The sequence below is a fragment of the Nyctibius grandis genome, chromosome 9, assembly GCF_013368605.1.
Source record: "Nyctibius grandis isolate bNycGra1 chromosome 9, bNycGra1.pri, whole genome shotgun sequence".
Classification (NCBI taxonomy): Eukaryota; Metazoa; Chordata; class Aves; order Nyctibiiformes; family Nyctibiidae; genus Nyctibius; species Nyctibius grandis.
In genome coordinates, this window is record NC_090666.1 from 41,144,021 (window position 1) to 41,403,873 (window position 259,853).

General features: G+C 40.4%; 3 protein-coding genes across 13 annotated transcripts; 2 read left to right on the forward strand and 1 right to left on the reverse strand.

Moving 5' to 3' along the window:
• Positions 1-11,288: 11,288 nt before the first annotated feature.
• ACVR2A (activin A receptor type 2A) lies at positions 11,289-76,831 on the forward strand. Its single transcript, XM_068407579.1, has 11 exons — positions 11,289-13,094; positions 46,842-47,049; positions 49,196-49,305; positions 50,981-51,135; positions 64,509-64,652; positions 65,906-66,049; positions 67,611-67,756; positions 68,795-68,909; positions 70,512-70,650; positions 72,455-72,585; positions 73,619-76,831. Exons 1-11 carry the CDS (start codon positions 13,040-13,042, stop codon positions 73,811-73,813), a joined length of 1,542 nt encoding a protein of 513 aa, XP_068263680.1. The 5' UTR covers positions 11,289-13,039; the 3' UTR covers positions 73,814-76,831.
• An 872-nt stretch (positions 76,832-77,703) lies between these two features.
• Positions 77,704-95,611, reverse strand: ORC4 (origin recognition complex subunit 4). 3 transcript variants are annotated; one of them, XM_068408309.1, is made up of 14 exons: positions 95,528-95,611; positions 93,250-93,321; positions 91,479-91,555; positions 89,911-90,001; positions 87,814-87,889; positions 87,338-87,423; positions 85,407-85,455; positions 84,949-85,100; positions 83,010-83,183; positions 82,604-82,690; positions 78,946-79,054; positions 78,306-78,401; positions 78,155-78,222; positions 77,704-78,016 (listed from the first exon to the last, which is right to left on the reverse strand). In XM_068408309.1, exons 2-14 carry the CDS (start codon positions 93,319-93,321, stop codon positions 77,828-77,830), a joined length of 1,326 nt encoding a protein of 441 aa, XP_068264410.1. In that variant the 5' UTR covers positions 95,528-95,611; the 3' UTR covers positions 77,704-77,827. The 3 variants fall into 3 exon arrangements, with proteins under 3 accessions (XP_068264410.1, XP_068264409.1, XP_068264411.1); XM_068408308.1 differs by lacking the exon at positions 95,528-95,611 and adding an exon at positions 94,837-94,913; XM_068408310.1 differs by lacking the exon at positions 95,528-95,611 and adding an exon at positions 93,637-94,252.
• MBD5 (methyl-CpG binding domain protein 5) lies at positions 95,394-242,238 on the forward strand. 9 transcript variants are annotated; one of them, XM_068408298.1, is made up of 16 exons: positions 95,394-95,589; positions 144,112-144,265; positions 148,400-148,497; positions 175,935-176,070; positions 180,481-180,672; positions 185,633-185,690; positions 195,763-196,444; positions 200,505-200,607; positions 201,248-201,428; positions 204,197-206,335; positions 220,489-221,517; positions 222,953-223,173; positions 224,903-226,111; positions 231,968-232,080; positions 237,447-237,522; positions 239,593-242,238. In XM_068408298.1, exons 7-16 carry the CDS (start codon positions 196,332-196,334, stop codon positions 239,662-239,664), a joined length of 5,256 nt encoding a protein of 1,751 aa, XP_068264399.1. In that variant the 5' UTR covers positions 95,394-95,589; positions 144,112-144,265; positions 148,400-148,497; positions 175,935-176,070; positions 180,481-180,672; positions 185,633-185,690; positions 195,763-196,331; the 3' UTR covers positions 239,665-242,238. The 9 variants fall into 9 exon arrangements, with proteins under 9 accessions (XP_068264399.1, XP_068264400.1, XP_068264403.1 ...); XM_068408299.1 differs by lacking the exon at positions 144,112-144,265 and having other exon boundaries at positions 195,763-196,014; positions 196,310-196,444; XM_068408302.1 differs by lacking the exon at positions 144,112-144,265 and having other exon boundaries at positions 195,763-195,880; positions 196,015-196,444.
• Positions 242,239-259,853: the final 17,615 nt, after the last annotated feature.

The following is a 259,853-nucleotide window of genomic DNA, read 5'->3' on the forward strand; positions in this document are numbered from 1 at the left end:
TGGTCTTGACAAGGAAGGTGAAGACCTTCAAGCCATCATAAATACTTGTGAGGCTAAGAATGAAATGAGTTCAGAAACTAGTTCAAAGCTAACGTTTTGTTTTGGTTTGTTTGCTGGGCTAGTTTTAACCCAAATCAGTTCCCCAATCGATTAAGTGTGCAGCTGCAAGAACATTTGTGCAGGGCAGGGCAGCATCTCTTGGCTTATGCTGGCTTAAAGTGTTCGTGGAAGTGCAGCATGAGTGTAACTAAAGATCTGCTATAGTCTAACACTGCTAATAATCCACAAATGCCATTCCAGAACACAGGAATAGTTAAAGCATATAAACGGCCATGCCATGTGCCTTGCATAGGGGCCTGACAGAGGAGAGCTTAGCAATTGCTGTAACAGCTTGAAAAATCTGTAAGTTTTGAGGTGACTCTATGTTCCAACAGCAAGGACAAAACTCTGATTCCCAAGTCACTTCCATCAAACTCCAGTATGATTGATGATAACATGATAAATGTAGTTACCAGCCCTCTCACAATGCAGCTCCTGTCAGAAAGCTGATGACATGCTTAGTGCATTCTCACCACCTCTCTGACTCTAACCTGTCCTGCCATCATTTGATCCTCTTCGAACCTGTCTGTGCTCTGCAACTTCCCTTCTCTCTAATAAGGCCACTTCTAAGCCCTTCAGCCTCTGCTTAAAATTTCCAGTAATGCTACAAAGAAAACAGAGAATTAAACTGAAGTAACAGCAGAAGTACCAGAAGAATCAAGACAGAAATGACACTCCAGTTTTCCCATTACTACTTCTTTGTAATAAAAACACTATAAACACTAGCCACAGACAATCTGAATGCTCTTACTGTATGATTTCACAAAAAAGCTGGACTGGACATATATATATTCATAAGCGTTGTCTTTACTTGGAACCACAAGCTTACTGCATCAGTATGTTCTCCAGTGTCTAGTCTATTTGAACAGTTTATCTTCGTTGCTACATTGATACAGCAACTCCACCAAAAGTATCAGCTACTCGAAGTATCAGCAGCTCTCTATCAGAACTAGCACAAAAAAATTATGTCATGCTGATTTGCCACCTGTTTTACATAATATTTTCATTTTATCTACCTATTTGTAAGAAACTTTTGATAAAAAGGTTGTAACTACATTCTAGTTAATTAAAAATAATCTTCACCAAAAAAAGCACGTCTTTATCTGGTACAAATCTTAAGTAGAATCTAAGCAAAGTAATAACGTAGAAGAATAATCACCTGCTAACATATGTACACAGACATACATTATATATTGTGCATCTCTCATTAAGGTTTTCGCAGGTGGGGATCAGTTAATAGGGCTGAAAAATAACAGCATGCTATTATTTAAAAAAAAAGTTAAAAAAAAGGTTCTTTCACTATTTTGAAACTTGTTTGCTAATTATTTGACAATAAGTCTTCACTACAGTCAGTGCTCTAGAAAGCAAATCTTGCGCACACGAACAGTTTTTCTTCAACTATCAAATATAACAGATATTAGGCTGCTAGAAGATGTAGTGTTATGCTGATGATCCTAAGAAGATCCACAAGTAAAGCTGTTATTTATACAATTCCTAAAATACCTGGGTAATTCCTATTATGAAATCAGAAAAAGCACAGCAAACGATCAACCGACAGCATACTATGTACTATACACTGAGCTGAAAAATGCTCCGCAGTTGCATGAAATTACTGCAGTTCAGTTGTATTAACTTCATTAAACCTGCTTCGGAAACTATGATTAACTGAATGCTTCCATATTATTTAGTTGGAAAATGAGAGGGAGAGTCTGCTCTTACATTCTAATTTGGTTTCTCCCATCACTGCTACAAGAGGCAACATGGTTCTATAAAATTCCTCCATGCTCGCTAATACAGATGAAACATCCAACCACATCTTAGTTCTTCCCTTCAGTAGCACAGCTGTTCACATGACTCAGTGAATTGCCTGATATTTTAATGACAATAAAACCTGTAAGCCAATATAGATTGGGACTATTAGTTGTAAGAGATCATTAAAAGAAAAACATGAACCAAACAGGGAAAAAAACCTGCCTCTTTCCTTTCACTTGCCTTCGGCAGTGCCTGAAAACTTCCATGGCAATGTCCATTAAACTTGGCAAAAAAATGATGTCTGAGCGTTCTCAAATGTGAAGCACTCAGCACGACCTGAACATTCAAACTCGGAGTATGCTTAATAAAAAGAGTAAAACTAGGTAGTGCCATGCACAACTCCAGGAGAAAAAACCTGATCTTTCAACCCAAATTGCAGCCAAGCAACTGTTCCAGTGGAATAAGCCTGCAAACCCACGGGAATCTCTCTCCTGAGAGCTGTTTAAGCTTCCTTAATGCTCTTAATCCACCTTGATATTGAAATGCTAGACACACTGGCACCCACCTTCTGACTTCCAAATAGCTGGTCAAATGTTTGAGAGTTTCTGTTCTCTCAGTGTAGATCCTGACAGGCTCTAGGACGTGGTCTAACAGGAGTTTTCCACAACTGTGCTTGTGGCCTTCAAGAAACACCGTACTGGAAGTGAAAACCTCTCATGGACTTTGAGGAAAAAAAAGGCTATGATACTGGTGAAACAACTAAATAAACCTCTCTGGAAAAGAAAGACATCGTTTAGGAAACAGCACAGAAAGAGGGACCTCTAAACTACACTGCCAGCTCTACTGGCTATGCCATTAATTAGTTCATCGGTAATCACGGTAAAAAGAGGAAAGATGGTCTTCTGGTTGAGGCAATCCCTGTTTGTGCATGAATCCTAGGCCAAAAAAGTCCCACTTCCATTTCACACCTTTAGAAACTTCATTATCATGCCAAGAAATCTATATCCCACCAATACACTCATTATCAGACGTGACCAATAGCTTCAAAATGGTGGTGCTCCAATGGAATCATCAAGTGTTTTGGGGCATGTACACGAGTGGAACTCATTAGTCAACATTAAAAAAAATCTAGTATATCCGTGTGCATGCACTGCAGCTTCCCTACCTCTCCATAGAAAACAAAAATACTTCCCTCTCTGCAGTTTTATGAAAGTTAATTATTTGATGTTCCTAAAACAAGGTGCATGCACACTATGTATCCCTAAAAAAACAGCCTTAGAAGTATGCTTTCATTGCCTAAAGAATCTGAAGGCAAAAAATGAGCCTCTATAATAGAAAGGTTGACTGCTATGTACAAAACTTTCTAGTTAAATGGAAAAAAGTTTAGCTTTTATTCATTTTAAAACAGCCTGAACTGAAAGAACTTCTCACTATAGGGAGTAAATGGAATTTTGTCATCTCAGACATTAAAATATTACTTGTTCAATGTCTGAATTGTAATTATTATAAAATAATTTGTAGATGAATCTAGCCCAAAACTATTCAGCAGTAAAAGCTGGAGAAGGATTTAGCTACCCAGTAAGCTGGACACCAACTAAGCATATGTAACAGCAGCAGGCTGGGAAGTTATGCTTGCTGCAGAAGCAAGATTATAGGTTTTAACTTTCAGAACTTTAAATGGCCTTGGATTGCCTCACCCCATCCATCTTGCCAAAGGCAGAATTATCAGAAAGAAATATTACAGTTGGATTCTCTTCTTTATTAAAAAAAAATGGACAGGTTGTAGGTGTTCCTTGAGAGACTTCTAAGACTGTAAACTTGCTCCATCCTTCTTTAGGTCTGAAACAGGTCAAATCTGGGAATCTTCCATACTCTTTACAAGGAAACCTGTGATGTGCCAGATTTTCAGGAATTACAGCACTTGGGGAAAGCTATGCTTTTTGTAACGGTGAACAGGAACAAAGGGTTGTCTGCAGGCTGAGCTCCTGTTTGCCAGGATTATCTTAACACTACTTATATTCTGTGCAGAAATTATGAAATTCCTAAACCGCTGATTACGGGCTGAAACCAAAACACACTTAGACCAATTCATATCTATTAGGCAACGCTGTCCCAGCGTCACACTTCTGACTTCCTCAGGGTTCCTGCTACGTTTCTGCATAACTACCTTTAATAAAAAGCAGTGCTGTTTTTCCTTGGTAGATCAGAGAAGTGAGACACCATCATGGCCCGAGGAAGATGCAGTTTAAGATGAAGCACTGAGAGGCAACGGCAGCTCTCACCCTTAATTTTGTCAGAACTCACTGCCTGGGCACTGATGTAATAGATTTTTCTGCTACCCATCATTTAGAAATATTTCACTGTGATACAAAAAATACAACCAACAACAAATAGGAACTCTGGAAGTTCCCCTTCCCTTTGTCATTCTACTCTGTATCAGTATTTATTAGTTGTAGCTGTTCCTCCTTCACAACAGGAATTCTAACCATCGCTATTTGCAATTTGAGACAAATATTTGGATAACAACAGGAGCTTCAGAGGCTACGTCTCTTTCAAGGAAGTGGGTCTCAAATCATATTCCAACCACTTTTCTTTGCAGGAAGCCTTCATTAGCCTCTAGAAGCACAACTTCTTCTGCCACATAATACATTTCTAAGAGTTAATTCTACATTCTTCAGTTATTAGCCACAATAAACTACAAAATTATTAGCAGCTTGTTCACTACCACGGATCTTCACATTTCTTTTCTAAAATTCCAAATGACCGATTTTCAAAACTAGGATCTGCAGATTTTTTGATAGATGCTTGACTCCCACTTGCCATCTCTTTCTGAAACCAATGAGTTACATTTTGGAGCCTCAATTTCTCAGCATTTTAGCAAAAACAGTAACTAATGTTTGAGCTCCAGTGTCCTCCAATCCATATTCAAAAAGTCCACCTCCCATCATCGTTCTTTAACAATACTGTTGGGAACTTAACAATAAAGTTATCTGTTGAACCAAAAATTGGCACTCATCAGCATTACATCTTGAATATGACATTGAACTGAATCAAATAATATTCCCAGGAATGAAAACCTGCCTGTGACAATTTGGCTACATGCAAGGTGGCGGGCTCATCCCATCATTCCTGACCGCAATCATCACAATGTTATTTACCAACCTATTGAGACCTTCTAACGTGTTATTCCAAGAGACACTTCCAGAAGCCATATTTTTAAGGTTTGCAGCTCAATCTTTGTACCTTTCTTTCTTCTTTTCAATTTAAGTTGGGCAACTATTAACATCCCATAAACTTTCCTGCGACAAAAGAATTCAACACAAGATTCAGGGCTGAAATGAAAACTCAAAGGACAACCTCTGTTGCCAGTTCTTTTAAAAAATACTATGCACGTATGCAATTTGTTGCTAAACCTTGAATCCAAACTGCACATCACAGCTCTGGTAACTAGCCCACTCTCTTAAAGTTCTCCACCCACACCCCCGGGGCACTTTTCTATGTGTTTCATTTTGACTCAATGAGCAAAATAGATCTAATTTTCTCTAGAACCTGGGTTGTACACCTGACACTAGTACTATGCTTTTCATCAGGCCCCTGTAAATTGTTTCTGATGCTAAGAAATAGATGAAGGCTTTGGGGACACTTTTGATAAAATGTCTTTGGCTTATGAGAAACATACATGCACCAGATTTACTTGCAGCATTGCCTGTGATGGTGTATTTGACTTTCTTGTGCTCCTCTAATACTGTTTAACAAAAGTAATATATATATACAATTTGTGATTAAACTGAAGTTAAACCACACATCACAGCTTGGAAAATAAAGCTAACTTTCCTGATCCCACTCTTGAGTCAGGACAGAAAGCTTCTAGTATATTTTGAGTGACATCACAAGTAATTACATCTATTCAAGTATTTTCCTTGCTTCAAAGCCATATTAACAAAATAATTCTAAAGAGCACACAATTTAATACTCTAAATATCTGCCAATCTCTCGCCACTTCGCCCTCCTATTTTTATGACTATCTAATAACAAATTGTCAGTCTAAAATACGTAATTTTTTATCAGCCAATATATACATACAAAGACTTCCTAAGTAAGTGTGAAAGATACATTCTTTAAAATCTAGTATCATTGTAGCAGAAGAAAACACTTGTAACACATTTTAAGAATTCATCAAAAATACTGGTGAAAACACGACAATGTTTTTCCTTTCTGTGACGAACACAGACTTTGGTTATCAAGGGGTATATAAACTATCACACTATATTCTGAGAAGGAAAACGTCTACACAGACCTGAAAAACCTTGTTTTCATAATACAGATTAGGATTTTAAGAATTCATCTTGGCCTCCTAATGGCACTTCAAAAAAAAGGAATAATGAGGACTAGAGTACAATATTTAGAAAATTTAATTTTACTATGAAGTAAGTATGAAATCACACATGATAAAAGCCACAGTACTAAAAAACTGTGACACAACAAACTGCCTCTAAGAGACAACGTAGTGTCTGAAAGCAACAGGAATCTTTTCTGACAAGACAGTGCAAATCCTAGAAAGAAACATCACTGTGTCCTCCAAGAAAATAGGTTAGATATTTTTGAATCTCTGCACAAGTACTTTAAGGAAAAAAAAAAAAAGCCTGGATAGTAGATCAAAAAAGAAAAATAATCATTGGTATAAATGTAGCCTTTAATGAAAATTACTTGATGAAGATTGCATTTAAGTGTTAATTTCTGTAAATTTTATATCTATGTGTTTGTTTTTAAACTTGAAGCAGGTAAACTTTGTGTGGGTCTACAGGCTCCACCTGATTACATTAAAAAGGAATTTGTCACACACACAAACTCACTATAGAAATAGCTTTACATAACACAATACAGGCCAAATCCTATTCATTTGTAGTTATTAGTACTGCTCACCAAAACACCTGAATCCAAAAGAGGGCTATGATTGCAGCATGTGTTTTACTTTGTCTTTGTAGATATCAGCTGGATTCAACAACTGCATGTAAAATTTGTAAGTTTGATTACAAGTGTAAAAGGAGAACATTTTGATGGACAGACATACTACCCAATCCCAAAGCATACCAGAGGCAAGCTTTTGATTTCATTTCAGTTAATCGGCATTTAAAATGTTCATTAATTCTACATTTCTCATGCTTTAAAGTTGTGTTATCCATGTAACTGTAAAGTACCTCAATAGTTTTGGAACAGACTAAAAAAATGCAAAATAATGAATACTTTATAGTAATTTTATTCATCTCTCCAGTGCACTAAAACTAAAAATTTGCATTAAAACTCTTTTAAAATATTCCTAGTTTCACACAAGTTACGCATACTCATATGAAATTAAAAATAACTTTAAGGCAGTTATTTGCCCATTTCTTTAAAAAAATTAGGCTGTCCTCCAGTATCCGCACTTTTTCTCACAGCATGGAAAGTTAAGCTGGCTGGTACAGAGGATGTCCCTGACCAGAGATTAATTTATTGCCGGTTTGGTCATTTTTGGTTTGGTTATGTAAGGTCAGCATCTGAACGTGGTCCTTTCTTCCTTCAGAGTTTCAAAGGGAGAATTACTTAGACCATGAGGGAAGATTAGTGAGATAATGACAAGGGTTATATCTGATGTTATTCCTGATATTATAAACCCCGTGTTTCCCACTCTACGTTTTAAAAATGCTTGTACAGACACTGTGAATGAGTCTTGCACAATAGCTTCTTACGTGTAATGCTGTTTCTGCATAAACAGTATTGATTCAGGGATAAGTGTGGAAATAGCAAGGGCCCAGCTGAAATCCTCTAAGCCTAGCAGTGCTCTGAAGAGAAAAATGAGACACTGCTGGGTTTTAATTCTTCTCATTATCCCCCAGAAGGAAAGTTATATTTGTGCTGCCTCTAGGCAAAGTACCATCCCACATGAACAAAAGGAAGAAACGAAGATCACATCCATTTCATCTTGCTGCTGCTACTCCTGCACAGAAACTCTCTGCAGATGCCTGAGTTCCTGATACTGTATCTTCAGTGCTCATATGTCACAGTGAATGATTCATTAAAAATGCATAGACAGATTGATCTTAGAAGAGGGGAAAAAAGATCTGGAGTTTAAGGTGAAAGGAAAATAGAAATGAAAAGCCAAAAGGTAGGAAAGGGAAACACCCCCAAAATTCACATGAGAAACGCATGGAAAACGACATTTAAAAAGAGGAGACAGCAACTGTGCTGACATTTAATATGTCTACTTGGGATAAAACTCATCCTTTTACTAGCAATGAAAGCAAGAGCCTAGAAAAAGCCCAAATCCCTTAAAGCATTTTGCATCACGTACCTCACAAACATGGCAGGCAATTTCTGCTAAGGTCTGTACAATATTTGCACCAAACTACCTGATTTTTTTAAAAAGCAATTAAATGGGAACAAATCCCTAATGGAGATATAGAAGCTCTATTGATATTAAGCTTATAATGACATAACTGAAACAATATTACAATGCTGTGTCCATGCAAAACTGTTTTTTATTGTTTGCAACAAAAAAATGAGCGTATTTGGACCTCTCCTTATTTGTTGCTTTTCATACGCTACATTAGGCAGCTCTGCAAAGGATGTACCAGTGGGGCTGAAAACAGTCTGATGCTTCTGGAGTGGTATGGAAGTCTGAGCAGGTTCCCCTATCCTAGTTACCAACAGTCATCCTAATTCATACCCCATTTGCCATGCTCCCATTAGGCGCCAAAACTGGGAAGGAAAAGAGATAAATACACAATTGCCAAGACCAACCCTACACTATTACTGTTTTTGTAATATTTACTGTATGGCCAAGTGCTTTATTTTGCTAAAGGGATCCTGCAAGCAAAAAAACAGCCATGCTTAAGAATAACAAGCTACTAGAGTGAGAGACACCTCCTTACTATGACATTCATGCAAATAGTGTTATATAGATGACATTATTTATTCTATTTTTATTAAAAATAATTGGTAAAATAGAAATACGGACCATAATTTACATTCTATCATTAAAAAAAATAAGCCAAATATCTACAATGGGAAGTGTGCATATAGATATTCACACACACATACAATAGCAATATTTTTAGCTATAATTTCCTACTCATGTGGCAACATGACGAGCATTTTGAAGAAGCTGAGCCAAGTGAAAATACAACCTGCAGAACAGGTCACGTTTAAATATTCTGCTGTTGAAGAATATTAAAAACTACAGATTAAGCAGAAGTGTTGTAATGCTTACATTAATTAATGCTTGTAAATCATTCTGAAATACTTGGATAAAAGATGGCATAAAAAGTGTTGCCACATGTCTTGATGCTTCTAGATGTGCACAATCCCATACATCTTGTTTCGCTTTTTGGATGTTTCAAATCATAAGTATGGTCAGTGGATGAATTTAGTGTTGGGAAGTGTTTGAATACAGCAGAGAAACACCGAGGATGCCCAAATCCTGATTGAGAACTCCAGCAGACACCTCAACATAAATAGACTGAAATATCTACATTTCTTCATGTCTGAATCCAAATGCTAGTGGTGGCTCACCAGGCCTAGCTACTGAAAGCCTCTGTTGATCAGTGAATTAGCACAGCTCAGACAGCTTGGCAATGTTACTCACCCTTGACTGGGCTGTACATCCACACACGTGAAATATCTTATACATAGTATTTCTTCCAATCTAGTATCAGCTACTGTTCACATCCCCAAAACACAGACCATGCCATGGAGCAACATGAAAAGGAAGGTATCTGAAATCACTCAGTACCTATCTGAGGTTAGGGAACAATATAACCAGCTTTCAGAGAACTTGGTACTTCTCGGTTATGCAAACACTGCCCTTCATAACAATACAGAAATTAAAGGCCAGCATTATCAATGCTTCACACATTGATGTCCAAATCTAAGAGACACGTCTTCCTTTTCATACAGAAACAAGTAATGTATTTTATGGTATCCATTTAAAACAAAAGCGTAAGGAGTCTCACCAAACTCATGAAGGAGCAGAATCGCTGTACCTAAAGGGGATAATTCAGTGCAAAAGTGTTTTATCTAGAGGGACACCAAGTACCACAAATACATCTTCCCCAAAAGGTGAGAACGCTGGAAATTATTCATCCTACCTGCTTTCTCACTCCTCTGTCCCCAACCAAGCACACGTGCTGCTTTATACCCACGTTCTGGAACACAGACCGTTTGTTCTGCTCTGGCACAGCACGTAACACAATGTAGTGTTGTACCCTTCTCGGGAACTTCTGAAGGCTATCTCACGACAAATAAATACCGCAAGCTGCTGGTCTGCGGCAGCCAAAGGACAAACAATGATAGGAAACAGAAGTTTGTTGTGATTCGGGGGGAGGCGAAGCGGGCTGCCAGGGGCAGGAAGCGCAGCCACCATGTGAGCGCAGCACCCGTGTTCCTCAGGGTGACCAGCGCAAGCGTAATTAATTGCACGTGATACGCTCTGGAGGTACAACCACCCATTAACGCGCTTGCTTGGCGTGGCAGCGCCTGAAAGTAACGCTGTGAAACGCGCTCGGGGTGGTGGCAGCGGCAGCGATCGCCCTGAGGAGCGGCCCCGCCGCTGGGACCGCCGCACGCCCCGCTCCTGCCAGGGCTCCCTGTCACGGACCGGCAGCGGCGCTCCGGGCTGGGGGAGCGAGGCAGAGCGCCGGGAAAGCAGCGGTTCACACCGCTGGTGGCACCTCAGAGCTTCACACCAGCTCTCAGAGCGTTTTTTAGGGTAGCTTTTTACCTTACAGCCCTCCGTCAGCTGAGACGGGCCGCGGCCAGGGAGAAAAGCTCCCGAATACCAAGAACAAGCCCCGCGAAGGTGAATTAATACCGGGGGGTGTGACCGGGAGGCGCCAGCTCTCCTCCTCCGGCGCCGGCGGGGCCGGGCGCAGCGAGCAGGTGCGGGCGGGCGGCGCAGCCACGCCGGTCCCTCACACCTGCCGGCCGGCACGGCGGCCCCCCCGCCTCCAGCCCCCACTGCGTTACTGAGGCGAGAGGCGACAGAAACCGGCCCCCACCAACCTTCGCTCCGCAAAGCGGGCAGGACACCTCCGGGGCGGGGTGGAGCGGGGGGGCAGCGGCCGAGCGCGGAGCCCCGGGGCGGGCGGGCGGGGAGCCGCGGGGCGGGAGGCGCCGGGCGAAGGGCCCGCGAGGGCCGCGCCCACAGGCGGGCGCGCGCACAGAGGCGCGTGTGTGAGGCGGCGCGCGGGCAGGTAGGGGCGGGGGGAGCGCGCCCCGCCCCGCCGTGTGTATATGAGCAGGTGGGCGGGGCCAGGCGGCGGCAGCTGGGCCGTGAGTGGTCAGAGCCGCTGTCAATCCGGGGCGGCGCGCGGCCCGCCCGGCGTCGCGCGACGGGCCCGCCGCGCTCGTGGGGAAGGAGGGGAGGGTGGGGGAGGGGGGGGGAGGAGGAGAGGAAACAAAAACAATCGCCCGGGCGCCGCCATCTTGGGTCGGTTCTCCGCGCCACACGAGTGAATGGGTAGATATGAAATTACCACAGGGGAGCAGCGACAGCAGCAGGGTACGGAGGGCTGTTCCGAGCTGCCAGCTGGACTCGGGAGACTCTAGAGACGGCTCCTGCCGCCGCCGCCGCCCAGAGAACATCCCCGGGCTCGGCCTTTTCTCCTCGCCAGCCCCTCAGCTGCACTCCTGGAGGGACAAAGTTGATCTCAGCCGTGCTGCCTCCGCCGCCCGGGAGACGAGAGAGTTGCGTTCAGCGGCGGCTTCCTCGGAGCCGGGAGTGAGCCGGGGTCAGAGTTAGGGGAGAGGGTGGCGAGGGGATTCCTCCCCCTTCCAGGCTCTGGCCGGGGCTCGCCTGGTGCGCCGTGTGGGAGGCACGAGGGGAAGGCAGCGGGCGTCCGGCAGGCTTTTCCTTCCCACCCCTATTTCTTATTCCTTTCTCTTCAAAGAAAAAAATAAGAACTGGATTGAGTGTGGGGGGTAAGACTGTCTCGGGTCTCCGTTGGAACAGCAGCGGGGCGGGCGGAGGTGCGGCGATAAGGCGATGTGCCCGTGAGGAGTTGGCGAGGAGCGTGCATCGGGCAGCAGCCACCAGCCTCCTGGGGGGAGAAACCGCCGCCGGCCGAGCCGGCTCGGAGGTGCCCGCCGCAGCCTCCCCGCTGCCCGCGGTCTCGCTCGTCTCCTCGCTCCCGAAGAAGCTGAATTCTCCTAGAAGCACGGCAGTCAAGGAAGGAAGGATTTGCCACAAAGAATCTGTCACCCTCCTCCCCAGCGGCTGGATACTGCATTTATTTTTTTTTTTTTTCAGTCACTCTTCTGTGTTTAAATACCAAATATAGCCTCTTGGGGGGGAGGGGATGGAAATCTCTTAGAAGAATTTGAAATCTTGCTCGGGTTCGGGAGTGCTGGTGTTGCACGACCGGGGAGAGCAGGGGAGATGTGCGGCTCTCGCTGACCGGCACCAGGACTAGAGATTTACCACTTTTCGGGAAGCCCGAAGGTTAGTCTGTTATCAAACTGTTGTTTCTCCCCTTTTGGGGGAGAAACCTTCTCTCCCTTTCTGGGTTACACTAAATGCCTCAGCATTATTAAAGAAAACCGAAGCGTTGCCCACGTGTAGCTGGTGGCTTCCTTTTTTTTAAAGGTAGTTTTCATCAAGAAGCTGACAAAACTGCCTCCCTTCACCCGGAGGCTTTTGAAACTGAGATGGAGCTCCTTTTCTCCCAAACACTACATGTCTGAGGGGAGCCAGGACGAAAACATCGTGTTTACTGATCTCCATAGGACTTCCCGACACTCGGCACCCGCGAGGGATGCTTCACGGAGCTGGATGTGGAAAAGCAAAGTTGGAGTGTCCTCAGAGACTTGGTCGTGTCCAGCGGCTTAATTGTTGACTTTTTAAAGTGGATTCGTAGCATACTTTTATGAATTAAATTTTGCCACCCTTTGTACAGAAGCCAAATGACACGTGTGTTTTGAAACACACTTCCAAATATATCCATCCCTCAACCCGGATTCTCGCTAGAAAGAGCCGGAGGGAGATCATCAGTGTCTAAAGAAATCTGATTTTACTGTTTTATGAACATTTATCTGCTGCAGAAATGTTGCTATAGATTGCTTTATAACGATTCAGCAAGGAAGGAGATTTTCCAGCTTGCAGGACCTAGGAAACTGGATACTTAAAGTCACTTAAATGTTTTAACAGCATTGGAAAATGGGAGCTGCTACTAAGTTGGCGTTCGCTGTTTTTCTTATCTCTTGTTCTTCAGGTAAGTGAATGTTCTTGGTTTTGTTGCTTTAAACGTAAGGCTTTGGGGTCAGCACTTGAAAGCCTGAGGTAACTTTGTCGATTAGTATGAATGAGGAGAAAGCTTTTTTCTCAGCTGGCAAATGTTGGGTGATGGCAGCGACTGTAAAGACAAGAAGTTTTCATCGTTATTCTTAAAAATGTATAACGAGCAATTCAAATGTGTGCAGCGCTTGGATTTCAGATCAATTGTGTGGAACGAATGTGGAGATGTAACCACCTAGTGTCACATCCAGTAATCTGGCAGTGAAATTATTAGTGTTTCATGGTGTTCTTTTAAAGAAGAATAACCCAGCTGAAATACTCTTAACTTCAATTAGATCTCTTATTCTGGACCATTCACTGGTGAATGGCAACCTTCATTAATGCTTCATTAGTTTAGAATAGGTACTGCTCTGAAAGCATGGGCTCGCCCTTTAATGATAGCGAGGGCTGTGTGCATGTGTAGATGTACGCACAGAATTAGGCTGAAAAGGCAAACTTTCAGTTTCTAAACAATAATTTCTAACGCTTTGTTTTGGGCTACTCAATACGTCACTGCCTTGTAGTTCAAGAAAAGGTGCTACTTTTCTTTTTAAAAACCAGCAGAAGTTGGGGTTCAAACACCAGCTCTGAGTCCTGAGAAGCCAGCGGGGTGTGAGGACTTCCCCACGCTTCTTCAGGAGGAAAATGATGATGGTAGCAACCAGTGGTTGGGGGAAACGTTGGTACATTTCTGCTTGAAGCTCCATTCGTTTCACAAAAAACCTAGTGTGAGCTGCATAAATGATCTAATATTTGTTTACATGGCAAGCCTGGCATATTCTGCTTATGATTTGAATGTGGATATAGTCCTCTGTGTAGGTTTAGATACGCTTTTTATCCTCCTTGCATGGAGTGCAAAGGTATACTTGTTTATCAGTGTGGAAGCTAGCAGACAAGTGCTCAGCTTTTCAGTGCAACCGGTGTAAGGCAGTAATGAGATCCATATAACAATGCCTTTTAAAATTTCAGTGTTATGATGTACAGGATTTTGCTGAACAAGACGTTTTCTTGTGGTTAGTAAATGGATAGTCTAGTCGTATGTCTGTAGTGGTATTGATCAATTCCGTGTGCACTAAATGTGCTGTGAAATGGCGAGTGCTGCCAGAAATAAACCAAAAAAAATCCCTTCTGTTTTAACCAGAGAAACAACAGAGCAGGTTGAGGACAGACAGAGGTGTTGAGGTTTTTTTTAATTAGGGTATGCCATTTGTTCCTCTCTTGAAACAACACACAATTTCTTTGGGCAGTTTTGTCTTGCAGTAGAAGACGTGTCTTTCGTCTTTTCCTAACGCCTTGTTTTTAAGTTACTCGAGCAACATTCCTCTTATTCAGGAATATTTTCTGTAGGGAAACTTTCCTTCCCTCTCACTGATAGTTTCTGAAAGAGTTGGTGCCATCTGCTCTTCATGTCTGTCTCCCTTCCACGTCCTTCTCTTAAGATCCTTTTGCCTAGAGCACAGAGTAGTGATCTTGTTGACATTACCTATCCTACTTATTAAAAAGAACGGTTAAGCAACAAAAGCCATCTTTTCTTTTGCATTTCTTGCTCAGGTTGTTCTTGGTAAGGTAAAATGAGTGTTTCTCTTGCCTGTGAAGATGGAATTAATCTTTCCTAAATGAGCAGGAAACTGGCTGCAATTCGGACTGCTTCTCATGTTAATGACATTGTTTTGGTGGTTATTCCAGTATTACACATTAAGTGTTCTGGTATTTAACAATTATTAAACCATTTCCTACTCACCTAAAATTTTAGAGTATCTGCAGTCCCAGTGTAGGTCTAAAAATAAATAAATTCAGCAGTAAGCTTTTGTTTTTACGATCAAAATTATAAGATTATGTAAGCTGTTAGAACGAAGTACAGGCAGTTTGATGTGTTTCTTCACTTCACTGTGACTTGTTTCGGTTTAAAATCCTGCCTGATCAATTGCTTTTAATATCGTGATCAGAAGAAGTAGTTTCCATTCCACTCTTTTGTCTAAAAAAAGTCCACCCAGGCTATGTATTTAAGAATATTGGCAATGGTTGAGGAAATCCTAGAGCTCAGGTGTAGAAATGTCTGGTTTGTCTTTCTCTGGTATGCAGTCTCCAGCTACTCTGAGTGTGAGTGTTGGGGACTGGGGGTGTTGGTTTCTGTGTTTATTAATTTATTTTTATATGCCGCTATTTTCTGCAGTTGTTTACACAGCCAATTAATACTAGTGTTCTTTAAATAGGTGAAAATGTTGTGGGTTTTTTTCTGCGTGGTGGGTGTGGAAGTGGTCTTTAGGTTGAAGGCATTTTATTTTCCTGTCTATAAACTGCTGTATGAAATCCTGTAAAGGTACTTCAAATGGGTAGGAATTCCCAGTGAATTAAATCTAATAATCTTTGCTAAGGGACTGAAAATATTTCCCCTTTCTGACTAAGATATTTGAACAAGCATCTGTGTTATGTTGTTATGCTTTAAAATATTTGTAGACGCTTGGATAGAAGTGGGTGTAGGTTTGCACCCATTTGTAGTAATTCAAGAGAATGAGATGAATGCATATTAACTAAACATAAAACCAAAGTGCCCGGGTCAAGGTTCTCTAATATACTTTTTATATAAACCTGTGTGTATTTTTGATTTGATAAAGAACAGAAGATCCTGAAGTAATAATAAAATACTTACGAACAATTGAATATGTTTCCTGAGCCTCTCCTCTAGGTGAGGTGAGATTGTAGGTGAGCTTAAAAAAGAAAAATAGTAAATAAAATAGCTTGTTCATCAGACTGCTTCTCTTTAGATATTATCTATGCTCTCCCCTCCCCCAGGGAAGTGTGTTTCTGTGTCCTCTGTTTTTTGTGATTGCAGAGTTACACTTTATGAAATTTGAGGAATAAAGAGTGTATACTTTAATAATTTTCAGTGGTGTTTCAGGATATATATCCTATGCAGCTGAAAATGTGGGAGGTGTTGAAGTAGTGGATTGTCTTTCACTGGTATCTTCTGTTGTGGGTGCTGTGTTTTTTAACATCCCATGGTGCCTTTTGTTACTCTTAAACTCTGTATCTCCCAAACCATCATTCCTTCTCTCCTGAGCTACCTGCTCTGCCTTTGGTACCTGGGTGGTCTGTCCTCAAAGGAGTTCTGCAGCTTTAAGTCACTTACAGGGGACAAGACCCATATTTGAGAAAACTCACTTAAGGCTGAATTCATGCTAAAAATCACCGAAGCAAAAGGGAGCACATCAGAAAAGTCTTGGTCCTCTCTTTTTTCCCTAATGCTAGATCATTCTCAAGCCACTCAGAAGGTCTTGAGTAGTTTTGCTAAAGGAAATGGCATGTCAAAGATACCTTTGTAGTTGAAGTAGCATTTTCACTGCATGAAATTTTATTCTTTGATTTTTAATTTAGTCTTCTCCTGTCTCACACCGATTGTTATCAGGCAAAATGATCCTTTAAATTTCTTTTTTTTCCCCAGAAAAAATCTGGATAGTACTGTAAAGCCCAAAATACTGCTACATCTTCAGAAGCTGCATGGTTAGGTGTTCTGAAGGAATTGAGGGGTGGGAGGTGAGGTTTTTTCTTTAATTTTACTAGTGTAACATTTTTTTTCACTGCCGTTTCATTATTAATTTGGTAGCACTTGAAAATCCTGCCAAAGGTTTAGGAGTATTGTTTGTGAAATTGTCTCTGCTGGTATGTTCTCTGCAAACTGTCCATGATTGTGGTTGAACTCTAATCACTTTATTGTACAGGCAGAGCAATAAAACACTTCAGACTTAGTACTGCTTTTAAAGTAAAATCCTCGAGATTCCTTTTTTATAAGAGTGTGTGCTTTTGTATTATGTGTGTTATCATTGGGCAATACCCCAGCACTCTTCATGTTGCTGTTGAGAGCAGGACTTAGTACTAGTTTCAAGCATAGATACATTTACGTAGATGTAAATGTTATATACTTTACAAAGTTTCATGGCACCAGGTTGATGTTATACCTTTGATTACAGATCAAAATTCTGTTACCAGTTTGGTGTAATCTGTTAATACTTAACAAAAGTTAGAAATGCTGCATCCTCTGGGTTATGAAAAATAGCTGTGCTCGTGCTGATGCAGCGTTAGAACAGGTAAGCGTAGTTCTAGTAGAACTCTGCTGGGCAAATGTTTCTGGGGAGATGCTGCTGTTGTGGGTTTATTTGTGTGTCTACCCTTCAGACACAAGTCTTCTCATACAAACAGCTGAAATAAGTTTGTCTTCAAATGCTGGATGCTGTGTAAGTTGGTGGGGGGAGGTGTTCTGTGTGAGGAAAGCTGTTTTCTGCCATATGGGGTGCAAGAAGGTAATTACTGCTATCATGAATAATAGTTTTCAGCTGGTTTTAATGGAGAGTATTTGAATGCTGTTTCTTTTTCCCCCACCTTTCTGGAATTTGGAGGCAAAAGTCCTTAGGTGATGGGTTTGGTTGACTTGCAAATGAGGATAGACAAACACTTACCCCTCCACACCCTGTATAACTATAGAAGTTCATTTTTGTCATATCATTAGTTTTAGGTAAGGGGGAAAAAATAACAGTAACTCCAATGTTTTTCATTCTTACTGGTTCTACCTTCTCTTCAACCTTTTGCACTTCTGCTTTTCGCAGTGCCTGGCTTTTAACGCCCATAGCTTGTTTCTCTTTGCAATTAAAATACAGTTCTATTTCAAATCATCATTATGAAGTTTATATATATAGGGTCTGGGTCTCTTAAAAGATGGTAGTGACGTTTTCTTTATTCACAGACAGATGTGGTGGACACAATATGCAAAGGTAGTCTTTGGAGACCTGTATGATTTGGAGCAAAGCTATAGCAAGTCCTGGGTACTTTATCCTTGGGAAATCATCTGGAGAATAATCATTGTAACATAGGCTGTAAAAAGATAAGAGGTTGACAAGGAGTCTGGTTGTGGAAGAGATTTCTTGGTGAAGGGGAGATGCATTTCCACCGCTTAATTAACAGAAAGCAGATTAATGCAAATGTCTCCTTTAGCTGGTTGGTAGAATACATGGTCTGTTAGCTATCTGATGTTCCTGAAAATGAGAACTCTTTAAAAAGATCAAGAAAATTACGAATTTTACAGCCAAGTTCTTGTGTGATGAAATCTTAATGTGTTTTTGTTGCCTTGGTGCTTAAAATGCAGCACATCTTATTTCCCGTTATTTCCATATGGAAATTGAAGTGTTATCGGATGCCAGTGACTTTATGTAGCTTCTCTTATTTTCTCTCCCCTACACCGTCTGTGTGGTGGTGGAGGCTTTTTTCTTAGAAACAGTTTGTGACTACGGTGCCAAACAGCAGAGCGTATTTAGGCTTAATCCCACAGAAAATGAATATTTACTGCCATATTGTTTACATGGTGTATCTTTGTGGCTAAGAATCCCAAACGTACGTTAGATGCATCAAATACTTCAGTTGTTGGTGGAAAGAGAGCAGAGAGGGTTTTATCCGCTGCAGTAATTATTGCAAAGGCACTATTCCTTAACAGTTTCACAGTAAAGTAACCCTTGAAGAGAAGGGTTAACATCCATGGGTTTGTTCTGAATTTCTTAGTTAAAGCCGTAACTGGAAGTAAGTAGTCTGGCTAGAAAAAAAAATAGACAATTCGCTTACTAACTGGAGGCATAAATCTTTGGTTATGTGGTTAGAGGTATTTGAAAAACACTTGGAAATGAGGGAAGCGTTTGTGGGAAGACTACCTGTTCTGCAGCCAGAAGCAGCTGGAGGTAGCACTAGTGGTGGTGGTAGGATGGGATCTGCTGAGGCTGGGTGTTGGAGGTGTGAAGGGCTTCTTTGTACCCACCTCTAGTTAGGTGCTGTCACAAAAAACCTCAATTACTTTAGGTGGTTCAGCGAAAGAATGTACCTCCTCTTTTTATCTTTTCTTACTTAACTTCTGTTCCACAGTTGTCTCAAAGAACAGGAACGCTTGTGTATATTGCCAACTCGATTTTTTGAGGGTGAATGAAGTATTGTTGAATTCTGAAATCTGTCCTTGTGAAAGTACTGCTAGTGTATTCTACTGGTGTTTCTGTCTAAATAGCTGCAAGATAAACTGTTTCAATCAGGTTGCAGAGTCAGTCCAAAATTGTAATTAATTTCAATGTTACTCTTGTTATTCACTGGAAAGGCTTGTTAGTAACTATTAAACTACATTGACTTGGCCTTCATATGATGTTGAGTACCTTTAGTTGGCAAGAAGGCTACGTGTTGTTGAAGTCATTTAAATGGCTAGCTACCACCTTTTGAGATTCCTTATTTTGTTGAGGTATAATTTCTGTTTTTAAGGATTTATATGAAGCTGTAATTAGGTGGTAATTCAATTCAAAATGCTGAAACCAAAGCGTAATTAAAAGCAAACCCCTATATACTCCTAACTGCAACGGGCATGTAAGAAATGCCAAAATACATTTTTTTTTTGCTTTTATAACTCTCTCATTACGTGAGGTAAACGTTGCCTATAGTTAGTGAATTGAACTGACTGACAGGCAAGATACTGGGGAAGAATCAATGTCTTATAAATGCTAGATTTTAACTAAAATGAAAACCGAGAATATTTCTCAAATTCTTTTGTTTTCTGAACTTTGAGATAGTTATCAGCTAAGCTGAAATTAAGAAAATTAACATTGCTCAGAATTTTGTTGCTTTTCTATAGCTTTAACTTTAAGTGTCTTCCATTCCTAGATGGAATGAGTTCAATGTATTGTCATTTAACCAGAAAGCGTTAGTTTTTATGACAGAAGCTGCAGAGTTTCTTGTGGCAGATCGACTTTTTAAGTTGGTACATCCATCCTTTTTAGAAATGGAGAAGGGAAACAGTGGTCAAAAGGGTTAGGATATTTTTTCTGTATTTTTGGAAAGATACCGAACTTTTTTGAGGGGTAAGTCGACATGCAGTTTTTATTCTGGAAAAAAATGGAAAGGGGTAAGGCAACTCAGTGATTTTTATTTTTTTTTTTTAATATGATTGGCTGTAGAGCTGAAGAATATTTTAGGGATGATCTGTGCTTTGTCTCTTTTGACTATTTCTAAACTTCTTAGTGAAACGAGGCTGCAGAGCGAACACAAATACTGCTTAACTACTAGTGCAGTGCTGATACTGTTTCAGCTTGTGCCAACTGGCGTCTAATGACGTGCAAGCACAGTTTGAGGGGGCCAGTGCCAGGAGGCAGCACAGTCAAGCCTGTGCCGGAATTCCTGCAGCTTCAGCACTTCAGTACACCCTCATCTTGCATCTGAGAGCGTGGGGTATATACCATCAGCATGCCGTGAGAACATTATAATGATTTACACTGGGCTACAGCTTAGCTTTTGCATTATTTTGGACATTCAAATTGAAAAACTGTCCCACTTAGGGGGGAAAAAAAAACCCAACAACACTCAAACAACACAAACCAAAACAATAAACCAACCCATAACCTGCTTTGGGGCCAGAAGAACATCACGTGGAGCCATGAGGAGGAGGTCCGTGGTCAAGCGCTGTGGGGAATGGATGTGCTCAGTCTGTGACACGTTGCCTAAGGGCCAGTGAGCAGTCCCCGGACTTGCTGTGATCTGCGGTATAGATACGTGCTTTGAAGAAAAAAATGCCTGCTTCTTGTTTAAAGATTATTTCTATTTCAGATCACAGAATCACAGAATGTTAGGGATTGGAAGGGACCTCGGAAGATCATCTAGTCCAATCCCCCTGCTGGAGCACGATTGCCTAGACCATATCACACAGGAACGCGTCCAGGCGGGTTTTGAATGTCTCCAGAGCAGGAGACTCCACAACCTCTCTGGGCAGCCCGTTCCAGTGTTCGGTCACCCTCACCGTAAAGAAGTTTTTCCTCATATTTACATGGAACCTCCTGTGTTCCAGGCACAGGTTCCTGTTGGCCCACTGCTCTAGTTTGCCTAGGTCCTCCTGAGTGACATCCCTGCCATTGAGCACCCCACCCTCTGGCATTGCCTGCAGACTCGCTGAGGTGCCTTACACCACCTCCTCCAGCCATCCATCGAGGTGTGAAACAGGATGGGTCCTAAGGTGGGCCCTTGGGGGACTCTGCGTGTGATACTTCGCGTCCCGCTATGGACACGTTCCTTACGTGGGTGGTTCTATTCCAATCACATGCTGGCAGTATGTGGACCTGTATTTAGTAGCTCCCATAGCTGGTTTTAAATTTGTTTCAGCACCTTCCTTCCTTTTGGTGGCTTACAAACTTGTGATTCAGAGGGTTTTTGTAACTGAAGCTAGAATAGCATGACCTTATTTTTTCAGGTTCAGAGTTCTTATCTCATCTAGATAACACTAATCTCTAGTCTTTAAATACTGCCTAAACGATCATAGTGATCTTCACTCTGTCAGCTGTATTTTGAATGCTTGGATTTCAATATCAACGTGGAAGTTGAAATTTAGTCTGTTTTTAAAAGCTATTTTTAAATATAACCAATCATTTTATCAAGCCTTCTAACATGAAAAACTGTTTCCTTCTAGGAATTTTAGGGAAGAGCCACATAAACAGGGAAGTGGTTTAATTTTGTCGTTCAGTTATAGTGTTAAGTATATGAGACAAATTAAACTTTGCAGTAAGTAGCTGTTAATTTTAGAAATTTTTGGTAGTGTTTGTCAGTACAGGGTACAGATAGTTCTCTTTAGCTCATAGCAATTACATGATGGAAGAGTTTTCTTTAAATATTTCCATGTTTCAGGGTTGAAAAACATTTAGGCTGTGAAAGTTGCAAAAATTTTAAATTGCACACAATTGTTAGAATTACTGTACTTTTTATAATAAATTAGTTGTTTATTTTTCATCATTTATGAAGCTACTTTAGAGAAGACCACTGGTTAAATATTTTTATTTTAACTTTCTGGTCTTTAACTTTGGAAAGGGTCTGTTTTTCAAGTTATCTCTGGGCATAATTGTATTTCATTAAATTCAGCACAAAGCCTGTCAAAAAGGTTACCTTAAATGGCTTTTAAAAATGTTATTGTTTGATTACATTTTGTTTAGCTTCGGGTTGTGGCACGTACTTGGGGGGACAGACCCCAACAAATTAAGCCTCATCTAACATCGCCCATTTAGAATAATACAAATAAGCAGTGAGATCTTAATTATTTTGTATGTGTTGTATATGTACTAAGAGCAAGATTTGGAACCATGAATAATTTGTGAGAAGGTTATTTAAAAACACAAGATGGTTTTGCTCCCATTCCTGCCCCCAAATAAACTCACCCCTCCCCAAATAAAACAACAACCCCCAACTCAGTAGTGAGGGGTGACTTACCAACAGTCTGGAAAACCCCATGTGGAGAAAAAATACCTGAGAGTTTGGTCAAAGTCATCTTTTTCAGTTCACTTGAAAAAATTCTTAATCACATCCTATTAGGTCAGAGGCTTTCAAGGAAGCCAAGAGTGCTCAGGTCCCACTTTTTGTTCCAGTGGAAGTGGAGTGGATCCCTCATGAAAAATCTTGGTGCTCCAGTGTGCAGCTGTACTTTTCCAGCGGCTTAAAAACATTCTGATGGATGGCAAACAAAGCAAAATTAATTTCAGTTGGCGTTTGTCTCCTCTAAAGGAGGGAACTGTACTTTTGACGAGTTGAACTTAAATCCCCCTTTTGTCTTCCCCAAATGATGTGTAATTATTTCTGTAAAATATTACTTTTTAAAACACATTTTATGATTTTTTTTTTTTTTTTTTTAAATGAGTCAGAATGTTTCAGAAAACACATTTGAATCCTATTTGGACCTATGGCGAGAGGTGCTCTTGAGGTTTTGTTTGAGGAAGGGAGAAATTTTCTCCTGTCCCTTATCCTGTTGTGTCCCACCAGACTGTGTGAGGGCAGAAACTTTTGTTTTTTCCTAGCATCCCTTAATATACTGACTATGTGCTTTTGAGAACGTCTACACTGAGGCTGTATAGTAGATAATTTGCCAAAAAAAATCAATAATGGAGCTCTTCAACTTAGGAAGAAGTATGATTGAAAGGAGAATCATCTATGGGATATCCGAAGGAGAACTGTCTTCTAATGACTTGTCATGAGGATTCAGCCATACAACACATTCAGGTTTTGTTGTTTGGGTGTTGGTTGTGTCGTTTTGGTGTTTTTTTGTTGTTTTTTTTTTTAAATCTTGAGTCTAAAGAGTGATAAGAATATCACTCTTTCATCAACACTGAAAGTGATGGTGTTGATGTTACTCTAATGATGTGTGAGAACAGAAATGGAATAACCCTTGGATTTTATGTAATCGATGATGAGTAAATTTTAGAATTTGGTGAAACATCTTATCTTGCAATTTTGGGAGGAGAATGGTGCCTGATAGAGTGGGATGAGCTTTTTTGGTTGGCAATTGATGATGATTTTTTAGAACCTTGCTTTGCCAGACTATTTCTTCTGAAACTAGTAATCGTTTTTTTCTCTCACCATTATTATAAATATTTTTGTGTTAGAAGCTCTTTAATTCAAAGCAAAGACAAGGAATGGTATCTGTGTGGAAAACCTATTGGCATTTTTTTTGCTTCACCATAATCACCTTGGTCAAAGTATGAAGCTTCTTTCAGCAAGTACTGTACAGCACATCAGCTCAGGCAGTTAAATCTGTCTTCAGTGTGTGAGAGAAGATGCCAATGACAAGTTCCTATTTCTTCATATGTAAGTGTAAAAATCTGTGGTTTAATTTGGTTTTGATAGACTTCTGGGATATTTACATGCTGATAAAGTGTGTTCTGAGGGAGCTTCAGTTGACCATCTAAACTCTTCTCCCCGCTGTCTTCCTTCTAGCCAAAGTCAGCCTAACATTTTTCTAAGAAAGAAGCTGTTTGCAGCCTCAGTGCTTGTTTGAGAAATCCATTATTCAGACTGACACATTTACCATGCAGTAGGTCATAGATTTTGATAGGAACACTTGGAATGTTACTAATAAGCTGCAAAATCCTTGTTGTGGATAACAAACAAGTTGAGTGTCTAGCATGTGTCAGATTTTGCTTGGTTGATGATATCCTTAGACAGGATATTTGAGCAGAAAAAGTAATGTTGAAACAGAGGTTCAATAATGAAATAAAGTTTTAGAAGTCAGCCAACAAAGTGCATGCTTTTTAATTATTCCTCCAGTAGTTCGGTCAGCTTCGAAAAAACAGCTAATTAGCTTCTCCTTGTCCAAAAGGGTTATTTCAGTTGCACCTATAGTTAAAGCTGACAACCAGTGTCTCTTAATGTAGCCATTCTGGGCAACTTGTCCTTCTTTAATCAAAACCAGGGAGGTTTCCTTCTGTTGAGAAGTCCTTGGTTCTCTATGTGGTAGAATGTTATGTATGGTAAGAAGTTAAGTCCTTTCCCCAGGCATCTTTGAAGTGTCATTACTTAAAATTTCTGTTGTATGGCACTTTTAGATTACATTTCTAGCTCTAAGTTAGCTTCTCTATTTGACATAGTGCGAAGAAGACTTTACAAATTATACATAATGAAAAATATTGCGTCGTAGAGTCCTTTCAGTGTTGGTGTCTTGTAGTACTGTCAGCTTTGATTTATGTAGGGTGTTTAAGAAAAACTCATTGGAGAACTGGGAGACTGACAGTTCCTCTTCTCTGTATCCTCTTCCTCACTCACATCCCCACTTCATGGTGAAGTTACACTTCACTGTTGGTTCAGCCCTCTCATACATCAGCCCTCATGGCTGTCTGACATTGTGCTGGGCTGATTCAATTTGCTATAAACCAGCAAAAGTGACTTGAAAAACCAGCAAGTAGCTTTCTGCAAGCAGTATCAAATGAGGACAAGAGTTGGGTTAAAAGGTGGTAGGAGCAAGGGAAAATGACACACTGGAGTTGGTGAATAGAGGTGTTCTGTGTACATGTTGGGTGGGAAAGGAAAAAATGACAGAATTAATTATCATTTTTAATAACCTCCATCTTTAAAAAGAACTTGCTGTTCTCTTTCAGAGTGGTTCTGAGGATCTCAGTGCGTGCTTGTTGTCACAGGATTTTTTTCTCTTCCCTTTCTTTTTAAATACCTTCATGTCACATTATTCTCTAGGGGCCCTAGATTAAATGTTTCCAGGCAGAACGGCAGGCTGCTGCCTGTTGCAGCATTGCTCTAGACAGCACCTTTGCTCATCCTCCATTTCACTGGTACAGAACTACTGGTTTTTTGTGTGGACATGGGAGACTTGCGTATGAGAAAGAGCAGCAATCTAGCAGAGGAAAGTTTCCATTGTCATCGCTCACTTAACCGGCACCCTCTTCCATGGCACTGGTGGGTATTTCACAGGTAGCAGAAGGCAAAGTTCCCATTCTTACAGAGAACATGTCACAAACTGATAGAGCTGGAACCTGATTCAAAGGAATAGGTGAAAAAAATCACTTCAGTTTTTCAGGTTCTCTGGTAACAGTGAGGTGGGAACTAAAGAGGAAGTTCAGACTGATACAATGGGCTGTAAAATCCAATTACATCCAATTTGAAAGGACTATTTGCAACATAATCTTACTAGTGTCTGATTTGTGGTACTGAGATTTTAACCACAAGTTGTCCTAGAAACTTATTCTGAACAGGTAGGCGTAAAACTTTATGCAAAAACTCTGGAAAAATGCAGATCCAAGCAGAGAATAGACGGCACTCGGGGATCTATGAGAGATGGGGGAAGAATGTAGGAGAGATCTTTAAAAGATCGAATCTCATTTGATAAAGCCTGGATGTACTGAATTCAAAACACTAAACACAGCATCAATAATCACGTTTTCAGAAAATAGCTGATTTGGTGATTTTTACATATCTGCTAAATTACGTCTAGGATCCTCATCTCCGCAGTCTGAGAGGACTCAATCTCATGAGCATCTTCCAGTTTCCAGGGGAGCACGTAAGAACCAGTTGACTTGTGAGGAGCTCACCATTATGAGTATGAGTGTCTCTAAGCCAGATGAGCAAGCCGGTGGAACCAGAGCAGTTATAAAGTGTCATTGAATTGACAAAAGCCATAAAGCAGGGAAATCTTCCAGAGAGCAGGGCACGCGTCCTGAAGGAAAAGGTGTGGCTCTCTGCAGAGTCAGGATGAGACTGTGGTACTTACAGTTCAACTGCTAACCAAGTCTTTGAGGCACCCACCTAAACTCATCAGCCTTTTGTTAACACTAGTGTGAAGTAAGCCTCAGGATTTTCTTAGGCTTTGTTCAGACATTGTGTGGCTGCAAAAGTGAGAGATGCATTAGCCTCCAGTAGCAGTATTCTGAAACTGTGAATAAAACATGGCTAGAAGTCCAGATCAGTTTCAAAAGCATGGAGGAATCTCACCTTAGGTGTTATATGAAACCTGTCGTCTTTCTATTTCTTCCCAGCCATGGTCTTCTCCAGCTCAGCCTAAAACATGCCTCCCTTTTAGGGAAGAAAGAAGCTAATGTTTGAAGATCCAGGCTGCTATTTCCAGCATCCTGTTCCTTTGTCTGCTTCCAGTTAACTATTATGTTTTAAGTTGCTTTCTGCTTAAACAAAGCAGAATTTTTAAACCCTTTCTTCCCTGGGGTGATGGCTTCTGCTGAGAGCATCTAGGTTAATGTAATGACTTACTGCCACCAGCAAGTAGAGGCCTAAATCTACTTTGTTTTTCTTTTCTGTCCACCTTCTGTCTAGTGAGGCTGTTCATTCTTCTCCTGGGAGCATAATGTTCCTTTCTTATTTACCTTTGCAGGCACACCTTTCTATTCAACTCGACAAAATCTCCTTCTCCACTCCACCCCCAGTCCCCAAAAAGTGTTTATTTGTTGCTGGAGTAGTTTCCTGGCCTTTTAGGAACTAAAGTGTGTTATGGAGAAGCCTGATGAGCTCTGGAGGAAGGACAAGGTAATGGCAGTGGAAGCAGAGAGACAGATAAGGCACTAGTGAGACCTCTGACTCTCTCACCCTTCATAGCCTTTTCCAAGCAGATTCAGAACAATTCACACAGAAAGCACATTACTTCTTTTTGTTAGACTAGTCTTCAGCCAGCCTGGCACATTGGACCAGCTTATTTGTACAAGAAAGGAGGCAGGGCCCGGTGGGATGGATGTGGGCTGCCGTAGAACGGCAGCCACAGAGAGGCCGAGGCAAACGGAAGTGAATGACTGTAAAATTCCCTGGTCAGATGATCTGCAGCCTGTTGTGGAATCTAACTGCTCTGAGGCTGACGAGGGAATTGAAGCCTGGGCCCCCTCTTGTGAGCTGCTGAGCTTTTACACAAAAAACTTTTATATGGAATTTCCAGTAGCCGCCTTCTACTGGAGAGAGCTCTTCTCTAGTATGTGCATTCCTTAAAAAAAATACTGGTAATCTAAGTGAATGGCCTCAAGCCTGGGAAGGATGGACTGGATGGAGGCATCAAGTCTCAAAATTTAACTTCTGTGGGCAGGAATTTCTGTTTGTGCTCTGAGTTCCCTACTGATTTGCTTAGGGCAACTCCCTGCTCTATGGTTTGGAGTCCCATATTTCTCCACTGGCTCTACAGGGAACGTGGCTTACCAGTCTTGGTATGTCAGCATAAATAATACTATAGTCAAATAAACAATGAAAGAGAAGAAACAAAGGCAGTTTGAATGTTACATCCACCTTAACTGGAGAACATTACTGTTAAGTATATTCAAGATGAAAGTAGGTGTCAGTCTCTTGTTGTTCAATTTGTATTTTCAAGGAACCTTTTGTTATAAGGAAGGTAGCTCAGAAAAGCCTAAAATTCCCTGTATTGTCTCTAAAACAGCAGTCTTGTTGCTCCTGACAGGACAGAATAAACCACTCCTAAGAGTGCTACACAGAAAAGTTGAGTCACTGTTACTGTTTGGCCACTGATTTACCAAATATCTGTTGGCTGTGTTGACTACCTGTGGGTAATCATTGTCCTGGGAGGGGGGAAAAAAAGGCAAACCGTTTTTCTTCTCATTTGAACAGGCTATTCTTCTGTTGATCTTAGTGATAGAGCATTCTACATATTGAAATACTCATTGACTACTGCAGAAGAAACACCTTGAACAGGCAAGACATGAGAATTCTCTGATAACTTCTTGGTTTTTTTGCAATTGTGAAGCTTTGGTGTTCTTCTGGACTGCCAGGAGAATTTATTGCTGAATGAATTCCTCACTTGTGACAAGAGAAACACCTGTTTCTGCCTGAGCAGAAGCACTCTGCCATCAAAGACAACATCTGGCAGTAGAAGCTCTTAAACTCCTGTTTATAACTTTCCTTTCTGTGTAAGACACTCCAAATACAACTCTGGCAGCTCTCTCGAGAAAGTGAGCACCGGTGTGCTGGGGATTGCTGCTGTCTTGAAGAAAATACAGCACTAGAAATACATCATCATTCTGTCCATTACCTTAATACCTGAAGAGGTTTATTTTACTGTTAGAAATGCATTCTTTTGGTTGTCATGGGTTTTTTTTTTTCAATAACTAGGAATAGAAAGTTGCATATGAGCACATATATAACTTAATCTAAACTGAAAGTAAACAACTTGAAATCTGTTCTCTTAGAGGTCCTAAGAATTCCAAACATCAGGCTGGAAGATTCAGCTTTTTAAGCATCATTCTCTTTTAAATCAGGTTGGGAATTTGAAGTTAATAACCTAGATACAAGTACTTAGCAGTAATTCCTCCATTTCAATCCACGCCAACATACTACCTCTGTCTGATAGCAACGGAAATGCATTTAGGGACGCTTTGGGGGCTGAGTACCTTGATAACTTGTCTTTTCTTCCTGTTCAGCCTGCTGGCCAGCTGCTTCACATCAACTCCACTGAAGTGATTGATGAAGGTACTTTAAACAGAAAAAGTACATTTGCTAATGATAGGTAATTAAACTGTAGAACTCACTGTTTCAGAACATGTGGAAATAAAAAAGAGTCTGACAGATGGACAAATTCAGGGAGGATAGTTTGTTCAGAGGTGCTTAAACTTGGTCTGGATGGAACCACCAGATCAAATAATTCTTAGTTGCTGAACGCTCCTGCCAAAAGCCTTTAGTTAAACCTACAGTTATTGTTGTCTGATGCTTTTGAAACATTCTTCTCCAAAGGGTATTTCTGCTGAAAATGAGGCGAAATTGCTTTTTTTTTTCCCGTGTGTGTTTTTATACTGAGCTGGCACCTTAATACAGAAATGCTTTACAACAGTTAATGAAAGATAGCTACTGTTTGAACACATTCATTTTCTCATTTCTTCCAAACAGGAGAAAAGTTGTAGCCTCAGTATTTGCACGTAGGGATTTTTGTAGGTATATGTCTTTGAGAGGGCAACAGCAAAGAAGCATTCCTTGCACTCGAGGTTCCCTTTCACTTCACACCTCATCTTGTGTAAGTACTGACTGCTGCTGAAAAGGGAGCGGTCCTTCCCCTCCCTCGGACTGGTTTCCACAGCCTGCCCTGTGCTGGACCCAGCAGGGAGTTGAATCAGCAATTACAATCTTGTGCAAAGTTCACTTTGCTTCCATTTACCGTATGTTTTTGAGAAGTTAAATTGTAGCTCACGTTGTAGTTGTGATTCTGTAGTTGTTTCATTTGCATAGTCCTGAAAGAGTGTTCTTTAGGGCATGAAGGGGATCAGAGGGTGAAAATAAGGCAGGTTCTGAAGTTAAGTCTGTGGTGGTAGGTTGGTAGGAAGTGCTGGGTAGTTAATCGGCCTCTGTGAGTTTGTACTATCGATCCTCGACAGGGTTAATGTCTGAATTCCCTACAGACTCTGCATGTTTGAAGCACACAGTGTCAGCATGTTCAGTGTAACATGCTGCTTGCTTTGAGCGTGCTTATTCTGGGTGGCTTTAGCCGTAGTGGCAATGAAGACATTGCAAATGGTATAGGCTAATCCAAACTAAGTATCCTGAGTTCTTTTTAAGTTGCTTTGATCTGTTAAATCTTTATCATCAATGTTGGTTCAGTGAAACAGATAAAAACTAGTTTATGTGTAATAATACAGTCTGTGAGTTGTACTCCTGATTCAAGATACCCTTTCCCTGGTCTTAAGAATCAGGCGTTTTAGAACTTTTGGTTAAAAACTCTGGTTTTCTAGTTACTTCACCTAGATCATTGACAGTCTGAAAAGATTCTTCATCCTTTGTCCTGTGTGCAGCTATTGAGGTGGATATTCAAAGAGTTCTGTTGCCAGCTCTGTCAAAGCCTTATTTGACATAGAGTAGTCTAGGCAAGTCTTATTTTCCAAAAGGCTGTGAAACCAGAAACTCAGGATAATCACTTACTATTAGCCCATGGTACAGTCCATGAAGAGATGTTTCTGTGCCTCTTACTCACCTGCCTCCATGTGCAGTGAGTGGAATGCTATTTCTAAGGAAACCTGTGAGAAACTGGCATGAATGTAAGCAACCATGTAACTCCTACCATGGCTTAAGGTATGGATTGGGAAGTTCTGGGGAATTTATGCTTATTAGAGAACAAATTTAATAGGCAGAATTATAACTTGAATTTATTTTTTGTGATCTTTTGTGCAGCATAACTGAAAAACTGTTGTTTTCCTCTCCTACTGAAAGTGTCTGAGATTCTGATAGTTCCTTAGGAGCGATGTTGAAGACATCTTAGCAGATAACCTGTTTAGTAGATGCTCTCAGAAATAAACTAGTGGAGTATACCTATGGTCTTCTTTGTCCTCTTGCCTTTGATAGGCAGGAGAGATTGGTACCATTGCCTCTGGGCAGGGGGAGTATGTATGGAAAACACCTTTAAGGAACCTGGCTTGAGACTTTTATTAGCGTGGAACTTGGAGTTTTAATCATCGAATTTAAGACTGTTACTTTGTCAAGGTGTGGAGAGGCTTTTTAATGTAGTAACAGCATTCATGTTCTGGCTTTCACTGTGTTCTTGAATAAGAAGAATAAGGTCAAAATCATATCAAAGTGCCTTCAGGATTTCAGGTCCATAGATGTCGTTTTCTTAATTGTCATCAAAATTTAGAAGACAAATTAACTTCTAGTAGCAAGTGCAGTACTTTTACCTGAAAGCTTTTGTTTGTGTTGTTGTGTTCTTCTATCTCATACATCCCTGACTCATCCATGGACTTCTGGATTTCTTTTTTCTGCTCACAGCTTGATGAGAAGTGTCAAAACCTGAGCTGTCTTTATAAAGCCACAGTGTTATTTCTTTTGGGCTACGTGGTTAATTCCTTATTCCACAAAACAAAAAAAAACAGAGTAGTAATTCTTACCTGTGAGTGAGGCTAGCTTTGCTAGGTGAATTTGTAATATAAAATGGGCATCTGTGAGATTCGTTTAGTGAACTGTAGTTCCTTCATGTCATGCTCCTTAGAGGGAAGGGCCACGTTCCTCACGTGAGATGTCTGTAGACTGTTAGAGTTGCCAAACAGCGAAGCTTGTCTTCTGAAGGGAGCAGCCCAGCCAGCGAAGCTTGTCTTGTCTTCTGAAGGGAGCAGCTATTCCCGTAGCAGAGAGGCCACATAGGTCTGGGGGAAGAGGCCAGAATGGCAGCCTTGAACGTGATATGGCCAAGGGAGCGGCTCTCTGTAAGTTACACAGACCGGCTGGTTGGTAGCGGTGATGGGCTGTTGGGTAGAATTACTACCAAATGTGCTTGAGTTGCATGTTGAGTTGCAGTTGCACTCTAGAAGAGCGAGCTTTTCCTTCTTTTCAGAACTTTCAAAGGCTAAAATGTTCTTGAGATTTCTGGCGATATGTATTAGTGGCACAGCCATATATTCATTCTGACATGAAAAAAAATCAGATAATAAAAATTGAAGGTTATATGGGTGCAGTATGATAGAAACTAAATTTTGTTTGCTAGGTATAAAGTAGTCTGTCTAGTTCTAGTTATTCCATCAAATTTACCTAATTAAAATTAAACACAGTAAAAACTCTTGCAGGCAAAACCAATCCCATGTTTTTGAAGATAAACAGCCAAGCTCTGAGAGAGTCTCTGCATGATCTTTCATTACTTTAAGATTTCCTACTCCACTCAAATGCTTTTTTTTTAATTAAACTTATAATATTGTGCTGGAATACATCACATAAGCAAATTGAGTAATTGGCCAGAAAATAAATTGCCTTGGTGTGGCACTACGAGGTGGCCCAGGTAAATAACAAAATAACACCATGCTTTATATTCTTGTACACTTGTTGTGTGTACCAGTCTAATCTGCTTTTGTTTGATGCTTTTTGCCACCAGCCAGCAGCCCTGGCAGCTTGGCAGAACTCTCCTGTGAACTCTGCCTTCTTGTCCTGAGGAGGTGATGAACTTCAGCCGTAGTATATTAGGATATTTCTCAGAGCACTCTGTTTTCCCCAGGTGCAGAAGTCTCAAAAGGTGTGGGGAATATCCTCTTGTTAAACTGCATTTTTTTAGGAGGTTAAAGTTAGCATTAAAAAAAGAAATTTATTGTCAGTAGGACTAAAGATAGGTAATTCTTTGAATAGATCATGAGCAAATGAACTACAGAAATACTGCAGAGCTTTAGGATGCTACTGCTCCTGCATGTGCAGGAAGAATAAAACAGGTGCTTGCCATATTCACCTCAATGAAATGTAAACTACTGTAGTCCGAGACAATATTACTATGATATTGGTGAGATTATTGCTGAAAAATGTCTATTTTGAAGCTTTGACTTTAAAAGTGAAGTCGCCAAACTGGGAAGGATTCGGAAAAAAAGACCTTCAAGAATAATCTTTTATCTACAAATCTTGTGTTATTGAGGGGCTAAGAAATCTCAATCAATTCAGTTTAAGAAACAGCATGATGACTGGCAACTCTCTGCAATGAGAAGGGATTTCTGACCTCAAAGGTGTTAAAAAGCATAAATATTAAAAAAATGAGTATTTTCAGTGAATCCTAACGAAGGTGAGATTACAGAAGGTGTCCATTTTTAACTGAGAAATTTAAAACGGAAATTTTGAATAAGAATCTTAAACTTTGAATTGGCTGCTACCTTTAATTAGATTTCCGTGGGGTACAGGGTTGTTTAAAAAGTTGTGAACTTGATGCAGAGGTTACCAGTTGCAGTTCTTTGCAAAAAAGAAAAGTTTAATGCAAGACACTTTTAATAAAAGAAATGAAATGATTGCTAGTAAGTATACAAAATCATAAGTGAGAACAGACCAGAACATGAGCAAGAATGAACAAATGTACACAAGGAATAGATAATTTTAGCATTAAAGGATATGTATTAAATCACATAAATATTCTATAGGTATATATGCACCACCTCTCCAATTTTAATTCTGCTTAAAAATGTAGCAGCAAGCTAAATATAGGGAAAAATCAAAAGGAAGCTGATTATTTATATTCTCAAGTAATTTCCCAAAGCTACTTTAAGAAAACTGTGTATAGAAAATATCTTTATTGCTGCCTGATGAGTTATAGTCTTAAATGCAGAAGAGCAAATCAGAACTTAATTCAATATTTAGAGAATTCCCATTTTATACCAGCAGTGCAAAAATAATTCTGTGGTGTTCAGTAGGTTTCTTTACCAAGGCTTTCTTCGATCCTGTATGTCCCCAAATCCTTTATCAAGGGGACTATGCAAGTGTATTTAAAATTACCTGAGCATATTTCAAAGTCAATATAATAGCTTTGTAATCAGTGATAAATATCTAATTTAAATATAATTAAAAATGCTTGTCATATATAAGCATGACTTTTAAGTAAAAGTTGTTTCTGCTCGCTTAGGAGGTGATAAGATTGTGGACTAAATGTGATTAATGTTCTTTGCAGATGTTGCTTTATATGCTTAGGCTTTCAGAAGTAAAGCAGTCTAGACTGTCTGTCTGCATTCTCCTGCAGCTTTCATCTTGATTAAAACTGGTTGTATTACATTTATCATCTTCCTTTCTTGAATGCCAGAAGGTATCTTAACTGGGTTTTGTATGTATATATGTTTATATAGAAAGATATTAAGTATCTTCTTTGGGTACTGTAAAAAGTACACATTTGGTTATGTTCAGCAAGTAGCAAAGATCGGTATTGTATCTAGAAATCCTTCAAACTTATCATTTGGCTTATTTCAGATACAGCAGATGTTATTCAAAATGTTATTTAAATTCACAGGGAGTGAATCAGGTTAACATTTTTAAGTGTTTTTTTCCCTGCTGTTGGATATACATCTGAGGATGGGTGGTGGCTTCTTTGGTCTTGCTGCAGTCATCTGTATTTCTGTCCAGTCTGATGTTAGTGACCTGTTAATATCTGTTTCATTCTACTAAACCAAGATCTTTCTTCCTGACCACCACCTTTGCCACTCGGGGTGATGGAACTGGACTGCTTCAAGCTGTGAAAAAGGGTCAAGCACAGCAGTGACATGTAGAGTACCTGAGGAGAATAAAATTTATCAGGGACGGGGATGTGCCCACTGTGTGGCAGAGCAGAAGATCTGAAAGCAGTTGAGTTTCTCATATCTTTGTCTTGGTATTAAACCTTTCACTGCTTTGGGAGATGATCAGTTCCTCACTTGTGCACACCAAGTACAACTGGAATGATTTTTCAGGGTTTGGAATAACCATATTTTCTGTTCATTTGCTTATATATCAATTGAAGATTGTCTAGGACTGATTTCAGGACTTGATGTATTTTATGGGCAAGTTTTAAGTGAAGGGAACCCTTTTAATACTAAGAAACTATTTGATGGTCAGTCAGTAAAACATTTTGGGTAGTTCTATTAAATATTAAAGGAGATGGGGTTTATTTTCTGTTACAACTTTTGTTGTTGCCGCCACCGAGTGCTTTATGTAAGTCTGTTGGTTAGAGTTGTTTATGAAAAGTTTGTAGCTTCGAGACCACAGTGCTGCCTTAAATCGAGGTTTGGGAACATGACTCCAGGTACTCATCAAGTATACGGAAGGGATGGAGAAGTAACTAGATAATAAGTCACCTAATACTGAGCTCTCATAAAACACTTGTAAATCCATTATAGCAGGTAGTGAGTTGTGTGTTGCTCTGTACTTTGCCATTGCCTAATTTTTTTTCCAATCCTTAACTATACAATGCTAAAACTGTTTTGGTTTCGTTGTGTCTTGGCAATGATATGTGATTTTTTTTTTAAAAAAAAAAACCAACTTTTTTGTAATACTGTAACAAAATTTAGTATTTTTCTATTAGGGCTTGGTTATCATTACGGAGATCTGTAATCTTGCCTGAATGTTGCCATAGCTAGCAGGGCAAAATTAATTAAAATAAAATATTTGAATACAAGTCTCACACGGCAAATCTGGATTCCCCCTGTTTTAAAAGCATTACCCAGTGCATAATTGATGTACTGGCTGAACCGGAGTTGCCGCTCTAAATGTAGATGCTTCGTAGTTGAGAACTGTGTAGGACTCCCTTATACAGAGCTGGGCTTCCTGAGAGTAATTTCTTAATAAAATTCTGGTAAATTATCTTAATACTTTAAATTAGCATATTGGAAAGTTAACACTAAAAATTTTATACAACATTTTGTAACAAATGGATTTTTTAAGGCTTTCTTGCAAAGTTAAATGAAGCAGAACTGGCTTAATTGCACACTTTAAGGCAATTTTTTCATTGATTTGCATGCTATAAACTTCTTTAAATAGTTTAGGATTATTGTACTATGTAAGATGTGGGTTATACAGTCAGGGTATGAGGCACCAAAATTCAGCTTGATCATGTGTTATTAAACATGTGATTTGCTAAAAACAAAAAATCCTCTAGCAGTAAGTTTTTAGTGTGGTTTTGAATACTTTTCATAACAAACATCCAGTGAAGCACAGTCCTATTGACTTCAGTTTTACTGAGCATATGTGCATGGTTCTTAAACGAGAATGCAATTTGATACATTAAATGTTTAGATGTTTCAAGCCTTTAAAACATGCTTTCAGTATCTTCATACTTAGAGATAATTCCAGCAATAATCTTGAGTTTCTAAAAGGTATTTTGTACTTCTAGAAAGTGAGACATTGTAGATTGACATTGAATTTTTGTTATACATAACCACAAATAAGAATAACTTGGTCTTTTTTTCCTTGGTTGGATTTTTTCTAAATTACTTGATGTTGGTATATTACAGATGTAATCTTCCAGATATTTTTATTTGTGCATTTTAGGGAATAGGGAGATATTTCCAGATTAGTAGAATAGAACTGATATTCATGCCAATAAGGGAAAAGAGAGGTGATTGATTCCGTATTGTTCTTCTAAATTTTCTGGTGTATAGGTTAAATTACAGCAATTCAGAAGCTTTTTTCTGGTGAAAGAATAACAGCAATTTTCATCCACTTCAGAATTTCTTTTGAGAAGAGTTTCTGGAGAGATTAATATTTCTTTTGCCACTTTATGAGGGCCAAACTTTAGAACCATGTGTATAGTTACCTTTTAGTACACAAGAAACTGTTGTGGTATTTATTTGAGGTTAGCTCATGTATCGTTGAGCTCTGGTGATATTTTCAAGTGTCTGTTTGCTTTGCTTCATACTGAACATCAAACAGCCTTAGAAAAGGCTTTTTTTTTTCCCTCCTTAAGAAAAAACACTGAACATGAAGACGTAGACTATTTGTAAGTGCTTGTAGGCAGGTAAGAGAGATAAAAGCCAGTATCTGGGATTGCTTTTGTATTGCTTTGATTGTCGTGTTAGATCAGTACTGATTTATTCAAGGCAGCAGTTGCTGCATTGAACTGTTCTAATGACAATAAAAGTGCTGGTTGTCCAGTGAGTAGCATGTTCTTAAAGTCACTACTACAGAGTTAAGTTCTAGAACACTGAGTTTTACGAAAGTACTTTTAAATTGGTCCCTTTTCCAGTCAGTTTTTCTTAAAGCTTTGATGACAAATACAAAATAATGAGTTAAGTTTTAGTATGTAGTATCCGGACTTTAATAAACCTCCTTTTGGTTTTGACATACTTACTTTTTGGATTTGTTCTTCTAGTTGCCGATCTTGCTTTTCTGGATACAATTAGTAATAATATCGAAAAATGACAAGTGGGTAGAAAATCTGCTTCAAGAAAGTCCTAAAGATTAAAAAAAATGAAGCAGAAGAATAGACTAATATTGAGGTACATTAGGAAATTGCTTTGTTGTTCCATTGCTTTTTTCCTCTTGTTGTGAATCTTAAATATTTGAAGTTTTTGACAGTTTACTGGTCACTTCTCTCAGAATTTATTCCACATAAAAACTGGCATCATAATGATATCTAGTGAAATTCTGTCGGTTCTTGCTTCTTGAGGGAAAGTTCATTTTGATGTGTAGTATCTTTAGAGCATGGGGAGGCGATGATGGGGGTTAAAAGTAATGAGAGTATTTTAATAGTGAGCATTACATATGGTGAAAAAGTTTACTTAATGAAGACTCCATGAGGTAGTTGGACTCTGGATTTCCCTAATCTTCTCTAGAAAAGAAGTCCAGAACTACATGCTTCAAACAAAGAAATCTTGGTGCTCTTCTTCCATCCTTCAGTCAGTACCCAGCTCGTCTGTGCTGAAGATGAGTGTTGTGGTTGACAGAGTTGAGCTGTAGCCGAGGTGCGGAGCTGGAACTGCCTGTGGTGGTGGGTTTGGAGCTTGAGACAGGGAGAGTGGACTTAGGAGCTTGAAAGCAAGAAGAGTATGTGCTTGCCCTATCCACGGTGTTCTTGTCCATAAAAACAGGGGTTGCTTCAAGCGATGTGAATGGGAATTTTTACATAATCTTCAGATTTACAGTCTGACACAGCGAGCAAAATGAGGCAGCATGAGAGGGGACAAACAGAAAATCCATTTCAAGTGACAGCCAGTGTAGCTAGAGGTGGAGAGGCAGTTTTGCTGGATTTTTTTAATGTAATCAATACTGATTTCAGCACATACGCACATTTTAAATTCTTTCAACGTAGAAAAAGATTGGAATTTTATATAAATAGGACTGGACAGTATAAATGGAATTAAACAGATACAGCAAAGTTCGAGGTTATACATATTGCTTTATGAAGAAGGTTCAGCAGTCAAAAACATATTAGCATTTTTATGGTGATAGGTATTTACTCAGATGTGTGATGCTGCAGTCTGACATTTATTTAAGTTTGGTGGCTGAAGGAAGGAATTACTTCCACTCATTTGTGCCAGTTCAGCTGTTTGTGAGGCTGTACAGCAGAGTCTGCTTTTTTGATTGCACTACAACTTAAAAATGTATTTGCATTATAAGATACCATGAGCTACTAATGTGATTTGGCTGTGATGCATGCGATCCTAAACTGCTTCTGAAGGAGTATTTCCTAGCAAACGAACAATATTGATACCAGGCAAGTCTCTGGAAATGTCTTCAGTACTGAATGTAGTTCTGGCCAACCTGTGTAAGAAAGATGAACTTGGAAAGGCCTACTGTTGTGATGAGGTAGTGAAACAACAAGGAGAATGAAGATGAAAATACAGAAAAGCCCCTGGATCATTGACTGTATGGAATCAAGACTGAAGCTAAACTTGATGATTCTCCATAAATATGTCGGAGAATTAAAATAAGAGAGGGGTAAGGATGGGTTTCCAGCTCAGTTGAATGGGTGAACCTTTAAAGGCTTGAATTTTTCCATAGTGGATCCTGCTTTTTCCCCACCATGTTATTCTGTTTGCCTGCCTGTCCAAGGTAATCCCTCCCTCTGTTTACACAAATCTGGAACCTGTCTCTCATTGTTCAGCTGCCATCTGGACAAGGGCAGCTGTAGCTTGTCTGGATCTGCTGGTCAGTGGATGTGTACTCATCAGCCAGCCAGCTAGCTACTGCCAGTGAGCTGCTGCGTGAGCCAGGCCGGACGAATAGCTGAGCAGTTTATAAGTTTTCTGGGCCAGTTTCAGCAAAAGAATACAGCTGATGCTTTTTAAAAAAGAAAAAAAAAAAGGTGAGAACTGTCTGTAAGTATGTTTAGGCTGAGAACTTGGTTGTAACCACAGAAAAAAGTGACGTATAGCAATGGTAAAAGAATCTTAATTTAACTAAGAAGCTTGATCAGCATATGAGAGATAACTGTGTAGTGGTTTTGCTTGCAGTATGAGAGTGGGACACAACACCCACAGAGAGACTTGTTTGAGATCTGAGTTTAAGACCGAATCACACTGGTCGTATTGTCTTTTAAATAGTTATATAAGGTCCTGAAAGACAGAAAAAGAAGTGGGGGGAGGATGCATCACATGGAGGAAACATCAAATGTGAAGTTGGATGCTTGCCTCGTAGATGTGTTGACTATGTTTTTTGTTTGACTTGGTGTGTGGTTCTGTTTTCTTTGCAGCCAAACTGTTAAAAAATTTGCATTGAACTTGACTGATTTGGAAGGCAAAAGGTATTTAATTTTTTTGTAATTGGCCTGACTTAGCTCTTCTGTGCACATTTTTTGAGGGATTGGAATGGATTCTCCTTGCAGGGAAGGGGAGATATTCCTTATTTCTCATTGTATATACTGGTGAAATGTTGATGCTGATCGTATTCAACAGGATTCTGGAAGGTGTATAAAATAAAGAGTACAGGAAAAGAGTTGGAGAAAATGTCATTTACTGATCTTCTCTGTCTTATAGTCTAATCAGATAAGGAAGTTTAAAGACAAACAGAATTCCTGGGAAACTCTTTTATGCGTTTTCATTAAGTGATGAATATGTCAGAATTTCCCACCACCATGAGGTTGCAGTATTTTCAAACTTTCATTTTAGAAAGTTCTTAAAAACGTTTCGTAGTTGATGGTAGGGAAGTTCTTACAAAGTTTCGTAGCTCAGAGAAGAACTTCTGCAAATACCAGCCCTGAGAAAGGATCATTTTGATCAGAAACAGCATAGAGATTCAGAGCCAGGTGTTATTGAGGTGTTGCTCTGACCAAGGTGGGAAGCGGACTGAAGCCTTTGGGCATTGGCAGTAGAGGCAGGATGCCATCCGTGAGAAGTCCCCACTTTTTTACATCTGTCTGCAGACTGGTTCCCTCTTGCTGTGTGGAGAATTTAGATTGTTCGGTGCAGTCTGTAGAGAGGGAGGAAGCTTGCTTATATCTCTAAGCTGTCAAAATAGCATTTATTTGAAGGCAGATCTTTTTTTTCGTAGTTAGAATTCTCTGTGACCCCTGTTTTATCTTTGGAAAATCTAGCATGATAGAGAAGGGTATGAAGAACAGCCAAATGTTGCCTCCTGAGCCACCCTCTGCATTGGATGAATGCTTGTGTAGAGGCTTTTAATGGATGTGCAGACCCTTACAATGAAAGGAGCCTCCACTGAGGCTTCTCGTATCTGGTGTGCTGCAGCACGTGCAGTGGCGGCGAAGCGCTGCAGGATTCCACTTGCTTTGGGACTCTCACATCAGATGAACAGCTATGACAGGTATCTGAGATCACTGCTGGGAAACTCACTGTCAGGCCTCAAAATAGAAATTCTGCTCGTTGCCACCACCAGCATGATAGTCATCCTTCAAGACGATTCATATCTTCCTAATCTAGTTTTGATATCCTTAGGTGGTTTATTTAGGCTGGGAGTATTCCTGCCAGTGAAGTGCCTTACTTTTTTAGTTTAATAACAGCATTCCAAGACTGTGGAAATGGTGCTACTCACACGTGTGCAATGCGAAAGCATCCCTAGCTACTTCACAAGCAGCTGCATGCAGAGACAGTTGGGGATGATACCACCCAGTCAGGGTACAGCAGAACCCCAGTTTTCAAGTTTTTAATCTCAAAAACTGAGTTTTTATTTGAATTTTGTTTATACATTCAAACCTGCATACAGTATTGAGGGCCAGTGTTCTTGAGAGGAGTGGTGGGAAGGCACCCGTTAAGGCAAGCATTGTCCCTTTCATCTGTGCCATGTCCCTTTTTCTCACTTTCTTTTAAATCTTGGCTGAGTTGAAATGGCTTTTCCTTTGAGGTCAGCTACTGTGATTATTTTCTGTAGTGATTGATTTTTTTGTTTGTATTTGGGGTTTTGTGCTGGGGAGAGGAGGGTAATCCTAATTGGAAACTGTGTGTGGAAACCGTGTGTATTTCTAGCATTAGTGTCTGTTTGGCCCTGGTCAATTTTTTTCAACCTCTGAATATTGTAGAATTTAAACTTTTCTGGTGAGTACTGAGCCCTGTGTTATTTGTTCTGGTAGATTTTCACCGTCTTGTAATACCTTCTCTGTTGTGGAGGAGAGGGGACATTTGACCAGTAGTGTCTATAAAAGCTACCAGCATCTATGAGGCGAGTGTAGCCCCAAGGCTGTGCTTCAAAAAACCATTTACAGAATCTTTCAAGCTTTTTTCCCCCCTACAAAATCATTAGCAGATGAGAAAGCTTTCCTGTTTTGTGCTGCTCACACCTTGCCGTGACAGGAATGGCATGTTTGAACTTGAAAACATCAGCCTGTGTTTTAGTGTGTTCCCTTGAAGTCAAGAAGTGTGAAAAATAGCATTTACCTTAACTCGAGATTTCTAGAGATTCTCAGAGGATGCTGATCTTTATTTCAGAGCTAGCCAGCTGATGCCTTAGATATTAAGGTGCCAGTAATGGCACAACTGGTTTCTAACTCAACAACATAGATGTTGCCTGACCCTTTTTCTCCATTTTCTGCCACGTGCTTTGCTCTGAAATGATTTTGGAAAACTTGGACACCAGAGGTCTGTTTTTTTCCCACTTCCTTAAATCCAGTCTTAAATAAGATATTCGGAAGTACAAGGCAGAAAATGGAAATTCTCTACAAAATCCTATTATGACATTATTAATTTCAATAGGACAAACTGCTTGGAGGGACTGTGGGGAGGAACACATATTGCAAAAGTCATTTCAGCTTCTTTTTTTCCTTGAGCAAGAGTTCAGCGAGATTTAGATGCCACTGTTGTGCCTCCTGCAGTGGCCTCTTTGAGTACTGCACGTATCACGATTGCCCCCTTAATCCCATCTTTAATCGCTCAGATGGAGACGTTACTTTGGATGGTACCATGGAGTCTCTCAAGTTTTCCATTTTGGCAAGGTCTGAACTGCAAAAAAAAAAATATTTTCGAAGTATATGATGAGATATCTAAGGAAATACAGGTTTCCTGATAGTCTACCTCCCTGCCAGTCATACTCTAATCCTAATTGTTATGCAAAAAGCTACACTACAACTTCCAAGTTTACTGTAGGACTTATGTCCTTACCTACTTTTTATTTTAAAATATTATTTTAGGAAAAGAAACCTTTTAGAACATCAGGTCAATCTTTAAATTTTTAAGATTAACCTTTTAGCCTCTTAAAAGGTATTAAGTCTCGCAGACTTCTGAGATACAGAACTTTGGCGGCGTTTCTCCATTCCTCCCCAATGACTTTTTGATTAACTACAATGTAGGCTTGGTGGAACACGCTGAAAAGGAGCATGATAATGAGAAACTCTAGTCTGAAAAGATAGACATCTTCTGTGTAAGGTGGTGTGACAACAGTTCAGGTGATTTGTTACTTTACTGTCTTGTTTATCTTTTTCCTGATTCTTGCATTGCTTAAGTTAATTGCTGTTGTGTTTGGCTGTAATGAGCGTACTTTGGCTCTGTTTACATGCAGTACAGTCCCTGTTTGACCTGCGAGCATTAGAACAATGATCATAAGACTAGTCTAAAGATAACAAAATATGTTTTGGGACATATTGGTATGTATAAGGAGGACAGAATAGGTCCTTTCTGTTGGAGCTCAGTTTGCTTTATTAGGTTGAAAATAATCTCTTTATTTTTCCTTTGAGAAACATTCCCCTGGGTGTTATCAGAAAAAATACAGAATGATAAAACCCTGCTTCCTGCTTGCGGGAGCATCAAAGCTGGGCCTTTTTAGTGTATATTTGTAGTCTCTATAGATATATTTGTGGGTCTAGAAAGTGTATATGAGATCACAGGTACGCATTGGAGGCACCCATCGGAGCAATCTACACACAGAGACTGGCTTTCAGAAGACTTGTGGGTTTTTCCCACGCTGACGTTTTAGATCTCGGCGCCATCAAACTAATCTTTGTAGCTTTTTCACCTCTTTTCATGACTTCAGCTTAAAAATTTTCATAAACCAGCAAGGAATCACAGGTTCATCTTCCCTTTGGCTGGAAGCCTCTGTGTCTTTATGTGGTGTCACCAACCAAGTATGCTCCAAAAGCAGTATTTGGAGACTGGAGGGGAGCTCTGTTTTGGAGTCTTCTCAGGAGATGAGGAAGATGATGATCACATTTCAGACTTGTTATTAAAACTGTCATGAAACTATTCCTGTGTTACAGACCAGTATGGCTGTGTTGCTCAGTTCCACATTTACAGAATAAAGCTAGATTATAAACTCCCAGAGGCTGGTGTATCTCTTTTTTTCCCCTCTGAGTGTAATGTACTGGTATCTGTAATAGAGAATTCATATTTAATCCAGTATCTTTTTCCAGTAATCCCTTTATAAATTAGGACTGTGTTAGTATAGTCCTCCTTCTTAGCTATGCATAGATTTCACTGTTTGCCCCTTTTTAATTAAAAAAAATGGCTACATTTTTTTTCAGGCATTCATATAGTCTTTCTGCTTGAAAAAATGGTAGCCAGTCCTTCAAATTCCTACAAAGGTGAGGTTTTCCAGACTGCACATGTGCACTCTAATAAAATTGCTTTCTGTACTGCTAACGATTACAGTGTATCCTGTATTAACAGCAGTTCAGAAGTTCACTAGCAAATGTTGGTTTTCTTCTCTTACTGCAGCTGTTGTGGGTGAACACGGATGTATAGTGATACAGCAGCACACTGACTGCAACGTGGTAACAGCATATATTAAATGTGATCTGTCTTAAAACATGCTGAAGTTACATACTTGAATATTCTTTGCTTTTTCAACGTGTTTTCCTCTCAGAAGCTTTCAGACTTTAAGTTCAGTCCGTAGGATCCTGCTGGTGCTTTGCTGATGGCTTCTTTCAAGAGCAGCATTTTGCCTTTTGAGATTCAGTAATAGGTTTCCCGAGGACCTGACAATTTCATATGAAAACAATTTGTCAGCACTCAAAATGGGTATAGGAGTTTTGTTATAGACATCCTATGCCTGAACTGGGACCCAAATAAATTTGCTTTTGTTGTAAATGCCAGCTGCCCCTCTCCTCTTAAGAGTCTGATTCCTGTGGAGGGGTGGCAGAGCTGTTAGAAGCAGATGCTTCCTTCGTGCAGTGGGCTCAGGGCTCTCGCCTTTGTGTGATTTCCCTTCTCTTCTTCCTTTACTTCCACTATGTTCCTGCTTTTCTACTATGAAAGATTAATCCAAGATTGTCCTGGTATGTCCATACATCAGTTTAGTCTGACCAGACCTACATCAAATGTATGCTCAGCCCCTAGAGAAGGTGTTATGGTTAGATGCTCCAGTCAGATCCACAGGCACTAAACCAACACTGTGATTGCTGGCGAGTGGGATAGGTTGAACTGATTCAGAGCATTAATGGATAAGAAAACCTGACTATAGAGAAGACGTGTATAAGGAGAATATTTGTGCAACGTTAATTTTACTGTAGTTTCTGAATTTTATCAAATTCAGCTTGTCTATGGTCCTTCAAAGCTAGGCTTGGCAGCAGAAGAAAAGCAATGGCACGTATGAGCTAAATCCAGGACTTCTGCTTTATTGCACTGACAGAACCAAATTGTTCAATCTGTTGCCTCATCTGTTTCTTGCCATAGCTGGGAGTTGTAAAGGTCAGGCCATCGCAGCACAAAGAATGTAATAGTTAGCATGCTGCATCTCGCAGTGTTACCAGCTGGCTAGTGCATTTCTCCCATTGAACACCCAGGCTCCTTCCCAAAAAGCGTAAGCAGAATCCTCTGCCTATTTTGGGAATGCGTCAAAGTCAAAAGTTCCTCAAGGTGGTAATGTGGGATGCCCAGTATGGTAGCACTGCGCTCGACTCTGATGTCCAGGGCTGCACTTCAAGAGGGCTGCAGCAATTTTCAGTTTGAAATAATTCTCATCACCCTGAGAGGTGCAACGTTTTTAGAGAATGAGAAGTGTGGGTGTGGCTACAACGCAATAGCTGGTGTATCAAAGTTATTGTGAATATATGTGAATAAATCTTTCTTCTCAGCAAGGGTCATTAGCCATTGGAAGGGGCTGCCCAGGGAGGTGGTGGAGTCACCATCTCTGGAGGGGTTTAAGAAAAGCCTGGACATGGCACTTAGTGCCCTGGTCTAGTTGCCATGGTGGTGTCAGGGCAATGGTTGGACTCGATGATCCCAGAGGGCTCTTCCAACCTGATTGATTCTGTGATTCTGTAAAGGAGGTAATGAGTGATACAAATAAATATACATAAAAATGACTGCTCTGGAGGACCTTTTCTGTTTGAATCTGATCTTCAGCATGATGTGTACTGTACCTTTCTCTCCTGAAGGTATCAGATATATGCTCAGGCAAAGTAAATGTGTTTTGCCATCTTCCTGACCCTTCCTCAATTTTGAAGTGAATCCTCTGACTCTCTTTGATATCCCTCTCTGTTTTTCCATGTTTTTAATACATGTTAAATGATGAAGCTTGCATGAAGATGAATGACATACTCTTGGTAGTATTTGACAAGATAAAACAGAAGTAAAGTCCAGTTAATTCCTCCATTCTAGTATTTTTGTTAATGGTTTTGCATCCTAACAACCCTTTACCTTTGCAGAAACCAGATTGGTGCTTTATATCACATTAAGATGATGAAGTTACCTCCACTCTGAGGGGCCTCAGTCTGTTATATATGCTGGGTTTTGCTGTAGGTTGTTAGCAAGCATCAATGAATCAATTACATTCATAATTTAAAAGACACAATTAAATTTAAAAGTTCAGAAACTTTTATTTTTAAGAATGCTGGAATGACCGAAAATAAAATCATGTGCTCTCAGGATAGGTTAGCTAGTCTGCTAGCCCATTCACCAGCACGTTTAATAGAGACTGCAGCGGCACTTCAGCCTCCGATGGCTTTTTTTGCCTGAAGCCTGCACATCAGCCATCGTGGTTGGTCCCACTGTGGGAAGGGGAGACGTGCCCCTGGGCCTTCTGAGAGCAGAAGCACTTGGTTATTGAGTTATGACGAAGGCCTCGTGTCTTCTGTCACAGCGGGTTGGCTGGGTGGGACCACACAGCAAAAAAACGGGGCTGTACTTGGACATGAGGGACTGTTGCCTCACACCTCCAGGTCTCAATTCCAGTTGCTCACTTGGCAAATCAGAATCACAGAATCAACCAGGTTGGAAGAGCCCTCTGGGATCATCAAGTCCAACCGTTGCTCTGACACCACCATGTCAACTAGATCATGGCACTAAGTGCCATGTCCAGGCTTTTCTTAAACAGCTCCAGAGATGGTGACTCCACCACCAAGAAGCTACATCGCAGATGAAAGCTAGGGGGAAAGATGTTGATGGCTTAAAACTGAGTTTATTAGTTGGGTTTACATATCTAAGATGTACTGACTGTTTTTTTGGCATGTGTAATAAGATAAGAGACAAAAATGCCTTTTGGTAAATTCTACCAGGTAAAACTTCTTGTCTGGCTAATATTATAACTAAATCTTTACTGTTCAGTCTTTTAAATTTTCTCTGCTGTTGCTATTCAGGGAGAAGTGTTGCCATATCTTGTTCTTCATTTCTTCAAATCTTGATAAATTATCCACGTCACTGTTTGACTGAACAGAAGATCTTTGTTTTATGTTTCAGCACTTACTTGGAATGCTTGTGAACTTTAAATGTTTTCTTTCTTTATTTAAAAAAAGGAGGGGAGAGGGTATATTGATGCAAGTGGTGTATGATATTTTAGTACATCCTAGTTTTGACTGTTCGTATGTCTCACCCTTCAGACTGCCGTTTAATTGTGGTTTACTTTTCGTTCCTAAAAGGTGCCATACTTGGCAGATCAGAAACACAGGAGTGTATCTACTACAACGCTAATTGGGAAAAAGATAAAACGAATCGCAGTGGTATTGAACCTTGTTATGGTGATAAAGATAAAAGACGACACTGTTTTGCTACATGGAAGAATATTTCTGGATCAGTTGAAATTGTGAAGCAAGGTTGCTGGCTAGATGACATCAATTGTTATGACAGGTAAATGAGTTTTCCTACAAATCTTAAATTTATTTGTAATTTTAAGCTATTTTGCCTGTTCATAATTTATACAACCTCCCCTCTGCAAACAGTACTTGAGACAAATGATGATACAGTAGTCATGAATAGTTGCCCTTTTTTAGATGTGCACATGTATAATACACGTCTGTCTTTTTTGTTGATGCTCACTTACCTGTATTTAGGGACCCAACTTCATCTAAGTACTTTGTCTTGTTTGCAGAATAGCATGTTTTACCTTCTCTTATTTGCTTAGTATATATTTAAAAAATTATTCTTTTTTAAGCCACTAATAATAGATTTTCTAATGACTTGTTATTGCCAAGCAGTGCAAATATAGCTATTGAAACCAGAATGCAAAATTCTATAGTTCACTTTTCCAAACTCTTTGGAGTTGGAAAGTCAGCATATTGCATCTCTTTACTTAAACGTGGAAGTATTTTGCCTATTTATTAAAAAGCTCACCTCAGTGAGCTCTAAAAGACATCGAATATTCTAAAATTCCAGTCATTTTTTTATAACAGATGGTCTAGCAAGTACCCACGAGCAGGAACAGCAGGACTTGGGGTTTGGTAGATACTGTCTGAATAAAGGTCATGACTCTCTTAAGAAATGGTATTGTAGTTCTTTGAAGTACTATACTAAGTTTTATTTGACCAAAGCAGTTGTTATTTTGGAAAGGGAGAGAATTATGAAAATAAATGTGTAATAGAGCTTCATTAACATGTATTTAGAAATTATTTTTAGCAATATTTTAGGAAGTTTTCCTTTTGTCTTTCTTAAATGTTGAATGAATAGAAGAAATCCTTATACTAATTTCTACCAAATAAAGTTTCCCTGCACACTAGGATATTTCCTCCTTTAATGACAGTTTAAAGCTAAGTGAACAGCAGTTCTGATTTATCTGTTTCTCAGAGTAGTAGCAAAGCATCTGCAAGCTTGCACAGCATGATTGAAATTCGGCTATGCTGGAAGGAGAAGGATGATTTTAAAGAAATCTTATTTATTGCTACTAGAGTCTAGTTACTGTAAGTCGATCAGGATGGGAAAGTACTTTGTTTTGTTTTGTTTTGTTTTTTTTTTAATCTGTACTTAGTTGTAGCTTTGTAGAGCAAGTGGGGGTATTTACAATTTCTGACCTAAATTTATTTCTGCTAAATGTTAAATTTCTAGGATGGAAATAGAATTTTTTTGATTTGGAAATAGAATTAGGTTCTGCAGCATTGTTATCCTGCTAGTTCCACATGTATCTTTTAGCAGTTTAAAAATATTGGTACTAAATTCTCCCTTGAGCAAAGAAAAGAACTTGGAAGAAGAAATAAAATGCAGGAAGGACGGTAAGGAAATAGTTGAAAACTGAATAAAAGCTTGTCTGGCTCTAAGAGCTCGTTAACTGTAACTTGTCATAAGAATGCATGCTGCTGCGTTTGTCTAAAATACCCATTAAACAAAACCTTATCTCTGGGAGTGAAGAGTGGCTTACTAACCAGGGAGTTACAGTGTGGTGAGCTCCAAACAGCAGCAGATTAAGAACATGGAAGAATAAATGGTTGTGAAAGTTACAGTACAGTGTAACTGTAATAGCTGGTTCTATAAAATAACTTAATTGTTGAAGGTGAACCCAAAACTTTTTTGACAATCTTCAGCTGTATTTAAAATCGTCAACTATTGCTGCAGGATTTTAGAGTTCTCTTTCTGCTGTCGTCTCCTGCATGACTCCTACATTTCTCTCCTGACTTGAGTAGTTTCAGCTTATTTGTTAGTAGAACTGCTTCCCTGCAGTTAATTCATTGAGTGGAATAAGCCCTGGCCCTGAGCGTAGTGTAGGCAGGGGAAATTGTAGATGCATTTCCAAAGCTGACAAAAATACTGAAGAACAGTTCACATTCTGTTGATGGTTTTCTTTAACTTTGTCTTAAAAACAGCAAAAATGTGTTTTAGTATTAATGATATTTCATTGCAATATAAAAACTTTTATTTGTTTCTTCAGATTTTACTCTTACTTGGGTAGTGTGTCATCCTGGATGATGGAATGAAGTTAGCTTTAAATTTGAGCATATGTTTTCTCTTGAACAAAAAAAAAAAACAACCTTAAGATTAATAAGTTTTTTATTATTATCTTTTATAGGAATGATTGCATAGAGAAGAAAGACAGCCCCGAAGTGTTTTTCTGTTGTTGTGAAGGCAACATGTGTAACGAACGCTTCTTCTATTTTCCAGAAATGGAGGTCACGCAACGTAAGTTAGACTAACACGTTTATGAAGGAACTCCTTAGCAGAGCTCAGAAATATTTAATATAGTGCATGTCCAGGAGAGAAGACTTCTCAAAATGTTGTGGTCAGTTTTTCCTGCAGGAGATTTCTGATTCCTGGGTGATGGAGCGATGTGTGCACTCACATAAAGAGCCTAGAAAATTGCCAGTTCATTTCTTTGGTTTTGCAAGGTCTCTCTTCTAGAAGTAATTTAAATTGATAAAAGGTACTTCAGCTCTTTCCTAAGGGTGAGAAGGAAGGATAATCTGAAATAATTGGCTGGGTTAAGATACAGAAGTTACTGTCAAATTTTACCTTAATTGTGTAGGTAAGCTTCTGTACGTGTCTATAAATCACTGGGCTAGAAGCCATATCATCATCCTCACGTGCACGTACCAGCCTGTGAAGGCTCCTCTTCTTGAAGCAGTGCTCTCACCACTTCTTTAAACTAATTGGACCTTGGAGTTTCTCTGTAAATTGACACAGTAATCTTTAAAGAGGAGGAAAGAATATCCTTCCAGGTTACAAAGAAAATCAGGTAGCCAGATTTAACAAACAATTGTTTTAAAAGACAATAACTAAAAGATTATTTGATTATTCTTGCATATCTTCTTCCAGTCAAGAATCTAATCTTTGCTGGAAAGCTGAATAATGTTAATAACTGAACTGAAAACAGCAAATGTCTTGTGTACCACATAGCCAGAGGAAGTTGTTTATGAAATGAAATAACATTTTCTATGAGATTAAAATAGCCTTTGTTGACCCAAGAGAGATTCTTGTCACTTTTGTCAGTGATGCTGCTAAGTCAGTAATTGACATTCTTCTTCACTCTCATGAAACCTCTTTTGCCCCAAGGTCTGTGGCTACCCCTGCACCAGCTGCCTCAGAAGCAGGGCTTCTCTGGAGCCTTTCTGGAGGTCCTGTGGCCATGTCCAGCTAGAGAACTTCTACTTTCAGCGAACCAGCAGTGCATAGAAATGTTAGCAGATTATTTCTGGCCTGTTCTGCTTATTAATGACATTGTATTGTCTGCATTCCAAAGACTAAACCTCGGTGTTCATTCTTTTTTCATTCATTAGGTGATGGCATACTTGCAGTCTTTTTAAAATACACACATCTCTTACGCTCTGTGGATAGGCGGAGCTTAGAAGCACAAAAAAGTTAGATGTGCTGATGTGTAAAACTGGGGATCTAAGTTATTTCTGTACTTCCCAAAATGCTGCCTTTTTAAATCCGTGTCTGTTTACATTAGAGCATGCTATTTAATCAAGTGTTGTTAGCCTGTTGCGCTGACTGCAAGAGCTTTTAGAAAATCAGGGTGCTAGACACTTCAAGCCTCTTCTCCCGGGCAACTAGCGATAGGACAAGAGGGCACAGCCTCAAGCTTCGCCAGGGGAGGTTCAGGTTGGACATCAGGAAGAATTTCTTTACAGAAAGGGTTATTAGACATTGGAATGGGCTGCCCAGGGAGGTGGTGGAGTCACCATCTCTGGAAGGGTTTAAGAAAAGCCTGGACATGGCACTTAGTGCCATGGTCTAGTTGACGTGGTGGTATCAGGGCAACGGTTGGACTCGATGATCCCTGAGGTCTCTTCCAACCTGGTTGATTCTGTGATTCTGTGATTTTTGTTACTCAAAAGCTGTGTCCTTTTTTTTCCAGCAACTTCCAATCCTGTTACACCTAAACCACCTCTGTTCAACACCTTGCTTTATTCGTTGGTGCCTATAATGGGAATTGCAGTGATTGTGCTCTTTTCATTTTGGATGTACAGACATCACAAGCTAGCGTATCCTCCAGTACTTGTTCCAACCCAAGTAAGTCGCTGCGTTATTATTTTGGTTTTTTTGAATGATTAAACCGTTTTCTGGAGAGGAGAGAAAGGGGTGTGCATCTGTCACGTGGCTGAAGTCTTCTGCTACTTTCCTGGTTTAGAGGTGCTGATGCTTGCTAGCCGCAAAAGCAGAAAATTAAGCTTTACTTAAATAGCCTTATCTCCTTTAATTAATTGCTATTTGATGAACATATGAGCAACTACTTGATGTTTTTACACATCTGTGTGTTTTGGAGGAGAAAAACTAAACACAAAACTTGGGATGGCAAAGAGGCAGAGCTGCTGGACAGCTGTGGGAAGTTTGTACTCCCATGGAGTCAGAAGGACTAGTCTGAAAGCTGTGCGCAGCTGTGCTCAGGTACTTGTGGTTGAGCTTCACGTAAGGCTTAGCTTAAAACAAAAACGAAGGAGAAATGCTAATCCATAATGGCAATTTGCAGTGAGTAGAAAATAGTAACTAGCAGAAGGTTAGCTATTTTTACAAAATACTAGGATAACGGGTATCAGTTAAAGGGAATGTGAAGAAAATCTTTAGTTGAAGCATAATTCCAGGGTTTAGCTCAGCTTGTGGCCTTACTGTGATTCCTGTCATCTTTTTCCTCTTACTTGTTTATGCATTTTGTGTTTTGTCTTCAAATGTTTCAATTTTAGCAGTGTTTGCAGTTTACTTAGAAAATATTATGAGATTGTGGTCTCCAAATTTGAAACTTAAACTGTCAGTGTTGCATCAAAACAAACCTTTTTTGGCTGCATGTGCACAGTTCCTGCTGTTGTCAGGCTCCAGCTGATTCTGGAGGTGTGATTAGTGTTAATACTAGAATTCCTCTTCTTTCAGTTGTGTAGAAATTCAGCTGAGATTAGAAGGCAGCAAACACTTCAAACCAAAGTAGGAAAGATGAACAAAATGTGGTGGTGGAAATGGGGGGAGAAATGACTCGCCCAGGGACCCCCAGCACTTGGGTTTTTACAGTAGGAATTGAAATTAAGCTTCCTATCTCAGTGCAGTGACCACTCAGAATACACTGCCTCTCATACAGTGATGCTATTTATGATTAAATAAAATTTCAGCACTTGTTATTTTTGGTTGGATTGTATTTAAAAAGGATTTACATCTGTTAGCTCTGTATTGCCGGCTTCTGTGATATTTTTGGTGTTACTGCTTGACTTCGGGGTGTTCCAGGCAGCAGTATTGCCTGTGCTTGATAAATAAAATTGTTTTGGTTTCAGTTTCGTAGTAATAGATGAGAAAAAATTTGGGAGGAGACAGTGGGCATATGTTCTTGACAAATGAAAAGAACTTAATTTAGGGGAAAAAAGTCTGTTTCCTGTCCTTGCAGAAAGTATTACAGATCCTCAAACTTCATGCAATCTGTTAGCATAATTATTTCATCCATCTTGATTTTTATGTATTTGAGACTTTACATCAATGTAGTAGTCTTCACTGTGAGATCAAATTCGTGACTGCTAGTTGTGTGGATAATTTCAGCATGTAATTTCCTTTCTAGACTTAAAGAAATTAAATAAGTAATGGGTAAAGTGATAGAAAAGCAAGCAAATGTTACATACGTGTGAGATATCAAGAACATGGATTTTTATACTCTTCCTCTTATTTATTGCAGTTCTTTTCTTGCATGGTTTGTGTTTGGTACAGGAGTGGACAGGTCATAGATTTTTTTAATAAATAGGGTAATAACCTGTTTTGTTAATGCTCAGATTGTATCTGTTGGGATAAGTATATGTTGGTGCTTGAGCTAGTTATGGTGTAATACCATTTTCTTATCTTGTGGTGAATAGGCATTAAGGCTTGATGTGGAAAATCAGGAAAAGCTACTTCTGCCTGAAAAACTAAATGAAATTATTATGGAAATAGAATGTATAAATATTCTCCCATATGCAGCAGAGCAGTATTTCCCACTTTAAATTTGATTAGAGCTGATTTGAACAGGAGGCAGAGGAAGCAGGGAAAGAAGGAAAAGTATTAGTAATTTTGTAACCATGAAACAAACATTTAAATATTTATGCAATTAATATATTAAATATTAATATTACATTTCATAATTAGAGCATGAGTAGAGTTTGTAGGTGAATGGATTCGCTTCTGAATCTTTCTGTAACAAATGGTAGAATGGATAGATCGAATGTATAGCAGATTCTCACTAGAAAACAGGGATTTCTGTATGAGATCTAGATAAAGGTTATCTCATTTTACTCGGCTTCTTACCGGGGGGTGATGAGAGTACTAGTACTGATCTTTCTTTCAGTAGAAGTTAAAGGATAGATGAGGAATAAGGAAAAGATAAAAATGAGGAAACACTGAAGAATGAGAAGTTTTGGAATAATTAGGAGAAGAAGGGAGAAGAAAATAAAAATTCGGGGAGTAAAAGGGAAAGAAGTCGTTTGGAATATTTCAAAAAAGGAAGAAATATGCTGGAAGAAATTTTTGAACCTGTAATGAAATATAAAGGACAAACATCTGAGAAAATGCAAACGACTTCATCATCTTCTGAAAGTAAAATTGTTTCCCAGTACGGGCACATACCGGGCAGGCAGTTCCTACACAAACTGAGCTCAGTTCACGGCTGTGTGGGTTAACTTAACTTTATATTCCCTTTGAATGTACAGATGATAATAATTTTAAAATTTCATGTAGTAGAATTAGTTTGTACGTTGGGTTTAAGATTGGAAAGCAGTAGATATTTTTGTTTGCTCCCTACATGTTTCATTCTTGCTTTCAGGTATTGGGTAGAGGCCAAGGGGGTTAGTAGAGGAGGTAACTGCTGGGTACCCGAGTCGGAAGGTGCTCAGTGGGTCCCCAGGCGTGGGGCCAGGGCAGCCCCAGCAGAGCGCTGTGCTCCGAGGTGCCGGTGCAGGGACCTGTCCTTGCTCCTGCTGCTCCCGTTAGGCTTGGCTTGCACACTACTTCGTGTCGTGTTTGTGCTGTTAGCTGCATGCCTCACTTCATTGTGTGGGGTGCTGTCTAGTTACAGCTGTCACATCTTATAAAATCTGTCACGCTTTGAATTCTTAAATGAGTTATTAACAAATGTAAGTTTGCTAAATACATATGTAAATAGGTTTGAAGGAACTAATTCGTTTTCTTATTTATATTTGATTTAATCATGCAGCAAACATTCATACACGTCTGATCAAATGTACCAAAAAATGGATTAGTATTTTAAATAATTGAATCGGTGGGTTTTTATGTAGAAAGAGTTACTCTCACCCTGTTAATTTTCACTCAGGAGCACCAGGTACATTGAAAATGAAACGCTACCATCTTTGCCGACAAAGGCTTTCACTCTCAGATGAGGTGTAGTTTAGATTTCTCCACAGCATCCTCCTAATATTCCTGGTAGAACTCTGAATGTGGATGGCAAGGAGTTGATGTGTTGTGCTCATTTATTTTTTTATATCTCTTGAGCTCGGGCCAGAGTTGTCAGTCAATGCTAATTACAACTGTGGTGTTACCACTCTGTCATCTGATAGATGGGACCATAACCTATTTTATAGTGTAACTGACACAAGTAACACTTTCGGGTTTTATCAGTTCTCAGAGCTGTGGCTCCCAACATTTTACACCCATACTGTGCAAAGAGAGATTAACCTCTTGTACTTTTTGTTGAATGCCCGAGTTATGAATATCTTATTGGATCACAGAGTTGCTTTTTTTGTTTTTGTGTTGTTTTTAGAGTCATATGTTGAGAGGGTTGATAAAAAGCTTTACAGATTCACATAAAGTCATTTTTCTTCGTAACCTATTTTTGTGCTTTCTTCTGAAACGTTTGAAATGACTTGGGTCAAAGATGCTTCGTGTTTTTAATCACTAAGCACAAGAAAGCCCTAATGTAGCCCTGCATGGTGTTACCAGAAATACAAAGACTCAGAATGGACAGATTCTACTTAAACTGCTGCTGTCTCTTAGAGTGTCCGTAAAAGCAAGCTTCCTTGCTAGGAATTACCATTTTTCTCTCCTCAGGGAGGAGGATTACATAGTTGAAAAATAAAACTGCATCTTCTGCTTTTAACCTGCTATATATCACAGAATCCCAGAATCAACCAGGTTGGAAGAGCCCTCTGGGATCATCGAGTCCAACCATTGCCCTGACACCACCATGGCAACTAGACCAGGGCACTAAGTGCCATGTCCAGGCTTTTCTTAACCACCTCCAGAGATGGTGACTCCACCACCTCCCTGGGAGCCCATTCCAATGTCTAATAACCCTTTCTGAGAAGAAAAATCACATCCTTTAAGCTTTTCACCCAGTATTCCCTATATTGAGCACAATAATCTTCTGTGTGCTTCATTTTTGGTTTATTTGGCGTTTTTTTTACCCTATATGGATGAACCTCACTGGTCCTGTCTATATAGAGAACATCCCTTGTCTTCGAAGTCATGTGCTATGTGAACCAAGAATTAAGAGTAATTGAAGCACATATATCAAGTATAAGGAGATACTGATCTTATCATCCCTCTGGTCTCAAAAAGTTTTTTGAGCATAAAAAAATACTCTGATTTTGGCTGATGGCAATTTTGATGTGGTTCCCTTCACTACCATGCCACGATAGTCTTTCTTCAGTGTAGCTTTTCCTGAAGACACCCAAGTATGAATAGATCTTTGGAGCTATGTCATGGGTTTGATATTTCAGTTTCAGCTGTAAGAAATTAGAACTGAAAACAGTATCACATAACATGAGGTGAATAATGATGGAGAAAAACCTCTAGTAGTGGCAGATGCAGGACGTATTCTGAACTACCGACCGCAGGACCGGCTGCATGTGTAGCAGAGGAACAACAAATTCTGTGTTGGAAACTAATAGGAAAAGAACATGTAACAGAACAAGCACTGCTCTTTGCAGTTTTTGACCTCAGACATGTGGTTTAGGCCACTAGACCTGTGCCAAGGTGTTTCGTGAGTGTCTGTGTGTAACTGGAATAGTTTGTTTTCCAAAAAAACCCAAAGGTAATTAGTAACAAGAGAATTTTTTTTTATGGATGGCACTGGAAAAGATCTTCATTTATTGTTTTTATTCTCTAAATTAACTTTTAGCACATCAAATAATCTACCTGGTGCATTTAAAATTTCTAGGATAATCTTTATCCCTTTACCACACTAGGAAAATTACAGTTGGCTGCTGAAGAAGAGTGAAGAAATTGAATCAAGTGTTCAGGTTGTTTCCGTTTCTGTCTTCAAGCCACACTATTTTTCTTGTTGTTGTTACAGATATTTTAATAGAAACGTTCTAACACTTGAAAAATTAAGAATAAGAAAGGGAGAGGTGTTTTTACACGGACTTATTCCAAATCTAGGAAGATTTATAGCTACTTGAAAAATATATAAAGGAGAAGCCAGGTGCTTATATGAAATGGGAAAAGAGATTGATCAATAAAGAAAAGCTGGAGGTCAGAAAGAGGAAGAATAAAAGCTGAAGACTGAGTTAGAGCTTGTGGCTAGCTAGGAAGGAGTTAAGGTTAGGTACATATCAGTGGTTAATGAATGATTAACATCTAATGAGTGGCAGTGTTGGTATTACAAAGGAACAGCTGAATGATCTCAAGACATGACCTGCTAGATGTGTGTGTGATTTCACATTCTCTAATGCTGTATTTCATATCTAATGAGGATTCCTTCTACAGTGGATTCCAGTTAATAGCTGGAGTGACACAGGAGAAAGATCTGGTGCTCTCCTTTGGTTGTGGTACTGTGAGGTACAACCATGATGTGGTTGTTCACAGGGATACTGTGAGAATGCAGTAGGAAAGTTACTATAGATAAGGAGTCCTTAATGTGTAGTAGGTCAATGCCTTGTAACTGTGTCTTTTTTTTTCCAGAATTCATGGACTTTTACAAGTAGTTCCTTAAAATCTTTAACAGCGGGAAGAATTTAGGGTACTAGTTAGGAACAAATTAAGGCATTGGCGCAATTAATTTGTAATACAATAATTTGCATTCATTTTGAACACCACGTTTATAAAGATTTTTGTGACGTGTTTCAAGTTCAGAACATGGTTGTGGATAGCCCAAGTTTTGGAGGAGACCACACTGTTTATTTTTGTTTGTCTAATTGGTTATAAATATTGAAATAATTTCCCTAATCCCTGATAAAACCTTTAGAAGTAGTTTTTAGGAAGTGTAAATAGGAAGTTAGTGTGCTTGTATACATTTGTGTAGATGTAACCCCCCATTTTGAGGGGGGTTAATTGTTCCCAGTTTTTATTTATAAGAGTTTTATTAATTCCTGCATTTCTGTAATAGCCTGGTACTGCCTAACTGGTGATACTTGCATTTCTAGTGAAAAGTCTGAGGTGGTGGTCTGTAGTCTGAAGGGAAGGACAATGATTTTAAAATCAGAAGGTCTCTGATGTGCATAAATCTCTGACAGTTTTCACGCATCTCTAATTTATCAGCGTTTGGGGGAAGCTGATCCCCTAGGAGAGTAATGAGAGGCATGGGCGAGGACTCTTATTTCTCAAGAGTTTCACGTGTGCAGTTTCTCATTATGGTAAGAGCAAGAAGGTTGGATTCATGTATCTTTTTCCTTATTTCTGAGGAATTTACATAATTCTCAGAGGCTGGAGAATTTTAATAGCCAATAGGCCTGAAAAAAATACGAATAAATTTTTTACAGCCACAGGAAAGACATTTGTTGAATAACTATTTCATACAAGCAATGCTCTTTAATTTTTTTAAGTTATTGTCTGTTCTTTGACTACTTGAGTTAGCAGGAATATGTGCACACAGAGATATTTCTATTACTCTCTTCAGTAGCCATTCCCCATCAGATTCACAGATTGAGTGACACTTTTATTTTGCTTGGCTGCTGTTTCTGGCAAAGGACTATGGGGGGCTTGGAGGAGGAACTTCTTTCAGTAACTGTGCTCGTGGTTTGTGGAGTATCTCACTTGTAGTTTTTCTAAGTATACGTGGAGTAGCTGACATTCTACTGTAAGCACCAACTCATGGAGATTTGAAGGTGAAGATGAGCAGCTGCTCTGAAAATCAGTTTAAGGGTTTGTTTGGGTTTGTTTTTTTAGTGTGTGGTGGTTTTTCCCCTTATGAAGTGCCCAAGAATACTTGCAGGCTGTACAGGTCCTGCAAGCAGCTGCTTCAGACTCTCGGGGTGGGTGTTATCCTCATCTCCAGGGGTCTGCTGACCGACGGCGAGAGGAGGAGGCGTGATCCTGTTGGGCTGCAGAGTTCTTTACTGCTCTGTCAGTGGCAGCAAGCTCTACTGCAGTATTTATAAATCTGACTCCCAACTAATCTAGCCTTTAAGAAATACTTCAGCCCTTCTATTATTAATTATTCAGATAATGCTAAGTGTGCGCTAGACAGTTCTCAAGCCCAGAGAAAAGCCTCTTGTTGGCCTGGTGCTCTGTAGCGTCCTAGGAATGTAAAGGCAAAGGGTGAAGAAAGGGATGATTGCTGTTACGTGGCAGCTGAGTACTTCAAGCGTTTGAATTTCATGCTCTTGCAACATCTATCTGATCAAATTATAAAGGACAAAGAAAATGGCCGAGGCAAAGTGCAGGAGGAGGAACCGAGGTGTCTCAGCGCTTCTCTGCTTGAGTGGCAGTGAGGTCCTTCACCAAAAAAGAGATGGAAGTGGCACAAAGAAGCCTGTGTGATTAAAGTGTGTTGTAAGTCTCAGTAACAGTGTGCTGGGACTTAGGTTTTTGTAATGGATTTCAGTCCACAAACTCATGTGACTTGTTTGAAAGAACCTTGAGGATTGTAATCTTCCCTTATATGTGCTGGATGCAGTTTGTTCAAGTTCACTTGTTCTAGTTACACCTCTAGCATGCCAGATTTATTGATTAAATCTGATAATATAGACCTAATCGGTGATGACATATTTGTTTATAAGGTTTAATTATAACTTAGACATTAAAAAGTTCCCCTTTCCCACAGCTCGCTACTAATTACAGGGGATTTTAAGAAGTACAAGGGTTCCCTCTGCTGTGCAGTTGTGAGCAGAACAAGAAATAAGTTTGCTCAATTTTTGTGTTTGATTTTCTGCATGTGCTTATGTACTGTTTTGTAGTAACATGACTGTTCATACACCTCTAATGGACAATGCTGGGTTTAATTATAAGATCAATTCAGCTAACGGTCTGTGTAATAATCTTTATTTTTGCCCGTTTTTCTTTGATGGACTTTCTTATTTCAAATGATCTGTTAGTACAAGAAAGTATTGCTATCCCCGTGAATGTCTGTGAATTAACAACAAACATAATTTATTTTGTCTCTTCTCTTACAAGCTGTTTTTTCATCCCATTCTTGGTACAAATAGTAATTTCTTCTGCCTGTGTTTTTTTCCCCCTCTCTACAAGCACGCCTTTCATATAATGATTGAGGTAAGATGCATTGATGTTTGTTCATGGTTATGGAACTTTCTGTGGACATGTAAGAAGTTGTTTTGGTATGAATTATGTTTTTTCAGTATTTTGGACAAGAAATCTGTAAGCATGCGTGGTTTAAAGGTACAGATTTAGTCTGCTGTTCATAGGCTTCTGAAAATTTACTCTGATTTCTCAGGCTGTCGAGTAAGTGTCTGCAGGGATTGGTAATGAAGTACACCAGGCATAGTCGGTTTGTGGTTCTTCATCTACAGACTAGCTCGTTTGTGTCACTCCCACCCCAGTATGAGCAGTGGTGAGGGCTCTGCTGGTGCAGCGTGGGCTGGTAGCCTCAGTCCTGGGCTGTGGGAGCCGTCCAGCTGGCAGGGACGGTCCCTCTCGCTTAGGGGGTCGCCCTGGAAGTAAACAGCACGTCCTGCCCGCTTCTGTCCTGTCTTTGGGTCTCTGTTGTCATCTCCCACCTGTGTGGTCTTCATGTTGTGATTCGGAGTGATGTGGTGGGTTTTTGTGTGATTCAGGAGCTCGGAGAAATAGATTACTTGAAGAAAAATATTATTTCGCTATTAAGTCTCTACTTTGACTTTTTCACTGGCCAGAAGTTATTTTTACTCATATTAAATTACTGATACTTCGTGTGAAACTATAAGTAACTAAAAACTGTTAATTCAGAAACTTGGTTATTATATCTAGATTTTAAAATGGAATATTAAAGTCAAGATTTGACTTGCAATATGAATGCTCGATTTCCATTGTGTCTCTTTAGGTCTCTAATTAATAGCTGAAATGTCTTGTAAAAGTAATTTAGAAGAAAATAGAATGGTGCTATTTAAATATTGTCCTGAATATCTTGCATCTGTAAAGATTTATCAGAGTTCTTTCTATTTGTATTACTGTTTTGCTTCAAATGACATGATTTGAGTTAGGGAAGAAGCTGAAGTAACTATTTTGTTTGTATTATTTTGGGGAATATATTTGCAATGCATGATAAAATAGAGGATTTTGTGGGGTGAAAAAGAGGAAAAATTGCTGCCATTTAAAAGAAACGTAGTTTAATACAAATCACACGGTCGATTTTAGAATAATAACAAGATCTAAAAATTCTGACTCCTTTTACTCTATTTGGATGTTAACTTTAGAGATCATCTGGTTGAAAATGAACCAGTCCCAAACTAGAAAGGGAGGAAACAACCAAGACAGTCATCAGACTCTTGCAGTGAGAACTTGGCACCCGTATTCACGATATAAGCTGTAGAATACATGTAACCAAGGGGAAATAATTGCACCATTTAACAAGGAAAACTTGCATGTTCTCTGGAAGCTTGAGGACTTTGGAGTCAGGAAAGAGAAATGCATCTATGTACAACCCCATTTGGACAATTGGTCTTTTTCCCTTCATTGTACGTGATGGATCACCTGATCCAGTTGCCACATGAGAGACATGACTGGAGATAAACTCAAGCGCAGACAGACTGTGTTGGGGCAGGTCTTTATGTTCAGTTGGTCCTATTTTTAGTGGATTTGTAGTTTCATGTTAAGCTTCTCTCTGATCTTGAGAACCAGTCTTGAAGACACTTAATCTGGAAGTTACCATTCTTCAATTAATATTTTTCCCTCTTTTTTTTTTTTTTCTGGCATGACCAGTATGTACTACCTGACAGCTGGCTGCAACTCCCAGCTATAAAACCCAAAATATATATCACCAAAAATATATATCACCAACAAGCCCTGCTTGAGATTTGAAAACATTACCATGTACAACATAACTAGATGTCTGTGATTTTGAGATCACCATGCAACCCAAACTTACGGACTGATTGAGTTTGCTAAACTATCAGAAAACTAACCTGATTTTAAAAATAAATAACGAAAAGCTTGCTGGTAATATAGAATATTGCCTTGATTTGCTCTGGGGTCAAACAAGCTCCAGAATCAGCTCATGGGAAGGGACAGGGAAAGCTCAGGAATGGGAAATTGGGCCCTTATTTTTTAGCAGCTGTGGCAAGCTGTTAGACTAATATACCCCCATTATATCTTTACTCACATTATATCATCATCCGTGGCGCCACAGAGATGATTTTAAAAAGCCACACAAAAATAATTATGCCTGTGGCACGTTAAACATTTTTGCTTAGAAGTAGAGCAAGTTGAAAATACTGTCGAGGAATGTTTGTGTATAAAAATAGTACCTGTAGTTTGAAATGCCTGTTGATTTTAACAAAGTTGTTTAGGAAAAAAAATCAGGAAAAAAAAAGGGAAAAAAAAGGAAAACTATTATTTTTAGTTATGTTAATTATACAATTATACTTTCCCTTTTAAATCAGGATTTGTTTTGATTTATGGGTGTGGGGGTGTGTTGCTGCTTCATAAGAACGCTGAAAGTTTTGACTTCATAGAAGTGTTTCAGCACGAAAGGGAAATGTGCAGGGAGCCACAGGAGGCTGCTGGAGAAGGGAGTGGGAAATATTTTGAAATGCCAGGATTTTCTAGGAAATACAAAATTCAGATATAGGAAAAGTATCATGGTCTAATGTGAAAGTAAGAAGTTCTTCTAGGTTCAAAACTTTAAAAAGCTGCCTGATGGCCTGGTGTTAAATCCCCAGGTGCTGCTCAGGGTTCTTAAAAATTCCAGGGTTGGGGTTTTTTTTACAAATTAAAGTAGGCTTTTGTGAGTAAACTTGGGCATCTTGTTTCTGCTTTTACTTGTAACTGTAACTATTACAAATTGAGGGCAGGGATTTCCCTGGTGCCTGAAAAGATTCATGAAGGGCTTTGGCATTGGATGAAAGGCAGCACGGGAGGGAAAAGTTAACTCTTAAACTTCATTTTCCGTGTTGTTGTTTGTCCAGTTTAAACCCAGCAATTTGGATGTAACAGCTTTAAGCTGCTTAATCTATCGCTGTCATATTTGCAGAAGGATTTCATACTTTCTTGTAACGTGTCTCTAATTTGAATTTCAAACATTATATTTGTGGAATTAGGTTACAGTTTCTTTAAATTGCTGTAAATCCATCTCTCTGAAACTTGTTCTTTTTGAAGGATGTATTTGTTGCTTAATAAGAAACAAGAGAATGGTTATTTATTCCTGCACTTAAACGACTTAAACTTGTGTAGGTTGCAGAAGCACTTGTCTCCATTCTCACTATAGTAAAGTGTACTTAAACCACAGTTGTCCAGAACATCTTTAACGTGCACAAGACTTCTATGTTGCTAACTGAAGTGCTCAAAGACTTAACTGTTGAGTACTCTTATTTGTTTCGTAGAAGCAACTACTCCAGTGTTTTTCATTCTTGCTCTTTAAAACAGCTTTACTACGGCTGTGACTGGGGAAAACTGGAGAAGCCAAGCGTATGTTTTGGAGGCTTCTTTGAACAGTAGACTTCAGGGGTTGTTTGGGTTGTACTCTGCAGGGTGGATATCATTTAAAAGCGATACCTACCTTCCATTTGTGTGCTTGTTTCCTTCATGTGTAATATTGAGACTTGTGGTACAATTTTGTGGTCTCTGTAGACGGGCGCTGCCACTAAAAGCAGCCGTTTGCCCCCTTCCCACGTGGGATCTCGCAGGCTGCCCCCGCGCTATCACAGAATCACAGAATCAGTGAGGTTGGAAGAGCCCTCTGGGATCATCGAGTCCAACCATTGCCCTGACACCACCATGGCAACTAGACCATGGCACTAAGTGCCATGTCCAGGCTTTTCTTAAACCCCTCCAGAGATGGTGACTCCACCACCTCCCTGGGCAGCCCCTTCCAATGGCTAATGACCCTTGCTGAGAAGAAATGCTTCCTAATGTCCAACCTGAACCTCCCCTGGCCAAGCTTGAGGCTGTGTCCTCTTGTCCTATCACTGGTTGCCCGGGAGAAGAGGCCGACTCCCACTTCACTACAACCTCCCTTCCGGTAGTTGTAGACTGCACTAAGGTCACCTCTGAGCCTCCTCTTCTCCAGGCTAAACACCCCCAGCTCCCTCAGCTGTTCGGGTGATGTGTAAGATACAGAGTCTGTAAGAGATGTATCAAATAGGCAATACAGCATATTCAGTAAGCTGTCACATTTTCTTTCCCAGAGAGGGAAATTGTTCAAATCTGTAGTAAGATCAGTGGTTATGTGCATAGCTGTATGGAAGCTCTGTCTCACCAGCTTGTGGTGTCCTATCTGAAAAGCAATTGTTGGGCTGAGCCCCTCAGTAAAGTACAAACGCTGTCAGGTACGACAAGATAATCTCTTAAATTGAATTCCAGTTCTGTTTCTGGGGTGCAGCCAAGCACTCACACTCCAGTACCGTGTTGGCTCTCTACATTAGCAAAAGTTGGGAGCAATAGAAGTGGATCAGCCGGTTGAAGCTTGGGTGCTGCGGTTCCTCACGCCACCGCTCGCGTGGCTGGGAGGGCTGACTGCAGAGGTGCTGATGTTGGGTTTCCTGTGCCAAACCTCTGCACTATGCGTGTGGTTCAGTGATTTCTGAATGAAAAAATGTTAATTACATCCTGGAAGCCCTTGTGGTGGCACGGCCTGCCTACATGCTGGTTTGCAACCTTACGTCCCATGGACATGGACTTTGTGGGTGTGCAGAGTCAAGGCACCAGGCCATTGAAACTGAAGCATTAACCAGGTCACACATACACGAAATGAACAAAAAAAACAGACTTAAATGTGTTGAAGGTGCTCATTTTAATTCCATCACTTAAAAAAAGTAACGAGTAAAGCTTGATTATCTTTATTGCTTAATTTCTGCTGTGCTTTTACACCCGGTTAGACAGATTTATATTGTACCTGTTGTTATGCTGTCGCTTGCACATTAATGCTGAGCATGTTTTACCATCTCTTTTTTTTTTTCTTTCCTGTGGAGAATGGTTGCTGTTTTCTTTCTGGTTTGTTTGGGGGGATTTGTTGGCTATATGGTACCAAGTATCCATTTACAAGCCTTTATTTCTCGTGCTGTCATCATAGGTAGCACATATAATAGCAAATTTAATTAATGGTTTTAATGTGATTTCAGGATCCTGGACCACCACCACCTTCACCATTGATGGGTTTGAAGCCATTGCAGTTACTAGAGATCAAAGCCAGGGGCAGATTTGGTTGCGTATGGAAAGCCCAACTCCTAAATGAGTATGTTGCAGTCAAAATATTCCCTATTCAGGTAAGCAGAAGCTCTTGGTGTCCTGTGTTGCTTGTAATATTGTAATGTTAAACTGGCTTTTCCAGTCACAGTCAGAGGCTTTTATTTTAGAGAGTTTTCAGTAGATACTGTAAATCTGACAGAAATGCCTTGAGCTGAAAAATGTGCAGGTAGAGTTTTCTTGAATTAAAATAAGTATTTTAATGCAACATATTATTGAAACACAAACTCTGTGAAATTTTATGTATGTTTCTAGTCATAAAAATATGTATTTGACATGAATAGATTTAAGCAGCTCTCACACATCTCTTGATCAGTTGAGAAGTGTTTGTTAATATTTTTCAAATTAAACTGCACTTGGAAGAAACGTCCTGAAATGCAAACCCATAAGGTGATCGTTCCAATTAAATATGCCTCAATTAAGTGAAATAGTGTTTACTTCCCAGCAAGCACCCTCTGACAGCCAGGTTTTAGAATAGATTGTGCCCATAATTTTAAGATCCAGTCTAGTTAAAGAATACAAAGTGATCATACACAATGATATTAGGGTAGATATTACATTAATTAAAAACACCCACTACTACTACTTGAGGTGAAGTGATGTGCTTGTGTTTTCTGATGATTAACCAAGTGTTGACTTACTGAATAAATACATCTTCAGGTTCTTGTTCTTCTAGGAGAAATGACATGTATTTATGCTGGTTTCAGCCATCAGCACACCATAAATTAATCTGAGACTTTGTTATTTTTAAAGAAGGAAAGCCTATTCCTAATTCTTTATGGGGTTTTTGTAGATTAATAAAATATAAAAATTGAACCATGCCCTTAAGACTCAAGCAGTTGTAATGATTTGCAGTATGTAGACTCCAATCCTAGTGCACAGCTTTGTGTTTCCATGGTTCATCTCTGTGATATTTTCCACTATGTGTGAATATGTAATTCATAATAATTTATTATGAATAAATAATACATGTGAAGGCAGTTTTTCATATTTTTGTATATGTTAGGTCGGTAGTTTGTAGCACAAATATTGTTATTAGTCTAAACACATGTAATTTTAAAATAATCAGCCTCATAGTGTTAATAGTATATGCTGTGCTTGCTTTGCTTTAGGGAGGAAATCCTGTCTTGCCAAGAAAGAAAAGTTTTAGTTATTTTGACAGATCACTTACAAATGCTCAGTAAATTGTAGGAAGAAGCTTCTGTCAGGGGAAGCACCTCTTATCATCGTCATTATGGCATTAACTTGGTTTGATGTGTTTTTTTGTTTAAAGGACAAACAGTCATGGCAGAACGAATATGAAATTTACAGTTTACCTGGAATGAAGCACGACAATATTTTGCAGTTCATCGGCGCAGAGAAGCGAGGCACCAGCATTGATGTGGATCTCTGGTTAATTACAGCATTTCATGAGAAGGTATGGTTAGTTCTCCGTGTGGTTTCTTTTTGTATGATTATGGCAGAGGAAGAACAGCTTTAAAAATCTGTCACAAATGTGAACTTTAGACAGTTAAAAAAAAATTTAAAATACTTTTTGCTTACTCTTGGCTTGTCTCTTTTCATTGGATATGAATTTATTTAAATTTATGTTCAGCCAGCTGAGAAAGTTGTCATCAGTCTTAATAGAGGAGTTGTTTTAAAAACAAAAATTTATTCTAATTTTTGATTTTTAGAATGTTTGGTTTTGAATATCCCCCATCTAAATCTGCCTAAATAAACTCCATCTTTCAAAGATGTTGTTTTATTTTTGTTTTACTTGTGTTAGCTGATTTGTGTCTAGAAGGATGAAGTAGTATGTATCAATTGTATTGTGATAACCAGAATAAGAAACATAAACATACGTAATTAAGACAAGGTTCACTGTTTTATTTTGTACACTTTGATTTTTTTAAAGTTTTTTTTAATGCAGATTAAGTACAAAGAACAAAAAAAAAGCCCCAAACTGTAATTTAGTGGTGGCACAGACAGAGAGGCATGAGGAAGACGTTACCTGGAGCAGATTTGAAAAAATCTGTGTAATATGGATCACGTTTCTAGCACTGAATGTTACATCCTTCATTCTGGCATTTCTGTCCCACTTATGCCTCTGCTTTAATCATTTAGAAGACCAAAACTATCCAGCTATTTAAAATTTCTGACAGATCTTCCCAATCAAGTAGATGATATCAAACTAATTTGCCTTTTGAAAGGTTATTGCCATTTTTTTGTTTGTGTTTTTTTTGTCTAAGTGCTTTAAAAATCTTGTTACTGTTGGAGAGATGGCAGCTGAGATGACTAGTGGAAAATATGCATTTTTTGGCTTATTTTTGAAGCGTGGCCTCCACGCTTTGACAGGGCTTTGTTCATTTTTCCCTTTTGTGGTGGCTTTTCACATGGTAACGTGACACACTGACGTCCCATCCATGAAAATGCGTGTATAGAGCGGGCTGTAGAAGTGAGTTTGAAGAGGAGTGCTTTATGCTGACTAGATTTTTACATTATCTCTTTATTCAGATTATATATTTCACTCTGAAACTATATTGTGAAGCTGGATTTCACTGTTGCTGGTCTGTAAGAAAAGAAAGTCTTTGACTCTCAGTTAAAGGTCTTAGAGAATGCGCGTACGTGGTTCAGCAGGATTCTTGCTGGTGAATCTAACCTGTAATTTCCTGTGCCTGGAAGATTATAAATCACCCTGATAAATGTGGGGGTGTCTTTATAAATATTTTCACAGAATTACAGAATCAACCAGGTTGGAAGAGCCCTCTGGGATCATCGAGTCCAACCATTGCCCTGACACCACCATGGCAACTAGACCAGGGCACTAAGTGCCATGTCCAGGCTTTTCTTAAACACATCCAGAGATGGGGACTCCACCACCAAATGCTGGACACTGATTCAGAAATGGAGCCTAATTATGGAGGCCATCGAGAAGTTTTCTTTATGAGGTGATGAGAGTGAAATTGATCTTGTAATCATCTTTCTTTTTTGCTCTGCAGGGTTCATTAACAGACTTCCTCAAGGCTAACGTGGTTTCTTGGAACGAGCTATGTCACATCGCTCAGACTATGGCTAGAGGCTTGGCTTATCTTCACGAGGATATACCAGGCCTAAAAGATGGACATAAACCTGCCATCTCACATAGGTATGGTATACGTAAAATACTTTCAGGTGATGGTTGATATTTGCCTTTGAACTAAAGGATATGAGATGTGGATAGATAGGAAGTATTCAAATAAATACTCTGTCATATCTTCCTTCCAGAGTTATCAAGAGCCTCATAAAAAAATCTGCTCAGCTGAGCAAAATCTAGCTGATGGTTTATAGAACTGGTGAGGTGATTGTGGTTAATGTAATAATTAACTGTGTAAAAAAGGAATTTATTTAAGTACCCTGTGTGATATATGAAATAATCAACATTATCACTGTTTGAAACAACTTAAAACAGTTCTCTGTGTAATTTTAAGTAGTACTGACTGCCTCCAGACAGGAACATTTGCTGTTAAGTGGTGCTATAGCTATTGTTGAGTGTAACTGCTGGTTTTTAAATGAGGTGGGTACAGCAAGCTATTAATAGAGGTAGGGAGCTGAAATGAGAGTGGTAACCAAAACAAAAGGTATATAAAAAAGGCATATAGAGAGAAATTCCAAATTCTGCAGAATTTGGAATTTCATGAGCAAAACTGCTTGACTGGTGGTGAACTGGGGAGGGGGTGAGGTACAGCCAGGACAGATGGGAATCCCTGGATCGAGTCCATTGTCTCTTGTTTCTCCAGGAAATCGTGTATCTCCTTGTTAGAAACAATCAAGGTTCATTTTTCAAAGTTTTTTTTTTCCTGTTATTTGAACAAACAAAATGCAGTTGTAATTAAAGTATGCAGTAACTACATTTTTATTCTATTTCTGTATCATACATGCTTACAAATCTGTATTTTAAAACTAAGCATAAAATGATAGTTCCAATTGCAGTCTCATATATTTCCATAAGAATAACAGTGTGCAAGGGTACTCCTAGGTTTTATTATTATTACTCTTTTGTTGTTTATAATATATGATTTGCTGCTTTATAATTTTCTTGCCTTTCACATTATAATATTACTTGTTTTATTATATTGCTTCTTCCTTAGAACTTCAGATGGTATTTCATGTTCTAGATTTCTAATTATTTTCCTTACCTTGACAGGGACATCAAAAGCAAGAATGTGCTGCTGAAAAATAACCTTACAGCTTGTATTGCTGATTTCGGTCTAGCTTTAAAGTTCGAGGCTGGGAAGTCTGCAGGGGATACACATGGGCAGGTAAATACCAACTTATTTACATAACTGATACTGGCAGCCAGTTTCTACCTTCCTGACCCTGAAATGACGACAGTGCTAATGAAGCACTTGTCATACAGCAGGGAACTGGCTTAGTACTGTGCCCTTTTAAAATAACAAGTGTGGGCTTAGAGCATTGTGGTTTCTGGAAAACTAAATAGATTTAATTTTAGGTGGAACTTGGCAGTTTATGGTTGAGGGACAAAAATGAAATCACAGAATCACAGAACGGTTAAGCATTGGAAGGGACCTCAGGAGATCATCCAGTCCAACCCCTGCCAAAGCAGGGTCACCCAGAGCATGTTGCACAGGGTCGTGTCCAGGTGGGTTTGAATATCTCCAGAGAAGGAGACTCCCCACCCGCCCTGGGCAGCCTGTGCCAGGGCTCTGGCACCCTCACAGCAAAGAAGTTCCTCCTCATATTCAGGTGGAACTTCCCATGTTTCAGCTTGTGCCTGTTGCCCCTTGTCCTGTCACTGGGCACCACTGAGAAGAGTTTGGTCCCCTCCTCTTGACACCCACCCCTAAGGTATTTGTAAGTGTTGATAAGATCCCCCCTCACTCTGCTCTTCTCCAGCTGAACAGCCCCAGCTCCCTCAGCCTCTCCTCATAGCAGAGATGCTCCAGCCCTCTGACCGTCTTTGTAGCCCTTCACTGGACTCTCTCCAGTAATTCCTGGTCTTTCTTGAACTGGGGGGCCCAGAACTGGACACAGTTACTCCAGATGTGACCTCACCAGGGCTGTGTAGAGGGGCAGGAGAACCTCCCTTGACCTGTTGGCCACACTCTTCCTAATGCACCCCCTTACAATAAGATTACAGAACTCCAGTAACCCCGCCTGAGAGAAACATGGCTGTTACCGTGAGGGTTAAATGGCGGAGCAGATCTTGTCCAGACACCACGTGAGTTCGGATTGATTCAGGTGACATAACTTCATCATTGACTGTGGTCAGACAGAATGGCTGTCCCCAAGTTGTCATTTAACAGCCAGTTTTGTGTAAGGGATGTCATAACGTCCTCAGTATAAGCTGCACTTTGGTACCTAGTTTTCCCTTGATACCTTTATTACGGCTCCTGTCGTGGGGAGAAACATCAGCATGTTTCACATCCTTATGTGAAACTGGAATAAATCTTTTGACGTGAAAAAAATAAGAATAGTGGAAGAAAATCATAGAATAGTTTGGGCTGGAAGGGACCTTTAAAGGTCATCTAGTCCAGCCCCCCTGCAGCGAGCAGGGACATCTTCAGCCAGACCAACTAGATGAAATGAGGAATGTCAGTGATAAATACATTGATTGTGATGCAAATACGTTATTTTAAAATATACTCATATTTTCCTGCTTCATAAGTATGTTATGCCAAGTCTATATGATTGTTTCTAATTCCTCTTACCTACTACTGGATATAAGAATACCAGAAACTCCCAGGGCTTAGTCCTAAGCAAGGATAACCGTGGTGATTCTTAATCTTTGACAAAAAATAGTACTGGTCTACAGAGGTGTTCGAATCAGCACCAGCCAGAGTGGTAATTGTGGTCATGTTGATTCTCAGTGTACAAATTTCTCTGCTTTCCTGTCTTCCCAGGTTGGTACACGAAGGTATATGGCTCCTGAGGTACTAGAAGGTGCTATAAACTTCCAAAGGGATGCGTTTTTGAGGATAGACATGTATGCCATGGGATTGGTCCTCTGGGAACTGGCATCCCGCTGCACTGCCTCAGACGGTAAGCAACGTACTTGATCTATGGAAATATTTCATGTCATTTGTGAGAGGTGTATTTAAAGCAAGAAATTAGAAGGTAAATGACACATATGGAATGAAATTTAATAAGGGTGGTTGTCATGTGGGGAAATCAAGGAAATGCCAACGGTGTGTAGTCACTTTATAATTTAGTCTCTTTGGTATTTGCCATCCCAGGTACAAGTTTTCTGATACACAGATACCTGTTGCACTTCTCCTGGTGGTGGTAAGGCAGAGGGAGAATTACTGGGGAACTCCTAATGAGTGTGTTTGATTTCTCCAAGTCCAGCCTGACAGTCTCAGTGCCAGTCAGTTTATCTTAAAAGTATCCCTTCTGTTCATAAACAAAAGCTCAGATGAGGTTAACCTTGGTAACAAAGAGATCCCACCAGACCCCGCTGAGAAACTGGTGTCTTCTGCTGTACACCGTCACCTCTGAACCATGACCTGTCTTTTAGGTGCATAAACACTTATCGACGTCAGAGATCTGCTCCCGACATAGCAAGGGAACACAAGGCCAAAAGACATGAAGAATTTCCATAGGTCAACATATATTTTAGTACAAAGAGCATTGATGCAGTTAATAGTTTTCTAGCTGCTTACAGGCGTGTGCAGGACACGCCTTGGCCCTTCCTGAACCATGGTGACCTGCTCGTCAGAGCGTCAGGAAGCCAGGTGTCCCCAGAGAGACTGAAAAGTCCATTTCTGGGTTAGCCCCAGGTGCCAGAAACTGTGCTGTGTAAGTTCAGTGCCTCCCTGCCCTCTCCTCCTCTTCCTCACTAACATAACGCTAGTTCAGCTCACAGAGGTGTCAGAATTCCTGACTAATTGTTGACAGCTTAGAGATTGAACAGACAGTAATGCCTGAGAACTGAGCAGCCAATGCTTCGTTAGCTGTGGGCCCATCACAGTTGTCTTCCTCATAAAGCAAACCGCTGGATCCAATTTTTAAGCTATCAAGAAGAGATCAGATCCCCTGTTTCAAGGATGGATACTGCTCTTAAATGTTGTAAATGGAGATCTTTTTTGGTGTCCAGAATGTCAGAATTAATCAAGAACAAGACAAAGGACATGGCTCAAAAATATTTGGGAGAAAGTTGCATTTTCAGTAGTCTTTTTTCTGTACTGAAAACACTACAGTGTTTTTCTGCTTCAGACATTCCTCACAGAGTAGAAGCCACGGGGGAGATTTTACCCTTTTAAAAATGTTAAGCTGTTTACTAACAGGATCGACACAATCTTGCCCAGGTCTCTGAGGCAGCCCCGAGTTCTGTACTGATTTTTCATGCCTCGGTGTAAAACACACGTACCTACACCTTACTCAGTGTGTTGTAGGTCTCTCTGGCAGGTGTGGTTACTATTCCAGAAAGTAACGAGCCATCAGCCTCCCTCAATCACAGCTTGTGCAGCTCCACAGTCACGGCTGCTGCTTTGCTTTCTGCAAATACGTGGTGGGTTTTTGTTCCAGAAGGTGCCTGGCCCGTTTCACTGAGCCTCATCTGTACCATGTCGTTCATTTCTTCTATCTGCCCCTTCCTCCTTTGAGGACTTTGATCCAAGAGCACAAAATCTGTATTACAATAAGTGTCTCAGCTACAGCTACGCAGTCTGGAGTTGCCCAAAGCTTGTCCCTCTGATTCTGTTAAGGACGTGTATTACACAGCCTTCAGCATTGAGTACTTTCGTCCTGGGCTGTAGGACATCTCCAAGATAGCAGGCTTGTCTTGTTTTTCTCCCCCTTTTTTTAAAGCAAAATTGGTGGCTTAACTTCTTCTTTTTACCTCTAGGCCCAGTCGATGAGTACATGTTGCCGTTTGAAGAAGAGATTGGCCAGCATCCCTCCCTTGAAGACATGCAGGAAGTTGTAGTTCATAAAAAGAAGAGACCTGTTTTAAGAGAGTGTTGGCAAAAACATTCTGTAAGTAGTTATGCAACCAAGTGCTTCCAAGTTGGGTCACGATTTGAATTTCAAATGTTGATAATCCTGGGTTGTGTTCATAACAGTGTCTTCCAGGAAGAATTTAATATTCTAGTAAGAATTAAATGGACTGTAAACTGATGTTCTTAATCTTAAAATATTCTCTCTCATCTTGAGTGATTTGAAAGGAGAAGAGGCTCAGAGGTGACCTTAGTGCAGTCTACAACTACCTGAAGGGAGGTTGTAGCGCAGTGGGAGTCGGCCTCTTCTCCCAGGCAACTAGCGATAGGACAAGAGGACACAGCCTCAAGCTTGGCCAGGGGAGGTTCAGGTTGGACATCAGGAAGCATTTCTGCTCAGCAAGGGTCATTAGCCATTGGAAGGGGCTGCCCAGGGAGGTGGTGGAGTCACCATCTCTGGAGGGGTTTAAGAAAAGCCTGGACATGGCACTTAGTGCCCTGGTCTAGTTGACATGGTGGTGTCAGGGCAACGGTTGGACTCGATGATCCCAGAGGGCTCTTCCAACCTGATTGATTCTGTGAATGATTTTTTTCACTTTTTTGGTGAAAGAAGAGATTCTTGAGTTACTTTTGCATGCAGATATTAAAAATATATTTAAGAAATAATAGTCTTGATTTACTACAGGAATGCTACAAGCTGAATGTGATGACATAGGGTAAGCAGGGTGGTGTGAGAAGTTTCTGGGATCAGTTAGGGGTGATTAGACCTTTTAAAATCCCACCCTGACTTTACCAGCAGACAACATCTATGTTGTAGTTTCACCACGGTGAAAAGGATTTGCTCGCTCTTGTGTAGATTGTTTAAAAAGCACAAAATAAATGAGACCTGAGGCCCCGTACGACACGCTGGGTTTTGAACCAAGCATGGCCCAGGGTTTGAGAGGAGGGTTAAAATTCAGCAGGTGGACCTTAAACTGGGATTTGCTAATAGAACTGCTGGGTGACCCCACCTTGGGAAATCCTGCTGCTAACTCCGCGTACCGCTGTGTGTCCTGGGCTGTGCTTGCTCGCAGGGAATGGCGATGCTCTGTGAGACCATCGAGGAGTGCTGGGATCACGACGCGGAAGCCAGGCTGTCGGCGGGTTGCGTAGAAGAACGGATCATTCAGATGCAAAAATTAACTAACATTATAACGACAGAGGACATCGTGACTGTGGTCACCATGGTGACAAACGTTGACTTTCCTCCCAAAGAATCCAGTCTATGATAGTTGCACTGGGCACGCGGCTGACGGCCGGGACTCTTCACTGGAGCTGCTACGCCGAGGGGACGGCGCACGGCGTTACTGGGGGCTGGGGGGACAGACAGTAAGGCTCTGCGAAGGGCACCACGAGGTGGTTCTCCTGCGTGTCCCCCTTCCTCCTCCCCAACGTGGAGCCGTGAGACTTTTTGCATTCCCTGCTTACACCTGGACACGTGACTGCGAAACGATAACGTGCCGCTAAGGAACTGAAATGAAGAACATGGACCTGTACTGGCTAATCAAGCGTTTTAAAAACTGACATCAGATTTCTTAATACCCGTCAGAAGAGACTAATTCCTTAAATGAACTACTGTTATTTTTTTTAAATCAAAACATTTCATTTCAGATTTAAAAAAAAAAAAGGGTAACTCGTTTTTATTGCATTTGCTGTTGTTTATAAAAATGACTATTGTAATGCCAATATGACACAGCTTGTGAATGTTTAGTGTGCTGCTGTTCCGTGTACATAGACACAAGTAATCAGTGGGATAGAGCAAAGAGGCTTCCAAGTATTACGTAACCTCCCTCAACAAGGTATACCTCAGTTCCACCTCCGCTAAATTATGAGATTGACAACACTAACGAAATTTGAATAATGAATTGATCCGTGTTTTGTAAATGATGTATTTCAAATTCACTGTGTTATTTAAGAAGGGTAAGCTATGCTTCATGCCAACAGTAAATGGCCATTCCTAAAGCAGTGTTTTTAGCCTTTTCTTGTACTAGCTTGTTGTGTATAAAAAAAAAAAAGTGCTGTTTATTGAAACAAAATTTTCCTTCCTGTTTTAGTTTAAAGCTTTTCTCTTACCTCCATTTCCCGGAATCTCTCCTACGTTTATTTAACTGAATACTATTTAGGTTTGCTGTGTCTGAGGAAGATTTGAAAACTTAAGCATGACTTTTTTATTTTAAATTTTCTGTGAGCTGTGACACTGGAAAGCTCTGAATTCTTGTTCTTTTTTTAAAAAAGTCTTTTTTTCCTATTTATGTTTGTGAGAAGGTCTGCCGAGCCTGTGTTCTGTTTCACTAAACAGTAAGCAGTGGGGTCTGTGTCACTGTTTCAGGATCACCTCAGGAAGCTCAGTTACCCCCCAGTTCCTTCCTCTCTGCTTTGAGATTTGCAACTTCACTTAAAGCTTGGTGCCATCTTCTCCGAGTCCTACTCCCTGTCTGTGATACAGAGGGTTACCCTGGAACTGTACAGAAAATTCTAGCCCCAGGTTTCAGATGATAAATGCTTACAAATTTCAGGGATGATTTAGTTACGCTCACAACTTAAAATATGCAATGACTCGTTAGAGGTAACAAATCCCAAAAAAATGAGGGAAAAACCTTGAACTTGCTTTCCCAACTCCACCATTCTGCTCGAGTTCAGGAAGTCCTGCCTTACATTCAAATTACAAGGTGACTGGGAGGTAGGTGCCAAAGTGCTTCTCAGAAGTACTGTTTCCCTGCATTCATTTGACCCTTTGCATGAACTTGAGTAAAACAGATTGTGTAAACCTCTAGAGGAGGGAACAGGCACGAGCTGGTAGCGTGTGGTGTCTTTCAGCACTGCTGGGTTTGCTTTACACCTCAGAGAAGCTTTCACCGTTGCAGTTAGGAGCTGACTGTGGATGTTAGCTGGAGAACTGCTCTGTACTCCCAGTTCCACATGGACATGAACTTCATCTCTGTGAACAATAGGAGACAGGACAGATAAACAAGAGAGGGGGCAGCACGCTCTTGGCACGAGGGGATGAAAGGTCTAATGTACCACCCAGTGCTGTCTTGCTGTTCCTCACTTGCACGCCTGAGGGTCTGGGTAGCCAGAAGGCCCCTGCTCTGAAGGGTCCTTGGTACTGTGGGGTGCACCGCAGTGGTGGTCAGCTTGGCTCTAGACAGAAATGTAGATTGTGGCCACTTCTTTGGTTGACACTTTGATTTTGCTTCCGTTGTTAATCCAGGGACATGACTTTATGCACACAGCAGGACGTGAAGGTAGCTGCTGAGTTCTGAACAAATACGAATCCATTTGTACTTCACTGAAGACCTCTGTGCTCCCAATGACTTTTAATCCCTTTACTAGCAAAAATGGAGTAAATACAGATGGTTTCATAATCCGTTATTCAAGAGCTGATGCAAAACTTGGTGATATAAAACATGGATCATGTGTGTGTTCCCCTTTAGACTGCAGCTAGTGCGGGGCGCTCACCTTGCCCTTTACTTCCACTGAGGGCCAGCCTGCCCTCCCCAGGATGGGCCAGGAGCCCTCCTTGGCCTTGCCAACACCACTTTTTACGTTGTGTTGGAGGGCGAGGGGTTTCTGTGTCACACGCTGCGTGACTTTGTCCTTACACCTACACGTACCGCAGGATCAGAGCAGAGTCCGTGCCTTGGGGCTGTTGAACTAGCGCTGGCCCTGGTGGGGGTGGTCTGAAAGCCCGTGTAGTTCTCGAATGCCAGCTTGGGGTGTGCTGACTAAGACGGAACCAGAGGGTAGTAAGTTTCCTGTTCACATTTGCCAGAAGCAGCAGGGTTACCAGTTTGCTTTTTCCAGCCTCTCTTTTTTAACCCCTTTCCTTTCACCAGGACACTTGGTACAAACCGCAGAAAGCTGCAATACACGGTCACGGGCAAAACGATTCAAGTAGCATCCTTGATGGAACATCATTTACCTCAGATACTCAACCAGCAGTACTTCTCTTTTATTTTTTTTTTTTCATTTTATTTTTTTTTAATGCTGTTTCAGTCCATATACTATCCGTTACCTCTCCAGATTTTGGTAAGCAATTATTTGAACTTTACTCTTTGTATTTGTCAGTGTTTTGGGCACAGGTTGTTGTACTACTGTCAAAAGGTACTTGCTGTTTTTCTGCGAGTACTAAAAACAAACCAACCCCCCCCCCCAATAAAGTGATTGTTAAATATTGTACAAATACAAATGTATACTTTCTCCCCTCTTCCCCCACAAAGATAAAATAAAAAATGTGACTACTCTGACTTGCATCTGCCTTTGTTCAGCCTTTCCACAGCACTGCTCTGCTCCTCAAGCTGCCCAGTTGTGCAGACAGTATCTTCAAGGAAGCAGCAAAGAGAGCAAAATAAATAACCTTTGACTGAAAAGAACAGCTCCTGCGTGAAAGCAAAGGACAGAGGGCCCAAGCGTGAACAAACTGCACTGACTTTCTTCAGCTTTTTGACAGACAAGCCCCTGGGCCACTAAAAATGTGCATTAAATTGTATAAGCTTTAAGGTAAGAGTGAGCTAACTGACTTACTCTGTTGGAGAGAGAGAAGCCACCAGCCCTGCTGCATCCTCCTCTCTGAAACGTAACAGAATCACAGAATCAACCAGGTTGGAAGAAACCTCAGGGATCATCGAGTCCAACGGGAGGGTTCAAGTTCAGCACGTCCTTGTACACCCCCCTGCCACAAGACTGTGGGACCAAACCCCTGGGAACGCTTACCTGGAAAGGAGCACACTTCCCATCTAGAGTGAACTGGACACGAGGGGGCTGTACCCCTTCACCAGCTGAAGCTGGCAGTGATCAGGGGTTCAAGTAAGTAAAGGTCAAGTCAGATCTGAGAAGCAGTACACCAAGTCTGAGCTTTAAACTGCATTAGAGATGGATGCAGAACTTACAGCGTGAGGCCCACAGCCGTCCCGGAACCAGTCTCTGAAGCAGCCTTAGTCCGAGACTGAGAAACTCCAAAGCACTTTGGTTCCTACGAAGCGGAAATGGGGTGTGAGACGAAACGTTAGCACTGAGCCAAGCTAAACTGCCAGAGGATTTAAGTTCATCAAAGTCATGGGCGATGGAAGACAACAGCAGTGTAGTGCTCCTTAAAAAAAAACAAACTCAGTAAGGAAAGCAAGCTGCTTCCACAAATTTATTAATCTGAACACCCTACTCCGGGTAAACAATACATCTTTGGGAGTTTACAGTCAACTCCAAAAGTTTTGAGGTGAAAAGCAATACCGTAAGGTCCCCAAAGCTCACAGCCAGCTGAGGGAGGAGGCTGCCCACTGCTTAACGTCTGTCGGGCAGTTCGGATACACCTGCAAAGCGTCCATGATCTGGTTGTTGTCCAGCAGCAGTTTCATTAAGAGGTACTCTCTCTGAGCACGTACAGGTGGCCTTTCGATGGGTTTTACTAGTTCCAGCTGTAGTAAATGTTCAAATGCCTGAAAACAAAAAGAAAAAAAAATGAGGAACTGGAAGATGACATCATTGTGGGTTGCACATGACTACTCAAATGTGGGCACAAGAGAAAAACACAACATCTAAATACTCTACAATAAAAAATAACATTTCAGGCTCACCTTCATGACAACGGGCTTTTCGAAGTTGTACATGCAGTGCGCCTTCCTTTGTATGAACTTCTGGAATTCTGTGTCAGTAACAGGAAAAAAAATAGTTACTTAAGGGAAAGTAAGTGATTTAGTGGATGTAAAGTTCATGCATTTCTCTCACCGTTGTAAACCATCTGGAAGTTAAAGGGTTCTCCTTCATAAACATCATTTAAGTGTTTCATAGCTATAATTAGGCAGATTTCCAGGACAGACAAACCTAGAGGGAAAGACAAGAGCTCTAAATATTTCTCTTAAGCATATCAGAAACGCGAGCAGTTCACGTACTATTTTTATTCCTCTATTTTTATATGCTGTCGGCCTCTCCTATTTGTGTTATGTATCTTCCTAATATAAAAAAAATCAAAACTGGAGAGACTAGGTGAGGGAACGTTTGTTTTCCAGATATTTGAAGCAAGAATGTTAAGAAATGGGCTGCTTCCATCAAAAAGCAAGAAATTCAAGTATAAAGAAAAACCATCACTGCAGATTGTACAGCACGAGACACAATTTTTAGCAGCAGCAAGACAATCTCTGTGCTACTCTACAGCGTGTCATGAAATGAGAGTTTGAAGAGGTTACTCGCTGTTCAAAGCTAAAGAAGTGATACAGCAAATGAGCTCCATGGTACTAAGGAGTCTGAGAATCACAGGGCCAAGCCAAACCAAAGCCTGTAAAATCCCCTCCATCAGGATAATTTCAGGGAGGACTTGATAACATTCCACACTCATAAGAAACGTCTGGGGGGAAAAGCTGAGCTTTACCGTGTACAATATTTGCTCTGGAGTCCGCTCTGCACTGCTTGCTTGCTTCGTGAAGATCTGACACAGTGATAAGTGGGTGATACACGGTAATGTTACTTACAGCAAGCATCTAAAAATAAAGCAGAAGATGTTTTCCATGTAATTACTAATTACCAGACATACTTTCTACTTGGAGATGGAAGGCAGAAGAACACATTTCCCCTGGAGTCACCTACTGGAAACAGTAATGAATAAACCCTACACACAGTAGGCTCATACTGAAAACCTTGTAAATAGCTGGTAGCTACAACTACATCTTGCCAGGAAGGTTTTCCAGGCTTAAAAATTTAAAGTCTCCTCACTAGAGGAGATAATGACTTCATCAGATTAGCACACTTCAGTGATCGCTATAAGAATGACTTACAACTATTTTAGACACACCTTTGTACACAGAGCTACAGCGCACTCACGCCACTGGACGTGCTAAGAAAGGGTCTGAAGGCACCTCTCCCTTTACAGAATACACGTCACCCCTGCAGAACCTTTGCTACAGTCTCACCTAGCTGCAATTTGAATCTTTAACAATCTTCCACTACCTGTCACAGCGAGAAGTTCTGAACAAATGTAAGAAAGCCATCGTTAACTGACCTCTTCCAAAGCTACTGATTATCCACAAGCCTTTGTCCAGCAGCAGGCACACTGCAGTGACCTTCACTTGCTCTTTAGGGCTTTAAGTATCTGCCTTGTAGATACTTTGCAGTGTAATATCATCAACAAAAAAATGGCTTTTAGTGACTACGTCCCAACCTTTGCAGGTCTGTGTTATTTAAAACTATTTATTCCATCCGTTTAATTGAGGTCACTCACGGAGAACATCCAATGCTACCTCCTACCAGCAGTCTTCTCCAGTCCTCCTCCTCTCCTTACAGATGTCAAAGGAACAGCCTCAAAAAGCTGCATGATCATTCAGACTTCAAAGGTACGGAATGAGGTGTTAATACTAGAAAGGCTAAAGGGGATTTGGGTAGGAAAGGAGGGGAGGGGTGAAGAAACAACAGCCCCAAGTCACTAACAGACAGGCAAAATGGAAAGAAGCGGTATCACTTGTAAGTCACTGCCCCTCTGCTTCAGGGCTGGTGAAACCTGTGAGTAACAAGTAGCTGCACCGAACAGGGCCTGGAGCACCGGGCATCCCCTGGTTCAAACAGCTGACTGCATGAAGTCACCCACATGAGAAAAACGATGGGGAAAGAGCATTCCCCAAAAGCAAAACTAGATTTTACCAGCTCAGTTATGAGCTATCTCGTTCTTCCTACATGAGAAATTACTTATTTTACTTTGCTAAAAAACTTGCTCAATTCTTCCAAGCTTTTCAAGGTTTTGCACAATGCCAGTTCGGGCACTGCAACACGAAACAGATACTGAGTTTCCATTGAAAATTCAGGTGTTCACCTGACAATGCAAAGTGACAGGGAGCACTAAATGTCATTTAAAAGTAGTTGGTCATTCAAAACAAGTCCTTGCTACCAAAAAGCGGGTAACTAGCAAGAGTAGCTCCAATTCTCACCACCACCACACTGCCCATACAAAGCTTCTCTCACCAACTCAAATGGCAGACCCCTACAGATTTTCAAAGTTTAGGAAAAATTCATCCTGCAGGGCAATTAATCCATGCTTCAGCTAATACAAGAGAGTTACAGAAGCGCTAGAATCTGTATTATGTACTTTTGTGAGCAAGATGACTTCGCAGAGTAAAAAAGCCCCTTTCTAAAGGAAAAAATCAGAACAGCTGAAGAAAACAATTAGGAAGGTCAGCCTCAGCTCTGACACCCCTCGGAGCTCCAAGTGAGGCTAGCTGATAGCCATCAGCTCTTTTTCTGGCAGCCATTCAAGCCACAGGGACAGAACTGGGTGCCGCTAAACTAGAAATAATCTGCAATCTTGTAACGAACTCAAGTCAACAGAGGACTACCAAAAAGAGGACTCTGATCATGCTCTGTGTTTCAGAACGAGAGCAGGAAGTCTGTGATCTAGATTTCAGAGCAGCTATAAACTCAGGGTTGGGAAAAGCTGTCAGCACTAGAGTCCAAGAACAGCCCACCACAGAGCTGAAGGTTAAAATCTGAATACTTGCACAACACAAGATAAGCAGGTACGTTTAGTGGGCTTTTCACACCGACAGCAGCACAGAGATATTTTAAGATGGTTAAATAAGTGTTACTCATCTTCTGTAACGAATGTTATTGCATTCATATTAACTGTGTTACAAAACAGGAGGGAGACAATTTAAAAAAAAGAGACCTTCCAAGAGAGCCTAACCACGTGTTAAGCTTAAGCTCATTTGTCGTGACAGGAGGAAGTTCCCTGTCAGCATTCCCTCCTACTTACTGAATACAGACGTCTTCTCTCAGAGCTAACAGGGAGGCAGCAGTCTCATTTCTCTTCCTTCTCTCCCCTACGGTAACTGGGAAAGGTTGAAGCTACCAAGTAAAATTCTGAAAGCTTCCTTAGGCCCTTGATGCCAGACAACACAGTCAATCGGAAGATCAGAATTAACTTCCACCTCTGTATTTCTAGGGATTAGTAGCCTCAAGCTTGCAGCACCTCAAGATTTAAAAGATTGAGATCACATTTCCTGGACTAGCGTCACAGTAATGGACAAATTCAGGACAGCATCTGGGCTACTTGAATTGCTCCACATATGAAACCAGGTCTGGAAAACAAAGCAGTGCCTAGTCATACAGTTCCTGAAGTGATTTTATCTGATACTCTGCATAAGAAGAAACTGGAAGTGATAAAAGAAAACAAAAGCATTTCCTCTGTGTGAATAACAAGCCTGTAGATACATGGGAACTCTCTTACTGAAGAGATATCCAGGAGCAACTAGTCCATGAACACAAGTAATCTGTGCTTAGGAGCATCGTAGCAAGAGCAATGGTTTAGGAAGAAGGAAAGGAAAGAGATGACAACACCACATATTTTACTCTAAGTGACAGTTACTCCCAATGCAGCAACGTGTGCTTTGATGTCAAAAGTGCATACACCTACAGAGCGAGTTGTTCAAGAGCAGCTCAAGAAACAGGTGAGGATTGGCCAGGAACACAGATGAACCCTAACAGCGTCAGGAGGAGGACAAAGTGGAGAGCCCAAGATGGTGCAAGGATACAGTAACAGACCATCATAAAACAATGGCACCAAAATTCATTGATCTTTGAAGACAGACATTGATGAAGAGAAGCAGCTTTAGTGACAGATTCAGTGAAAGAGGAGGATGGGGGAATATTTGGCTGCAACAACAGACTTAAAGGTAGAAAAACTAGGTTTTAGTACAAGCAGTTTTCAAGATTCACCAGCAACCAAAAAGAATGTCAGAAATGAAAGAACATTTTGAAAGCATTTCACCTACAGTTTTGCTTTATAAACGGAAAGACTTGGCAAAAGTTATTTTAAATACCAAAAACCCACCACCACTTTAATTAAACAGCACACCCTCACGAGGTAACTGCTACAGAAACTGGAACTGCTCAGATTCCTTGATGATGGACTGATAAAGCATGCAAGAAGCCAGGACTGTCAAAAGCCCGCTCAATAAAAAGATGTTTCGAGAAAAGCTCAGATAACTGGCTGGAAAAACGCAAGTGTTGTTTACAGATTATTATATACATATCCAAACACATACCAAGAGCAAATGAAGTGAGCGCAGATCTTTGGTGTAGTGAAAAAGGTTCTGCAGCATGTCTTGCACAGTTTTATCCTCTGAGAGATGCTAAAATAAAATTAAGGGATATTTTAATCACCTCAGCAAATCATTTCACACTTACCTGAAAAAATAAGTTAGCTAAATTTCAGAAAAAGCTCAGCTTACCCTTCACAACACAATTCTTCATGTCTAGCCTTAACTTTCTGGTCTTTTTTTGTAACACTGAACAATTTTATCTTCAAATTCAATAGGCAAAGATTCTCTATCACAATTTGATTTATTCCATATCAAACAGTGAAAGGACATACTAATCTTAGCTAAATGCTTTACACATATAAACTGGTCTTACTTCAGAAGTTTTATTAAAACCAAGAGCTTTAAATACCTGAACATTATTATTCCATTTTTGTGCAAAAGACTCATTAGGAAACTCAGCAGGAAGAGAAAGCTGTTCCTTGAATATCCTCATGTATTGTTTAAAATCAAAGGAATTCATCACATATATCTGTCGGTGAGAGAACCTTGATTTCACTCTCTTCTCCAAGAGCTCCAGGATATCCTTGTTAAAAAAGAGTAAAAATAATAATTAAAAAAAAAGTAGACACATTTAGTGCAGTCTTTGCTACAGTAAAAACTACAAGAGAAAACACCAAAGTAAATTGTGTTAAAAAAAAGAATTGTTAAATTCTCAGGCTTAAAATGTTCTAACAAGACCTTTGCTAATTATTATAATTGATGTGTCTTGAAATGCCTAACAACTAGCCATCTACCCAAACCATGTGATACACTACATCACACACGATAATTAGTTGCTAGGATACTCAGCAAAATTTCTCCATAGATTATGTAAATATTTCAGTTACTTAAGTCTGCATGCGAGATGTTTCAGCCTCTCATGGCTCTAGACAAGTTGTCTGTTTAGTAGCTACGTAGGTTGGCAGCTGTCATGTCACATGCCTTTTGTCAGACTGAAAGAATCCAGCTTAAAAAAAAACAAACCACTTAAGAGCCAACATTTATCTTCAGAGATTGTCACACAGAACTAAGCAAGTCTGCCATCAAGTTGTGGGCTGAAGAGAAGAGCTAAAAGCTTACTTCTCTCATGGCATCAGAACCAAGCTGGGGGATTCATCCGTTTAGAGAAACCCAGTGCTACTCCCCTACCTTATACTGGGACAGAATGATTACACTCCTAGTCTCTAGGAATTGGGGGAGGGCCTTTTTTAAGGGTTTGTTGTGTGTTGGTTTTGGTGGTTTTACTTGCACTAAAAAAAGCTTTAAGAATACAGAAATTCCTCACCGAAAAGAGTAAACAGAGCCAACAGTGCAAAATATAAAGACCCTGTCGATACAGAAGTCACATGCAACAGGGACCAGTGGTTTAAAAAAAACATGAAGCAACAGCTATCACCACAAGCATGATACAGCCTCTGAAGACTCTACCTTAATTACATCCAAAAGCAGAGCAATATGGGGTTCTAAATAATGGGTGATGAGGACACTAGAGTCAGGACAGTAATGAAGCAAAATAAAAGATTTTATTTACTAAATCAACTATTAACTTCCAGAAATTTGCTCAGCTAAGTACCACCTAAACCCAATCAACCTGAGATTCAGGCTTCAAATGAAAGATTTTAATTCTTCTTCTTGTCATAACCCAGCTATCTTCACCACCAATCCAGTTTACTGAGAAAAACAGTATAATTTTGATGAAGTATCAGCTTCCATAGTGTTAGGAAGTAATTATTTCACAGTATACACACATAACCTGTCCACAGTTTCCTACAATGTCATTGTAAGAATCACAGCAACTTTAACATGGATCCTAAATCCACTAATTTTATAGCAAAAGTGCCCTACTGAAGTGTTTGCTTAAAAAAAAATCGCTTGTCCTCAGAACAATGATTTAAACACTGTGGGATAATACAAGTCTGCTCTTACCAACTGCTGACCAAGAAACTGGAATGCCCAGGAGCCTCTACAAAGAGCAAATGACAGTATAATATAAAACAGCCACATGGATAAATATGGCTCTTCTGCAGTAATACAGGACAAGAGCCTTCTGTCTCCTACAAAATGTAAACCTGCTCCTCTAGCAGTAAAATGAAGGCTTTGCTGTTTTTTGGCCAAAGTCTGCTCTCAGAGCAAATTGTTATTTTTATATGTGTGTCCCCAACTCAAAACTCAGAAAAATGGATAATTGAGAAAAGTCTCTTAGTAAATTAAGTAAGGTTCCAGGAGAAGAGAAGAGAAAACATTCCAACTAAGACAAAAGTCTCTTTAAACCAGCTAAAAACTTTGAACAAGAAAGGACAATTTCTTACCTGTCTACATGTAAGTCCGATAACTGTTACTGGAGTCTGTGCTGACTGGGATATATCAAAGAGGTTATAGAGCAGCGTCTGATTCTTGTGATGAACAAACAAGTCAAACTCATCCAGTATAAACAAGACTGGACAACTGCTAGTTCGATCTCCTGAGAGAGCAATTTTAAAAGTTAGTAGAGTAACATAATCATCAGACTTCTGTCTCTACAGCTTTCACAGTTTCTGGTATTAACAATTTACATATTTACTTTAGCTTTTCAATAAGCCCTCATTTCACATGTGTACTGCTACAATAGTAAAGGAAAAATACACTAAAAAATTGGTTTTGTAGTATACACATTCTTAGGCTAGATTTCTTCATATCACTTGTACAAGCAAATGAAGAAACATGCATACACTAATCCAAGTGACAAACACACACACACTGTATCAGAACAGGGGCTACTAGTGTTTACCTTTCCTTAAAGCTTCAAGAAGGAACGCAAGATTTTCAGCAAAACTGCCCTACACAGAGAAGAAAAAAGTTTCACAGGACATTTTCAATTCTCAGAATTGTGTAACTACAGTTCAGGCATGTAATGAAGCCCATTTCCTTCCAAAACCCTGCTTTCAAGACCAGTGCATATTTGAAATTGTACAATGTTACTTCATGTTGTATAATCATAACCTCTTCAGGACAAGAAAACTGATAGTTAGTGCTACATTGATCCACTTTTTTTCAGTCTGAAAACCCCAAACTAATTGCCTCAGACAGGCAAAACTTAGTCATCAGAAGAATGTCTACAATAAGCTGAATTTACAAGTAGTATTATCTTTCCTTAAACAGCCATTGCATACTCATTTTCCATCTACACACATGCAAAAACTGCCACCTAACGTGTTCCACTGAGAATGATCAGTATGCAGTTTTTTAATTCGCCACCTTATTAGATAGAGGAAAGCATCAAACATTCATGACAGAAAACCATGAATTGCTACGACCATCCTGCTTCAGTTACACCCACATTTACACACTCTGAAGCACACAAGTTGTGAGATGGGAAAAACCTATAACTGAAGACCACAAGCCCTACCAAAGAAGGCAGAGAAGCCGATTTACTCTCTGAAGGTGAGTTGCAGAAGCTAAGAAAAGTTTCTATGGACAAAAGTAAGGACATTCCTGCAAATCAGTCTGTTTCCGTGCCTGTGTGCAACCGAAGGGCTTAGATGGCTAAGAGTTTACAGTAGTACTCCACAATAACTTAATGGGGAAAATTAGAGGAGAATTAAGCATATTTAAATCCAGTTTTGTCTCCAGCATTTTTGGTAGTGGAACTGGGGACCTTGAAAGGCTGTTCTGGTTCTCTGTTGAAAAGACAACTCATTCAAACGGCTATGCTGAAATTAAATATTTGCTATTTCCTTTTATCACTGCAGCTGTTATTTGGGAGAATTTTAGCTCACTACCAGAAAGGGTTTTCCATTCTCTGTATCTAAAATCATCTGAGCTAAGTAAGAAACCAAAGCAGAGCCTAAGGAGCAAGCATTTCCAAAAGATAATAAAGCCTAATAACTACAATCTGCACTTCATCTTGTATTCCACCCTGCCTCTGACCTAGTTCTCTGGTTTCTCTTACGTAGTAACATCTTCTCTCTTTAGCTTTCCAAATGCAACTGATGAAAATAAACCTCATCTATTGAGATTTCACCTTCCTCCCCTTTCATAATTCCGCTGTAGCCACTTGGATCGGTATTACACATGACTCATATGAACTCTGCCAATCTCAAAGGCCCTATCTGGGAGCAAAGGAGGAGATGATGCTCACAGGACCTGCTGTCATACCAGAAGACAGTCTCTCAAGAACACCCACTGAAAAACAGGCAACAACCAGGGTAGCTCAGATCACCAGCCCGAGTTATTTCACACTCAAATGAGTGAAATTTATCTGAAGCGCTTCAGTTATTCTCTTTATTACTGACTTTAGTACTAATGTAAATGAGCTGCTTATCTGTGGGAGAAGGTCAATAGAAGCAAATATTTTAACAGAAATTCTACGCAAAATGAAAGGCTCTAAGAAGCCTGGATAGATTTTCCTATGAATTAGAAAATGTTGCAGATATACTAAAGATACTGCTTTTTGGCTGATTAACTTGCTTACTCTTTATCTTGAAACGTTAAAGGTGATGTTTCCAAAATACTCCACCCCTCTGAATGCTTAATGTTTGTTTCATTTACAGGCTTGAAGTAAATTTTGAGAGAGCCTTTCCATTCTGCCTCCTTCTCTAAGTCAAAGTTGCTGATAAACTCTCAAAACCCATTCGGTCTCAACCAGCTGCATCCTATAAAGCTAGTTTTCCAGGCAAGGATTTTTCAGCACGATAAGAATATAATAAAGTTGATACTTACAAAAACTTTATCCCCAACCACATTTTCCAGGTGCAACTGTCTGGTGATCTCCTTCAGGGCCACTTTATCATTAGTCTGCAGAAGCCCTGAAAGAAAGATTTTTTCATGAAGAACTGGCGGTTCTTCTTCACTCCAAGAGGCCATGTCTATAGCCACTAGAAACTTAGCCAGAAGCTTCTCTCCATTTCCAAGCTTTTCAAACATTATTACACATAGAAAATTACTGTCGAGTATTAAGTTACTTAAAACAATTCATTCACAACTGAACTTATTTTTAATATTTTGAAGAATCATTAAAAGCACACAAGTTGTCTCCATATAGAGAGACACAAAGAAAGGCGTTTTGGACCTCGCAGACAAATGTGTCCATAAATCAAGGCTAGATTACAGCTGCTGAAACCAAAATTTTTGTTCAGTATGTACAACATATAACAACTGAATATAACAAAACGTTTCAATAATGCTGTATTACTTGCCATTCAGATGAACTTCCAAGAGGTTTTCTCTAGCTTGTTTCATTTGTCTGAGCTCTCTTAAGACATGATTTAATAACTAGGAGAAAAAAGACATAATTTTTTTACAAGAAGATTAATGTATTAATCATAAGTGTACAAATGGATATTATCAGATAGGAAGCAGTATGTGCAGTTTCATTAGACAATGTTTTTGAATATTTTCAAGACTAAAATACTAAAATGTCAACTTCACATTCACTGTCATGACTGTAGCAATTACATTTGTTCATTCTGCCAAATTATCAGGGAAAGAAATTAACTCCAGTATTTTAGTCACTAGATTTTTGGGGTAATATCTAGGGCTTTCACCTTTATCAAAAAACACTTTTAAGAGTTTGAGATGTGACAGAATTTGTCTCTTAAGTTAGTATAGTATTCGGCTTCATTAGATGCTGTAGAACAAAAATCTTTGCTTTGAATCTTTAAAGATACTATGCTTATTCTTTTCATCTTAAAGTTAGGACGTATGAGACAAAATTCAATTGCACATAATTACATCAACTACTGCTTATAAAACTTAGAGGTCCCAAATTTACAGCCCATCAAGAACTTGTGTTTGGTAAAAGTCATAAGGAATTTTTATCAAAATACGTATAAGGAAATTCATTCATTCATTCACTTGCTGCTACTTTGCTTTTGTTTCATCAGCTGAGAATTTGCAGCTGCCATCTGTGTGTATGTATACATACATATATACTTAGACACACACATACAATTTTCTTATCTCCAGCAGTCTTTTTTGAGAACTAACATCTTTCACTTGATGTAGAATAAGAAAATCATTCATTTCTCATACATGATATTGCAACGGTTGGACTCAATGGTCCCAGAGATCTCTTCCAACCTGATTGGTTCTGTGATTCTCTGATTTGCTTGCTTATATTCTGGCAGGAAGGATCACAAATTTTCATCTTCACTATCCTTATGTAAAAGGTTTGGAAGAAAATTTAAAACTTCAATTAAATAATAACAATACTTTGAGCTTTGGTGACTGGGGGGCATGTGGTGTTTGAGGGATCGTTCTGTTGTGGGATTTTTTAAAACTTTCCCATTTACTCCAGTTTGCTTGCAGTATACAGCTCATCATGCTTTCCTATTGACATTGTCTTTAGCAGCAGATACAGTTAGACTCCTGCTACAGGTGCCAACATTTACTATATGGATACTTGGAACAAAAAAGCTTATTCCCTTGGCTTCTCAAGTTTATGCCCAATAAGCAGATGCCATCCATTCTGGCTAGCCCCTCATCAAACAATCTCAGTTGTACCATGAAAGTCTACCTTGCAAACACAAGAAAATCTAAAAACTATTTTCTACACTATGAGAGTGCTCGCTGCTTACTTACAAATCTGTAAATCTAAGAAAGGAAAAATAAACTGCAGTCCAAGACTAGCAGGCAGCACACAGGTGGAAGAACCCTTATTTCCCACTGCTTTATCAACCCTTCCCCACCCCACAGTATTGTGGCAATTATCCTTCTGCTGAAGCATCACAGCTAACAGAAGAAGGTAACAACACTGTTTCTGAAATGCAAAACAAGAAAGCTGTCAACAAATTGGCAGAGTGATTGGTGTCAGCTGTATCATGGATATGTTCACCATCTATTAATTGATTTCTATTCCACTGTGTTTAACAGCTTGAAGGCCACTTGCTTTAGCACTTGGGAAGACTTCCGAAGTAATTTTTGTCATTTTTCAACCTTGAATACTTTTTTCAGTAACAGCCAACCTATTTATCACACTATATACTCATGTAAACATAAAAGAGTTAAGTGTTTGCATAATATTAAAGCATATAATACTTAAGTTAGATGTCATCCCTTCACATGCCTCAGCTAAAAAGAGTTCCTTCAAAATACAAAATTTACACTTGTAAACTAGAACGACTATACAATATTCTACCTCCTAGCAATTTAGGTAACAATATTGTCTGGCACATTTAAAGTAGGATTAAGATACCTGATCATTCTCTACATATAAACAGCTACGTGGAAATCCACCCCTTAGTCTACCTCATACTTAATTTAACCTTGTATCAACTTTTAACACATGTTTATACCGCAGTCTTTCCTGATCCTCGGGGTCCAATAATGAGGGCAGAATTACTTTCTCCATGAACTGTAGTTCGTCTCAGCAGTTCCAGCAGATGTCTGTGTTGACAACAGCAACAGGTTAAAAACTTCAAACCACAAAACACTCACTGAAACTACAGAAAATTCAAAGAATCTTTAGAATATAAGAGAAAACTTGATACATTTCAACTTGCTCTCAGAGCCAACACTCAGGGCATGCAAAATGTAATACAATAAAGTACAAAGGCTGAGTGATTAGATCTCTTAAAATATTTTAAAATATTAAAACATACAGAAGTCAGGAGTATCACTAATTCATAAAGTTCTATAATTCTCCCCCATGAAAGGACAGACACCCATAATTATTTCTTTCTTTCAAAAAAAAAAAGAAGATTGCTTTCTGTGATACCACTATAGTTCATGAAAAAGGAAGACTGGCAAACACATTGAAGGAAAAACCTGACACCAGTAAAAAATTAATAATCCAGTGCAATATATTCATTTGGACAATCTTGATAATACTGATTAGATGCTAAATTTAGGCATTCAAAGTTTGTGAATGGTAACAGCAATACTGAACTTCAAGTTCATATTTTATTCCCACCCAAAAGAAGAAACAAAGAAAAACTCTAAATTATCTTCATCTAGTACCACATTTAAAGTACTTACAAAAACTACTGACACTTCCAATTCTCAAATGTTTACAAACACACACATTTAATATGCTTTTTTTTTTTTACTTAGAATATTGACATCATGCAATCGCTTCTAAAGGAGTAATGGAGTCATGATGGAACAGCTGTAGCAAATGCACACGGTTTTGTTCACTATTTGAGAGCCCTGATATATCTGGGGAAAGAAAAATCAAGAGTTGGGAAGTTCATAGTGTTTTCTCTCCAGTATAATTCACCAACAGTGGCATATGAAGTAAAAGACAGTCTGTAAACTGTTTATCAGAATTCCAATATAAAGGTGGGGGCTTGTTTTGTAGAATACTAACACCGTAGAAATAAATTTTCTCACAACAACAATAAACATGTCTATGTGAGCTCTGCACATCTATTACAGTCCCTTCTTCCTAACTTTAACCTCCACACCTGGATGACCCTGGGTCTCTCCTTCAAGAAACATGATATTGGCATCCAAGGTTTAAGATTTACTTTTAACACAGCTTACCAATAAACAGGAGAAAATCTGAAGTAAAAACACAGATTCACAACAAGAGAATTTAATTTTTTGCCTGGTCAGGTCATTAAACATACCCTTAGAATATGCACTAAAAGTATCTTTCAGGCTCAAAAAAGTGTTTCAGGAATTACAGATTTGAAACAAGGACAAAAAATCCAAAACTCAGAGCCTGACAAAACAGCAAGCAACAGCTGTATAAAAACTCTTAAAATCTGAGGCAAACAATTTTTAGAAGCATTGCACTGCATGTCATTTAAGCCCATATAATTTAGAAAAACAGAGGTAGCAGAAAATTCTGACTTCACCTGATTATTTTTCTACTGTGGTTAAAGTGGAAATTACTTCGTATTTGGGTCTGCTCACTCACCTGTACTGATACTCAATCCCAAACAGTTTTCCAGTAGCACAATGGTGACAGAATCTTTCACGTAAAATGTTTTGCACCTACGACACAAGACAGAAAGAATGCTTGGTGCTTCAAACACCAGAATGTGCCAATAACGTAATTACTGCAAGAAAAGAACAGTAAAATGAGCATGTTTCCGTGGTGTTACAAACACCCTGTAACATGTAAATTTTAATTGTCGTCAGTGATACAGGGGTCTTGAAAGAATAAAGTTGCAGTACGCAGAATATTGAACAGACTCTTGTGGTAAAGAAAAAATTCAATGATAGGAACGTGTCTTTGGTCCCTTCTGCTACAGTTTCTTTCCTTCACCCCCAAAGGGATGTCATACTTGTCACCAAAATTACGTCAGTAGTTCATCTAATTCGTAGTTCTAACTTACTGTGTAACAGAGGCAAGAAAACACTTACCAGCTGACTTAAAAAATAACCCACTTAGTTATCCCCCCAAACCCTCAGTGAATACACTTTTTGCACCACTCCACAACATTGCAGCCTACCACCTTCCAACATTAGAAAGCATCAAATTTACAGTTTCAGAGAATCACAGAACAGTTTGGGTTGGAATGGACTTTAAACATCATCTAGTTCCAACCCCCCCTGCCATTGGCAGGGAAACCTTCCTTTTTCATTTCTGCTGAATCCTAAGAAACCATGAAAGAGTGCAGGGTTCTATCCCAGGTAAATATATACCAAGGCAATACTGTACTGCAAATGTTTTGTGTTTCTCTCACCTTAGGCAGTAGTTACTCATTCACGCATGTTTCAGCTGATAAGATACTATTCTGAGGTACATTACTAACAGGCTTTTAGTATCTTGAAAATTCATCTTCTGCTAACACTTCGCTAATGCTTAATTTATAATGGAATTATCACCACCAGCTCTAGGTGTTTGGTTTAAAAATAAATGCACGTGGTTGCACCTTTACGAAGTACTCCTCAGCAAGTCCAAATAATGGATAGAAGAACAATAAAAATCTATTTTGCTGATAACTCCACTTTATGAAAGGAATTCTTTTTTAATATATGAGCTTGTACACCTGATTTTTCAGTTACTTGTTCTTCCACTAAAGTCTTACTGATTTAATTTCCAGATTTATTCTGTTTTAATGAACAGTCTGCATTGTCCATCCACAAGTAAAAAGGTTTTCCCCTATAGAGGGATTTTATAGGTAATTAAAGGAAAGATATCAAAATACAAGAAATCACTGAACCAGAGGTAATTCACTGCAAGGTGCAGTTTCTAAGTAGCCACTTTGAGAACATGGTAGAATAAAGCTGAAAAAAAAAAAACCTGAAAACTGATTCAGCAGCTGCTGTCCTACCTAACCTAGGCTGTTAAAAAAAAAGTGCCCAAGATTCTGATTCACCTTCACTGGAAGATAAAGAATCTGATTAGATAAAAATAGATTTATGCAAATCTGTTGCCACAAACGGCTGTAAAAGCACAAGACCATCCTTTACCATTTTTATTAAGTCTCCAGAAAGATCATGACTATAACACTTGAAGCAAGCAAACATCAGGTGAGAAGTGGAAATAAATACAGAACACAAACACAAAACAAATACAGAACATAAACACAAAACCCATTTACAGCCCTAGAAATTACACCAAGTATCTGTACATGCCTTTTTCACTGGTCCAGTAAAAACCTATAGAATGACACGGATGTCAGAGGATGGAAAAGTTTCATAACTTATAAACCAAATCAGCTAATAAAGATGTTACTAACCTGGGAAATGCATTCGCCTTTTGCTCCACTGCTCTCCTTCAACTTACGTTTACTCATCGCAGAAGTTTTCATCTTTAAATAAGAAAGAGAACGTAAGTTATACTAAATTACTCTGTTTTCCAAATAATTGTTAGTCAGAAACTCTACTTAGATGTTAGAAAACTAAATTTAGTACAGCAAACATAGACAGCTGGTTATTTATAAGAACTTAAGCTGTAATGAGCATCGTTTCTTAACTGATAAAGACGTAGTAGTTCACCTTAGTATTAACAAAAAAGACGATTGAAGCATTTTTAGTTCATTTCTGATTAGATGAAATCCATGTTTGCAAACAACTTCTTAACAGCACCTGCTTTAGGATGCTTTTCAACGCAATACCAACAGTACCTAATGCACTGATATGAAAGTTTGTCTTCAAGTTTTCTTCCAAGTTTTTCTAGCAAGTTCTTAACGGCAATGACGACATTCTCAAGTCTGGGAATGACATGCCAAGTTCCACTGCGACACCACAGCCACACAAGCTGACCTCACACAGAACCAGGAGCAGCACAGCTCACCATTTACACTTCAGATACGTTATTGGGAACGACCAAATTGACACTCTTCAAGTAACAAAGAGACATTCGTACACCTTCTCCTCCGACCAACCACCAAGCGCAATCTGTTCATTTTAACTGTCTTTTAAGATAGTTTGAAACAATATATTTACGTTTCTGCAGCTGGAACAATGTACAGGCACATGGCAACATGTTAAGTCATGACAATTAAGTTTTTAAAGGAACAACTGTCTATCCATGTTTATACTGGTGCAGCTCGTAACAACCACCACAGTGCCTCTCTAGGTAAGCAGCAGGAGTAAAAACCAATTTTCCTTCTTTGTGCTAACAGAAACCTTCCAAGAGTTGCTCTGCAGCACTTTATGCTTATTTTAACACATCCAGTTCCCTCTTCTCCCAGTTTTCCTCCTTCTACTGTAAGGCCAGCATCGTTCAGTCCCCTGGCACAGCAGCTGTGCCTGCAAAAGACAAGGCTGGCTGCTAAAAAAATACAGGAATAAAGTAGAGTCTCTACAGAAGCAGGTGCAAAAGAGCACAAGGCACAAAAACACAAGGCTGGAGAAGCTGAACCAAAGCCGTTAGGTTAATTAAACCGGACTGCAACAACAACAAGCCCACCGGAGGAGCAGCACGCCCGTTCCCGTTTTTTATCCGGGGCTCATAAAGTTACACCGCAGCATCGCAGCCATGAAGTGCCGCCCGCAGCCGCCGCTTCCAGCTGAACCGCCCACCCCCAAACCTCCACGGCCGCGCCGATCCCAGGGGCAGACGCCGCTCCCGCCTCACCCCCCGCGGCTCTGCGGCCTCCAGAGGCCTCCCGGGGGGGGCGGCCCGGAGACGCCGGCCTACAGCCGCGGGCCAGCGGCAACCGCTACCCGCCTCGCACGCCAAGCCCCCGGGGACCCGCGGCGCTGCCAGAGCGCGGGGGAAGGGCGGGGGGGGCACATCCTCCCCTCTCGGCACCTGGAGCGTCCGGCTGAGGCGGCGAGAGGCCCGGCCTGGCCTGCCCCACCGCCCGCCGCCCCCTCACCTGAGGCAGCGGCAACCGCCACCCTCACGCCGCGCGCGCGCCCCCGCCCAGCTGCCGCGCTCCCGGCGGCCCCCGCGCCGCCCGCCCCCCTCACGTGACCGCGGGCTTTCCCCGCCCGCCCCCGCCCCTCAGCCCAGCCCCCCCCTCACTTCCGCCCCGGCCCTCCCGCCACTTCCTTCCGCCCCGCCGCCCGATCTCCTTCCGGGTGCGCGCGGCGCGCGCGGCCCTGTGGGAAGGCCCGTCCCTCCCCCTGCCCCCCCCCCGCGGCCTCCCCAGCTCCCCCGGGGCGCATGCGCAGTGGCGGCCTCCCCTCTTCCTCCCCGGCAGCGCCGGAGCCCCAGCAGCCGGAGCAGCGGCAGCAGCTGATGATGAGGAGCGCGGGGGGGGGCGGGGGGGCCCGTTATTTATACCGTTAAAGGGACAGGGCGCTAATTGCTCTCGGCATCGGCGCGGGGGCGGGGGGCCGGTGCCAGGCGCTCCGAGTTTCTACCCCCCCCCCCCCAGCCCCACCGGAGGAGCCCAGGGAGTTTCTTCCTTCCCCCCCCCCCCCCCCCCCCCGCTTCTCCCCGCGGCTGTCGGCGGAGGGAGAGCGAAGCCGAGAGGCGGCCCCGGCGGGAGGCACCTCGGCGGGGGAGCGGCAGGCAGTTGGGCAGCCCCCACCCCCCGCGCTCCCCTCCTCCCCCTTTATTACCCTTTGTGTGCGTCTCCGCCTGCGCCGCTCCGGGGCCGGCCGGGCGCCGGGGGGCCGCTGAGGTGAGTGCGGGGCGGCGGCGGGGCGGGGGGGAGCGGTGGCGGCAGCGGCGGGGCCGCCCGCTTGTTTACCTCAGGGAGGGAGCGGGAGGGGGGGCCCGGCGCTCGGCCGCGCTGGGCCGCGGGCGGCGGGGAGGGGGCGCCGGGCGCCCGCCTGTCACTTTCTGCCCCTTCTCAGCGCCGGGGGTCCCCCCCCCACACCCCGCCCCGCACGGTCCTGCCGGAGCTTTGTTGTCGCCGGGGCGCGGGTGATGCTCCGGCCCCGGCCGCCCTCCTCTCCCCGTCGCCCCGGGGGCTGTTGCTTCAGGCCCCCCACTCCCACCCCGGGCCGGGGGGGGTAATGCCGGCGGCGGCGGCCCTCGGCTGAAGGCGCGGTGTTGTGAGGAAAGTTCGGGGCGGCTGCGGTGGGTGCTGAGCCCCGGCTCGTCCCGAAAGTGTTGTTTTCCTCGCCGCAGCGGGGATTCGGGGGCTGAGATAACGGAGGGTGCTGGGGAGCCCTCGGAATTTGCTCCCCGGGTTGGGGCTCTCGGCGGCGGCGGCTTCAGGCCGTTATTTGACTTATTGAAGTCGTGAAGGCCCCGGTCGTACAAAGACCCGCTGGCGAGCTTAACTTCCAGGGCTCGTCCAAGAACTGGACTCGAGACGAACGCCAATGTTTGCGAGGTCGGTGTTGCGCGTTTGATAGCGGTACGTGGTTATCGTTGGTGGCTGGCTATATTTGGTCAATGCCTTGCTCAAATATATGTCTGTCGTGATCTGTTTTTCCATGGCCTTCAGCTGGGAAGGCCAAATGTCTCCATCCACGCTTGCAGTGTTGCTGGTTTGTTAGGTCAGGCACAGCTGGTAGGCTGGTCTGACCATTTTTTCTACTGATTAAAAGGAAAATTACATGTCAAAATGTCTGAAATAGTTTAAAATATAAGGGGGCAAACTAAATGTCTAACTCAAGGAAATATTGGAAGAAGCCTTCTAGAGATTCGCAAGAATCCAGAAGGAAGAGTTTGGGCATTAATGACAAGTTGAAATAAGAGTCTTCTACGTGAGTAGGATATTTATATTAAAATTGCTGTTGTCTGCTTATTTCTGGAACTTAATGACGTCCTCTATAATTTTAAAAAGATGATCTGAGTGCTCAGTTCATTAAGGATTGTGGAGCGTGCTGAACCATGAAGTAGGCCATGAGTATGTATTTCAATGGGGCACCATGGTTAAATGGTGGTCAGCAGAGAGCGTGTGTCATCTCTGCCTCACGCTGGAAGGATACCCACAAGAAAGAGCTCTCCTGAAATGCTTTGGTGTCTCCCCTTTCTAATTTGTACATACGTGTCTTGCGTGAAGCACCTATTTTGTGATCGGACCAGAAAGAGTTTAAGAAAGCTGTAATTTGATGGGGTGGAAAGAATGAGAGAAAAATATAATTGGGCTGATTCTTAACAATATTGTGAAGAATTATTGAAGGTAGCAGCCATAACTGTAGTTCTTTCTAGTAGTTTGCCTTTAGTTTTCTGTTAGGTTGTGAAAACAAGGTTACTTTGGTTTTAAACACATGAAAAACACGCGATAGTCATCATATAAGCATATAAAACCCCATACTTTAAACGTGTGACTCTCCTTTTAGTTAGTTTACTACCAGCAAAAGTTGGACAGCAAAAGACTGACCAGGAATAAAGGACACGGTTTTCTTTTTTTCCATGACAATGCTTCCTTTCTCAACCTGAGATACCATTGATCTGCTTTCATCTGTACGTGGAAACCTATAGCGGCTTCAGGATTACGCTCCCACTGTATGTGAAGCTGCAGATCTGCCTGCAACTTTCATGGCCTACAGCTCATGAGATGTATTATTTATTACGGGGGTTTAACACTTTAATTTCTTTGTGTTTTAATGTTAAAAATAGGTATGATTTGATTTAATATGATTGCTCTGTAAAATACCCTAACAGAATTCTAAAGCTGGGCAGAATAATTGAGGTTCTTCTCTTTCTTTAAATCCTAGAGATAAAATTACTAATAAAACCTCATTTCCATAGGCTGACTTGGAGGGATTGGGTAGGGAAGGTCCATCCTAAGGAGCCACTGGTGGGGCTGGGATTCTGCGTTGTGTCGGAGGCAGCTCCTGCAGCACCTAGCGCAGAGGGGTCTGGGGCTGACTGGGGGCTTCTGGCTGCTGTCACAACAACCTTCTAAGAACTGAAAGAATTGAATCTCTTGACCCATGTTAAGGAAGACTGTGCGTTACCAACAGCTATAACTAAAGGACAATGCAGTTGTGTTTTGTTTGGGTTTTTTAAGCTCTTTTTGCTGCTATTATGAGTAGATATTTACAATTGCTAATTCTTTTTAGCAAAACTTTGTGCGTGTTTTCAATTACTTATCTTTTGAGCCAAAATTAAGAATTATTTTCCTGTATTCCAGGTTAGTGGCTTCCCAGAGTCCAGGTCAGAGATTGTTTTGAATTAGCAAGGAACCTACCATGGCAAAATGTAGGCTGTGCTAGACATAAAGATGCTGTTCAGGCTGGACTTATATTTGTTTTTTACAGTCTTTCCTTGGAGTTTGCTGTCTTACCTTTCTTTGGAGATCGATGTGTTAGTTTCTATTTAGACTAGGTGAGCAGATGTTTGAAGAGAGTCTTTATGATGCAATACTTTCAATAATTTAACTTTTCTTCGCTTGCAGTCCTTTTGTATGGCTTTGGCTGTGGAGGGATCAGTCTTTCTCCTTGTTAAGAAGCACTGAGGATCTTGGCATAAATAACAGTCCACTCAAAGATGGAATGCCTTGGTGTTCAGCTGGGTTATTTAATTCGGTTTGTCAGGAGATTTTTTTTTTTCCCTACTGTTATTCGTGGCAATTCCTTGCGTGTGGAAGATCAGTAATTTGAATACGGTCTGTAACTACAGAATTAGTTCTTGAATCAGTAGTGAGTGTTTATCATAGATGTTCCTTCTGGAAAGCAGAAGACCAGGTGGGTGGCCCTTGTGCCTGTCTGGAGCCCCACTAATGTCAGCGTGTCTTTCTGTGGGCTTGAGAGACCACAGGCACAAAGCAGCTTGCGAGAGAAGAATCTCATCTGTTAATGGCTCTGGACACAAATTTTGAAAGTGGCCGAGCTTCCTTTTCAAAAATACTGTTAAAACTTCTGAAAAGTGAGGAGTTCTGTTTCTTCTTTTGGGCTTGGTCGGTTGTTTGTGGGCTTGGTTTTGGTTGGTTGTGTTTTAAAGACCCTGTATTGGTTTCTGCTTTACCCCAGTGGAAGCAAGTATCAAAGTTACCATTGATTCAACAATAAAAAATACAGGATACATTTTTGAATGCTCTTATCTCATTAAGGACCTGCTTATTCTTTTTAAGAGTTATTTGAATGTTTGAAACCACTGGCTTTTCTTTGTGATTATTTTTGGAACTATTAGGTAGAATAATACTGCTCAATCAGTTTCAAACAGGCCTGCACAGGAACCCAGGCCTGTAGTAGGAATAACATTTTGGAAGAGCATTGGAGACAGATAAAAAGTAAAGCATCCTGAAAGCTGTGTAACTAGAGTTAAACCAAGTGGGATGCTAAGAAAAAGCAGCAGTTAAGAAATTAAGAAGTGCTGACTCCTTTCCTCGCTTCAAATTCCAAGTTCTTTATTACAGTGGTACCTGTTTTTTGGACAAATCGTCTAGAAAGGAGTTCAGACTTTGCACTGTTTTTTTAAATGGAGGTAAAATTTGTCAAAACCACTTAAGACTACAAAGTTATAAAGTGTACGAGTACACATGCGTATATGTTTAGCAACATACACAAATGCATGTGTGTGTATACGAACAGGATATATAAAAGAAATGTAAAAAATAAATACTTTCAAACAATACTGTGTGGCTCCCAAGATCTGTATTTCGAGCCTTCTACCTCGAAGTTGTTGTTTCGGGCTGGCACATGGCAGCAGGAATCAGTCATTACCGTGAGGTGGCTATTCATAGACCTTTGTGAAACAAGTCGATCATCTCAGTTTGTCTGCAGCTTGACAGGTGTTGCCATCACAAAAATCGCCGTTACCTCCTGTCCTTCCCATGGGAATGGCTGAGGAACAAATCACAGAGAGTGGGTTCATTGGGTTGGAGCTGAGGACCATCGTGGAGGGCGATACGGAGAGCTGGAGATGCACAAGATACAGTTGTCACTTTGTTGTTTGGGGTTTTTTCCCTGAAATCCTCTGTTTCAGGAGGTTTAAATTTACTTTAAAAATGAAATGGTAAAATGTCTGAAAATTCTTTTTGAGGTTTCTGATAACTTTCTTTATCAAGGCAAGAATAAAGCATTTCATTTATTACTCTGGTTAAATTCTTCAATGTGCTGGGGTTTTTTTATTTCTTCTGCAGGAAATATTTTAAAATAAGCAAGCAGTATTTTAAAAATTTTTATCTTGTCCCAATATCTGGTAACTAAGACCTACAGAAGCACTATGTTAATGACATTATTCCTATATGAGGTAAAATTGAAGCCCAGGATTGAAAATATATATATTCTCATAGTTTTTAATTAGTCTACATTTTTCAGTGACATTAAATCCAAAATTATCTTGGTGACTTACTGAAGGAGGAGTAATCTGAAATGTAAATAGCATCTTAAACATTGGGGCCCTTGGTTTGCAGCATCAGTAGCGTGGCCTCGCTAAGAAAAATTCCCAAGTGAGGGAACCAGAACAGTTGTCAATTGTTTGCAGAACAAATCCTGTTGGATCAAATGGTGATATTCTCAACGTTTAGATAAAGAGAGACTGGCAGTAATGTTGCCTTGTACCCCGCAGCCAAAGGAAACAAATGCAGCCTAAGTTAGGAGAAAAGTCGGCCAAATAGAAGGTAGGCCGACATATCATAAATATAGATAGTCGAATTTTTCCATTCATGCTGCCTAATGTTTTGAAAACATGTAAATTAAATTTAAATTTGCTAATTTTAGATTTTATTTTTAAGCTCTTGTAGGTCATTGCCAACACATTATTTAGGATTATCTGTTGTGACAAACTAAACTCCTTATAAAAATGTGTAAAACGTTTGATTTTCTCTTCATCGTTTGAGCTTTTACCTGTATATTTCATGTATATTTTTTATACATGTATGTATGCACATGCACACATATATATGCACATGCACATGTGTGTATATATATGCATATATATGATTAACCCCCCTAGAATGAGTACAAATTTCATGTGTTTTGCTAGGACTCAAGCTGTAGCATTGACAGTAACAAACAGCTGGCACTGGCTTTATGCTTTGACTGTGTTTGCACCTAACCTACTTTAAATAAATTTAAAATATATATAATTTAATTTTTTTACTTTTAAGACTCTTTATGCAATGAAGATTTATGCATCTTTAATTTTTTTTTTATAAGCATGCTGCCAACTTAAGGAGGTAAATTTTATTTATTTTATGTGTATGTAGAAGACAAGCACAAAAAGAAGTTTGTAGATGGGAGGAAGCATTTTTTAGTATCTATTATTTTTGTAAGAAAATACTGCAGAAGTGGACAAATGACATCATTGATTAAAGAAACAAAGTAGTCGGAAATCTGTAGCAAGCTGATTTTTTTTTTTTTAGAACAAAACTTCCTTTTGTCTTTTACAGGCTTGGGGGCAGAAGGGGGGATACGCTGTCCTCCTCGTAATCTTTATGGGGAGGAAGCTCGGTTAAAGCAAATTGTGAGAAGGATCAGATTTAAGAGGTAGACATGTTGGTATGAACTGGTGATGCACCATGGTTTTGTTATGTTCTTCTTGAGCATGGCTGCTTGAAATGTGAAATGATATTAGAAGATCTGCTGGTATTTCAAAGTTCAATATCTTTTCTTGATGCATTTTGAAGCCTTAAGAGAAAAAGCCTTTGGAAAAATATCATTCTGGTTTGCAACCATTTGTTTTAAAGTTTTCTGGCTTTTTATTTTCTCTTGAAGGATCAGACCGTGTTTCTCAAGGATAGCCCCCTTTGAAAACTTAGTGTCATTTTCCTCAGAAGACTCATTCATACTATCTCAGGAAAGGTTAGGCTTTTTTAAGATACTCTTTCAAAATATTTTTCCTCCTTTAACATTCTGTCACGCAGGAGTTCTTGCCGAAGGGATTCTTGGCCGTTTTAGAAACTGTAATCTAGTTAAAAGGTTTGTTTATGCTTCCCATCTCTGTTCTGCTGATGGTATTAGAGCGCGGGCCAGCGCCAGGCAGCTAACTGTTTATAGCAGTCAAACTTCAATTAAAGCTGCAGCCTTCAGTTTCCTAAATATCAATATGTTCATGGCAGCTGCAAATAATTGCAGGAGGGATGAAAGTAGAGTGGTGGCCTATGATTTCTCTCTTTCTCAATAAATTCTTTTTCACTTATTCTTTTCATGTTTAGAATCCTGCATACACTTTCAGAATCAGAAATGCTTTGCACTTTGAAAGAAGCTATGAAAGACGGAGATCTGTATTTGGGACTGCATCTTTTCGAGGCAAAAGTCATTGATTTCGGTGGAAGTTTTGTCCTAAATAAGGGCTGTAGAGTGTGTTCCTCTGTATCGGAGCAGGTATCAAAATTCTTCTGCCACAGCTGTTGCATAGGCTGTTGTCCAAACTCAAAGTACCACCGACTTTTCTCTGCTAAGATAATATAAACGTTGAGGGCTGTCAAGTCCCACCTTCTCAGGGTGGCAAGAATGTGCTATTTTTAGTGGACAATAACTCAAGAATTTGTGCGTTAAAAAAAATGCGAACTAAAAACATAGATTTCATTTAATACGCTAAACTCCAGGCTGATGTTTAGGTTTAAGGATTATGTATTTAAAAATACGTGAATTGTTGGAGCCTTTTAAAACACACGTGGCTTCCCTTGAAGTCTGCCTCGGTGTTATTAAGCAATAAAGCCCGGACGTGTCTGTAGGCCATCTGAACCGAGGCAGCAAACCGTATCTGGCCTGTAGGCTATTGGTTCCTCACCTCTGTTTTAAAATTAGTAAAATCATTTGCAGCGTGATTCATTTCTAAAAATTACTTGTCCATCTGTGCAGGGCGTCCTAGCTATAAAGTTGCAGCGCTCGCTGTGGTAGTGTTGATGTTTTTTTTTCTGAAAGTTGCATTACTCTTGTAACATCTTTCTCGTATCACGCTTTGGCCAAGTTATTATTCTTTGATAAATAGGTTTGTGTTAGGCGTGTAGTTTGGGGTGTTATAATACTGCTGTGTAAGGTGATGTTAATTTTTTGAAATATCAATAAAATATTTGTACTCTTGATATTTTGTTATTAAAAATCTATATATGAAATCTTTACACAAAGGAAAAAAATAAAGGGTCTATTCTGTTTTCACTGATGTTAGTGCTAAAATATTTATTAACTTCCCTGGGTGCTGGATCAAACCCTAAATCTGAATTTTTCATGAGTTCTAACTTCACAAAGATATTGGGGAATGAGCAGTTCTGACCATGTAACGATCCCAAAAGCTTGATACTTCATAATCAGCTGGTGTGTGGGTTCCTAGTGGATCACCTTACGTCTTTAGCTTTCTTCCTGGGCTCGTGGGTTTTGCTGGTCTTTTTCCTATGCTCCTTTTCTTAAAAACTCCACAGTTATGAATCAGTCTTAACGATTTTTTTTGTAACTCAACTCATTATCTGATGTAAGAGTTCTGCTAAGAATCTGCAGGCACGTGGTGAGGTAGAACTTAATGAGCATATACCTGGAACTAAAAAATAAACAGCAAATGAAAAGATAATAATTTTTAAGTCTTTTTTTTTTATGTAAAAGGAACTTCTAAATACTTTATGCTTGTAAAGGTATTCCTATGTGTAGGATCTACTTTGTTTTTCTTAAATAATAACTGTCAGAGCAATAACTTGTTTTGTCGGAGAAAGATTATATAAACTTTGTAGAACCTGTTGTTTACAGTTTTTCTTTTTAGTTGAAAATAGTTAATCAGCTTTCTCCAAATATTGATCTTTGCTGAACAAAAAAAAGTTTTGCTTCATTCAGCTTTTTTTGAAGTTGTGGGTTTGATACAACAGCCTGAGACACACTTATCCCTTTAACTGTTAGAAGTATATTAATCTGATTTTTAATATTATTGCATTTAACAAAACAGTAAAAAAAGTGTTAATATTCAGCTTTTGCTAATTATTGCAAATAATTATAATACTTTGCGTGCACTGGAATTTGTAGTATCTATATGTCTGGAATGCTTCTGAGCTTCTATTATAGAAAAATACTTTTTAGTTTCTCTTTTGGTAGATAATAGTCAAAATTCATATGTAATATATGAAAATGTTCATTATAATGGTGGTGAATGTAAACTTACTCATTGCTGATGACTGGTGAACCTTAAATTGAAGATATCTTAAAGCATCTCTAGTAATGTCCTGATGTAGGGTCTGAAAGAAGTCAGGTAGCATGTATACTAGAGGTCTCCACAGAGAGGTGGTATTTTAGGATTAGATTATATGAATCTGTATGTTCATGAAAAATTTGCAAATAATTGCTGTCTTTTTAATCTCTGTATTAATCCTGTCCAGTGTAATCTGTAATTGTTCTGTCCTCAATCTGCATAGACTCTCCTGTTGTTTACTTTTGCTTTACTCACATACTTTATTTTGCCCTAGTAGAAATACGTGAGAACTTACCAACTGTTAATTGGTCTAAGAAGTAATATTTGATGCTCAACTTGGTGGCGTTTTTCTGTGTGTCAGTGGTGCCGTGAGTTTGGAATGCCACAAATGAACTTGAAACTTCAGAGAATGCATCACTAGGTAGAAATATTTTTATTTTGGTGCAAACAAAGGATGGTGAAGCCTGCTTCACCGGAGAGGCGAGTTCCCAGGAGCTGCAAGGTGCTGCCCGTGGATGAGTCTTCCTGCTATTCACTGAGGTGTGTGACATTAGGTACGCTTATTTTAAGGGAAGGTGTTGTTTTGCTCTGTGTAAGAGAAAGGAGGATTATAACTGAAAGCTTGTGGAGAGGCCTTGCGGTGTGGGAGTGGGAAGGAAATGAGTAGTGAGACGTTAGGAAGTAGCAGACTTTGGGGAGAGGGGTTGGTGGTCAGGAGTGAAGCAGAGTAGCAGGGTGTGAATGGCAATGGGGAGGGAAGGGGGATGCGGCGGGGAGGGTAGCGGATGGAGGCAAAGTGAGTGAGTGGAGAAGAGTTGAAGGCTGGGGGGGTGGTGGGGGGTAATCGGGGCTGCAATGAAAATGAGGAGCTGTTTGGGGAACAGAGGCCATGTGGCTGGGCATAAAAGTATTTGCCATGGCAGGGAGGAGATCCGGTAACAGACAGTGATGGGGAGGGGAGATGGTGACTGTTCAAGGAAAAAAACCCTGGTAGCCTTACCAAAGACACAAGTATGAAGCCCCATGACTTATATCTTCACATGCAGTATCGACTAGAAAGTGCTGCTTAGTCACAGTCTTTACATACAATAGAGTCTCAGGATGATTTGAAAAGGGAAATAAATAGGCATCCGACTACTGTCAGGCATATAAATAATTTCATGATGTTGTCACTCTTGCTGCCTAGACTTGGAAGAGCTTGAAGTTGTTGCAGTCTGGATCATCAGGCGTATTTGGACACCAAGCCCCACTGTTTTCAAACGATAACTGGTATCAGTAGAACAGAAGTGCTTAAATATCTTTGAGGACTCTGGCCTGATGTTTAGGTTTCCACGAGTTAAGTCTCTAGGCAACTAAATACATGACTTGTGTTCAGCTTTTTCTTCTTTGTCCTACTTCAGCTCTGCCTTGTGGCTGCAAACTCCACGTCTTGGTTGGAGGAAAGCATCGGAGGACTCTGCAGCTCCCGTAGCATAAACAACTCGCTCTGACAAAGACCTACATGTTTTAAGTTTTCATTAGGAAAAGCATCCCCTCATTATATTCTGAAAAGGGTCACTGAAATGCTCAGCGTGCCTTCTCTGGCTCACCATTATTTTGTTTACTTTGACGATATTCTTTCTTACTCGTCTCCTGAGTAAACAATTCTAATCCACTGCTGTACAGGCAAGTAATTTTTGTTATTTATTTCTGAACCTCCCTGCTTTTTCATGCATCCTTTTCAGATCAGATGACCAGAAGTAAACACAGTATTCCTAGTGAGGGGAAACCACTGATTTATATGGATTATTCTAATCCAACATCATGCAAGCAAAATCAAAAAATAGTTTGACTACCTAATGATTCAGAAATGCAGAAGTGTTGCCAAAAATTTTAGCATTTGTTAGCTTTACACTTGAGCAAATGCATTCTGGTAGAGAGAATTTAACTTCTTTTTTTTTTTAACTCTTATCTTCAGAGTTTTAAGGCTGTGAATTTATTCCACAAAAACAGAAGCGTATGTTTTATAATTAATAAAAATATTAATTTTTTTTTTTAATTGCTTGCATCTTCCTTTTCAGATTAGTATTTCTCCAACCTGGTTGATTCTGTGATTCTGTGTTATACAGGGACAAACGTTATTCCGTTGAATAGAGCCAGAAAATTTTTTTATTGAACAGGAGCTTTAACATGATTTAGCATTTTCTAGTTGGGGATAATGGTCTGAAGTACGGCTTGTGCCATAGGAAATAAATTCAGTATACCTTAGTGAGGAAAGGGCTGTCTCTTGAATAACATCAGTTTCTGTGTCATTTGAGTGCTTAAGTATTTCAACAGAAACATGCACAAAATTTTGTGAGGAACCTGTGCAGAAGTAGGAACCAGATGTGTTCATTTTGTAAGCATTGACAGCCTGCATTTTAAGAATTATTCTCTGCTCCCTTTGAATTCAATGACTGCCTAAATTGTTTTATGTGCCTCTTCTGGACAGTGTTTTTCTGTGTATTTGTCAATCATAACTGGAGCTTTGGTATTGCTGTGGTACAGAATAATAGTAATAATGAGGAGATTTTTTTTTCATTGACTTCTGTGAAAATTATTTTGGACCTCATACAGGGGGATGATTTTACACAGTTCTATAAAGAATAAAAACCGAAAAGTGATAATTTAGGATGAACAGTAGAAGAGACTTCTTATAATGAGAGAAACTTGATTTCTAAATTTAATTTCTATTGGATAGCTTAATTCAAATTGCTGATGCTATTCTGTGTTAGCTTCTTAGCTTGGCTACAAGGGAATATCTTTGCACTTAGAAGAAATTAACTTAATTTTTTTTATTCCTTTTTTTTTTTTTCCTGTTCAAGACTTTAAAAAAACAAACCACAAAAGAACCCAACAAACTCCAAACCTCCCCAAAAATACTTAAATATGTTTTTCTCTAAACTACAATAGCTGTACAACATTGTTTTAAATAAATGTTCTAATACAGTTCTGCCAAAAACAAGAAAAAGGGATTTGTTCAGTCAGCTGAAATAAAATTATCTGCAAATTAGCAATGAGTTACTTATGTGTTTTCCCCATGATTCAGCATTTGATGAATAATATGTTAATAAATAATTGCTTTAAGTTAGAAAACCAGATTTGAGAGGGTTTGTTTGTTTATTTAGGTTTTATATAGTAATACACAGGTCAATTGACTGTTTGACTTCAGACAGATTGGAGGGGGAATCTTAACAAAGTGAAAATGCCTGTTCTGCATGAAATATAAATACATGCTTAGCAACTGGATTAGATAGTCTTTATTGTTAGATGTTTTTCTCACTATTATAAAATACAAAACTTTAAAATTTTTAGACAAAAGTGAGGAAAATAATAAATTTCTGCAACATTAGAGTATGAAGTATGAAATGGGGAATACATGGAGATGTTAAATTTTTGAGTGCTGGCCTCAAAAATGAGGGGAATAACCAGGGAGCTTTACATTGCTTCTACATGACTTTTACCATTACTTTTACTTTTTAGTTTATTTTGAACTACAATGCCATTTCTCCATAGAAAACTAATAACTGTCGTACGTTCTGTCATCTATTAATTTTTTAAACTTTTTAAAATTTTTTTAGTATTACATACTATGATTTGGTGCTACCATTACAATATTAAGTGTTAATAACATGGTTTTGGTATGAAAACTTTAACGTCTGGACAGAATACTCTGTGTTTCTGTAGAGAAGAGAATTGCTCTCCTAAATTTGAATTGTGTATATGGCTTTTTTTGAGGCTCCTTCATTTGATGGTATCATCTCATAGGCATTACTGCCTTTTGAGATGGATGGGACTGGTACCCCTGAGAGGTGAGCTTATGTCTGGCAGTGGAGTGCAGCATATTTTTCTCTGTGCCATGGAAAAAGAAGTTTATGACTTAGGCAAAACACTTTCCCCATTTCTATAGGGAGTTGTGTGTTTGGTGTCCAAAAAGTTTCTCATAAATACAGCTCTAGAATACCTAAGGCTATTCAATTCATCTTTCCAAGGGTAAAGGATTTTTTTTTCTTTTCTTTCTTTGTTGATTACATTTTTTGAGAAAGAGCTGTCAGAACTAACTTTATAGTTTTTTCCTTTGTTGAGTTGACACTCTATAAAATTTTATTTTAGCAGATTTGATACAAAGAGGAAGAAAACGATAGACTACAAGTAGGGCACAGAAGAAAGTTGTAGGTTATTAAATCTTTTCAAGGAGAAAAGGAAGTAGTTCAGTGTGCTCACAGACCTTCCTGTGTCAGCATTTGAGAAGCCTGGAAGAGATTATCTTCAGCCAACAGTAGGTAAGGAAGGACAGACTGAACGGAACACTGAGCTACCAGCATGAAGGAAATTTGAGATATTACCCTGTTTCAAAACTGGTTTTGCTTTAGATGTCTTCTTGCTCTGCAGTTCTTGAGCTACAATGTGAGAGAGTTTGAGCACAGAGATTAAAAAGTGACTGCTAATGTCTTGAAATAGACATTTTTGGATTTTTTTTTTGTTGGAATTTATCATTAAGGAGAAATGATAGCCACACAACAGATAAATTGGAGCAATTTAACACTACGCACATCTGGTTTTGGGGGGTGTTTTTCCTCTCCGTACTGCTGTCCACATCCATGTACATTTGACCGAGAACTGGCCCTTCTCTTGAGGGCCTGGGCAGTATTAATGGAATTAGTTTAGGGTCATTTGGCCAAAGGGTTCATGGCCTAATCTGTCAGCTCAGTTCTCTCTGGCAGGTGAGCTGGGTATTTAGGCATGTGTATCGCTCCACCTGTGGCACTGGTGTTCTGCTCTGCACCCCACTGGGATTTCTCAGCTGGATTTTACTTTGTCTCCAGCAGTGAATTTGTCAAAAGGACTTTTTTTTTTTTTTTTTTTTTTAAATATTAGCTGTTGTCCCAGCCCTGTGAGTTGGTAATGCTTCTGGAACGTATGCTGGGGAAAGTGGGGTGTGTACGTATTGAGGACTGGAGCAGGTGGAGCCAGGTAGGCTCTGCTGAAGCTATCAAGTCTGTAAGATCAGTCACGTCCTTGCCAGTTGAGACTTGTGTTGGACTTGCACGTATCGTGAGCATTATCCTTTACGTGGATGCCATTCTCACAGAGAATTGCTTGTTATTTTAGGTGCATGGGATTGGCCTGACTCGGTGCTTCACTGATACTGACCCTCTCTGATAACAAGGGTCGGTATTAATGCATAATTATGTTACAGAATATGCCTATGCAAAGACTTACACAAGCGAGAACACGTGTGGAGCCTGCCCGCAGAGCCCAGAACCTTAGCAGTGCTGTCTGGAGCCCAGATGTGTATAGCTGGATCTTGCAGTTGCACTTTATTGTTGCTAGCTTTCTGAAGCTGTAAGTTCTGTAGCCAGCCTGTTAATTACTACACTGTGAAAGATGTTTGTCCTCCGTAAGCCCTCTTGCATGAGTGTTGGCCATCACCATTTTTAAGCTAAGGTACAGCTGCTTCAATTCTAAGTTCTTCACTTCTGCCTTTTCCCAAGCGTGATTCCATCGCTGTGGGATGGACTGCACCTGCTTGGGGCTGAACTGTTGTTTTGACAGGTTACAACCAGAGATTTTGTGAGAATTACAGACAGCTTTCCACCAGCCCCTGCTCACTTCTAGGAGGCAGTGGCTCCTCTCAGAGGGGAGTTGTTATGGCAGGCTGGAGAACTCTGTAGTTCCTGTAGCTGACTTCTGATGCAAGCCAATTGAAATGAGGTGAAATCATAGAGAGGTGAATACTTGAGAACTCTTATGAAGTCAGTCATACATGGAACTTATTCTGAGAGTATGCCACTTGTCCTTTGTCTATGAGAAATACTACAACAGCCTGAAAGCAGGTGGATATTATCCAGACTGCAGTAGTTTGGGAATCAGACCAAATGTTTTGGGAACTTGTCATTTCTGCAGTCGTGGAGGCGCTCATTAAATATGTCACATTCAATACGCAGTTTACGGGGCAGTTAACTGACAAATGACAAATGGAACAAATGTCTGTGGAGTGGTTTAGGAGAGGATGGTCTTCCCTGGGTTAGTCGTGTTCATATCTGTTCATGACATTTCACTTGTGAAGGTTACTGTCTGGTAACAGAGGTCTTGGTTAGCCGTGTTAACTCTTCTTCAGTAACAAATATAACAAGGTTGTGTGAGGCCGCACCTTGAATCCTGTGTCCAGTTCTGGGCCCCACACTTCAAGGAAGATGTTGAGATGTTGGAGCGAGTCCAGAGGAGGGCGACCAAGCTGGTGAAGGGTCTGGAGGGTCTGACCTACGAGGAACGGCTGAGGGAGCTGGGGTTGTTTAGCCTGGAGAAGAGGAGGCTCTGAGGTGACCTTAGTGCAGTCTACAACTACCTGAAGGGAGGTTGTAGTGAAGTGGAAGTCAGCCTCTTCTCCCAGGCAACCAGCGTTAGGACAAGAGGACACAGCCTCAAGCTTGGCCAGGAGAGGTTCAGGTTGGACATTAGGAAGCATTTCTTCTCAGAAAGGGCCATTAGACTCTGGAAGGGGCTGCCCAGGGAGATGGTGGAGTCACCATCTCTGGGGGTGTTTAAGAAAAGGCTGGCCATGGCACTTAGTGCCATGGTCTAGTTGCCATGGTGGTGTCAGGGCAAGAGTTGGACTTGATGATCCCAGAGGTCTCTTCCAACCTGGTTGATTCTGTGATTCTGTGGGCAAAGTGTGTGACTTCACACAGCTGGGAAGAGCTACCATTGGTTTATGTAGGCAGTGGTAGGCCTGTGCTTTATGAACATCGTGATTTTTAAGAGGAATATTCCAGTGTTTTAGGAAATTTTGCCCACTTTACACTTAGGCGACTACCGCGGAGTTCCTGGTATGGCCGTGCTTTAATTACAAACCGAGCAGTTAGGGGATGATGTGCATTTCATACTTCAAGATAAAAACCTGCCATTTGACTGCTGTTAAGCCAGTGTGATCTGTGTTGCTGTGTCATGCTGTGCTCTGCACCGCAGAAAGTGTGTGTGTAACTGTTTTAATCTGACATGGGCAGAAGATGCTGCTGTACACAGGCACTTTTCAAACGGGTGCAACTGTCCAAGTGTGGTGTAGGTCCGGGTGAGCAAGGAACACTGCTTCAGGTTCGTGTCTTTGCCTTGCACGGCGACCTAGAAGGAGAAAACCCACTGTGGTGGTGAGGAGAATGCGCTGTTCCCTTGCATAACCTTTGGGGTTTTTTTTAATGTGCTGGTACTACAAACCTCTAGACCCTTCAGTAATGATATGAGATGGGTGCAGTTTCCTGATTCTTCTTAAACTTAAAATTACTTTGTATTTTCAAAAAAAAAAAAAGAAAACCCAATTAAAAATAACAAAGTATTAAACTAACCAAAAGTACACAAAAAAGTACTCCGGTTTCTTGTCCACTGATAAGTTCGTCGTTAGAACAGTGTAGTAAAACAGAAATGGATATAAAATTGTGCCCTTGGAGAAATTCTACAAGGAGTCCAGAATAGTGACTTTTTCTACACCGAGACTTCCACTAGAATTATATATTCTACTGCTTTTGTAGCACAGATAAAAGGGCCCAGATCAATGATATAATCTACCAATTTAGACTTTAGTTTCTATTTTTAAGTAAGTGGTATCTTAAATTTTTGCTGTAGGGGTTTGGGAGCATCTTGTGAAGGAACATTTGTTCTCTGACCGTTTTGGATTATAAGGCCAGAATAAATATGGAAGGGAGAGCATACTGAATTTATAAAATACCAATCTGAGCAGAACAAAAGGATTCTTTTTGTCTCCTAACTGAAAAAGACTCCGATTCTTCCCCACCCCCAACAGAAGGAATAAATGAACGAAGAATTTTAAGACAGAAGCAGAAAAGGTAAAAAGCCACAACCAGTGAGGGAAGACGAAAAGGAGGGTCATAAATGATTTGTTGTGTGCTACGCAGGTTGTTAATACTGTTAATGATTGAACTGTTTATTGGGGATTACAAAGGGTTAGTAAACTACTCTGCTGAGGAATTTCACTGACTTTGACAGTAATGAGCAAATGTAAGGTTAGCAGGATGCCCAGCTAGGACCCGGAGGTTTGCCAGCAGAAGTCATCCTCCCTGCTGAAGCTCCCCACGCCTGGCGAGGCTGCCCAGGGTGAGGAGCCCAAACACAGATGGCTGCAGGGTCCTTCTTCGCTTAATTCAGTGAGTGGACGTATTCAGACTAACTGAGACGCTCCTCTGGTGCTAATAACTATATAGCACTATTAAGTTACCAGTGTGATAGAGTTACAAGGAGCGTGGAAGTTTACAGAAATATGCAGTAATACTTGCTAGACCTGTAAATCTAGTGTGGGGGTTGGGTATTTTGGGGGTTTGTTTTCTAGGGTTTTTTAATAAATGCAAACTTCCTATAATCAACTGATAGTTACATATTTGTTATTTGCCCTTGCTTTGAGTCCATCTTAGTTGCTACAGAGAAGATCAGGAAAATAGTGTTACTAATACCTTTGCAGTTAAGGACATCCAGCTTGATACTTATGAGATCCCTCGTAAGGGGATCATGTTATGGTTTAAAAACTGGAAGTCGCTTCCCCTATTTTACCCCATGGTAGTAAAGATTACAGCTACCACTGACTCAGCTGCAGCTCTGGCTGCTTCTCTTCTTTAGGCTCACTGACTCAGGTTCTTGGGTTGTGTCCCCACGGGTGGTGACCTTAAAGAATACTCAGAGGAGTACTGCGACTTGTTCTGTGTTTTGTTTTGCTGTTCCAGTCTGAAATCATACTGTTCCTGTTCATAAACATATCTTGCAGAATCTGATCATGACATCTATATTTAGAAATCAAGGAGGAACCTTTCAAACTCCCTGTAGTAGAGACGGGAAGAGGAGGAATATCCAGACTTGTCGTTTCTCCACAGAAGAGGCTCTTCAGTTTCTAAACGCTTTTTTGACGTTGTACAGCAGTATGACCAGCCTGTACCTGTGTTTGTGTTTTAAATAAGCAAATGTATATTTCTGATTTTTCTCCCAAAGTCATAGACTCATTTTTACTCTTAGTAGCTTTTGGACACGTTGTTCTCAATGCTTGGCTGTAGAATAAGCAATTGGAGTTCAGCTGATTCATATAGATCATGCAAAATGGTGAAAAGGTTTATTTAAGCGGTGGTAGTTTTCAGCATTAGAAGACTGGAGGAATAAAGAGCAGATAGAAAAGCTGGAACATCTTGGCTGTTGTAGGAATTGTAGGAATACTTTAATGTATCAAATTACACACATTCCCCGTTTGTGCAAAAGTCGTTAATCCAAACCACGTGTTTGTACATGCTTTTATTTCACCTCTTGATGATACGAAGTCTGGGGCAAAACATGTCCGTGAGTAAAACTATTGGCATATTCTAAATGGGAATTTAACCACAAGCCACGTATCGAGTTAGCACAATTTACATTAATTAGCAAAATTCATCAGCTGCCAATCAAACCGCTCTGAGCTCCGCTTTTGGCTGTAAGTCTATGCTTACTGGGGCTAACCTGAGTATCGTAACTCAAGTGAGGTAACTGTTAGCTACTCACTGTTGCAGTAATTGGAGCTGCCTCTTGCTGGGAAGGTGAGCGATTGCTTGCGAGGAAGCTCCCAACGCTTGGAAGTTATTCCTACAGCAAACTCTGGCAGTATTTGGTGTGCGTGCTCTCTGCTCTCGGCATGTTACCTTCTGGGGCTGCTTTACTCCTCCATAACCTAACACACAGTATAGGAAATACAGAAGTATAATGATACAGTGATGAATCCATCAGTTAAGGGTAAATGTCACTTGGTTTTGTTTTTTTCTCACAAGTTGTTCAAAAACTGATGTAAAATGTTGCATTAAACCTTAGTGTACAAAAGCAGAGATCAGCATACCGCTTTGCTGGGCAAGTTTAGGTTCATCTGTAAACAGGATTTTGGGGAAATAAAGCTCACCCTCTCCCTTCCCCCCCAAAAAAAATCTTCTAAAAACTTCGAATCTTGCAGCTGTTTCTGGAGACTGGGAAGAAGGGGAAGTGGATGTGGCTGAATTGTCTCTATTTAGCATTTCAAGGTATCATTTAGGAACATTTCATGGTACAATTGTTTTCTGCAAAAGTCGTAGTATCCATACTCATAAATAATTTGTGCTTTTTGTGAACTGTCCTCCTTTAGAACCTGCTTTGTCAGCAGTAAGTTCGGAATGAAACCTCACTTGATCAACGTGGGTTTAGTAGTTGGTTGACGAGCAGCTAGGTTAGGAGCTGTGTCCTCTGTGAAGCAGCCTTTCTCCATCTATTGGCTCTTAGGGAAAGTGGTCTCCATGTTGTCATCCATGCGTCCCAAAGCAGGCACTGCAGGTACCTCCTTGGTACTTCTCCCCATAGCTGCCCTCTATTCCTGGGCATCCTTTCCTGTTCCAGAAGACAGCCAAAACTTTTGGCATGTCTCACCACTCAGCAGGGTGCAAGGAAGATGCCCCAGGCTGCTCTGGACCTGGGAGAATATGCTGTGTTAGCATGTGTCCAGGATAACAGACCTTGCCAGGGCCACCCAAACACCTCCTGGGCTTCAGTGATCAAGTTGGAGAGTGCCTGTATTGTCCCAGTCATGGAGGAGATGAGGGATAGTATCATGTTTTCTTATTTTAGGTGTGGATTTACAGACAGTAGATTACTCTTCTCTGCCCTTTTTCTGTACAGTGCAGGAAGCTTTTCTGGAATTTAAGTAGATTGTCTCAATTTGGAATTTTTCCTTTTAAAAACAAACCCTTTTACTGCAAAAGAAATACTAGGGGAAAGTTTTCTTAAATCAGGACGCATGTACAAAATGATGGCTGGGTACCCACCCACGGTTTAAAAAATTACTACTGGTGGTAGTACTGTTCAGATACAGCAAAATAGTGGTGTAGAGATTCTAAGTGTTAGAAAATTGCGGTTGCCTGTTCTGGGAAAATGCAGAGGAGAACGAACATCTGACTTCAGATTAGAACTTGAACTGCAAACTACTGAGGAAGCAGGATGGAAGTTCTCCAGCATACGCTAGTATTTATTGCCCAGGATATGTATTTGTGTTATTCTCTTTAAAAGACTCTGCAAGACTGTGTCTGAAGTTCACCTACCTACTAGAAGCTTTTGATGTTCCTGACAGAGGTTGAAGTAGGTTCTTCTGACTTGTGGTAACTGTAAATTCATAGGTAAAGGAGGCTTAGCTTTGTGTGTCAGTCAGGCTTGCCTAAGGTGTTTGAAAAGACCTCTTCATGTGCACCTCGGTGAACGCTAACGTTGCAGGAAACATGCCAACAGGCTGTGCTCTGGCTTAATGAGGAGCACGGATACGTGATGGGTGCGGCGTGGTATCCTCTGTGTTGCCTTCTCTTCTTGCCGTTGTGTGTACAGGTGTCCCAGGGCTGCCATGCAGCCACCTGAGCCCCCTCCAAAAACCCAGCAAAGCCTGGATGCAAACACAGTGCCATGTTGTTGTGGTTGGTAAATAACTTCACCTCTGAACACCTCGAGTCATAAATTAATGTAATTGTGTGACAAGATACGTTTAGATCTTGGCAAGACTTTTCAGTTACCAGTAGTGTGTTCAGTACTCTATAACACACAAATACGAATTTGTCATAAAGAGCCAACAGTTTGGAAAGGAAAGAGTCATTGCAAGAGTATCTGGAAGATGAGTTTGTAAACCCAGAGAAGTTTTGTGCCAGAACTTTTCTGAAACTGAAGGTGTGGCAGTTGCTTTTTATTACCTGGTGTGTCTGATTCTTAACCATAACCATGCTTCGAATTAAAAAACTAAAAAGTAGTCACTTGGTATCGTGCTGTGGTCCCTTATTGAGCTGGAAACATACACTGAGCAGGTTTCTCTTGTCTCTATAAGGAATAAAGTTGGAAGGATTTTACCCTTTGGTAGTTTGTTTATTAAACAGTTCAGGCGTGTTAATGAACTAATCCTCATTGATCCACCTTCTGGGTTTTATTAAATACCTTATGAAAGTTCCTCTGGATCCCTTACTTACCTAGAGCTGTCTTTCTAGAATGCTTGAATGAATACTGCTGTCGTTACTGGAATGGAGTGTCCTTACTCTTGTGTACTGCTACTGCAAGTACTTCTTCAGTCCATGTGGGCAAGAATAGGTGCTGTTTTCATTATGAAGCATTTACTTGAAAACAGGATTGTTCCTCTAGTCTGCATATCGCCGGCTTGTTAACGTGGCAGTTCCCTGTCAATCTGTCGCACAACTGTAGTCTCAGATTTGGCCCATGTGAGGTTTCTTCTGGCTGTCGCTGTAACCTGTGAGAGATGCCCCAGACAGACACAATTCTTAAGGCTTTGGTGTAACAGCACATCAGCCCGTTTTGGGTCTTTTTCATGGTAGTATTAAGACAACAGAACAAGTAAACTGGGAGAGCTTTGTCCCAAACAACCGATCATGTCTTCAGGAACAGTGATGTTTGCATTGGACTAACTTTAATTTTCCATATATAAACTAACCAAACTTTAAAGGAAGAAGAGGGCTTCTTCCTTCCCTGTTATCTTTCCTTCTCTTAGTTGCTCAGCTTTCCTGGCCAAGAAACGTTAACGTTGTACCAGTACTTTCAGGAAAGGGCTTGAGCATCTTGGCATTCTTTAATGTTTGTCAGTACACAGTTCATCAGTAGGAGATAGCAGTTACGTGGTTCATGGATGGGATCATTGCTGGGGATGGGAGAGGAGAAAAAGAAAATAAAAAAGCTGCCAGTTACTTTCTGCTTTTGTCAGTGCTCTTGCTAGTTTGTGGAGAGCAGAGCAGTGTCTGGAAAGGAAATAGGAAGAGAAAAGCTCTGACACGAGCCTTTAGGAGACAGATGTCCTATTTTCAGCTGAGTGCCCAAGTGACTTTGTAAGAAGCGTGCTGGCTTGGGAGTGCGTGGCTGGCCTTGTTGTGTGTCTGCCAGAAGTCCACATCTACGGTGCTTCTGCAGGGTCTTTAATGATCATCTGGTTATTGGGAGAAGAGACTGCAACGGGTATTCAGGTGTGGGCCTCCGAGGTGTGCCTACAGCATATTTAGGCACACTCGAACGAGCTTGGGTACAAAAAGCAGTAAAGCTGCAGCAGAACAGGCTTCAACACGCTCTAGCCACTCACGGGCGCTTTTGCCGCTGCCTTTTTCATTGCTGTTTGTACCCAAGCTGGTGAGATTAAAACTAGGTCATGTCTGTCTGCAGTTACACCCTTGTGTTAGCAGTGCAGGCACACCTGAAGCTTGAGTTCCTCTACCCAGCGAGTCCTCCCGCTTCTCCTTCCCCACCCCACCCCAAAGAAGGGAGTTAGATCAGAGGAAAATGCTTCTTGCTGCTTTGTCTCATAACACCAGGAATTTATCGCTGCGATTCTTCCAGAGTTTAGCAAGTAGAAGAAACAACTCTTCCCTGCTTTTAGGAAACTGGACAATTGAATGCGTATGTTCATAAAATATTTAATTACAAAATGTCAGTTATGCTTTATCTTAACGTAGGTAAATTTCTCTGAAAGCCGGAGCTGTCCTGGTCTGTATGGTCAGGATCATTATATCCCTGCATGGACTTCTCTGAAGATCCAAGCCTAAGAATGCATTTCTCGTCCCCACGTGTATAAATCCCCAGTAATTCTGGGCTATGGTAATTATGTCCTAAAAAGAAAAAACATTTCTAGGCAAAAATCACGAAGTTTTACTGAAGTCCTTTCATATTCACAGGGGCAAATACCCAGACGTCCTTCTTTTTGCCTACTTCCTTTCCCCTCCTCCAGTCTGCACGTTTTTTTTTCTTAAAGAAAATAAACTTTCGCTTCCAGGTTCAAATGCATTTCTATTGCTGTAAATCTCAAAATAAGCAAGTAGGAAGGGAAGACCTTCAGGTAAAAATCATAAATTAAACCCTAACTCTGTGCTGTTTGGGGTATTCATTCCTTATTTGTATCTTCAGTTTAAAATTTGTAAATAGATTTTTTTTCTGCTAAAGCTGCAGGAAATGTCTGAGCAGAGGTTGTTTGTACCTGTATAGTGTTTTGTGTGTGTAATTCAATATAGCTATAAGATATGTTTTAAAACAGAGAGGAATTTTGGAAATGTATAGGTCTTTCAGGAATGCATAGTTCACATTGTCATGATTTTTCAGCGTACCACGATCCAAACTTTGTTTTAGATAATGCAAGCCAGATGGGTTATTGTTAGTTTTGTACACTAATACCGGTATTTAGGGGTTTTTTTAATGATTTGTACTAATACTGCTGAGGCAGTATGCATTATATAATAATGATTAAGGATTTTTTTTTTAACTTCAGTTGTTTTGTTTGTTTTTCAATGTTAATTATGGATCAGGTGTTAGGAAGAGTTGATTATTTTGTATTTCACTAGGAAAAAGGTTGCTTAAAAAAGGGTTTCTGGTATGCTTTGGAAGAAAGAAGACGAGTAGTTTATATAAATGCAATAAATAAATAAATAAAAATTTATGCAAGTACAATACTGCAGGAAACATGAGACAGCATAAACCAGCCTTCTTTGCAGAAATATTTGATCAAGTATTCTTCTTCCCTGAGAAGTCAAATTGAGATTAATAATCGTGACAGTTGTCAGCTTCTAAATATGACCAATTATATAAGCTCAATTACAATTTATTTTCTTTGTAGAGCGTAATTTCAGATAAATATCAACAAAAGGGAATTCTGACCTGAAGAGACAAAGGCAATTAAATTCTACATTAATTTGTTTACCAGTGTCACGCGGAATAAATCGACGATAAGTTTTCATAAATTATCTAGATGTGCCAGAAGAGGAATGATTTTGTAGGATATTGTAAAGGGGAAATCTGAATTCTTTTCTGTAGTCACATGTTTAGTTAAACATTATATAAATGTTACTTTATGTAACAAAAATCATACAAAACAGTGCTAATGTTAAAATTCATATTGGCCAAATTATATATTAGCTTGAAAAGATCAATTTTGAACTCTTTTGGTTTTAAAGATAACCTTTAACGTGTGAGCCAGTGCAATGCAGAGTTTCCAGGAATACAAACAGAATCATTGCTTCTGCTTCAGACCTCACTGAATGGAAAAGCAACAGCAGAAAAAAAAATTGTAACAGTTCTGGGTTTTTTTTTCCTTCTTCAGGGTACTGCAGGCAACATGAAAATTAAGACACACATCTCAGTTTCATACTAGCAGCTTCTCTTCCTCAGCGACTAATGCCTATACTTTTCTAGATTTCATTATTTTTCCTAGTGCTTTTGAGATAGATGATAGAATTGGAGAATATCCTGAGTTGGAAAGAACCCACGAGATCAAGTCCAACTTCTGACTCCACACAGGGCAACCCAAAAATTAAACCATGTATCTAAGAGCATTACCCAAACACGTATGGGACACCAACAGACGTGGGGCCATGACAACTTCCCTGGGGAGCTTGTCCCAGTGCTTGACTGGAATAGATAAGGTATTAGTTGCCAGTGTTGACCATAATGCCTTACTTGTAAGTATTTCTTAACTCTTTAGATCTTTTGTGTTCTTTACTGTATCTTTGGCTGAAATGGGAAGCAACTTCCATGTTTTTCATCTTTTATAATGGGTTTCTCTTTGTTACCTGAAAAAATATAGATAAAGGTTTGTGCCTATGTTAGGTGTGAGCGCCAAATGTGCTCACTTTGTTTTGGTTTGTTTTTTTTTTCTTTTTAAGCACAAATACAAGATAGCAACAGTGAGTAAAATCTGTGTTATGGATTTTCTTCCAGTTCCATCCCGATATACTTACGTTGTTATCCTTCGCCTCAAGCTTCGCCAGGGGAGGTTCAGGTTGGACATTAGGAAGAATTTCTTCTCAGCAAGGGTCATTAGGCATTGGAAGGGGCTGCCTAGGGAGGTGGTGGAGTCACCATCTCTGGAGGGGTTTAAGAAAAGCCTGGACATGGCACTTAGTGCCCTGGTCTAGTTGACATGATGGTGTCAAGGCAACGGTTGGACTCGATGATCCCAGAGGTCTCTTCCAACCTGATTGATTCTGTGATTCTGTGAATTATTTTATTTTGTGATACCTTCAGAGCACCTAATTTGGTTTTTATCTTTTATAGGTTATTTTCTTTTTTTACTATTTCAAAGCTGGATCTATTGGTGCATCCCTATAGTGACTTAAGAGTCAAAGAAAAAAATGTCATTTGACAAGTGGCAGCTGAGAGAGATTAAATAACTTGCTCAAGTCAGTGTAAGAGTTGGGATTAGAGGTCTGTTCCTGCTGTAGTCTCTGAACACTAGATTAGGTTGTTATTTCTGTCCTGAATTATAGTCTAATAAAAGAGATTTTAGAAGGTACAATGGTAAGCGTGTCCTCTTGCAGTTGTTACTATCTGATTTAATCTTTGAAGAGCAGGATTTATCACCTGTGTCTAGCCCCTCACCCTTCAGTGTTCAGCAATTAAACTCTTTTTTTTTTGGTGTACGTATGTAACAATTCTTTGTAAAGATACCAGTTTAGAACGATAATTAAGGAATTGTCATATAACTATTTTTGCTTTGGGATTAGTTGAATGACTGAAGGAATGAACGCTGTCTGCATGCAATGAGAAATAAAATACTAAAGAGAGGGGGCAAACGTTCTGAGCTCTCTTAAAACTTGCTGTTGATATTCTAATACTGACGTGGACAGGGAGTATCACCAGGCTACTCTCTTTGTAAGCTGTTAGTTAACATTGCATGGATCAGAACTAGAAGATAAAGTGGCAAGAGTATGAGCGTGTGGCTTGGATGAGCATTTCCAACTTTATTAGCAATAACAAGGCTCCACCTATGCTACAGTCATGTAAGAGCTCCATACTATTTTGTGAGTGATTTGTGTGTACCAGGAAGATGATGTCAACAGAAGAAAGAAACAGGAATTTGTAGGTTGATTTAGTGGGAATTTTGAAATGGATTTAGGAGGTAGCAGGATTATACCCATGTTGTTTTGTGGGTTTATCGTATGTTCCATTCATGGATGAAATGGTGACCTTAGCATGTCAAAACCACCCTGTCAGAGCTACAAGGACAAACGTGAATTGGTCTAGTAAAGGTGAGGGTGAATTTTTGTTGCCATTCTTTAAGTAGAACCATGAACCTGGACTCAACACCATTTTAAGCGAAGATGTTAGGCAAGTACATAATACTGCAATGATGCACATCGCTGTATTCATGAGAGGAATTAACAGCAAAAAATCCTAAGGCTAACTTTTGCTGCTCTTTATCATTTTTGTGCTGCACATAGAGTAAGAAAGGACAATTCAGGAGACTTTTTTTGAATGAATAGGATCTAAATCTAAGGAAAAGACTTTCAAAGCAGAATACGTTTTGCGTGGTTGTCATTGTGCTGTCTAAATAATATCAGATATCAACATAGTTTGAAAAAAATTACTTTCAAAGTAAGATTATTCAGCATCTCTGGAAGTTAATGCTTTAATGAATAGGTTTTTTTGGTGCTTAGGATACTGAATTTAGACTGCTGGATTTTACTTTAACATATTTTTAATATTGGTCTTCACTGATTAAAATTAAGCTTGTACACCAACAAGTACAACTCGGTTAAAAAGATGAAAATATGAAATCAACAGTATCAAAATATAGGCTGGTCAATGTACATTGTCCAAAAACAAAAACCCCAACCTAGATGCACGTTGTTTTACTTTTCAATGGATAGAGAACTGGTAATCTTTTGAATGGACTTTGAGTTTGTCGGAAGAGTGAATGGTCATCAGGTGAAGGACTTCAGTCTCCACAGGTTTATCTGCCTGCCTTTGAGAGCAGTACTAATTGTTACCTTACGGTAGATAATAAAACACATCTGTTCTTTAAAAAGAAAAAGAGATGTTTTCTGCCCTTTCTTCAAGTCTTCAGAGTCAACTCATCCTTTACAAATATCTTTTATTATTTGGGTTTCCTCTTCTGTATAGGTAGGTATTATGCATGCTTATCCTAGCGTGATAATAACTCCTTAAAAAAAAAATTGTCATCTGAATGTATGCTGTCTGCACCTCACTGGAGGGCAATGGATCCCAGTCACATCTCCATGACTTTCCTAGGAATAGTGGAGCCTTCAGTCATCCGTTGGAGAGGGACAGAAGTTCTTTTTCTTTGGTTCTTCTTGAAAGGCACTGCTGTGTGATCTGCAGTGATGGAAGTGTTTGTTGGGCTGTAGTCTGGTGTGCCAGTGGGCAAGAGAGCACCAGCAGGCACGAGCAGAGAGGGCAGCGTGCAAGAGGAACGTTGCTTCATGATGCGTGAGACTCAGAGGAGTGAGAGATAACGGTGCAAATTCCTTCTGAACGTTTTCCTCCATGTTAGAATCATAGAATCATTTTGGTTGGAAAAGACCTGTAAGATCATCAAGTCCAACCGTTAACCCAGCACTGCCAAGCCCACCACTAACCCATGTCTCTCAGCACCACATCTACATGTCTTTTAAATCCCTCCAGGGATGGTGACTCCACCACTGCCCTGGGCAGCCTGTTCCAATGTCTTGATAACCCTTTCAGTGAAGAAATTTTTTGTGATATCCAATCTAAACCTCCCCTGGCGTTGCTGCAACCCTCAGGCTTGTCTGGATCTTCCAGAAGGAAGAGCTTTTCTTTGAGCTTTCAGCCCTTTTCTTCAGCGCGTCATTAACAGACATCAGGGGTCCGTGACCACTTTCTCCTGTTGTGTGCCTAATTGAAAAAAGGAGGTGTGTTTGGAGCAGCCTGGCTAAACAAAATCAGTGTGGGAAAAGGTTGTCTGGTTGTTAAAGACGTGTTGGGATGCCAGGGGAGCATATGGTCGGTGGTGAAAGGTCCGGGGCTCAAATGGCTGAGCCGTATTCTCAGCGCTGTCACTTGCTTCCTACGTGCTGTTGTATTGATCACACTCTTGTGCATCTGTGCTTTGAAAAGGCACTGATGGTAGCCTTGCGTCACTCCTAATATAACGTTAAATTTATTCGTGTTGGTAGAGGGCTCAGGATTACAGTAACTGAATACATGAAGAAGCTGAAAATAAGTATTCCTGACAAGGTTTATGGTGGTATCATTTCAAAGTTATTTAGTGAAGTTTCAGACATGTAAATTATGTCTGACTCATGCTCACAGTATTCAAAGTCAGCTTTTAAAATACACTTCTCGAAGTTTTCAGTGTTGCATATGCACTGTTGAGGCAAAGAGGAGAACGTACGAGTAATAAACAGAAGATTAGTAGGCTCTGAGCATTCTTGGCAGTTGTGTAACTCCGGTATAAATTTGCATTCCTTTATTTTGTTTTGCTTTTAAGTGGCCTTTTCATGATATCTTTACTTTTCCCATTTATAATGAGGGAAAAGTTGACTGCTATCAAAGCTGAAATGTGCCAAAAAGGGTAGCAGCTCATCACTTCTGAACTTGCATAATGATTTGCTGTCATGTTCTGTGTGTGCTGCAGAAGTTCATCATTGCAAATACTGAAAATGTCATGGTAAAAATTCTGTGTTTGATTATGTAGTTAGAGAAGTCCCAACATGATTTGTTTGGGGTGGGTTTGGGGGGTTTTTTTAGATTAAAGGAAGACAAGGTTCAGTTACATGTGCAGTACCTTGCTTTGAGAAGAATGGTTCAGATTTGTCCTCCAGCTCGGGATAACTTTGCAAATACCAAATCATCTATGCAGCAGTCCCTTGTCATGTCTGTTAAGAGGACCAGTAATCTGGTAGCAGACCTGTGTAATGGGTGTGCTGGGAAGAACAGAGAGAAGGAAGGAGATACTTCACCGAGGTATGCCCCACATCTCCTGAACACTCTGCTCGCCTCCCCAGCCCGTCCCCGGGAGCTGTGTGCCGCTCGGCCCCGTGGCAGGTGGCCTCTGAATCTAATTGCAGCCCAGCACAGCATGTGCAAAACGCTTCCTGCCTTCTGTCCTGCCTGTGTGGGAGCCCTTTTGGTGCTCTGCTGTCAGGAGCCGCAGCAACAGATGTGCTCAGAAAAGGCAAGAGCTTGCGTTTCATTCAGTTCGGTTCCACGTTTTCACGGGACCATATGGTTTATATAGATGTTTTGTATACATCTGAGCTAGCAGATGATTAGAAGTTAAGGATTAAATGCAGAGTCGAGCTTCCACTAAAATCTATGTAAAGTGATATTATCAAAAACATGACAAAAGTGACTGACCTGCCTGGACATCTTTGTGTTTGAGAATATACGAGTAAATGTCCATTTAACCATATTTTAATACCATATTTAATAAGATTTAGCTCTTGCAAACCACTTTGAATTTCAAACGTCCACATACAAAATGTTAGCTCATCTTTCAAAACTGCAAAGAAAAAAAGATGGTTTTGTTTTTTTTTTTTTTTAAATAAAGAAATACAGAATTGAAAGATGAATGCAGGTGCCTGGTTGTAAGCAGGTAGTGCTTTTTAACGTCTTGTCTCCCTGGCCTCCAATTCCTGCTCCAGGAGATCTTCGGTTGGTCTTTGTGCACCAGGCACAGCAGAGATGGCGTTGGATGCTTACGTTTAAGCTGAATCCCACCCTGAGCAGTTGTGATACGCTTACAGATGAGAAGGAATTGTTACCACAGCTGGGATACCGAACTTCTGTGTCCCAGTGCCCAAACTTGTTTCTTGAAGGGAGGATTCAGGACTTGGTCTAAAATGTCTCTGTTATCATAGTACAGTATCATTTTAGGGAATACTGGTGTTTTTTTTTTTTAAATAAAAGGAAAGTATGAATATACTGAACTTCTATGAGTTTATATTCAGTCTTGTTGAATTCAGAAAAAGGAACTTTTTTTCTGCTTTGAGAAACCAAACTCTTACAGGTGTAAATATATAATAGAAGACTTTACTCAATTGAGTCTACAGCCCAAACACAAAGTTATTTTTATAGTTTCACTTATCACTAATGATAAAGCATCATTAAAAATAGTTTTTTTCCTTCCATTTTGAGAAAATGAAATAGGATCCTATTTAGATCGAGTGGCCTCAGAATGGAACAGCCCTCACAATTTAGAAAGCATATTTGTTTCTTGACTTAAATGATAAATGTGTAAGTCAACTTTCCTTAAAAAACATCAGTGTCTTCATTCAGGCAGCAGTTGCAGGACCAGTACTGTGGAAGCGAGGTGTTGGAGCGAGTCCAGAGGAGGACGACCAAGCTGGTGAAGGGTCTGGAGGGTCTGACCTATGAGGAACGGCTGAGGGAGCTGGGGGTGTTTAGCCTGGAGAAGAGGAGGCTCAGAGTGACCTTAGTGCAGTCTACAACTACCTGAAGGGAGGTTGTAGCGAAGTGGAAGTCGGCCTCTTCTCCCAGGCAACCAGCGACAGGACAAGAGGACACAGCCTCAAACTTCGCCAGGGGAGGTACAGGTTGGACATTAGGAAGAATTTCTTTTCAGGAAGGGTTTTTAGCCATTGGAAGGGGCTGTCCAGGGAGGTGGTGGAGTCACCATCTCTGGAGGTGTTTAAGAAAAGCCTGGACATGGCACTTAGTGCCCTGGTCTAGTTGCCATGGTGGTGTCAGGGCAACGGTTGGACTCGATGATCCCAGAGGGCCCTTCCAGCCTGGTTGATTCTGTGATTCTGTGAATACCGACTAAAGGCATCTCTGTTTCAGGTGTCTGAAATAGACCTCCTCAGGTCTGAAACCATGGTCTGGAGAGGACCAAACAGAAAACCTTGTTTGAGTTTCTTTTATTAATAAATATCCAACCAATAGCACAGAAGAAGATAAAAAATTAATGTCAGACAGAAACAAAATAGACCCTGATGGTTTTCAGATCAGTTGTTTTTTGTCATCAGGTTTACCCATGGTAAGTGTTGAAATACCAGCAATGTGTGTGATGATGTGGTGGTTAGTTGTAGACCACAAGTCACAGTGATTTGTGTTGTTGGGTTTTTACCTCCTGTGTAGGGTCGGTGTTGGGGAAGGGGATGTTGTATGGCTATGGCAGCCGGGTTGCCCACAGTCAACTGCAGAGACATCAGCAAAACAAGCGTGCAGTCAGTGGCTGCTTCTTACCCTGTGTTGTCTGAGGACTGCATTTTCCTTCCAGTGTCTCCTCAGTCTGCTTGGACAAATTAAAACGGGGCATTTTCCAGAAGTCATTGATGATTTAATCAAACCTGTTAAGATACACCTTTATATAATGAGTATCCATCCCAGCTCGGGGCAGAAAGCCCAGTCAGCACTCAGCAGGCCAAGAGAGATTTAGCCTACAGATACCACCTCAGTTCTCCTGCTTAACTCTCTGTTAAAAGTAATTAAAAAAATTCAATGATAAAAGAAAAATCTGTAATTAAAATCATAGGGCTGCATTCAGCCATATATACAAGGCGGAATTGCTCATGTCCTTCCATTGCCTCATACAAAACCACATTATTTTGAGGGAGTGAGTCTTGGGTGGTGCTTGAGTTTTGACCCGTAATGTTGTGATGGGATATTTTTAGTTCTGTAGGATCTTCATCCTTTTCTGGATAAAATAAAATTTGAGCCTTCAGATTTTAATGTGAAGGCTGTTTGACTTCACAGAATTGAATGATTTAATTGTGGTTCGATATCAAAATACATGGTATATGATGCATCTGTGTAAACGTCATTTCCATTTTTATAAATATGAATCAGTGTTTCTTTCATGTTTATAATAACTATGCACTTAATTTCTCACTTATGATGACATTTGAAGAGTGGCAATGTTAAAGAATATGGAGCAATCTAATAAAAGATATTTGAGGTATCTAAATATGGTGAGATGACTTCAATCATACATGAAAAAAAAAAAAACAACCACAAAAAAAAAAAAACAAAACAAAAGCAAAACCCTAAACCAGCCCTTTGACTGCCTTTTTTTTTAGATTCAAGACCGAACAGTTAAAACTGGTAATATATATAGAAATGTGACCTGTGAGGTTTTTGGCTAAAGTGAATTTAAGTCTTTTATACTTCCCATTACCTTCAATAGGTTTTCAGGTCCTTATTTTCCCTTGGGGGTTGGGGGAGAGGCTGAAAAGTTACGACTAAAATTCATGTTATTCATCAATATTTGAAAGTTAAATAGAATATTGTGTTCACAGAATTGAAGGTAATTGATTCAGAAGAGAGTATATCTGGGGTAGCATCCTGAAAACTTGCACAGTTTCTAAGTAGCTTTTGAGAGCAAGGTTATTTTCCTGCAGAAGGGAAATAATGTTTTGCCAGTCATAAGTTGATTACCAAATTTCAAATATTTATTTAGAAGAAATCTATTTGTTAATTTATTTGAATTTTTCATTGACTAAAGAATTCTTGTACAGCCGACGCATTTTGAGATTAATTTTTAAATTCTATAGTTTAATAAGCTTTAGAAACAAGATAATTCCCTACATTAGGATATGAATATGCTAATATAAATTAGTATATTCTGACATTGGCAAGTGTGAGAGATTGCATTTAAATAAAGTACAAGGAGTCACTCCATCTGCATTCTCTATAAACCTGCCTTCTCAGCGTGACGAGCTCGCTCGTTATACTTCCCTCCATGTGCAGATGATGCTGAGTGTGAGATTGCTGGTAGGAGATCCTTCAGACCTTCTTAGAAAACCTTCTGAAAGTAAGGATTAGTTGCTGATTACTGCTACTAGTAGTCTTGCTTTTTTGGGAAAAGTTCCAGATTTTTCAAAACAACTATGGACTCTTTGACTACATAGTTCAGAAGTTCTCAGGTTGCTTTCTCGTGCACAAAACAGACTTTTTAGTAGGGCCTGTAGCAATAGGACAAGGTTTTAAACTAAAAGAGCGTAGATTCAGACTAGATTTAAGAAAGAATTTTTTTTCCGATGAGGGTGGTGAGACACTGGCCCAGGTTGCCCAGAGAGGTGGTAGATGCCTCATCCCTGGAAACATTCAAGGCCACATTGAACGGGGCTCTGAGCAACCTGATCTAGTTGAAGATGTCCCTGCTCATTGCCGGGGGTTGGACTAGATGGCCTTCAAATGTCCCTTGCAACCCAAACTATTAAAAAATAAAACACAAACATCCCCCAACCTATTATGCTACTGAATAATAGGAAATCACAGAATCAACCAGGTTGGAAGAGCCCTCTGGGATCATCGAGTCCAACCATTGCCCTGACACCACCATGGCAACTAGACCGGGGCACTAAGTGCCATGTCCAGGCTTTTCTTAAACCCCTCCAGAGATGGTGACTCCACCACCTCCCTGGGCAGCCCCTTCCAATGGCTAATGACCCTTGCTGAGAAGAAATTCTTCCTAATGTCCAACCTGAACCTCCCCTGGCGAAGCTTGAGGCTGTGTCCTCTTGTCCTGTCGCTAGTTGCCTGGGAGAAGAGGCCGACTCCCACTTCACTACAACCTCCCTTCAGGTAGTTGTAGACTGCACTAAGGTCACCTCTGAGCTTCCTCTTCTCCAGGTTAAACACCCCCAGCTCCCTCAGCTGTTCCTCGCAGGAATGTTGATCAATGAGAATTCTCCAGTCTCCTCGCTATAGGTGCATACACTGTTGCCCAGATATGTTTTCTCTTCATGCAGAACTGCCTCAGATGTGCTGTTGTGAAGCTTCCAGTCGTCTTAGCCTAGTTGAGGCTATAATTTATTTAAATACTATGAAAGTAATGTTCTGCTCCTCTCGACAGTTTGCAGTGACTGATGTCTCTGTGTGATCTCGAAGTAGCACAACCTGTGGTTCAAGGTGGAAATACAGTTACTGGTATTTGTTCGGTGTCACCAGAGGGTTCCTAAGTGAAAGGCGCTTGGTGTTGCATGGGACGGGTTGTCATCATTGCCAGTCTAAATCCGTGCCCATCAGACAGCAGTTCTGCCACCCCGTGTGCTGTTCTAGGGTCAGCAGCAGATGGTAAACAGGTTTGTTGTGTGTTTTTTTTTGTTTCCTCTGCTGTAATTTCCATGGACTATTACTTCAAGGATTGAACTCCTTTTGAAAAACAACGGTAGTGGAAATGCAAGGGAAGTTGCCCTTTTGTCATCTCTTGAAGTTGTCTCTTAGAGTTCTTCATGTGTGATGTCCCGTGGGGGTTTGTCCCTGGAGCTCATGTTTTGAAATTTTCTTAGGAGATTCTTCTGAAGAGCAATTCTATTTCTAGTGTTTCGGCACCTTCTAACCAGTTCATGAATGGCTGCTCTGTGATTTTGGTTTGGGGAATGTTTGCCTTGTTCCTGATGCCTTCTTTCCTGCCATGCACGTTCTTGCAGCTTTTTATGAAACTTCTTTGTTCTTTTTGGTGCTGCAGCTTCTTCTTATTGAAAAGCCCATTTTAAAGATATCTGGTGCCTATGTAACATCTGCCTGTAGTCTCTGAAACTTTTATAAATATAATAAATAGTCTCTATCTAGACTTTTTTCTTAGTCATTTGTGCTTCTGTGCTCTTAATTCAATATCACTACCAGATAATCTTTATTGTTGACTATTTGTAACTTTTCCCCTTGTTTACTCAATGTGCTACACTCACTTTAGCTTCAAAGTCTTGACATTGAACATACTTTCCGATTTTTCAACACCTGTTACATTTTTTTAGCTATTCTTTAATATACCAGATAATACTAATAAATATATTTTGTCTTTACTTCCATTAATCAATTTATTTACAAGTTGAAGCACACATTTACAATGTACATATTTACATATTTTAAAAAACTGAGATGTGTATTAACTCAAAATATTAATTAATGCAATTATTAGCCAATGTAATTATCCTAAAAGCTGTAACAAATCCTTTAAAATTTTTGTATTTTGCGGACTCTAATTTATGTTTACACCAGAGCTTACCTTAGTATTTACTGTTTACATTGTTTGTAAACAGTCATGAAAATGGAGGGTCGTTTCCCAGATGCCATAGTTTGTGACTTCTTAATGATGTTGTGAGATATTCTATGTCGTGTTTGTTTCTCTGAGATGTAGTCAGCCTTACAGGAAGGCTGGTGTTGAACTGTAAAGTCTTAAGGTGGAGCAGAACCTTCGAAGTGCTGTGCCATTCTTGGGCTAATTGTCTCAGAATTTATTCTGTTTCGTTGGGGAGTAGGGGGTAGTTCACAAGCTAAACTTCTGCCTGTTAAAACTTTTAAAAGTAGCTCACTGTTTCTCAAACGTGAAGATTTTTTTCATTTTTAGAGAATTTTCTGTTCTGTGTTTATAGCTGGGGTCGAGGTTTCTTTCATCATCTCGCAATTGCAGTGTTGCAGAATTTTTGCCAGCTAGTGTACAGACCTTTAACAAAGCAATGTTAAATCATAGAATCACAGGATGGTTTGGGTTGGAAGGGACTTTAAAGCCCATCCAGTTCCAACCCCGCTGCCAGGGGCAGGGACACCTTCCACCAGACCAGGTTGCTCCAAGCCCCATCCAACCTGCCCTTGAACACTGCCAGGGAGGGGGCAGCCACAGCTTCTCTGGGCAACCTGGGCCAGGGTATCACCACCCTCACAGCAAAGAATTTCTTCCTAATATCTCATCTCAATCTCCCCTCTTTTAGTTTAAAACCGTTCCCCCTCACCCTATCACTACACGCCCTTGTCAAAAGCCCCTCTCCAGCTCTCCTGTAGCCCCTTCAGGTACTGGAAGGTGCTAGAAGGTCTCCCTGGAGCCTTCTCTTCTCCAGGCTGAACAGCCCCAACTCTCTCAGCCTGTCTCCATAGCAGAGGTGCTTCAGCTTCTGAGCATCTCCGTGGCCTCCTCTGGACTCGCTCCAACAGCTCCATGTCCTCATGTTGGGGGCCCCAGAGCTGAACGCAGTACTCCAGGTACTTGAAGTTACCAACGAAAGAGTTTTATTCTTCTGAGCAATATTAGCCAGTCCTGTAGATTAAAATAAACTTGTGAAGGAAGATCCAGCCGAAGGTTTTGCAGGCAGACAGGCAATCAGACTGACTTGAACTATCTGTACCATCCTTCCCAACGTCATCCCTGCAGCAAACTGTGCCCTGCAGCTTGGGTTTGTGGCGTTCTTTCGTTTGTTCTTTTGCAGTTACTTATTGATGCTTTTTGTGAGAGGCCGATGTCTGTTTGATGCAAGCTTGCCCGCAATTTTGTGGAAGAAAATAAATGATGTATGTATTACGTTGACGTGCAAGAGTAGCGATGAAGCACACTTCAGCTTTTCCACCTGTGGCACAGCTGGTTAATTGTAGAGAAGATGAAAGTCAGAAGATGGAATCATATTTGACATGAGAACTGAAAATGTATTAGGCCAGGAGGTTCCTGATGTGAGGAACTATTACCAGACTAAAATGAGGTAGTTGTGATATTTTTAGTTTATGAGATTGTTATTGATGTAAAATAAGAAAATAAGGGATGATGAGGAGAAATTGCATCAGTGGGGGGAATACACAGGTGAAAATTAACGTGATTTAATTTAGGGAGATGGATGAAGAAATTGCAGCAGCCCAAACAACTGTGGTCCAGAGATAAGAGATGATTTGGGGCTGCAGTGGCAGAAAAACATAACTTGGAGAGAGGAGACTAGGTGGAAAAAGCCACAAAAATATTAAATTAATAAGCCTTCTAGTTTTCAATATAAACAAAAATCTGAGTCTCATGAACTCAGATTTGTGTGGAGGGGAAGGGGCAGCAGCCTCTGTTTCTCCTTGCTGTCCTGTGGTCTGAAGAGGCCTGTTGCTCTTCACGAGAGCCGTTGCAGGGTCAAGTCTGTGGCCCATCTGTAGCCCTTTCTGTATCCCGTCTGTGACAACGGATGGCGCAGGGTCTTAGCAAAAGTGGATGTGTAGATGTACTTCATTGATTATAAGAACCTCAGATACCATCAGGCATCTAGAAATGAAGCTTGGACTCACACCATGTGTTTGTAGTAGTTACTAATGGGTCTGTAGTCTATAACTACTGTTTCCTTTTTGAAGGCATGGATACTTCTGGCCTACATAACCTCCTCTGGCAGCGTTAGGGATGCTCGGATCACTCCGTATACTGTTTTTAAGAGTATAGGAACATCCTCCTCTTTATAATCCTTAAATCACACAGGAGGTTTTCAGTATACAGACAAGTGTGTCAGAAATCTCCTCGTGCAGGAGGCAAGGTCTGGGAGGCTCTGCGCTTGTGGCCGCTCCTGGCTTCTCTTGCCTCCCCCTGGCATGCACATCCCTGCATGAGATCCTGCTAGAGCAACTGGGTGTTCTGGGAAGATAAGTCAGTATTCTGGAGACATTCAGGAAATATCTGATGGGAGTTGTTGGGGAAGAAGCTGGGGAGGGGCATTCAGGGAACCTCGAGTGGTTTCAGTACGTGCTGGTGATGTAGGAGGCAGATGAGAGCACTCAGGGAGACACATTGGAGATTTACATCTTGGAGCTATTTTAGACACTTATTCTCCACGAGGAATTCCTGTTCAGCTGAGAATGGTGCCATTCTTGTATTTCAGTGAAGCTTTGTGATACAATTTTGTATTAGAAACTACAGTTAAACTGTAGAGTGTAGAAAATACTACAAGAATTATCCATCTCGTCAAGGCTTTTAAAAATAAATGACTTAGTATTGTAGAAAGGGGAACTGTCAAGGTAGCATGAAGTTAATGCAGGCGCTTAAGGACAGCCTTAACACTGATTTTAAGTATTTGTATTAATGACATTGACACCAATGAAAAGGCAATCCTGATGAACAAAGTTTGCTGGCATCACTACAGGGGCAGAACAACTACACCGTGAGAGCTGGCTGCCTGCGTCCCTACTGCTTCCCTTTGCGTTAGTATTAACATTTGTATAACCAGAAAATGAGTAACAGCTCGTATCTTACCCTCCTCCCCTTGCCCCAAAGTAGGATTTGGTGAGATCAGGTGCTCAGCCTGGGGGTCGTGGGAATGAATGAGTGGGTTTGTGGAAGAGCAAGACTGCCCTTTTCAGGGGCATGGACTTACATCAAATGAAATAAGGGACTGTGGAAACATTGCCTAGCATAAAATGAGCTGGATCTTGGGTCACAGTTCATCCAAAGGTATTTAAACATGACTCTGTTGGGCCAGAAGCCCTTTAAAAAGCAGAGAGGTCTGAAGAGCACTTAGTGCCCAAACCAGGTCTGGTGCCCAGCAGGATGGTGACGACTAGAGAGTAACTAAGCACGATACCTTGCAAGAGCCTCATAATATGGAGGAAGTCAAGGTGGTGGTGAGAGGATCACGTGCTTGTGGTGATTTGTGGTTACAGGGAGAGTGGAGACAGGAAAATAACATATTTTTGTGTTACTGTAGTCTGCTGTAAAGCAGATGAGATTTGGGAACACATGCACTTCTGTACAGGTTTGTTTTTTCCCCTCCCTAATATGGAAGCAACTTCACCTTCTAAGCATGTTAACAAAGATTATGATGATGATTAAATTATAACATTATTTACAGTAAGTGGTAGAAGACCTGAGAAATCCATCGTGTCTGTAGCTTTTGCTAATGACAACAGTGTGACTCAGCAACAAACTGACATTGTAACCTCAGCTGCCTAAAAACCCCCAACTTACTTTCAAAAATATTTCCTTATGTTTCAAAGGAAAAAAGAACTTGCTGAGGTATTGAGATTGGTTGGCAGTATCTCTTTCTCTTACAGTACACAGAATTTAGAATATCTCAGACCTTGACAGCCAAGAAATGAGAAGTTATGGTACAAGAAAATCCAGATTTAAATCTTCCCCTGCTGAGCTGGCAGGAGAAACTGAAAATTATTTGCATGCTAAGGTGTAGTTGCACTGAGTAGTGGAAGGAGCAGCTGAAATAGCTAAATGGAGCTGTTGGTTGGATTTAAGGAGATTTATTAAACTTTCCCTATTCACCTCTTGTACAGTCTTTCTGCATGTTTATGCTTCATTTCTGCAGTAAATGGGGCCCATTTTCTATCTGTAAGATGAATAGCAGATAGACTTGTGGGTTTACTGGTATTCAGTCAAAGTACAGAGTTGGTTGTCATCCAAGGAGGGCGAATTATAAAAGTGCATTTCCAGCAGGCTGGAGGGTATGGAGAAGGCAGAAGCAGACTTGTCCTGGAGGTGCACAGTGAGAAGCAGTGGACACAAGTTGGAGAAAATGAGATTCCAGTTAGATGTAAGGGAAATAAAATCACCATGAAGGTGGTGAGCCACTGGAGAGGTTGTAAAAATCTGTTTCCGAAGGTATGTGAAACTTGACGTGTCAATGTCCTGAGCATCCTGATCGAGTGGGACCTCCTTTTAGCAAGAGGTTGGACTGGGGACCTCCAGAGGTCCTTTCCAAGCAGCACGTTTCTGTGATTCTAACCTATAGGAAGTGGAGGTTTTCAGTGGAATAAGTGAAGCATGAGGTTATAGGCCAAATGTGCTCTGCCCTAGGACAGTATACATTTACTATGAGTAGCTCTGTCTTGTGACCACGATGACTCCAGTATTTACAGACCTCCACCTCTGTTCTACCGTGTTCCATATGGCCTTATCTCTCCATGGTTACCCTCACGTGCTCTGTGTATGGTGAGCTACCAAAAGCAGCTCATTTCTATTCCCATGTTACCAGTGCCTTTTGCCAGCACAGGTCTTTGTATGATGAGTTGCATCAAGAAGCTAATCCAAGTTGTAATTAGTACAGCAAGAAAACAGGTTAGGTTTAAGGGTCGGCTCCTGGTGCAGTTGGTTGTGTCAGTGCTAGGGGAAGGGTGAAGTGAGGGCAGAAAAGGTAGGACCGCTTCCTTCAGCAGTAGCACCAGCAGCTGAACGTGAAAATGCAGAAATCCGATATCAATTTCTGATAAGATCATAAAGTTACCTTTACTCTGTGCTAATTATTTTTTTTCATGGTCCAAAACGTTGAGTTTATTGCCATAACACTTTTCAAATGGCCAGGATTATCCATGAACATACAGACTTGTACCTAGGTTGATTTCATATAAAACCATATCATTTTATATTTACTTTGCACAGCAAAAAAATGTTTAGAATTTCTGTGAATAGGGTTTTGGTTTGGTGACATTTTGTGTATATTTTCATGTTTGCATTTATTTGCTGGCCGTAGAATACCAAAATCAGAGGATTTCAGGAAATACCCAGTTTCTTAGACTTTTAGTACCAAAGCTCCATGTATCACGACGTGTGAGAGCTAGACACAAGTATCAAATTTTAGGACCTCAGTGCAGTCCACTGAAAGGATGTAACTGGTTGCATGACTTATAGCCGTTTCTTTGTGGACACTCACTCCAAGGGATTCCAGCCAGATGATTTAGTAATACGACTTCTGGGCTAAAATGGTGGTTTCCCTTATTTATCAGAGACACCTGGGTGTGCCTTTGGTGTCTTAAGGAAGTAACGTTATGGTAAGACTAAGAAAAGAGAACGGGCAAGACAAGATTTAACAGCGTGTGTATGTGTGAAATTGTAAACAGCTAAAGATAAAAAGGAAATATTCAGGCTAGCGTAGGGGCTTATAGTTAGAAATAAAGCAGTGAAATGAAGGAAGAGAAGATTAAGGCTAAATGTCATGAAAGAGCATTCTGCAACAGTAGTGGGTTTTTAGATGACTCTTCCAAAGAAAGCAAAGACAAAACTGTTTCAGGACAAAGGGCCTTTTTTTGCCTTTTCTTTATTTTTTTTTCCTGTTTCTTTTCTTCAGCTTAACCACTCGATATAAAATAAGCTCATATGGGTATATGAAAGAATGTATTAAATTTCTGAGGCATGAATGTGAATCTCTGCATCCTTGGGAGCTGCTGTGATAATGCCTGAGTGCTGCACAGCTTTGGGATCTCGCAGTACCAAGTTCTGATCTTGTACGTGAGTCGATCTGTGCCCAGCGTGCGCTTCACCAGCTGGAGGGGGACCGCGTAGGAATGGAGAGGTCTGAGTAGTTCAGGGCTTAGTTTTAGAGCAGTTGAAAAAAGTGAGAGTAAAACCTGTTTGGGCTGAAGTGGGTAGAGACAAAGGGAGGAGGAGAGGATGAAATTATTAAGCCTTTATAGGAGGTTTTTGCTTTCTTTTTTGAATGCAGAATCAGAGAATCAATCAGGTTGGAAGAGACCTCTGGGATCATCGAGTCCAACCATTGCCCTGACACCACCCTGTCAACTAGACCAGGGCACTAAGTGCCATGTCCAGGCTTTTCTTAAGCCCCTCCAGAGATGGTGACTCCACCACCTCCCTGGGCAGCCCCTTCCAATGCCTAATGACCCTTGCTGAGAAGAAATGCTTCCTAATGGCCAACCTGAACCTCCCCTGGCCAAGCTTGAGGCTGTGTCCTCTTGTCCTATCACTAGTTGCCTGGGAGAAGAGGCCGACTCCCACTCCACTACAACCTCCCTTCAGGTAGTTGTAGACTGCACTAAGGTCACCTCTGAGCCTCCTCTTCTCCACGCTAAACACCCCCAGCTCCCTCAGCCGTTCCTCGTAGGTCAGACCCTCCAGACCCTTCACCAGCTTGGTCGCCCTCCTCTGGACTCGCTCCAACCTATATGCGTATAAATGCTGCTGATTTATTTACCACCAGTAGGACCTAGATGATAATTCTACTAGTAATCTGTACTATTTCACTTGAGATTCGAATCATTCTAAAAGAGCAAGAAGGCGATATATATTTGCAGTCTAACAAGAGGTAAAGAAATAAAGCAAAATCCTGAATTTAAACTTTGAAATGGGTTAACTAGATGACATGATTTAACAATATCATCATTTTGACATGGATACTGTTAGCTAAGCTTTTGAAAGCTTTTGATGTCTTTCCTTAAAAAAAACTTCTAGTATTATCTCCAGTATCCTAAAATTCTTGCAGATCAAAATTGCTTTGGTGGTTTAAACTGGCGATTTGAACGGGCATTAGCAGCAGTGCCAGGAAAAGGATGGTTCTGCAGTTCCCTCCAGCAGCCGAGCTGGTTGGAGAAATTTCTACTCCCTTCCTCTTGGCCATTCATTCCTTCTCCACATGAAGGTTTTCTCCCCTTTTTGACTTGCACCAGTGAAAGTGCTTGTGGTGGTGTATCTGTGGGCTGGTGAAATGATGCAGATAAACCAATTTTTTAAAGTATTTTTATTGGGACGGAGGGAAGGTGGTTAGCTGGGTTGTGCAGAATTTCCTCCGATAGGTTAAATTTTTGTTTCTTTGGGGCTTTTTGTTTGTTTTATTTATTTGTTTGCTGTAAGGCCAAATAATTTCAGTGCTGTGGTTTTCAGTGTGACTCTGCACATATTTGTCTCGGCACATTGGGGCAGTTGAAGTCCTATAAGGGCCAGGTGGGAAACATGCAGCCAAGGACCGAGCAGTGATTCTGTAACAGACTTGGTACTAGAGAAGATATACATGCAGAAGAGCCCTTGGATTTTTCTTTTCCCACATATATATTTGCAGTCTTCTACATATCCCAAATAACCATTAGAAACTGATTAAGAAATCTGTTAAAATATGCAGTGCTTCTAAGAAACTTCTAGGTGCTGTCGCTGAGGATGAAAGTTGTTTCTAAAATTGTTTGAAATTACTATAGCTCTCAACATCACCTTGTTTTCAATAATGTAACAGTAGATTTGGGTTTTTTCCCTTTACTTTCTGCACTTGTCTGAGTTTGAGCAGCGTCCCAGCTGAACTCTGAAGTCTGACAGTCGTCACTTCCAACCTGGTAATGAAGTGTCGCCGGGGTGAAACTGGAGACTAGCCTGGCTCCCGACCTCTTGGGTATTTTCTCCGTATTTAAAGAAGAGATGTTGGGTGATATTCTGTCTGATGTAACAAAAATAGTTAAATCTCTCCTTAAGATTTAAAACACAACTTTTCCTTGGGCTCAAATGCCTCCTTGCTGCCCCGGGAGGGTCTTACGGAAATGCAGACTCTCCATCTTTCCCTTTCATAGAGTGACCTGTCTTATCAATTACTTCCATAAAACAGCATTTACTACCAACGCCGTTTCTGCTGTTAGACTGTGAGGAGATGAACTGCATACCTGATACGTCTGGATACTCAGGAAGTTAAGCAACACAATCCTTGTAATTCCTCCTGACGACTGTGAAGCAGGGAGGTGATGATTATGGTTCTCCTGGGAGATGTCTTAAAAAATTAACAAGGTCATTTTCTTCACAAAAATTTCCAAACCTCATTTCAACCGAGGGAGGAAGCAAATACTGCTTTTATCTGCCTCTGACTAATTGTCCGCGCGCCTGTTGTGGAGATGTCACCGTGTGATAGTGGTGCTGCTGACGCAGAGAGGTGCCTCTCAAACCCCTGGGAGGAATCGGGCAGTTTCCCTGAAAGATTTTCTTTTTAGTAAAGATAAGTCGGGAAGAGTAATGACGGAGACAAAACTGATAAAGGCAGAAATAACGGAGGGAATGGCAGGCTAAAGCCAGAATTTTTAAAGCTGCGTTAGATGCGTCTTCAGAGCTGGAAGGGCCATTCAGAAGTTACCTCCATCACCAAGTCCTGTAACAGCAGATGATCTTTTCTCTGCAGAAGAATCACAGAATCAATCAGGTTGAAAGAGCTCCCCAGGATCATCGAGTCCAACCATTGCCCTGACACCACCATGGCAACTAGACCATGGCACTAAGTGCCATGTCCAGTCTTTTCTTAAACACCTCCAGAGATGGTGACTCCACCACCATCAATAAAGAGTGCTGAGCTCTTAACTGAACGTCTCTTAAATGGGGATGTCTGGCAGTGGGAGTCAGGCTGGCCTCCCAAGCTCCAGAAAGCACGAGTAGCCTGGAGAAGTTTGGTATCACTGAGTTGGATACAGGATTTGAGCCGTGCAGAAACAAGTGCTCCCTCCCTGGTGCCCAAGTCCACTTTGTTAATAGCGCAAAATTACAATTGAACTAAGCTGATTGAGTGGCGTGGTAGATTTGACACACAGAAACAATGTTGTTCATCTGCAGCCAAATATATTGGAGGGGAAATTAGGTAAAAAAAAAAAAAAATTAAAAAGTCCATCCAGAATTAGAATTTTCCTTATTAAAAAAAAAAAAAAATAAAAAGGCAAAAATCTACTAACGCATTTCCTTTTTCAATGTGTCTAAAAAGTCTGCTTTTCAAGAGGGGCAGCACAGTGAACTGTGAGGAAATAGGATTTTATAGTTTATTTAACCGAGGGAGGAATACAGGCATAACTTCAAATAAATTTACTATTAAAAAAAAATTATATTATTATATTTGAGGAGTATTCTGAAGTTTCTTGGGCTGATTTGCAGGTTGCATGGGACTGATCTGTATGTAGTGTGCACATAGCTGAAAAGGGAGAGAAATTCCGTTCTGTTGCTAATACAATCATTTCACAAGCTATTTTTTATTAAATTAGACCCGTGTAACTAAATTGCTCCTGATGCCTTTTGTGGATGCTCCTAAATCATCAGCTAAATAGCAGCTGATCTAAGTTTGGCAAAAAAAAAAGAAATGATGTTTTGGAAGATGATATTCATTGTTCCTGATAGTAATCAATCAGAATTTTATACTTGTGTATGGTCTTGTTTTAAAAGCATGGTAATTATGGCAGTGCTACAAATCTTGTGTTAATGGAGAAGAAAAAAAGAGTAAATTTGACCCATACTTAAACATTCTGTGGATGTTACTTGTAGAATGAGTACCGTTTCCCTTAATTAAAGTAAACAGCAGGATTAAAAAGATCACTTTCCAACTTTTTTCTGTATCCTTAGAAGCAAAGCGTATACCGGCTTACCTGACCAATTAGCAAATTGTTTTCTTCTGTTCTTTCCTGTTTAATTCATGCTTTTGATGACTCTTCTTTGTCTTTAGAAAAAGCTTTCCTGTGTTCTAGGGGTCTCTTTCAAAGCAGCACTCAGACAATGAGACACGTTGGTATTTAGGGCATGTCCCCAGCTTTCATCTGCTTTTCCTTACCTTTCATGTTTGTTTTTTCCCATTGTCAGAACCCGCGGTGCCTCCTCTTCGGTATCCCCTAGCAGCAGCTCGGTGTGTGTTTGTTTCAGGAGGTGGGTGGCCCTTCTCTCCTGCTCTTTTCCAGACATCAGGATGAAGGGAAAGCGAGTAGAGTAATTGTTATATGTGAATGTAAAGCCTGAAAAAGTGGGTGACAGGCTTACGTATTCAGATACATACATTAAAGACATTTTAATCTTATGTAAAAAGTCTTACTAGGTTTCAGTCTGATGGTGAGCGTGAACTGCTGAGATAAAGAAATATTCCTCTGTGAAATCTTGTGGGATTTGGGGGCGCTTGTGAATTAATTTATTTCTGGGAGTTCCATCAAAAGAGAAATCCTTTGTAAAACTACAGATGTTAAAATTACAGACAACAAATGTTTCTTGTTCGGGGAAATTGTACGCAGTTACTGGCAGTTGAAGTCAAAATGCAGAAAAGACCCCTGAAACCTACTAACGAGGGTTCTAAGGTTTCAGAGAAATGCTTTTCCCAGACCTTCTTTCTGGTTCCTTTCCTTAAAAGTGAATAAGATATTTACAGATTCATGGAAATATCCATATAATTTTACTTACAATTTCACCAAGACTGATTGCTTGAGCATAAATAGAAGTTAAGTAAATTACAATGACCAGGAGAACACGAACTAGTGTGGACACAGAGAATCACAGAATCAATGAGGTTGGAAGAGCCCTCTGGGATCATCGAGTCCAACCATTGCCCTGACACCACCATGGCAACTAGACCATGGCACTAAGTGCCATGTCCAGGCTTTTCTTAAACCCCTCCAGAGATGGTGACTCCACCACCTCCCTGGGCAGCCCCTTCCAATGGCTAATGACCCTTGCTGAGGAGAAGCTCTGTACCCACGCAGACACCCCCACTCTGGTCCAGCAGCGGTTCCCATCCTGTTTCTTGTAGTGCCATGACCCCATATGCCTCTTCCTCTCATGTCTGTGGGGTTTGGTTAGTGGTTTGGGTTCTGTTTTTTCTGTCAGGTGGGAAAGTCATCTGGCACAACAGGATATTGAACTCCTTTGAGAGTCTGGCTAGAGGCAAAAAAGGACTGTTAGTCTACTGGGTGCCTGTATAATTGGTTCTGTCGGACATCTGGGATGTCCCTGTGTCCTTCGTTTGGTACTCAGCTTTCTACAGAGCAGCAGCATCCTGCCTGTTGGTATTTGAAACATGCTATGAGACTTTGCAGTTTGAGCTGAATAATTATACTTCAGCTAAATGAATGCAAAAATACTGTTGAATGGAAATTGTCACGAGATCAGTCAATTAATACCGTTTTTTCTGTTGCATTTGATTGCCTTTTCTGTTTTTTAAAGAAGACGGAAAATAAGAGACATATCTGAAGAGAGATGCATTTTATTCTTTTGCTGTGTAATCATCACAAATTCATACGTTCTTAAATTTACAGCATTTGGTGCTTCTAAAAATTTCTAATTTAATTTTGGAGGAGAAGAATATTTCTTCAAACAATTGAGTCTCAACACTGCCATTTTTTCCATTTTAAAAGAAAGTCTCTGAAGAGATGTGAGCATTTTATCTGTGTCCTCTTTTCAGTTTTTTTGATTCAGTATCATGATTTCTGGTATTCAGTGTTTGAAAGCACAAGAACAATAATTATAATAGTAAATGTCAGTACGCAGTTCTCTCAGAATCAACCAAAAATAGAACTTTGGTCCAACTTGTAGCATCTTTGCAGGTTTTAAATGCAGGTATTGATAGGAAATAGCCATTCAGAAACTCAAGCTTTGTATCTACAGTTTTATAATGGAGTTCCTTCAGTCTTTAGTTCTATGTTTAGAAAAATTATTACTATGACATCAGTTCTCTACAGATTTGTTGTAGACACACACTGCCCTGGAGCTATAAAATGCTGTTAGGGTGATAGCAACTGCCACAAATCGGAGGTGATTATTTGAACCATCTAAACAGCAGAGGAAGAACATGGTGTTTTAAAGCACGGCGATACTTGCAGAGTTATAAAAATATTTTTCTGTTTTCTTTCTTCAGTCCAAAAATAAACACTAGGTAGTGTTCCTAATTCTTTCATTCATTTTTCGTGATTTACACATTTTCACATTTTCAAAAGAATTTCTACTACCTTTGCAGTGTTACAACAAGAAGAAGATTACAGTTGACAGAAACGTTGTGTTTTGTTTCCAACTGTCACTAACACACCAACAATTTGAGGAGGTCACTAAATCACTCTGCCACACTTTTTTGTTAGTAAACTAAGAACTCCATCATCTTCACATGACTTGGGAAACAAATTACGTTTGCGAGTATATTTTGAGTTATGTTAGGTGTTTGGACGAATGGCTGTAGAGATGCAAAGTATTTTCTTTTGTATATGGAGATTTTAAAAAGGTCAAAACCATCTTTTTTTTGAGAGATTCTTCGAGTTTGCTGATAGCTTGTCTTCAGTGAAAGGTGAGGTATGTGCAACTGATCGTTTAGCTGTTATTTAGTAAGTCGGACTACAAAAGAGTAGTTGGGTGAAACGTGAGTAAATCTCATTACTTCAGCAGTGGTTACTTAACTACAAATAAAGTATCTATTTAGTAAACCCTACTTACTTCTATGACCTAGTTTGCTGTGGATAATAATTTTCTTGGGGCAGCACTGGGCTTGCTTTTCCCCTGTTTCACTTCCATGAATGAGGGATGCTTCCTGTATCTCGTCTTAATTTCTGGGCTACTCATAGCAAGGCAAGGCTCTTCCCATTGGTGTCCGTAGTAACTCCTGGTTCCCACTCCGGCTTCACTTCGGTCTGCTCTCGATCCTCCTCCTGTTCCCACAGAAGCGCTCAGAGTTTCCTGGTTTGTCATTCCTCTGATAAACCAAGAGTTTAAACCCGACATTCTTCATCTTCCTGTGGCTGGGGGTGATACAGATACGGGTTGGGCAGCCTGACTCAGAGACCAGCTGAGACGTGAAATAAACTGATGCAAAAGCTCCTGCATGCTCAGTTGGGTGAGTCATAGCTGCTGTACTCGGGTGAAGCGCTCTAGCTTTAAGAGCACGCTCTACTATTAAGGTAGTATCAAATGAGAAGAAGGAAGAAAAGTCTAGATGCCGCGTTCGCTTGTTAGCGAGCGACGGGGCAGAATATAACGCATGGCGGGGACTCCCCTCACTGTTTCTGTAACAGATACTTGCCTATATATAGTTTTTTTTTTTACAATGTTTAAGTCTAAACCATATGTGCATACATATAAGTATTATATTTATAAGTATATATAAAATGCAAAAATGTATTTTCTCTATGTAGATAAAGAATTGATGCTTTATTTTTAAGTGAGGGGAGAGCACCTCCTCAGTGGTTAGGTTGATAAGGGGTTTTGGGGAGGGGTTGTAGTTCTTCCACCTACCTGAAGGGAGGTTGTAGTGAAGTGGGAGTTGGCCTCTTCTCCCAGGCAGCCAGCGCTAGGACAAGAGGACACAGCCTCAAGCCTCACCAGGGGAGGTTCAGGTTGGACATTAGGAAGCATTTCTTCTCAGCAAGGGTCATTAGCCATTGGAAGGGGCTGCCCAGGGAGGTGGTGGAGTCACCATCTCTGGAGGTGTTTAAGAAAAGCCTGGACATGGCACTTAGTGCCCTGGTCTAGTTGCCAGGGTGGTGTCAGGGCAATGGTTGGACTTGATGATCCCAGAGGGCTCTTCCAACCTGGTTGATTCTGTGATTTTTAAGTGAGGGGAGAACACCTCCTCAGTGGTTAGGTTGATCAGGGGTTTTGGGGAAGGGTTCTTTTAGTTTGTTCTAGCCCTCATGTAGGCTCACGTATAGTTTTATTTTCCTAAGATATACAACCTAAAGTCCTGTGATGCTTCAGGAGATGGTTGCACATTAGACAATCTCCATGGAGAATTTTGCTTTTGCTAATTGTAGAAGAAGGAGTTACACTGTTCAGCTTTAAAGAGAGATTAGTGGCTAAAGAAGTATTTATAAATAATCTAGAAATGAAAGAAATGTAGATTTTCATGTTTGCAAGAGAAATGGGATTTCTTTGTAATGTAGTTTGTGTCACATTGAAGGCTGGCTTTTTCCTTCCAGAAATATTCTTTTGTTCCTCAGAACTTTTGATGGTACTGGGATTTTGACTACATTAAAAAATAAAGTATCAATTCTGGTGTCAATAAAATGTGAAACAGTTAAAAGCAGGATGAAGTTCTTTCTTGGAACACTATTGGAGCAGAGTCATCTGTCACGTGATCTCATTAGTTCTTGCTCAGCTGACAAAAACAAGACAGACCTGGTTATTTATTTCTCACTTAAAACTATTAATTTAAAAAATTATCAAGGCTGCCTTTTCTGCGTTATTGTGGAACAAAAAAAGAAAAACGTGGTTTTCCTTCTAACTCTTTTCCAGTGGTAGCCTTTGCAACTGAGTTGAATCATCTCGTGGATTCTAAAGCCAGAGAAGAGTTTGCCCTTGTGGTGTGAGATTTTGCACCTATTCAAGCTAACGGGTTTCTTTTAATACCTCAACATCTCTATGAAGCTCGGGCACGTTTTTCATCCAGGTAATTTAAAGTAACACATGTAACTTCATCAAAGTTACTTTTGCTTTCTGCCTGTGCAGAAGTTGGCTCTTTCAAGAAGCTAATTTGCTGAAACTAATGCAAATATTTAATTCCTGAGGTTGGAGTGTCTTTTGTTTGCGTTTGTGATATTCTAATTAAAAGCAAACCCCCAGCGTGGGGTGGACGCGGCCGGGTACCGCAGCTCACGAGGTTTCACCATCAGAGCTCTGGAGCAGCCCAGAGACTCAGAAACCTGGTCAGGGTGGTCTGTGCTGTATCATTTTCTGCCTTCGAGTTATTTCTGTAAAATATTTGAACAAAACTTTGTGCTGTTGTGTCAATAATAGCGGAAAATCTGCCTTATCCCAAATAATACAAAAATAGAGCGCGAGAGCTATTTACAGTGGGAACAAATGGAAAGCTAATGACATTAGAAAAATATATCGATGTTTTTGCATAGTTATGCAATGAAATATTTAGGTCAAAAATAAATCTGATGGTTTTAAGACTTAGTAGCACCCATGAGCATAAAAAATAACGTCTAAAAACAATTTATTATTTTTCCCCAATGATTTTTGAGCATTTACTTTGAATGATTATTGTGATGTGTTCAGATGGTTTGACTTCTTCAAAGTTGTTGTTTGGGAATAAATCAACAAAAAATATATTGGGATTTAGAAAGTTTCGTATCTCGCAAGATATTAAATGTTGAGTTGTATCTAAATAATGTTTTGTCCCCAGTCCAGGAAGAAATTTAAAAAAAAAAGAAAAAAAAAAATCAAAACAGATTCTTACATTTGAGCAGAGACATATGTTTTGTGGGTTGGCACCAGACTAGGATGCAGAATCTTGTAGAACCAATTCTTCATATTCTGGGGTATTTAGAGGAACAACATTCAAAACAAGATGCTAGAGAATTGGGAAAAAAAAAAACCCTAGAGAATATAGATTTTCTTTAAGACAGAAAATGTCTGGTTTGAGTCCCTTTATGACTGCTCCTTTGTTTTTAGTGCCCTGTAATTGTGTTTTTTTGTCAGTGTCAACTGACATACCGGAATCAGATATTGTAAATAAGGTAATGTGTTAAAAAGAAAATGTTTTAATTTCATTGGTAAATTCACATTAATTGAAGATGAGATCATAGTGACTCCTTCTGGCTGTTGGGATGATGGTCATAAAATCATATGAAGAAAAAAAATAACAAAAACGCTTGGGTGCTGTTCAGCAAAATGAACAGGTCCCAAGGGATTTGGAAGATTCCCCTGAAACACGTGCTTTAACACAGAAGAACCTTTTTCTCTGTGATGTGATGCTCAAACGCCTTCAAGAAGGCTTAGAGGTTTTGAGAACAAAATTAATGATATGCTTATGATTATTGCAGTTGTTATGTACGGGAGAAAGGTGATTAAATCTGCTCAGAACTAACATCTGCAATGGGAGCAGAGTTTAAATATCTGGATTTTGGTTGTGCAGTTCAGTGCCAACAAAAAAAAAGAAAATATCTATGAACGTGAAAGGCAAAGTGAGAATGATTTACTTGTCAGGCATAAAAAAATTAACATCTTTTCAGTGGCATTTAAAAAATTTGGGGAGATTTGGGTATGATTCAACTCCTTGAGAAAACTGAACGCTAAGTTTAAAGGGCAATTGGTGGAAAGCCTCCGCACCTCGTTACGTGCGCAGAGTTGCTTTTAGGGAAAACAGGGGTCTGAACCGCTTTGAAGAATAACTCTTCAAAATGGCCCAATGAAATGTTGCATTTGTTTCCCTGTAGTTGCTCCATATTATGTTTTCTGCCTTTAAAAATAAGCTTTTTTACTCCAGTTCTCTGCAACTTCAATTTTAAGATCTCCCAGTCAGGTGTGCTTTCTGGTTTGTGACCACTGATATCTTCCATGCTGAACTTGTTAAACAAAGCTGTTGATGGATGCTGCTTTGGCTTCCGTACCAGTGTATCCTCTGACTTTACTGGTTTGGCTTGTAAACCAGCCAGAGCCCAGCATAGCTAACAAAGGAAACCTATGTCATGGCTGCACCAGATGTAGACCTGTTGAATTAAAGGTAGTTGTTTCGGGTTTGCCTCTTCTCCCGGGCAACTAGCGATAGGACAAGAGGACACAGCCTCAAGCTTCGCCAGGGGAGGTTCAGGTTGGACATTAGGAAGCATTTCTTCTCAGCAAGGGTCATTAGCCATTGGAAGGGGCTGCCCAGGGAGGTGGTGGAGTCACCATCTCTGGAGGGGTTTAAGAAAAGCCTGGCCATGGCACTTAGTGCCGTGGTCTAGTTGCCGTGGTGGTGTCAGGGCAATGGTTGGACTCGATGATCCCAGAGGGCTCTTCCAACCTCATTGATTCTGTGATTCTGTGGTTTAACGTTCACGTGGGCCTACATTAATGAAGCAACATTCAGTGTCTTAGATCGGGTTCCTCAGTGACTTTGAGCAGCTTATCAGCAGAACTTGTTGTTCTGTTTGTTTCACAGGCTACTTCTGTGCACTTCGAGGTATTTCATTAGCCTTAGATTATCTGAAACACTTTTTGCCATTCCTCTACTGTCCCTCAACCCTGACTTGAACCATAGCTGAAAAAGCAGTAGCAGTCTGCTGGAGCAGAGTCGCTTTCAGTTCCTACCCAGCAACTTTTTAATACTTTAATAGTGTTATTTTGTATCTGGAATTTTTTCCCCATACTAGTCCATCAGCTCTCAGTTTGGCAAGCATCAAGGCACAGCATACATCCAATTTCTTTTTCAGATTTTTCATTAGAAGAAGAGAGTTAGCATAATCATGGTGCCCTGTGCAATTTTATTTCGGAGACCGGGCTAACGGTTATTTTTTCTACAAGGATTTTAAATTTTTGGAGGCAGTAAAAAGAGCAGAGAGTATCCATTTAAGTATTCAGTAACTTGCTTTTTTGTGGAAGAAGTCGATTTGAAAGGTGTGTATTCTCGGGTGGTAGAAGTTGCGGGGGTTTGGATTTACTTCAGAAGAAACAAACGTGGACAATTCAGATAAAGCATTATCATAAAGCTGAGATTAAATAATTTTTTGCATTGATATAGGTAAACTGCAAAAGCTTAGTGGTTTTGCTATTAGAGGTATTTAACTAATCGTTAATTGTGTCTCATGTTGCACAGTTACGCTTTGGAGTTCCTTCATTCATGAAATGTTCTCCAAAGCGAAGAACGTGACGACATTCTGGGCATCAGGAAACACCTTTTCACGGCGAGGGTGGTTGGCCACTGGACCAAGTTGCCCAGAGAGGCTGTGGAGTCTCCATCCGTGGAGATGTTCGGAGTCCAGCTGGACACGGTGGGCCACCAGCTCTAGGTTGCCCTGCTTGAGCAGGCGGGGTGAACCAGATGTTCTCCAAAGGTCCCTGGCAGCCTCAGCTACTCTGTGGAAATTTTGTCGTGGTGTAATAGACAAGTGGTTTCTCTGTCACTGAAAGAAGTTGAGACCTGAAAAAAAAACTTGTAGCTCTTGGGCATTTTAGCATAAGTTGGTTCCAAAGGAAGTTCATACGTAGACTAGTTCATTTGATTCTGACCTTACCATGAGCATAGTAATTTTTTTTAAATTCATCTTTTCATAGTTACAGTACTGAAGTATGAAAACAGCACTAATAAATGATACTGTATGGTTATACTGTTGAATAATGGGGGTTTTTTTAAACCATAACTTGCATTTTTAGAGACATTGTCTTAAAGTTACTTTTAATTTGGCTTTTCAAAGTTCAGGGCGGTGGTTTAACTTTTTGTAATCTATTAGTTCTTGCAGTATAACACACTTCAATACTAATTTGTAATTTTGTCTTTTCTAATCTTTAACTCATGGGATTATTATTGCTGTTGTTATTTGGTATTATAACAGTGAATTTCCCAAGTTTGGTGTATTTATGCTTAAATACACTAACACAGAGGAATTTTTGTATGCCTCAAGTAGATAAATGCCTTCCCATGTCATGGCTCTGGTGCTCGTCTGTTTGTTTTTAACAGCAGCTAATAAATTCATGTATTGTACAAAACACACAATTTTACATTGCGCCTTCTTAATAAATAAATAAAATTTTGAAAAATCCTCAGTCCAGTTTCAACTAACCTGCTTATGTACTGTTTTGTGGTGTGTTTCTTCAGATCCTTATTGACGATGGTGGTCATTGGAGGCACAAATATTGAAGAATATATCATTTACAGACAAGATCCTTGAAATCTGTTTCCTTTAGACAGCAAAGGTAAGTAAAATAATCTATATTATGCATTTGTATATAAGTAATAAGTTAGTTTTTGACCTCAAAACTTAACAAAATTGAACAGCAGCTGGAGTTCAGGAGCCTGACTACACTTCCCAAAGTTTTAACTTTCTTTAGTAAGCTTATTTATCCTACTCATGTGAAAAATAAGCTATATGGAAGGAGCTCCGTTTCTTTTCCTCCTTTTAGTTACAAGAATATGAGTCCTTAGCTTGTTTTTTTCTTGATTTAATGTTACTCCTTATTCTTCCTTTCTCACAAGTTTTTCCAACTACAGCTCATTTGCAATATCTGTGTGTGATACTGATGGGAACAAGGAATACCTTAGATGTTAAAATCTGAAGAGTAGTTGGGCATGTGAGGATTACTACTCAAAAAGAGAAAAGTTATGTGGAAAAGAAATAGCCAGCGACACACAGAGTAGAATAGTGGTCAATCTCTTTAAGATTTCTATAGAAGTTTAGAAATGTGACTTCTTTTTAATTAAATATTAGAGACAGAAATGCCATGTGCACTCTGGTTGTACTATTTATTTTGAATGTGTGGACTTTTGATCAAAATTAAATGTTAGATATTCAGGAGAGTTCTGTTTGAGTATTATTTTTTCGATTTTGAAACTAACTATATAGAACACTTGGCAATATAGGAAGAATTTTTTCTGTTATGGAAATAGATCTAATTTTCCCACTCATTATCTGCTGTTAATTTAATGTGTAGCAATATCTGAATTTTAGTGATGATTATATGGCAGTAGATTTTTGGTTAGCTGTGCAGCTCATCTATGAGCAAACCAATTAAGACATAATTCCAGAATATAATTGAACTCCTAATGGGGCACTTTAATTCACTAGAAATTTACATATTTGCTTTTCTTTGTTTTAGTAGGTCCAAAATGAGGGTACAGCTTCATTTTTGAACTTCTGAATACAGCAACTTCATCTGAGCCTTTTCAAAATGAAGCGTGTAAAATGCTGTTGAATAAGAGGATGGCTAAGTTCATGAATTAGTTCTCAAATCTGAACTTTGAATGTTTATTAGAGGAAAGCTCAAATTAATTAAGAAATTAAGGCAGTTCTTTTTTCTTTTTTTCTTTTTCTTTTTTTTTTTTGACCCCCCAAATGGAAGGCGTTTTTCATTTTAAAGCTAAACACTACTGAGCTGAGAGAGGTTATTTATACCTCTGCCATATTGAGGTTAAACTTTTGGGTTTGTTTTGTTACTGTTTCCTTCAAGGATAGACCTTTGCGTATGTGTTTATTTGTTCTAAAACAGGGACCTACAACATTTGGTAAAGGAAAACCAAATGTTTTGGGGGAATAATTATCAAAGTTTGCATTTCGCTTAAGAAGAAACATTTTTTTGTATGTGAAAAACTGGGACAGGGAAAGTCTTTCTGTAAGGTTAATGTTTTACTGGTTATTTCCTTAAAGTTTTAATATCTGCCTGTGGATAAACTTCAGAAAAATCCAGAAAAATATTTAGCTCTCATTCTCAGCTTAGCTTTTATTTTGCACTCTTTTTGCCTACCAATACTAAAATGTTCACAGCTGTATGGGTATGTGCAGACACTGTTTCTATTCCATTTGATCTATTTTTAAATGCAGGGGCTTTTTGTATTTAATACGCATTACTGTGCTTGCAGTCTAATACTTCAAAACCTTAGTGACCTTGGTTCACCCACTTGTACCTTGTACATTATCATGCACTCTTTAATTATATGATAACACACTATTTTTCTCTATAGAATGAAATCCTTGCATTAAGTAGCTGCATACTGATTAAATGCCATCAATCTACTATTTTTAATTGTTCAGTGTGTTCCAAATCTACTGTACTGTATAATTTTCAGACCTTGTTCTACAGATAGAATTAAGAATATGCCTTTATGCTTTACTGTACCTTTTAGCGACAGGTTTTCTCTAAGACTTTCTGGCAAAACCCAGTCTCTGAAGCCCAGGTTATTTTGCAGAAATATTTTCAGTTCTAGGAGCTTTCCTTGTCAGCTCTTGACGGGCTGCTGAGGTTTGTATACTTTTTACAGTAGTTGCAGAACTGGGGTACTCACTCCATGAAGATGCCTTCAAGCCAGAAAAGTGAGAGAGGTGATCCTCCATGAAGAGCAAAGGATGTGAAAGGGTTGTTGGCCTAGGCTTCTCTTTTTGAAGTCATTATTTCATTCTTCTTGGTTCTCAGTTTCACATTCAGCCATTCTCACTTCACAGAATCACAGAATCAATGAGGTTGGAAGAGACCTCTGGGATCATCGAGTCCAACCATTGCCCTGACACCACCATGGCAACTAGACCATGGCGCTAAGTGCCATGTCCAGTCTTGTCTTAAACCGCTCCAGAGATGGTGACTCCACCACCTCCCTGGGCAGCCCCTTCCAATGGCTAATGACCCTTGCTGAGAAGAAATGCTTCCTAATGTCCAACCTGAACCTCCCCTGTATCCTAGTTCCTTGTACGTCTCATGTCCTGCATATCTGTTTTCAATCTCCCTCATCCAAGTAATTTCAAGTTCGTTATCCATTCTCACGCAGTACCAGTCTTCCCTCATTTCACTTACTCTCCAGAATTACAGTTCTATTCTGGCTCCATATTTCCACCGCTTTTTCTCAGGGTGACTCTGCACAGATGGGTATTGAAGGTTGCACATCTTCCTACCCATACTCTGAGTCAGCTGATGCGAGCCAACTTCAGTACAACAGCCTTGTAGCTACTTCAGCGTGACTACGAAGTGCTACGGAGGAGCTCCGTCTGCCTCTGCGCTGTGCTAGAAAGGTTACACACGACCGTAACGCAGAGCTCAGCCGTCTGCCAAATGGTGTCCTACTGTAGTGCGTATGTACGTGGAAACTCTGCTTTGAATTGTGTATTACAAGACACTTTGGAATTTATGGGTATTTTTAACATGCATATAGCAGTTTTAGCATGAACACTGGATTTTCCTCATCCATAAACTGAGATGGCACTTACTGATTTGTACTATTTATTTCAGCGTGTGAAAGAAACCAGAACAAAACATTACAAGTCCTCATAGTATTTTTTCTTGTTAATCATATAGAAGGGTGCAAAAATATACCAGAGAAATATAGCATTAATAAAATAGGGAAATGGTTATGCAGACTTAAGGAGGATGGGTGAGGTTTGCATCTGTTCGTGGTGGTTTATCTTTTTAAACAGTACATGGAAAATTCTAGTAGCTAGACAGAATTTTATACTGTGCGATGAAATGATAGACATGTTTAGGTCGCAGTGCCATCTCCAGCTGCAAGCCATGTAGTCTTTGAGAACTTTGAACTGCGTAATTGTGGGCCTCATGATTTATTGCAGCTCCAAATTGGGCCTCTCACTATCCAAACTGGAGAATTTATAAGGCTGTTTAATTATACTGGAGGATATAGCGTATGACTTGGCGCTGCACACACAGTGCTTCTCCAAACATTTTGTGTTAGAACTGGGTCTTTACTAATGTTTTGATGGTAGTTACGCTAAGACAGAGAAGGAGCAGTGTCGTGTGGCATCATTTTTCTCCCTGGAGCAACCTGCAGCCTGGATTGATGGACAATTTTTCCTGAATTGTCATTAAAACCGAGGAGCCCAGTTGTCTTTTCTGAAGCCCTGATGTTTTTCTGAGAACAGTCAATTCTCCGTCTCTCTCTCATCTTTTGATATGAAAGGGTTGGTTTTGTTGTGAAATCCCAAGTTACTTTCTCTAATGCAAGACAGAAACTAATTCTACCTTCTTAAATTTAATAAAGGGAAACCTACTTTATTCGAATGTTACTTCTACAGAAAATATTTAAAGGATTTGGGTAAAAAAAAAAATATATATTCCCATAATGTTGCTCTACAATATCACTACTTTTAGGTACATTTTAGAGCCAGATTTTAGAGTACATTTTAAATATAGTAGATTTGATAGGTCAATTCTCTGCCTTAGCAGACAATTTTGTACCTCTTCTGCCAAGTTTTTCACATTTCACCGGAGCAAGAAGTTTGTTTTCAGTGGTCCCCATTTCTTTTCCAGCTGGTCCCTCTGAAGCATTTTTCAAATAAAATATAGGCTGGAGTTTGAACTTTTTCTGAAAGCAGATACTGTAAATAAATATTGGAAACTACAAGGGCTTTCCATTTTGAAAAACTGGAGCAGCGGGCACCCTGAACAAAAGTAAATATTCCCAACAGTGTTTTATTGTTACCGAATTAATCAAGCTCAGTGGTTTAATTGAAATTTCAAAGTTAAATATTTAAGTAATGCAAAAATTTCTAATACTGCAGTGCATCTCTCTTTAAAATTAATAACAGCATGGCAAAACTGTTAAAATTAATCTTTTTTAATGTATAATTGTTCGTAAAGAAGCTAGGCATACATGCACACAGCTTCTGAATTAGTTGCCTAAGGGATGGCTTCATACAATCACAATAACCTGGATATCTCCAGAAAGTTTCAGGGTTTTTTGTTATTTCAGTCCGTGATGTTAGAAAGTTTTGCAAATATCCATCCTTATGTTTTCCTGTAATACATCAAGAAATTTCTCTGAAATAAAAGCCACATCACCTTTGGTTTTCCTTAAAGAGCTATGGGTTTAAAAGAACAGATAAGAGCTACTGTCATTATTTACTAATTACAAAATATTCAAAGGAAGACTGTAGTGAGAATGTAGTATCTAAGAGAAACTGAATTATTCTTTTCTGTCGTAACACCAAACCGAATTCAGATCTTTGATTTTTGTTTTCATAATTCCTTCTGAAAATAGAGTGCTCTAAAAAGCAGCTCAAGTGTGGCAAATTTAAAATCTAGCTGTTAATGAAAACCTAAGAAACCATTGGTTTTCTTTACGTGAAGGTGGCCTGAAAGATTGTGGAAGTGGTTTTTTTTTTCCATTTTGCTATTTAATTTTGTTTTATTTTCCCTTTACTATAAATTCGCATCCTTGGAGGCCCACTGTCAAGATGAAAATCTATTGAAATGGTTGAGGAAAGTGAAAATACATAGAATCATAGAATGGTTTGGGTTGGAAGGGACCTTAAAGATCATCCAGTTCCAACCCCCTGCCACGGGCAGGGACACCTTCCACCAGACCAGTTTGCTCCAAGCCCCATCCAACCTGGCCTTGAACACTGCCAGGGAGGGGGCAGCCACAGCTTCTCTGGGCAACCTGGGCCAGAGGTGTCTGTGCTGTGGTTCATCAGCCAGTGGTTGGTTTGGATAACTGGTGCTGGTGATCCTGACCAGTGGGTGCATATCCCAGATACAAGGGTCCCCATAGCAAAGACCTGGCCAAGTTGGCCTTTCTCCTTGTTTCTGTCCTCATTATAACGTGCAGGGAGTGGGCGCAGGAGCTTTCCTTGACTCTGTGTTGAGCTGTTTGCAATCCTCTCCAGTTAAGCAAGAATTTGGTTCTCTGAAGGGAGCGGTGGGAATGGATGAACTCTTGGCACTCCCACGGCTTTGCATACAGCCTTGGTTTGAAGTTGGCACGTTCACCTTGGATCGCCGACGTTTATCCATGTCTGATCTGGCCTTGTACCACCAGGAGCTGCAATTTATATATTTGAAGTGTAGCCACAACAGCTTTCCTACAATGAGAAATAAGAGCTTTGAAATTAAATTAATTCTTACTTTTGTTGGTTTATCTTTAAACAAGGCATCATCATTTTTCAGATTCTTAACTGGCCTCTGTCAGCATCTCTCTGCTGAAGGGAGATCCCTACCCCAGTTAGTTTCTGCTGATCCAGCTCAGTGAATCTCAGACATCTTTGTCTCTTCTCCTAGAAGGATCCCGGTTCGGTGAAACATTTCTAAATTAAAACCAGTGATGCTTTTAAATTCAAGCTCGCACAAAGTTTCTGAAGAAAAGAGCTACTGTTCCTCTCAAAACCTGTGGTGATACTCCAGAGCTGTCATTGAAAACAATGTTTATTTTTATTTTTTTACCACATTCCTGAAAAATATTAACGAGAGGTTAAGATTTTCACCAAGATGGTTCGGTAATTGCCACAGTTGGCTTTGACTTAGTCTTCCAAACTAACATTACATCACTTCAAAGACCAAAAGAAATTTAAGGAATCTTTTATCCTCAGTGTATGAAAGTTCATAGGTACCATTCTGAGAATGGGGGCAAAATACTTGAGCTTAGGAAAAGGACAGGTGAGCTAAACTTCCCATTGGAAAGCTATCATGAAAAGTTAAAATATCTCATCTTCTTCGGTGATCTCCATCCGTCTTTTGAGTCCTTAATACAGGAACTATTTAGGACATAGATCCCAGCATGAATTTTCCAAAGTAACTGTAATGTCTTTGAGATGTTGTTTAGATGTTAGAAACTGAAATGCTGTTATTTTTATACTATTGATATATAAATGGAAATGTTCATTGTTGAATCTCGTGTATAATTTGATAATAGTTTATGAGAAAGTAGCTCCATGACAGAATTTGCACTTAATTGCTCTCCTGACAAAGGGAACAGGAAAAGGAGAAGGAAACCTGGCCACCGGTGTGCTGTCAATAAAGGCAGGAGAACAAAAACTGTATCATTTATATTATGTGCATTATAATGTATATAATTTAACCTCACCTAGATAATTCTAACACAGCGGTTTTGCTTATGCTACTAATTCTTGTTTGGAAGTTTTAGACATTTTTCTAGTGTAGACATTTGTATTGGTTCAGGTATATATCTTCTTTTTTTCTTTAATTTTCTTTTCTTTTTTATCTCAAGCATAGTTTAAGTATCTGAGTGACAGCAAGTGACATTTTCACAGGATAGATTCTGTAGGCAAATGAACAGTTGACAGCAGACATAATGGCAGCCTGGAATAGTCTGACATGTAGCTCTTCTGACTGGGAGATACTGCTTGTGTTGAATGAAGTTCTCGTGGAGTAGCTTTCAGTTTATATTGTATTCTCATAGTATGGAATTAAATATATACCCTTGGCACATATGCTTCAGTTGGGATTTTACACAATTTCATCTCTTGAGAAGAAAAAGGATTACATAGTCTGAAAGGAAACTCAACAGATAGTCCTTGGCTTTTGCATTCTGTAGATGGGAAAGAGTGAGATGTCTTCCAAACTCTACATCCCATACAACATCTCTGTAATTAGTTAAGAACAACACAGAATAAAGGTGTTGAATTTTTTTAGAAAGTAGAAGGGAGTTCTTGATCGTTAGTTGCGTGCCAGGTTTTGACCTCTCTATGGACTTACAAACCCCAAATATTCATATTCAAGCAGTCCTGGTAAAGTTATCGAGTGGCTTGGGTTTGGTATGAAATTTCACAGCTGGGGAAAGTGAGAAAACTTCACCTGATTAAAGTTTAATGACAATATTTCCTTTGACTTGCAGAAGGTTAGATAACTGCTGCTGGCTGAAAAACGTGATGAATTCACCATTACCTTAGATGATATTAGTATATTATTTTGTCTGTACGGAAGACTGATCAGTAGATCATTTTACTCAAATATCATTCTATATTATTTATATAATATAGATTATAATATTATTTAAAGTGTAAAAATCTTAGCAAACTGCCTTTAACCATTACATCAACAGAAATTTAAGCACATGCCTTCATCAGGTTAATACTTGTTAAAATTACAGAATCACAGAATCAACCAGGTTGGAAGAGCCCTCTGGGATCATAGAGTCCAACTGTTGCCTTGACACCACCATGTCAACTAGACCATGGCACTAAGTGCCATGTCCAAATTGTCTGCTTCATACTTAAAAGACTTCTTTCTAATCGCTTTTCAGTGAAAATTATTATGAAGTAGCACGTACTTAAAAATGATGATTTTCATGATTTATCTTCAGTTGCATTTTGTTGATGGTCTAAAATTTGAAATACATTTTGAATCTTTAAATATAGGTGTGCTATTTCAAATGACAAGAAAAATTCCCTTTTTGCCTACTTGTTTGAGATAGTGGGAGTACCATCCTAAACACAGCTATTTTTATTTAGTCCCTTGTCTTAAAAACAAAAGCAGCCTTGTGTTCCCCATGTGAGCAGAATATTGACCTTTCATTTTGGTGGCGCGACAGATCTTGTGAAGTGGTGGCTTTTTTGCCCTCCTAGGACATAAGAAAGATCTTTCTAGGTTCACGTTAGCAAAATGGGTTGCTGGTTTAGGGTGATTTACTGGTACATTTTACCAAAATGCTTGTTATTTCCAGTTTAACTGAAGAAAAATAGGTTAAATGTCCGCTGTGACAACCATGTGGGACTCTGGCATTCAGCTGTAAGATACGGTGTTTTGAAATCCTCTCTCTCATGTGAGAGGAGGAGCCACTGGTTTGAGTCGGCCTCTTCTCCCAGGCAACAAGCGATAGGACAAAGCCTTAAGCTTTGCCAGGGGAGGTTCAGGTTGGACATTAGGAAGCATTTCTTCTCAGCAAGGGTCATTAGCCATTGGAAGGGGCTGCCCAGGGAGGTGGTGGAGTCACCATCTCTGGAGGTGTTTAAGAAAAGCCTGGCCATGGCCCTTAGTGCCATGGTGTAGTTGCCATGGTGGTGTCAGGGCAACGGTTGGACTCGATGATCCCAGAGGGCTCTTCCAACCTGATTGATTCTGTGGTTTATAATTACAAATGAAGCAGGCTGAAGGTTCTTCGGTTGTATTGTCCATCTTTAGATCTTCTCTGCTTATTTTACTTTCCTGCCCAAGGCAGTTTATTTTCCTGGGCATGTAAGGGAATTTAAAAACCCAGAGGCCAGAAGAGACAACAGTGACTGTTTTCTGCCTTCCTTCAGCATGCAGACTATAACTTCTCACAGATCCTGGATTAAAGCTCGCCTTTTCGAAAGCTGCCTGATCTTGTTTCGAAGCCTGGAAGTGATAGTGAGCTCACCATTTCACCTAGAAAATGTTTCCATATTTAATTACCTGTAATAGTAAGAAATAGGCTAAAACATTTATTAAGGCTCTTGCTGCCCCAAATATATGGTTAAACACAAAAGTCTTTGATAGGGAAAAATTGCATTGCTGTATGTTTAGAGCCTCCACTCCAGGTACAGACTCAGGCAGAATCCCTCGGTGCTCTGTCACCCCCACGGTCCGTCCTTTCCCGTTACTGAGCTCTTCTGGAGGAGCAGCTAAAGCTGTAAGTGACTTTTGGGATCGGGTCAGGGGGATTACATTTGTGACTGGAAGGAAAGAAAGGTCTGACTTCCTCCTCCGTGGTCAATTCCTAAATCCAGAACTGAGTATATAAGAAGCTAAAACCAGTTTAGCCCCTCAGCCTGGGAACTAAACTCAGTGGCATTGAGGGCAAGTGGGCTGAAGGGAAGGGAGGCAAGGAGAGGTTGTAGGGGACTATAGGTTCTTCCTGATGTGTTGGAGTAGCAGGGCTGTGTTCCTCAGAGTAGGTTTTAGCTTAGATTCAAGTTCATATAATTTTTACAATAATGGGAGAAAAAGATAACGAACTACTGGAGAGAGTGCAGCGGAGGGGTACGGAGATGGTCAGAGGGCTGGAGCATCTCTCCTATGAGGAGAGGCTGAGGGAGCTGGGTCTGTTCAGCTGGAGAAGAGAAGACTGAGAGGGGATCTTATCAACACTTACAAATACCTTAGGGGTGGGTGTCAAGGGGATGGGGCCAGACTCTTCTCAGTGGTGCCCAGTGACAGGACAAGGGGCAATGGGCACAAGCTGAAACATGGGAAGTTCCGTCTGAACATGAGGAGGAACTTCTTTACTGTGAGGGTGGCAGAGCCCTGGCACAGGCTGCCCAGGGAGGGGGGGAGTCTCCTTCTCTGGAGATATTCAAACCCACCTGGACGCGACCCTGTGCAACGTGCTCTGGGTGACCCTGCTTTGGCAGGGGTTGGACTGGGTGATCTCCAGAGGTCCCGTCCAGCCCCAGCCAGGCTGGGATTCTGTGGGATGTATTCACTGAAAGGGAGGAAAAAAAAAACACCATACAAAATATCTACTGGACTTGACACAACAGTAAATTATTTGTTTAGGTAGAAACAAAAATTTATAAAACATGAATCTAGGCTTGAACTATATGTTTTCGCATTGAACTAAGTGTGGTGGTTTAGTGACGATTAAAATGTGGTTTTAAAGCAGGCAGATTTGAGGATACGGTCAGTGTTCATACGCAATTACTAAAGTCTGAATTAGGTCCTGGCTTCGTGGAAATTGATGGCAGAACTGAAAAAGCGTTTCAGTTATGTTCCCAAAGTACGGTGCTGTGCTGATAGAAGTGTTTCGTTGCTGTGTTTTGGATAGGCATCTCGTTTGAGATACCTGGCCCTGCTTCTGGATTTGACACATTTAGGTATTTTTGCAGCATGTTTTGCAGTATGAGCTCTAGGGTAGAGATTCCATATCAGTTAAATTTTTTCTTATCTGTCCTTGAACTCATCTAGTATTTTGTCCTGGATAAAAACTGTTCATTGGCAGTATTAAGGAATGCTGTCTGAATGCTGAACCCATCTCTGCCGTTCCTTTCCTTCATTCTTTTGCTCTAATAAAAGGTAAAAAATAAAGATTTTGGAGGTGTATTGCAGGTGTTTCTAATGAGGTTCTCTTGTGAAGATTTTCTAGAGAAAATAAGCATGGATTTTTTTTTTTTTAGTAGGTTTTTCCATAACTTCTGTGACTTGGTGATTTAAGTTCAATAAATTACTAGATTCAGGGCTTGCCCAACAAATGTAAGTGGTGAGGTAACCTCTGACACATCCAGATTTGCCCAAATCTATGTGGTATGCATTTGTCATGTGCTCTTCAGAGTTCCCTTCTCTGTGTCTGCTGAAGCTCTCCAGAAGTTGGTGTCCGACCGTGTAGTTGCCCACATGAGATCTTTACAGACTGCCCAGTCCTTTGCCCCTAGGTACTTACAGCATGTGTTTTCAGGTGGGTTCCACTTACCTCTTTTTCACAGAATCAACCAGGTTGGAAGAGCCCTCTGGGATCATCGAGTACAACCGTTGCCCTGACACCACCCTGTCAACTAGACCATGGCACTAAGTGCCATGTCCAGGCTTTTCTTAAACCCCTCCAGAGATGGTGACTCCACCACCTCCCTGGGCAGCCCCTTCCAATGGCTAATGACCCTTGCTGAGAAGAAATTCTTCCTAATGTCCAACCTGAACCTCCCCCTCTTCATGCACTGCTTCCTCCTGCCCAGTCACCCCTATGGAGACACATACCCTGAGCTTGTCCTTGTCCACTGCAGTTCAAGGCTTGACAGTAAAAGTACAGAAAAGCCCAAAGCAGAGAATGCTGACTTAATAGTTTCAAAAGTTGGAAGCAAGAGTGTACAATAAAAACAAACCTAATCTGTACTTCTAGAGAAAATATGCTAAAATAGCTAAAAACGTGCTACACCTTCAAGGCCGTCTTTGAACACTAGAAGAACTTGCATTTTGTCTAATTTTTACTGACCTCGCCCTCAAATACATGATCTTGGTGTAGTTTCAAATGCAAATGTTGCTGATCTCTAGAGCCTCTATGCTTTTCCCTTTGACATTTCCTAACTACTTCATAAAGAATGGTAGGGCTAGCTGTCTACCTCATTAGGTTGATTTAATTTTTTAACACTCAGCTTTCGATAGATTTCCAATATGATATCTTTGGTTGTATTTTGGCAGGAGTACAAGATTTAAGGCCTTTGGCCAGTCCTTTTCAGGAACCAAACTGCCTCTTCATCTGTCGTCGTTTCAGTGGTTCATGCGTACAAGTCCAAAAATGGCTTTAGAGATTTGGGATGCAGGAGGAGAGCTTTCCTGCATGTCTGTTGATTTACTCTGATCTGTATTGGTGGCAAAAAAAAAACCCAACTGATGATTCACCAGGTTTCCATTCTGTGTGAAGGAGTTTGAACGCTTCACTAGTGTGGTGGTAAGTGTAGCATTTGATGGTAGGACATCAACAGCTAGTGCTTTTGTGATGGACGCTTGCATGGCATGGGCAGTGGTTGTCAATGCTTCAAGTCCCAGGTGGTGCTAAGGCTTTGGACAGAATCTGCACGTTTCCATTGTACAAGTTACCAGTGTGTATCCAGGATGAGATAAATCGGAGTAAATTAGTTTGTTTGGGAAAACTTGCACTCGTTAGGTGTTTAATAAATACCAGTTTTTGCAGTGTTCCAAAGAAGCTTCCAGAAAGAAGCTTAATAGCTGATAACTTCACCCTGTAAAGGTAGGGTACCTCAACCGTTGGGAATCCATAGGTCGTGTGTGGGATGATTGGAGTGGCAGGAGAAAGCATCACACTTGGGCTGCAGGACTGGGAGTGATACCTGCCCAGGAGTAACAGCACATGGTGAGTTTTGCATAATATATGTGGCGCTAAAGCAAGGTAATTACTGATGACTTAAGTCAGAAGTAACAGACTTGCAGCTCGTTTTGCACAGTTTGAAGAATTGTTTCCTATGCTGAGGGAGATGGGGCTGGCAGTGGGGAGGGTGGGAGGAGGTGGAACAAGCCCTTACTAAGGAGCATAGAGAAGTCTTGATACATTATGTAGGCACTTAAAAGATATTTCACCTTCGCATCATGTCCTGTAAGTTCTTGTTGCTTTCATAATTTCGTCCTACTTTTTCACTTTGTAAACTATTTACGCTTAACATGTTTCTGTTGATATAAAAGTAATGTTCCAGAGAGCTATCTGGTAACTGTTAGCATCCACCTGAACAGCAGAATCGCTTTTTGTACAAAAAAAAAACCTATGGAAGAATATGTTTAGCATCACTGTTCAAACCAAAAGATAACAACGATAAATCAGATGCCTGTTGCTTTTTGTCCCTTCTGAAAAACAAAAGCTACACCCAGAGTAATGTTGTATCCCTGGCACTTTATTAAATCCAAAAATATAATAACTACTTAATAAAACAAAAGGCAATTCAGAGCATGTATGAGTTGGTAATTAGAAAACAAAAAAAGCCCTTGCTAAAGAGCATCAGGCATCTGAGGTTGCACGGATATGCAAGCAGCTAGCAATAGGAGAAGAGGACACAGCCTCAAGCTTCACCAGGGGAGGTTCAGGTTGGACATTAGGAAGCATTTCTTCTCAGCAAGGGTCATTAGCCATTGGAAGGGGCTGCTCAGGGAGGTGGTGGAGTCACCATCTCTGGAGGTGTTTAAGAAAAGCCTGGACATGGCACTTAGTGCCATGGTCTAGTTGCCATGGTGGTGTCAGGGCAATGGTTGGACTCGATGATCCCAGAGGGCTCTTCCAACCTCATTGATTCTGGGATTCTGTGTGGTGTATGTGGGATGGAGGGGAGGGGGGGCACGCTGCCTCTAGGAAGTCCTGTTACACTATTCAGTGATTAGAGAGACAAAGAGAAAGTCACTTTACTATACAGTGGAAAGAGAAAATGAGCCTTGCTCTGGGGTGCTGAAAATCAAACAGGTGATAGTACAAGAAATCTTTATGGCCCTCTTGTAAATCTTACCCAATTAAAGGGAACACGGCAATTCTAAATCAGCTGTCCCAGGAAATCAACAGTGGTTTTAAATGCGTGCAAACTGAAAACAATCGTATGCCTGAACTTCTTGTGCTGGTGCCAGCTATAAAGAAAAATAGAAAGGAAAAAAAATGATAGGTTTCAAAGTTGATAATTGTGCTGAAGTGCTATGCCTGGAAATCACTTAATAACTTTTCCATTGGCATAAATTACTGTATGTAAATGTATTTATAATGTCTTTGCAGTAATACAAAATACCTGAAATCCCGAGTTCCTTGCTAAGCTTGCAGCACTGCAGTTACTAAAACACAACCTGATGCTGTACTGCCTTTTGGCTTAACCTGAGATCATTCCATGAATGTCAAATAACATAATGCTAAGGATATTCAAAATTCATGCAAAACATGATGGCAATATGTGTGACCTCAACTCCAGAGTAGCATAATGTGTTAAATTATCTTGCTGTTGTTCCAAAAAGCTTCATGGATTAAGTTTTTTTAAAAGTGCTACTCTGTAACAGTGGGAAACTTAAAAAAAAAATAAAAATTCTACCTTTTAAGCTTTTTGGCTTAGCTTAGCTTCTCAAAACTCCCCGTATCTCACGCTGTCTTTATAGTGTGACAGTCCCTGCCCGTGTCTGTAGTCATTTTGGGCAGAGAAGAGCTTTGCTCTAAGGTGTGTTGGATCTCCTGCTCAGTATGACTCTTCACACCTACTTGCATACATGGCAGTCTCCAAGTTACCTTTTATTGCTGACTGCACACAAATTTGAAAGCGGAGATTAAAATAAACTTATATTCCTTTTTATTGGTTTTATGTGTTAGTCTTCTCTACTCATAAATGGCATCTGGAAAGCATGCTACCAACACACGTTTCTAGCAAACACGTTGGCCAAATTTGTACAGAGATGCTAAATAGTCTGTGGGGTTCGAGGAGTTTAGAAAACCAACGTGAAATCTGACGGCTTTGAAAGACTTTGAGCTCTTCAACTCTTGTACGTAAATTTAGTGTTTTCATCTCTGCTGCAAGGGCCCGGGCTACCCTTCAGTGTACGATTGCAACAAATTTAGAGTTTGCTTTGGGATTTGTATTGGGACTGAGACAATGAATAAAATTTATAAAGCAGAAAGGATAGTTTACTTTGTGCTGTCAAATTAACTCTGCCACAACATGACTTGGTTGCAGCAAGTGGGAAGAAATACTGACACAAAATATTTTGGTACATGGGTATCACGATAGTTCTTGATGATAATATGAGGAATGTTCGGGTACAGTATTATTTCTGTGCAGGTGAATTCATATTTTCTGTATTTAAGGTTTCTTTAGAAGAATAAAACAAAAGTCTGTTTAAAGAAAAACCTGATTTTAAACTGCTCGTTTTTATCTGCTGCCTAAAATCCTTGAAGGTGCTGAAGTACAAACTTTTTACCCCAGTATATTTACCATAGTGTACTTGATTGGGCCGACCTACAGCAGTTACAGACTGTTTCCATTTACTACCACTTCATGTATGTTTTAGGATAAATTCTTACCTTCAGTAAATTTACACTGCTTTGTAGCGAAGCCCTGGTATGCGAGACGAGGATCCAGCTGCATGAGTAGTTTCTCAATGTTGGTAGTTTAGCAGAGGACTTGTTTATAGTTCAAAAAATAAATAATTCAGAAGATTGTATCTGGTTTGTGTTGGCTGTTTGGAACCCTGCTTAAAAATTACTGATTCAGTAATTTTACTTAGTAGCAGCTATTACCTCCATGAACTTTTACAGCATTATGACTTTTTCAGTAGTGTTCATATTCTGTATTGTGGCTTGGTTCGGCATTTCCCATTGTGACAACATGTTTGGAGGCTAATTTTAATAGTGCTTGTGTTGGCTCTTTGAAGGTACATCAACCTTGCTTTCTAAATCTCCTCTGAGACTCTTGTTCTGTGTGTGAGGTGAGTCACTTTCTCTAGCTCCAAAACTTTAGATGAGATACGTGTTACTAGAAGTATTCAAGAACATAAGCCGCAAAAAGGTTGTAGCTACTGGAGTTGAGGAAAGGCTTGAACACTGTTATTTGTAACTGCTAACACAAAATGTCAGGAAGAATATACTGACATATTCCCTATTTCATATGTTTTGGACTCGATGATCCCTGAGGTCTCTTCCAACCTGGTTGATTCTGTGATTCTGTGATATTAGGAAAAATTTCTTCATGGAAAGGGTTATCAAGCAGTGGAACAGTCTGCCCAGGGAAGTGGTGGAGTCGCCATCCCTGGAGGGATTTAAAGGTGAGTAAATGTAGTGCTTAGGGATACGGTTTAGGGATAATTTTTAGTGGTTGACTTGGTAGTGTTGGGTTGATGGTTGGACTCGATGATGTTAAAGGTCCTTTCCCACCAAGACGATTCTGTGATTCTGAGGCTACTAGAAACGTTGGATGCCGTAGAGCAGAAAACTCTTAGGAGGAAAGTTACATTCATTTCCCTTGTGTTCAAGCCATCAGGCCTACTGGAAAAAGCTGTTTCCTTTCATGGGTGGCTCAAGAATGGGAATGATAAAAGTGATGAAGCCATAGCTGATGCTCTTTGGTTTTTTAGTATATCATCATAAACACATGCTAAACTATGGTCTGAGATGTATTCTGGGGTTGTTAGGTAAACATGAGGTAGTGCTTCTTAGATATTTTATCTCATATACTATGACAGGGAAATACTTTGTGCAGCTGTTTAAAATCTTATCACTAAAGATTGGGGTGTTTAACCACATTAGGTTGCAGAGATCTCTGTTCACTGAGAATTAAAGGCATTCTCATCTCTTTTTCAGGTCATCTTGATATTTTAAAAAATAATTCTCATTGCCCAAACTTTACATATTTTCAACTGTTCTCTGAAATTGAGCAGTAGCTAAAATAGGTATTTCCTAATGCAGTAGTGCACATCGCCATTTTACTTAATATTTTAATTTTGTGTCTTTATGTATGACCGTGTTTTTGTTGACATCCTCTTACAGTAAGATGAGACTGCAAGTCTTTAGTTCCTCCGGTGAGGAACTAAACAAATGTTCATCATATTGTTGGTCATCTTGTTAATCCAAAGTGATGGTGAAGGAGTAGAATTTTACACAGTTATTTTAGGTCCCAGCTTTAGTTTACGTGTTTCCACATTCGCATGTTCAAAAAAACTGACTGAAAATTTCCTCATTGGCATAACTACTTACTGCCATCCCTTGAAAAATGGTTTTAAATCTCATCAGTCTCTTTGTGTATGCAATTACTTTCAGCCATGGGTGCTTTTTGGAGGCAGTGGAACCATTCAGTCACTTTGTCAGGCATGCACCTATCTGGTTTGGATCAGTTTTTAGTAGGTAAAGCTCGAAAATACTGAAATACAGGAGAGGCTGGCTCAGGGAGCATCAACTTACATGTGTTGTAAGGGAGGGAGGAAGTTTCTACATGAAGTACATGTCCAGAGGTGTAGTTTCCGTTTTCCTGATGAGGGAGGCAGCCTGTAGGTCCCCATGGGTGGCTTGAGTTCCACCAGCCATACTCTCTCGCTACTCCACTCCCTGCAAGGCTTGAGGTGCCAGCAGCTGGCAGGTAAGACACTCCAAATAGCTGGACCTTTCATGTCTGGCTTATTACGTGTCAGACCAAGGCCCCTGAGCGCTGCTTCCGAAAATCTGAGAGGTGTACTCTTACAGCTGTCAAATTTACGTCAAGGTAAATTACAGTAAGGTGTAGGTGCGCTTTGGTCCTTAGGCTGCAGCTCACCGTTAGTATCTCAGCGCTGGCTTTGAATAGAAATCTTTTTATCTGCCCGATTAGTAGTTGCCGGGGGATCTGATTGTCCCATCAATTTCAATGTAGCGTAATTCAGGAGGAATTTAAAGTTTTTCTCCTTGAATGGATGTCTCGGTACTCTTTGGGAAATGAATTCTGTCACCTGGAAGCTCCCGTTAACCCCTTCCCACCAGCCGCCGTACCTTTGAATTAGAGACGTTTGCAAGTACAGAAGAGGCAACAGAAGCTTCAGGGGTCAGAAACTCTCTCTGACATTAAACCTAAATCCAGATAGTGTAAAAACATGGTAAGAATGAAGGAACTGGGACACTTAGCTTGTGGTTTTGTGAAGAAGGAAAAAATCCCGTCATTAAACCAGACCAGTTGACACTGTGCAATTCACTGTTCTTAGATCCGTACAAAATTGTACAGCCATACAGCTATTACATTTTTAATTGTTAAATTAAGATAACTTGCAAAGCAATTAAAAGTGTTTAACTTCTTGTTAATGACTGGAGGCCTTAATTTAAGTCTTTTGCGTTGTATATTAGAAGTTTCTTTGGCTTGAAAGGGTTTTTTTTTTTTTTGTTGGCAGAGAAAATTTTACATCAAATCTTGTAAAATGAAAACAAACTTCGTGTAACCAAGTTGTCTGTTGACTATTACTAAAAGTCTTGTTCTTGGATCCTTTTCTCTGTGTGTTCTGCTGATGTGAAAATCCAGCTAACACGAAGCTGCTCTAACACATGGAACACTTCCCTTGATCTCTGTGTGACAGCATTAATACAGCCATTCATTGAATTGCATCCCAAAAAACATTTTAGAAGAAAGAGACCTAATGCACTTTATATTTTCAATATTTTGAATTTACACTGTAGATTTTGTAATGTAACAAACTTAGAGAAAAGAGCTAAATCTGTGATTATTTTTTTAAAGGATTTGTTGTTGTTGCAATAGCTTTCTGTCTTTAATCTTTCAATATGTGTGTATTTAACTTAAAAAAATCTGGTTTTTACCTACTCCTATTGTTGATTCACTGTCAAACACCTTGTCAACTTTAAAGGATTTAACTGTCCCCTCTTTTTCTTGTCTAATAATGCTTATAGAGCAGACGTGAGATAAAAAATGGCATCTCCTATGGAGACAGGCTGAGAGTTGGGGCTGTTCAGCCTGGAGAAAAGAAGGCTCCAGGGAGACCTTCTAGCACCTTCCAGTACCTGAAGGGGCTACAGGAAAGCTAGAGAGGGGTTTTTTACAAGGACAAGTAGTGACAGGATGAGGGGGAATGGTTTTAAACTGAAAGAGGGGAGATTGAGATGAGATATTAGGAAGAAATTCTTTGCTGTGAGGGTGGTGAGACCCTGGCCCAGGTTGCCCAGAGAAGCTGTGGCTGCCCCCTCCCTGGCAGTGTTCAAGGCCAGGCTGGATGGGGCTTGGAGCAACTGGTCTGGTGGAAGGTGTCCCTGCTGTGGCAGGGGGTTGGAACTGGATGGTCTTTAAGGTCCCTTCCAACCCAAACCAGTCTGTGATTCTATGATCTAGGTTTGTGGAAGCATTGAGGGGGGAATGTGTTTTCATGGGAGGTTGCTAAGGCAATTCTTTCTAGTTTTGTTCTCATCCTCTTCCCCTAGAAGCTACTTGGTTATCTCAATAAACCAAAGGGTTAGTACATTTATGATGCTGTGTAATAAGTCCTTTCTGAAAAAATATTATAAGTTTTTAGTGTTGTGATGTTTCCTCTGGTTTTTCATTTGCAGTTCGATTAGCTGACACTGTCATACATTGGCAGCTTTGACTTTTAGCTTTGGAATCCGCCTTGTTCTTTCTTATTGGTGAATTGCTCAGAGTAAAAACAACATGAAAATTTATCAGATAAGAATTATCACTTCTTTTTTGCCTAATGAAGTGTGCAAAGCAGACCAATAAACCAGTTACATGTCTGTGTCCAGTCATTATTCCTTAGCCTGCATAATTTGGTATTGCAAAGTACTGCGTTAAAGTAGAAATTGGAAGATAGAAAACTTTTTATCTTTCATGATCTGCAATAAAAAAAGTTAAGAACAAGCCCAACAGCTAGTTTTGAGTGCAGAGGTATCAGTAGCCATTTATGTGTTGGTCTGGGAATTACTCTCTTTTCACAATGATTAAGAACTGTGTAACAAAGGTTCTCATTGCCTCGCCGGTGGCTTTACACCACCTCTCGGTATTGCAAATGCTGAGTACGTGCTTGAGTATCTTTGTCAGGATGTCGAACTCCGTATCAGCATGTAATTAACTTACTGCTGTCAGGTGATTCCTATGATCAGCCTGCTGTAGGAGATGTTTAATGTGACGCTGTGTCTGTGTCAGCTGTAGCTATCACGGCAATCATCGCCACTGAATTTGATTTATATTTTTTCCCATTACAAACCACTGCCAGAAGGCACGATGGCCTGGTGTGGCAGAAACCGCCACTGGTGCCTGGGTCCCAGGGCAGCTCTGCCTGCTGACTCCCGAAAACTCTTACATTAGTACTTGCAGCCTTGCAGCTCGCTGAATACAGCGGGATGGCGTCCTGGTTTAGGGAATAGGCTTGGGTTTGGTCATCCGGATTTGTGTGATGTCAGGAAGTCCAACCAGTGACCCAGGCTAAGTCTGCCAGCACGACCGTTGTAGATTGCTTGGTCGTTTGCTTGGAAATACTCTTGCATGTGGCTGAAATCTTATCTCTGGGGAAGGGATTCTTGATGTTGATGGGGAGATGGATGTGCTTCTGACCACGGGAAGGCAATGGGACTGCTGAGGTCCAGCCTGCTCTAGGGAGAACGGTTCCTTAGTGCCAGCCTGGAAAGAAGCAGGGAGTAGGTGTGGATGAGGAGAACTGTCCTCATCCACAAACTACCAGCGCAGGTATTTGTCTATTTTTAGATTTTTAACTGAAAAAGTCTTATGTGACTAGAAATGCTTCCATATCCATCACTTGCTTGAACTAGCCTGTGACCATACCCTCAGTGATGTTCTCCGCCAGCTGCAGCTCTCGTCAGCTCTAACCTCACCAAGAGCCTCCCTGGAGGAAGGTGCGTTGCTTTCCTTATTGGGCTTCTCCAACCTAGGTGAGGGCTGAGGGAATACACCGGGACACATTTTCCCCTGACAAGACTCCACAGAGATGTACTGAAGAAATGGAGAATCGTATCCGGGGGGTGAGTAGCAAGAGAGAGTGAGTTCAGCTGGTGTCAGGGTGAGATGTGTTACCAGGAACGGCTGAGGGAGCTGGGGTTGTTTAGCCTGGAGAAGAGGAGGCTCAGAGGTGACCTTAGTGCAGTGTACAACTACCTGAAGGGAGGTTGTAGTGAAGTGGGAGTCGGCCTCTTCTCCCAGGCAACTAGCAATAGGACAAGAGGACACAGCCTCAAGCTTGGCCAGGGGAGGTTCAGGTTGGACATTAGGAAGCATTTCTTCTCAGCAAGGGTCATTAGCCATTGGAAGGGGCTGCCCAGGGAGGTGGTGGAGTCACCATCTCTGGATGTGTTTAAGAAAAGCCTGGACATGGCACTTAGTGCCCTGGTCTCGTTGCCGTGGTGGTGTCAGGGCAATGGTTGGACTCGATGATCCCAGAGGTCTCTTCCAACCTGGTTGATTCTGTTTAGGAGAGGACTTGAGCAGGAGATGAGGAGGAGTTTCAGGACTGTATGAAGCGCAGGTTGTCTGCTTGATACGTGTGGGGGATTAGATCCAAGAGCAAAAGTGTGGTGAGGAGAAGGTGAAGGAGCAAGTGCAGTTGGTGGTGAGAGAGTGCAGGAACCAGCTTTCCAGCAAAAGCCCTGAAGGCATCACGGCCGCTTCTGCCTGAGCAGGAGAAGGGGAGTCCAGAGTTTGCACTGTTATGAATGGCTTTTCATTGACCTTAGGATGTTTCTGTGCACTGTAGGCGTAGGCTGATGGCAAATCACTTTTCTATGGATAAAAAAAATATAAAATTTTTTGCTTTAGTAGTAATCAGATTAAAATTATCTTTTCCTCTACTGCCAGCTTTCTGTGACTTTTTGTTTGATTCTTGGATTAGGATTTTTTATATTCTGTATATGTTATATAATCCATGTTGTGTATTTATATAAAACATTCTATAGATATTAATATTTTTGTATTTCAGTGCAGGTTGGTGTTCAAAGTGGGGTTTCAGGAAAAATTCAGCTCTGTCAGATTGTGCAGCAAGGGTAATTGTGATCACAGCAGTGGCCAGAACAATACATGATGTATGTATCAATAATTACCCAAAGTCACCATAAAGCTTCCAAATCAGTAAATTCATTAAGACATCATGAGGTCTTAGGTATGTTTTATTGTCTGCGGCATTTTTCTCATCTCTGGCCTTTTCACAAACTTAAAAGGTTTCAGAAAACCTTGCAACAAAGAGGTGAGTTTCATTGGCCTTTAAGAGGATGGGTACTTTTTTCCCCAATGACATTCAGTATGTTTGTCATTAAAGCAGTTAGTAATATTTCACTTGTCCGTTTGGCCTTACTACTACTTGTAGCAGGTGATAGGTATTTCTGCAAATCAGAGGAATGTGTGATGATTTAGTACCGTGGTACTTAGAAATACCTTAAAAACAGACTTTGTAAAATCTGTCGAAGCTTTCTGAAAAATTGTTCCATCTTAGGCTGAATTTTTAGAGAATTTGGATCTCTATGAATAGAGAAAATGGATATTTTTAGAATTATCAGATTCAAATAGTAGGGCATTTTATATAAATATAGACTCAGTAGTGATCCAATGTGAATTATATTAAACTCAGTGGGAAACCATCTATTAACCTTAGCAAGAATAGAATTAGAATTCCAGAATCTGAATTCTGCTTTAGGAGTCCTGTGTCAGGGGATTATTAAAATACCATCCTAATACTTTATGAATGAATTGGACAATTAGTAGTACTAATTAGTAGTGACGTCAGTTTGAAAGAACTACTTAGAGGAAGTGCAATGATGAATATTCCTCGATGGTGAAGGAGGCAGCGTGGTGTGTGCTGGGTAGTGAAATGAAATTCCTTCGCTATGTAAATTTATTTTGAATTTTCTTTCCAGTTTCAGGTGGGATACTCGCTGTAGTACACAGTGTCCAGGCTTTTCCATAGCATGACAAGATTTAATACCTTGTAAGGCACTGCAGAGATATTAAGTAATGAAACCTGTGTTATGATGCCTTTGATTATCATTTTACGGGGAGTTTGACACCCTCGAGCCATAGAGGGGTGACAGAAGCAAAGACTATGGGAAGTGTGAGCGCTCCGGTGATGAAGTTGGTCACGTCACTAAATAAGCAAAGAGTAAAATTCAACATGTGAAACCCATTGGCTGTGCAGTCAGTGGTGGTGAAAGCTATTCCCTGACCTTCCTTAAGCTAATCCTTCTTTAAACACGTTAGTGATGAGAGGATTGTGAGGCAACAACCTTTTTTTATTTCCCTCCTTTTTTTCCTTAGCTTCTTTAAGAGTTTCCAATTTTCGCAGTAACAACGAAAAAAACACTTATATATGGTGGTGTTTGTTACCTGGGTGGGTGTTTCCTTCTATATGAACTTCAGATATATGATATAATATTTCAGATTTAGGAGAAAACTGATTTCTCTGCCACCAGCGTTGGTTGTAGCCTGAGTCCAGACCAGAAGAAAATGGATGCAAAGAGTCTGTGCTGGACACCAGTCCTTGAGTCCTTCTCCTGTCAGCTGCAGTGGCAGCATTTGGCCTACATGAAAATAATCAAGATTTGCCAGTTATGCAGAATTGTGCCAAGAATTTTTAAATAAGAAATAACATAGTTTAGAAAAGTTTATGTTATTTTCTTTTTGGAGGATTTAATTTTAAACAATGGCATCATGTCATGTCTAACAGAAGGCACTTTATTATGTGATGAAAAAGTATCATGAGCCAAAAATATAAACTGTTGGTGTGCTTGCTGCATTAAATTTCTTCTTTCCTAATGAGTTTGAGGCTTTGGATAATAGATTAATCTTAAAGTCCAGGTATCCTTTTATTCTGCTGCTTGTGCTGTTGGTGTATTTATTCAAAGATTTGTACAGTGCTTCAGCTGTTTACGCCGTGTTCTTAGAGGAATGGAAAAGCTCCCGTCTTGGTGTCAACACAAATATTTTTATATGAAATAATCTGCATCATAACTGGTGGGTTCAGTTAGACCTTATCTGTGAATGATGAGTTCCAGCACGGTGTGGAGGCACACGAGCAGCTGGAGGGACAGCAGGAGAGCTGGGCAGGAGGAAAGTCTTCAGGGCAACGCCTGTGTGTCCTGTGTCTCATCCACGTCAAGCATTATGAGGAAAATGTATGTTAATGTAAAGAAAATGCATATAACGTTTGTTGCTGACCTTTAGACAGTTTGTAAATATGCTTTTGAGGCTCTGTTTCTGCAATTTGTATACATTACAAAGTACAGGAGAGGTTTAAAGTCATAATTTAGGACTACTGACCCCACTGTCAAATTCTCTATTAGTTTCCGATGTCAAGATATGACACAGCTACAACTGAAGCCACGTACAAATTTGTATTTTGTCTGTGAAGGCTTTGTGTCAGCCATAGACATCAAGAAGAAAATGGATTCACATCGTCCCCTTCTCATTAGGAATGGCTCTTGTACTGATAGCTGGCTCTCACGCACCTTTTGAAATACATCTGTGTTTCATGTAGAGACAAATAGAGACAGAAATTCAGTTATTTGTTAGTTTACAGTAGTGGTGACTAAATAAATTGGACTAATTCATTCTTTTCTACCTCTAACAACATCTGTTTAGGAAAAAAAGGAGGGGAAAAGACAAATTGGTATTATACAGAACTAAAATTATTTGTTGATTGGCTCAGTTCTCATCAGTTTCACAGTTATCTCTATATTAAATTAAAGATCAGTGAAGGAGTAAAGTAGATTACATTTCCATTGTGAGCTAGAAAATAGAAATCCGTGTACAACAGGTATGCAAAGTAGCTAATGGAAATAAATCACAAGTTTTTAAAAGGCTGTGTAACAGATGAATGAAAATAATTTTTAAATTATTCATTAATTTTTATTGCTAAGATGTTTTCACAAAAAATAAATTCAAATGCATGATTGTTTGTGAGAACCTTTAGTTGCCATACCGTACAGGTCCAAATCTCGAGTATTAACTTCATCACAATATCAAGAACAAGGAAGCAGCAAACATATTACTGCTTATTGTAGAAAATACAGGCAAATGCTCGCCATAGCAACCAGCAGTTAGGTAGGACGAGTGCTCTGGTACCCGGGCCGGCACTGTGCTTCCCTCCTTATCACCCAGGGTTGTACATGGGAGCGATTTGCTTTCTAGTTGGAAACTGATCTATTTGTCAATTGGATTGTTTTCGTGCAGTTTTTAAATTGCCAGGTGAAGGTGGCATGTGTGCTGTCTCTGAAGAGTAGCGTGCACCTTTCCTGTCAAAACCAAGGCTTTTTGTAAAATAAAAGGCTTTTCATGGCGGTAAGATACATTATTAGTACTTGTCACTTTCTTTATGAAAGTATCAGATATGCAGGATTTATAGGATTGAGACTGTTGACTAAACTCATGTCTCTGATTTTCTCCTCTTGCAAATTAAAACTCCATTTCTTTTTTTTTTTTCCTTGTAACTAAAAAAATAGATAATATCCCTGCTTACATCTTCTCTGTTCAAAGCTACATCCGCTCAAATGACACCGTTGCCAAATCTGTGAAGAATGTTGGTGTGTCAACCTTATAGCTATATATCACATACATAAAACAAATATGTTAGTATGTGAGCCGTATAGCTGTATATCACATACATAAAACAAATATGTTCGTATGTGAGCCTTATAGCTAATTTTTAAATCAGCTTCTCTGAAAGTCCTGCCTGTTTTATTTCTTTTAGCTTTAATGTTTTTCACTTGGTAGGTTGTGGGGTTAGGCAGTTAAAATGTATGTTTGAAGTTATATTAATAATTAATAATAATTAATCAACTTGTTATCATGCAAAAGAACCGTACACTTGGAAAAGGCCATATGTTCATGCAAGGTGGTCTTGGAAGGTGGGATATTTGCTTCTTGTTTTCTTATGTCATCTGTTATGTTTTAACTTCATTTTCTCCGGATACTGTATCTAGCAAATATTCAGCTAATAGATGTGAATTCTAATCAGTAAGGAAGCAAGATCAGTATTTCCAACAGCTTTATGATTGCCTTAGTCAGATACTCCAAAGAAATTTTTTTAGTCATGCCTACCTGCTCTTTGGTTTTATAACAGTTAAAATTTAGAATTAGGGTCATAGATTTTGAATATGCAGACAGCTAAATATTACTTTATTTAAACAATGAAATATACTGAGGTCCTCCTATGAGGACAGGAGATGAGAAGATATTTTCAATACTGCAGTACTCTAATGTAAAATAAATGAGCAAATATATTGAATTTCCCCAAGCACTTTGGCCTGGCGTGAGCCAAACTCACTGCTGCTCTTTCCACTCCCGAGTTACTCATTCCTGTACACGTGCCGCTCCTTCCTGCGCGTCTAGTCCAGCACAAGCGTTCCTCCAGCCGCAGAGATTAGGGAACCGATCTAGGTTAAGACTAATCCTGCAGAAATACACAAATCGGCTCCCTTATCTGATTCACCGGAGCAGCGTGAGCGTCTGCCCAGGGGAGGAGCAGTGCCTGGCCTGGAGCAGGAGGAGCCTTTTAGCAGAGGGTTGAGTTGTGCCCTCTAGCCTGAGTAAGGGGCTACACCTTGGGGGTTTCCTCCTCAAGAACAGTCCCACGTTACAGGAAAATGAAGAAATAAGGAGAAAATCTGGTGTCCTAATAGTTTTCATAGAATCGTTTTGGTTGGGAAGGACCTTTAAGATCAAGTCCAACCGTTAACCCAGCACTGCCAAGCCCACCAGTAAACCATGTCCTTCAGCACCACATCTACTCATCTTTTAAATCCCCCCAGGGATGGTGACTCCACCACTGCCCTGGGCAGCCTGTTCCAATGCTTGACAACCCTTTCAGTGAAGAAATTTTTCCTTATATCCAATCTAAACCTTCCCTGGCACAGTTTGAGGCCATTTCCTCTTGGCCTATCACTTGTTACCTGGGAGAAGAGACTAACACCCACCCCGCTACAATCTCCTTTCAGGTAGTTGTAGAGAGCGATAAGGTCTCCCCTCAGCCTCCTTTTCTCCAGACTGAACACCTCCAGTTCCTTCAGCTGCTCCTCATCAGGCTTGTGCTGCAGACCCTTCACCAGCTTTGTTGCACTTCTTTGGACTCTCTCCAGCACCGCAATGTGTTTCTGGTAGTAGTTTTCAAGCTTTCTGCTGAGGAGCTAACAGAGCCCTGGTCTTCTGGATTGCTCGAGGTTCCAGGTCTACACTGGGGAAACCTGCAAATCCTGTGATCCGTCTAGTTAGTCCAAGCATAATCATGCAAAGATATTTTAACCAGCTGCTTATGCTAGTTATAAGAATAAAATTAAATACAAGGCTCTGGTTAGGCTGAGTTCATGATTCTCCATCACATGTTCAAGTGACACAATTATTTGTAGCTTGCTTTGTTTTAGGGGAAAAAATCTACAAGGCATTTTAGGGAAAAATGCCTACAAGTCTAAAATCTCCATGCTATCTAAGCTACTTTGGGGTTTTTTATGTGAATGTATATAAATGTGTATGTGTGAGTGCATATATATAGAGGTGTGTATATAAATTAAATATAAATAAGCAAAACTGGGCATCTTTTTACAATTTTAGTTCTCTGAAGTTTTATGGTAGATCTTCTCAAGAATATCTCATTACAAAGTCCTATTATCTCTTCTCCAGCTGTGTAGGCTCTGTTTCTATAGCCTTAAATTCTGTGGAAGTGTAAAGCAGTGGAGGATACAGCCAGAGTTGGACTTGACCCTTGGACAGTAGGGTATTCTTCTGATTTTGCATGTATGGTCAATGAAGAAAGAGAGATCCTTCTAGAGGGCAGTTCAGAATACAGCGGTGTTTAGAATCAGAGTAGGTTAATTTATTTTAAATCACACTTTGGACTCTGCCTTTCTTCACTGACCACTGAGAGCACCTAGGTAAACTCTCCAGTTTTGTTCAGTTTGCTTTTCTGAATGCACCCATGGGTTTTGTGAGGCGAAGCAGTCTGTTAGAGAAGCCGTGCAGCCTACATGAAGCACCGGTGTTGATAACTTGTCTTTCTGCAAATCTTGTTTTAATACAACATGTATTTTATTGCAGGAAGAAGAGGCTTTATCACAACAAAACGGGCAAAGAAACGTAAAGACTTGAAGAAACAGCACTTCTCTAATTCTTTCCAAAAGTTGAGACCCACCAAAACCTGCTGGGTTGCCTCCACCAGTCTTCCTGATTTGAGGTAAGTGAATTCTCTCTTTGCCACTCCTTCTCTTCCTGTCACGTATATGTGGATAGTAAACACAGGGATTTCAAATTTTTAAATCATTTTTTCTGTTTTCTTTGATGTGTCAAAAAATAATGGTGGGCTTTCAGCAGGCTGGTGTTACAGGCAGTGTTGTTTATCCGGTAGTAATGTGGTGCCACCGCTAGCAACTAATGATATCGTGTTTGGGTTTAGTATTATGGAGGATCATGCAGTTACTAAATAACATTTTGTGTGACTTTTCCACTTAACAAAATAGAAATAGGAGTTATTGAAAATAAAATCAGACAAAATCAGACCGGATGCTTGTCTCTTAAGGTTTTGCCAGTTTTTTCTAGCATGGAGCCCATGGCTCTGATTTGGAATATACTCTTTTGGAGCAGTGTTTTTTAGTAAATGGGAAGAATAACCTGAGAAACAGCCAATAATTAAGTTGATTGGTTTAGAAGAAATAAATTCAAAACCTACCCGAAGGAGAAAGAGAACTGGCTGACTGCCATCCTCTTTCACTAGTCATTTGTGACAGTGCACAACTGAAAAGTTGAGTTTGTTTCTGTTACCGGAAGATCATTTTTTGGTATTTTTCATTTTTTCTTACGAAAAGTAGAATATCTTTAATTGTAGTTACACTAAATACCATAGTTGTAAGAATATTGTATGTTATCTTAAGAGATTAGATGGGGCCAGGATTTTTTTAATCTGTTAGCACAGACTTGTTATGTAAATAGAAAGCTCATAAAGCGAAGGAGACAGCACATGCACTGCAAAAACAGATGTCTCTTCCCCAGAAATACATTCCCCACTAGATTCCTGCAACTTGGTGACAACTTATTGGGAAGTTTGTTGTTATGGATATGTATGCAATAGAAAAATAAACATGTTGCAGTCAACTGTGTAAGTCCTGCACTTATCTTTGAATGATAAAAATAAACTGGTCTTTCCACGCGTGATGCGGTGCTATTTAATACCAGCTAGGACAGTCTGTGACAATCACCTTTTTACATTAAATAACAGACTTCAGAGGTGTAAGTGCTTTTTTCAATGTCAAGTGTCCATTTTTTAAATGAAAGAAAAAGATCCTTTGCAGTTTTTTTTACAAACGCTTATTTTTAATTCTTTATCACAAAAACTGGTAATTCCTAATAGGCAGAGAAAGGTAGGAAGGCTGGTTAAAAAGAGAATGAGCACAAGACTTCGAGGAGGGGAAAAGCAATGCAGAGCCTACTGAATGAGCCACAAAAATTCTCTTGGCTCGCCATATAGGAGCCTTTTGATTATCACCAGTAGTCTCTGCTTACTATTTATAACACTGTACTCACTGGCTGGTCATCTGTGTCTCTGGTGCTAGTATTTTGATGCTAGTAAGTTTGTAAATGCCATACGCATAATTAAGGTAATGTCTATTTTTTCAGCAGAAACTTAAATTACATCTTTGCTTACACGTTTCCATTTCCATATGTTCAGTATGGACAATTTTTATCATTAATTTATTGTTACAATTTAATTAGGTATTATAAGTTAAAAAATCAGGTTAGTTATTTGAATTAATTTTAATAACACTTTTCTGTAGATTTCTTGAGACCTTTATTAGAAGCTTCTTTTACTGATGCTACTTCAATCCTTACTACTGTCCGCATGACCTAGTTATCTTAAGCCCTAGTATGACTTAGGTTTCATTCTTGGGCTATTATTTCATCCATCTATTGAAATTGTTTCCAGTAAATTAGTTTTACAGTGTTTGCTATGACTAGCATTATATGCTCAAGGGAAGTTCTTCATAAAAATGTCTCTTATCAATACCTTTCAATGTGTTTAATAAATAATTTTATCTGAAGAATGTAATATCCATAATGAAATTATGATCTAAAATATATTTGTGTGCAAATTCTTTAGTGGTAGGGAGGTTTAGATTGGATATTAGGAAAAATTTCTTCACAGAAAGGGTTGTCAAGCAGTGGCACAGGCTGCCCAGGGAGGTGGTGGAGTCGCCATCCCTGGAAATATTTAAAAGACAAGTAGACGTAGTGCTTAGGGACATGGTTTAGTGGTGGCCTTGGCCGTGTTAGGTTAACGGTTGGACTCGATGTTCCTAAAGGTCCTTTCCAAACAAGACGATTCTCTGATACCATCTTTCTATTTGTTTTGTTACTGTAAAGGTAAGCTATGTTGTGAAGCCATGAATTCTTATTTATCTATAATTTTATGAATAACCTATCTAAAAATGTTCATTCTGTGAAGTATTTCATGCAGCTTATACACAGCGGAAACCAATCAAAAATTTCTGTCATTTCTACAATTGAAGAAGAAAATCTTATGTTTAAATTATGCCATTTATATGTTTGATTTTAAGATTTAGAGTTTCTGGAGTAATTTAGAAAACACTGGCATTCAGTTTCTTGATAAGCTGAAGCTAGTAGCTCAGGCCTGTTGGGAAGCGCCCAACCTTGTGAGTCCTTGGGATGCTTCACAGAGTGCCTCAAACTCCGTGAGATTTGTATCACAGTATGTCTGACTTTATTGTGAGTAGCCTTTACTGCAGCTCTGTCCATCGAATACCCCAATTCTTCACCTGCGGAAATGCAGTATTTTTTTTCAGTCATATATATTCAGTATTTAGACCCCTATGACTCCTTGCATTGATAAACTCTCAGTGTTCAGTTTTGTTTGTTCAGCAGGTGTTTAACCCTTTCAACTAAGGGGAAGAGGCTTTATTTTACTGATACCAATCATATTAATTTTGTTGTTAGGTATGTTTTATTATTTATCTTTTTATTTTCATCATTTTAATAATATCTCTGAACTGGATGTACCTTGTTAGTATAGATACGTGAAAACATTCAGTACTAAGAACAGGTAGGCCCTGTAATGTTCAGAAGCATTGAATGTATAGTGCTTAAACATGGAAGCTGTCTAGTGCCCCAGTCTTTAAGAAAATCTAAACATATATTCATAATTTTATAGGGGTGTAATTTTCAGTGATATTGATTGGGGAAGACCTTTAGCGAGTTAATCCTTTTTCTTCCATGTAGTTTGCATATGAAAAACCTGTTCTCTGAAAGTCTCTGCTGGGTTGGTAAATGAAACAACCAAGGCTCTTCGATACCCATTTTTACAAAATGCTGTACCCCAATTTTGCCCTTAAATTAGGAAGGTGCTGATCAACTGATAACTCAGGTAAATTAGTGGTACTAATAAAGTCAATGAAAGCCAAACAGCAGGTCATCACCAAGCAAGCAAGAAGGGTTTGCTTATAAACTTAACTAAGATATTTAATAATCATAATAAATACCATACTTGGTATTTACAGCCAGTATTTTATGTGACTTATGTGTTTATACCTGGTTTGTTTGGCTTATCTGAAAATTTCGTTCACATTTTGTATCAATGTGTTCGCTGTGAAGGGAGAAGGTTTTCACAACAACCAAGACCTTTACTATGACGACAAATGGCTTTAAGAGATTCCAAGTTATGTGGTCTGTAAATCAGAACAAATTAATTCTATTTTTTGTAGGATTCAAAAAGCATTGATTAGCTGTGTTGCATGTATTTTAATCGAAGATTTATTTAAAAAAATAAAATAAAATCCCCAATAATTCTGCATTTGTTAAATGTGTATTTCTAACCCTGAACTGTGCCCTGAGTCCTCAAGCTTTCAGGAGTAATGTTTTCAAGGCCTACATTAACTCTTTTGGATATGCCTTTAACCTAATGAGCTCCAATCCATTTCACCTCTAAAAGAACTAATTAATTGACGTAAAGTCCTGCAAAGACTGTTAACTGCTTTCTGTGTCAGAGACATTGAAACTGGCACAATCAAAGGCCTAACTAAGTCTGAGCAAGTGCAGGACTGCAGGTACATTTTGGTGGAGGTTCTGAAGGAAATGGCTCGATAACAGGGAGTTGTTAGGGAATAACCCAAGTTCTGCTCCAGCTGGGGCTCACCAGTAGCTGTGTGCCTGTGCAAAGACTGATTTAGTACCTCATCAGCAACACGGGTGGAACTTCTTACATAACCAAGGCCATTTGCAGCGTCGTAACTCTTCAAAGCCTAGACTTTTTGCCTTTGTAGTTGAAGGTTTTTAGTGTGCATCAGTACAACTAAGTTGTCTGAAGAAGTGACCTTCTTTATTCGCATACTAGTTCCATCATAAAAATCCATATACTCATTTTTATAGAAATCTACTCACTCTTCTGGACAGTGAACCACCGTAATGTAGTAAAAGGTATCATTTTTTTATCAGTTCCAACTGGAGCCATCCTACCCTTCTCTAAAAGCAAATATTATTGCAGTTTATAATTGGATAAAGGCTTAGAAAGCAATCGAGAAAAGTGAAATAAAAACATTTGGCTCATTCTTTAATTTAAATAATGCAACTGTCTCCACAGATGTAACGTGGGGTGCAAGAGTTCCTCAGATGAGGGATGTAGTAGGACAAGGAGCCAGCCTCAATGGACATAGCCCCTTATCAAGATCTGAACAGGAGACTATCTAAAGCAAAGCTGAAAGTGCATCAGGAATTTTAAGAAGCCTAAAGATCCCCAAGGTAACTAGAAGCAAGACCATGAGGAGTAATGTAGGTAAGTATTCAAAAGTAAATCAGTGCATTTCTGAAGCTGAGAAACTTTTGATTTTATTTTGATAGCTTTCTGCTGTGGTAGTAAAGATTGTTACAGAATGTGTTTCAAGTGATATAATACAAAAGATTTGAGCCAGTGTTAAAAAAATCTAATCAGAACAGCAGACATCTTTGACATTTAATGGTACTGAAGTAGAAAAGTAAACAATTTAGCAATTCATATCTTTGTATGAGATAGACAGTGCACCCGTACGTGGACCTTTTTGATAGCAGAACAAAGAAGAAAAAAGCATTCTTGACCTAGATTTAACAGATTGTATTGAAACAGCATATGAAGCACAGCATTGTAATGGTAACAAAACTACCATTTTGTGAGAGTGTGATTCATATGGAGTATTAGTCATAATTGGGAGTAATATATTTTGACATAATTAAACAATAGAACTCCAGTTACCTGTATCAGAAAATATTCAGCACCATCCTTGACCTAGTTTATCTTGTAGTAGCAAAGTGTAGCTGCCTTGCCCTGAGACGAAGCCAGAACTTTACAGTAAAATGTAAATTAAATACTGTTATTCTTACACATTTTCATTATCAAAATATAAGGTTATACCAAGTCAACAACCAGCAGATGGAGAAAAAGAATGTCCTAGGAAGCTCAAAGAACACACTAGGAAACTGAGCTATAAATACCAGGCTAATTCCATAGCTTTAAGATTTCTCCAAAGCTTTTTTAAATCCCTCCAGAAAAGACTGAAGAGATCCCTAAGCTGAAGTGCCCCAGTTGAAGAAATGTGTACTTTTTTATTTTTAAATAAAATTATGTTAATCTACAATAGATTGTTTGGACATCTTAATGAGTCAATGCAGTGTCTGTACTGTAGTTGTTGCTTCAGAATAAGGTTTTTAAACACATTGGTACATTTTCATTCTTATCAGTACTTTCTTCTTCAGAGAAATACAGAATTCTGTCTGATCACCTCTGAGCCCCTATGTATAGTATTCGCACAGAATACTTGATGTTCACAACTCATTTTGAGAGCTGTCCCTTTCAGTAGAGAGCTAACAGAAGGGCAGTCTTCTTTGGTAGGATTTTATGAAAACTTGGAAGACCTTTTGATATTTTTTCCTTTGTATTTATCAATTGTACCTATGGAATCTCATGTTGTGGCTATATTTAGAATATTTGTTTTTCTGGCTTCCATATTTAATATTCTCAATTCTTGAAAGCAGACTTTCAGATTTCATGGCATTCCAAGAGGGATGTTATTCTCATGTTGTAAACAAGTGTAAAAAAGTGTTTCCTGATGTTCAGACAGAACCTCCTGTGTTTCTGTCTGTGCGCGTTACCTCTTGTCCTGTCACTGGGCACCACGGAAAAGAGCCAGGCCTCATCTTCTTCGCACCCTTCTTTCAAGTACTCATCTTCATTGAGAAGATCCTCCCAGAGCCTTAATTTTCCTGATGTGTATTCAAAACTTCCCATGGTGCGTGTGTCTGCTGCTTGTCCTTTAACTGTGGATGTCAGAGGACATTCTGGCTCCATCTTCTCCTTAACCACATTAGCTAGGTGAAGCAGTAAGGTCTGCCCCTCACCTTCTCTTCTTGAGCTTCTCCTTCCACAAGGATCTCTTCACTCCTTAAAAATGTCTCTTTCTGCACTTGTGTTTTGCTTGAGAAAATACATTAAAAATAATACCTTTATGGAGTTTCCATTGCATGTTCCTTCTATAAGAGGAAGACAATTGAAGAGCTTGAAAAAAAAAAAATGACAAATCTTCATTCCTAGAGTGCTGGGAATTTTTAAAAATAGCATATAGTAACAATATCCGACACAAGACTCGGCGTGAAGTTCAACAAGACCAAGTGCCGGGTCTTACACTTCGGCCACAACAACCCCCTGCAGCGCTACAGGCTGGGGGAAGAGTGGTCAGAAAGCGGCCTGGCGGAAAGAGACCTGGGGGTGCTGATCGACAGCCGGCTAAACATGAGCCAGCAATGTGCCCAGGTGGCCAAGAAGGCCAATGGCATCCTGGCCTCTATTAGGAATAGTGTAGCCAGCCGGTGTAGGGAAGTGATCGTCCCTCCGTACTCGGCACTGGTGAGGCCGCACCTTGAATCCTGTGTCCAGTTGTGGGCCCCGCACTTCAAGAAAGATGTTGAGGTGTTGGAGCGAGTGCAGAGGAGGGCGACCAAGCTGGTGAAGGGTCTGGATGGTCTGACCTACGAGGAACGGCTGAGGGAGCTGGGGGTGTTTAGCCTGGAGAAGAGGAGGCTCAGAGGTGACCTTAGTGCAGTCTACACCTACCTGAAGGGAGGTTGTAGTGAAGTGGGAGTCGGCCTCTTCTCCCAGGCAACTAGCGATAGGACAAGAGGACAGAGCCTCAAGCTTCGCCAGCGGAGGTTCAGGTTGGCCATTAGGAAGCATTTCTTCTCAGCAAGGGTCATTAGCCATTGGAAGGGGCTGCCCAGGGAGGTGGTGGAGTCACCATCTCTGGAGGTGTTTAAGAAAAGCCTGGACATGGCACTTAGTGCCCTGGTCTCGTTGCCATGGTGGTGTCAGGGCAATGGTGGGACTCGATGATCCCAGAGGGCTCTTCCAACCTCATTGATTCTGTGATTCTCTATGTGTTCACTGTCAGTAAGACCGTAGGTAGAATATATTTCGCAGTACTGGACGCTGCCCTTTAAATAAAATGTGTATTAGCCAGAAGAAAGCGAAGCAGAGCAACAAGGTAGTGACAGATTTAGAAAGCAGGACTGTTAAAGAACAGCTGAAAGGATTGGGTTTGTTTATTCAAGGGAAAAAGAGAACACTGCAGGATGGGTATAAGGGTTTAAAAAGATAAGGGGTTTTCATAAAAGCAACGGTGGCGGTTGCCGTGTAGATTTAAAAAAAAAAAAAAAAAAAAGCAAGTTTAATTTGCACAAAGGATAATTTAGGATGGATGTAAAGAGAAAACAGCGCAAGCTTTTTTGTTTTACCTCATATCTGACTGCAAATACAGATGAAAAACTGGGATATTTTACCTATAACTGTCATGAAATCTGTGATAGGAAATTTTAAAAAACGGATAAAGCAGCAGCTTTCAGAGATGATGTTGGTGACTTTGTCCTTCCGTCACTGGCAGTGGGCTGAGCTGGTTGCTCATCTGAGATCCCTCTTCAGACCCTCACTTTCTGTAATTGTCAGTTTAGATGTGGGATTAGCTTTGCTTTGTTTCCCTGCAAACTTCTAATACTGATAATATACTTCAGTTTAAGGTATGTGGTATTTAAAGTCTTTATGTGTGGCAGTTTTCATTACAAAAAAAATGAAGAAAGGCCCTTTTTTTAAAAAAATAAAATGCTTTGAAATGTGGAGTGAAATTCGGGTTCTGCAGCCTTTGGAAGTTTGCCACTCATTGCCTTAAACTCAGATTTCCAGTGAGATGGTAGGCTGAAGTGTAGCGTAAAACATAAATACGTGCAAAACAAATGTGGGAAGCTATCATACCTGTCTGTAGCTCGAATTCATCTTTCCTAGAGTTTTCTGCCAGAGTTTATGGCATTTGTGCGTTACACTAACGGCTTTGTTTATAGAGGGGTTTTTGTGACAGAATATATTTGTGTAACTAAATTTCTCTTGATCAAGCTTTAAATATGTTGTGACGAAGAGCTGACTAAATAGTTCTTTGCCTACATCTTTTCCAATAGCTCACTTTTTGGAGCATGGAGCCAGAACATGCTAAATATCTGTGTTAAGCACCTACTGTCTGCATTTCCAGAGACATCTTTCAAGCCTATTCAGAGAATAAAGGACTGTTTGAGTTTTAACTTAGCATCTGGCACAACACATTGTCCTCAGATTAGGATGAAGTATTGCATTTTCTAGGTTCTCATCTTTTTTGGAGCTTTGTTCTTAAACTCCTGGACGTACTGCATCCTGAAAGGGCCACACGGTTTTAATTTCTGGGTGCCTGTGGTCCTCACTCTCATTTTTCTTTTCTCTGCTTTGACGAGCTGCTGCAATTCTCTTTTACTTGTCAAGCTTGAATGTGATTCACCCTTTTTTTTAGTCCCTTCTAAAGAGAATCAAACCTTTTTTGTCTAGTGTAGGGTATCTGCAGTCTATTGCACGTGCAGTAAAACCAGGTTTTGTAGTGCATGAAGTGAGCAAAGCCGTGGATACCTGGCAGGCCAGAGCTGAGCATCGTTACCAGGTACCATCTTGCTCCACATTAAACCTAACGATGTTGTGGTGGGATGGCAAAACACCTCCAAGGAGAGCTTCACAACCCCTGTACTGAAGTAGAGAATAGAATGCTTTTTATTATTGTAAAAAATCAAATGTTTCATTTTCTAGGAGCCAGACTCCAGCCTTCACAGTTTATTGGACAATGAAATTTATCCTTATTGAGGTGTCAGTGTGAATATGTCTGATAATTGTCATATAAAAATTCAACCTGAAAATACACAGGCACTAACATTTAGGTACTTTGCTCATTTTAGTAGGCTAAAATACCTTGGCTTTCTTAAAAGTAAATCTCTGAGTGAAGGGAACGGGACAGCCACACAGGAAAAAGGCTTTTCACTCTTGAAGCACAAAATCTCACTAGCAACTAGTGTCGCGCGTACAGTCGAGAACTTTATCACCTTTGTTGCTGGAATACAGACTAAACTTTCGTAGAGTAGATTTTTTAAAAAGAAGTTGTACGTTTGCATTTTCTTAAATATTGGATTATTTTTTCTGTGCTCCTGAGGTTTTACGGAAATGAAGCATGTACAAAATAAGAAGTGGAAAGAGGTGTTTATTTCAGAGTTTCAAAGGAGAGATAATATTTTAAGAAACCTCTGTGATTAAGTGTTTATAAATATGATGAAATAATGAAAAATCGTTTAATATTGAAATCAACATCATAAGTGGACTGTATTGCTTACTATTGCTTATCTTCTGTTTCAACGGACTCTTTGTTTTTCAGCTTGGAATGAACAAGATGAACATATCCACCTTCAATCTAATGCTTAATGAGGAAAAAGGTATTATATTTAACATAATTAGTATATTAAAAAGTACTTTATATTTGTATTACTTATTTCATATAGCTTAAATAACAAACCAAATTTGAAGTTTTAGTATGAGGGTGAGGAAGATTATTTTTAAATCAAATGGTATATTCATAAAACTGCTGAGTCAGGCCAGTGTAAGTAAAAAAAAAATCTATAGAAGGAAGGGTCATGTGTACAAATCTTCATAGAGATTCATTTAAAAATTATTAAACTTGCAATTAACAGACCTCTTGTATATCAAGAAAGAAATATTTGTCATAATTTTCATGGAGTGAAAGCATTTAAAAGGATTAAAATCACCCACTTTTTTATTAATATCCTTGAACTTCTGAGTCTTGTTTTAGAAAACGAAGAGAACTGTCTCTTAAATGAAACAGCAGGGCCAAATTCTCCAAATATTTACACATTCAATTAGTGTATCACTGGAAGACAGTGAGTAACAATCTCCTAATTCTAGAGCTTCATCCATCACACTGCACAGGTTTGTAGCGTACCAGATTTCAAGGGGCAGCCCAAGCTCTCGAGCACTATTACATTTGTGCCAGATAAGGCTGTGGAGTTTGCATTAAGATGTCTGAATAGCTGATTTTTATGTTATCATATTTTTTTAATATCTTAAGAGTATTTTCATGAGGGAAATTGCTGAGTAGAGATACATAATTCAGTAAACAATTTAAAAAATAGCGCTTGGAGAAAAAATTCCTTGTGTCTAAGAATAGTATAGTCATGTGACGTATCACTTTGGCACAAAAGCATAATTTACAGGTTTAATTTGCAATCCTACTATGTTTCTGACATTCTCTTGTACAGAAGCTGAAATCTGAATTATTCAAATGATTTAAATATTGCTGTGTCCTGAACTTCAGGTGTCCGATACAAAGGAGGTTTCTATAGTTTATTGAGGCCTCTGCATTTAAGATATGGGAGTAAGATTTTCATTTTTACCATTTATTGCTTCATTTTTGATATCGCAGTGCACAGTCAATGGAGATCTGGGGCTAATCCCATAATTGTTACGCCAGCAGCTTGGAGCCTTTCACCATATTTCCAGGAATCTGATTTTTTTTCCTTTTTTTAACTGCTTGTCTAAAAGCTAATTGAGTTTTCATGTTCAGGTTTTGAAGTAGTTACATTTAAATATTCTTTTCTTTTAAAATTAATTTTTTTGTTTTCGCAAATTTATATTTCCCTACTAACTGGTAAGTCAGTAATGTACAGCAAAGCTGCCAACTAGAACTGAACACTTACAAATACCTATTACCTATTTATTTTCTGCTTCTATTTATTGGATACCTTAAGAACATTCTGTATCAGATGTTCCTGAAATTCATATACTTTTCATTACAAAACCGTTACAGAAATATATTTAATCATTTCACATCTTTGGAAGCCTGAAACATGAGAATTGAAAGAAATAGTTTGCTACTTGTTTGTTCATGTGCTTGGATCTCCGTTTGAAGTAATTTTCACTTTGGACTGAAACTTTAAAATATTTATAGCTAAATTATTTCATAATAATCAGTATGTTGCTATTAGAGTTTTAAGTTTATGTTGATTTTAACTTCCTTATCACTTTTTTCTGACGAATGTGGATGTCTGCAGCGGTCATTTTCTAACAAAGCTGTGTGTTATGTTAGCGAGAGCGATCCCACTGGGACAAAGCAGATATTTCTATTTTAATATCCTCTTCTGTTGTGGCAGTTGGTCTTGGAAGGTTTGAATGCTCGCTCTTGTAGCCACAGATTGCTCTTCTTCCACATTTTGCAGTCATCATCTTTCCTTGATGTGAAGTCATGGTGTAACTTTCCCTGATAGACTCTTGTAGAGCTTGATAGTTTCATATAGAGCCAACGGAGTCTCAGTTGGTGTAGAAAAGTTTCAGTGTTATAATCATGAAAGATACCTGAAGCCACAAAGAATTAAGATCTACTCATGCTTGTTCCAAAATACTAAATTCTGGAAAAGCATTACATCAACAAAATCAGAATACTTTTAAGAATTGTGGCTTTCTTATAGCATGGGAGGGTTTGGAGGAGAAAGCCCCAAAAAAGTGGCCTTCCCAGTTGCAGAACTGATGCTGTATCATCACTGCATGATGAAGAAAGAAGAAAAGCATCTGTAGAAAAGCTGTTCAGAAAAAGTGTTCAAATATAAATTCTCTTTATATCATAGAAAGCTTAGTCCTTTAAAATCCTCAGCTAGGAACCTCACCTGCAGCTCTGCTATGTGATACTTCTACTTGCTTTCTTGTTTCAGAAAACAAAAAAACAACCAGTTTGTATAAGATTGTTTTAGCTTTATGTCTGCAGATTGAAACAATACCATTGAAAAATAAATGTATAAATGGGGTTTGGCCGTTAAAAAGAAAAAGGTAAAACATCCAAGTCCAGGTTTGCTTTTCCTAGAGTTGTAGGCTGCTGAAGATGGACATCGTATACTAAACAAGTTCCTCATTTCCTTACACAAGTTCCCCTAAAGTGACAAAGTGAATGTAATAGCATTTCTTCACTTCTTATTACCATATAGGTTAGTAATATTCTATTTCATAATATTCCCTAAGAAAGGTTTTGATAATGGTGACGTGATTCTTATCTACGGAATAACTTGGTTGATTTAAACTGCATACCAAATATTAGTCTTAATTTTTAAAAACTGAGTGCTTACATTATTTTGACAGTAAAGTGAGTCTCACATGCACACAGTTTTGACCTATTTCCCTTGTAAAGAAAAAAATTAATGTGGTGGAAGGACTGAAAGAGCATTATGACTGTTGTATTCTTGTAGGGACTCGTATCAAGTGACCATTGTATTTGTTAAATTCTTATTGAGTAGACAGAGCTGAGGTTTAAAAAGAAAATCCTTTTGTCTCCTGCCATCATTTTTGGTTGTCATGTAGCTCGGTTTTGCTCTTTGTCAAAACCCTTTCAGAGGTGCTGTGTGTATGCATACGTGCACATGTGTACACAAAGGCTCTGCTTTCTCCGTTCTTTCAGTGGAAAACCTCTGTTGCTCCCAACTCGGGGAGTTACACGGATAGATGGGTTAAAAGGCCGTCATACTCTGAGGAAGTTTCAGGTGTGGATACTATACTTACACTAAATAAAGGATGCTAAAAGAATCACTCTTCTTCCCAGTTCAGCTATTGCCTTGGACAACCATAATGACACAGCTCAGTCTCCTAAATTGAGAATATGTTGCAACTCGGTGAACTCCACTTCTTAACCTGCACTATTGATACCAGACAGTTCAGTTTAGCAACAGTTTAGCAAGAGTAGGCCTCAGAGTTAGCAACGGTTTAGCAAGAGTAGGCCTCAGAGTAGGCTCTAAAGGCCTGCTCTGTGTTACCTTTATACAGAACAAACTTTCCTGTCAATAATTTTCCTTTTAGCTAGAATAATAATAGTTTCTGAAGTAAACTACATGTTTTGTAGATAGAGTTTGTTTATGGGATTAATAACAAGGTTCTAGTAATCAAAGATTCATGCTGTTTACACTTAGTCCTAGAAAAACAAAGGTCTCTGCTAATTATATAAGGCCAAAAGACAAAACAAAACTGTAAAGAACAACTTTGTGATGTCTAAATTAACTTGATTCATAAACTCTTGTGTCAGAGGAGAGATAAGTCCAAAACGATATCTTCTTGGGAACACATGTACTTGTAAACAAGAAGGCCTCAACCACGCTTGCGCACAAGCATGATTTAAGGGGGATTGGGACCACCAGCGACCCCCAGAAACCACCCAAGACCCCTTCCCCAATTTAGTACGCATGCGTAAAGACATTATGTAATGCATTATATAACATGTTATGTATAAGTTTTTTTTAAATGGGTGGGTTTTTTTCTTGGAATTATGTATATAAGGAGCAAGCTTTTGTTCTTAGGTGTGCATGATAGGAGGAGATATCCCCCATGCACCCAGCTGTAATAAACCAATGTCAGCTTTCTAAACTATAATTTGGTTTGGAGAGTTTTCTTGGTTACTCTTTTTCGGTAACACTATGAGCGTTGGTAGGAAGGGTTTCTGATCAGTTAATAGCATGCAGGTCCAAAGTGCTCCAAGAAAAGAGATTCCTATTGTGTGCTCTTAATGATGAGCTAGAATCCGTGAACGTAAATCAATCTTTCTCCATGAGAGTCTTCACCTTTTTGTTTTATTAGTGTAGATTCCTAAATAGTAGGTGTGAAGTGACTGCTTTGGTCATGTAGTCTGGCACCGTAGGAAATCAAATAATACAGGGTTCTGTCCATGCACGTGCAGGAAAGCAAGGCTGGCTGAGCTGGGGCACGTCCAGTGGGCTGCTGGTAAAGGTCGCTGGCTGTGGTTGTAGAGATGGGTACAGTGGCCTGGGCTCTTGAAATTTTTGCTATTTATGAGTGAATTCATCCAAACAGCTGTCATTTTATGGAGTGGGTAAATTGGGGTCTTCCGATCCGATTGTGGCTGCCCCCTCCCTGGCAGTGTTCAAGGCCAGGTTGGATGGGGCTTGGAGCAACATGGTCTAGAGGAAAGGTGTCCCTGCCCCTGGCAGGGGCGTTGGAACTGCATGGTCTTTAAGGTCCCTTCCAACCCAAACCATTCTGTGATTCTATGATTCTATGATTCTAAAAAGTTGTGTAAATTAGGAATACATAAGCCTTGTTACAGTACATAATAAAACTGTCCTTTATACAATTCAAAATAATTTAATAGCAAAGGTAGTTGGACTAGTATAAACTGATTGGACACTAGGGCAATTTAAAATGTATCATTTTAATTAAGTCATTCAGTGCAGATTAATCTTCTGGTTGTTGCAATGTATTCTTAATACTCTGTATTTACGAGTAAGATGAAGATGTCTTTCTCAAACCAAAGACCAGAGTGTATCATGTACACAGCTGTATTGTAGTCCTGGATACCAATACAATGAGATAAGATTGAAGGAAGAAAGGTGCCTTTTATACTTCAGGCACATTCGTTTGTTGAATCACTCGCCTAAAAATAGGGCTTCAGAAAGTATTTGATACCAATCTAATTAGTCAAGAGAATGCTTCTTTTCAAAACAGAAAAGCATTCCTCAAAAGTGATGCAACATTTGTATCTGATCAGGTGATAGAGGAGAGTCCTAATTGCTTTGATAGACTTAAACAGATTAATAATGTGCAAACGATAACTAAACAAAAATGCATTTGAACTCTGTGTGGTTTGAAAAGAATGCTTTTTAAGAAGCTAAAACTTCCTATTAGTTCTAAAACACCAAGACCGTGATTTCAGGGCATTTCTATTCCTGAATGTATTTTGCATGTTTTTTCTGCGGTAGAAAGGAAAGCTGGGGAAGTGAGGTTGCAGTTTGTCTCTATAAGCAGCATTTTTTTGTACATTCTAAGTGTTTGCAAAAATCTGGTCATTCCATAGGTAGGCACTGGGTTTTGTGCATCAGAGAGGCGGTCACTGATCATAGACCTCTAAGCCGCCTTTCTCTGTGGTACATGGAATTGTTAGCACAACTTAAAAGTTCATCTAAGAAAGAAGTAATGGAGCATTGGTTAGAAAGCGGCCCGGTGGAAAGAGACCTGGGGGTGCCGATTGACAGCCGGCTAAACATGAGCCAGCAGTGTGCCCAGGTGGCCAAGACAGCCAATGGCATCCTGGCCTCTAGTAAGAATAGTGTAGCCAGCCGGTGTAGGGAAGTGATCGTCCCTCTGTACTCGGCACTGGTGAGGCCACACCTTGAATCCTGTGTCCAGTTCTGGGCCCCGCACTTCAAGAAAGGTGTTGAGGTGTTGGAGCGAGTGCAGAGGAGGGCGACCAAGCTGGTGAAGGGTCTGGAGGGTCTGACCTCCGAGGAACGGCTGAGGGAGCTGGGGGTGTTTAGCGTGGAGAAGAGGAGGCTCAGAGGTGACCTTAGTGCAGTCTACAACTACCTGAAGGGAGGTTGTAGCGCAGTGGGAGTCGGCCTCTTCTCCCAGGCAACTAGCGACAGGACAAGAGGACATAGCCTCAAACTTCTCCAGGGGAGGTTCAGGTTGGACATTAGGAAGCATTTCTTCTCAGCAAGGGTCATTAGCCATTGGAAGGGGTTGCCCAGGGAGGTGGTGGAGTCACCATCTCTGGATGTGTTTAAGGAAAGCCTGGACATGGCACTTAGTGCCATGGTCTAGTTGCCATGGTGGTGTCAGGGCAATGGTTGGACTCGATGATCCCAGAGGGCTCTTCCAACCTGATTGATTCTGTGATTCTGTGATCTTTGCAATATTAGACTGCCAAAATTTGTCTTAACTGGCTTTATGTCCACTTACTAATAAAAGAAATGTTATCTTGATATTTGTATCATGTGATAGATCTGAATCCAGTTAGTATCTAAGTTTCTTTTTACTTTGTACCAAATTTTCTATTTCACTACTTGACTAAAAAATTGTTAAACACTAACAGCTGAGTGTGCAAAGAGGCTTCTTAAAATGCAACATTTCAAAAAGTGAGGCAGTTGCATTAAAAATTGAAAACATACTTTCAGCATATGAAAATTAAAGAGAAATTTTCCATGGGGGAGGGGTTTGAGAGGGCTAAAGGGGGGAAACAATTCAGTGTAGTTTTGCGTAGTTCTCCAATGAAATATTTTTTAAGCATATTGTAATAAAACTGAACTGCAAAACAAATCTAAACGGCATGGCTTGGCGCACAGAAAAAAGAAGCAATTGATTTACATGTGGAAAGTTGTGTTACTCGTGGTGAGATAACATGAGTTGTCTGGAGCTGTTACGAGATTACAGAGAAGAGGTATTTATTACATGGGTTGATGAAAATCAGGCTTTTGGATAGAATCCAGTGTCCAGAATACTTTGGATTTGCTCCAAAATCCAAATACCTGCTAACCCAATCCAAAGTACTTCAGTTAAAATACTCTGATGGAGAAGGGGAAAACGGAACGTCAAAAGAGACAGGGATTTCTCAGCAGTCGAGTTGGAAGGTGCTGGACTGCTGGTAAGCGACGTGAAAGCCCAGGTAGTCAAATGGATGCTCTGTATGTCAGAGCGTTCACGGTCAGGCTGGTCCCTACTGGGATTTAAATGTCTCTTTTCAATCAAAAACCTAATAGAGCGGTGCCACTGTCCCCTCCAGTTGTCCCTTTAAACTTCCACCTTCTCGTCTAGGCTGCTTTATCGTATAAAATGTGTTATAAAACCAGCCTACACCATGGGTAGGGGGGAAAAAGAGCCAGACCCAGCCTGATGGAAGTGACTCTCATCCTCTTTTTCACTGCTGTCTTCCTTAGCTCCATTTTCTTTGTTTGGCTGATAACCGGTGATAGGGAAAATGCAAAGGGTGTCCTTTATTGAACTGGATTTGGGAGAATCACAGAATCAACCAGGTTGGAAGATCCAAGGATCATCGAGTCCAACCATTGCCCTGACACCACCATGGCAACTAGACCAGGGCACTAAGTGCCATGTTCAGTCTTTTCTTAAACACCTCCAGAGATGGTGACTCCGCCACCTCCCTGGGCAGCCCCTTCCAATGCCTAATGACCCTTGCTGAGAAGAAATGCTTCCTAATGTCCAACCTGAACCTCCCCTGGTGAAGCTTGAGGCTGTGTCCTCTTGTCCTGTCGCTAGTTGCCTGGGAGAAGAGGCCGACTCCCACTCCACTACAACCTCCCTTCAGGTAGTTGTAGACTGCACTAAGGTCACCTCTGAGCCTCCTCTTCTCCAGGCTAAACAACCCCAGCTCCCTCAGCCGTTCCTCGTAGGTCAGACCCTCCAGACCCTTCACCAGCTTGGTCGCCCTCCTCTGCACTCGCTCCAACACCTCAACATTTGAGGGGTTTAACTCTTCTGGGACAGACCTGTACTACGCTGAACTTTTCTATGGTGTTATGCAGTTCAGTCAGATAACACGTATCAACTCTGCACATGCAGTTTAGTGAAGGATTTCTGTACCAAAAACATCGATGGCAACGTCTTACTTGTGCCATTCATGCCTAATAGAAACGTGCAATGGTTACAAATAGACTCAATATTTTATTGCCTGCAGTTTGCAGAAATCTGTGCAGAACCGTGCTGGGGTTTAGTGCAAAAATCTCAACTTCAGCCTCTGCTACTATCGCAAGAGAAAGTCATACAAATGATAAACGTCGAAGGTATATGATTGAAGCAGCCATTTTATTCCAATCCACTGTACTGAGTACAAATATTTAAATATTTTCCACAGAAGAAGCTGTTAAGTGAATTCTTTTGCTTCTTGTGGTACTATTTCAAGCTATGTGCAGTACAGAAAAATTATTTCTCTGATTAGATGATGATAAGTGTTACGGTGGTGATGGAATGGGACGTTCGCTGAGGCAGAGCATTGCAGAACCAGTAGTAATATAAGGTTACTCCAAAGTGTCTCTTGCTGCTTGTGCAAAAAAGAAATTGATGGCTATTATTTTCCCATAATGGATCCAGTGCAATTGCCCTAAATAGCAACATGAGCCACAGCAAGACTGGGCTAAGAGACGAGCAACCTTCTCTGCACTATGTGCTTCCAGTATTTTAAATGTGTATTTTCTGCTGCTGATTTTACTATGTTACAGAAAGTTAATTCTCGTTAAAAATAATAGGGGAATTATTTACATATTTTAGCCTAATGTGGGACCTGTGATAAAAATGCCAATGCGGCATTGGGGAATATTGCTGAAACTTGAAGGAAAATTCTGCCTTGGTTTTGATGAAACATTATATAAAAAAAGGTTTTAGCCTTTTTCATCAGGCTAAAACCAATCAAACACCAAAACTTCTATACTAGCAGGCTTCGTCCTGCAGAAAATCACACTCCTTGTTCTTTAGATTTCAGCACTTTAGTCAAGGGCACATGTCCAGCCAGCTCCTTTCTAGTCCCCATCCTTCTTGTAAATACCACGGCTATTTTTTTTTCTTTACGTAGCGTTTTGAACTTTATAAGTAGCACATCTAAAGAGAATGCACTGCATAAGCGTGCTTAAGGGAATATTTTCGAGGACTATATTGATGCCTCTATAGTCGTCCTTTAGTGGTCTTGAAGGAAGGAGCGGTTGTTACTGTTAAATGGAGATGTAACGTGCTGTTGGTAATGTTGTTGTAGGAATGTTGTATCCTAAGTCTTTATGTTCCATTTCTAGCTCAAAAAACCTTTTCTTACTAAAATCAGTCAGGTCTATAGTAACACTTATATGTTTTAAAATGTTAGTATAACAGTATTAGGAATAAGGCAGGATTGACATGCGATTCCAAATAAAACCCGTTTGCATCGTTACTACAATAGTCGTCAACGCCACCTTACACTTGAGTTGTAGGATTATTGTTTTTTCTAACATATTTACTATTTGAATCACATATTCCATGTTTGTCTCACCTTAATACAACGTCCAATCTCAAGAGCTAAGTCTCATCTGGTCAACTTGAAAAAGTATTTTGGGGGAGTAGCACAGTTATTCAGAACTTCCTTCATGAAGATTTGCTCATACAGTATAATCATATAGGGGGAAATTATTACTTATGATATTCAAATTGTTTCATAGGTATTCTGAGATCAGTGCGTTGATGCTGGCTTTTGCCTTTTTATTATACAGTTTTCTTATAAGAAATTATTATTTTAATTTAGTCTAAATGCGGGGTTTTTCCGTTTTTATGGATATTATCAACCCTAGAAGCAGCTTCCTTCACATTAAATCCATTCAGTTTTCTAAAGAATTTTTAAAGGGCATTAATTGAGCTAGTCATCTGTTGATAATTCTGAACAGAAGCATATGTGAAACTATTCAGTTAAAAGATACATCCCTTAATTCACCCAAACTGTACATTAACTATTTAATAACAGTGGCACTCTCGTAGCTTTTAAGACGTAGCCCCATTGCATCCACATATAAATAGAACACGCTAGCAGGATTATATTTACCCTAAGCCTTATTTTGACGTTCCATTGACATTTAAAATTTAGATTCTAAGCTCTTTAACTGGATGCAGCTGTGTACATCTTCATGAGTTACTGAACTGGGCTGAAAGACTTCAGAAAATGGCTCATGTGTTTTCTCCATCTGTATTTTTCAGGCTGTTTTATTGGAGCCAGGGAGTCATGAAAGAAACTCAAGACGACAACTTGGATAATGAATGGAAGATAAAAAGAAAACAAAAAGAATGTGGCATATAAAGGGTATAATACCTGGAGGTATTAGATCTGACTCATATTTATAAAAATGAGACGAGCTTTCACAAAATACAAGTTATCTTAGACAGTCATCAAGCTTGGAGCCATGCTGTTGAACTAGAAATTCTCCTTTTCCCCATTCTCCTTTCTGACAGGTAACAAAGGATTGGTGAATTATGATTTTCCCAAGTTGGAAGCACTAATTTTTATCTATATAGTTCATCCTTATGAATATATAAGGAGTTAAACATTGCATATTTAATGTGGATTATAATGGGAAACTGACTCATTAACAAAAATGGCCACTTGTGAGGACTTGGTGTCAAACTGAGCTGGAGCCTCCCAATGCACTTTGTACAGTTTGGGGAAAGGTGTGCTGAATGGCCTTCTTTGGGAGGCCATGATGACATGTAGTAAAAGGATATCATCTTACTGTTGATATCTTTGAAGACTCATAAACAGAAACAGAAAAATGAATGGTGGAAAGGAGTGTGACGGAGGGGACACGGACGGAGGGCCACCAGCAGTGCAAGTTCCCGTTGGGTGGCAGCGGCGGGTGGACCAAAGTGGAGTGCTCTATATCAGGTAAGGTTATCTGAGGTGGCCACTGGTTTTGTTTTCATTGCAGTTTTGCCAGAACGTGTGGTAAATTAGTGACTCAGCTAATCTGTTGTACTCAAAAACTTCAAGGGCTTGTTCTTTTGGAAGTGTGCGATCATTTTTTCTGCTGACATTAGTGGAGTCCACTTATGTCGGCCGTGCCATTTGCATGCTCTTAACGTACTCTCAAATCTAATATTGCTTGGTCTTGAAAATTTGATAATCCTTACTATACGTTTTACTTCAGGCATGAATAGTTCTTTATTACTTCTTATTGTCATATGAATTTTAAAGCTAAGCAGTAGCAGATTTAACCTCACTTAATATCTTTATTATTCAAACCTTTTGCAACGAGACTCACCAGAGGTTTAGTTGTACGCCACATCTGAGGTGATGAGAAGTCTCTGCTGTCTTTTCCCTGCTCCCAGATGCGTAGGCATTGCCTTTTCTTTGCACCAGCATGGGCTTTTTCTAAGAGCCTTTGCTGGTCGAGTTCAAAGCAGTGATGGGGCATGCAAACAGTGCATGGCAGTGAGGCAGAGTGGGACTTTCATCTGTCAGCACCAAGCCTTTAGCTCAGTTCATGCAGCACCATGCAACTTCATCCTGACGTTCTGTAGCTCTTCTTCCTCAAGTCTTTTCTGAGTTCCAGGCCTCCATTATACCTTTGTGTTTTACTTACTCTCTTTTGAATGGAAATTTAAGTGGTGTAACTACTTAGTAGCTGCAGAAAACAACAGTTTTTGTATGCCCTGTGAATGTTCTGTGTTCGGTGTCACTGACATTCTCCAGCAGGATTTACTTCTATGAATTTCCCACATTTCTTGTGTAGAAAAAAACAGGAAAACAAGCCTAAATTCAAAGCTTTAGGTATTTTATTTGTTTGTTTTGTTAGCTTATTGGATTTTTTTTGCTTCACCCTGGAACAGTCACAAAGAAATGCATTGAAATCACTGTTAAATGAGTGTGTTCAGACAAACAGACTATAAATTAAATGTTATTGGAAAAAAGATCAAAGTTAGCTTTAACAAAATATGGGTCCATCAGGTTTACATAACAGAAGTCTAAATGATTATCAGTCTGTTATTTGCTTAATCTTATTCCACTGTTCTGTGATTAAAGTAAACACTTCTTCACAACATTTTATGTATTACCAATACAGAATTCTTTAATGACTCAAAGCATACTCCAGTTTTACACTAAACTACCATAAAAGATCAAATGCATTCCAGGATTTCTTGTTTATATTCTCAATTAGCAGAATCAAACAAAATCCGTGTCAGTGATACGCATGTTGAAGATAAATCGCCTTCCCCTTGTATTTCTCATTACAGCTGTAATTTCCTGGGCCTCTGCCTTAGTTAAAAATCAATGAGAAAGAAAAAGTTGTGGGTTGGGGTTTTTTTTTCCTATCATCTCTATATCCAGGCATGAGGATATGTAAAGCTTTGGTGTTTTTACATACTTAATGATCCTACCTGCTTTTGAACTTCATTTTCTGCAGCTGTAAGAAGCAGGCCACCAAGTTTGTGCTGGTGCTTCAAGCATGTGTCTTACATGTTTATAAACTAGTAAATGTTGGTATAATTCTGACAGTTATGTGCTTTTCTATCTTCTTTTTATATGTGTTCTCTTTGTGCAGGGAGACTTTCTTAATTTTTCTGAGTTGCCTTACACAAAACACACTTTTTATTCTAGTTGACCCTGTAAATCAAGTTCACCAATTGCCTTTTTCACTTTGGGGAAGCTTGTATTTTTTCTGCCCTCTTCCCAAGTTTTGCCCATGTGTTTTTTTTCTCTTTAATCCAATGGTTAATTTTCTGATCGCCTCCTCTAAGCTGTTCTGACGGAAGGGAAGGCTAGACAATGCACTCGGTGTGGTCCACAGTGTTACATTCTTATTTGGTGTAAGGCACAGGGTAGGACATGTTGGTTGGAAAGGTTGGAAGTCAAATTGTCCAACCTCCTGCTTGACTTGGAGCATCTGTAGCACCCGATCAGGTCAGCCCTTGGTTTCACCTACATCTTCAAGGATTGACTTTCTTCAGCCTCGCTGGGTAACCAGCTCTAGTGCTGAACTGCTGCTCTGAAGACCAACCACTCTGAAAATATGCACGGTATTTCTTGAGAGAATGAAAGGTCAAACAATATTGACTCAAAAGCTATCCAAGGGAAAATTAGTGTATCTATTAAGATCTGACGTGATTTAACTAGAATAGATGATCCCAGCTGAATAAGGACTCATTCTATTTGTGCTTCCTTATAAAGCATGCACGCTTTTCTATCAACTGTCAACAGTTGCTTTGGATTATATCCATTAATCGACTAGTTTTAATTACCTGGTGAAAGCTCTGAGTTGAGTCTCAGTGCTTTTCTTAGTAAAACAGTACTACAGCCCTAAAGTAGGACCTAGATCTCTTCTTCAGCCTAGTCATCAGTGGAATAAACAGAGAAAAGCTCTTTAATAATAGGAAAGGGTTTCAGAAGTGTCAGTAACAGATCCTAATGTATTTTATAATTTGCTCTTTCTTGTTTCTTTGGGGTCCAGAAACCTCTGGATGACCTCAGTGACAAAAAAAGCTGGTAGTTTCTTACAAAGGAAGCTGCTGTGAGGAGATCTGGAGGTGTGGAGCCAACGTAAAGACCAAGTGATACTCACAGAGTTAAAATGTGCTAATGGTAGCATCGTGGTTTAACCAGTCTATGGCTGAAATTAAAAATAAATAGATAAATAAAATTAAAGAGTGATTTCCCCCTGCTCCCCAAGTATTTCAGTTTAAGACAGGGAAGATTTGACTTTCCAACCTCTCTATCGCTGCACACCGGTACCATTATTTTTAGATTGCTTTTTTATCTTGCTTACCCTTGGAACTGTCACTGTTATACACACTTGACTTGGGCTCTTCTCTCTCAAATAACTATTTCACGGCAAGTCTGGCAAATAAATGACTTATTTAAACTATCAGTATAACTTAAATGTCACTTGCAGATGTTGCTTTATGTATGACGTAGTTCTTGTGCAGAATTAGTTGTTTATACATTGAGTTTTAAGTACAAAAGTTTGTCATAGTTTCGAATTTTGACTCTTGGCTGTTTTTGTGACCCAAACCATTCCACTTAAGTAGGTTTTGTTAAATATTCCAGTTAAGTTGTTCTTGTTAAAATAAGGGCTGTTTACAGCTGCCATTAAGAACCAGTGTTTTAGCCAGTCCTCATACATTGTTGTATTCTTTCCCTGATAAACAGTTTCGATGGCTAAATAATAAAGAGCAATCTGGAAGGTAGAAGCTTGTGACATGAGAACTTTTTTCATCTTATGAAGTAGTGATTTTGCCGTAACAGAATTTCCAATGTCCTATTTTTGGATATGGAGATAATGATTTTCTGGTGGGAGTCAGAGAAATGCGAGTGCAGTTTGTCAGGAACTCCCTGGGCTGGCTTCTTGGGGTAATAGTTCTCACTTTCAGTGAGAGGGTTGAAATTTTAGCTGAATGAAACCAAACTGTTTATGCAACCACGAGACCCAGCTGCAACAGTTCTGTTACTGTTCCCTCTTTTCCATTTGGGTTTTCTCGTACTTTGTGAAACACACTTTTGTGTTTTTTCTTTTTAAATTAGGTCTCAGTCCTAAAAAGTACAGATGACTGTCATGCCTGCGTGGAGCTGCAGTGATGTGATGGAAGGGGAGGAGGTCCGTGGGGACTGACTCTGCCTCTGTGTTACACTTTAGAGGAGAGAGGAGGGAGAAAAATAATCTTAATGGTGTTAAGGCTTTCAAGCAGGACTGTAATGTGAATAGCAAATATCAATAATCTCGATTACTTTCTTTGCACTTGCTGTGTTTGTTTTTCTATAGCAAAATCTTCCCTTAAAGTGTTTTTTTGGGTGCCTGTTTTTGATAAGTATCATCCCAGCTCTTGACTAAAAGCAAGAAGTACTAAAACAAAATATGAATCTTAGCTGTGTTATTTTAAGCTGTTAGAATGGTAGATAGAAGTCATGACCTATCAAATAGCTTGTATTCATCATTTCTGTTCCTTTACAGTCCCAGTGGGTCTTTATTATCCTGCTTGGAGCAGGTGAAGACTTACTTGCTGACTGATGGGACATGCAAGTGTGGCCTAGAATGTCCTCTTGTTCTTCCCAAGGTAAAGAAAAGCATCACTTTGAGTCTCTGTGCTGTATCCTCATGAGCAAACTATGTCAGCTGATGTGCTGTGCCATGACGTAATCTCTGTTCAGATCATATATATGAGATAAATGGTATACACCCAGGGATTTATCATAAAATGCAAAATGAATCTCCCCTCATGGAAAAGATCTGACTCAGTTTTTATGATGTTTGAACATTTTCCTGTTAAACTGGAAACCTGCCATCAACAGCGTCATGTTACCATGTGAGAATCAGAGCGAGACACTGAATTACGTGATAGCTTCACAATTTTATCATCTATACACAAATTGTAAACTTTTCTTCTTCATTGCAATCTCAAACACACATGATCCTTTCTCCTTTTTTTCTCCATACACTTTATACTGAGGAGTGTTAAAGTTCTGTTGCTAGATAACAACTTCCATGACTCTGTTCACTTATTACAAATATATTCACTTTTTATTTATAATTTCAAAATTTAGTGCAAAGGTATCTCTTGGGCAATGTAGGAGCAGTCAGTTAGCTCTAAGGAACAAAGGCAAATGTAATTCTATATAAAATTTCTGGTTTAGATATATTTGGTGAATTTGGTGCCTATAATCATTATTTTTAAACATTGGAATTTTTACTCTCAGGTCTTTAATTTTGATCCTGGAGCTGCTGTGAAGCAGAGAACTGCTGAAGATGTCAAAGCAGACGAAGATGTCACCAAACTATGCATACATAAAAGGAAAATTATTGCTGTGGCTACGCTTCATAAAAGCATGGAGGCACCACATCCTTCACTAGTTCTGACTAGTCCTGGTGGCGGAACAAGTGAGTAAAATCATGCAGAATCATTTGATTAGCTAATTTTAGATATATGTAATTACTATGCAAAAATGCCCCCAAAAGTCTATTGTATCTGTGAGGGCAATAGTAAACAGATTCAAGGAAAACATGGAGGTAGTGATTAGGGAGATGTAGGTAGATAGAAAATGAGTCTCAAAAGCAGGTCATCCCAGACTAAGAGCACGATTTTCTTGGAAAAAGATATCAGATTGTTCTAGACAAAAAAAAAAATACATTAGCTCTCATCTTTTGGAACTGTAGTAATATGTCTGATATTCTGTCACATGGGAAATTAGAGGAGCAGAATAAAGTGATTATAAAGGGATTAGAATGTGGCTAAGGACTTGGCTAAATGGGAAATCGCATTGCAAGGCAGAATATACAGCAAGAGAAGATCTCCACTGTAATTTCTCAAGGATTATTTTGGGGGGCCAACCTGGATTAGCATTTTAATTATCCATATCAACAAAAAATGAGGTAATAAATGGATGAAGTTGACAGGTACTATCAAAACAAGAGAAGGTCAAAATGTTGGAGAACTAGGGGATCATTGAGAGCTGGTGTGAAAGAAAAGGTATAGCAACAAATCCTGTTAACTTCAACTGGAAATTAGGTGCTTTCGAAGGATTACCAGAAAAGGTTCTGAAGTAGTCTTACAAATCCAAATGGTTGGGACAAAGGAATGAAGTTATTTTTAACACAGAGCTCAGTAAGTTTATGGTCTGAGAGATCTTTTGCACCCCTATGTTGCTGTAATAGTAGCTGGCTAGTAGCTAAGCACTCTATAGCTTGACTTCGAAGTGGAAAATTTTAGGGATATAAAAATAAATAATAAATTTCAGATACATAGACAGTGCTAAGATACCAGCGCTGTTCATAGTACTGATGGGCTCTTGCATTTTCAAATTGCTATGTATGATTTTAAAGCTTTGTTTAAATTGGGTTTTGCAACATAATTTTTTTTTAAATGAACAGTACAATTTCCCAAATTACTATGCATATTCCTTGTTAATTTTTTTAATTCTTTATTAGTAGTATTTAAATTACATTTCTGTTTTCAAAAAATTAGCAAAACGAAGCTAAATATTAAAGTCACAATGCCGCGTTGTATTGATGCGGTCTTACCTTCTCTGTTGATCAGAATTTTGTGCACTAAGCAAAGAAGAAAATTTCCCAATAAATTGCCTTTGTGAATGAAATATCTTTTCATTTATGCCCACTTAGATTTGACCATTTGCTTAGGTCCAGCATTCAAGGTGAGGGCTCTTGTGCATATTTCATTTTGCAGACCCTTGAGATTTGTTCCCTAAAGGAGACTTTGGTTGTATTTTGGGAAAGGTAACGTGTTTGTTTCTGTCATGATGCAGCTGGTTGAGCAAACAGGACGAAGGCAGGATTGTGGGTGCCATCTGTCTCCTGGGGCCAGGCTGAAGGAAAGGAGGGAACTGGGTTCTTGAGAGCAGACGGATTTAAAGGCACATCTGAATGCATTTGAACATGAACTCTTTAGCTCGTTACTCAAGTTTAAGTTTGCAGATTCAGAGACTGCATGCCAAGAAACATTCGTTTTCCTTTGCTGAGCTCGCACTGCAAGCTGAATTACAAATTCCCAGAGCAGCAAAACTGGCAGCAAGTCCACCGGGCTTGGAGCTGCTTGTGATGGTATTCTTGAAGTGAAACACTGAAAAAAGAAATCTTCTTCAATAAAACTGATGTCAGTGGACAGAAAAGGAAAGTAGTCTTGTGCTTGTAGGAAAGTCTAGTCTCAAAATGGGAATTTACAGGAAATTTTTCCATTGTAGAGGGGTTCACATGTCTGCATATGCAAATATCCCCAAGGCCTTTCCTGAAAAGATATGAGGTAGAGCCCCTTCTTCCATTTAGCATCCTCACCCCAAGCACAGCTTGTTGCAGAAGCTGCAGGAAAAGCCTTAATTCAATAATCCAGGATGTGCTACAATGTTTGCCCTCACCTTTTTAGCAAAGCAGTTCCCAGGAAGAGATTAACTCTGAGAACTGGAACTCGGTGCCCTTGGTGCCAGCGAGTGATGCGGGGCAGCCGGAGAAGCTGCGTCCTGCCTTGCGCAGCCACGGTCTCTTAGGTCTCTGCAACCAAGTGCTTGGCTCAACAGAAACTGGGCCACAGTCATTTGGCACAGCTTCCCGTCCATCCTCAGCAGGGACGGCATTTGGGGCAGGACCCTTTTCTCTGTAGGACAAGGAGAAATTAAGTCTAAACCCTTGTTGGGCTTTGTTCCTCCTGTACTCAATAGATGGTGCCAGAGGCTCCTTTTCCTTGCGACAGTGATAGCCTGCTCCTCCTGCCAGCTCTTCTAACCATAGCCAAAGTGATGCTAGAGATCCAGGAGCAGGACACTGGAGATGATGGTTAGAGGCAAAAGACAAAAGGGGGGAAAAAAACACTTTTCAGGAACTGTTGTTGCAGAAGGACCATGCTAAAATAAATTTATGTAGGTAGCAAGTGTGCTTGAAACTTAAGAAACACAGGATTTAAAGTTGTCCATATTTATGCAGTCTTTCTATGGGATATGGAGTTAAGATCTGTACAACTGTGTAGTAGGGTAGCATGTACCATTCCAGCAGCTACTTGGTGGTTTAGGTATTATTTCTCTTCAGGCAGAAGTTTAGCCAAAAGGCTTTCTAGCTTCTATGAATATTTCACCCACCGTGGTTTTGCACTGAAATGTATGATACAGATTTCAAAATAGTAACTGTTGTGTTTTTAATATCAGGTGCAACTCCAGTAGTTCCTACTCGAGCAGCAACTCCAAGATCGATGAGGAATAAATCACATGAAGGAATTACAAATTCTGTGATGCCAGAATGTAAGACTCCTTTCAAGTTGATGATAGGGGCATCTAATGCCATGGGTAGGCTTTACGTGCAAGAAATGGCTGGAAGCCAGCAACAAGAACTTCATTCTGTCTATCCTAGGCAGAGATTGGGTAGTAATGAACTTGGACAGAAGTCTCCGTATCGTGGCAGTCATGGTGGGATGCCCAGTCCAGCTTCATCAGGATCACAGATATACGGAGATGGCTCAATCTCTCCTAGGACTGACCCACTTGGAAGCCCTGATGTTTTCACAAGGAACAATCCCAATTTTCATGGAGCACCCAACTCTAGTCCTATTCACATGAACAGGACGCCTCTATCTCCACCATCAGTAATGCTACATGGTTCTCCCATACAGTCATCCTGTGCAATGGCTGGAAGGACTAATATACCTCTTTCCCCAACCTTGACCACAAAAAGCCCGGTAATGAAAAAACCCATGTGTAATTTTTCAGCTGGTATGGAAATACCACGAGCAATGTTTCACCATAAACCGCCCCAAGGTCCACCCCCACCTCCTCCACCGCCTTCTTGTGCTCTTCAGAAAAAGCCATTAACATCAGAAAAGGATCCACTTGGCATACTTGACCCTATTCCTAGCAAACCAGTGAATCAGAATCCTGTTATCATTAACCCAACTACTTTCCATTCAAATGTCCACTCTCAGGTACCTGTGATGAATGTAAGCATGCCTCCTGCTGTCGTCCCTTTGCCAAGTAATCTTCCTTTGCCAACTGTAAAACCTGGTCACATGAACCATGGAAGTCACGTTCAAAGAGTTCAGCATTCTGCTTCGACTTCCCTCTCTCCTTCACCAGTGACGTCCCCGGTTCACATGATGGGATCCGGGATTGGAAGGATCGAGGCTTCTCCCCAAAGATCACGTTCTTCTTCCACATCATCAGATCATGGAAATTTCCTGCTGCCTCCAGTAGGACCACAGTCATCCTGTAGTGGTATTAAAGTTCCTCCCAGGTCCCCAAGGTCAACAATAGGGTCACCGAGACCATCTATGCCATCTAGCCCTTCCACCAAGCATGATGGACTTAGTCAATACAAGGACATCCCTAACCCGTTAATTGCTGGAATGAGTAATGTATTAAATCCTCCAAACAATGCAGTTTTTTCTACTGCATCGGCTGGAAGTGGTTCCTTGAAGAGTCAGCCTGGTTTGCTGGGAATGCCTTTAAATCAGATCTTGAACCAGCACAACGCTGCCTCTTTTCCAGCAAGCAGTTTACTCTCAGCAGCAGCCAAAGCACAGCTAGCAAATCAAAATAAACTTGCTGGTAACAACAATAACAGCAGTAGCAATTCTGGACCTGTTGCCAGCGGTGGCAACAACGAAGGACATAGCACTTTAAATACCATGTTCCCTCCTGCTGCCAACGTGCTTCTACCAACGACTGAAGGGCAAAGCGGCCGAGCAGCACTGAGAGATAAATTGATGTCTCAGCAAAAAGATCCTCTGAGAAAAAGAAAGCAGCCGACCACCACGGTGTTGAGTTTGCTGAGACAGTCTCAGTTGGACAGTTCTGGAGTTTCCAAAGCTGGATCTGATTTGATCAGAAAGCAAAGTCAGAGCTCCTTTCCCATCAGTTCGATGTCCCAGCTACTTCAGTCCATGAGTTGTCAAAGCTCTCACGTGAGCAGCAATAGTACCACCAGTTGTGGGAGCTCCAATACTGCTTTACCTTGCTCTGGTAACCAGCTGCATTTTGCAGACACCAGTATGAACTCTGGCAGTCTCCAGAACTCACTGGCACAGAGTTTACCCTTGCGAGGGGAAGGTGTGCACTGCCAGAACACAAACACTAACTTTGTCCACGGTACTAGCCCGGGCACAACCAACCATCTTGCAGGTTTAATAAATCAGATGCAGGCTAGCGGGAGCTGTGGGATGCTCAGTCAGTCAGGAATGGCTTTAGGAAACTCCTTACATCCGAACCCACCTCAGTCGAGAATCCAGGCATCCTCCACTCCAGTGATCCCAAACAGCATTGTTAGCAGCTGTAATCAAACAAGTCCTGAAGCAGGTACGTTTCCTTCTCAAAGGATACCCCTATGTTTGTCTGCTTGGAAATATATGATGGCTATTTTTAAATGGGTTCCTTTTCCATATCTACTTTTTAAATTTGAGTTCACCAATATGAAAAGTATGCCTATTTCGTACTGATACCCGGATACTAAAAAATAAAACAAATAAGAAAAAACAGTGGTAGACTAAAATATATCTCCCATTTTCTGAACGAAATCATCCTGGCCTGCTTCCTGCGACAACTCTTGCTGCTATTAACTTCCACACACTCTGCATAAATAAAATCCATGTGCTTTTGTACATCCCCGGACCTCAGCTTTTGTCACTTGCCCAAATAAATTGGAGTTTTTTTGCAGCATGACCTACTACTTCAACCCTAGAATGCTGTGGCTCACCTGGCAGCGTACGCCCAGGCTGCACCTCTGCTCTTCCCTGCTTGCACTACAGGGCTGGTGTTATCAGAGATCGGAGGAGATGGGAGGAGTACAAAAGTTGACCAAATAACCCTTTTCAGGGACAGCGGTGGGGAGAGCCAAGTCTGTGTTTGCCTTTATCACGATGATTTTACTAAGCTGGTAATTAAATGGTTGAATAAACTGTATATTCAGTTGGAAGAGTGTAGCGAGATTTCCTGGTTTATTCATCAGTGAAGACTTGGAGAGGAAACAGGTACGCTGCTGCTCCTGTCTCTGCTGTTTAGAGATAAAAGGGAGACAGCTCAGAAATGTGGATTTCCTTTAACTGCTCCTGGTTGAACAAAGCGTGCATTTGTGAAAGATGGTACTGTGTTCATTTCTTAAGCAGAAAGAAAACCTTCCATTTGATATTTCGGTCTTTCAGCTTGGTTAACTTTCAAAGCATGTGTTTGATACAGTCAGAGCTAAACCACATCAGGTCACAGCGACTGTAAGCGTGCGAGTGGTCTCTCTCATTAACCCAAGAAAGAACCTGATCTGTATTCCTGAGTTTCCTCCAAGAGAGCTGTTTATTCATTAAAATACAGACAGAATTATATAAAAACTGAATTATGTAAAAATAATTCTCTAATATTATGCCGGTCACGGTTTCTGATTAAGGGTTTCTCTCCATTCCTGGGGAAAAAAGGCATTTTTTTCCTTAGCTGTATTGGTGGTTTGTGTCGCAAGCAAGCAGCTATTAATCCTGGCGTGGCTGTTTTGCCTTGTCATGCTGACAGAGGGGAGTATTTCCTGATACACTCTGTCTTTTCTGAGACTTTGTACTCTCTTCTGAACAGAACAAAGGTCTGGCTTTGCCTTCGGAGCTCACTTCCCACCACTAAGCATACTCCAAAACCCCTTTAGCAGGAACTCTTTGGGTTTCCACCTCGGTTGCGTTTGGTGGGGACCAGTGACATGTAGGGGTTCTCGATTGTTGCTGTCCACGTAGCTGAAGCAAGCTCTGACCTTATTGCAGCACTGGACTGAATTAACTTGCTCTCCAGAGAGCAGAAAAGAGTGGATGTTGTGTGAGATGAGTGCCTGTGCGCCAGCCGTTGCCATCAGTAGTATGGAATTCAGACTGGACCCCATTAACGGAAGTTTTGCATTCCAGAAAAGTTATCAATAAAGTGTTGCTTAAAGACTATTAAGGTGGGCTTCTAAGAAGAAGATTCCAAGTCCATCCCTGTGCGGGATGTTCTTGTTCCTGCCCCATGCCCGTGACCCAGCCGTGTGCTGTAGCCGTGCCCTGCTTTGGCGTGGTGGTGGTGGGACCGCTCGGGAGGGCTGCCCTCACCGTGGCGGCACGGCGTGTCGTCATTCCGATGTTAGTTAATCAGAGCCTTTGCTTGTATCGCCAGTCCTTGTCTTCAGGCGAGCTCAATTCCTTCCCAAGAAGGAATTGCCCAGAGAAGCTGTGGCTGCCCCCTCCCTGGCGGTGTTCAAGGCCAGGTTGGATGGGGCTTTGAGCAACCTGGTCTGGTGGAAGGTGTCCCTGCCCGTGGCAGGGGGGTTGGAACTGGATGGTCTTTGAGGTCCCTTCCAACCCAAACCATCCTGTGATTCTAAGGCAAATGTGACACACCAAATCTGTGCGTGTCAAAGCCCCATGAAGAAAGGTTTTGCTAGAAACAGGCAATTCAGTTTTTGTCAATATAGGGTTCTAATACCCTGGAGATAAGTGGTAGAATTATAGCAATATAAATACAGGGCCTTAAACTGACAGTTTTTTTCTTATCTAAATGATAAATTCTAGTTCTGTGTAGGCAAAGACTGGAAAGGTTGGAATATGTTCTATTCCTCACTACTGAAGGGGTTTGTGTCGTTTTGATGCTTGCAAAATACACACAATCTGCGTTTAATTATTTTATTAACATCCATGATGGCTAGGAGCCTAGAGACCAGTTGTTTTCTTTAAGGCGAAATTTCAGGTTCTGTGATCTTTGGGTTATTCCCAGGGGCAAGGCCCTAAAATGGTGCATAAACCTGGTTTCGCCAGGGGAGGTTCAGGTTGGACATTAGGAAGCATTTCTTCTCAGCAAGGGTCATTAGCCATTGGAAGGGGCTGCCCAGGGAGGTGGTGGAGTCACCATCTCTGGAGGGGTTTAAGAAAAGCCTGGACATGGCACTTAGTGCCCTGGTCTAGTTGCCATGGTGGTGTCAGGGCAATGGTTGGACTCGATGATCCCAGAGGTCTCTTCCAACCTGACTGATTCTGTAATTCTGCAGACAAACTGATAAAAGGTTTATTGTGAATTACTCTGCACGGAGGCAGAGCGCGTTGACAGCTTTGGTGGATGGAGCTGAGCAGCGTCAAGCTTGTGAACCACGTGTTCAGGAGCAGTTCAGCTGAGTAAGATGTCTGCAGGAAACTCGTGTGTTCATATTTGAGTTTGTGGAGCTTTTGGGTTTTGTTTTTTTTCCTCTTTTTTTAAGTATTTTAATTGCTAAATCTGTTGGCGGTTTGCGTGCCAGCATTCAGAATAGCAACTAATCAGAAAATAGTTCCTGAGAGAAAAAATACTGAGAATCCCCACAATTAGATAGCTGGTTATTGCCTAAACTTTTAATTACATTTTAACCACATGGACCACGTTTTATTATTCTAGGTTTTGTTTTCTTCTTCCGCAGATAATATCTTTAGTTTCCAGGTAATTTTCAGTACGAGTGTGATGGAATTAAAAATTAATAAATACAAAAATAAAGATTTCTGTTTATGCAGTAGAAAGCTTTTGCAGTTTTCCAAGTTTGAGCCCTTGCAAACCAGTTATGCCCAATTAATTTTTATTAACCATTTCAGTCTCTCAGTTCTATAGTATTTAGCAGTATTTAGCTATATAGTATTTATATAGCAGATCTGTACAGATTATTTAGGGCTACTCCTTTGAAAAGTCCCATTTTCTGCCAGGAGATTGGGTTCTAGACTCCTTTTTTCTAATGAGTGGTGTTAATATTTCTGTTCACCTTTGATGCTGTATTCCTCATTAATCAAGCCCTCAGACTTCTGATGTAAAACATCACGACATACGTAAGTGATGGGATAGATGAAAACAAGTGAAAAATATTTAGGAGTAAAAGCTATATACAGCTGATAAGGGAAACCAAGGGGACTCAAATAATAACCATAGAGAATAGAAATAAAGATGATAAGTTGTCTCAAATATCAGAACATCAGAAATACGAGAAACTCTAGGTCTAGAAGTTGCATAGTGACAAATAAAGGGCAGATTTGGCAAACAGGCTATATCTCTTCCATAGGCTCAGAACAGTGATTTTTACCGGTGAAATTTACAGAATAGAAAATAGTAAAATATAATTAAATAGGGAGGAGCACACAGGACCAACACCCATCAGTGAGGAGCTTCTATCCCACTCAAACAGAATTTATTTTAATACAGCCAAGCACAGTGTAATATAATTGGGAATGGAACGTTGCCTTGGAAAACAGTGATGCAAAGAAGGTTTTAGGGGGCTTTGATTTAATAGACATAATGCAAACTGTCAGATCAGTGATGTTGGAAAAAAAAAATCAAAATAAAAGCCTCCAAAAAACCCACAAAAAGAGAAGCTGGGTGGATCCTTGGAAAGATAAAGATGGGAATACGCAGTGGAAGTGGGGATGCTCCTTTCTTTAAGAAAGAAATTTCCCAACCCAATGGGCATGGGGTGGTTCTGAATGACGATGGTGGTTGCTTCTGACCGTAGCATCTGCTCAGCTCAGTTCCCTCCTGCCGCCCTCCTGTACGGACCTTCGGGTTTTTGTGGTAGTTTGGGGTAAGTATTCTCCCTGATCTTCTGGGAGAGCTGTGAATGTAAATGCTTTAGATGGAAAGGAATGATGCTGCAGTCGCGTCCGTGTATTGATGATGTAAGGAACCTAAAGCATAAAGTGTTACAGGAGTAAAAAGTTAAATGTCCTATTAGATGTAGTGGTAGTCATCAACGTGATGTAGACTCTTGCTTCTCTGGAAATGGTCTTCCCATGCATCGAAGAAGATTGGGTATTTTAGAATATATCACATTAAACGTGGACAAAGTGGCACATTCTAGTGTGGGAGCCTCTGGATTTGCTCCCCAGAATTAATCTTGCATATTATGGAATTACAAAATCAGTAGAACTTTTGGACTTTATATTCCGAAGAGTATCTGTCTGGCATCTTATGAAGCTTATTATGTCTGAGAAAAGTTTCTCATTAAACTGAAATAACCCCTAGACAGGATGCCAACCAGCTACTCTTCTAATTATAAAGCCAATTGAAATGTTCTATTGATTTTGGGTTTCGTGTTTATATAAACGTACAGAGGCACTTTTTTCCGGTGGGGGTGGTGGGCTGTAATTATAAGGAATCACTGTTATTTAAAATATCTGGCACTACTTCTCAACATTCAGCCCTATTATCCTTTGTTCTTATTTTGGGGAGACAAAAGTGATTATTTTCCTCTTCAAATGAGAACTGTAAAGAATGGGGAAAACGTTCTACATGAAGAATAAGATTTCTAAGTATGAGGCATGTGTGGTAGGTCAAGTCTGCTCCCTACCCTGCCATTGAAGTGAATATTCTCATTTATTTGCTCCTTTTAACTCTTGATAGAAGATTTATGCACAAACCCACTCTCATTCTCTGAACAGAAAGGAATCGCTGACTTAGTAGGCATCAGCAATCATATTAGGTAAAGCTTAATTGTTAACGTGATAGACTTTTATGCAGTCGTTGTGTAAATATACTTGCTACCGTGAGGTTTACAATAGAGGAAAAATTTGGAAGTGGAATAGATTTTTCTGCTTAAATTACCTCTATTTATGAATGTTTAGTGTTAGCAAGTGCTGGCAAATTGGAAAAACTTGGGAATCGGCTCCATCTCTACTTAATTAACTTGATTGTTTAGTCCAGGGGGCTGAAATGAGTCACCCTCTAATTTTAGTAGAAGTGGAAAAAGGCAATGTAGGAATGATTTGTGTATAGCTATATCCGACGTGTTGTGCTGGTTGAGTTTGGTGAGTGAAGATCAGAAATGGTGCAGAAGAGGAGGCTCAGAGGTGACCTTAGTTCAGTCTACAACTACCTGAAGGGAGTAGTGAAGTGGGAGTCGGCCTCTTCTCCCAGGCAACCAGCGATAGGACAAGAGGACACAGCCTCAAGCTTCCCCAGGGGAGGGTCAGGTTGGACATTAGGAAGCATTTCTTCTCAGCAAGGGTCATTAGCCATTGGAAGGGGCTGTCCAGGGAGGTGGTGGAGTCACCATCTCTGGAGGGGTTTAAGAAAAGCCTGGCCATGGCACTTAGTGCCCTGGTCTAGTTGGCATGGTGGTGTCAGGGCAATGGTTGGACTCGATGATCCCAGAGGGCTCTTCCAACCTGATTGATTCTGGGATTCTATTAACTGAGCTGGCCTGTCGAGGGGTGTGGTGGGATCACGTACCACTTCTCCTGCAGCCTGGGGCTCGTGCTCTGAGCACAGGGCTCTTTGGTGGAAGGTCTGCAGTTCCGCAGACCTCAACATTGCTACTACATCCTTCATCCTTCTCTTTGAACTTGACACCGTCGATGTGTATTACCTGTACTCTGACCTCACGCGCTGTTCGGGGCCCTTAGGCTCTGCCATACCCATCGCAGTGGCGTTACCTCTGAGATTAATACCAAGATTAAAAGTTCAGCTCTGCTGAGCTCCGCTTACCGAGCACATCGCTTGCTTAGACACACAGCTTGGGTTTTTCTTGGGTTGTTTTGTTTCTCATAATTTGAATTTGCTGGCAACTCACAGTCTTTCAGTTAGCCGGACTCTTATCTGGTTGGTGTTTTAACTACCATACATTTTTCTAGGAATTTATATTAGTAAAAGTTAGAGGATTTATAAAAAATAATAATAAAATAATGCCGAAAGATGAGTCTTATTTTATTAAAGATATAATTTTGAAGAAAAACTGAGTTAATTATATGAGGTTTCCCATACATATTTAGCTTTTCCCATCTCCTGAAGATATTCTTAAGCAGAACCAATGGGCAACTCCGACACTTGCTAGAGGGTGGAGTGGGGACTGTTGAAAGAAATAATGCTTTTTATTGAATTTAGTTTCCCAAATTTGCAATAAAATGTTTTACCTCATCTGCAATGCATCTCCCACAGCTGTGAACGGGGGAATGGTACAGGACTAAGTGCCAACACTGAGTAAATACTGTGAGACTGTTCCTTCATTCGTATGCTGTTGCCTTGACAGGTTTTTACTAGAAAACTGCTTCTGCTTTCTGGTACCAGCTAAGCACATAAGGATAGTTTTCCCAAACTAATTTTAAAACCAGCAGTGATGGTAAAATGCAGAAGTCCAGAGCGAGTTGTGCGAGTCCAGAGGAGGGTGACCAAGCTGGTGAACGCTCTGGAGGGTCTGACCTACGAGGAACGGCTGAGGGAGCTGGGGGTGTTTAGCCTGGAGAAGAGGAGGCTCAGAGATGACCTTAGTGCAGTCTACAACTACCTGAAGGGAGGTTGTAGTGAAGTGGGAGTCGGCCTCTTCTCCCAGGCAACTAGTGATAGGACAAGAGGACACAGCCTCAAGCTTCGCCAGGCGAGGTTCAGGTTGGCCATTAGGAAGCATTTCTTTTCAGCAAGGGTCATTAGCCATTGGAAGGGGCTGCCCAGGGAGGTGGTGGAGTCACCATCTCTGGAGGGGTTTAAGACAAGACTGGACATGGCACTTAGTGCCCTGGTCTAGTTGCCATGGTGGTGTCAGGGCAATGGTTGGACTCAATGATCCCAGAGGTCTCTTCCAATCTGATTGATTCTGTGATTCTGTGAAGTCAGAAGGGATAGGGGCAAGGAGAAGAGCCAAAACTGAAATTCAGACAGGTATTTTTGAAAAAAGCCTCATTTCTGTTGTCCTAGAAACTGCTTTGGGCTTTTTGCCCTTCTCCAAAATTTTAAGACTCCTTTTTTGCTAAGTCGTTTTTCAGAAGATTGCAGAGCCTGCGTGCTGTAGTCCTCCCTGATTTACATCCTTAAAATAATCTGTTAAAGCAAGAGTTTGAAGAATGCTATTAAGAACAGGGCCAACATTACAGCTGTTTTGTTGTGAGTTAAAAAAAAATACGATCACGCAGCATTATGCCATTGGTAGTCCCAGTAATACGCTCGGCTGCTCCAGTGATAAGCGTGGTGTTACGGACGGGCAGGTAAATCTGTTTTACAGAAGAGCACGTTCTGTGTGGACATCGCTGGTTCTGCTGGGCTGAGAAGGACGTTTTATTTATTGGTCCATTGTGATTTCTCTGTTGTCTCAAGCGCACGGTCTCGATAAGGAGAACAAGTGACGGTAGTTTGTGGTTTACTGCTGAATTATGGTTTCTTCAGAATTGAAAGCGCTGTAATAAACGTGATACCAGATAAAAATCTTAAATGTTTTCCATTCCAAAAAGAAGACAGAGAATATAATTATAAAAATGTATGGCTCTTGGTTCTAAGTTTATAGGTAAGTGATGGAATGTGTAGTTAAAGCAGGAACACGTTGTCTCAAATTTTTAAGGAATATGAGGTCATATCAATTCCATCAGTGGTTATACTTCTGTGAAAGTTACCCCTCTTAAAATCAATAATTTAAAAATACTGCCACTGATGCAAACTGTGTGTTTGAACCTCTAAGTCGATATTAATTCTTATCTCATATTAGTGTTGCAGTAGCTTCTAGAGGCCTTGGGCATGGATTGGTGACCCCACACAACAGAAGTTGCCCAAACCATTTGAGATATAGCAGTAAACACAATGCCTAAGTGATCTTTTGTACTTCCACACCTTCACAGTCTCTGGGGAAGGTATGGAGTGAAACTTTCTCTACTCTCACTGGAGCTTCTTGAAAGGATCTTGCAGAGTTGTTCTGCAAGAGCTACTGAGTTTTACCCTAGGAGAGGATGGAAGCGGTGGAGGTCTTAGCCAGAAGCTCATTACATGATGAAGCAGTTGAATGTGAATTTTCTGACAAGGGTTTCAAAAACTTGAAATGTTCTAAATTTAAAAAGCAATAAAGAAAATATAAAATAAAGCCAGATGCATTTTTTTATTGGGTACGCAGAAAAGTAAGAATTGAGAGAGTGGTATGTATAACATTTATTGTTTTCAACTCTTAAAATGTTTCAGATATTAATGCCTAATGAGCAAGTGCTGCACTTTTAGTTTCCTAAGTACTTAATACACCTCTTATTGGTTATTTTTATTCTACAAATGCCAGCAGTGTATCGTTGAGGGTATTGAAATATTAGAATACATAATGGATAGTTTCTTACAGAGAAATGCATTGTAAAATGTTATTTCAGTTATAATTTTCTAATTGGTATATTTAACTGCATTTTTTTAGGAAAATACGTATATAGTTAACGTTCTTTAATTAGGTAGAAGTATTTTTAGTATGGATGAAGACTACCATAGTTTGCTTTCAGTTGGAGTTGTTTGGTTTATAAGGAAGCTGAGCATTATTGACAGTGTGTGAAGTCATTACTGTTCCTCCATGTTTTTGTGCAGACACAATTCTTCCGCTGCAGAAATGCTGTCCAGTTTTTGACTCTTTCCTTTGGTTTGGTTTGAAATCAGTAGCTCAGACCCCAGCTTCTCTTTCTGAGGACAGCCGTTGAAGCTTGCTGTCCAAGTCTTCGTATTGTTCAAACCTTAATGCTGTTTAAAACCAGGACTTACAACAAGACAGACATCTGCTCCATCTTACCATCCCAACAGCGGTGTGTGTGCGTATGTGTTCCTGTCTGTCATGATAGGACAATATTGAGATATGAATGATGAATATCTTCCACTCTATTTTATTTCAAGTGAGCAGAAAGAGTCAATCTTCTCAAACACAAACTGATTTCATAATACCCGTTATTTTATTGCATTTTCTTAAGAATACCTGTCAAGCAATACTTTAAAAAAAGGAACGCAGATAAAATCCACACAGGAAAATAAATCTGCTCTCAACAGAAAATAAAATTAAAATGTTCATAAATAAAATACTATAGCATACAAAGTAATAATTTTAAAAAATTTATATCCCATTCAATTGCCATTTATTTACTCCCAAAACATTTGTTTGACCCTCTAAGAGAACAATAGATCTATTTTTTGGCACTCTGGATATTTCTTCTCACTGCATTACAAAGACAGTTCCTTTTTCTCAACAACTGGCAAAAGAACTTTTGGCAGGCGTCCGCGTCTGCAGGAGCTGGAAGCCGGCATTCGTCTTAGGCTTTTATGGCTTTTAGTCTAACTCCTTCATCTTTTTTTCATTCTACTTTTACTCTTAAGAGCTTCTGATTATTAAGGACTGTTGTTTACTGAGCTGACATGAACGATGCCTTGGGTTTCCAGGATTCGAAATAGCATGTTTTTATGAAACTTGGAATCAAACATGATTTCCTTTTAGCTTTCAACTCCCATTTGAGTTTCCCATCAAAAGCCTTCTAACCGTCGTCTTGGAGCCTGGGCACAGGAATGATGAACTGTTTTGTGGTGGAGTTTTGGGCGAGCTAACACGCTGTCGAAACTCTTTGGTGTTGCAGTGCATCTTCTTTTCTGCTGGCTGTCATCCTCCTCCAGGCCTGAAGGAAACGCAGGTGGTCAGGGCTGCAGTCCTGCGTTCCTCGCAGCACTGCTGGCCAAGGCAGCCTCTTGGTGGCGGGATCTTTTTTCAGCTGACATCCACCGTCTGGTTTCTGCTGTCATCCTGCACTCTTTGAAAACTCTAGTAAATACAACGGATGGGTCTAGAGATCCCTTTGAATATAAGACAGACCTCAAAGGACGTGCAGAGTCAGTTCCAGATCGCCGCGGCTACGTGTCGGTGCTACTGCCTGATTTGAAAGGACAGGCCTCTTATTAGGACTTTTCTTCTCTTGCGCTCACAGTGTAGCTTATCCCGTTGCTTTGATGAGATACGTTGTGTTTTTCCATGCTGTTTCACAGAACTCTTCACCTCTTCATGCTGCTGGTGCTGGGCAGCGCTGTCTTCTCATCGCACCTGGTCTTCTTGTGAGTCAAAAAACCAGGACTGCTTGTGTTCATCCTGGGTCTTGAAGATTTCCTTTTGCAAGTGAGGAAGGACCGTTCAGAGGGCTCATCAAGGGCTCTCGTGGTCCTCCTGGAGGAAGGTGGAATTCTGCACCTCGTTGATGCAGAGCTATCAGTAACAATTATGGAAATATACATGTTTTATTGAAATTTTGTCTTTTGGATTGGGGCCGGACATTCAGAAGATGTCTAGCAGCACTATATATTGATGAGAATGGGTGCACATGCATTTCTTCATCTAGAATATCGACTTGTTGGAGATGGAATTTTGGAAGAGCTCCACAAATCATATTCTGGCAATTCAGTCTGTTGCTGGAGATAGATTTGTCCCAGAATGCAGCTGTGCATTAGCCACTACCCAATTTAGGAGTTTTCTACCCCAGTTCCTACCGTGTCTTTGTGTGAGGCAGGCTGAACGGGAGCTGGGGAGCGATATTTGCCTGGTTTTTCTTTTCCTGCTGAAGTCTGGCTGCTCATTGCCTCTTCAACTCCCAAACTTCTCAAATCTGGATTGAAATAAGGACCCGTTTTCTTCCTCCTACTCAGAATCCAGCAAGATTTTTTTTTCCCCAGTAGCAATTAATTAATTGCCTAATTAAGCTGGAGAAAGGGCAAGTGTTGAATGCTCTCTAGACCTCTCAGGTGAGATCTCCAGAAGCGGTGTTTGACGGGGGATAGATTATCAGAGCAGTGCTTGACAAAAACCTAGTAACAATTGTACAAGTTGGAGATTTGCTTCATACCAGATGCCCTTCCGTGTGGTCATTTACCTGAGTGGAATGGACAACAGGATCATAAATGAATTAGAAACAGAGATTAGGTCTGCTTGAAAATACCAAAATTAGGGTTTATATTCATGAGAGCTCTATAAATGGAATACTTTCCTCATGCCTGAATTAAAAATCTATCCATGTGCTGCGTAACACATTGAATGTGCTTTCTACTGGTTTGGGAAGCCTTGCTTAGCCACCGAGGAGAAAGCTTGTGTATCTGTCTTTCCTTTATTGCAGGAGTAAAGAGTTTCCAAAAAAATACTGCCTGAAACGAACTCATGCCTTAGAAAGCCCAGTGTATAAGACTGGGTGCCAGGCTAAGCTGATGGTGGCCTGGTTTTGTCTATATGACAGTAAGATTTTATGTGAAGGTCATTTACAGGTGGGAGGAACAGCCATCTGAAGGTGTTCGGGTATTACCTGGTCCGTCTTAAACTAGATGACAACTGGAGAGACTCACGTTGAGTGTGTCTCAAAGTGCAGTGGGTTTTGCTTCAGTGAGCAATTTTTCAGCCAACGTTATTTAAGAGGCCCTGAGTATTTTTAAGTACATCCATCTGTGTCATTTGGGTAGTACAGCTGATGCTGCTGTTAAAACCCTGTAGGAATGACTTTGTCATGGTGTTAAAGCTCTAGTTTGGTCTTTGGGACTTTTCCTAATACTTAAATCCTTGGAATGTCAGTTTAGTTTCGGTTCTCTGGGATTTGTGTAGTTGAGTTTGGGTAGCCAGAGCATACGGTTGTGTCTTAAAAAGAAATAGTAAATGTATACATTGAACTTAGTTTTATGTTATGCTGCTCGTTCGTATGAATTATGTTTTACTATTGGCTTATTTACAAAAATAGCAAAATACTACGAGGGAAAAAAGTGCACACACATGAAAAATCTTTTTAACGTGTCACCTCAGTAGGTGCTGTACGCCTTGATGTGTAAACACGTGCTTGAGAGGATCTTTCTTTTTCCTGCCTGTTCCGTTTGGGAGGCACTGCCAGCGGTGGCTTCTCTCCAGGATTAGGTAACCAGGGGTAGGACAGACACGTTGGCACAAAACAAACTTGCTGTAGCTGTGGGTTTCATTTATCTCTGCCAATAGATTTGCTGTTAGTAGCTTCATCTTAGTTTTGAATAATTTCTGAGCAACTTGTCTGGTGAGCAGCTTTTCCCAGACTTTGGTTGGGAAGGTGGCTGGAATTTGGAGGTCTGTATTTCTGAGCTAGAAACCCCAGGAGGGTGTGGGTGCTGGTTCCTCGGGTGTGTATGAGGCATTTGCCAGGCCTGGGGGTGTCAAGGGGCAGAGCATTTGCTATTCCTGCCTAATCTGACATGTTACACACAAAACCATAAGTGGAAATCCAATGGGACACATATTTTCAGTGCATGGTTGGGTTTTTGTTCCTCAAGTGCTTGTCTCGTTTTTTTTTGTTCCAAACTGCTGCCTAGAGAAATGTACTTGTCATGAAACAGCTTTTAGTGCTTTGGTAACATATTTCTCATCACACCAGCACAGGATATCCTCTGCTTTATGATTACAATTTTTTCTTACTTTTATCTTCTGTTAATTTATTATTTAATTTCTGTACTGAAATGTGATAAAGGTACCTGGGAGAGAGGGTGTGATCTTCTCCTGAGTTCAATGCGGTGTATTAATTTTGTACCTTTTTGAGTTGTACTTGAAGAATGCCATTTTAAGTTACAAATGACGGAAGGATTTGATTCGGTTCTTAACAGTGTGGTTGCATATCCCTTTTCAAATAGTATTTGCTTAGAAAAATGGTAATTGGTACTTTCTGATAATTTATACCTCTGATCTCTGTCATATGAGCTGTATTTACAGGGCAGTTGAGAATGGAAAATTATTTTATTGCATCAAAACCATAGTTAATACATTTATAATTATACAGTTTTATATACACGCAGTATATAATTTTAATACTCTCATGTTCTCCAATGAATAAAGTAGGAAAGCGTCGTTCAAGGCAGTTTCACTCACTTTAATTTTCCTGGTCTCCTCTCGTATGTTTTTTGTGTATGACCACTGTCAATTCAAGACTCTGTCTTAAGCAAAAGACTAAGAATAATTTATTTTATACTTCGATTTGGTAAAGGGGTATAAAAATTCCCAAATAAACTTTATTATTCTCCCCCCCTTACAGTAAATCTGCCCAGTTGGTCTCTCTCTTCATGCCAAGTGATTGATATAACCAGACCACCCCAATTATTTACATTTTTTTCTTTATAAATTGTTGGGGGTTTTTGCCTGCTAACCTACCTTGACCATAATATATTTTGCCCATTAGGTGTCATCATAGGCATCATCGTGACACGTAGTTGTCATCATTGTCTTTTTTTCTTCAGGGGTCACAAATAACGCTTTCAATAATAATTCTCCAAAACCCCATTAATGGAATAGAGCAGGAAATAGAGGAGCAGAAGGTTCACATCTACATTTAGATCATGTACTCACACTCTTTCACACATCATCATTCATGTCTGCCCTTGATCCTTCTTCCTAGTAGTTAATTTCATACTGGTCCACAACGAACTACATTAAGTTATGGTTGCTTTTAGGCTTATGCTAATCAAAATATGTAATGAATGAAATCCTCTTGTATCCCCACTCCAAGAAATGTAAGGGAAATACACGTGTATAGTTAAATAGTTTCTGATGAGATGTGCCACAGCGCGTAGTGTCTCAAGTAGCTGATGGCAGATTTATTCATATTTAAAAAGCACTCAAGCCTGGACGCTCAGAACGTTTTCTTTCCTGTGCATGGGTGTCAAACATTGCTGGTTTGGATTAACCCAATTTCTCGATAACTTCCATGATTGTCTTCCAACAGGCTATTAACTATTAATCGTTTTGTTCTTTTGCATTGCAGGGGGTTCAGGACCATCATCGTCAATAGCCATAGCTGGCACCAGCCAACCTGCCATCACAAAGACAACATCCGTGCTTCAAGATGGTGTTATAGTCACTACTGCAGCTGGAAACCCACTTCAGAGCCAGCTGCCCCTTGGGAGCGATTTCCCTTTCGCTGGCCACGAACACTCGCTTCATTTTCCGCAGAACAGCTCTTCAAACAACAATCTTCCACATTCTTTGAATCAAAACCTCCTCAATTCTCTACCTATCTCTTTGCCAGTGAATCAGCAACATCTCCTAAACCAGAATCTATTAAATATACTGCAGCCTTCAGCAGGAGAAGGCAAGTCTGAGGTCAACCTCAACCCTTTAGGTTTTCTCAACCCGAATGTAAATGCTGCTTTAGCTTTTCTCTCCAGTGACGTGGACGGGCAGGTATTACAACCTGTTCATTTCCAGCTTCTAGCAGCCCTCCTTCAGAACCAAGCCCAAGCAGCTGCCATGCTCCCCCTACCATCTTTCAATCTGACCATCTCAGATCTGTTGCAACAGCAAAATAACCCTTTACCCTCAGTAACGCAGATGACAGCCCCACCTGACCATTTGCCGAGCAATCAGTCAGAAAGCAACAGGGTGGAGACCCTTTTAACCAACCCCCTGGGCAACCCTATACCAAGCTTTTCAGGCACTGACACTACTTCTAACCCCCTGCTCCTCCCAGCTGTCTCTGGGGCCTCAGCATTAATGGCCTTGAATCCCCAGCTGGTGGGAGGTGTCCTGAACTCTGCATCGGGCAACACCGCTAATCATCCAGAGCTTTCCATAGCCACCTCCTCCCAGGCAACCACTACCACAACCACTACATCATCAGCAGTGGCAGCACTGTCTGTCTCAACCCTGGGTGGTGGGACAGCAGTGGTGTCAATGGCAGAAACATTGCTGAACATATCTAATAATGCTGGGAATACATCTGGTCCAGCTAAACTCAACAATAACTCTGTGGTGCCACAGCTACTTAACCCTCTACTGGGGACAGGTCTGCTTGGTAAGTTCAATTTCTTCACAGATATAAAAGGAAAAAAAAAAAAAAGGGTTGGGGAGGGGGAATTTTGGATTCTAGTTTCTATTTTTAAAGACTCCACTTTATCATATTTTTTTTGTTAGGCTTTTGTATGTTACAGCTTGTTTATTGAGAAAAACATAACTGTTATTGTAAGAAATTTAAAATACATTCTAATTTAGTACTGGTTTTGGGAATTATTTTATATTCCATTCTTAATTCTGATGCCACTTAGACCTACTTATATTCACGTTAAAATTCTGTAAGCAATGGGACTTGTTTCATTTTTCAAGTAGTAAAAGCCCAGGCGCACCTCCGGGGTGCGGTGTTGCGTTTCAAGTGCGTGTGGCATCACAGGGTTAGTGCGAGTAGCTGTGTGGTAGATGAAAAATGGCCAAGTACAGTTTTCCAAATGAATCAAAAGTGCCAAGACCATAAGCACACTCCCTGTAAAGTAATCCGTAAAGCACTCGAAGCAGGTCCTTGCACAGGCTCAAAGAGGAAGGTTGCCCTTCGAGCCCTTTATTGATGATCTTTACCAAGAATACGTACTATAGTTAGCACTCCTCTGTTGTTTGGTCTGTGTAATCTAATACATAGACTAGTAGGAGGAATTAAATTGTGGCAAAGAGCTGATAAGTATTTTAACTTAATACCTCATACTTACCTACTAAATGGCTATCATGAACTCAACCCTACTTCACATTTTCCATGGAAAATGCAGCTAACCAATGATTCTGCAAATGGCAATTTTAAGAAAAACGTGAGCTTTTAATTAAAAGACACCCTAGGAATTGGATACATTTTTAAGCTTTATTATTTCATAAAGTCAGGTTCAACTAGAACTGTAATTTTCATGTAAAGCGAGATTTTCATGTAATACGAAATGTTAATACAGTTGTTTCTCTAAAATGTTTTTAAAAAAATTGTTGAGAGTGTTGGCTGACATGTCTGTGAGCCAAAAAGCCTCTGCTCGTTTGCAGTTACCTCACGTTGTTTTGGCATAGTTAATGAAAAATTAGTTTTGTTGGGTTTTATAAATTATTTTCTCTCTCTCTCTCCTCATCCTTCGCCTCCCCACCCCAGTACTGGTTGGAGGAGTCACTCTTTGGAAACTAAGATTCCAAGACACCGACTATGATAGCAGCTCCTTCTGCCACACGTGGCTGTGTACCGTTCCCAAGGCAAAGACAGAATTCACGTCAGGATCCTTTAGAAAGAGTCTGGATAGACGTGACATGCAAAAGAAATAAAGAGTAGGAGACACATGCCTTGAGGATCAGTCCGTAGAAGATTGAAGGGGGAGAGCGTTGTTTTACAGAGGCATTTGCTTGGCAGTCAGTTAAAATGTGAGTCAAGGGAATTCCTCCTGCCTGTTGAGAACCCGACTGACTTACGTTTCCCTGTGTTTGGATTACAGGTGACATGTCATCTATAAACACTACTTTGAATAACCATCAGCTGAGTCATCTCCAGTCGCTATTAAACAACAATCAGATGTTTCCTTCAAATCAGCAGCAGCAGCAGCAGCAGCACCTTCTCCAGGGGTACCAGAACATGCAGGGCTTTCAAGGCCAGCCCCCCCTGCCTGGCCCAGCTAACAACCCAAACCCCATGGCGTGTCTGTTCCAAAATTTCCAGGTAGAAAGCAAAATCAAATCAATATTCAAACAAATGTGCAGCTCTCAGTAGGTAAAATTATATCCTCCATAGTCTGATTTTTTTTTTTTTGCTGAGTGATTAAGCCAATATGACATATAGAATTGCTTGCCTCTCTCAGGAGTTTTTGGATTTTGCAAATCAGTAACATTTGTTACTGAAATTTTATACCTTCTGCCTTAGAAGCTGGGTATGGGTTCTTTGGAAAAAGTTATGCTGCATGCATTGGAAAAAAATACGCGACGTATGTTCTGACAATTACTATACATTTTTAGCAAAAGTGTTTTCCATTCCACAGAACTGATCATAAATTCCCATTTAGACCACTCTGATGCTTCAGTGGTGAGAAATAAATATTGATACCACTTTACAGTCATTAGAAACTTAATAATTTATTATAGGTGACCATATGTACCAGTCCTATTCCCACTGGAATTGAATGGAAGAGCTGGCTGTGATGTGGATTGTATAGACCGAAGAAAACAGGCAGTAGAATGAATATACAATAACAAAAACAGTTACAATATGTATTTATTATTATTCAGTATGACCGTGGTTGCTGCAGAACTCAAGACGTGAAGACGGAAGCGTGCAGATAGTGCCAGAAAGTGCTTTTACCCTTTAAGAAGGAAAAAGAAGACGTGTCATGTTCTCAGCGTAGATGTTTTGCTGCTATTGCAAAATCACAGTCCTCTGCCTGTTACCTCTCTTTGGGTTTGTATGAATTTTGGAATCATAGAATGGTTTGGGTTGGAAGGGACCTTAAAGATCATCTAGTAGGTCCCTTCCAACCCAAACCATTCTGTGATTCTAAAATTCATACAAAACCAAAACTTTATCTCAATATTTTTTGCTTCAGATTCTCAGTTATATAAATAGTAATGGGAAGTATTTAAGGGAGCTTTTGGAAATATTTTACCCTTTTTTTTTTTTTACAGTTTTTTGTTATACACTATTATTGACGTGGTCTTCACTGCCTCCCTATGTGACAAGAAATATAAAAAGCACAGTTACTTTAACCTGAAGGTTACAGTTTACTGTGGCAGTGCCTGACGTTACAGCTGCAATGCCAAGGGATGCAGGCATGGTTTATGAGGGGCTGAAGGAAAAAGTGATCCCACGAGAAAAGCACATAACCAAAGGGAAAAAATAGAAATGTTGGCCAGTTCCGGAAGGGTGGTGATGGCCCTACATGGCAGAAATGGAATGAGGGGCATGCAGGGAGCCCAGAACGTTTGGTAGGGAGGAAAGAGGCAAATTTAGGGTCTGGGAAGGAGTGAAGGAGAATAGTTGAGAACAGAAATATTGACCTTGGTGGAGTTGCTTAGGACTTGAGAGAAAAAAGGAGGGTGCTGTACTTCAATCAGAAGAAATCCCTGAAAAGACTCTGAAAGAGATGGTGATGTAGGCGCAGCAGTGCATGGTGGGTGGTATCCCTTCAGGCAAGGCGTCTGTTTTGATCCACGAGGCAAAGTCTAAGAGCCAGTGGTTTTGTTTTCCTCTAAATTGTGCTTTTTTTGTTTTCTCTCTAGCTTGTTGAGCATTAAACTTCGTAACTGATGTATAACCGAAATAAAATTATGTACTGTAACAAATAGTCACCCTGACCACCATCCTGATTTTTTTTTTATTAAAATGAAACAGAATTTGTCTGTTGAAATGGCACTGTAGGCAGAAGAGCAATTTCCATCTTTTTCTCTGCTTTTTCCAGGTGCGAATGCAGGAGGATGCTGCTGTCCTGAACAAAAGAATGATCACTCAAATGGGAATGGCACCGGTTCCTGAGAGCTCCAGCACTATGCTTCCTCCTTTCCAAGAAACATCTTGTGATTTGCAGCAAAGAACTGAACCATCTCTGGGACAACAGGCAAAGGATAACCTCAACGTCGCTGCTCAGGGTGATACATCGGTGGACGCTATCTACAAAGCAGTTGTAGATGCTGCAAGCAAAGGAATGCAAGTAGTAATCACCACTGCCGTTAGCAGTACAACACAGATGAGTCCCATTCCAGCTTTGAGTGCCATGAGTGCCTTCACAGCCTCAATTGGTGACCCGTTAAATCTTTCTAGTGCTGTCAGTGCAGTAATCCATGGAAGAAACATTGCCGTTTCTGACCATGAAGGTAGGGTGAGGAACACTAGAGGAACACGAATACTGAAGAATTCAGAGCACGGTAAAAATTCAAGTGAAGGGGATGGGTATGAATATTACAAATCAACGAGTTGTAACACACCCAAAAAACAGTGGGAAGGGGAGCAAAGTCCTGTCAGTGAGATAAATAGATGGAAGTGTGATGAGTTTCTAGACCACTCTACCCATATCCATAGTAGTCCTTGTCACGAAAGGCCCAATAACATCTCCACACTGCCATTGTTACAAGGCGAGCAGCATCAGATACTGTTATCACAGCGAAACTGTCAAAGTGATAAAATGTTGGAGGAGAATTTCAGGTATAACAATTACAAAAGAACTATGATGAGTTTTAAGGAAAGACTGGAGAACACTGTGGAACGATGTGCACACATAAACGGAAACAGGCCTCAGCAGAACCGAGGGTTTGGGGAGTTGCTGAACACTTCTAAACAAGACCTGGTTCTGGAAGAGCAATCTCCAAGCTCTTCGAATAGCTTGGAAAGCTCGTTAGTTAAAGACTATATCCATTACAATGGAGATTTTAATGCCAAAAGCATTAACGGGTGTGTGCCTAGCCCTTCGGATGCTAAAAGCATCAGTAGTGAAGATGACCTAAGGAACCCAGACTCCCCATCTTCCAATGAGCTCATACATTACAGGCCGAGGACGTTTAACGTTGGCGACTTGGTCTGGGGCCAAATCAAAGGACTGACTTCATGGCCTGGAAAACTAGTCAGAGAAGAAGAAGTTCACAATTCATGTCAACAAAACGCTGAGGAGGGGAAGGTATATTTTTATATATATGCACATATCTATCTCTCTATATACACGTGTACCTGTGCCCATACAAATGTTTATCAAAACTATCTCGGTCCATTCTTCATTTTTTTTCTTTGTCTCTAATTTTAGTAGTACAAATTGCTTTTTTTCATAACTATACCTTGCAGAACTGAATTTTTCCCATAGTTATCCAAGGAGAAACTTCTACCAGTGCCATGAAACATTATATTTTGTCCTGATTATGCTTTACTAATTTCAGTGCAAAAGACTTGATACACAAAAATGTTGTTAACAAAAAATTGTTTAAGTTACATTGTGTATTTAGTTGAGCTTCTGGCTGTGTCCAAAGGAACTAATATGGAGATATCTAAAAGTGTTGAAAGCTGCAAAAAGGAAAACTGATCTAATCTGATTGAGGAGTGTGTAATAAGTCAAAGCTTGCTGATTGACATGTGCACTCTTTAAGAGGCAATACATGAGCATTTTCACCTTGAAAGGAGGTTTTGACCATCTTTTAAGAGTGAGAAAAGTAGTCCAATTTGCTCTTTCATACAGAAATCCTTTTTTTATTTTGACAAATCATATGCTTGTTGGGGAATATACAGAAAATACAGTTATCAAGGCATTATTGGTTATTTTATTATGATAAATATTTCAAATTCTGGTCTGCACTACCTGTATAACAGTATATTTTTGTAGTTCTTATGAAATATTTTGCATTTTCCATATATAAATATTTTTAAATGACATCTTATAAAATGCAAATTTTAAAAATATGGAAGCAGAAAGGAAAGGTCTGGTGAAATAACATTTTATCTCTGACACAAAGTCAAACCACTTAAAAATTAATGTCTTTTTCACCATGTACCTGCCTGGTACATTGCACGACAACAGTCGTAAGAACGTAAGAATGGTGATAGTGGGTTGGACCAAAGTATTCCCCAAAATTTGGCCAACAGCAGATGTCCAGAGGAGAGAGAGAGTACCAGAGCATGTTGAGGAGTGCTTCTTCACCAACAGCCTCTGACCCTCACTAGTGCATAGCTCAGGAACTTCTCGAGCTGGAACTGGTGTATCTATAGTGTAACCACTGCTGGTCTTACTACGACTCATAATCGTGGAGTTATCTGAGGTCGGTGGGCAAATGTAATTTCCCCAAACAGTCCAACAGGTCTTTGGTGAGTTGGTGCTATAAGTAACTGGGGTGATGTTTGGCCAGGATGGTTTCAACCTCAGTTCAAGAGAACTTTAGTCTCTCGTTACAGGTGGCTTCTCTGTTGACCTCCTTAGCCACCAAGCTTTCAAAGAGCTCCCGTCGGAGTACGCTGAACAAAAGTATTTATAGAGAAATCAATGTGCTTTAGTAACAATATTTGAATGTTTAAGAGCTTGTTCCTTATAAAGGTTAGATCCCCAAGTTACAAGTCAGTTTATAAAGTATAGGCAAATGAGAGAGACCACAAGCTATAAAAGATTAAACAAAACTGGAGAAGTGAGGAGGTTTACAGTATCACTGTCCTATATGAATTACAAATACAGTTCTTACACCGCACATACGTTCCGAGTATACATTTATGTACTAACCTCACAAAATTTTGTATTCATATCTATACAACTGGTTTGATACATTTTAAGAGCTTCTTTTTTATAACTTTTGTAAAGAGGTGGAATTTTTTTCATTTGCATTCCTTAGCAATTCTATAAGTTTACTTCTCAATTTGTGGGTACCAGAATGTATCGTTGCTTTTGTGCAAACCCGCCTTCTTTAATTTCATGTCTCTCACGTACATTATATAAGCGTTGTGTAACATTATATTCAGTGGCACAGATCTTATTGTATAGTAAAGCACAAGCAACAAGGAAGCAGCCTGGAAATGCATACGTTGCTGCTCGTGCAGTACTGCCAAGGGGATTGTGGAGGCAGCAAGAGACTGTTTCAAGTTCTCCATCAGGAATTCCCACGTGATGCATCACCTCGCACATCAGAAGGCCTTTAATTTAATAATAATAATTTTAAATTTAAAAAAAAAAAGAAGCATGTCTAATTTTCTCCGACAAGAAGTACAGAGGGAATGACCATTCCAAAGGTCAGGAGTTGAGGTTGAAAGGTGGGATATGGGGGATATGAAAGACGTGAAAATGTGCGTGTGCTCTGTAGGAATTGTGTTTCTAGTTGAACTCCCATGCGCAGTGGCAATCTGTACGCAGGTTCAGACACTCCTACAACATGTTGTACAGCTACATTCTTCAGATGTTTGGGCAACCTGGTCTGAAGAAAAGGAAAAAAAAAAAACAAACCACACCCCAAATGAAAAAAAATAACCTTGAAAACCAAAAAGAAATAACCTTGAAAATCAAATGGGCTTCAGAAATTCTGTGCTTCAGAAAATCCTGAAAGGTTAAACTTCATGGAGGGAGTCGGCAGCAGCAGTTCTGAAAATTGTATTTTCTGCAGAGCTTTCTTAAAACGTCTTTTAAAGTATTTGTATAATCAAATGTTAACCTCCCCTATTGTAACATTAATTTTGCTATCCTGTTGGGATTTCACGGTACTTTGTATATTCTCTGTTCCTTATATCACACATAATTTGATTTTTGTTTCCGTTGAAAAGACTTTGGGTATTAAATGTAATAACGCTTCTGTTTGAAGAGCAGCTAGAATGGTGTTGCCCTAATGGGAGAAGGGAGGAATATTGCACCTTTGTTTCCTAATGACACTCACTCTTGGGCTGTTGGAAAATTAAAGAGGAACCCAAGGGAAGCGCAGCAGTAGCAGCAAAATTTCTGAAAGGAAAGCAGCGAGCCTGGAGCTACACGCATCCTAGAACGGAGGATGTGTATTTTGTTAAGTAATTAATTTGATTATTATCCACATCAAATCACCTAAACAGGAACCAGGTGTTGAGAGCAACGATGTGAAAGTCAAAGGGTTTGTGTGAGCAGCGGTTGCCTCTTAGTGCATTTCATAGCGATTCTCACGGGGCGAGTATCGTTCTCACTAGGACTTTCCATCAGTTAAACTGGGTTTTTTAACTGAACTTTTATAGTTCTACAGATAATACTAAGTGTGATTTATTAGTGTCCTGAAAATCCCATTTGTATGTATTATTTAGTGTCGTAATGGCTTATTGTAAATGAAGGCATATGATGTTATTAATTCCAATATATCTGTTGTAGTTGCTCCCAGCACCGTGTTACGTTAGCAGTTTGATAACCACTTCTTCAAAAGGGTTTTTTACTTTTCCACCATCGCAGAATTCCAATAATGAAGATATTGATTCCTTTTTGTTATTCAACATTAACTCCCTTGTTACCCAAACATGATATTAGATCTTCATAAAAATATATACCATTGAGCTTTCCTGTATACCAACAGCAGAGACACAACCCTTGGCAGAGGTTGGTCCTTACATGCACATACATATGGATATGGATAACGTACAATTCAGCACTCAACTCTGACACACAGCAAAGTTTCCAAGGTGATGGATGAGGATTCTTAGTTATTGCCCTTTAATTCTGTTCAGTTTGAAAAATACAGAATCACAGAATCAATGAGGTTGGAAGAGCCCTCTGGGATCATCGAGTCCAACCATTGCCCTGACACCACCATGGCAACTAGACCACGGCACTAAGTGCCATGTCCAGGCTTTTCTTAAACCCCTCCAGAGATGGTGGCTCCACCACCTCCCTGGGCAGACCTTACAAGTTTCTTCTTCAGCTGTTTTTCAATCACTCTATAAAATGAAGGCTGGAGCTATAGTGTATTGCAGCCAGCGTAACATTGCCTCCGATAATCCCCTTTTCACATGGGAGATGTAACATATAAGCTTCTGGAGCCGGTTTGCTCATGCCGTGACTGTTATGTGCCTTTTTTTCTCATGTTTATCCTTAGAAAAGCTCCACAGGTTTGAAATAGAGAGTATTTCTTAGTATGCATTTGGATTTTTCCAAAGTCTGATTAGGAGAAGAATTATTTGAAGTATTTGTGGTCTTACATTAAAAGTAAGCGCAGTTTTAAGGGAGGAGCGCTACAGTCTGGCCATCCATCTACTCCCAGGCAACTAGCGATAGGACGAGAGGACACAGCCTCAAGCTTCGCCAGGGGAGGGTCAGGTTGGACATTAGGAAGCATTTCTTCTCAGCAAGGGTCATTAGCCATTGGAAGGGGCTGCCCAGGGAGGTGGTGGAGTCACCATCTCTGGAGGGGTTTAAGAAAAGCCTGGCCATGGCACTTAGTGCCCTGGTCTAGTTGCCATGGTGGTGTCAGGGCAATGGTTGGACTCGATGATCCCAGAGGGCTCTTCCAACCTGAGTGATTCTGTGAATCTGTGGCATAATTGAATCTACTTCATCAAAACAGAAATCTGGGCTCCCCACATGCAGATTTCACCCATAATGACTCTTGTTTCCTAAGTTCCTGAAACGGGAACTTTCCCCAATTTCATTGCCAGATGCGTAAGTTCAAGACACGTGAAATTTGGTCAAAACATTTATTATAGAGGGCCGTATTTCTGGAGATTTTGGCAACTTGCTCCCTCATTAACTTCACGTTGTCACGTCTAAAATTCAGTTTCATTGTGAATATAAATTATTTAGTAATTGAAAGGCTGGGTTTAGAGGGAATTTGCATTTAAATTTCTTTTTGGGGATTGTATATAGGCATGGTTAATAAATTTGTGTTTATAGAATTAATTTTCCTTGTGTCAGAATACAAGCTGTACTTTTTAATGAAACAAATGCTGTATAAGGTTCTTATTAAGTTATGCAAAGATCAAAAAATAAGTCAAGCAAAATGTAACAATAGTGACAAAGAAAAAGGAATTTATCCATTCACTTTCTTTAAATTGATGCGTTTAAATACCTTTTTTTTTTTATTTACAAGCAAAAATGACTGAGCCAAATCAAAATAATATGCGGAGTTAAGTGGATTAATGTTTTGGGAATGCAAATGACAAAATCATACAGATGATATAATTAATTTTCTTCCATGTTTGTATTGTTTAACCGGGTACTGACTGGTACCTATGCAGTGATGCCAGTGATTATTTGCAGTGGTTTATGTACAGATTGCTTAAAAAATGATAATTCTGGTTGATTTCAAGAGAACTTTAATTTCCAGTCGACGTACTTTCAATGCCAGCCCTGTTGAGCACGTGCTCAAATTCACACCTGACTCAGGAGATCGCTGAGTAGGTGCTTAAGTAAAAAAATATAAAAATACTTTTCTCAGGACCAATAAATTAAATTATCTGGCTAAAGCGAGCTCTAGTTAAGACTCACAGGTCCATAATGTATAATTAAAGCTCATCACCCTGCCTGCCCCCTTTTAAGCCTTTTCACGTAAGCACGTGCCGTGGCTCTTCTGATCGAGGATGAATTGGGCCGTGCCAGCAGCGGCAGCGTTGAACTGGGGCCTTAAATACTTCATCCAGAAATCTGAGGTGATGTGAAACGCTTCTGCGTTGATGGCATCTGTAAAAATTGTATCGTGTGTACCAGGCAACTCTGTGTTGTAATGCATTCCAGGTGGTCTCAAGGGTGTAAACTCATTTGTAAGATGCGAGTACAGGATATGAGACTTCAACAGCAGCGTTCGGATTAGTAATATAAAGTCAAACAAGGTTTTAAAAATATTTTCTTTCCTAGTTTTGTTTTCCTAAGTGCTGTATTTGTATTTCTATTGCTAGTGGTGTGGACATCTAGAGAAATTATAATATATGCATATATATATGAGGGGGTGTATGTAGACAGACATTAATTAACACGGGGCAGGTTAGTGCCTCGTGGATGCAGTGACAATTAGGCTCCGTAATAATGCATGTCTAGCAGTACAGTAAAAGCGATGTTTAATGATTGCAGGTCTGGGTAATGTGGTTTGGTGTTCATACCTTCACTCAGGTGGAGCCGGAGAAGTTGAAGACACTAACAGAAGGTCTAGAAGCTTACAACCGAGCCAGAAAAAGGAACAGAAAGTAAGTAAAAGCTCGTTTATGTACTAGTGAAATGGAATCACTAAATTCTTTTCCTTCCCAAGACTCTCATTTTGGGGAGCTTAGCAGATTGGCCAAACTGAAGAGTTAATTTTCTGAATTCCTTGTGTTGGTTATGATAATCATAATCTGTGATAGCTGCATTTTTATTGCATCTTCTGATATTTACAGTAGCCTTTGTGAAATGTCAGCCCGCTTGTTTGAGCTTTCACGTGTAGGATTTCTAATTTACAGCAAAAAAAAAAGTTATTACATCAAAACTATTCTGACCAAATACACGCTTTAACAAGATCTGCCCTTCATACCTCTTCGCTCTCCCTCTGGCAGCTCCTGCTGCAGGCAGAGCACAGGTTTATTCAGATAAATTCAATTTATTTCCCATTGCTGAGAAGCATTTCAGGATTTGTCAAGTCTGGCTGTATTTAACCAGACAAGGGGCTCAGTGCAAAGCTTTGTGTCAGACAGGTCGGAACTATTTGGTTTTTTTCTCCCTTTTAGCTTATATTTACAAATACACAAGGATAGAAAGACAGTGAAACAGTAAGTATTAGGACACAAAGCATCAGCGTAGACAAAAAGAGGAAAATAGTTGACTTTAGGAGAAAAAAGTCTGGACAGCTATAAAAGGATAAAAGAGTAGGAATTGTTCTGTGATTGGATTTGTTCTGGGATGCTGTTGCTTATTTACTGTTGCAGTGAAAATCCATTCCTTTGCATCTGTGTCAGAATTTAAAGCCTTGTCTTTAGCTCAATAAACATAGGCTTAAAGGAATTAAATAATTATTTGGCTTCAGCTCCTTTTAAGGTGTAGGCTGTGCTTCTATTCCTACATCACACGGCGCTTAAGAGAAATATTTTTTATGCCAATGAGACAATGTTGGTGGTTGTTTTTTCGAGATCATCCTCAAAATATCTCACTGGACTGGGAATGTAGAGGGGCTTTTGGCAACTCCCCAGTTATTTGCTCGTGTCCCTGAAGCAAAATACGTGACTCGAGGAAGGTGACCCCAGGAGCACATGTAAAGAGGTGTTATGGTTGAAGCAAGCAGTACAATTTAAGAACAACTCCCACCTTCTGATTTGCACGTGTGTATTTAGCAGACTGCAGGGATTGTCTGACGTGCCCCTGAGTCCAGTGGCCTTTTTTTTGTGGCGTGGCTGGTTCTGGCAACAGGAGGCATCAAACACCCCTTTCGTAGGGTTGCTTTACAGCCCTGACAGGTTTTTTCTCTCCGTATTTCTACTTATTTCATAGTTCAAATCTTTTGGTATTTCTTCATGGACCCTTCCTCTTTTTCCTGGGTACTGTTGTAAATTTATCTGAGAAAGTTATTAATCTCCTTAGGGTCTTCTTTCTGGTGTAGGTCTGTAGTATCTTGTTACACACAGGTCCAGATTTTTTAAAACATGTAGCATTAGATATAATTGCTACACATAGAATACTCCTATTTCTGTTGCCTACCTGTATAAGTACTCAGTACTTACACATATCATGTCCTGGCATCAAGTTGAACACTTCTGTAGTAAAGAAGACATAGGTGAGGAAACCCAGGATAAATTTACGTTGAGAGAGCACGGACCAGCATCACACAGGTCCAGTGTGTTCAGCAGAGCAGGGTTAGCATCCAGGTCCTGAAAATAACATTCAGATACCTTAACTCCATCAATTATTCTTTGTGTTCCTGCAGTTCTTGTCTCAGCCCTAGTATATTTTCCAATTTTTTTCCTTCACTGCAAAGTCTTGACTCAATCTCCAATAATATATATTGATGTTATATATTAAATCTAAAATTATTAAAACTCAATTAAAGATTAAAAATGTCTGCAAAGGTAAAAACTGTATTATAATAGGGATGGAATAGGTTGCAATTCAAGTCACACCTTAAATACAGTATTTGTGAATTGTAAATCTTAATCTAACCTTAAGTATTAGTTTTTAAAATGGGAATGTTTTGTATATTCTTTCTTAGGTTTCTAAAGAAGCCACCAGAAAAAAAGGTCATTGTAGCACATTTGACGGGCATAGTCAGATGTGTTAGCTCTGTTACACAGGACTTTGTAACTTCAACAAGTAGTATGATCTAAAGCATCTTGGGTAGAACTTTCCTAGAAGATGGTGAGGTGCTTTGCTTGGGGTTGTCTCAGAGGCATAGTGGGACTCCTAAACCATCGTATTTATTCAGGGCCTTGTAGGAAGATGAACTCTAGCACAAACCGCTGAGCCGTCCCAGCCTTGCTCAGTTCCATCTCGTCTCAGCTGTTCTGTCCTTTTCCGAGTCATGCCCCTTCTTGCTTCCAGCAGGTCAGGACGTAGCAGCTTCCTCACCTGTCTGGTTGGAGCCTCTAGGAGATCATCTGCTGGAGGCCAGGTCTTCTCTTATCAAACCCTCATCTGATCCAATCTTTGTTCTTCCCAAGCTTCGTAGTTACCTGTGTTCCTCTGTTCACTAGCATTCTCCTGTCCCACTGCATGCAAAGCATCTTCCAAGGGTCATCACCCAGCACTAGAGTCTCCTTCTCCTGTGCTTTCCTGTTCCTCTGTGTGCTGTTTCCCACACCAGGCTTCTCTTCTGTCAGGAATGGGCCATTTACCATCCCTGCCATTACCACCTCTACCATCCATACTAAGTTATTTCAAAATGAAGTTTGAACATGGCTTCTTAGCATTGGGCAGTTAAGTCTCTGACGTTCCTCCTGTTGGACATGTGCCGTGTTCAGAGTTGAACAGCACTCCAGTAAGGGAAGAACTAACGCGTCTCTTCCACCACCTTGCCAACCTCCAGCTCCAATCCGTCTCCTTCCTGACACAGTCTAAGTTTCTCTGTCTTCTCTAGGTGTGAGTCTTGCAGTGGCTTGCCCTGTACCATTAGGGTCAAGGAAGATGGGTGCACTCAGACATCCCTGTTACCTCTGCAAGAGCTGCCCAGAGGCAGCACTTCCAGGTGAAGTCTGGAATATGTCCGTGATGGGAGGGAACGTCAACTCAAAACATGCTCAGACTTCATTTTGGTGATACGATTTGGTGAAATTTTGATGGGCCCTAGTAGGGAGGAGGAGGATTAAAAGAATGCTGCTGACAAAAAGGTTATCCCCCTTCCCAAGGGAAGGAGTTGGAATCCTTCTCCAAAGCTGTTGGCTATGAGAAGTTTTCATAGAATCATAGAATCACAGACTGGTTTGGGTTGGAAGAGACCTTAAAGCTCATCCAGTTCCAACCCCCTGCCACAGGCAGGGACACCTTCCACCAGACCAGGTTGCTCCAAGCCCCATCCAGCCTGGCCTTGAACACTGCCAGGGAGGGGGCAGCCACAGCTTCTCTGGGCGACCTGGGCCAGGGTCTCACCACCCTCACAGGGAAGAATTTCTTCCTGATATCTCATCTCAATCTCCCCTCTTTCTAAGAGATGGTGTGTTGCTTTTTAGTGAGAGGAACAAACTGTGGCTAATCTTTTAAATGTAATTTGACAAAAATTGTGCTGTTTACAGGTTGGTTTGCCTCACTAGAGACCTGATGCGTATGTTTATCTGATGTCAAACGCTCAGGTTTTCATCCGCAGTGTTTTGTCTGCAGTAAATGGATATTTTGGTGATGGGCACTTGTGAAACTTGGATTTGCTCAGGGGCAGATCATCACCATCACAGTAAAATGAATGTAACAGTGTCTAAAGACTAGAATTCAAAGGATCATTTGTATTTTAAATACTTTCAAATGACAATAATTTCGTAGATATGGTAAGAAGGGTGGGTGGCTGATAAAGCATAAGGTGATTAAATAAGTTCACATCACATATAGGTATCTTGACACTTGAAATCTGCTTCTAGATGACGTGCAAGTCAGCAGTATCATCAGTTATTAAGATATCTGCATTATAAATAGAGTCATGTTCCCTTTATAGGAAGTTATGTTGCCACTGAACAATATTCTGTTTGTCATTTACAATTCCTAAGGGTGCCTTCACTTGCCCAAGTTGCATAACTTAAACTTGGTTTTGTGAGCAGTCTGGCTCAAGCAGCTCAGAAACCCAGGTGGACGTGTCAGGCTTTGTATGTGAATATTTATTTCAGTTTATATTATCATTTCTTTGGTTGATTTGAACTACATCAGGATACATAATTTTAAAGTTGCACAAAACTCCTTTACCGCTGTTTTAACTAATTCATTCAAAGCCTTAAACTTGTGCCACTTCAGATGTGGATGAAGTCCTCTTATACTTCACTTTTGTGCAGTCAGGTCAGGAAGGTTTCCAGCTTTTTACATTTCTTGTGCAATTCACGCCCTGGTATCGCTCAGATGATCAATGCAAAATGGTGTTAGGGAATATCTTAATTTGAATAATGAATAGCAGCCCCTCTGATCTCCTGTCTTTGCTCTCCCAGCTGTCCTGATGGGTATGGAAATCATTTTGCTGAACTAGGAGGATGGAATCACTGTACAGCAACGCGTCAAGTGTAGTTCATCTCTGCTACTTCCTTGTCAGACTTCGCAAATGCTTTTAGTTGCTATAAATGTTTAAGTCCCAGGGAAGAATGTCCCAGCTGACGTGACGAGCTTGCTTGCTCTATTAAAAGGGAAGGGTTTTCTTAGGAGGTGTTTCCTTCTGTGAGGGAGGGTCCTAGTGACCTGACCATCCGTGCCAGCCTGGGACGAGGTGTTCTCTTACCTGTCTCTGCCATAATGTTCCCTCATGATACAGACAGCTCTCCTCCTCCTCCTCCTCCCTTCATTTCAGCATCTCCAAAGCAGGGATGAATGGGCCTTCTTACATCTCCAGGATGATCTCTCTCTCATCTCATATTCCACCATTTGTCTTCAAGTTCATTACTCTTCTAAATGTACCTGTTCAGTTGAAGTCATGAATGAACCAGCCTATCTAAATATATATATACACACACCTGCTTTTAAGCACAGATCCTCAACAAGCTGTCAACAAACAATAGTAACTTGTGCTCAAGTACGATTTGCTAGCTGGAAGCTCCTGAGGTGCGAACACGGAGCCGCAGAAGTATGACCTGTCGTGCAGAGCATGGTGTTCAAGTGGGAAACTTCTTTAAAGAAGAAATATACATAAATGTCACTGTAAAATTAGATGTGTGTGGAGCTGCCCAATGACCTGGGGTAACTTTTGGTTTGGAAGAATAAAGTCTTCACCCTACCTTTACCATAGCCCTTGGTGTGCTGTCACTGCAGGGTAAAACTAGCAACATTTTAGAGGATTAATACAACTTAACAACCAGGGAGGCTCTGCAGTTGGTAGAATATGTCTAATGAGTTAATCTGTTCATTATTAATTTTTTAAGTCTTTTTCTGTTACTAGGAATTACTGATGGCATTAATTTTTTCTTCCTAGAAGTGGAAAGCTAAATAACCATTTAGAAGCTGCTATACACGAGGCCATGAGTGAACTAGACAAAATGTCTGGGAATGTAAGTTTCTTTTCACGTTAGCAATAATCTTCTCCTTTTCCTCTGTTTCTGCATGTGTGTCCGTTGAAGACTGGGAGTGTTGGTTTGGGTCACTTTCAAACATAAATTTTGTTTCTATTTTCTTAAATAATGTGGAATTTTCAATATTTCTCCTGCATTAAAAACTGTTTGCAAATGTCTAAAAATGGGAAAAGTTGTAGAGTTTTAGTTGCATTGCAACTAAGAGAGATTCCTGGCCATACTTTTACACGTGCAGCCTGATAATATTTGGGTCGGTTCCAGTCCCACTCATATCCCATGGGTTTTTTCTGAGTGGTGACACAAAATCAGGCTCATTTGTTTTTCAGTTTGAGTAGTGAGATATTGAAAGCACATTTAAAAGCATCATTCTTTTGAATGTAAAACTCTCTGAATAAAGTTTTCCTCGTGTGAAATGAAAGATATTGTCATGAAAGGTAAGTTTTAAAAAAAAAAAAGTATTCCTAATATCAAATCTAACAGTGTTCTTTCTAAAATAATTACACTGTTGTTATGTAAGCCCAGGATCTTTCTCATATAAAATTTGGTTTATATAATGTGCTCATCTTCATATTTAAAACACGGCTGTCATGCCATTGAAGCATACTTAGAAATGCAAAATATATCACAGCACGTGTAACCTCCCATATCTTATTGGTAATTATTTGAATTATTAGTTATAAAACATTTGAATACAGAAAAAAGTCTTTTTCCTGATAGTGCTCAGTACTGAAGATGCTTGTCCATGTGCATATTTAGAAGTAGTAGGAAAACTTCAGGGGAGCTTCTGGAGTACCTAAAAGGAAACGTGTACAGAACTGCAGGCTTAGGTTTCAGAACCACCAAGAAATATTAAATAAGTTATTCAGTAGCTTTTAGTGGCTGCTGTAAGTAATTACAAATCAAATCTCTTGTTTAAGCTTCTGAATTTGAAAAAATGAGATTGAGTTTTGATTGAAAACGACGTGTTTTCCCCTTCTCTCTGGAAGGAAACGGAAAGCAGGATCTGGTTGTGGGTCTGTTACAAATAACGATGGGACATGTGTTTGGCACACACATCTGGGTCGGTTCCACCACCACTTCCGTGGTTGGACTGGACCGTTCTGCTGATAGGTTTTTTTCATTTATAAATCCAGGAATACTAAAAACTGTCTGCTGCGATATAAACCGGCTCAGGGGAAGCTGCTGGGATTGGATTTGCTGATCTGGTTGTTCCGTAATGCAAACAAGCTGATGTACCAGCCCGCATGTCATTACATAGTCTTGATTTATATCTTAATTATCTGGTCACAAAATTTGTGATCAGGGTTTATTTCCCTAGATTATGATTCCTAGAAGCACTCGTAGGGAATCAATGGTTCTCTTTTTAGTGACTTGCATTTTTTTCAGCTACTGCTGCTCAGGCATCAGTTACATTTGAAAGGAAAAGCATATGCAAACACGATAATTAGCTCAAAGCATTACTGGGAAGAGCCAATAAATATGTAGTAAATGTTAGCGGTCTGAAGGAACTCAGGAGGGACACGGGGAAATAATTTAGCACTGTTTTACTCTCAAATTAATGTAGCATTTAGCTCAAAATTGAATATTCTCTTCTAATAATTAGATGAAGACAGAGTTTGCTAAATGTAGCTTGTCCCTTCGCAGTGCCACCACAGACCTGCACCTGACTTCTCTTATTTTTCCCTGTTAGCAATATTTTCTCACCACCTACTTCATTGCTCTTGTCACGATGACGTGTAAAGGTTTGTCTCCGAGAACCTGACACACGTGCAGTTTTGGGGGCAGTTCCCAGTGTGGTTTCACAGTTGCTGTAGCTGGTACCTTTCTCCGGGGTAGCAGAGGTTTGAGAGGCACAGGCTGCGGCATCAACCTTTTTCTCCCCAGTGCCTTCAAGTTCTTGAAGTTCCTTTGAATTTGGGCTCCTATGTAGACATTAAATGATAAGAACCGTTTCATAACAGCACCTCAAGCAATCCTGTCACTCATTTATTACTGGCTGGTTACTTTGACCAATGTTCTTTGCTAACTTCTGAATATACTTATTTTTAGGTCCACCAAATCCCACAGGGAGACAGACAAGTGAAGCCTCCAAAACCCAAGAGGAGGAAGATCTCTAGATAACATTGAATGTCTTTGTTACTGGTCCAGTACTTATCAAAACGAACGTGCACATAAGTCTATATGTAGGTATTGATATAGACGTGGTTATATCAATATTTATATGAAGACAGACAGATACCATCGCAGGGTGCTACGTGGATTAGTGGTACAATATTTTTGTTGATTAGGAGGGGTAGCGGTTGCTGGATAAGCCAATCAGAAATCTTGAAAGGTTGCAGTAACAATGTCAGATGATTACTGAAATTTTTTTCTATAATACTAAAATTGTGATTATAAGGAATAGTCCAAATGTTTCTGAGAAATTTTCATTGTGTATATAGATAATACAGAATTTCATGGTGATATCTGAAATGTAAATATTGTACAATATTGTCATGTACAAGCGTACCTAATGCACACTTTATCTTTTATTGTACAAAAAATAGTGTACAAAATTCTTTGGTTTCTATTGAGTACACATACAAGAGACTACCAGTGTAAAGTGATAAATAAAAATACAGCCTAAATGCTTTTATATGATAATGTAAAAGATGCTGTTTTTGTATTTAACAGCAGAGAGAAGGCATGATTATGTAATACCTTAATTCTGACATACACTTCACGCCACTGAGTGTCCATCGATACTGTCTGTCTGGAATGAACCTTGCCTGGAAGTGCTGTACTCCATCGCAGGTCTCTGTCGGAGGGCGCGACCTTGCAGATTCCTAAACGGGATGTGGGATCACAGCTCTTAATTAATAACTCAAAGGCTGCAACTCTCGGTTGCGTTTTTATTTACTTAGCTTTTAAAGTAGAATGCTGTAGATTTTATTAAAAAGAAAAGAAGTAGATGGACTATTTTAGTCAACCATTTCTGTAGTTAAAGTTTCATAGCCACCTGATAAACTAAACAGTTTCTATCCCCCGTAACGTTGACCCCTCAAAACCCCCTAGATTTATTAGCTTAAATTATCTAACGCCATTAACCATCGTGTTTGCTTTTAAGGGGGCAGAGGCCCCGCTTTAAAAACGCGATCAGGATTGACTCCGGTTTGGTTTTGCAGTAGAACGAAAGGGCGTGCTCCGCAGCGTTCGTAAAAGTAATTCCAGTATCCATCTCGCAGTATTAAAGCAAAAAAAATTAAGGGTGGCTTACAAAACTATTAGCAACAGTAATTTTTATCAGTATTATGTAACATATCAGATTTATTTTATTTAAAAAGAATTATTTATACCATTAACAGATTCTTATATATATTAATGTGGCTGAAATGTGCAGGTTAAATCTATTAACCAAATTATTTATGTTATATTAAGTGAGAAATGTGAAACATATGTAGAAAAAATTAATACACTACAGATTTAAAAGTCTAGAGCTATGAGCCATTATAAAATGAACGAACGGAAGTGTAGCACAACATTCTTTCCATTTGATTTCATTTTTCTTTCTAACACGGATGGTGGCGATGGTGACGGAAGCAATGGCATCCTCTGTCTTCAAGGCTTCCCGAAATAACTCTCCGTTCACCATTCCCGGGGTGGAGTCCGTAACCCCGGGCTCTTCGTCCGGGACCACCACTTACCTCAGATTTCCTTCTCCCCCCACCCCGAATTCCCAAATCTCGCTCTCTAGCCAAGGACCGGCAGTGATCAGCACCCTGGGAAGCTGGCGGTATCGCCGCTCTCCACATCCCCGGGCACTCGGCGCCAGGATCACAACTACTTGCTCCTCTTCCCATCCGCCTTGCCCAAGCCCCACGCTCCTCTCTCTGAAGGACGTGACCGAGAACAGCCGTCCCTGAGGACGACGGGACCCGGCGGCTTTCCCAGCCTCGGCTCTCGCGTGCCAGAGCACGCAGCGCTACCTCCGGGCTCGCCCCTGGGCTCGCTCGTGGCTGGCGAAACGGCTCTCGCTCCTCCTTCCCCCAGCCCGAGGGATGGCGGTAGCTGCGCTGGCTGCAGGGGCCTGGGGCCGGAGCCCTTCCTTCCGCGGGGTAGGTTCATTTGTCTTTTCTGTAACGCCACCGTCCTCCACGCGAGCTCATGTGAAGGGATTGATTTCATTAATTTTTAAAAACAATTTTTTGTTGGTTTTGGGGTGTAGTTTAGCTCACGTTTTCCTGTTCCGAGTCGCTGTGTTGGGTTAACGAGTCGCTGTTGTCCGTTTGCCACGCCAGCCCCGCGGGGTCCGGGTTCATCGCCGGGGGGTGCGTGGGCGAGCGCCTGCCTCCACTGACCTCCTTTCCCCCTCCGCTTTCTGTCCTAGAGCCGAGTTTGTATTGACCGACCCTTCTTTTGGCTTTTGACCTCCTTAGGTTTGTACTCCCTCCCCGATGTGTACTTTACATCCGTAGACCATGTAAAGTATTTTTGTGCACTTGATTTCCTCGGTTAATAATGGCATTGCTGTGGGTGCTAGGAGTAGTTTGTTTCAGTCCATACCGATTTTTTTTTTTTTCTCTTTTAGAGGTTTTTATGGTTTCATGTAAGCAGTTAATGTAAATATTGTGAGCATTACAGGTCATGCAGTGTTGTAACATTTTAAAAAATGTTGCACCGACTTTACGATTAAAAAACTGGTCACTCGTACTTGAATTTTGCCCATAGAGCCATTTCTTTCTCTTTGCATTAAAGCATAATATACTTTTTTGATGGAGGCCCAACCCTTCTTTCTACCTTATTATTTTTTTGTTTAATAAATCTCTATTTTTTCTAATAGAAGACGTAAAAATGAAAATTTAAAAAAAAATACTTTTTGCCTACTTTCTAATTTAAGAGAGAATTCCTATATTTAAAAGGTGACAAAAAAAAAATACTCCCTTGTGGAAAGTGGAACACCACTTTATTTGTCATTAATATGGCACAATCACACGACACTGAACTGGCTGAGTAAAGCGAGCCCACGACGTCCATCAGTATCTCGGTAGAGTAGGGAACTACGTGATTCTCTGAGGATGTAAAGTGTTACGTATTCTTGTCTATTTATTTATTTATTTATTATGCTTTCTTCTGCTAAGTGGGTGACAATGTGGTTGAGTCATTCAGATGACATTCAAATTAAAGGAAATATTCCTCTTTCTACTATGGTGCATTTTGTGAACACCATAAAAAAATAATATTTTCATTTATTTCAATGGATTTTCTTCCTATTTTCACTTCTGACAGAAAACGTTTGGCTGGTATCAGCTGCAAAAATAATATCCACATAGTTTAAAAAAGAAAAAAATCAAAAAAAAACCCCCACCTCTGATGTCCCAGGTTTATTATACTCACGGTCTAAGGTTTTAGGCATTAAAAAGAACTTAAAATTTAAAGGTGTTTCCTAACTCCGTTTTGCAGAAGGTTTATGAGTAATGTGATATCCTTTTGGAATCCCTGAGTTTGATGGTATAGAGATATTAGAGGGCTCGTGGTGGACTGAATTACCTTAGGACTGCTACCTTTCTTAGCTACGGTTTGTATTTTGCTATGTAGGGTTGTAATGTGAGAGTTCCAGAAGAGCAGTAGCATAAAAGTGCTTTTCTATTTTTAAAAAAGAAAAAACCCATTCTAGTCTTACTAAGAATTAGAGATTTTTTTAATATCAGTTTTGTAATTTTTGATAAAGTTGTCAATATTATGATTAAATCACCAGAAAAAAAAGTCACTGTGATGTTCTCTTCGGGGCAGGGACTATGTCTTCCTCTGTATTTGTGAGATGCCACAATGGGATGCCCAGTCTTAAATGGGGCCACAGGCACCGCTGTCAAATTAAATAGCAACCAACAACGTTGAGGTGGATTTAAATGCATAAAAGCCAAGAGAATTCACAGTTCAGACTGCAAATCCGACTGCCTGTCCTTAGTTTGCCTGCTGTGTCCACCATGAAGGTAGTGTCATCGGGTGCGACATCCCACGGGTAAGTTGAGGAAGCCGGCAGCTGGTGAAGCTTCTGCTCGCACAACCCAGGACCTTCTCATCCAAGTCCAAACGGATCCGCTCCATTAGCACAGCCCGCGGTCCCCTCCCTCTCTCTGTTGTCTTTACCAGTGGTAACTGAGCAACTCAACCTTCCTGTTCCAGGATTCCCCCAAAAAATACCGTTAACCCAGTGGTTTAAGCACATTACTGATTTCCAAATCCCAAACACATCGACAGATCGTTGAGTTCAAGACTCACTGCAAGCACCGTTCACACTGGTGTCACATCAACTCTGGAAAAAGACTTCCAAAACCAACAAACCCTACCAAAACCAGCATTTGTCTACCCCCAGGACAGGAGCCCGGGGGCTTCCTGGGGACCCACCGGGCTCTGGGAGCCCACAGCCCACCACGCCGAGCATTGCTGCCCCGCGGCTGGCGGCTCGGCCCCTGCTTATCGTGCCCTTGTGCTATGGAGGGCTAGAGGCTGACTGAGAAAGAGCGAAAGAGCGAGCCGGCGCTCACGTGTTCCCTACAATACTGCTCAAACGCAGAGGTTACATCAGGGGCTGGTTTTGTGTTGCTCTAAGAAATGCTGCCCAAGCATCTGGACCCCAAAAAGTCCCGCCAGCCTCACGCGCCCCTATTTAAACTGGAATGGGAATGCATTTATATTTGCTTTGCATTTGAAAGCTGAGCAGTGGGAAGTCAGGCCTTCATAGTTCATTTCTCTGCCAGGTTTTACAATTTATGGATTGGCTGTGAACACTTAAAAGCAATTTTTGTTGTTGCTGTAAAAAAAAAAAATCTGAGATTTGATTTTGAAAACATCTCCTGCAAAAGCAAGTTCTGGAGAGTTTTCATCCCATGTTTTTACCTGCTGTGAGATAACTGTTTGCGATGGAGTGCCATCCCTACAGAAGAGAAGGGGTTAGGATTTAGAACAGGAAAAAAAAATATATATAGAATAGTTCTGTCTGGAAATTCCTATTTTGGAAAAGATCTGAGAAATGGGAAGGGTTTTGATGTACCTGGACGAAGCGTAGTGGAGAAGGCAGAGTGAGAGCATCCCCACGTACTCCTGTGTGCAGCCCCCACGAAAGCATTAGCAGAGGTTGCCACAAGTTAGAGAACCACCGTGCACATGCAGCGTCAGCCAGCGCTTGAAAATTACGGGCAGAAACGGATACCAGTGAAGTGAGCGAGCTGGGTCTGAGCCACAGTTTGGGTCTGGCTTTGAACGGTGCTAAACCAGTTACAGCGTGGGATGGGAGAACAAGCCTGTCAGAGCCATGTCCACATCCACGTCTGCACCAGGTGGTGCAGAACGTTTGCAGGTGAGTCCTGCTGCGGGTGTTCACGATCTCCCTTAGCTGATGACATTAATACCTGGTCACTGTTATTTAAAACCAGGGATCGTGAGAGACTGTACAGGTAAGGGAAAATAAGCGTTCTCGACCTGAGGAGATGTCAAGGCACCAAACTCAAGGCTGCAATGGAAAAACCCAAAGAACAGTATCCTAAAAATATGGCAGAATAAATGCTTTTGGTTCAAAAAACAAAGGTAACTTCTGCTCAGCTCGTTCTGCTTCACATGTCCCTACAGCATGTGAACGTAGGCGAGGGGATGTTCGAGTCTGTGCTATGGGGAATCACCAACTTTTCAGACTGAAAACAGGTTTATAGAATAGACTTTTTAATCCTACTTCAGAAGTTTCCATCTCATCAAATCACAATCATTTTAGGCCTTTTTGAAAGAGAAGCAATTCTTAACTCCCGGTAGAAATACCGCTCATCTTCAGTTCCAGGAAAATAATCTCTTGCTCCTCTCACTGATTTTTCTCTAGGAAGAAAAAGTCATTAAAATAACAAAAAGTACTGGGATTTGCCATTATCTGTTCTCAGTCGTGGGAGCTGCTCTGCTTCTGAGGAAAAAAAGTGAAGGTTTACCCCTGAAAAATACAGGAAAACTATTTTCTTACTCTATTCTATTCTATCCTATCCAATCCTATCCTCTTCTTCATTTGTTTAATTGTGACCGAAAGGAGAATCTGTAGTTCCCCGACTCGGTCTCATATGTCTTAAGAGTTTCATCAACCAAAATAACAAACACCAGACTTTGTAATTCTTCCTCCCAGTATCGCTACAGCAAGACATCCAAACAACCAACCCATTAGAGCAAAATTATTTTCCTGGCCACAAAGTGTCACCACAGTATTCAGAAATAGGTAGCCCAGTAGCACACCTACTCCGTTGCCCAGTTAATTGTGTGCCAGCCATCCCGAGCCTGCTCTTCATTTTTCAGATACTCACTGATTCTGCTCTAACGGGTTGGTGGTGAGGAAAAAGATTAAATTAATTAAAAAATAAAGTTTTTAGGCCCTTCAGCATGTGCTATAGTAGTGAAGTGAATTTGTGTTGTGCTATTTGATCCATTAGTCTGAATGAACAAAGTAAGAAGCCTTTCCCTAAGAAAAAGGCAGGACAATGACTGATGGGAGGAGAGCCCGCAGGTCCACACAGCTCCGGGTGCTCACAATTGCAGAGTAAGTGCCAGGAAAAACCTGATACTACCTAAACCTTTGTAATTAATAAGTTGGTTATGATGGAATAATTAAGATAGTAAAGTGTTAGTATTAAAATTAGATTTTAAAAATTTTAGGAGATTAGGAAAGTACAAGCATGGTATTTGCAACCCTAAAACCTGCAGTGGGGCAGTAACTTTTCCAGAGGCATATTGGGTCCCACGTTAGCACCCGCTTTGACAAGTTTCCATACAGATGCTGAATCCAGATGTACCTTCAAACACCTCCTTGTGTCCTTGGGTCAGAGGGCGGTAGGAGATGAATGGCTGGAAGGGGAGAAGGTCTCCATAGCTTGGTGGCAGAGCCCTGACAGCAACCTCAGTTGCATCCGACAAGGAGTGAGGTGGAATGAGTTTGTCTTCAAATGAGACACAGGTAGGCATGGAAGCACACCTCCAAACTCCACGTGATCCTTGTTAAAATCCTTGGAGTAGTTGTGGGATGCTTAGGCTGAAGCCCAGTAATGGTGCAAATTAAATCTGTCCAGAGCAGTTCTATTCTAGGCAAAGAGTTCTTGCTGGAGAAGTTTTACCAGGGGTTTAGCTAAATACATACTCACATTGTAGAGGGTCACAACACAATCTCTGCATTTGTTAGAGCTGATCTACTTCGCTAACAGCCAGGCTAATATGACTTAGGAATATAAGAAAGGCAGCAAAGCACAGCAAGCCACAAATGATGAATTATTCAATGCGAATGTCAAGTTTTAGTAGTGAGCGTAGATGTAAATCTTTTTTTGAAAGGCTAAGTGTTGCCATTAAGCAAGTCCATATGACACTACATCTGCTGGCTTGCTTTTATATCATTTTATTTTTATGTGTGCTGGGGAAAAGCATTGGGAATTTCCACATTAGAATTCTAATAACGTCCTTTCCCCCAGCTTCTGTTGCCTGTTGGTTTAATGTTTGTTGAAGGGATGATGTTTCTGGCAGAGGTGACATCCACATCATTAGCCACCCAGAAATAACTGATGTCTCCAAGTTTTGATTTTGCCTTGCATCGCTCTCGCCCACGTCAGACACAGGCAGTTCAGTCCAATGTGTCCGCTCTCTTCTGTGTTTCCTTATTTCAGTATTGTCACGTTTGTCCCCCGGTAGCTGCATCCAAACAAAACCAGTTTAATTTCTTGCAAAAATGGAGAGCAGTGACGTACCCCAGAAGAGCGAGGAGTTATCCATTGCTCTGCAAATGCATGAGGAGCCTGTGCCAGGGGACTCCTATCCACTCGATAGACTCAATCTGCCCAAGTATTTCTATAGCTCTCATTATCCTGTGTGCCTCCAGGATAAGAAGCCGAGAACAATCGCCCATTGTCAGTTTATGAAGCAACTTTTTCATCTTCCTTCCCTGAAGACTAAATACTTAATTAAGTAAATTAAAATTAATTACGGAATCTGTACAACAAGATGTTATCGTGTCGGTCCCCCAAACTGAGCTCTCTCTGCTGTTCCTGCACGCTCACCCTCCTGATCATAGAATGATAGAATCACAGACTGGTTTGGGTTGGAAGACCTTTTAAAGGCCATCTAGTCCAACCTTCCTGCCATGGGCAGGGACATCTTCAACTACATGAGGTTACTCAGAGCCCTGTCCAACCTGACCTTGAATGTTTCCAGGGATGCAGCATCTACCACCTCTCTGGGGAACCTGGGCCAATGTCTCACCATCCTCATCATAAGAAATTTCTTCCTTAGATCTAGTCTGAGTCTACCCGAAGATGGGAGGTGCCCAGCGGAGCAGCTCGGGAGCATGGGTGGCTTTGTTCAGCAGATCCCCCCTGGAGATGGGATCCCACCAGGAGGTGGGAGCGTTCCCATCGCCTGGCCAGGGCCTCAGCCTTGTAAAAACATCTCTGTGTGTTTAAGGTCAAGCACTGTGAACCAGTGTGCGTGATTAAAAATGGGCATTTGCCTTCCAAAGCTGAGGCCAAAAGGCTTTCACTTTTGAAAAGATCATCTCATGTTAAGCAATACCTAAATGTACAATGGGCAAAGTCCATTTCTAACAAACCTCAAAGCATCTGTGCATATTTTTTAATGAGTTCTCATGCTGTGATAGCAAGAGATTTAAACAGAGCTAAATTCCAAAGGACGCGAATGCTGCGTTTCTATTAATTAGTTTTCAGATGAAGATGTTGCCATTAACTATCTGCAGTGATCCTCTTATTAACTCTCTGATAAGGGTGACTGAAGTATCTCATAAAATAATGGATTAAACGGCAAGAGTGAATGAAGTGTATCACGAGGATAGCTGAACCTGCAGCAAAATGAACGCAATTATTTACCAAATAAAAGGGAAGTGTAATAGGTTTATTGATTTTGATCTTAAAACTTTTAGGAGATCAACATCTTGAAGACGTCAAGTATTTTTAGAAGAGCAAATGTACCCGTTCCACAAGCCCGTCAGAACCAGGAGAAGACTTCTCAGCAGCGTGTGCAAGTACAAGCTGGGCCAGGCCAAGGGGGGACCATTCCCACCCTGGGGAAGGGGGTGGAGAGCAAGTGGCCAAGCAAGAGGGAGCGGTGGGGATGGCGGGGAGTGCTGCCTCTCCCCAAACTAGCTATCGACCCACAGCGGCAGCAGCAAGCCCAGCAAAGGAGCGGGCACAGAGCCTGCGGCTCTTCTGCTGTTCCCCACCATCCCGCTGCCCCAAGCGACTGCCTGGGCTTAGATCTTATTTTCCGAAAAGGATCAATGAATATTAATTAAAGGAGCTGTAAACAGAGCCTCGTGATTCAGGCGCTCGCACTTCGGGGGGGCGTTTGGTGGGAGCAGGCACAGAGAAGTGTAAATAACGATGGCTGTTGCAGGCACACGAGTGTGTGGTGGTGTGGGCTTAACCTCTGGGTCTTGCAGACTTTGGGTATACAGCGTGACACGGTCAGGCTCTCTGGGGTACTCGTTATACAGCTGGGAGCATAGAGTAGACGATAATAAATGATGCTCCCACAACAGCGGGCTCTAGGAATCTTCAAGAAAGATGTTGAGGTATTGGAGCGAGTCCAGAGGAGGGCGACCAAGCTGGGGAAGGGTCTGGAGGGTCTGACCTCCGAGGAACGGCTGAGGGAGCTGGGGGTGTTTAGCCTGGAGAAGAGGAGGCTCAGAGGTGACCTTAGTGCAGTCCCACCTGAAGGGAGGTTGTAGTGGAGTGGGAGTCGGCCTCTTCTCCCAGGCAACCAGTGATAGGACAAGAGGACACAGCCTCAAGCTTTGCCAGGGGAGGTTCAGGTTGGACATCAGGAAGAATTTGTTTTCAGAAAGGGTCATTAGCCATTGGAAGGGGCTGCCCAGGGAGGTGGTGGAGTCACCATCTCTGGAGGTGTTTAAGAAAAGCCTGGACATGGCACTTAGTGCCATGGTCTAGCTGACATGGTGGTGTCAGGGCAACGGTTGGACTCGATGATCCCAGAGGGCTCTTCCAACCTGGTTGATTCTTTTCTACAGCACAGAGCCCTGATCCATAACTACACCTGTTGTACACCAGAAGTAATTGGCAATGGTATTTCTCAACCAAAGCCAAATGGACTTGATATATTTTCTTGGCCATTTGCTTTGTTGTGTGATCTTGTTCAAATCAAAGCACAATCAGGAAATGAGAAGATGCCAATGAGCTGATTTTTGATCTTGCTTATGTTGCTGGAGGTGTTGACTTTACCACATCACCGCCTCTTCTCACTCTGTCATCCAGCGCTTTACCAGAAGGAGCTTTTCTGCATCACTTTCTCTAAAGTAGCAATTTCTTGGTGTTTTTGATTGTTTTTCTCATCGCCTGTTCTTGTTAGCCTGGCACCGAAGAACACTTGCTCCCTGGTGAGGAGGCTCCAGCAAAAACCCAAAGCTGAACTCATCTTCTTGAAGCTGACACTTGCAAGGAAGAATGAGACGACCAAAGGTCTTCTTCCATGTGTCCTCTTCGTTTGCTTGCTGATTCATAGCTAAATCCTCTAATCATCTGTAGTTACAGGGTTTTATAAAAGATAGGAGAAAAGTAGGATGTCCTAAGATGGTAGAACTTAGAAATCCTTAGGGGCTTTTTGGTCAATAAAAGAAATAAAAGTACAGAATAATACGTTTTTTCATCTTCTGATCTATAAATGTTGCAATTCTGAATATAGCATTAAAAATATTGCCTAAATCCTTCTTATAATTTCCAAAGGACTTTACATCTGGCAGCAACTTGCAAGACGTTGCAGAATATTCTGGAAAAAATGAAAGTCTGTCAAACCTTCATCTTCTACTAGGATGTGATTTAGCAGAAATATTCGTAACAGATTGAGTGATGTTTTCTTCTAGCACAGTAATTGGCTTCATGTTTCAAAATATGAACCACTACAAATGATGTTTCTCTCATGTATCCAGAGGTATCTCATATTTATATCCCAATAAGCTTGTAATATTGCAGAAATATGTTGGGTTTCAGGCCTTGCGTGACAGCTGTAGCTCTTTCAATCATTATTATTAAAGAATATTTGCACAAGTTGCCATCTCTGTCAGTTTAGAAAAAATTTTTTGCAATTTCACAAAACAATTTGCCTCCCTTGATCTCTGCAAACATTGTAAAGACTCCACTTATCGAGCTCAGCAAATGTCACTTGTTGACTGCATATTTCTTCTCGGTTCAGCTGTAAATTAGCCCAGGCAGAAGTTTCACAGAAATGTAGAGTCTTTGTTTGAAGAAAGTTAATTGTTGCTGGAGCTCTGATCTTTTCTGGTTTTATTTCAGACAAACAGACGTTCACCTGGTTTGTTGGAATCGATGAGCGAGGGTATATATTGGGAAGTGGTGTGGGTTTGAAGTGGGATTAGCTTTGATATTTCTGTGCAAATCCATGTGATAGCTCACTGACTCATGGAGCTGAAAATAGGTAGTGAGATCAACCACAGAATTCTTTACAGATTTTTTTTTTTCCTCTTCTTGCTTAGCTAGCCGCTCTTCCAAAAAATCCAGGTCATTATTCAAATCTGCGCTTAGATTAAAACTCCAGATAGCATCACTCTTACTCATTGATGAATCACACAGAAACAAATTTTGGTCCTACTGAAGAAACTGTGTGTTGCCTTAGTCATACGTTTATTTAGCAAATCACATGTCAGGCTTAAATTAAGCACTTGCTTAAAGCAGATACTTTTTGAATATATTCTGGAAAGTTAGCGTGTAAGATTTATACTGATTTAGACAGGTAAGATTTATATTGAAAACTTCTCAAAGCAAAACTAGAGAACAAAAAATTCTGTCCGAGATATAGGCGCAGTCTTTATCCCCAAAATACACCAGTTCAGCTTGGATCACAGAAACAAAATGAGTTACAAATGTTAAACATGAGAATATTAACCTATTCTTTCAGAATACAATTAACTGCTGAAAAACACGAGTTGTGAGTAAGATGACCTATTCCAGGCTGTTTGCATCACGCAAATTCAAATCCTTCTCTTTAAATTAAATACATACAAATGTATACAAAACCAAGATCGAGCTTCCCCTATGACAATCACGTCACCACCAGCACTGCAGGGCAGGCTCCGGGAGGTCCCAGACTGGACTCAGTGACAGATGGTGTCCTGGTTTCATTGGGATTTGGTTTCAGTTTGTGGCCAGCCATGATGATCAAGGCCCTTAGAAGTTAAACCCAGGGCAGCTGACCCTGGCTGGCCCACAGGTGTGTTCTATATCATTGACATCAAGCTCACTATAAAAGGGAGGGTTTGCTAGAAGGAGATGAGGGTTTTTCCTGTCTTTCTTGCTGCTTTTTCCTCTTCATTGTTGTGATTCCTGGAGCAACTTGCCAGTGATCTGTGGATAAGTATACTTTTGTCTGTTTTGTGTTGTCGTTTATATTGTTTTCTTCATTTCATTAAATCTGGTTAACTTCAACCTCCAAGTCTCCCTCTTTTTCCCAATTCCCTTCCTCATTTGGGGAAGGGACATTGGGTGAGAGAAAAAACTGCTGTTGTTTAGCCCTGGGTGTGGGCTGAATGAAAGCAGATGGGAACTGGATTCAGGAACACACAGATTGGGATCAAGAAAAATGGACAGAGTCCTCTGGACACTGGCTGTAGAAGAAGAGAACGAGACCCTCATGATCCTCCAGCTTTATACTGAGAATGATGTGTATGGGATGGAATACCTCGTTGGTCAGTTTTGGGTCACCTGCCCTGTCTGCTTCTCCCTGGAGGTGTGACCCTTCTATGTCTCTTCACTTGTAATTAGTGAGGAATTTAGCAGTGACCTTGGTTTCTCTAAGAATAAATACAGCAAGAGCCTTTCTGCATAACATCCCTACCGGTACCTCAGTGATAACTACAAACTTTGAGTGTTATCAGTCCTAGAAGCAGACACTGTCTGCAAAACATGCAGTGAGTTTCAGAAAGTTACCTGAAATTATAATTTAAAAAACTAAACAGAAAAATAGGTAACATAAATAAAACCATTTCCAAAAAATACTTAGAAGAGAGCACTGAGGTTGTGATGTTCAGATGATAAATCACACAGCAGTTCCCAGTCCCTGGAGATCAGCAGGACTGAGAATTCAACCCTGGTCACTTCTGAAAATAACATCATTTATTGCTAGAGGAGGATCACGGTTGTGAGATGGTTGGGTTTGATTTTGCAGGGATTCAGGGGCTGGAAATAGAGAGGAAGCTTTAGCCTTCAATGTAAAGCTAACGTGTATTGTGTCTTTAAAACAAGACATGTACCCCCATTTTGTCAAGTTTCATGATTAGGATTTTTTGATAGAAATATTCCTTCTATTCCCATTTGTCAGCATAAAATACAGGTAATCTCTGAGAGCCTGAGCTGCTAATTTTCCTTTTGCGTTGCAACACATTTTAGGATCCCAGACTAACTGAGACTGGAAGCGACTTCTGGAGCTCATCGCCCCTGACCCCTACTCAACGCAGGGCCATGTTTGAAGTTAGGTTTAGTTGCTCTAAGCTTTGTTCGGTGGGGTTTTAAGTATCTACAGTGGAAAAGATTCCCCAGCTTCTCTGGGACGCTACATCAGGGTTTAACCAAACTCACTGTGAATTTTTGTCCTTATGCTTAATCACTTTCCCTTGTTGCCACTTGTAACTCTTTCCTCCTCCTTTCATGGTGGACCTCCAAGAAGAGCCTGGTTCTGCTCAGCAATCAGATCCTTCCTTAGCCTTCTCTCCCTATGTGGAGCAAACCCAGTCTTCTCAGATGTTCCTCATATGTTAGGTGCTCCAGCTCCCAACCATCTTGGAAGCCCTCTGGACCTGATTCCTGTATGTCAAAACTCTCCAGATGGGGTATCACAGCGCAGAGTACAGAGGAATGATCACTTTCATACTTAGATTGCACTCAAATACATACACTCAGTCTTTCAAATTAACTTCAGCTTGTTATTACCAACCTCCACTTTGACCCACATGATGCCTGCGTGATGATTTTGAACAAGAAATTTTTGATGATTTTGAACAAGGATTTTCTGTGCCCTATTTTTCTGAAAGAGGAACTGTGGAGGAGCTGGCATGGCTGTCAGCGGGTCCATGTAGAAGCTCGGCAGCTATTCCTGGAAGGGCACTAGGTGGCCCAGCACAGCAGAGGGATTATGCCTTAAATAGCATTGCAGCTATGTGAGCTCCTGGAAGCCAGGCACTGGCTGCATTTCATCCTGCCCCACTGAACCAGTATCGCTGGCAACAGCTCTTTCACCTGGAGCTTAGTTGTGACTTAGAGTGCCTTCCTGGATTTCAATATTTAGCTTTGTGGCTAATAGGAAAAGGGGGGTTAGGGTAGGCAGTTGGTGTCTAAGCCTTGCAGGTGATGAGTTAATGCTGCTGGGCTGACTGGGATGTTCCTGGAAACACATTGCTCCTGCTTCTACATCAAAATATTTTTCCTGGGACACAGCTCATGGCTTGAAGAGTTGAGCCATCTGACCCTCTCCACCATTCAATATTCTCCCTTATAAAGTTCACAAATACAAAGTTTCCTGCCACAGTTGGTTTCTCCAGGGGAAGGGAGCCACCAGAAAGGCCATCTTAGGGCAAGAAGAAAGGGCTTGTAGAGTTACTGTGTAGTGCTCCAGCAAAGCACAACATTCCTGACACATCCCAGAACTGTTGGTTCTTGAGATCATGGGGACGATACAGTGCAGATCAAATATGTTGACAGATTAATTTCAGAAATTACCATCACAACCTGAGAATAAATATTCTCCCTGCACCGTGGCTATCCTCAGCATCAAGCTGTTGTTTCTGTATTGTTCTTCCCCTTACACAGTGCTCCTTCTCGACTTCTTTTTTAACAGCAATTTAGAATAACCATTTTGTTCCATTTTCCAAATGATTTTTTTCCTGATTTTGCCCTGCAGTATTATATTTTGCTGGAAAGGGGCAAAACAGTACAGGAAAAGCTTGATAATATCCTCATAACCTTAGGAGGCCACACACCACAATAAGCCTGAAGCTTTAAACAAAGAAATTGCTATTGGGCTATGTCTATGTATTTGTTTTTCTGCTTTGACAGTAATAACTTTTTCCTGCTAGAACCACCATATAAAAATTTTATTGGCTCAGTGTTCAAGATAACAAGAAGTTGATGAGCAGGTGTTTTCTTTTGCTTTACGGGTTGCTGTGGGTCAGTGGTAGACAACACTTTGTGTGCACTTATTATTATTTAAATTTTGAGTACAAGGTGTTCATCAAGTTCCTGGAGTGGGTAACAGCTCAGAAGAATGGGTGCATGAACTACAAAGAAAGCTGTCATTATATCTCCTATTGCAGTTACTGTAACAGAATAGTGTCTGATAGTTAAGGCGAGAGGAGAAGGTGTCTCTCACTTCATTATATTTTGCTTTTAAGGAAAACTTAAATCTGTCATTCTTTTTGATCAAAGAAAGCAATGCCCATGTTGCATTATAATTTCACTGAGAGGAAAAAGCTTGGCATCTTACAAATGTATTTTGGGTAATCCAGAGAGGTTGGGATTACAATTCCTTGCAGCTCCTAGGCTTTATGGATTATTTTCCTCTAAAGGATTAACCTGTGACTTTAGGAAAAGCTCACAAAAATATCTGTGTGTTTAAAATGAAGAAAGAACTGCAGAGAAATTCATTAACAAGCAAGCACCGAATACTTGGGGGGAAATGGATTAATCTGGGCTCCCTGAAAATACAACTATTGCACTGGCATTTTTTTCAATTGAGGATTTATACTAAAATGCTGGTGTAATTTTCTTTTTACGTAACGGTAGTATTTTCCACTCCTTTATTTCTCCTTTGTTTCTAAGAATGATTAATTAGCGACACTATTCAGGTACTTGCAGAAACATTACCAAACCCAGTCATTCTTTTGTCTTGTAAGATTTTTGCTACCCCTGGAGTAGCCAGAAGCACTTGGCGCCCTGGTTTTTGATCTCAGGCATTATTCAGGATTTCAGGGTTAGAAATTCCCATCACACCTCTGACATTCCTTGATTTTCCTAGGAACAAGCGTAGGATGTATTGCACAAACGTTACTAGAGGCTTCAAAGCCTCAGCAGCAAGGAGTAAAGCTTGCCAGAACTGTGCCTTGCATTGACTCACCATGCCTCGCCGTGGGGTAACCTAGATAGAAAGTGAAACGGCTGCAACTGGTTTTCTAGTACAGTTTAACAATGCCTGTGCAGGCTCTTCAGCAACTGCCCCACGTGGTTTGTTTACCTCTTGTTTCAAGCTGTTTTCAGCTGCTTCTGCTCATCTGTGCACTGGCTTTCTGGTAAATCCTGCCTCTTCCCCGATGAGCTGTACCTGCTGGAAGCGAGGTGTTTGCAGTGGAGACTCTGGGTGGCTACCTGGGCATTTCTGAGCCTCCTTGGTTATTTGACTCACTGTGGAGAAGACAGTCTTACTGCACCTCCTCACAGAGTGAAATTTTTATTTCAAATATTTATGACAAAATTATCTTTTCTCAGGCTTTCCCATTCCTATTTGGCTACATATCTTCATTGTAGTTCCACAAATATTACCCTGAGTTATCCATAATTTGTATTTGCAAGCTTCCAAGGCTTACACGTGAAAACCCAAACCTGAAGGCATCGCTTTCCCCTCACTTTCACCACCTCTTACCCTCTCTGCTCTATCCCACACCCACAATTCAGTTCCCACTTTTAACTTTTATTCCTTTTTTTTTCTTAGTGAAGTTCAGAGAAATGTTGTGAACAGGTACTGCTCTGTCTGTACTCCAGACCTGAGTCCAGGACACAAGGAGGAGGATCTACACATCCAGCTTCAAGTTCAGTCTTGGAGGAATATGTAATCAGACTCAGCTGTGTGAAAATATCCTCTCAAGATCAATTCAAAGTGAAACAAAGGCTCTCAGAGGTGTGAAGGGCATTATTCATACAGTGAGAGTGCCTGCGGATCTGTATATGCACCAAACTTCCCTCTTGTTGATTACTCAGCTTTCTCCCAGCGTTGAGCTGGCATGTCCTCCAAACTGGCCCTTTCTCAGCTCTGCATGGCACCCAAAACAGGGAGTGCCTGCACCATGCCCCTGGTGCACGCAGTCCACCCCTTGCCATCACACCCCCTGGGCAGCCAACCCAGCCTGGCACTCAATGACTAGTGCATGTAGTAACCATGGGCCAGCTGCGGCTCCTCGCTCAAGTCCTCCCAGTTCACCCTGGCTAAATACACCATGTGGAGGTGACAGCAAGGGAAGGACTGATTGAACACACATGAACATCTACAACTGGTAGCTCTCTTGCCTTTTTTAATACAACTAGTTCCACCTCTCTTCCCCCTGTCTGCTCCCACCTATCCCATCATTTGAGTTCAAATCCCTGAAGTGAGGCTTTCCAGGCAATGGGTATGAGGCACTGAGGTCCACCTCAAATGGAAACACCCTGTTCCTCCTTCCGAAAAGAGTTTGATTGTGAACCAAAAGCACAAGAGTGAAGAAGCTGAGTGTGCTAACAGGCAAGCTTCTCCCATCTTTTCAGGGAGCGTTGCTGAATCATTAGTCACTTAAATAAGAATAAATTGCTCAGCCCAGCACAGCTTGCAACATTGCTCCTGAGGAAGCAATAGCTGGTACAAATGTGTGACTTTCCTTGAAGCAGGTCTTCTAAAGTAAAGGGAGGTTGTAGTGAAGTGGGAGTCAGCCTCTTCTCCCGGGCAACCAGTGATAGGACAAGAGGACACAACCTCAAGCTTCGCCAGGGGACATTCAGGTTGGACATTAGGAAGCATTTCTTCTCAGCAAGGGTCATTAGCCATTGGAAGGGGCTGCCCAGGGAGGTGGTGGAGTCACCATCTCTGGAGGGGTTTAAGAAAAGCCTGGACATGGCACTTAGTGCCCTGGTCTAGTTGCCATGGTGGTGTCAGGGCAATGGTTAGACTCGATGATCCCAGAGGGCTCTTCCAACCTGATTGATTCTGTGATTCTGTGATTTGTGTATTTATCAAGATATGATTGAACACATAGCGAGGTATTTCAATGAACAGCGATCAACAGCAGTTTGGAAGAGGAAATACTATATCAGATGTGCTATGACTGATGTCTGCATAATAAAAGTGTCTTTTTTTAATACTGGTTTCTTAAAAAAACTGATTTGGCAAGGAAGTACAGAAAATTGCAGCTTGAATACACTTTTAAATCTGTATGTTGATTGCATAACTTACAACAGAAGACTAAAAACTTTCTTTTGTTATTATGAATTTATGCACTGAGAGCTACCAGAGACCGTATTGCCACTATCCATTGCCAAAGTCACACTTTCATTTTCCTTTTGACTTTTCATGCAAGCTAGTATTTTTGTTTCTTGATGCACAGCAACGCTGTTGAGAGACTCGTGTTTTTCTGTGATTCTTTCAGTCCTATTTTCCAGAAAATTTGGGGAAGTACAGAACACAACGACAACACTACTGCGATATAAGTGATGATAAACTGCCCTCTCATTAGCATCACGGTCGAATAAAAGTACAATCTTTCCTCCTAGGGAAACGCCTCCAGACTACAACTGACAACAGGGCTTCGGGGCAGGGGAATTGCTGTGAGGAGCGAGACCTGGGTTACTTCTGCACAGCAGCTATCATCTGGGAGAGTGGATGAGCAGGAAATCGTTCTCACAAAGAGGCCTTTTGCAAGCAGAGGTTAAAGGGTGTCGTGCCACCCTTTCATTGCCCAAGCCTGGCAAGCCTTGATAGAAAGCACGAGTGGCCTGTGCTACCGGGGATGCTGATGAGATCCAGATTGGTGGTAACCTACAGGGTGATGGAACAGCGTGACGCAGAAAGAGGTCACTGGAGCAAGAGGAGGAGGAGCAACCACAGGCATCTTACTGCTCTGGAGGTGGGTGGCTACCTGGTTCTACTCCAGCTGTAGAGAAGCACTGAGGAGATTTTCTTTTTTGAGGGGCTATGGAAGGACTTAAGAGTTTGAGAAGGGGAAAAATCCTGAGATCTGACAGTGTGAATGGTAAAGGTCTGGTATATATATATGCAAAGAAAAACAAACTGTACTAGACAAGACGACAGAGTTTTGCTGGTCTAAGAGCATTAACAGCAGAGATTTTCTGCTTGGACACCTCAAGAAGGCACACCTGAATTCCCAAAATCCAGAGGGTCACCCCAGCAGCCAGGGTCACCTTGGCTCAGCCAGGCACCCCGCCATCAGGTTCCCACTCAAGCTCTCCCACCACGAGGGAAAAACCAGTGTGCTCCATCGGCAAAGGTGTCTTTCTGCAGGGAGACACTTTGCTGCCAGCTGCACCATGGTTCCTGTTTTCACTGTTATTAAGCCATTAAATACGCCCCTCCTGCACTGGTGGGGACTGTTACTCCAGCTTAGGCCACAGCAAACCATACCAGCCTCAGAACTAGGTGGGCAGGGAAAATATTGCTGTTTTCAATCAGTAAGAAAAATTTTTATATCTGGGCTGCTAATCCAGAAGACAGCAATTATCAAGGTTTTTTTTTTTTTTTTTTTTAGGTAAGCTCGTGGCTTTTAGGGTATTTATAAAAAGTTATGCTTTGTGTATTTCCTGATTTCTTATTTTTACAGTTGCCTGCAAATTTATTTTTAGAAAGCAGATGCACTTCTACCCTTGTGCTAAAATTCAGCAGAATTATGAAACTCTGAAGAGGAAAGGGAGTATCTCTTACTGCTGGGGCAGAGTTTTTCACAGAGTCCACTTTAGGGAAATGCCTTCACTCTGGGTTCTGAACGTTGAATAAAAATAGTAACAGTTTTTAATACTCCGTGATTCTTATTTTATTGGCACTTTAAGTGGCAGGATGGGGTTTATTTTTTAAATTTTTCACACGAGCTGGGCAGCTGCCAGCTCCTCGAAACACATTGATTTAAAAACAAAGATAAATAAAAAAATCATCTTGTATTTGTCTTCTGAGGTGTGAGACTTTGGAATAAATCTGTATACATTTGTAAACTTGGTTATCATGATTTTCTCTGCTAGATTTTTCTAAACGACAGTTGAGTAGATCTCCCTCTTTTTAAGGCCTACTGTTATTTTCCAAAACTTAAAGATATAAATACCATTCTTGTTATGCACCAATTTTAACAGTAGTTTTCTACTTCCAGCCATAACCATTCTTTTCCTCTTTACTGGTCACTGTATTTTAAAGTTACCTTTTTCCTGGTGGTAAAACAAATGAACGTGCAACATTTACTCAAGTCAGAAGCTGCAGGGCTCTTCAGAATGACCAGGGAGGGACTAGCCCGTGCCACGTCAAGTACCATCTGGTTTTGTTTATTGCAA

Coding starts and splice junctions, on each gene's coding strand:
- ACVR2A (XM_068407579.1), top strand. CDS start 13,040: ATGGGAGCTGCTACTAAGTTGGCGTTCGCTGTTTTTCTTATCTCTTGT. Junction 13,095..46,841: donor TCTTATCTCTTGTTCTTCAG/GTAAGTGAATGT, acceptor CGTTCCTAAAAG/GTGCCATACTTGGCAGATCA. Junction 67,757..68,794: donor AAACCTGCCATCTCACATAG/GTATGGTATACG, acceptor TTACCTTGACAG/GGACATCAAAAGCAAGAATG.
- ORC4 (XM_068408309.1), bottom strand. CDS start 93,321: ATGAAAACTTCTGCGATGAGTAAACGTAAGTTGAAGGAGAGCAGTGGA. Junction 83,184..84,948: donor TCGGACTTACATGTAGACAG/GTAAGAAATTGT, acceptor TTTTTTAACAAG/GATATCCTGGAGCTCTTGGA. Junction 79,055..82,603: donor GCTCACTTCATTTGCTCTTG/GTATGTGTTTGG, acceptor CTTTATTTTTAG/ATGCTTGCTGTAAGTAACAT.
- MBD5 (XM_068408298.1), top strand. CDS start 196,332: ATGAATGGTGGAAAGGAGTGTGACGGAGGGGACACGGACGGAGGGCCA. Junction 200,608..201,247: donor GTCCTCTTGTTCTTCCCAAG/GTAAAGAAAAGC, acceptor TTTTACTCTCAG/GTCTTTAATTTTGATCCTGG. Junction 223,174..224,902: donor GTCTGTTCCAAAATTTCCAG/GTAGAAAGCAAA, acceptor TGCTTTTTCCAG/GTGCGAATGCAGGAGGATGC.